Source organism: Euprymna scolopes, chromosome 16 (genome assembly GCF_053919585.1).
Source record: "Euprymna scolopes isolate OS-2025 chromosome 16, ASM5391958v1, whole genome shotgun sequence".
Taxonomy (NCBI): Eukaryota; Metazoa; Mollusca; class Cephalopoda; order Sepiida; family Sepiolidae; genus Euprymna; species Euprymna scolopes.
The window spans coordinates 27,541,872-27,785,664 of NC_136497.1; the positions used below are offsets into that span (position 1 = coordinate 27,541,872).

The window sequence follows — 243,793 nt, forward strand, 5'->3', positions numbered from 1 at the left end:
CCTCTGCCTCTTGCAGACCAAAGGTCCTTGCCCCTGAGGAACTATGTTATGTAGACCCTCTATCTGTGGCCACAGACATTTCCCATCGGCAGAGGAAAAACTTAAAACCTCTGCTCGATTACAAACAGATAGAGGGGAAAGATGTAAATATCCCCTCAAATTTCCCGGACGCCCCACTCCTAATAACCTTTGTCAGAACTCCAGAGGCCTGCAAGACCAACTTGTGGACAAGGCTGCAGGCCGCTGAAGGGGCGTTTCCGGGAATTGAACTGGTTAAAAAAAATGACCCTTCTCTTGATGAACTGTCAAAACAATGCAAGGGAAGGGTCCCAGTGTTGGTCCATCCGTCACTCTATAGGGCCCTTAAATTGACCTACCCTTTGGATGTCGGCGGCATTGTGAGAGAAGGTCAGGACATGAAAAACCTGACCACCTTGAGCATTGCACACAACGTCGGTGTCCTTTCCACGGCTGACTTCGGAGCTGAGTGTAACACACCTTAAGGTAGGTACCATGGCTTTGAATTTGGCTAGTCTGAATGCGAGGGGCTTGAGATCATCGGGCCGGGCGGCTCGCCTCCGGCACGACCTCTTGTCCCTGGGAGTGGATGTCGCTGCGATTCAGGAGACGCATTTCGTTTCCTCTGTGGACTGTCAGGTGCTGGCCCGAGACTTTGAGGTTTTCTCAGCATATGGCAGCCCGCGGGGGAAGGGAGTTTCCGTGCTGGTTAAACGTACCCTGTCGGCGACGGTCGACGTTGTCCATAGAGATGCAGTGGGTAGGCTGGTTGTGGCCGATGTTGCCGTAAAAGATTCTGTGTTTCGGGTGATTGCGGTTCATGCGCCCAGCACCGCTCGTGAGAGGGTCTCATTCTTCAGTCAGCTTGACGCGTTTGTAGATTGTCGGAAGCGGGTAGTGCTAATGGGGGATTGGAATTCCATCTTAGACCCCGACATAGATAAGGTAGGAGGCGGAGCTAGAGGATCGGAGAGGTGCGAGTCCAGCCTGGCTGATCTGATGGCTAGATGCGGTCTGGTCGACAGGTTTCGGGTCGAGCATCCAGGGCGGGAGATGTGGACGTGGACCAATAGTGTTTCCTCCTATCCAAATACTTATTTGGACAGGATGTTAGTTAGGAGAGGCGAAGTAGACTTCTTATCTTGTCCCACGTTCACTTGGCTAGGCCAGACGGACCATAAATTAGTTATGGCCCGGCTGAAGCTAGGAAATAGGCCTAAGTTAGCGGGGTACTGGAAGTTAAACACCTCCCTTCTGGAGAGACAAGACTTCCAAGATCAGTTAAGAGAATTGATTAAAAAGGCACTAGTGGGGGCGGTTACCGGGAGTAAGTGGTGGTTAGGTCTCAAAGCCAAGATCAGAAGCTTCTCCGTCAAGTATGCCCAGCGCCTCGCACTAGATAAGGCCAAGACGAAGAAGAAGCTAGAGCAGAAACTAGCCCAGGCTACCGGGGAGGGTGATAGGGTTAGTCAGGAACTAGCTAAGCAGGACCTTCTACGCGAGACTAGCGAGCGTTACGAAGGCCAAGTAGTTAGAGCTAGGCTTAGAAAGATAGGCAACGAAGCAGTCAATTCTGATGCAGACGTGCGCCGTGAGGTTTCTAGGCGTGGCTCGGACAAATATATTGCAAAAATCAAACATCCGAATGGACGCACCCTGGAATCGACTCGGGAGATCTGCGAGGGGTTTCGAGAACATTTCGAGGAGCGTTTTACGCAGCAGCCCGATCTTCCGGTCCTTGAGTTTAGCGACTATTTGGCCGACTCTCCCCGCCTCGAGGCGGCTAGAGCGGCTGGTTGCGAGGGCCGGGTGACGGAGCAGGAGGTCTTTACTGCGCTGAAGCAGGTCAGCTGTGACAGATCGCCAGGACTTGATGGTCTGCCATACGAACTGTACTTGAGGCTGTCGCCCATGTTTCTGCCTCTTCTGACGGATATGTTCAACCATTGGTTTGCTCAGGGATCCATCCCAGGGCAGGTGACCAAGGGAGTGATCACATTGCTGAAGAAAGGTGACGGGCATGGAGGGGAAGAGTTAGATGACTACAGGCCCATAACTCTGCTAAACACAGAGTTGAAGATTTTGGCCAAGGTCCTGTCGAATCGGCTGCAGGTTGTTATCGACGAGTTGGTTGAACCAGAACAGAACTACGCTGTGAAGGGGAGATCGATTCAGAACAACTTGCACCTGATCCGCATGATCCTAGAGGGGGGAATAGATGACGACACAGAAGCCGCGCTGATAAACTTAGATCAGTCCAAAGCTTTCGATAGGGTCGACCATCGTTTCCTGGCATCTGTCTTAGAGGCCGCCGGTTTTAAACCGGACTTTTGCAAGTGGATCTCCATAATGTATCGGCAGCCCATGGCTGTCGTGCAAGTGAACGGAAAGCGCTCGAAACCCTTTGTTATCTCTCGGTCGGTTCGTCAGGGTTGTCCGCTGTCGCCCCTGCTTTATGTCCTGGCTTTGGAGCCTCTTCTCCGCAAGCTGAGACATGGGGAGGCAAATTCGGCCCTGCGCGGAATGGCTCTGCCTGGCGGCTCAGCTGCCAAGGTATCCGCGTTCGCCGATGATGTCACGATCTTCGTGTCGGGCTCCAGAGACATTGAGGTCGTGTCGGAGGCACTCACACAGTACGAAAGAATTACAGGGGCCAAGATAAACCGCAACAAGTCGGTAGGACTGCGATTGGGCGCATGGAGTGGCAACGCAAACCTCCCTGCGCCCTTCAGCTGGACAGATGGCCCGGTCCGGATCCTCGGCGTGTGGTTCGGACCGGGTCTCCAGCTTGACAAGAATTGGTTGGAGGTACGGTCAAAGGTGGAGGCTGCAGTCAGTTCGTGGCTTCCTAGGAAACTTTCCTTAAAGGGTAGAGCTGAGGCGTGCGCCACTTACGTCTTTCCTCTCATCCTTTACCGACTGGCCGTACTTCCCCTGCCTGCACAACACCTAAAAGCTCTCGTCGAACTCTTGTCCTCGCTCCTTTGGGACAGAGGAAGACACTGGGTGAGCAGACAGGTCTGTATTCAACGTCCGTGTGAGGGAGGCTTGGGAATGCCGGACTTGAAGTGTCATCGAGATGCTGAGAGACTTGCCTTCCTGAGCAACTATATGCAGGAGGACCAACCGTGGCACCCCGTGGTTACTGCCGCCTTCCCCGACCTCGTTCTCGACCCTTCCATCGAGAGCCGTCGCAGGCCGCGGGGAGAATCTGCCTACATGAAAGAGTGCCGAGCCGCGCTAAAACGACTACCAAGGTCCAGTGACCTTGTGACTGCTACCCGTAGGGAACTCCACAGGGATCTAGTGAGGGAGGCCGCTGACGACCCGCTATGCGCGCGTTTGGGGTGGCAGCAGAGTGAGATCCGCTCCGCGTGGAGCTGGGCGCCAGGTTCGAGTCATCTGAACAATTCGGAGTTCTCTCTGACCTGGCGATTGGCCCGAAATGCACTTCCACTCAACAACATACAATGCAGTTCTGGGTTTCTGGAGTCGCCCGATTGTCCCCGTTGTGGGACAACGGCTGTGGAAACTACGGATCACGCTTTCTTTGATTGCCGCGAACTCCGCCAGTACTGGTCGTATGTCAGTGGGGTGACGGCTCGCATCGATCCTGAGCATCCTCGCCCAATTACTGTATCCAATGTTGTGGACAACGTGAGGCCGCCGTGGGACCGGGAAAGACAAATGGTCTACGTTACGATTCTGGCCGTGGCGAGAATGGTGATTTGGACGTCGCGTCTGCAAGGTTGCCGGGGGGTGTTGTCTTTTTCTGATCAAGATCTGATCGCGTTCTTTAAACACCAACTACGGGTGAAGATCAGATGTGATAGAAGAAGGCTGCATCGCGCGGCATTTGACAGAAGATGGATACATGTGGCAAGTCTGTGTGTACGAAGAGGAGCCAAATTCGAATACGTGTTCCCCGCCTAGGTGTGGAACGCGCAGTTCTGTAAAGTTAAATTAAACAAGTAGTCTCTCAGCTAGCTGAGTGTGTGTTCCATCCCTCCCCGATTAGGAAGCCTCCAAGATCCCCATCCCCTCTTACCTGCAATTTTTGTTTTTCACCCCTTCCTCTAAATTTTACCCATCTTGGAGAAAAAGAAATACAAACTAACCTCCATCCCTTACCCACAAAATTTTCTTTTCTCCATTCACCCCCATCTAGAGGGCATCCCCACCTAGAGACTGACCCGCAGAAGCGAGGTTCCTTTTACAAACCTAGTGGAACGGGCAGTCTATCAACTAGACGGGGTTGGGAGGGTCCTACTAATCACCTTTTGTTTTTTCTTCCCCCTCCCTCGACACAAATGAATTATTGTTACCATTTTATTGTTATCTTTTTTGTTTTTACACGTCAATAAAAAATGTTTTAAAAATTGGGAGTTACTAGGACGTCCCCCAAGATGAAAGGGTGAATGCGGTATTATGGTGAAAGAAGATACTAGCTGGGAGAAACTTTTGACTTTGTTTAGTTCTGGAGCGACAAGGATGACCAACGACCCCCAAAATCCCCCCTTTTGAGTTGGCCATGTGCCTAAGTTTTTTGTTCACCGTTAATTTTACTGTATTTTTTTAACATGAATAAAAGATTTAATATCTCAAAGTGTAGTATCTGTTCTTCAGATGCTGCACTTCTATTTCTTGTTCTCTTTCGGTGGAGGAGAAATCCTTCACGACTGAGACAATTTTTATTTTTGTACCTTTTCTCCACGTTAAAAAACGACCCTGGTGTCTAACTCTACCCCGTGGGGAGGCATAGTAAATAGGTACATTAACTGTACCCATTTCCGCCGTCTTAATTTTGTGGACGCAATTATTAGAGGTTGCCCTTTCACATTAATCGCTTAAAATTGTTTTTAAAAAATCATTTTAAATTAAAAATGATTTTCATTATTAAAAATATATGCTTGATCAATTTACGTAGTTTTTGGAGTATGACACTTTCGTTTCGTGACGGGCGCGCATATCAAAGATTTTTCGTTTTTTGTTTTTTTGTTTTTTTAATTAGGTTGAATTTTAAATAAGAACCCTCTTTTCTGTTTTAATTTAAGCATTAAAAAAATCAGAAACGAGAACCGGAAGTAGAACAAGTATTACCCATAATGCAACCGAAATCATTATTTTTATCAACAAACGTTAAAAATGGCGACTACCTGTTCAACTTCGTCGTCTAAAAGTAGCACGCATATAGGTACATCTAGCCAGGATAGATTAACATCTTCATTTTTATCCTTTGATATTCCTGCATCTGGGGCAGTTAGTGTAGCCATAGAAAGGTGTCCGTTATGTTACGGTTCGCGGAGACCTTTCTACTGCTCGTCCTGTCTGAATAAGGGTTTGTACACACATTCCAATGGTCGACGTACCCAAGGGTGAGAATTGTCAATATATTTTTATTCATCGAAATAGAAATTATAATTTATTTTAATATTTCTTTCTTGTATAATGCAATTTCATTTAAGTTCTTATTTAGAATTCAACCTCATTTAAAAAAAAAAAATACTACAGAAAAATCGACACTTTTGCATAACTGCGAAGAAACCACTTGTCAAAATATTTTTAATTTTCGTAGCAAAATCAAATTCTGAAATTTTAACATTAACGTTTTTACAGGGCATAGTGTTCTCTTACCCGTCACGAAACGAAAATGCCATATTTCAAAAATTACTTAAGTTTATCAGGTAGTTTTTCTAAAGATAATTTTTAAACGCTTTAAAGCGATCAATGTTAAATCGGGAGCATTACAAGGATGATATCGCAAGTTTGAGTTATTGTGGACTTATCTGCCCTTGCTTTTTTTCCAGATGGCGACGGGAGATGGTTCCTTTTTGCTTATTCATAAAAATTGATTTTCTTTGTTTAAAAATAAACTATTATTAAATATGACATCTTCGTTACGTGACGGTTACATACATCATACAGATTTTTCTGTATTTTTGTTTTTTAATAAGGTTGAATTCTAAAAGAGGCTTCATTTGTTGTCAGTTGTAGTTTTCTTATAGGAAGTCACTAAATCGCGAGCAAAACTTCTGCGTAGTATTAAAAAAAATTTTTTTAATTATAATATGAGAAATCTTTTCAAGTTAAAATCTGTTGAGAAATACACACTTAAAATATGTAAACATTAAGTGGTGCTAGTGCAGAGAGTGATCCGCGCTATTTTTGAAATCGTATTTCCAAGTTTAATTAAATTTTTATGTTTTTTTCTTCAACTGTATAGAATAGGTACAAAACACCCTCCCCTCCCCATGTTAAGAATGGCTTTTTTTAAATAATAACGTTATTATTTACGTCAGGATCACTCTCAGTACCCATTAAGTAAAGTTATCCAATATGGCACAAAATGAGACGGCCATTTTGGATACCTTGTTATTCTTTATATCTGTTTACATATATTTAGGTATTTTTGCATTTATCAACCCGCGATTTCCACGAAGTTACTTAGGTGTGCCCGCCCGGCAGATTCCAGGAAGAACCGGAAACGATCGACAAGTAATTGTCTAGATATTGAGGCCCCCCCCCCCTTCCTTCCCAGTGTATTATTTTATAAATTTCAGTGGTCGTCTTAACATAGGGAGGGGGTTTAACAATTTGTTGTTGTTTTTTTTTGTTTTTTTTTTTGTTTTTTGTAATAAGGCTCGCTCGACACACCCGAGTAACTTCGTGAAAATCGCGGGTCAGTAAATGCAGCCACAGCACCGATATTTTAAAGTGTGTGATTCCGGCATATTTCTTAAGGTATTTCATTGTTGCAATGTTGCAATAAATTACATTTCTAGACGGTGATAGCTAATTTGGCGTCCCCGATAAAACATCTTCCAAACCTAAACGTGGATTTTTTTTTTTTTTTTTTTACATGGAGTTCACCATTTATCAAGGCCCAATGGCCACTCAGGGATAAGGGTTATTGTGTGTACAGTAATCAAAGAGATAGTGTGTAGCAATAGTATTGGAGAATTGGTAAGGTGTCATTACTTGGGGGGGGGCGGTTCATCAGGAATTTGTTTCCAGGTTGAAGTCGGGAGGGAAACAGGCAAGCGGAACAGAGTTCCACAGGCGTGCAGTTCTAAGAAAGAAGCTTTGTTCATGGTATCTACGTTTTGATTTAGGCACAGATAGGGAGTGGGGAAAATTATTGATGGTGGTTTCAGCTAGTCGGGTGTTTTTTGAGAAAGATTGGCAAGGGGGGACCAGAGAATGGAGCTCAGACGAGCACCTGCCATGGAAATAACGATAGAACAATGACAGGCTCGCTACGTCTCTTCTGTGGGAAAGAGGTTGCAAGGTAGAGAAAAGGGCATCCCCCACCAAGCCACGGAGTCTATTTTGTACTCTGTCAAGGCAGGATAGGCTGTTTTTGCAGCCCCCGCCCAGATGTGGCAGCAGTAATCCATCTTTGGATGTACTTGACTCTTATATAGATGGAGAATTGCATCATTAGTGAGATATCTTCTAGAGCGGTAGAAGGATCCCACCATTTTCCCAGCAACCTTGGCCACAGACTTGATGTATGTGTTCCATTTAAGATCAGGTGTAAAGGTCAAACCCAGGAGCTTATCAAATCCTGGGGCCTCTCTTAGACGAGAGCCATCCATTTCAATTGATGCCAGATGGGCATCAGAGCATTTATGATGTAGAGATAGGAGCTTGGTCTTAGATACATTAAAGGTAACCAGCCACCTCTTTCCCCACTGTACCACATGCTCAAGATCAGAGGAGAGAGAATCAGAGAGAACATCATCATTTACGGCCTTTGATGTGTTGCCATAGATGGTCGTGTCATCAGCATAGATGTCAACGAAAGATTTTAGTATGTGTTTTGGGAGATCATTGATGTAGATCAGGAAGAGAGTTGGGCGCAGTATGGAACCCTGAGGGGCTCCAGCATTAATACTGTGGGCCTCTGATTTCTGCCCATCAACAACTACTCTTATGAGCTATGAGCCTATCTGAGAGAAATGACTTAATGATAGAGAAAACATTTCCAGTTATACCGTAGCTGGAAATCTTGTGTAGTAGGCCTTTATGCCAAACCTTATCGAAGGCCTTTGATATGTCGAGAGCAATTGCCCTAGAAATGAAGCCTTTGTCGAGAGATTCACTAATCCTATGAGATATAATCGTTAGCACACCTGCTGTAGATCTAGCAGAGCGGAAACCATATTGCATGTCGCTAAGGTTATTTCTGCTGAGGTGGTTGACTACTTCTCTATTTATTGTGGATTCCAGCAACTTACTCATGACACACAGGAGACTTATTGTCTGTACTGAGAGGGGGATGACTTATCACCTGAATTCTTAAATACAGGGCATACTGATGAGGTTTTCCAGGGTGTTGGAAAGCACTTCTCCTTAAAGCAATGCTTAAACAGTTTAGAAAGTATGGGGGCAAGTTCTGGTTGTAATTTTTTTAACACTATAATTGGAATACCGTCGGGACCATTTGTTTTACTGGAGTCAAGGTTCTTGATTAGCTTGGCGACCTCACGCACAGATATTTGTATGTTGCATAGCGTGTTGTCTGTTATAGGAAGGAATATGGGGAGTTGATGGCCTTTGTCACCCAGGGTAGAATTTGCCGCAAAGTTTTTGGCAAATAGTTTGGCCTTGTCAGATGCTAACCCAATAACATTAACTAACCACGCGGGGTCGCAGAAATACCTGGATTAGAACCCAGGCGCGGAGCAAACCCTCTCAGTGGTGACGGACCAAGTAGATCTTTCCAGATCATCCGTCTAGGAGAAGGAAAACTCTGAAACTAAACCAAAGAGGAGGGAGGCCTCTTCAGTCTTGGATGACAACCTTCCTAGAGCTGGTGACTCAAACAAATTACCGGTTTGCAAACCTAAATTGCTTAAGGAGTAGATAGGTCCTGCCTATCGCCCGGCTTCCATACTCCTTCTTTGCCTATTAGTCAGGCGCAGAGATACTATCACAGTGATTCGACAGAAACACCCATTGGTAGATCTTGTTTCTTGTCTAGGGCAATGAACGCCGTTTCCCCACTCCCGACACACTCCACCCCTAAAGCTGGGCACTTGAGAATGCTTGAGTACCACATATGCCTGAGCAATTAGATTGGGTTGACCTTCCTCTGATGGGTTGAGGGTACCGGATTGACAGTTACTGGCTGCTGTTTCCGACTTGTAGTACAGGAGCCCTAACTCTTTGGTAGCGCTTAGAGAGGCTGCTCCATAAACAGTTGAATAATATCGGGATGTTTGCAGTGCCATGGCGCGCATGGAAAGGGACCCTGCACTCATCCCCGGTGGGCTTTCCTGAGGCCACAGTCCTAGTTGATGGAGGGTCAGCTGATGGTCTACTTGTGATGCATGTGTGATATTCTGCATAACCTCCTGTTCGGCTTCCCCTAACCCAACTGAAACTCGTTAAAAAACATGACAGTACAATCTAAAAATAAGCTTACGTGAACACCCTCGACAGACCCGACAAGCTGCAAAATCCCACCCCCACACTGTAGAGATCCCTAGATGTAAAAGATCTTTCTACTCCAGTAGTTTCTTCCCCAGAACTGCTAGACTTTGAAATTCCATTCCAGGTCACTGCTTCCCCAACTGTACTGACATGCATAAGTTCAAGTGCAACGTGAACCAACATCTCGCTGCCCTAATCCCTACATAGTACCCCAGTAGATGTTTCCCCTGATAGTAGCCCCCTACACCAAAGTGGCAATGTGCCTTGTTTGGGGTGAAAATGTAATAAAAAAAAAAAAAAAAAAAAAGAATGCTGTCGAGATGACCTCTGGTCCATTGATAATGGTTGGGGTAGAGCGCACGTTTTTGTTCAAGATCCTTGCACATCGCTGAATTAGAATCTATGATTGCGTAAAATTTAACCTCTTTGCCCTCCACACTGAAAAATAAAAATAAGATTTTTTTTTTCATCCGATTACACATCAACACCCTTGAAAATCTTTTCATTTTAAATATTAGAAAGAGGGTTCATGTTACTACGTAAATATAACATAAAATGATCACCTGACTAACGTGAAACAGAACGAGTAACGACTTTTTTTTTTAATTAATTTTTATTCATTGCGGACTATTATCCTCATCTTTTCTTAGTTGTTTCACAACGTTTCGGCCAACTACTCCTCTGGCCTTCGTCAGGTGGTAACCATGATGATAGGATCTCTGAATCTCCTTACTGCATTCACTTCGATTACTGCTTTCTGTAGTTGTTATCGTCTCATCACGTTTTGGCCAAGTAAGCCTCTGGTCGGCTTTGGGTAGGATTGAAACCGCTGTCTTCAGACAATTCTCAGCTGGAACCGTAGAGATTCAACGTCTCTATCAACTGAGCCATGGACCCCGAAAGGCGACCAATAATGAATATTTTGGTCTTATAAATTCATGTTTATTTATTATCTGATCTTCCATGGTCGGGTCCGTACCGAATGCTATATATATTATTTTAATTGGAATTCATTATTGAGATGAGTATTACTTATTAATTTTATTTATTGCGGACTATTATCCTCATCTTTTTTAGTTGTTTCACAGCATTTCAGCCAACTATTCCTCTGGCCTTCGTCAAGTGGTAACCATGACAGATAGGAACTCTGAATCTCCTTACTGCATTCACTGCAATTACTGCCTTCCGTAGTTGTTGTCGTCTCACCATGCAGTAAGGAGATTCAGAGTTCCTATCTGTCATGGTTACCACCTGATGAAGGCCAGAGGAATAGTTGGCCAAAACATTGTGAAACAACTAAGAAAAAATGAGGATAATAGTCCGCAATAAATAAAAATTAATAAATAATACTCATCTCAATGAATTCCAATTAAATAATATACACTTTTTTTGTTTGTTTTTCCATGTAATTTTTTAATTATTTTTATTAATGAACTTAAAATGATACACTTGCTTTCATTAACCCCAACACTAACCCTAAGTCCAATATGACAATTCACAAAATTAAAAAAAAATCAAGAGTGAGGTGGAAAATCTAAAATTTAATAGTAGTTCTAAAAAAAAATTTTTTTTTTTTTTTAATAGCAGCCATTTTAGAAATACCAAAATAATGATTATTCATTCTGCCATACACTATATCTGTACTGGGTGATCGTTTTATGTTAAATTTATATGCAAACCTGATTACTTGAAGGTATAAACATTCTAATTTCTTCAGATGTTTTTTTAAACAGCCTTTGTTAAAAAAAATAGTATATTGTTCTATGAAACTTTTATTGTTTAAATAATTTAACTTTGTTCGTTTTATAAAAAAAAAATTAAAGTTGAAAAGATATTTTTTACTCAGTAGTGAGATTTGGAAGACTGTCAGTGAAAGCAATACAATTGCCAAAAGATAAGCGTTTCATTATATCTAGTCGCCACTTGGAAAAAATCACCCGCAAATACGACTGTTTCACTCGCAATGTAGAGCCATGTATGTACAAAGAAAATGGAGGGGAGTATGGGAATGATTAAAATATATCTCTGAGCAAGTCCAATGATTTAATAAATTCCTTCTGACGACAGAGAGGGCCTGTATGACGAATCATAAATGACTAAATCTAATATTAGACCATGTATGGAGTATTGTTGTCATAGTTGGGCTGGTGAATTTCTGTTTTATTTGAAGGTTTTTGATAAGCTGCAGTATCATATCTGTAATTTAATTGGCCCCCACCCTTTCTTTTTCTCTGCAACCTCCCTCTGACATGTGATGTTTGTGATTTTGTTTGTTTTTTTCTTTTTTATTAATTCTATTATGGTATGTGTTCTTCAGAATTATCTGATCTATTCACTGCTTCCTTTGTTCCAGCTCATTTGACATTTTGATCTAGTGATCTCCATTAATTCGCTGTTTTGATATCTCATTGTAAACAGTTTCTTATTTAATAGCTTCTTTCCAAGAACTGCAGGATTGCGGAACTCTCTTCCTGCTAACTGTTTTCTTCCTACTCGTAATCATGGTCTTTTAAATACTAAGATGAATAAACATCTTCTGTCTGTGATGATCATCTTTCGTTCTCATTAGCTCCTTACTTCAAGTGGCTTCATGCCTTGTGATCTAAAAAAAAAAAGAAAAGTCCACTTGCAAATTGTCTAGGTCTACAATCAACCAATTAAAAAGAACATCATTTCCCAATAGTGCATTTCATCAATAGCGGATTTTACTCAGTCATTTCTCATCTGTAGCTACCTTTCTGCTTTGTGCACAACAGATACCATGTAAATGAACTGATGTTTTTTGAACTCTGGCAATTCTCTCCACTGTATTCCTTGTGACAGGCATGTCCATTTTCAGATAAATTATAAATTCCTATTGCTTGATGATGCCATTACCAGAGGGAACATATTCACAGCGGAATCAAAGTTGGACTCTCCACTCCTCTAGGAAGGTTTTAAACAAGCTGTTCCTAAAGGCAGTGTCATTATCTGTCAGAATCTCTATCGGCAGGCCCCAATCAGAGGAGTGTCTTCGGCTGGTTGATTACACCTGCTGCATCTTACCGAGGAAGGCGTTGCTAGATAGCAAATTAAGTGGTGCCACAGTCAATCAATGTCAAATAATCAGCCCAATAACAATGGGTAATAGTGTTCATCTTGCACTAGGATGACCACTTTTTCGGTGAATAATTTTGATCTGGTCAAACCCAACTGAGTTCATGGATGCAGTTCAGGCAGGTTGCACAAGCTCAATTCCTCTTAATTACATCAAGCCACCTCTGAGACACTCTTATCAATCAATCTGCCTTGTTTTAGCTAGATCTTACCAAGAATTGCCAACTTTATTCCTTTAATAATAGCATCAAGTTTCGGGAATCCTTTTCTGGATGTAATCAGCAAGCATCCTACAGCCCCATCATATACCAATGACACACCAGTAGTGAGAGAGCTTGTATTAATCCATACGCTAAGATCTTGGTCATCACTGCACCATTTACCTTGCATCAAGAATTTTGTGCACTCTGGTCAGAACCTCCTAAATAATGATGTTGAGAGAGGCATCATCAACTTTGTCATCCCACGCAATTGTGGCATCAGATGCTCTCCACTTGATAAATGCTACAGCAACACAAAACCAACTACCTATGAAAAGGTGCCCAATCAATTTGCCACATAAAGAAAACATATTGTTACATGAGGACATAAGGCATATCTGGGATTTTGTTCCCACTTTTCAATACGGAGCGTTATCTTCTCTCTCAATCTGCAAACCAAGCACTCCTGCACCATCTTATAGCCTCTCCCTCTCTTTGCTGAGGAGGCCGAAGCTGTTGAGATACTCCTTCACATACGTCGCAGGCACAGCATTCTTGTCTACATACACATCATCAATATATGCAGATGTTGCAAGCTATATGCGCTTAGCTTCATCAAAATAGCATCAACAATTGCTTGCATGATGGATGATGCGACGTTGAGTTCAAGCACCATGCAGGTCAGGCAACCTTTGTCCCTAAATTAATACAATTTCATAGAGCCACACTGATTGGTGTACGTGTCCTTGAAGGTATGACTTGCGAAGGTCTAGCACAAATACATTTGATCTTGCTCACCACCATTCTCTCAACTTTTCGGTGCATATGAATCCACATGCTTATTTAACTCCAATAATCGAGCACCAGCCTTACCTTTTGTTTGTTTTGCTGCATTCCTCTTCTAGGTAAGAAACCAACCACCCATTATCAATCTAGGCTTGTAGCTTTTTATAACATTCTGCACAAGCTCTTGCCGGGATGTTATACTCCAGTACTTTGTTGCAGAATTTTTCTGGCGGCTGATCACTGGACCACTTCCACAATACTGTCCAGGATTTGATGTGATGGTCGAACTATGCGCGAAAGTCAGGCTGTTCCAGCTCTATATACACACAGCTGAATTTCTTGATGATATCCATTTCCAGCATTCCCAGTGGCTTGCTGTTTATCACCAGTACATTAGTCTTAACAGGATTCCTGTTAATCACTGTTAAAGTTACACTGCCAACACCGTGGCTTAAAAGATATTTCTCATCTGCCATCAAAATTGCAATACTTTGTGTACTTTGGGATGACAGAAAAAATAGCAATACCAGACACCATAACGTTCAGCACTGGACAAGGCACAGACTGCTACTTAATGTGACACTCATAGTCTTTAAGTCAGCAGTAAGTACATTCCTCCTACCTCCATCAAAATAAAACTTATGCAACTGGAGTCACAATAAAATTTACTTAAAAATGGTATTTTTATATTTTTCTTGTGATTTTGTATATTCAAAATCGCCATTTAAATCCAATTATTAATGACAAAACATGTCAGTATAGCATGCCCACTGGTGGGAGATCATTTTTTACAAATAAGCAGAAAGAAAACATATTGTCACATGAGGACATAAGGCATATCTGGGATTTTGTTCCCACTTTTCAATACGGAGCGTTATCTTCTCTCTCAACCTGCAAACCAAGCAAGTAAGACATAAATACTCGAAGCGGAAGTTGTACCCGTTGATGACGTTTCTAGATTTTTTAGCTAATCAGGGAAAAAGAATTGTCTTTGCTACGGAATTTGAACACATGTACGTCTTTCCAGTGAAAAGTTAGAATATTTCAAAGTTCACGCTTTGTAATGCAAAGTTAAGTAAAGAAACTGTGTTCAAACGCTATTTAATAGCGAATATATTGATTTCTTTTGTCCTAAAATTTGAAAAGAATTGGGTAAAAACTTTTTATGCACAAATAGATAGAACCGCATATAAACCGCTAGGCACTTCCAAAAGTGACCACAGAATTTCCCTCCCTCCATATGTAAAACGATGTAACTTTATTATAAATTAATATTATCAATATAACTTTTTGTAGCATTTAAAAGAAGGGCAAAATAAACTAGTAATAATTTTTTAAAAAATTTTCACCATACGAAAATAATGAAATTGCAAGACGAAAATCGTGTTTACATAATTGGCGCTTTAAAATAACGTTCCCATGTAGTAAGCATTTCAAACATGAAAACCTACCTGTGTTTCATAGATCTAGCAAAAATCAACTAATGGTCAGATTTTCGTGAAATTTGCGATACTTATCCATTTTAGAATGAAATTACATATAAAATACAGTTTCCGTAAAATATACGAGGGGAAATTTTTTTTAGTGCGTGCCCCCCCCCATATTTATCTTTTTGAAATTTGAACAAAATATATTTAAATCTATCAATTTCTATTTTTTATGAAACATAATAGTTCAAATAAGTAAAACATATTTATTTTTAAAAAATTTAAAGACACATATTGAACAAAAACTTACCTTGAAGTTGCAATTTAAAAAAAATGACATAAATTTAATATTGTTTTTTTTTTAAATAGCGTTTTTTCGAATTAATATATACTATAATCAGTTGAATTGCCAAGAAAAAAACTTCCTAAAAATTAATTTTCAAAAGATTAAACATTTAAAATTCCATTATTTCAAAATGCTCCGTTACAACATAGATTTTTAATTGTGTTTAAATTTTTTTTTTAATATTAAGTTTTAATATAAACATGGCTCTTGTCGGCTATTTTATCGTCGGCTTAAAACCAATCTGAAAATATTATTGCACAAATATTTAGCATTTTGTAGGACCCCCCTCATATTTTGTTTGTCTCTTTTTACCGAACAAAATATGGAAGCCAGTAGTTAACCAAATAAACACTCAGTAAAACCGTGTTTCATATTTAATATACAAATGTTTATAATATTATTAATCATTAAACTCACTACTGATGCAATTCTCTATCTGTATAAAAGCCAAGTATGTCCAAGGATGGAGTACTGCTGCCACATCTGGGTAAGAGCTGCTAAAAACAGCCTATCCTGCCTTGACAGAGTACAAAATAGACTTTGTGGTTTGGTGGGGGATGCCCTTTTCTCTCCCCTACAGCCTCTCTCCCACAGAAAAGACGTTGCGAGCCTGTCTTTGTTTTATCATTATTTCCATGGCAAGTGCTCGTCTGAGCTCCAATCTCTCGTCCCCTCTCGCCAATCTTTCACGAGAAACACCCGTCTGGCTGAAACTACTGTCAATAATTTTCACCACTCTTTATCTGTGCCTAAGTCCAAATGTAGACTCCATGAGCAGAGCTTCTTTCTCAGAAGTGCACGATTGTGGAACTCTCTTCCATTCGCCTGTTTCCCACCTGACTACAACTTGGATATCTTCAAATCCAGCATAAACAAATTCCTGACAAACCGCCCCCTTAAGTAAGACACTCTATCAAATCTCCAATACTAATGATTACTACAATACTATCTCATTGATTACTGTACACGCAATAACCCTTATCCCTGAGGTGCCTCCGGGCCTTGATAAGTGGTGACGCCCATGTAAAAAAAAAAAAAAAAAAAAAAACTGTAAATCTTAAAACCTAATAAAATTATAACAAAGATTAATTATTAATTGCAGTTTGAAGAAGATAAACAAAGCTTTTAAAAAATTAAGTCGCTTCTGCTTTTCCATAGTTCATATAGTGAACACAATTCTGACGTCATGGAATCATGTTTTGTCTTTTTTTTTTTTTTTTTTTTTTTTTTTTTTCCCCCACATTCAGTTGGCAGTCCCTATAAACCACATTATAAACATGAGAATTTTTGTGTGTTGAGATGCAGACAAAAAATCTGTAAACAAAACGTTCATCAACTAATTTAGGAACATAAAGTATTCATTTTATTTTTTTTGTTATTAGTTAGAAAACGTGAATTTTTAATCATGAAGATTTTTTTGTTGTTGTTGGTTTTCGAGTCACAAATAAAACATCTCAAATTTAACGCTTTGTAATACAAATATAAGTAAAGATAGAAACTGTGTTCAAATGCTATTATATTAATTTATTTTATCCTAAAATTTGAAAAGAATTGGATAAAAACTTTCTATGCACAAATCGATAGAAGTCGTGACAACCGCATGTAAACATAAGATTTTTTGTGTGGCGATACGCGCACAAAAAATTCTGTAAACAAAACGTTCATCAACTAACTTACGAACATAAAGTGTACATTAGTTGATTGGCCAAATAAAGAATTTCATGGATAAGGTCTGTTTATAGAGACAATAAGTGCACAGTTTGATGTCAGTGTGGGAACTGTACACACAATTATTGACGAGGAACTGAAGATGGAGAAGATTTGCACAAAGTTTGTCCTAAAGGTGCTCTATCCTTCAGATTATTTGACCATGATGGACATCAAGACAGTTTCTCACCCTCTCTATGGCCCAGACCTTGCTCCCTGTGACTTTTGGTTATTTCCTAAGCTCAAGGAAAACCTTAGAGGTTGTCGTTATGACAATTGAGGAGATAGGAGATGAAAGAGACTGTGACGAGGGTCATAGACACGCTCACACAAGAGCACTTCCATGGGACCTTCCAGAAGTCGTTGGAACGATACAGCAAGTGCATTGCAGCCGGAGGAGATTACTTTGAAGGGGATTAGAGTTTCATGTGTGTACTATCAATAAAAATGCCCATACAGGAAAAGTCTGGAAACTTATTTAAGGCACCTCTTATTTCCTTTCTCTGATCATGTCTTCTGTTTTTGGTCCAAAACTAATAATTTAATGTTTTTAAACAAAGTATTAATTAAAACACTTTCCGTATGTGTATTAGGTAAGTGTTAATCTGGCATTAATCTTAATTTTCTTTCTGTTACAGATATGCTGAAAAGTTAGAAATATGGAAAGAATGGAAAAAGGATTTACATGAAACAATTGCAAAGTACTGATTGATTATCTTGCTTGTTTTTTGCTTGGCTTTATTTTGTTTCGTTTTTTTATACCTTCTGAAAATGAATAACAAAATTAATTCAGTTTAGTTAATTTCATCGTTTTATAAAAGTTTTGAACAACTTTTTTTATTCTATTAAAAATTGAATATTTTATGACCATAAGAGTAATATAAGATGGCTGAAATATTTATAAAAAATGTAAACATAATTTCATGCTGACTGCTATTCATAAAACTGTTTAAAGCCTTCTCATTTAAATTCATTAAAATATAATTTAGGTAGTGATGAAATGATTACCTAGGATACTTTTATAGGAGTTTGCTTCAAACTTATGACTCTTCTAGAAATGTTTAGGCACATCTAAAATACCATTTCAAGCCCGACAGACAAAGCCTCTTCTAGAAATCTATGGGCGTATAAAAAAAGATGCTATTTTACATAGTGTGACAAAGAACTTTAGGTTTTAATACTATCTATAACAAATTCTGATACAGTGGGTCACTATTAGTATTGTCAGCTTTAAAAATCAACAAGTCATATATTATTTTTTTTTTTTTTTACTTTTGTTGGTATTTGCTAATTTATCTGTTTATTGCCTTTTAAAGAAATTGTTTGTGTGATTTTGATGTGATTTTTTTTTTTTCCAGAATGCAAACCATTCTCAATGAAAAATGTGTGATAGAAAAAAAGGTAAAAGTTTACAATTGAATTTAAGTTCCTAAACCAAATTTCAATACGTTTGTTAAACTAAAAATGTTTTTTGCAAGAACATTTGCTATGTTGATTTTTTTTTTTATTTCCCATTTACCAAATTTTTGTTTCTAGGTATAAAAATGTTTCCAGTAGACAAATATGGCAGCAGAAGTACTGTTTAAAAATATAAAGGCATCAGTATGCACGTGAAGGAATTTGCTGCGTTAAGGACAAATTGGGGAGAACAGTGCATCGAGTGTTTAGCAGCTGAGAAAACACAAGTTAAAAAATGGTGCAAATTACAGTGTCAGTGAAAAAGAATGCCATCAATTTTTATTTAGATTACAAACTATTTTGTCAAAAGTAAAGTTACTAATTACGACTCGAGAGTTTGACATTTTGAAAATTATCATGTTATGGAGAAGTATTAATTACAATTCAAGAGTGGGACTTTTTAATTTTTTTGTGGTTGAAGGTCAACAAGTATAGGAAGGGCCAGTTGTCTCAGACTGCGTAGTAAGGAAGGGCTGGTTGTGTCTGGCTGTGTAGTAAGGAAGGGTCAGTTGTGTGGCTGCATAGTAAGGGCCAGTTGTGTCTGATTGCGTAGGAAGGACAGGTTGTGTCTGGCTGCGTAGTAATTACTGAAAGTATTCAGAAATAAGGTAGGCAGTAAAACTGTAGAACAGATTGGGAAAGGTGAATTTCAAGTGGGTGGATAAGAAATGAACACCTTGCTCAAGGGTGTCGAGGCAGTTTAGCGTTGTGTCCAGGATAGATTCTATTTAAGCCATAGATGGAACCATGACCGATATTAACACTCTTTGCAAAAATGGCTCTGGGATTGAGGATAATGTCAAACTCTCTAAAGTTCCCAAATTGGAGACTCACCACTATATGCACTTAAAGTTCATATCTAGGAGAAAAAGTTGATAAATAAATTTGAATTTTCACACTTTCATGTGAAATAATGTTTGGCGTCAGTTCTTCTTTAATTCCATCTGTATTACTTAAGCCAAGTACGTCCAAGGATGAAGTACTGCTGCCACATCTGGGCAGGAGCTGCTAAAAACAGCCTATCCTGCCTTGACAGTACAAAATAGACTTTGTGGCTTAGTGGGGGATGCTCTTTTCTCTTCCTTGCAACCACTCTCCCACAGAAGAGACATTGTGAGCCTGTCTTTGTTTTATTGTTATTTCCATGGCAAGTGCTCATCTGAGCTCTGAGCTCTGGTTCCCACTCGCCAATCTTTCACGATAAACACCCGTCTAGCTGAAACCACTGTTAATAATTTTCACCACTCTTTATCTGTGCCTAACTCAAAACGTAGATTCCATGAAGAAAGCTTCTTTCTTAGAACTGCACGCCTGTAGAACTCTGTTCCATTTGTCTGTTTCCCATCTGACTACAACTTGGATGTCTTCAAGTCCAACATAAACAAATTCCTGATAAACTGCCCCCTTAAGACACTTTATCAAATCTCCATTACTAACGATTACTATGATATTATCCCATTGATTACTGTACACGCATAACCCTTATCCCCGAGTGGCTTCCAGGCCTTGATGACTACCATGTAAAAAAAAAAAAAAATTACTTAGGAATTCCTCTGGCGCTTTAGGCAGTCAAAGTAATCGACCGTTTTCAGCCTGAAGGCAGATTCATCTCCCCATCACATGTCTGTATGCAGATTGTAAAACAAAATTTAGATTGTTTGAGGTAGATATGGAAAGCTATAACAGCAAGACTACTAATAAATGATTTTTGGTTTATTGAAACCTTTGGGTAGTTTGTCACAGAAATGTTTCACTGAACACGTGAAAGACTGAAAATTTGACAAATGTAGGTGTATTTTTAAATATTATTCTAAAGATATTTAAATCGTATTTTATGAATTAAAAATTAATTACTAAAATTTTCCTAATTATTTTTCATATTAAAACTTATATTCTAATGAATCTTTGTAGAAATTAAATAGTTTTTTTTTTTTACTATATACGAACTTATAAGTATTATTTTTTATTTATTTTTGTAAATTAACACCTTCAGCTAAATCGCCTCTCCAAACTAAAACGAGATTCAACCCTTTTAGGCGATTACATGATAACATCCTGAAAAACTTGGAAGAAAAACCAAAAAAGTCAATTATTTAAGAATTTAGGAGAGGATCTGCTTCACATATTAATTTAACGTAAAATGAGTTTAATTTCTGAAACGTTGCAGCATTTTAGAGCAGTAAGCCAAAATGTATTAGTTTTCTCTAAGAGATAAATTCTGTGCGTTTTTAGGGGAAGTTACGACCTTCACTTATGGTTAGTGCTAAAAATTTAGTGAACATCCCTACAAAGTTAGAATATTCTAGAAATCATTAACTTTATATACGAAAGTTAACTCCTTGTCTAAATTCTAAAATTATTGTTGTTTTTTTTCTTCTCGCCAAGTTTTTTAAAGTGTTAACATGTAATCATCTAGAAACAAAAAAATCTCATTTTTATCTGAGGGTGTGGGTTTGTATTATTATACAGAGGCACGAAAAGGTTGTCAAAGAACGAATATATAACAAATAAATGTTATCAAAGGCAAGATAAATTACTTTTCTACCCAACTGGGTAAGTTTTTAGTGTTTTTATTTAATGTAAAATGTTTATTCCATTTGAAAAACGAGTAAATGTTGAACGCTGCCGGAGAACAAGAAAAGATGGCTGTGATGTCTTTGAAGACTCAATAATCACTTCAAAAAAAAAAATAAAACAAAATGGTGGTAGAAACCCACCCAATAAATGTCATGATAACATTTATTGGGTGGGTTTTGACATTATTGGTAACAGTGATATTTCTATTATCTGTATCTGTTTCTTTTTGTATTAAAACAAATCAATCTACTACATATTTGTTGTATTACCAGTAGCAATAACCGACCAAATGTTTATAATTTGGGATAAAAACATGAACATTCTTTGGTAGAGAGAACAAATAGAATACTTAATATATCTCCGCTCTGTTCTTCTCAGGTTAAAAATGTTTTCCTCACTAGTAACAATGTTATTTAGAAACTCATTCTTAACATATTAACTCTTCCTACACCATCTTATTTGGCATACCAGTCGTCAAATGGTTTATGAAAACATTCAAATAGCATTTTGTCAGCTAACAACCAGCACATGTCGCCTTTGTTTTAAAAAAGAAATAAGTTTTTAGTTGTTTCACTATTTTCAATCAATTACAACAAAAAGATTTGAGAAAAATTGGGTTTGTATTAGTGTACACATAGATTCGAAAAAGTTGTAAAAAAAACAAATATATAACAAATAAATGTTATCAAAAGCAAGATAAGTTACTTTTCTACCAAACTGGATATATTTTTTGTGTTTATATTCAATGTAACATGTTTATTCAGCTCAAAAAACAGTGTTTACCGATGTATTGGAAAATTCAAATTGGCGCCTGACTATCTTTAACACGGTAAGTTGTGGAAAAGGTGTTATAAATAAAAAAACTAGACAAAATACTATTAAAAACCCACCAAATATATGTCAACCTATGTCACGGTAACATATAATGAGAGAGTTTCTAACAGTATTTTGTCTAGTTTTTTTTTTATAACACCTTTTCCCAAACTTACCATGTTAAAGAGAGTCGGGCGCCATTTTTAATTTTCCAGTACGTCGGTAAACACTGTTTTTCGAGCTGAATAAACATGTTACATTGAATATAAACAAAAAAATATATCCAGTTTGGTAGAAAAGTAATTTATCTTGCCTTTGATAATATTTATTTGTTATATATTTGTTTTTTGACAACTTTTTCGAATCTATGTGTACACTAATACAAACCCGAGAAAAAATATGTAAAAAGATCTATTCATGTAACATACGCCCCCACTCCACTAAGTGTATTTTTTTGGTTTGCGAAAATATATGCAGACATAACATGGAGGTTTTACAGTAATTCAAAAAATAAAAAACAAATATCCAATTAAATATTTAGAAATTTAAAAAGAATCGGAATTAGTAATTCAATTACTAATTGTATTTAAACCAGAATCGGTAATTGAATTAGGAAAAATTTTAGAATCATCACATCACTAGTTTTTAGTGTTTTTATTTAATGTAAAATGTTTATTTAGTTTGAAAAATAAACAAGAAAAAATGGCCGCAATGTCACTTTACATCTTTGAAGTTTTGATGATCTCTTCAAAAAAAGAAATAAAGCAAAATGATGGTAGAAACCCACCCAATAAATGTTACCATGGTAACATTTATTGGGTGGGTTTCTACCATCATTTTGTTTTATTTCTTGTTTTGAAATCTTTGTTGAGTCTTTGAAGACTTTGCAACCATTTTTTCTTGTTCTTTGGTAGCACTTAATATTATTTATTTTTCAAACCAAATAAACATTTTACATTAAATAAAAACACTAAAAACTTACCCCGTTAGGTAGACAAGTAATTATTTTGCCTTTAATATTTGTTTTTTTGACAACTTTTTCATACCTCTGTGGATTGTAATAAAGACCCTAAATATTAATTACCTAATTCAAACAACTTTACCAAATTTTTCCTCTATTGATTTTCATGTGTCTTTTATCTTCAGATTTGGGAAGTTGAACATCTGAAAGAAAAAATTAGATTATTGAAACTTGCATTAGCTGCTGAAAAAGCAGCATTAAACAAAGGTATGTTTATTATTTATCCTTGCTATCTTCAATTGTAGCTGTCCATTTATAAAAAAAAAAAAAATCAGAGAATCAATTTTGTTCGGTCAGTCATATTAGGTCATTTCAAACACCATGAGCCTATAATCGTCCATAGTTGCACAAAGAAAGAAATAATATACAAACACTTATAATTGTACAGAAAGCAATTTATATCTAGAAAGGACGTGATTTCTTTTGCTAATAATTTTCCCCACTCTTTATCTGTGCTCAAACCGAAATGTAGATTCCATGAACAAAGCTTTTTTCTTAGACCTGCACACCTGTGGAACTCTCTTCCGTTTGTGTGTGTGTTCCAGCTTACTATAATTTGGTTGTCTTCAAGTCCAACGTAAACAAATTCTTGATGAACCGTCCCCTTAAGTAATTGAATTTACCAAATTTCCACTACTAACGATTACTGCAAAATTATCCCATTGACTACTGTACACTCAATAACCATTAGCCTCGAGTGGCCTCCGGGCCTTGATAAGTGGTGACCCTATGTAAAAAAAAAAAAAAAAAAAAAAGAATCTACAATCCAGTTTTCAGCTAACTCATGACAATTAAATTAGTACTGGGTTTTTTTTTTCTTAAAAAATCGGATCTGTCAACCCTATGTTTATAAGAACCATTTATTCAATATATGATCATAAAATGATTGTGTACAGTGCACAGGCACCATACTGCTCATTAAAATTGCATATGTAATCCATAGGATAATGTACAAATAGTCAGCCAAATGAACAGCCATGATAGATATGTGTATGTATATAGCTTGGTTTTGACGAATTTAGGGAAGCATGAGAATTTTAATAGATGCAGTGTTGTTAAGCCCATTTGTATCTCCTTTTCAACAGTCATCAAGCCCAGGCTGTTTGCCATGATTTTCTGTTCCTTCATCTTCTCTTCTTATTGTGGCCATGTAGTTGTCTTTCACATTGGCAATTGCTGAAGGTGCGAGCCCTGGCTTACAAGTATAAAAATAGAACAACACAAACTCCAACACATTCTGTAGATATCAGTTGTACTCCATCTGTGCGTGTGTAATACCATCGTGGAAAATTACCCTCTAAATGCTAACGTCCATAATTAGTTGTCTGTCAGGGACATCTCCTTCAGTTAGTTGCTCAGTTCATCTGCTAAAGCTCTCACGATCTGGTCCAAATCACAAACTGTTGCAAACCAAAATCTTGCTAAACTAACTTTAACTTCTAAATTTATTGAATCAGGATTGGAAATTGTCAGAATGACTGATAAATGGAAATGAATCACCCTCTCAGCCACTTTCAGCAGACTAACTTTGTGTACATTCATGAATCACTTCCCCTATCGTACTAGTTAATAGCTTTTTAACTTTCACACTTGCCTGGTAGCGTCGAGTGGATGATTATTCAAAAACTGACCACTGATTGTGAGGCATCTTCCTATCTCGAGAGTTTAGAAAGATCTGAGTGAGATCCCAATAGTCTTTTTTACTAATCTCACTTTCTCGCTTCCATTGGTGAGGGTCTTAACTCTGGGCAGATTGGGATGTCCATAGCATTGCAGTGTTTCTGTTTGGTGTTTTTTTTTTTCATGAGCATGAAATAATGTATTTGAAAGTAATGGAAGCTGTTTTGTTTTTGTTAATTTTCTTTTTTTTTTCTCAATTTCTAAGTATTGCTATATGTATTAGATATTTAGAGGTCGAAAGAATTGTTCCATATTGTTGGTGAGATGGTTAAATTTTGTAGGTGTTTATTAAATCAGTTTCTAAACCTGGAAAGTTCAATTAATTCAAGCCCAGATAAACAAGATATTCAGTATGTCAGGTGTCTGATGGAAAGTATTCGTTTACTTGCACATCTCTGAACAGTTTCCAAATGTAGATGTGTTGCAAACGATGCAAATTTTAAGCGTGATTACACCATAGCTACATACAATTTTAAATCGATGACTGAAGAGCATCTAACAACAGACCTTACATAGTGATGCCAAAAAGACTTTTTGATATTACTCTTGTAAAAGGTGTATGTAGACCTTGTCTTCTTCCTCCCAATATGTATAGCAGACCACAGCTAGCTTTAGTTGCCAGCTTGTGTGTAGCACTGATTACAGAAAAGAGTCCTATCCAAGTTTCAGTTCTTGTTCAGAATTTTCCATTAAATAAAAATAAATAAAAAAATTATGTATGAAATCGTGACAAAATTTAAAATATATTTAAAAAATCAAATTGATCAAGTTATTTTATTTTTAAATAAGAAAATAAAATTTTATGAGTAACCGAGGAGTGACCATCTTGCCTGCTGTTTTGAAAACAGGTGTTGGCCTTTGGGTCAAGATCAAAGTGTAGTATCTGTTCTTCAGATGCTACACTTCAATTTCTTGTTCTGTTAGTGGAGGAGAAATCCTTCACAACTGAGACAATTTTTTTGTTCCTTTTCTCCACATTAGAAAACGACCCTGGTGTCTAACTCTGTCCCGTGGGGAGGCATTGTAAATAGGAACAATACTTCATACTAGATTTATATTGTAATGTCTACGAATTCCGATTAATCACTTCAAAATTATTTTCTTTATAAAAATAAAATTACTTGATCAATTTAGTGATTTTTGGAATATATTTTCCTTTCATTACAAGTATGTACATCATAAAAAAAATTTCTTTTATTTTTAATATAGGGGGAATTCTGGACAAGAACACAATCTTTTGACAGATTAATGCAAGGTTTATCTATTTGTTTCCTGTCTTATGTTAATTTAGTCTCTGACCTAAACATGACTATCATAATCTCATGACACTTTTCTTTCTTATAATCTTTGTATGATAAAAAAAAAACTATATATGATAGTTGTCTTGTAAATGCATTTTGTATTTTTATTTTTTCAGATGGAGAGAAACTTAAAGAGCACCGTAAACGAAATAAAACTTGTCAAGAACGAGCTAAAGTTCATCTTGAAAAGAAGAACCGAATTTTAAAACGCTGTGATAATATAAGAAACAAGACACAAGAGCAAAATGTGATCCTTAATAAAAATATGGATAAATTAGTTCAAGAACGAAGATCTCAGACAGATACATTGGTCAAATATATTTTTCCGATCTGTGAAATACAACATAATAGGTAAGCATCATCTTTATTTCATTTTGTCTTATTTTCATGCTTATTTATTTATATATTTATAAGTGTGTGTGTGTGTGTGTGTGTGTGAGGACACTTTTCAACCTATATACTCAACGAATTTGAAATTTTATATATGGAGTATTCAGACATGTGAAAAACTTTTTAATTGGTTTTCATTTGGAGAAAAGAGCTGCTAAGGGATCAAGGTTGAAAAATTGGTACGTGGAAGTCCTTGAATTTTTATCTGTTTGTCAACTGTCTCGCAAATGCGCATATTAAGAATAAGGTTTGAAAATACTTTGTAAAGAACGTGTCAAGCTGGTTTAATGGTTATCGTACTTGACTGTCTTTAGGTTTGGTTTCAATCTCGACTTTATTTTTTACTTACAAGAAGTGAACTATTTAGAAAAAAACAATATACTTGCATGCACATGTCTCAGGCTCTGTATTAATTAAAATATATGCATATTTTATGACTGGGTAATTCCGAACAGCTTGCTAGTGTTTAAATATATGTGAAATTCAGATGCATGCAATATATGGCAGTGCATCATAAAATAACCGGAAAACATTTGGATATGCATGCTTGAAAACTTACTGAAAATAAGTGAGTAGAATTTTAATAAAAAATATAATTTACTATTCTCCGTCAAACTCTGAACAACAAAACTGCATGACATATTTATATTAGAAGGGAGATAATCTACTACAACACTTAGTTTGACACCAAATTTTATTTGGTGTTCATGGGTTATGGATAGTAAATAATTTTATTTTTATTAAAAAATTGATACTTGGTAATTTTCCGTAATTTTTCCTCTACACTAATATTTTTCACTGATAAATAAGGATATCCATAAGTTTTCCTGTTATTTTATTTTGAACTGCCATGTATCTCTATATAAATAAGTATCCTTGCTTTTCTTGAAAAGAATTATTCCATCTAAATAGATGCAGCCCAAAGGTTTATACAGAGTGATTTATTTTGACATTTCATTTTCACCTTAAATAAAAAAATAAAGTATTATTTAAATACATTAAGCAATGATAACATCTTTTTCTTTTTTTCTTTTTAAATTAAATACCATTTATAATTAGTTCAGTGCACCTTCTCATAAAAAAAAGTCCATACAAAATTTTAGCCAGATCAACTTAGTAGTTTCCGAGAAAAAATAACAGACGAACTATGAAAAATATAATATACGTAATGTGCAGTACTTTAAGCTTGCAGGCTGAATTTCCACTGTTTCTATGAAACTGAAAATATTGACAGACGATCAAACTAATGTATTTAGTGTGTGTGAACTTTAGTACTGCACAAAATGGCAATGAGAGGAGAGCACCGACCAGACTTCCACTGGAAGGGCATTGAGAGTACTGGAAATTCGAGACAAACCTATTGTTACATAAATTCTCACAAGTCAATGCCTTCTATAAACGAAAATTTAACCGTAAAATAGCTGTTGTGAGAATACAAAGTGATTGTAAATTATAATAGAAAAAATGGCATGTGCTAGATATGTCAACGGACTTGTCACTGAGACCGAAGGTGATCTAACCAGTTTTTGACAGTGAATGATTTCTGGTAATGACATGTGTGGAAACTCCTAACGAGTAAATAAATAATAATACAATAATTTGTATACACTATAAATAAATGCAATAATTTGTATACACTATAAATAAATGCAATAATTTGTATACACTATAAATTAAATACAATAATTTGTATACACTAGAAATGAATACAATAATTTGTATACACTATAAATAAATGCAATAATTTGTATACACTATAAATGAAATACAATTTGTATACACTATAAATGAATACAATAATTTGTATACACTATAAATGAATACAATAATTTGTATATACTATAAATGAATACAATAATTTGTATACACTATAAATGAAATACAATTTGTATACACTATAAATGAATACAATAATTTGTATACACTATAAATGAATACAATAATTTGTATATACTATAAATAAATGCAATAATTTGTATACACTATAAATGAATACAATAATTTGTATACACTATAAATGAATACAATAATTTGTATACACTATAAATAAATGCAATAATTTGTATACACTATAAATAAATGCAATAATTTGTATACACTATAAATGAAATACAATTTGTATACACTATAAATGAATACAATAATTTGTATACACTATAAATGAATACAATAATTTGTATATACTATAAATGAATACAATAATTTGTATACACTATAAATGAAATACAATTTGTATACACTATAAATAAATACAATAATTTGTATACACTAGAAATGAAATACAATAATTTGTATACACTAGAAATGAATACAATAATTTGTATACACTATAAATGAAATACAATAATTTGTATACACTATAAATGAATACAATAATTTGTATACACTATAAATGAATACAATAATTTGTATACACTAGAAATGAATGCAATAATTTGTATACACTAGAAATGAATGCAATAATTTGTATACACTATAAATGAATACAATAATTTGTATACACTATAAATGAATACAATAATTTGTATACACTATAAATGAATACAATAATTTGTATACACTATAAATAAATACAGTAATTTGTATACACTAGAAATGAAATACAATAATTTGTATACACTAGAAATGAATACAATAATTTGTATACACTATAAATGAAATACAATAATTTGTATACACTATAAATGAATACAATAATTTGTATACACTATAAATGAATACAATAATTTGTATACACTAGAAATGAATGCAATAATTTGTATACACTAGAAATGAATGCAATAATTTGTATACACTAGAAATGAATACAATAATTTGTATACACTATAAATGAATACAATAATTTGTATACACTATAAATGAATACAATAATTTGTATACACTATAAATAAATACAGTAATTTGTATACACTAGAAATGAAATACAATAATTTGTATACACTATAAATGAAATACAATAATTTGTATACACTATAAATGAATAAAATAATTTGTATACACTATAAATGAAATACAATAATTTGTATACACTATAAATGAATACAATAATTTGTATACACTATAAATGAATACAATTATTTGTATATACTATAAATGAATACAATAATTTGTATACACTATAAATGAATACAATAATTTGTATACACTATAAATGAAATACAATAATTTGTATACACTATAAATGAATACAATAATTTGTATACACTATAAATGAATACAATAATTTGTATACACTATAAATGAATACAATAATTTGTATACACTATAAATGAATACAATAATTTGTATACACTATAAATGAATACAATAATTTGTATACACTATAAATGAATACAATAATTTGTATACACTAGAAATGAATACAATAATTTGTATACACTATAAATGAATACAATAATTTGTATACACTATAAATGAAATACAATAATTTGTATACACTATAAATGAATGCAATAATTTGTATACACTATAAATGAATACAATAATTTGGATACACTATAAATAAATGCAATAATTTGTATACACTATAAATGAATGCAATAATTTGTATACACTATAAATGAATACAATAATTTGTATACACTAAATGAATGCAATAATTTGTATACACTAGAAATGAATACAATAATTTGTATACACTATAAATAAATACAATAATTTGTATACACTATAAATGAAATACAATAATTTGTATACACTATAAATAAATGCAATAATTTGTATACACTAGAAATGAATACAATAATTTGTATACACTAGAAATGAATGCAATAATTTGTATACACTATAAATAAATACAATAATTTGTATACACTATAAATGAATACAATAATTTGTATACACTATAAATGAAATACAATAATTTGTATACACTATAAATGAAATACAATAATTTATATACACTATAAATGAAATACAATAATTTGTATACACTATAAATGAATACAATAATTTGTATACACTATAAATGAATACAATAATTTGTATACACTATAAATGAATACAATAATTTGTATACACTATAAATGAATACAATAATTTGTATACACTATAAATGAATACAATAATTTGTATACACTATAAATGAAATACAATAATTTGTATACACTATAAATGAATACAATACTTTGTATACACTATAAATGAATACAATAATTTGTATACACTAGAAATGAATGCAATAATTTGTATACACTATAAATAAATACAATAATTTGTATACACTATAAATGAATACAATAATTTGTATACACTATAAATGAATACAATAATTTGTATACACTATAAATGAAATACAATAATTTGTATACACTATAAATGAATGCAATAATTTGTATACACTAGAAATGAATGCAATAATTTGTATACACTATAAATGAATACAATAATTTGTATACACTAGAAATGAATGCAATAATTTGTATACACTAGAAATGAATGCAATAATTTGTATACACTATAAATGAATGCAATAATTTGTATACACTATAAATAAATACAATAATTTGTATACACTATAAATGAATACAATAATTTGTATACACTATAACTGAAATACAATAATTTGTATACACTATAAATGAATACAATAATTTGTATACACTATAAATGAATACAATAATATGTATACACTATAAATGAATACAATAATTTGTATACACTATAAATGAATACAATAATTTGTATACACTATAAATGAATACAATAGTTTGTATACACTATAAATGAATACAATAATTTGTATACACTATAAATGAATACCATAATTTGTATACACTATAACTGAAATACAATAATTTGTATACACTATAAATGAATACAATAATTTGTATACACTATAAATGAATACAATAATTTGTATACACTATAAATGAATACAATAATTTGTATACACTATAAATGAATACAATAATTTGTATACACTATAAATGAATACAATAATATGTATACACTATAAATGAATACAATAATTTGTATACACTATAAATGAATACAATAATTTGTATACACTATAAATGAATACAATAATTTGTATACACTATAAATGAATACAATAATTTGTATACACTATAAATGAATACAATAATTTGTATACACTATAAATGAATACAATAATTTGTATACACTATAAATGAATACAATAATTTGTATACACTATAACTGAAATACAATAATTTGTATACACTATAAATGAATACAATAATTTGTATACACTATAAATGAATACAATAATTTGTATACACTATAAATGAATACAATTATTTGTATACACTATAAATGAATACAATAATATGTATACACTATAAATGAATACAATAATTTGTATACACTATAAATGAATACAATAATTTGTATACACTATAAATGAATACAATAGTTTGTATACACTATAAATGAATACAATAATTTGTATACACTATAAATGAATACAATAATTTGTATACACTATAAATGAATACAATAATTTGTATACACTATAAATGAAATACAATAATTTGTATACACTATAAATGAATACAATCATTTGTATACACTATAAATGAATACAATAATTTGTATACACTATAAATGAATACAATAATTTGTATACACTATAAATGAATACAATAATTTGTATACACTATAAATGAATACAATAATTTGTATACACTATAAATGAATACAATAATTTGTATACACTAGAAATGAATACAATAATTTGTATACACTATAAATGAATACAATAATTTGTATACACTAGAAATGAATAAAATAATTTGTATACACTATAAATGAATACAATAATTTGTATACACTATAAATGAATGCAATAATTTGTATACACTATAAATGAATGCAATAATTTGTATACACTAGAAATGAATGCAATAATTTGTATACACTAGAAATGAATGCAATAATTTGTATACACTAGAAATGAATGCAATAATTTTTATACACTATAAATGAAATACAATAATTTGTATACACTATAAATGAATACAATAATTTGTATACACTATAAATGAAATACAATAATTTGTATACACTATAAATGAATACAATAATTTGTATACACTATAAATGAATACAATAATTTGTATACACTATAAATGAATACAATAATTTGTATACACTCTAAATGAATACAATAATTTGTATACACTATAAAGGAATACAATAATTTGTATACACTATAAATGAAATACAATAATTTGTATAAACTATAAATGAATACAATAATTTGTATACACTATAAATGAATACAATAATTTGTATACACTATAAATGAATACAATAATTTGTATACACTATAAATGAAATACAATAATTTGTATACACTATAAATGAATACAATAATTTGTATACACTATAAATGAATACAATAATTTGTATACACTATAAATGAAATACAATAATTTGTATACACTATAAATGAATACAATAATTTGTATACACTATAAATGAATACAATAATTTGTATACACTATAAATGAATACAATAATTTGTATACACTATAAATGAATGCAATAATTTGTATACACTATAAATGAATGCAATAATTTGTATACACTATAAATGAATGCAATAATTTGTATACACTATAAATGAATGCAATAATTTGTATACACTATAAATGAAGTCAATAATCTGTATACACTATAAATGAATACAATAATTTGTATACACTATAAATGAATGCAATAATTTGTATAAACTATAAATGAATGCAATAATTTGTATACACTATAAATGAATGCAATAATTTGTATACACTATAAATGAATGCAATAATTTGTATACATTATAAATGAATGCAATAATTTGTATACACTATAAATGAATGCAATAATTTGTATACACTATAAATGAATGCAATAATTTGTATACACTATAAATGAATGCAATAATTTGTATACACTATAAATGAATGCAATAATTTGTATACACTATAAATGAATGCAATAATTTGTATACACTATAAATGAATGCAATAATTTGTATACACTATAAATGAATGCAATAATTTGTATACACTATAAATGAATGCAATAATTTGTATACACTATAAATGAATACAATAATTTGTATACACTATAAATGAATACAATAATTTGTATACACTATAAATGAATGCAATAATTTGTATACACTATAAATGAATGCAATAATTTGTATACACTATAAATGAATGCAATAATTTGTATACACTATAAATCAATGCAATAATTTGTATACACTATAAATGAATGCAATAATTTGTATACACTATAAATGAATACAATAATTTGTATACACTATAAATGAATGCAATAATTTGTATACACTATAAATGAATGCAATAATTTGTATACACTATAAATGAATGCAATAATTTGTATACATTATAAATGAATGCAATAATTTGTATACACTATAAATGAATGCAATAATCTGTATACACTATAAATGAATGCAATAATTTGTATACACTATAAATGAATGCAATAATTTGTATACACTATAAATGAATGCAATAATTTGTATACACTATAAATGAATGCAATAATCTGTATACACTATAAATGAATGCAATAATTTGTATACACTATAAATGAATGCAATAATTTGTATACACTATAAATGAATGCAATAATTTGTATACACTATAAATGAATGCAATAATTTGTATACACTATAAATGAATGCAATAATTTGTATACACTATAAATGAATGCAATAATTTGTATACACTATAAATGAATACAATAATTTGTATACACTAGAAATAAATACACTAGAAGCTCTGTTGTAGATTCTCATCAAAGATTATTCACTGACAAGGCCGTTTGTGTTCCCTAAAGTCTGGGTTGTGAGAAATCTCCTCAGATATGCAATACTCTCCACTTCTTTCAATAACTTTTGCAAATGAATTTACATCATCGCAACAGTCACTTGCCATTAACTTCTCACTTGCAATGGTTGTCACTGAAATTTGGGTGGCAGCAAGCTTTCCCAAGATTCCAGTCAGTATGTGTGTGTATGTATGTATGTTTATAGTAAAAAAAAAACTAGGTAAACCATTGTAGAATTTTCATGCGTCCCATTCTTATTTAAAAATCATGATTATTGCATAAATTTAAAATTTCCTTTTTTACTTGAGGTTACAAATGTGATGTTTTAATAATATAATTTTTTTTTTTTTTTTTTTGTTTCTTTTACATTTTCTCCCCAAACAAGACACAGTGCCACTTTGATGTAGGGGGATACTGTCAGGGACATAAGCTACAGGGGTACTATGTAGGGAGTTGTGTAGCAGGATGTCTGTTTACATTACATTTGAACTTCTGCATGTCAGTATAGTTAGGGAAGCAGGGACTTGGAAGGGATGTTCCAAAGTCTAGCAGTTCTGGGGAAGAAACTATTCGAGTAGAAAGCTGTCTTACATCTAGGTATCTCTACTGTGTAGGGGTAGGATTTAGCTGCTAGTCGAGTTTGTTGGGGGCATCTACGTCGAAGAGGTACAAGTGCTTGCTGTTCGTCAGAGCAATCCCATAAAAATACTTGTAGAACAGGCAGAGGGGTGCAACATTTCATCAATGGGATATTATATATATTATAGATTCCTATTATTTACTAGCTGTACCTACCCGGCATTGCATGCAAGTCTTAACTTTCATTGGACAAATTGTAGTATCTGTTCTGATATTACAGTTCACCTTTTCTAACTTCGATCAGTGGAGAAGAAATCCTTCTAGACTGAGGCAATTTTCATTTTTGTTCCTATCCAGAGTGCCCTTTTTGGGGAGCTGGATTTTCCCCACATTAAAAACTGACCTTGTATCTAACTCTGCCCTCGTGGGGAGGCAAGTAAAAAGGAACACATACATTTTAAATTACCACTGTTAATTAGGTGCAAGTCTATAAATGGGCCATTAGTAATCTTTTTTACTGTAAAAATCTGGAAAAAATCTTTATAATGTATGTACTTGTCACTGCATGAAAATGTCATATTCCAAAAAATCACGTAAATCGATCAAGAATAAGTTTTTCTTCGATAAAATTTCTCATAATATTTGATTTTCTTAAATAAAAAAAAAAACTACTTGATCGATTTACGTGATTTTTGGAATATGACATTTTCCTGCAGTGACAAGTACATACATTATAAAGATTTTTTTTCAGATTTTTATAGTAAAAAAGATTACTAGTGGCCCATTTATAGACTTGCACCGTTAATTATTTGTGTTTCCGTTTCAGACAAGTTCCACACAGGAAACAGGGAGACAATCTACAATTTTTATGATTTGCAGCAAAATTTTTTAGGTAAATTAAAACAAGTACATTAAATTGACAAATTAATACAATGGCAAACTTTAATCACTGGAACATTTCTAGAATTAAATTATTTTAAACTTATTGTTCAAAAAAGAAAAGTCATACTTTTCAAAATATACTAAATTAACTGATATATTTCATGTGTAAATAATTTTATTTATTCAAAGAAAATTAACATTTTCAAAAAAAGAAATAATACATTTTAAAATGCTATAAGATGTTATAAATTGATTTATTTCAAATTTTAAAAAAATCCATCCCAAATTATTTTAATTTGTTTAGAAATAAATTGTTCGTGGTTTTAAAAAAAAAGTAAGATTTAATATAATTTAATAACTGTTCCAATAATTAATGGTTTCTGTTGTTTTTTTTTTTTTTGTTTTGTTTTTTTGTTAATTTAATGTAAAAAGTTTTTCTGAAAATCATTAAAAGTTTGAATTATCTCCCTTTTTCTGGTGTACAATTGAACATTTCTGAAACTAGAAACAAATAATTATCAGTGCCAAACTAAAGTGCACAAGTTGCTGTTTTGAATGTCACTTATTGCTTTCTCTATTTGTCTTTTTGATTAATTTCTTGTGAAGAAAATATTTACAGTTTGGGAAAGATAATTCAATGAAAGAATTTTTACTTATTTTTTAAATCTGTTTTGCAATAAAATCTATCAAACACCAAATTTATAAAAAAAAAAAGTGTTTAAGAAGTATGGTGTATGCCAGATTTTTTTTTTTTTTTAATATGATTTCGAAACTTAAATTTATTCATTAGTTTTCTTTGTATTTAACTATTTTAACTAAATTATTTTTATTTCTAAAATTTTATATCTCACACACACACAATATCTGATCAGATAATTGTATTAAAAGCAATGTTAATGTCATCGTTTAATTTTGTTTGAATTGAATTCCTATCAATTTATTACAAATTTTAATTTTGCATAAAAATCTCTTTAATTTTTTTTCTTTTTTACGTTTTTCAGTAATTCTGGTATGGAACTGAGTACAGTAAGCGCCTTAAAAGATGCTTGTCAGACAGCTTATAATAAAGGTTTCTGGGAATATGAAGATAAAGTTGGAGAATTCCAAATTGTCTATCCTACTCTTCCTTCGAATGGCGATTTTTCTATATACCACATGTCTGGTGAGTACTCAACAAAATGAGATTCAATACTTTTGACACCTATACCATATTTGGTCAAAGCTATATTGCATGAGAGTCTGTTAACTTGCAATTTTTTTTTTTTTTTTTTTTAAAGCAAATTATTTTTTTGATAAATAAAACTTAAAAAGTTAAATTTAATTTGGATGATATTATTTGAATATTAAATTATTAATTGAATCAAAATATTATGAAACTATAATTTTGTTCTGGTATAAATATTGTTTTAATCTCAATTTATAAAATTATTGGATTTAAAAAGCTCCCAAAAGTCCAATTTTTGTAATAGATTATTATGAATTTTAAAGCCAAAAATGACTTTCTATTCAACAATTTAAAGGCTTCCAAATTTCTTTTAAAGTTTGAAGTTACAAAGTAATTCAGTTCTTTTTTTTTTTTTTTTTTTTTTTTAACTATTAGTAAACAATTAAAAAAAAAGGATTTATAAAGAAATAAAAATGCATTGTTTTTTTTTTTTGTAATTAAAATACTTTTCTAAATTGTATTGTGTGAATATTTTATTAACACTATTTCATTTTTATTTCAGTAAATAATTAATTAATAGTAAAAAAAAAGTTATTCCATGTCTAATTATTAACGTTACATTGACACGAGAAATACATGCACACCTGTTAAGCTGTGTTATAATTAGGGCTATGACAAGAGAATATTCTTTCCATTGTTTTGACTCTCAAGTATATATCCGACAGTTAATCAATCGAGAACCACATCACTCTATATAAAAGCATATAAGATATCAACAGATACACACTCGAGAGTCAAAACAATGAAAAGAATATGCTGTTGTCCTAGCCCTAGTTATAATTTTATTATGTTTCTGAATTTTTGAGGTGGGTATTGATTATTTGTATCATTCGGATTACTGTTCTCATCCTGTTTGTATCACAACATTTTGGTCGCTGTAAACTCCGACTTTCTTGACAATCTTTCTGTCAAACTTGAGGAATTTTGAATAGAATGCTTTATTTAATTCAGAGGTAGCATGCTCTCATTTCATCAGCCATAGCCAGGTAGAAGTCCTAAGTAATTCGTAATTATATTCCAAGTATCACTCGCACAGATGATTGAACCTTCAACCTCCAGAAAATTGTCACTTACAACTCAATTTTAATGCGGACTTTATCGACTATGCAAAGTGAAAATAACACTCAAGATGAGAACAGTTGTCCAAATAATCTGAATAATTTTATTAATATTATATATTATTATTTATACACAAAATTAAGACATTAATAGCCATCTCCATTTGACACCAGGAGAGATCAGACATTACCAGCAATTGTTATAGCTCGACAATGAAGAAAAAAAAACAATATCTATAACTGAGGGGGGGGGGCTAAGTTGTCCGAAATATTTATGATTTATATTGTTTTCATTCATTGCAAAAATAAATTTGATGGTTGTCCAGAATTCCCCCTATATTAAAAGCCAAGAATATACAAAAAAAAAATTATGGTGTATTCCAAAAATCACATAAATTGATCAAGTATTTTTATAAAGAAAATCATTTTAAAACGATTTTAAGTGATTAATGAAAGATCGTAGACATAAGTCTGTTCTCACAAGCTTGAATTATTGTTGAGTTATCTCCTTTTGTTTCTTCAAGATGGCAATGCAGGACAGTTCATTCTTGCTTATTCATAGAACTAGCAAAGATATCCACGCTTTGTGCAGGACTTTGTTGTACGCTTGGATACCTGCTTTGTTGGCACCCTTGCAGTAAATGGATGTTGTAAGAGCAACTACTTAAGATGCTTAAAATTTAACTACCTCTTGAAGTACAACCATGAATTTTAAAGCAAATAGGTTATATAAAAATTGACACTTATATTTTTACACATAAAAATTGAAATGATTACAAAGATTTACAATGGGTAACATTTGTTTGGTATCACAAACACATTTTTATAAAAGATACAGTAAAGATACCTAGTCTTTGCGTGTTATTTTGCTGTGCACTCAGGTACCCGTTTCGTGGGCACCTTTGTGGATATTTCACTTCTATTTCATTTAGGTGGCATCTTTTAGTGCGTATCTGAATAGGAGAAAGTATTTAAATTTTTCAAAAGAATTATATACATTTTGAGTAAAAAGGATCCTTAATAGTTTGTTACATAGTTTTTGACAGCGTTAATTTGGAAGGTTAAAGTAAAGAGATACAGTGCAATAAATTTTGGCCTATGTTAGGAACCACTATCATGCCAAATTTCATCAGAATTGGTTGAGGGATGTGGTTGGAGGAGGGAGATCTGATTCAAATTCACAAAGAAGTTTGCCGGCACCATGGTGGTGAGCCCCAACTTGGTGTGCACCATCCCTAGCTGGGGGATTTTATGGAGAACCACACCAAATATAACCTTAACCTTGAAAAATGGTATGCACCATTCCTAGTTCAGAGACTATCATCCTGTCAGGTTTGGTCATGATTGGTCCAGTGGTGTGGAATGTAGAAGAGTTGTACACACAGCCACACGCTTTTCTTAGTTAAAAATAAAACTACTTGATCAATTTACATGATTTTTTTTTTAAATATAACACTTCAATTCTGATACAGGTATTACATCATACAGACTTTTTTTTTTTTTTAAATGTAGGTGATATTCTGGACAAGAACTAAAAATATCTTTTAGCACCAAATTTGGTTTTAAAAAAAGGATTACTTATAAATGTTTTCTTTCTTTTTTTTTTCACAGTGAACGTTTATAGAAATTCAAAGACATTAACTTTTTTCTCAATTTACATTTGATCATTTTTCTGTGATTCTAAAATTGTTTTATTCTTTAAACTTATTAAATTTATTATGTTTGCAATAAATGAAAATGTATCTTGTATGAAATATTTCTAACTGTTTACTTACTCTCTTTGGTCAGGTCTCTTTAATAGTAGTTACTCTATTTTAGTAGAGGCAAAGTCTGAAGTGACTCCTGATACCGAAGCTAGTCACCATAATCCTGCCCATACAATCAGCGCCGCACTTTGTTACACGACTCAGCTAGTAATTTTGCTGAGTCACATCCTCAATGTGACACTTCCTCGGAAACAGTCATATGTGTAAGTACTAACATACAATTTAATGCTTTTTGGTGCTTGTTTGTTATGATAGTGAAAATCTAAATATTGAAATACTGAATTTCAAGTAAAACCACACTTCATAACGGCGTTTCTTTTGGTTGTCATTCAATTTGTGAGACGCATATTTATCAAGTTTTTTGTCTTTCCAGTCTCTCTCAAGTGCTTGGAAATCATTGTATATGTTACGTCTAATTCAGAAGCAAGTTCTCGAACAGTTGTGTATGGATTGGCTTCAAATAAGGCTCCTAATTGATCGTTGTCAACATCCGATGGCCGACCGCTACGCTCTTCTTCAGACTCATCGCCGCCACAAAATTTCCTCAACCACCATTGTGCTGTATGTTCAATAGTGATTCATGGGCCAAATGCTTTTTTGATATCGTGAGCTGTTTCAGCAGCTTTTCAGTTAAGCGTGAATTGAAATAAGAAAATTGTGCGAATTTGCTTTTTTTTTTTTTCATCTTTTATTCAATGTTCTAAAAAGAAAAGCAATTGTTTTAGAACGATTGTAATTTAAATGATTAAATAGAGTGCACACCACTTTTTAAAATGAGTAAAAGTGTAGGTATTATAATGAAAACATATTTGAAATCAAAATTTTAAATTCTGCAAGAACGTTCTTCTCAATCTAATAATATAGGGAGAATTCTGGCCAAGAACCAACTCACAAAGTAGTTTAACTGAAGAAAAAATAACATTTTAAACCAACTCTAAGAATAAATTTTGAAACCAATGAAATGTAAAAAGTAATTTTTAAATGTAAAGAAATGTTCTAAATAAAAAAGTTTTTTGTTTTAAGTGAACACACATTCATCCAGCTTAAATTATAAAATCATTTTTTAAAAAAAGTCTGAAATTTTTGTCCGTTAGATGACAAAATATGATATCTCTTATGCGGGCCACAAATGTGCATGCAACAAGCTGCATGTTTGACTTTTCTGTTCTAATGGAAACTATATATTATTCTGATTTTTTTTTTTTTACAATCCTTTTCTGATTTTCAGTTTTTGTATTGGTTAAAGAAAACTATAGTTTTATATTAAATCTTTTCTTTTTTATTTTTATTTATTTTTTAGTGATTTTTGCCGCGGAGATATGTCCAAGAAGCAGTTTAATAGTGCAGTTGGTCGTCTAAATCAAAATATTATTCATCTGTGTCTATCACAAGGCGTACCATCTGAAGAACTGATACCAATGTCACATCTGCAGAATATACAGTTGTTGCTGAATTCTACACTACTTGGATGGTAAGAATAATTCTATCTGGTATTAACTCTTTAGTGCTTATTCAAAATTCCTTTATATTGAAAAACTAAAACTAAAATCAGTATGATGTACATACCAATAATGGAAAGAAAATATTGCATTCCAAAAATTATGTAAATCGATCAAGTGGTTCATAAGTATAAAAAATAAAACAAAGTACATGTTTTTTTTTTTTTTTTTTTTTTTTTTTTTTTACAAAGGCATCACCACATTATCAAGGCCCAGAGGCCACTCAAGGATAAGGGTTAAAGAGTGTACAGTAGAAGTTGGTCAATATAGTAATCATTAGTAATGAAAATTTGGTAAATTTAATAACTTATATGGAACGGCTCATCAAGAACTTATTTACTTTAGACTTGAACAAAACCATATTGTAGTCAGCCGGAAAGCAGGAAAACGGAAGACAATTCCACAGGCGTGCAGTTCTAAGAAAGAAGCTTTGTTCATGGAATCTACGTTTAGGTTTAGGCACAGATAAAGAGTGGGGGAAATTATTGATAGTGTTTACAGCTAGACGAGTGTTTCTTGTGAAAGTTTGGCGAGGGGGGACCATAGATTGAAGCTCAGTTGAACACTTTCCATGAAAATAACGATACATCAGAGACAAACTCGCAACATCTCTTCTGTGAGATAGAGGTTGCAAGGAGGAGAAAAGGACATCTCCTACGAGGCTACGAAGTCTATTTTGAACTCTATCAAGGCAGGACAAGTTCTTTCTAGCAGCTCCTGCCCAGATGTGGCAACAGTATTCCATCCTTGGACGTACCTGGCTCTTATATAGATAGAGAATAGCATCAGCAGTGAGATATCTACTGGATCGATAGAAAGATCCCACCATTTTTCCAGCGGCCTTGGCAACAGATTTGATATACGTGTTCCATTTAAGATCAGGAGTAATGGTCAAGCCCAGAAGCTTGTCAAAACTTGAGGCCTCCTGAAGACGAGAGCCATTCATTTCAATTGATGACAAATGTGGATTAGAATGTTGATGATGTAAAGAGAGAAGCTTGGTTTTAGATGCATTAAAAGTAACCAGCCACTCCTTTCCCCATTGTACTACGTGCTCAAGATCAGAGGAGAGAGAATTGGAGAGAACTTGCTCGTTTACTGTCTTAGATGTGGTACCATAAATGGTAGTGTCGTCAGCATAAATGTCTACAAATGATGTAAGGATATGATTTGGAAGATCATTAATGTAGATCAGGAAAAGAGTTGGGCCCAGGATGGATCCCTGAGGGACACCGGCATTAATATTGTGAGCTTCTGATTTTTGCCCCTCAACTACTACTCTTATGAATCTATCAGAAAGAAATGATTTAATAATTGAGAAGACTTTTCCAGCTATACCATAGCTAGCGATCTTATGAAGTAAACCTTTATGCCATACCCTATCAAAGGCTTTAGATATGTCAAGAGCAATTGCCCTAGAAAGATTGCCACCGTCGAGAGATTTGCTAATCCTATGCGATATAACTGTAAGGACATCTGCTGTAGATCTAGCAGAACGGAAACCATATTGAGTGTCACTAAGAAGGTTATTTTTGTTGAGATGTTTGATTACTTCTGTATTTAATACAGATTCTAGCAACTTACTCATGACGCACAGGAGACTTATTGGCCTGTACTGAGAGGGGGATGAGCGATCACCTGAATTCTTAAATACAGGGCATACTGATGAGATTTTCCAGGGAGATGGGAAACTATTCTCCTTAAGACAACGTTTAAACAGTTTTGTAAGTATGGGCGCTAGTTCAGGTTGAAGTTTTTTGAGTACTATGATTGGAATACCATCAGGGCCAGTTGCTTTACTGGAATCAAGGTTTTTGATTAGTTTGGCAACATCACGTACAGATATACGTATATCACATAGCGTGTTTTCTGATACAAGAGGAAATATTGGGGGTTGGCGGTCTTGGTCGCAAAGGGTAGAATTAGCTGCAAAGTTCTTGACAAAGAGTTTGGCTTTGTCTGATGCTGACGAGATTACCTCAGATCCATTGATAATAGTTGGGATGGAGCACACGCTTCTGTTCAGGATTCTGTTTGCTATTTGCCAAAACTGGTGGGAACCAAGCCGCTGCTCAGCTACTTTGGACTTAACAGATTGAGCATACAACTTTCTTGCGTTCCTTATTACTTTCTTACAATGGTTGCTGGCAGTCCTGAAAACGGCTTTAGTTTCCATACATCTATTACGTTTGAAGCAGTGGAAAAAGTGATTTCTGTGCGCAATGGCAGCAGCACATTCTGGAGAGAACCATGGCTGGCTGTTAGGTTTTTGCTGAAACTTTTTAGAGGGTATGAAATGGTCAATACCTACAATTAACCATTCAGTTAGGTCTAATACTATAGAGGACACATCCTTTTTAAACATGGAATGCAGAGGTAGATCAGATATAAATGTACGGAAGCTATCCCAGTCAGCCTTAGTGTATCGATATACTGTACGATGAAGAGGTACGTCTGGGGACTTATTACATTTCATTTTTATCTTAATTGATACAACAGAGTGGTCGGAAGATCCAAGAGGCGACAGAACAGAAACTGAACATAGTTCAGGGCAAGTTGTGAGAAAAAGGTCTAGTAGGCTCGCATACTGGCCGTCATTATCGGGCACACGGGTAGGTTCCTGAACAATCTGAGTGAGGTCATAGGCAATGGAGAAATCATGACAGAACCTCCCCTCATCATCGGTCTTGTTTGAGTGGGTCAACCATTCGACGTTGTGAACATTGAAGTCTCCACATACGTGAATGTTAGCTGAAGGATAAGTAGAAAGGACTTGGTCAATTTTCTCAGATATGCTTTGAAAGATAGTAACTCCGCTGTTGTGGGGGCGATAGAGAGTAAATATAAATGCAGTAGTGTGAGCTAAAGCAACCCGGAAGCACATATAAGGTAAGTTAGGATCTTCCCTGGAGATGTCCCTCCCACATGGAAAGCTATCTTTAATATAGGCACATATTCCATGCCCATGGCGATCTTGGGGGTCAGATTTAGAAGTTAAGTTAGAGTATCCTGTAATTGCAAACTCATCAAGGGAAATAGCCTGTCCAATGCCAGTTTCACTTAAAAATAAAAGGTCTGGTTTAGTCTCCTGTAATTGGGTTTCAACCTCTGGAAGGTTAGAACGTAGACCCCTGATGTTGGAGAAGGAGACATGGTAGTAGGGGTCTACGTTGGAAGTTGGAGAACCGGGTTTAATCGTGTATTTTTTCTTGAAACTTGTCATGATGAAATTTTGGAATTTGTGGACTAGGTCGACAGATTTACTTAGAGCAGGACAGAGAGGGGAAACTAAGAGAGAAAAAGAAACGAAGAATTTTTTTTTTTTTTTTTTTTTTTTGTACCACATGATAAGGTAAAGCCGTAACAATTACCCACTAGTATGGCATCGAGAGGCCCCACCAGAAGCTACTGCATGGTCCAGATTCCATTCACCAAATGGCAATACAGCAGCCCCAGTACTTTGCACCTGCTGATAGGACAGCCTCCTTAGTGGTTAATCCAAGGTTCGGGTCCCTGACTATCAGGCGGATAACGTCAGCCCAGACAAAACGTTTACCTCCAGCACCCTTACTAGTGACATGGCTACAAGGATAGACATAGAAACAGAAAATTTCCACCAACTCTGCCAACTGTTCGCGCAAAAATACTGCCAACCTAGAAAACAGCTTTTTCTTCTCCCTTTGTCAGAAAAATCACTCATTTAAAAATGAGGACTGAGGGACAAATAAGAAGAAGCGAGAGTAACAGGAGCTGCCGATAACGCATCCACAATGCGTTTTCTACTCTCCATTAAAAAAAAAAAAAAAAAATAAATAAATAAATAAATAAAAAATAACTATTAAGTATTGTACTTAATAAAAGTCCAACGGTCCTGTTTAAGGGAAAGTATGGTGATAGATTCCCCTCCCACGAACTAAAAATGAGTACAATTAGGTAATCTATTTTTGCAATCAACTCGGTAGATAAATAAACATTTATGGACGAGAAAAAAAAAAAAAAAAAAAAATTAAAGCTAGCATTTAATACAACAGAAATACATAAATTAAATACTGAAATAAAATGTAGTTATTAATATTTGAATCTTAAAATAAAAAGTGCGAATTAATAGAGAAAATCACTTATCACAACAACGCATTCCGTCTCCAAACTAGTGAAGAATTTAACTTTTAATAGCGTTCAGAAGATTTTTTTTTTAAATTAACCGTTAAGAGAAAGCGTGATTTTATTCTGAACTTTAACTAATCACGTTTTAAGCAACTTATGATATAAAACAAAATCGGATGGGGGGAGGGTTTCTTCCGAAGTTAGTTGGTGACGATTATAAGTAATTGCGAGATAAGATGGGAGCCAGAAATTAGGGGTGGGGGACTGAAAATGATAATATAATGGATTGATTATACAATATTTAAGATCAACTTGGTAGATAAACATTTTTGGACGAGAAAAAAAAAAAAAAAAAAAAAAAAAAAAAAAAATTAAAGCTAGCATTTAATACAACAGAAATACATAAATTAAATACTGAAATAAAATGTAGTTATTAATATTTGAATCTTAAAATAAAAAGTGCGAATTAATAGAGAAAATCACTTATCACAACAACGCATTCCGTCTCCAAACTAGTGAAGAATTTAACTTTTAATAGCGTTCAGAAGATTTTTTTTTTAAATTAACCGTTAAGAGAAAGCGTGATTTTATTCTGAACTTTAACTAATCACGTTTTAAGCAACTTATGATATAAAACAAAATCGGATGGGGGGGGGGGTTTCTTCCGAAGTTAGTTGGTGACGATTATAAGTAATTGCGAGATAAGATGGGAGCCAGAAATTAGGGGTGGGGGACTGAAAATGATAATATAATGGATTGATTATACAATATTTAAGATCAACTTGGTAGATAAACATTTATGGACGAGAAAAAAAAAAAAAAAAAAAATTAAAGCTAGCATTTAATACAACAGAAATACATAAATTAAATACTGAAATAAAATGTAGTTATTAATATTTGAATCTTAAAATAAAAAGTGCGAATTAATAGAGAAAATCACTTATCACAACAACGCATTCCGTCTCCAAACTAGTGAAGAATTTAACTTTTAATAGCGTTCAGAAGATTTTTTTTTTTAAATTAACCGTTAAGAGAAAGCGTGATTTTATTCTGAACTTTAACTAATCACGTTTTAAGCAACTTATGATATAAAACAAAATCGGATGGGGGGGGGGGTTCTTCCGAAGTTAGTTGGTGACGATTATAAGTAATTGCGAGATAAGATGGGAGCCAGAAATTAGGGGTGGGGGACTGAAAATGATAATATAATGGATTGATTATACAATATTTAAGATCAACTTGGTAGATAAACATTTTTGGACGAGAAAAAAAAAAAAAAAAAAAAAAAAAAAAAAAAAAATTAAAGCTAGCATTTAATACAACAGAAATACATAAATTAAATACTGAAATAAAATGTAGTTATTAATATTTGAATCTTAAAATAAAAAGTGCGAATTAATAGAGAAAATCACTTATCACAACAACGCATTCCGTCTCCAAACTAGTGAAGAATTTAACTTTTAATAGCGTTCAGAAGATTTTTTTTTTAAATTAACCGTTAAGAGAAAGCGTGATTTTATTCTGAACTTTAACTAATCACGTTTTAAGCAACTTATGATATAAAACAAAATCGGATGGGGGGGGGGTTTCTTCCGAAGTTAGTTGGTGACGATTATAAGTAATTGCGAGATAAGATGGGAGCCAGAAATTAGGGGTGGGGGACTGAAAATGATAATATAATGGATTGATTATACAATATTTAAGATCAACTTGGTAGATAAACATTTATGGACGAGAAAAAAAAAAAAAAAAAAAAAATTAAAGCTAGCATTTAATACAACAGAAATACATAAATTAAATACTGAAATAAAATGTAGTTATTAATATTTGAATCTTAAAATAAAAAGTGCGAATTAATAGAGAAAATCACTTATCACAACAACGCATTCCGTCTCCAAACTAGTGAAGAATTTAACTTTTAATAGCGTTCAGAAGATTTTTTTTTAAATTAACCGTTAAGAGAAAGCGTGATTTTATTCTGAACTTTAACTAATCACGTTTTAAGCAACTTATGATATAAAACAAAATCGGATGGGGGGGGGGGGTTTCTTCCGAAGTTAGTTGGTGACGATTATAAGTAATTGCGAGATAAGATGGGAGCCAGAAATTAGGGGTGGGGGACTGAAAATGATAATATAATGGATTGATTATACAATATTTAAGATCAACTTGGTAGATAAACATTTTTGGACGAGAAAAAAAAAAAAAAAAAAAAAAAAAAAAAAAAAATTAAAGCTAGCATTTAATACAACAGAAATACATAAATTAAATACTGAAATAAAATGTAGTTATTAATATTTGAATCTTAAAATAAAAAGTGCGAATTAATAGAGAAAATCACTTATCACAACAACGCATTCCGTCTCCAAACTAGTGAAGAATTTAACTTTTAATAGCGTTCAGAAGATTTTTTTTTTAAATTAACCGTTAAGAGAAAGCGTGATTTTATTCTGAACTTTAACTAATCACGTTTTAAGCAACTTATGATATAAAACAAAATCGGATGGGGGGGGGGGTTTCTTCCGAAGTTAGTTGGTGACGATTATAAGTAATTGCGAGATAAGATGGGAGCCAGAAATTAGGGGTGGGGGACTGAAAATGATAATATAATGGATTGATTATACAATATTTAAGATCAACTTGGTAGATAAACATTTATGGACGAGAAAAAAAAAAAAAAAAAAAAAATTAAAGCTAGCATTTAATACAACAGAAATACATAAATTAAATACTGAAATAAAATGTAGTTATTAATATTTGAATCTTAAAATAAAAAGTGCGAATTAATAGAGAAAATCACTTATCACAACAACGCATTCCGTCTCCAAACTAGTGAAGAATTTAACTTTTAATAGCGTTCAGAAGATTTTTTTTTTAAATTAACCGTTAAGAGAAAGCGTGATTTTATTCTGAACTTTAACTAATCACGTTTTAAGCAACTTATGATATAAAACAAAATCGGATGGGGGGGGGGGGTTTCTTCCGAAGTTAGTTGGTGACGATTATAAGTAATTGCGAGATAAGATGGGAGCCAGAAATTAGGGGTGGGGGACTGAAAATGATAATATAATGGATTGATTATACAATATTTAAGATCAACTTGGTAGATAAACATTTTTGGACGAGAAAAAAAAAAAAAAAAAAAAAAAAAAAAAAAAATTAAAGCTAGCATTTAATACAACAGAAATACATAAATTAAATACTGAAATAAAATGTAGTTATTAATATTTGAATCTTAAAATAAAAAGTGCGAATTAATAGAGAAAATCACTTATCACAACAACGCATTCCGTCTCCAAACTAGTGAAGAATTTAACTTTTAATAGCGTTCAGAAGATTTTTTTTTTAAATTAACCGTTAAGAGAAAGCGTGATTTTATTCTGAACTTTAACTAATCACGTTTTAAGCAACTTATGATATAAAACAAAATCGGATGGGGGGGGGGGTTTCTTCCGAAGTTAGTTGGTGACGATTATAAGTAATTGCGAGATAAGATGGGAGCCAGAAATTAGGGGTGGGGGACTGAAAATGATAATATAATGGATTGATTATACAATATTTAAGATCAACTTGGTAGATAAACATTTATGGACGAGAAAAAAAAAAAAAAAAAAAAAAATTAAAGCTAGCATTTAATACAACAGAAATACATAAATTAAATACTGAAATAAAATGTAGTTATTAATATTTGAATCTTAAAATAAAAAGTGCGAATTAATAGAGAAAATCACTTATCACAACAACGCATTCCGTCTCCAAACTAGTGAAGAATTTAACTTTTAATAGCGTTCAGAAGATTTTTTTTTTTAAATTAACCGTTAAGAGAAAGCGTGATTTTATTCTGAACTTTAACTAATCACGTTTTAAGCAACTTATGATATAAAACAAAATCGGATGGGGGGGGGGGTTCTTCCGAAGTTAGTTGGTGACGATTATAAGTAATTGCGAGATAAGATGGGAGCCAGAAATTAGGGGTGGGGGACTGAAAATGATAATATAATGGATTGATTATACAATATTTAAGATCAACTTGGTAGATAAACATTTTTGGACGAGAAAAAAAAAAAAAAAAAAAAAAAAAAAAAAAAAAATTAAAGCTAGCATTTAATACAACAGAAATACATAAATTAAATACTGAAATAAAATGTAGTTATTAATATTTGAATCTTAAAATAAAAAGTGCGAATTAATAGAGAAAATCACTTATCACAACAACGCATTCCGTCTCCAAACTAGTGAAGAATTTAACTTTTAATAGCGTTCAGAAGATTTTTTTTTTAAATTAACCGTTAAGAGAAAGCGTGATTTTATTCTGAACTTTAACTAATCACGTTTTAAGCAACTTATGATATAAAACAAAATCGGATGGGGGGGGGGTTTCTTCCGAAGTTAGTTGGTGACGATTATAAGTAATTGCGAGATAAGATGGGAGCCAGAAATTAGGGGTGGGGGACTGAAAATGATAATATAATGGATTGATTATACAATATTTAAGATCAACTTGGTAGATAAACATTTATGGACGAGAAAAAAAAAAAAAAAAAAAATTAAAGCTAGCATTTAATACAACAGAAATACATAAATTAAATACTGAAATAAAATGTAGTTATTAATATTTGAATCTTAAAATAAAAAGTGCGAATTAATAGAGAAAATCACTTATCACAACAACGCATTCCGTCTCCAAACTAGTGAAGAATTTAACTTTTAATAGCGTTCAGAAGATTTTTTTTTTAAATTAACCGTTAAGAGAAAGCGTGATTTTATTCTGAACTTTAACTAATCACGTTTTAAGCAACTTATGATATAAAACAAAATCGGATGGGGGGGGGGGTTTCTTCCGAAGTTAGTTGGTGACGATTATAAGTAATTGCGAGATAAGATGGGAGCCAGAAATTAGGGGTGGGGGACTGAAAATGATAATATAATGGATTGATTATACAATATTTAAGATCAACTTGGTAGATAAACATTTTTGGACGAGAAAAAAAAAAAAAAAAAAAAAAAAAAAAAAAAAAAAAAAAATTAAAGCTAGCATTTAATACAACAGAAATACATAAATTAAATACTGAAATAAAATGTAGTTATTAATATTTGAATCTTAAAATAAAAAGTGCGAATTAATAGAGAAAATCACTTATCACAACAACGCATTCCGTCTCCAAACTAGTGAAGAATTTAACTTTTAATAGCGTTCAGAAGATTTTTTTTTTAAATTAACCGTTAAGAGAAAGCGTGATTTTATTCTGAACTTTAACTAATCACGTTTTAAGCAACTTATGATATAAAACAAAATCGGATGGGGGGGGGGTTTCTTCCGAAGTTAGTTGGTGACGATTATAAGTAATTGCGAGATAAGATGGGAGCCAGAAATTAGGGGTGGGGGACTGAAAATGATAATATAATGGATTGATTATACAATATTTAAGATCAACTTGGTAGATAAACATTTATGGACGAGAAAAAAAAAAAAAAAAAAATTAAAGCTAGCATTTAATACAACAGAAATACATAAATTAAATACTGAAATAAAATGTAGTTATTAATATTTGAATCTTAAAATAAAAAGTGCGAATTAATAGAGAAAATCACTTATCACAACAACGCATTCCGTCTCCAAACTAGTGAAGAATTTAACTTTTAATAGCGTTCAGAAGATTTTTTTTTTTAAATTAACCGTTAAGAGAAAGCGTGATTTTATTCTGAACTTTAACTAATCACGTTTTAAGCAACTTATGATATAAAACAAAATCGGATGGGGGGGGGGTTTCTTCCGAACATGTTGCAATATTTTTTATTTATAATAAGATATGATTGAAAAAAGTTGGAAGGTTCTACTTATAGACACTGGCAATTGAAACTGACCAATAAAATTGAGCCATGTTTTGCTAGCAACCAATCAGAAACCAGAATTGCTCGATAAAAATATTGAATCTTTTAGCATTCTCGTACATAGTTTAATGAAAAAGACTTTTTGCTCTTTGCCTACAAAATTCTAAAGTTCAAGAGTTACACAAAACAGCTACCCACCAAAAACTCATTTCCAGGACTTGTACAGAATAGCTACCCATCGGAAACTCTTCTTAAATTAAACCTGGCTTTCAATCCGATACATTCTGTAAATATTAGTTGCACTCTGTGTGGTGACACCATTGACCCTTTACATGCTAAGGTCTACATCTACGTTCTGTCAGCGTGATGTTCATCAATTGATGTCAGCTCATTGTGATCTAAAGCTGTCTTAATTTGGTCCAAACCAGAACCTATCTTCTACTGTGTCCAACTCGTAACTATCTTTAACTGGCATCAACTATCACAAACCCAAGACTGTCGCAAACTGTCACAAAACTCACCATCACGTCTAAAACTGCCCATAAACTAACTCTAAATATGTTCCGTCTTTTATCTGCCACAGCTTGATTAACAATCCTATTTAGCTTCTGGTGCTACCAGATCAGGTTGACTATTGGCTTCCTGAAACGAAAAGCACCTACGTCGATTTTCTGTTTTTGTTTTCTATTTCACCTTTTGTAAAACTTAATTATGTTCTGCAAAAATAAAAACAAAAATAACAGCCCCCATTCCCCCCCTTCCACTCTTTTCTTTTTCTATCCTTACTACCCAACCCCGTCGGTGGGGCATAAGAATACACCGACTGCCCTCCTGCAGAGAGTAAAAACCTCTCAATGGAGCCACCTGTTGGCCGTGGGTGGCGACCCGTAATGCCTAGGAAAGGGATCCTGGTGGCTGAGTAATTGATACCTAGGGAAAACAAAGGTATCAGTGGCAACACTCCACTTTGGCCTCGTACTGGGCCAGACGGGCGGTTGGACGGGCCCGATCCAATCAATCGGCTGGTCACGTCAAGATCTAAATCTGACTAACATAACAAGAAAATCCACTCGCACTCCCCACCTTTTTACAATAAACAGATTTAGAAAGCGGTGGCTCATAGGTCAATCGACTCGCTGGACAAATGGACTTTTCACGGCTGAAAAACAAATATTCTTACTAAAAAGAGGCTTTTGAAAAAAAATTTTAGTAAAAATGGATGAACTACAGGTGCTTAGGTCTACCAACGAGACAAGTATACCTCCCGTGTATCCCTGTTGCTGTTGGGGCGAATGTGTTTCCCCCCCCCCCCCAACACCTCCCATATAGGGCTCCGAGGTTGGTGGGGAGCACGAGAGAAGAAAAATTACGAACTACAAAAATGGCCCACTATAAGCCTCTAAAAATAAGTCATTCAGAAGTTTCTGATCTGACTAACTCAGACTCAGAAACTGAAATAAACAAACAAACCTTCCCGAGATTTTTTGTAATAGAAACAATTGAAGGAGAACAAATAACAAAAATGTCTCCTTTCAAAATAGAAAGAATACTATCAAAAGGAATCGAACCAAAAACTATAAAAAAAAAACAAAAAAATGGCACACTGTTAATCGAAATAACAAACCAGAAACAAGCAATCGAAATTAACAAATGGAAACTTTTTGATGCTCGAAAAATAAAAACCTACCTCCACAGAACATTGGACACTAGCAAAGTTGTGATCAGGTGCCCCGAACTAGCCCTGTGCCCCTTAGAAGAAACAAAAAATAATCTTAAAAATGAAAACGTCATTGATATCAAAAGAATTCAGATAAAAACAAGATCCGGCAAAATCATCGGTATCAGCTGCAACACTTCATATTACATATTAACATTTGATACTCCTTAAATACCTAACAACATAAAAATAGGATACGAAAATTACATACCAAGCCCATTCAGGTGTCACAATTGTCATCGATACAAGCACCATAAAGATCGATGTACACGACCAACTTGCATGAGATGCGGAGACAAAGAAACACATATTGATTGTCAAAATGCACCAAAATGCGTCAATTGCCATCAAAATCATAGCACAAACTCAAAAGAATGTGAAAAATGGAAAAAAGAAAAAGAAACTCTCAGAATAAAATACACCAAAAACATAAGTTTCCAAGAAGCCTGTAAACTAGCAGAAAACACAAAATACTCTAAGATAACAAAAAGAAATACACAGCCTAACCTTGAACCAAATAATACAACAAAAAGAAATCCCTCAAGCATCCAAATTGAAATATTCATGAAATTACTCAATGAAATGAGAGAACTAATAGAAGACTTCAAAAAAACTATGAAACAAACCATCACAGAAAGTAAAGATTTTTTAAAGAATATAACCAAAATAAAACAAAGTTCCCAAACTAAAACTCTACCACAAAAACCTATTAAACTCCAAACAACAGCATCCTTAGAAACAACCCCTATGACAGAAAAAATTTAAAAAAATAAACAGACCCCAAAAGAACCCCACAAGATAGATACCAATAAAAGCAAAATAAACAGATCCCGCTCATCCTCTAGATCAGGACTTCACCACCCACCGCGACCCCATTTGCGATCTGAAACCCGAAACACCCAAACAAACATCGAAACTATGGACGTAGACCTAAACACCAACAGTCCAAAACCAGAAAAGACAAAAGCAGAAGATAAACACACAATATCTGGAAAGACGGAAACAGAACGGGAAAATACAAATCCTCTTTCCACAAACCAAACCAAACAAAAAACAGAAATAATATTAAACGAAAATAAATTTGAGCTGATTGAAATGGAGAGTCACAGGAAAAAATCTAGCTCCAAAAACAGAACTGATCAGGAGGAGAAAATGGAGACTGAGGAACCAAGCAGTTTAAGTAAACACAAAACAAAAACCACTCAAAACCCAACACATCAATAAAATACTAGATATAAAAACCTAAACAAAAACCAAAAAGAAAAAAACAAAAAGGTAAAAGACAAGACACCTCCAGACAAATAAAATGGCAGCAAGCAATAAAACTCAAACTATCATCCAATGGAATTGCCGAGGTATTAAACCAAACTTTAACGAACTCCTTATACTAACTTCCCTATACAACCCAGCAGTCATCTGTCTACAAGAGACATTCCTACAACACAATAACTACCTAAAAATAAAAAACTACGAACAGTATCATTATATCCATGATACAGGCTTACGAGCCAATGGAGGCACATCAATTCTAGTAAGAAACGACATTCTAAAGAGCAAATTTACTGTCCAAGCCAATCTTCAGGCAGTCGCAGCTCAGGTCACACTCCAAAAACTCTCACAATCTGTTCTCTATACTTACCCCCTAATGAACCAATAAATAATACTGAATTAGAAAACCTAATCAAACAATTACCCTCACCTTTCATCCTTCTAGGAGATTTTAACAGCCATAGCACACTATAGGGATGCAAAACAACTAACTCCAAAGGAAACAAAATCGAACAATTTATAAACAACAACAACATATGCCTTCTCAACAAAAAAGAACCCACCTACATAAATCCAACAAATGGTACAACCAGTGCCATTGATCTAACCATGTGTGACCCATCAAGTTTTCTGGATTATACATGGAAAACTTATGACGATCCCTGTGGAAGCGATCATTTTCCCATCATAATAGACAACAATAGTACTATCCAAAACAACATACCAAGATGGAATACGAACAAAGCAGACTGGATGAAATTCAAACAATTATGCTCGCAACAATTAATAGAACATAAAGTCCAATCAATGGAAGACTTTTCTCGAACTCTAATTCTAATAGCTAAAGAATGTATCCCCAAAAACTGCCCTCCAAATAAAAAGAACAAACCCTGGTTCAACCAAGAATGTAAAACCGTCATAAGAAAAAGAAAAGCAGCTTTAAGAAAATTCAAAAAGCAACCCATAACCAGTAACCTCATAGAATATAAGCGACTAAGAGCAAAAGCACGTAAAACGATAAAGAAATCAAAACAAAATTGCTGGCAACAATTCGTCAATCAAATCAATACCTCTACCAAACCTAGTACTATCTGGAAAATGATTAGAAAAATCTCCGGGAAAGATAACCCCACCCCAAACAAACACCTCCTCACTAAAAACAACAAAATAACTGAAAACAAAGATATAGCTGATACACTAGCCCAAATTTTCGCTGACACTTCATCATCGAAACAATACAAAAAACAATTTCAAACACTAAAGGAAAATCAGGAAAAATATAAAATAAACTTTAACTCTAATAACCAAGAACCCTACAACGAAACCTTCTCACTAGATGAACTTATAGATGCCATAGAAAAATCTCACAACTCAGCAGTGGGACCGGATGAGATTCACTACAGTTTCCTAAAAAATATACCTCCTGAATCACTTGAACTTCTCCTACAAATGTTCAACAAAATATGGATAAAGAAAGAATTCCCCAAAACATGGAAACAAGCCACAATAATTCCCATAGCAAAACCGGGAAAAGATGCATCAAATACAGAAAATTACCGACCTATTGCTCTAACAAGTTGCTTATGCAAAACCATGGAAAGAATGATCAACTTCCGTTTAATATGGTACCTAGAAACTAACAATATCATTTCAAAAAATCAATGTGGCTACCAAAAAAATCGTGGATGCATTGATCATATCATCAACCTAGAAACATATATCAGGGAAGCTTTCATTAAAAAACAGCATGTAACCACCATATTTTTTGACCTAGAGAAGGCTTATGACACCACATGGAACTATGACATAATTAAAGATCTCCACCACATAGGATTGAAAGGCCGATTACCCAATTTCATCGAAAACTTTTTAACAAACAGAACCTTTAAAGTTTGCATAGGATCAACTCTGTCAAACTTGCACAATCAAGAAGGTGTACCTCAAGGAAGCATTTTATCAGCCACCCTCTTCAACATAAAAATCAATAATATAATAAAAGAACTCTCCTCTGACATATACAGCTCCTTATATGTGGATGATTGCTCTATCAGCTATGCATCCAAATACATCCACACTTTAGAAAAAAAGCTCCAAGACAATATAAATAAAATAAATAAATGGGCAACTGAAAATGGCTTTAAATTCTCAAAAACCAAATCCACTTCTGTAATAAACAAAAACTCCATAATGACCATCTCTACAAATCGAAGGGGAAAAAATCCCTTTTGTAAAAGAATATAAATATCTAGGAACCATCTTTGACCAGAAACTCATTTTTAAACCACACATAAACTATATAAAAAATAAATGCAGCAAAGCACTAGAAATCCTGCGAGTCCTAGCTCACACCAACTGGGGAGCCGACAAAGAAACTCTTCTCAAAATACACAGAACACTAATCAGATCCAAACTAGACTACAGCTGCTACATATATCAATCTGCCAGAAAGTCATATTTAAAAGTACCCAATATATCACGCTGGACTAAGGTTAGCACTAGGGGCTTTTCAAACCTCTCCTGTAGAAAGCCTTTATGCAGAGGCACACGAAACTCCTCCAGATCTTAGATGCTTCACTTTAGCCCTAAGATACTATACTAAACTAATTGCAAACCCTACCAATCTTGCACATAACAGCACCCTAAAACCAAATTGTGAAAACCTCTTCAACCAAAACAAAAATGCAATAAAAACTTTCGTACTACGAATGAAACCAATCTGCAAGGAAGCTAGTATACCAATAAATCAAATCTATAAAACTGTTCTCCTTAAAACACCTCCATGGAAAATCATAAACCCAATAATAGATTTAAGCCTCTGTAACTACAAAAAAAAAAACAACTCATCATTCAAAGAAAAATTTAGAGAGATCACAGAAAAATACCCTGGACATACCTGTATTTATACAGATGGATCCAAAGAAAACAACACATCAACCAGTGCAGCCATAATCAACAAAAATATCAAAATAACAAAATGTCTCCCAAAAAGCTGTTCAATTTTCACTGCAGAAATTACTGCTATAAATTTAGCTCTAGATCTTATCAAAAGAAATAAAACCGCAAACTTCATCATTGTCTCCGATTCTCAATCTGTCATCATAGCAATTAAAAATAAAAAAGCAAATAACCCCCTAATTGCAAACATACTCACAAATCTCCAGCAACTAAAAAACGAAATCATACTCTGTTGACCCCACCTTCAAAATCCCATACACAGATATCAAAAGAAACATCAATATATATATCCAAGATAAATGGCAATCTTATTGGAATGAATTCCCAAACAACAAACTCTTCCAAATTATGCCAAAATTAACGAAACATGAACATCAAGAAACAAACAGAAAACAAAATGTCATTTTAACAAGACTTAGAATAGGTCACACACACTTAACACATTCTTACCTCCTAAAAGGAGAAACTCAACCCCAATATATTCCCTGTCAAGCACCCCTTACCGTAAAACATATACTAACTGAATGTATAGATCTTTCACAAATCAGGAAAAAACACTACAAAGAAATAGATCTTCAAAAAATCTTCAAAAAGAACAATACTAGAAAAATTTTATCTTTCATCAAAGAAATAGGACTCTTCCAAAAAATATAACCTCTCAAAACCTTGTATTCTGCAAAAACAAAAACAATCCGGCTTTTCCCACCTTTCCATCCTCTTATATTCACCTTCTCTTTCTAATTCCTCCACTTACTGGTTCTCCAACTTAAAATGTACCGATCAATGACAATGTAACCTTTTCCCCCTCCCATTGCAAAACTCAATCATTTTCTGCAAGGCAGAGAACAAAAATGGCAAAATCCACTATAAAACAACCAAACCAAAAGATACAAACTAACGATTGAAAATACAAAAAGCTTGAAGAATAAAACCTATAAAATAACTGGATACAACATCGAATACTATTCCCAAAACAACCGGATTCGGCATTAAATAACCCACAAAGAGTTGATATGCCGTAAAACAAAACAACCAACCAACCTATTTAGCTTCCTTTGTGTACATTGTTCTGCTGATAAACTTATTCCTTTTTTTTTTTTTTTTAACTTCCAAATGGGTGGGTGGAGGGGTCAATGGTTGAGTGGAGGTCAATAGTATCACAAATGTATACGATGAGAAAAGGTAAATCTCGAAAAAAAAAATTGTTTTGCAATTAGTAAAAGAAATCTTTTTCTGTTTGTTAAATGAAAACAATCCAATGAAAATCTCAATACTAATAAGCCTTGCTAAGTAAGAATACAAAATCATGACACCGGTTCTTCATAAATAATAAAACGCCTCTTGTGGCCGTGTCGGTGGGGCATTAGAATATGCCGACTGCCCCTCCCCCCCCCTGCAGAGGGTAAAAGTCCCTCAATGGGGGTCCTGGATATGACCTTAAACTATATCCAGTGGTGAGGCCCCAACTTGTGGGCTTTGGGGAGTGTGGAGCCACCCTTTAATTACCATTGCTCCCAGACCCGGAGTGGTAGTACCTGTTAGGGTCCCAACTATGGGTTAAATAGAAACCGACGTGAAAACAAATATATTCTATTAAAAAAATTTTTCTTCAAAATCTTTGGATTCGGCATTAAATAACCCGAAAAGGGTTGATATGCTGTAAAACAAAAACAAACAACCAACCAACCAATGCCTCTTGTATTAAGACCATAATGAAAATTAATAATCTACACTTACTAGTAGGAAATAAAAACGACCATGGAAGTTTGAAGAAAATATTTTTACTAGTACCATGTTATATAATTAATTTTAAGAAGTAAATTGTTTCATATTTATTATGTGTAATTGGTTATCTAATAACCAAAATAAATAGAAAAATGTTGAAACTTTAAAATTTTGGGTGCAACCTTTACTAATCGTGTATTTTTGAACAAAGGCATTTCATGGAAAAACATTATTACGTACTTGTGTGTCGAAGACATGCTAGAGATAATTTTCAAAAAAGTGTGTAGTATTATCAAGAATAAGCAAGATGGCTGACTTGAAAGCAGTTATCTCCCCTTGATATCCAGCATCTAAAAAAGTAATTGGTGCCCGACAAAAGGAGGGTGGACCTGTAAATTCACATTTGTCTGTTCGTCTGTGCGCATTTTTCTTAATAACTACGCCTTGGAATTTTTTGAAATTTTGCACAAGCATTAAACATGATATGCATAAAAAGGTAATAGAACGGATTTTCTGGGAAAACTCTGGTTGCCCCCCTATGGCTACTTTTTGGGTTAAAATGGCTAAAAGTTTGTGCTTATTAAAAAAAAATTGATGGCTTGGATTTTTATAAAACTTTCTGAAAAATTGTAACCAACTGATTTCTATATAATTTTATTTGTCTATACTTTGTGATAACTCTTGGGTGTGCCCCAGGGCTCTTTTAGGGCTAATAAAAACACTCCATTTTTGGGACTATTTTACTATATTTGTTCAAAATTTTCTGTGTATGTTTATTTAGCAGTTTTGCATGGTGCTGAACTATCAATTTCTTCAAGTCGTTTAATGTTAAATCTTATTTACTTATCTCTCAGTTGCTACAGCGGTAGGAGATATGGATGAGGCACTAAATGTTTTGGTTTCAATTCAAGCTGATGGCACCCAAGTCATTTTTTTTGTTTTTTAAACATATGGAATCAGTACTACATATTAGGTACAATATAATATTCAACAGAGAATTGGCTCTATAATAATAAATACAAAATCTGCATGAATTAAAATATATTTAAATAAATTTTATGACTGGGCAAGACCGACCAACCCACCCACCCATAGTTAAAAATAAAATTATATCTATACTTAAAAGTAAAATCAGAATTTTCTTCTCTCCCACTTTTAAAAAAAAAAAAAAAATTTTTACTTTTTTAGGTGATTTTAGAATCAAAATCTGTAATTGTATCAGAATCAAAAGAATAATATTGGAATCATGCCAGCGCTAGTTTAAATACAAGACTCTCATCATTATGACAAGTTTCTTATTTTCTGTCTCTTTCTTGAATGTTTATTTTAAAATATTTTGCTTTATCTTCTTGTTCTTTTAGTGAGGGCTCTTTTGAAGCCCAGGCCGATATCATTCAGTCAATCGAGAAGATCAGCTTATCTGATGATAGTGAAGATGACACGGATCTGTCGACAGATGAACATGATGGGCATTTTGATTGGAAACGCGTATATTATGAGATTCCTGAAGTCGACCACACTGGACAAGTGGCTTCTTATATTCCAAATATTGCGACCTCAGCTGGTCTTGATAACCCGGCAGCAGCAGGAAGTATTGTGTCTACAGCTGCAGCATCAGTAGCATCCTGGTTTAGAGCAGCTGCCAACTATTTTGAGAATAGGTGATACACACAGAACACATAAACGCTATAAATTGACAAAAAAAACAAGTTTGTGTTCAACAGATTTTCACAGCAATTTCTTGGGGATTGTTTCATTTTTTTTTTTTTTTTTTTTTTTATTAATGTGTGTGCTTATAAAATTTTATCTGCAGATAAAATTTGTCCAACCATTTTGTTTTTATTTTTTTGTTTGTCCTTGAGTTATGAAATATGTAAAACTGTAGAACCATGCTGTTTGTCTCAACAACTGCCAATTTCAACATTGTTTCCCGTAGTTTTCTTTTCGTCTCATTGTGTTGTTGTCTCTCACATTGGTGATTGCCGAGAGATCGAGTACTGGTTTACAAGTATTAAAAAAAAAAATAAAACGCAAACTCACAAGAAAAAGCAACTCCGTAGTATCACCAAACAGATTGGCTTATTCTAATTACTATTCTCAATTTCATTGTTATTGTCACAGTCTTTCAGACAATGTAACCAATGTTTTTCAGGTGCATCTTTCAAACTAAATAAGAGTACATTGTTCTTGTTTCATCCTGCTATTATTATTATTATTATTATAATAACTGAGAATAACATAAATAACACTTCTACATGGTCATGACTGATGCAATGAGAACAATCTATCCTCATAGTGTTACATTCAAAATTCCATACAGATTCTAGAGTTGAACAAGACACACTTAAAGAAGGTTGGGGATTACATCATCCAAAACCTTGTAAGAATAACATTCGAGATGAGAACAGTAGTTTGAATGATCCAAGTCAAAAATTATTTCGTACAATGCAGCTATAATTATGTTGACACATCATCAAAGTTAAGCAATGCTGAACTTGGTCAGTACTTAGATGAGTAAACATTTGAGAATACTCGGTGTTGTAGATAAAACCCAGTCCTAGTGGTCTTGCAAGTTACAGGCCAGCTACCAATTTGCCACTATAATAAACTGTTTGGGGCTATGTTGTGATCTGCACTGACCAGGCACTGAAGATGCTGAAAGATTTCAGATTTACTATTAAAATTATTTACAGTTACAATAAAATGCAGAAAGTTATTTTTGTGGACAATTTTTTAAAAAAAGCTTTAAATAAATTCCAGCTCAAGACAGCAGATACTAAAGAAAAGAAGCAAACACACAAGTTTGAAATAGTACAAACTTGCTGGAAAGTAAAGATATTATTTACATCAAAATATAGGAGAGGAACATGCCAAGAACAAAACAAAGATAAGTTGTAATATGAGAAAAGGAATTTAAATAATATCTTTGTCCGACATGCAAAGATCGCATTTAAACATATGAGAACAGTTTATGATAAAAAAATATAATATGCTGTTGGCTCAAGAAGTAATAATTTTTTTTTTATATCTGACACAATTTGCTGCAGACTTTGTGTTGCCTATTCTTCTGCATCATCAAAATGTTTGAAAAATTTAACAATGCATAACTTCATTCTAAGACAAAGAGTTGTGTTTGCTTCAAGTTAAGACCAGGATTGGGTTTTAATTTTTGTGACAGATGAAAATGCTTTTTTGACAAATAAATTGTTGGAAATTGAATAAAAAAAATTTCTTTGATTACAATTTTTTTTTATATATATATAAAGAACCAAAAATAAAGTATTTATAAGAATTTAGCTTTGAGACTGTCATCGTGAGATATATTGATAAGGCATTCTTTTTCATTCATACTTGAATTGTTAACTTCAATGTTTGTTGCAAATGGATCTATTATCCACATATATCCATGTATAGTATTAATAATAAAACCAACATATTCTGCCAATGACTCTAAGTGCTTTGGAATAATATAAGGCATGTTCAATAAGTGATGCCCCTGATCCACTTCCTGTTGTCTGATCTAGTTGTAAATTGTGTACTGCAGTCATTATGACCAACAGGGATAAATAGTTCCAAAAAGCTTTTCATCAAATTCAACCATCTAGACACCAAGCATATATGAAAAACTGCATATCATCCCTGTCCAACGATCTAGTAGAGTGATTTAACGTATGATTAAAAGCATCTCTCACAATCAGACTCAACATACCCAAGTTGATAATTTGTCTGTGGTCCTGTTATTGATTAGAAATGTAGTCAAATAGGATATAGGTTGCAAACCAGCTGAAGTAATTTTTGGTAAATCATTATCTTTGCAAAGACACTATTTTGGCAACAAAAATAGTGTATACCCTACAATTACATTTGTACAGGACTTAAAATTAAGAATTATAATTATGTTTCAAACCAACACAGCAAACATCAAGACATATTATATGTCAACTGTATCATTACCCAACAAAAATTTCAAAAATAAAAGAATGAATGAAAACACTAAAAATGTAACTCCCCCCCCCCTCGAACAAAAGAAGTATGTGACAAACTCTCCATCAGATATTTCATCAGAAGGGATGTGAAGAGAAGCTATTCTCCAGATATTGAGCACATTTGTATTACTACATTCCAGTTTAAGCGAATTTCTTTTATGCTACCTCAATCTAGAAAGATTTGTCCACGGTCTGTTGCAACAAAAACAAACTGTAAATAATTCAGTTTCAAAAATACCAAAGTAGAATTTGTGTTAACCGAATGTTTATGTTATAAAAATTATGAATTATGTCTTATTGCGTTATTAAAAGAAAAAAAATTAGTTATGATGTCAAAAAAATGTGAAGAAAAACTAGTAAAAAAACGTAAATGAAAGTTTTTTTTGTTTTTGTTTTTTTTAAATAAAAAATCGTAATATAATTGTTTGTTTATTTTAAAATAAAAATTCACTCGACCACAATGTTAACTGCAAAATCACAGAAATTATATTAATCAAACTAATTCCAAAAAATAATGCTTGAAAGTTTTTAGTTTTAATATCCACCGAAAAAGAAAAAAACAAAAAGAACAACTTTCGTGCTCAAGGGAAATAACTTAAAACGATTCATAAAAAAATTGATGTCAGTAAAAATAAATTAAATATGTTATCAATATAAATCAAATTTAAATGATAAACTTTAAAAAAAACACTTAAAATAATTCTCTCACTGTAAACAATAACTACTACACCGCTATTTGATAAAGTCGATTTTCCTTAATGTAATGTGCAAATGACGTCACCTCTTTAATCTTATATTTTGAAATAATCATAGTATATATAGGAATGAATAATATGATAAAGTAATGGATTTATGTATAGTCTAATCAACTTGTGAACAGACAAACAAACAAACAGATAGGAATACGAATTTATATATATAGATATATTCACTTGCCAGGAGGTATTTCAGATCCGAATGGTTTCCTCTTTAGTGATTGTAAGTGGCATTAAAATCCATGATATAAAAAAAAAAAAACAATACACAGGAAATTTACTTTCTTTTTTTGTCTCGCCACTAATGAACATACTAACCTGCACACTTTCCATGGTATGTAAGATATTTCCCTCAACTTTACTATACATTTTGAAAAAACACAATCTCTGAGCAAACTCTGTCAGGTTTCTGCATTATTTTAATTCTTTGGACTAGTGTTCTTTTCATGTTTTGGCCAATGTAACTCCAACCTTCTTCCAGGGTATCTTGTCAAACTTTGGAATCTGCACAGAATTTTGAATGGAGACTTTTAGTTAATCCACAGGGGTAGCATGCTCTTGTTCCATCAGCCATGACTGGATAGAAGTCCTAATAAATTTGCAATTGTATTTTTGAGTGTTGCTCACACTGAGGATTAAACCTTCAACTTCCAGAAGAGTGTAATTTTTACAACTGAATTTCACCAAGTACTTTATCCACTATGCTATGGGTCCTTGCGAATTACTTAAGACTTCTACCCAATCATGGCTGATGGAACAAGAGTATGCTAATCCCGTTGGTTAAATAAAGAGTTCCATTTGAAATTCTGTGCAGATTTCAACAAGATACACCCGAAAAAGATCAGATGTTACATCGAGCGTAACGTGAAAGAAACACTCAATATGAGAACAGTAGTACAAAGAATCCAATGATCCAAATAATCCTCGTCTTGGGTTTTTCTTGTTTTGTTTGTTTTCTGCTTTTTCATCCCAAAGAAAGCACAGTGCCACTTTAGATGTAAAGGACTATTATTTGGGACAAAATTTGCAAGGATATGTAGGGAGTTGAGCAGTAAGATGTCTGTTCACACTACCCTTCTGCATTTCAGTATAGTCAAAGAAGCAGGGACCCAGGAGGGAATTCCAAAATCTAGCAGTTCAAGGGAAAAAACTATTTGAGTAGAAGGCCTTCTGGCATCAAGGGAGCTCTGCTGTGTAGGGGTGGGATTTTGCTGCTTGTTGGGTTAGTCAGGAGTATTTATGTCGAGAGGATACAAGGAGTTCATCTGAGCACCTTCCATTAAAATACTTGTAAAATAGGCACAGGGATGCAACAGTTTAACGAATGAGATGGAGTTTGGTTGACAGTGTAGGATTTATTAGGTTGGCAACTCTTTTTTTGTTTTGAACCCTGTCTACGAGTGAAAGACAAGTAGCAGATGCACCAGTGCAAGTGTGGCAACAATACGCTATGCACGAGTGTAGAAATACACAATACTCTCAGGTGTAACTTTCTATCACAGTAGAGAGAGCCCACCCTTTTTGCAGCAGCCTTGGCAATGCCATCAATGTATTTGTTCCAATTCATGTTCCCTGTAAACGTTAAGCCAGTTTGAACGAAGAGCTTTCAGCTTCTATCATTAGTAGGGCTATCACAACAACATATTCTTTTCATTGTTTTGACTCTCGAGTATATATCTGACAGTTAATCAATCGAGAACCACATCACTCTATATGAAAGTATTTAAGATATCAACGGATACACACTCGAGAGTCAAGACAGTGAAAAGAGTATGCTGTTGTCATAGCCCTAATCTATGACTATCAGTCGTTGAGAAGGTTTCTTGTAATTATTAAAGGAAAGTAGTTTATTCTTGGCAGCATTGAATGTTACTAACCATTTATGTCCCCATTCCACTATAGACTAGAGGTTTTCCTCTAAGGCTTCAGCCATTACCTTAGAAATGTGTTCATTCGTTTTCCCCTCATGTCTGTTATAGAGCTTGGTGTCATCAGCAAGTATACCCATCTCAGAGACAATTTTATCAGGAAGGTCATTTATGAATATGAGACATAATAAAGGTCCAAGGATCGACCCCCTAAGGCACCCATAATGATATGTTGTTTTGATGTACGATCATTGAGGACAATCTGGATTATTCTCTTATTTAAGAGAGATTTGATTATGTTAAGTATTCATCCAGTAATACTGTATGATTTAATTTTCATGAGAAAACCATTATGCCATACTCTGTCAAAGGCCTTAGATATATCTAGAGCTACTGCTCTGCGTTATCCATTGTGTTGTATATACATTCAAAGATTACAATTAGGCTATCTGCAGCAGAATGGGTTTACCTAACTCCAGATGGTCAGAAAGAAGTTTAGTATCTATAAGGTAGTGGTCTCGTGCTTGATTAATTAACAATTCAAAGATTTTGGCAAAAAGAGGGAGGAAGCTAATGGAGCAATAATTTAGTGGGTCAATTCTTTTGTTAGAATTCTTGTAAACTGGTACCACAGATAAATTTTCCAGCACTCAAGAAAGCAAGATTTGGTAAGGCAGTTTTTAAAGAGATTGGAGAGAACTAGGGCACTCTCAGCGGAGGATTTTTTTAAAATTTAATTAGGATGAGACCAGGTCTACATGCCTTTGAGACGAGAATACAGTTTGAAAACAAAAAAGTTTTATTTTGCAGATGAACCTTTGTAAACATTGGGAGATTAATCTTAAATTTGGCACTTCTTCGTCATAAGAGCGAAAGTCAAAAACTATGAATTTTCATTAAAAAAACAATGTTATCGATATAAAATAAAATACGCAACAACTATGCTTGAAAGCCAAATCACAACGTAATATTAGGAAAATAAACAAATATTTTACTTGTTTGAAATTTATCACAAATATATTTCAGAGGTATACTCCATCTTCAGTGTGTTGTTTTATTTCTTTTTTTTCCTTTTCTTCTTCCTTGCCATGTTGTAAAGTTTGAGAAAGAAGTCTATTTGTAAAGAGCCGTGCGTTATTTCTAGCGGTTGTATTTTGAAATGTTCGAACTGTGCGTAGGCAATGCGAGAAAAAGGAAAAAAAAAGAAACAAAAAAACATACTGAAGATGGAGGATACCCTTCTTTTCTTTTTTTTTTTTTTTTACAAGGTGATCACCACTTATCAAGGCCCGGAAGCCACTCAGGGATAAGGGTTATTGCATGTACAGTACGTTAGTGTGGGGATTTAATAAAAGTGTCTACTTAAGGGGGCGTTTCATCAGGAATTTGTTTACGTTGGACTTAAAGACATCCAGGTTGTAGTCAGGTGGGAAGCAGGCAGACCGAACAGAGTTCCACGGGCGTGCAGTTCTAAGAAAGAAGCTTTGTTCATGGAATCTATGTTTTGATTTATGCACAGATAAAGAGTGGGGAAAAATTTTGACAGTGGTTACAGCTAGACGGGTGTTTTTCGTAAAAGATTGGCGAGGGGGGACTAGAGATTGGAGCTCAGACGAGCACCTGCCATGAAAATAATGATAAAGCAAAGATAGGCTCACAACGTCTCTTCTGTGGGAGAGAGGTTGCAGGGTAGAGAAAAGGGCATCCCCCACTAAACCACAAAATCTATTTTGTACTCTGTCAATGCAGGATAGGCTGCTTTTAGCAGCTCCTGTCCAGATATGGCAGCAGTATTCCATTCTTGGACGTACTTGGCTTTTATATAGATAGAGAACTGCATCAGTAGTGATCTTCTGGAGCGGTAGAAGGATCCCACCAGCGACCTTGGCAACAGACTTGATGTACGTGTTCCATTTCAGATCAGGAGTAAAGGTCAAACCCAGAAGCTGTCAAAACATGGGGCTTCTCCTAGATGAGAGCCATCCATTTCAATTGATGCCAGATGGGGATCAGAGCGTTGATGATGTAAAGATAGGAGCTTGGTTTTAGATGCATTAAAGGTAACCAGCCACATCTTCCCCCACTGAACCACGCGCTCGAGATCAGAGGAGAGAGAATCCGAGAGAACTTTGTCACTTACAGCCTTTGATGTGTTGCTGTAGATGGTCGTGTCATCAGCATAGATGTCAACGAATGCTTTGAGTATGTATTTAGGGAGATTATTGATGTAGATCTGGAAAAGAGTTGAGCCCAGGATTGACCCCTGAAGGACTCCAGCATTAATACTGCAGGCTTCTGATTTTTGTCCATCGACCACTACTCTTATGAGCCTATCAGAGAGAAATGATTTAATGATAGAGAAAACATTTCCAGTTATACCATAGCTGGAAATCTTGTGAAGTAGGCCTTTATGCCATACCTTGTCGAAGGCCTTTAATATGTCAAGAGCAATTGCCCTAGAAAGGAAGCCTTTCTCAAGAGATTCACTAATCCTATGAGATATAACCGTTAGCACATCTGCGGTAGATCTTGCAGAACAGAAACCTCTAAGTGTCACTAAGAAGGTTATTTCTGCTGAGGTGGTTGATTACTTCTCTATTTAATATGGATTCCAGCAACTTACTCATGACACACAGGAGACTTATTGGTCTGTACTGAGAGGGAGATGACTTATCACCTGAATTCTTAAATACAAGGCATACTGATGAGGTTTTCCAGGGTGTTGGAAAGCACTTCTTAAGGCAATGCTTAAACAGTTTGAAATATATTTGTGATAAATTTCAAACAAGTAAAATATTTGTTTATTTTCCTAATATTACGTTGTGATTTGGCTTTCAAGCGCACTTGATGCGTATTTTATCTTATTCAAATTAAAACAACGTTTCTATTGAACTCTCATTCTTGAAATGTTATCTACACTTTTTATGCCAATTCCAACTAAAAGCAATGTTATCTTCACAATTGTCATGTCGTAATTAAATATTACAGCATTATTACATAAAACATACTTTGATGAATTTATGATTGTGATATCCTTAATTGTAACAAGACAGACATTAGTTACTCTGCTGATTTCAAGTTGGATATTTGGAGCTTTTCTGTCCTTAGAGCAAAATTCAAAAACTGAAATATAGAATTTCAAGTAAAACCAATGGTATTTACTTAATCATCAGTAATGAACATATCCAAAAACTTCTGAAAAACGATCAGATAGAAAATTAATTGTTAATGAAAACAGTTTTCCAAGAAAATTACTGAAAATTGAGTATTGCTAAGTTGGTCTAATATTTTCAGTTTTCAGAAAATAATTACCTCCCTTTTCTTACGATTCACACTTTTCTGTTTATTTATCGTCACCTTATATTTTTTTTTTAAATATTAGGTATGTTCATTATTTTGACATGACAATTAAATAGATATTATAGGATGAAGGAGTATCGACCGGCCTCCGAATTCATGAGTGTGATGGGAGCATAGGTCGAAACTCCTTTCCCTAACAAGAAAAAAAAAACAGTAAATAGCAACAACTCAGGAACAAATTCTAAAACTTGAAATAATAAATTTTATTTAACCATAAATAATTTATTTCTTATATGAGAAATGTGCAAGTTTTCTATTTTATTTTTTTTACAAAGAAGTCACCACTTATCAAGGTCCAGAGGCCATTCGAGGATGAGGATTAAAGAGTGTACAGTAATCAATGGGACAATATCATAGTAATCGTTAGTCATGTAAATTTGATGAATTGGATTACTTAAGGGGAATGGTTCATCAAGAACTTGTTTACTTGAAGACGGCCATATTGTAGTTAGCTGGGAAGCAGGAAAACGGAAGAGAGTTCCACAGGCGTGCAGTTCTAAGAAAGAAGCTTTGTTCGTGGAATCTACGTTTAGGTTTAGGCACAGATAAAGATTGGGAGAAATTATTGATAGTGTTTTCAGCTAGACGAGTATTTCTTGTGAAAGTTTGGTGAGGGGGGACCATAGATGGGAGCTCAGTTGTAGTCCTTGAATGTTCAAGATCTCCCCATGAGCATGAAATTAAAAAGATTAAAGTCCATTAATTACGCGGAGAAATGTGTATTTTTATAAGATGAAAATTCAGAATTATAATCCAAGTGAAAAAATAATATTTGTGTAATTGTAAGGGTATTTGCTGGAAATCTTTCATCACTGAGGAAATCCTCTGCGACTGAGAAAACTGTTATTGTCAACATATTTTAGGTTTGGTTGTTTTTGTTTTATGGCATATCAATCCTTTTCGGGTTATTTAATGCCGAATCCAGTTATTTTGAAGAAAATTTTTTAATAGAATATTTTTTTTTTCAAGTCGGTTTCTATTTAAACCATAGTTGGAACCCTAACAGGTACTACCACTCTGGGTCAGAGTGGACCTGGGAGCAATAGCAATTAAAGGGTAACTCCACACTCCCCAAAGCCCGCAAGCTCTGGGGCCTCACCATCGGATATAGTTTAAGGTCATATCCAAGACTATCAATATATTTTATGCACAAAACCCTGCGAATGAGGTATACCAGGAAGGTAAGAGTTTTGCAAGGAAAAAATATTCATCTTTATTGTTTGAGCTTCATTGGTAAATGATTGAGTAAGTTATCCGTTGCGGTTCAAACTTGGTATTTTTAGCGGTGCAGTTTTAACGTCTTTTGGACAGAGTCAGATGCAAGTGATAATTACAGGTAGTTACGATGGTGACTTTAGGAAACACTGTCTAGACTGTTTTGTTTCTTGCGCGTTGGCTGTTTTTTATTGTCTTTCTAGAATGTTTTAACCCATTTACTGTCTACTGCGAATAGACAAAAATATAGCCCCGTTGTGTGTAAAAGGAACACGTCACAGCCATGATTCTACACACTGCTGACAAAATCAAATTGTTTCTGAAATTAATAAATTCGAGTCGAATAGATTCTTCTGATCACATGACGAGCAGCTTGATTTTGCTGGTTACTACAATATCATTGGTTTTACTTGAAATTAATATTTCGATTTTTAAACTTTTTTTTTACAAGGATATCGCCACTTATCAAGGCCCGGAGGCCACACGAGGATAAGAGTTAAAGAGTGTACAGTGGTCAAAAGGACAATATCATAGTAATCGTTAGAAGTGTAAATTTGGTAAATTGGATTACTTAAGGCGAATGGCTCATCAAGAACTTGTTCACATTGGACTTGAAGACCACCATATTGTAGTCAGCTGGAAAGCAGGCAAACGGAAGAGAGTTCCACAGGTGTGCCGTTCTAAGAAAGAAGCTTTGTTCATGGAATCTACATTTAGGTTTAGGCACAGATAAAGAGTGGGGAAAATTATTGATAGTGGTTTCAATCAAACGAGTGTCTCATGAATATTTGGCGAGGGGGGGCATAGATTGGAGCTCAGACGAGCACTTTCCATGAAAATAATGATAAAAAAGAGACAGGCTCGCAACGTCTCTTCTGTGAGAAAGAGATTGTAGGGAAGAGAAAAGGGCCCCCCCCCCCACGAGGCTACGAAGTTTTTCCCTTTAATAGCGAAGAAGCGCCATTTAGGTGCTTCTACAGAATTTGAATCAAACTAAATCTAAAACTTTTTGTTTTAAAACACATATTCTAATTACTAAAAAAAAAATGTTTGGTTAATTTGTAGTTTAGCGGCGTAAATTATTTGACTAATATAAAACCATAAAAAAAAACTATTTTTATATAAAGCACATTATTAAACCCAAAGGCTGACTGAAAAAAAAAGCCAGAAAAAGTTTCATTTTTATTATTTTTTTCATCATTTTTTATTTTAAATGTATGACATTCGAAGCCACAGTGTAGCCGCCAAAATTGTTTTTAAAAATTTGTCCTTTTTAAGGTTTGATAGATAGTCTTTTTTTAAGGCCAAACTTGGCCTTTTTCGGAGCAGTTTCATCGAAGCATGGTTTTGGCGGCCATATTTTTTTTTGTTTGTATTTTAGTAAATGTTCGCAGCCCCAGTCAGCACTTCAGGTGCATAACTTATAAGGACATTGGTGGCCAAAAATCATGGTCCTATGAAATTGCTTTGAAAAAATACTACTACTAGTAAAAAATAATAATTTTGGTAAAAAGAATGGTAATCTGAAGAAAAAAAAAATGGGCACCAATGTCTTAACAATAATTTACGCACCTGAAGTGAAGTGCATATTTACTAAAAAAATAAATAAATAAACATGGCCACCAAAATCATGGTTCCATACTGCTTTAAAAAAAAAAAGGCTAAATTTGGCCTTAAAAAGGCCAATCTGTCAAAACTTAAAAAAGGCCGAATCTTTAAAACAATATGGCGGCTAATGTAACTTGTTTTTCCTAGGCCGGTCGCGACGATGGTCTGTCTTAGTTTATTATATTTTTGGTTGTTAGGTGAGATCCCTCACTGCCCCGCTCGCCGGCACCAGTCAAGGCTGGCTGTGGTCGACTGGCATTAGGCAGCAGGCCAGTACAGCCCCTTACTGGCACTTCCAAAATCGGAAAAGACTCAGACCTACATGTGTTACCCCTGACTAGAGGCTGTTTGCACACAGAGGTCGTTGTGTGTGCACGAAATGATTCCGGACAGGCCTACGAATGAGCGGCAGCAAATAAGCTGCCCTATTGGGGACAAAGACTCAGCGGCACAGACGGAGGAACGACTCCCTCAAGGTAGACTCATTATAGCGATGGTAGGTTCCATCTTACGTTCCACGCATGTAAGTGTTGTAACACTTCAGCGACCCCACCATCACCAGAAACGCGACATCCGCAATGTCCCTCGGAGAAAGTCCGAGGGAAGAGAGGTCGATACTGCTCGACGGGTGGAGCAGGCCTCGATAGGTTAGTACCACCGGGGCATGCTTCACCAGGTAGGAGGTTGCGCGGCCCAATATCCGGGAATGAAGGGCATCGTTAAACATGGGGAAGTTGTACTTTTCTATCTTCCCACGATGCCCTGCAGCAAGACCATCATCACTGACAATGGTCACATCAAGTACTACAGCCATAAGGGGGGTTTCAACTACGAGATCTAGCTTCAAAAAGCTCCTCTGCATCGGGACCCTGGGCTCTTCATGAACCTTCAGGTCCTTTTTACAGAAGAACTTGGCCAGAAGATCGGACACTCGGTTGTGTCGCGCGCATCGTGCATCGTGGGTGATGGCGCAACGCGTCTCTATGTGCCCCAGACTTTCCACTTGACCACATGGTCCGCTACAGTTAAGGTCCCCGTCACTTCTTTCGCCCCTCGACCATCTTCATTTTGTGCTCAACAATCTTCCTCACAAGCTGGTACAGCGAATATAAAGTTTGGGAAATACCCTTTCAGGATGGCGGAGCCAGTGGTGGGAGGCCTTCGAGGTGCTGGCGTGAATGAGCCAGGCCCCATCAAGCGATTGATGGAGGACCGATGCCCACTCCGTTTCAGCCTCTCTCTTGTCTCTCACTAACTTCCTGCGTACCTTCACAGGGCGATTCACCATCCTGAGCACTGTTTGAAAAGACGGACTACGGACTGATTCACTAACGACCACCGACGTCGCCGCGGCAAACAGCTTCTCATATCTACGCTGTCTCATCAGGGGGACCGACACTGCCAATGCTGGCAGGCCAAGCCCCCCGTCCGAGATTGAAGCGTGGAAGAAGCCGACCGGGCAGTCCTTTGGAAGCCTGAGCCACCGACGTATTCCTCCCCAGATAATTATATCTATGGCTTTTAGGACGTTGCCGTACGTGTTCCCTAACACTAGGCCATGCAAGAGCTTCGGGATTACGTGACCGCACAGTAATTCGATACGCTGATACGCCTAAGGGGAGCAGCCGAGAGCTCCTCGATCCACCCGTGAACAAGCCCTTTAAAGGGGGAGGGCATGATACCCCTCCACCCAAATCTGATCCCAAGATACTTTTGATCGGGACGCCACTCGCTTCTAGCTGAGGTTGCGCGAGGAAGACGGACTTTTCCTTCTCTCGGGCCTCAATGGTTATTGCCAGCAACTTTGCTGGATTGAGTTTCATCCCACAATGCGCCAAGACTTTCTCTACCTCCCCGATCCTGATCTGCATACCCCTAAAAGACTGGGAGAAGAGGGCCAGGTCGTCAGCGTATGCCAACGTCCGGACCACTCCCGACCCCATAGGGTATCCCACCTCCGGCCTGGCCGGACGAATGACTTCGTCCATGACCATATTAAACAGGATCGGTGATAAAGGGTCGCTCTGGCAGACGCCCTGGGAAGAGCAAAACTCTATATCACCTATTAGGCCTGATGCGTTCTCATAGCTAGCGCGTATGTAATCTAGCAGTGGGGGCGGAGGCCCAAACTTCTGAGCTGCCCTATAAATCGAGTCGTGCTTGACCGTGTCAAACGCCTTAGAAACATCAAGCATCACCGTGCATAAGTCTTTGACCTCGGTGTGGGCACTTCGTATGATCGAGTGCAGGGTGGACGTCGCCTCCAGGCAGCCATCACAAGCCTGGAAGGCGAATTGACTTTCAAATTCACATCGTCCGCCCCACCTGCATGCCAGTATTTTGTGTAGGCAACGCAACACAACAGAGGTAACCGAAATGGGGCGCAACTGGGAGGGCTCGGCGACCACATCGGACTTCGGGACCAACGTGACCCTGCTTCGACACAGGGCCGGGGGAGGCTTTCTCGCCAATAGCACCAAGTTCAGGAACCCAGTGATGATCTTGGTCATTTGCAGCGCGCCAGCGGAGGTGAGGCCATCCGGGCCGGGGGCCATAGCACCCATAGCCTTGAGGGCCGCCTCCACCTCAGCAATCTGGAGGGGTGCGAGCACCCCCCATTCTTCCTTCTTACAGGGACCTGTCGGCCTCTTGTCCCTCTCCCCCCTCGCAGACAGTCTGTCGAACCAAAATTCGACACTGCCCTCAGGGAGGTTTTGTTCAGCGAATTTCGCGTTCCGCCATCCCCCTGAGAGCACTGAGGCCGCACATCCCTTTCCGTTGATCGCGTAAAGTCTTTGGGTCGCCGCATATGCTTCCCTTCTACGCGCCTTTTTCTCGGTTCTGGGTCTAGGTGTTCATCTTGACGTACCGGTTTTGCCAGCTCTTCTACCGGTACCCCGTCCCACCGTTTTGCCTTCATTCCCTTTGCGCGGCGACAGGTATGTCAGGAAAGAGCCGTTCAAAACATCACCAACTACCCTAGCATTCCACTCACTGCGGATCAGGTTTAGTATCCGCCGCAATTCGGCCAGAGGCGTCTCCCATGCAGGATCAGCCTCCTCCACGATCAAACCGATCTCTCTGAACATATCTTGGCGCCAAACTCGGGCCTCACGGTCCGGATCCGTTGCCTCGTCGGGCTCGTCCTCAAGTGACGAGTCCTCGTCGCTATCCCACCGCACCGGTCTCGGTTTCCCTCCATTCTGCAGCCGCTTGACCCCCTTAGGCTTCGTCTCTGGGTCGCGCTTTTGGCCAACCCTACGTTTTACTGCTTCCACTGAGCGCCCCAGCTTGGAAGCAATGATCTTACAGACTTTAGCCTTGGATTCGTACTTATACTGGAGCTCATCATACATCAGGTCGAGCGCCAAATCCTCCTCTCTTCCCCACCTCTTCTTTCTCTTACCGGGCTTGGATGCCTGAATCTGACTCACCTTGGCCAAATGTTGACCTTCGTGCTTGAATCGATGGTGCAGTGGTGCACACCACGGCCAATCTTAGTACCAAAGGTGTCATCACAATAGTCACACTTAAAGGAGCCGCTACCACTCCTACCGCCCGCTTCGCCGGGCCCATTGTCTCCGATATTGATTCCCGCAGCCACGGGGGGAGGGGGCGCTGTTCGTCGAGGCTTTGTTGAAGACTTAGGAACCAATTGTTACGCCCCAGCTGGGGGGTTGGCCCAACCGGGGGCGGCTACGCACTCAGCCGCGCGCTGGTGCAAAAGAGACGCCAGCGCATGTTATCGACTCTCGCCACGAATCTTTAAAACAATATGGCGGCTACATTCTGTAGTGCGTTGCGTCGCCACTGGCGCGTTTAACGTACATTTAATTTAATAAAAAAATATTTGAAAAATAATAAAAATGATATTTTTTTCTGATTTTATTTCAGCCTTTGGGTCTAATAATGTGTTTTATATAAAAATAAATAGGGTTTTTTTCATGGATTTATGCCTATCAAATAATTTACGCCGCTAAACTACAAATTAATAGTTTGATTTATTTGTAATATTTTTTTTTTTTTTTGATTATTGAAAACAAATTATTAAAAACATTCAGCATAAAATGTAATGAGGAACTGTTTTTTGATGAACACCGGTTGTCAATTTCCCGATCTCAAAAATCGGATCTATCTGTAATTTGAAACTTTCTATCGTATCTTGTCGAATCCTCCATCACATCTACTTTTAGCCTTAAATATTGCAATTTAATTTAAAGAAATGAACTTTTTGTGAAAATCAATCGAATTAAAACACGTACAATTCGAAAAACAAAACCGGAATTGACATTTATTTACGCGTTCACTGCGAACTCAGCATTAAAACCAGTTTCCGGTTGTTTAGCAGAAGATATTTTCATCCCCTCCTCCATGGCTTTCGATCTCGTTTTTAAAGGTAGGATAAGACATTGTCTGATTCTATTAATTCTCCTCCGATTACCGTGTGACTATGTAACAATTAACTGTGTACATGGGCTATCTTCAAGTTTAGTCACCCTGTGTCTACAATGCTTTGTACGGAGCTGTCGATTGCAAAATGAAACGATCTTTTTATTATTGTATTTTTTAAAATAAGCAAACGAAGAAAAAAAATTGGTTGTCAATTTATTACTTTTGCACTTATGTTACCGTGCTGAAATAATATTATTTTAAAAGTCATTCTTAACATGGGAAGGAAAGGGTGTTTTGTAAAAATGCACTGGGGACCATCCGAGGACTTACCTTTAAGAAGTTGATTACGCGAAGGTTGAAAATAAGAAAATACCTTTCAGAATAAACGACCCCAACCTCCCTATGTTAAGAACGGCTTTCGAAATAAAAACCCTTTGAAGGTTGGACAAATACCTCTAATTATACCCAATGAGGTCAATGTGCCACATGACCTAATTGGGTATAATTAGAGGTATTTTTACAACCTGCCCCAAAACACCCCCAGCCTCCCCATGTTAAGAACGGTTTTGAAAGCCGTTTTTAACATAGGGAGGTTGGGGTGATGTACATACCCGTGACGAAACGGAAATATCATATTCCAAAACTTGCATAAATAAGTAGTTCTATTTTTATAAAGATAATTAATTTAAAATGAGTCGCTTTCAAAGCCGTTCTTAACATGGGGAGGTTGGGGGTGTTTATACTATGCTGGGGCAGGTCGTAAAAAAAATACCTAATTAGATTATTTACGATTATGGTTCAATAAGAACTTGGTTACGTGTGACTTGAAGACAATGATATGATCAGACCAGCAGAACAGAGTTCCACAGGCGAGAATTTCTGGGAAAGAAGCTTTGTTCATAGAATCTATGTTTAGGTTTAGGCACCAATAGAGAGGGGATAAATTTATTGACAGTGATTTTAGCTAGGCTAGTGTTTTTGTGAAAGTGTAGCAGTCGACAATCGCTACAAACAGGCAGAAACTAATTCTCACGATTCAAGATTTGAAATCCATTTCCTAATGGCTTGTCCAATCTCACAAGCCAGCTCTCTATCACGTGACAGAGTATATAAAAAGTGAAATCTGAAACTCTCAACTTTTTTTTCTTGCTGCTTGCCCAGCAGTACACATTGCCTGGGGTTTCAGCCCCAGGCAGAACATGAGTACTACAAGCTAAGAATGGCTCTTTTCTATTATTTATTTCCACATGCTGTACCCACATAAAATTTATCATTCTACAGGACTACTCTCATCGACACAACTCACAGTCACCCACAACAACAAGCAAACAACCTGAAGACTTTGCCCTTTCTTTCTCCTGTAATGGGCTTCCTTTGCCTCGGCTACTACTAGCTATAAACACGTGTAAATGGAACTGAACTGTTCTCTTCTTCAACCAGCCGGCATGATAGTAGTTCTATCTTTACACGCGAACACTTCAACCTACTAACCAGTTTCTCTCTTGTATAACGAAAAGGACAAAATAAAGTTTGTTTATTAATATAGAATGAAACTCCATTGCGTCATCTCTTTTCTATAAAAGATTGGCAAGGGGGGTGCAGTCGAACATTTGTCATGAAAACAGCGATAGAGCAGTGATGGGCCTGCAGTGTCTCTTTTCTGGGAAAGAAGTTGCAGAGGAGAGAAAAGGGCATCGCCAACTTGATTACAAAGTCTGTTTTGAACTCTGTCAAGACAGGATAGGGGCTTTGAGCAATTCCTGCCTAGATGTGGTAACAGTACTCAGTCCCAGGACGTACTTGGCTTTTATGCAGGTAGAGAATTGCATTAGCAGTGAGATATCTACTGGAACGGTAGAATAATCCAACCATTTTTTGTCCAGAATTCCACCTATATTTGAAAAAATAATAATTAAAAATCTGTATGATTAGAGGGCGGCAGTACTAGGGGTCTATCTTCAAAAACCATTTGCACCTAGCTTAATCTCTTCATTAGGATGATAATAGATAGAGAAAAAAAGAATTTTTGAAAAAAAGTCATTTTTGGCATGTGGGGGGGCTTTTTTTGACGATATCCCCCCCCCCCCGGGGGCCCAAAATCACCATTTGCAGCAAAAAATTTACATTATGCAAAATTGCATGCACCTAAACGTCCTAAATGGATACAAATTGGTATAGATAGTTGAGACTGATGATTTCTAGCCATTTTTGAGGCATTTTTGGGTTTATAGGATGAAAAGAAGGGCCAAAATGAGCCGAAATTTGCTCAAAATTACCCGAAATCTTAAAAAATCAGCTATTTGGCTACTATGTTACTCCTAAAACGTCCGAAATGACTATGAATGGACTTAGTTGGCTAAAACTTACATTACCCCATAATGTCTAGCCATTTTTTAGGCATTTTTAGGTTCCTAGGATAAAAAGAAGGGCCAAAATGAGCCGAAATTTGCCCAAAATTACCCGAAACTTAAAAAATCGGCTATTTGGCTACTATGTTACTCCTAAAACATTCCAAATGACTATGAGTGGACTTAGTTGGCTAGAACACACTGCAATGGCAATGGCTTCTTGATAACAACACTGCAATGGCTTCATAATAACACTGCAATAGATTCTTATTCTATTCAACAGAAATTCATGAGAAGAAATTGTCCAAGAAACAGAAGAATGTTGATTACGTTCTCAACCTGGCTAAAACCTGCAAGCAATGGGGTGGTCCGTGTTGTTCTGTTGACGAGCTGAAAGAGGTATTGAGAAAGAATGGCGACATTGGCAAGAAAATTGTCAAAACTGAGCTTTCCTTCTACATTCACACTCACAAAGCAGATCGACTGCATCGACCTGAGTTATTTAGGCTGATCAACATAGACATGTCCACTCAGCTCGAAAATCTGTCCGTTCTCTTGTCCAACGAAGACAACAGTGCAAGCCAAAGCAGCATCGCAGAAATGATATTGCCAACCAACGACGATGCCTTGAAAGTGCTGTCAGACGATCCAAAAGAACGAGAGCACCAAATCTACCAGCCTAACAAGATGTGTGTGAGTGTATGGTATGAGGGTGAACAGACAACCTGGTACATTGGTTTCTTCACTTCGATTAAGGATGATCAAACATTTGTTGTGGAGCAGCTGGTCCGGGTTCAGAAAGGTGCAGATCTGATGTGGGTTCATCCATCGTCACCCATTCTGGAGGAGGTAACCAGTGACCAGGTTCTGCGCTATAAGAATGGGAAGTTGCTCGAGGTGAAGGGAAGTTGGAACTATGAAAGAAAAAACAAATTCACACTGAAGAACAAAGATGAGATCAATAAAGAATTTGAATCATTCATAACGTATTTCAATTAATTGTTGAGATGATTTATTGTTCTATTCCAATTGTTAACTATTACTCTTTTATTACCACCTCACAATTTTTCTAAAACTCGATGCCTATCAATGGTGACACATGTCCATCTGCAGGGATGCCAATTGACTTATGGGTAGAAATTATGGGGTAATGTAAGTTTTAGCCAACTAAGTCCACTCATAGTCATTTGGAATGTTTTAGGAGTAACATAGTAGCCAAATAGCCGTTTTTTTAAGTTTCGGGTAATTTTGGGCAAATTTTGGCCCTTCTTTTTATCCTTGGAACCCAAAAATGCCTCAAAAATGGCTAGAAATTATGGGGTAATGTAAGTTTTAGCCAACTAATCCACTCATAGTCATTTGGAATGTTTTAGGAGTAACATAGTAGCCAAATAGCCGATTTTTTAAGTTTCGGGTAATTTTGGGCAAATTTCGGCTCATTTTGGCCCTTCTTTTCATCCTATAAACCCAAAAATGCCTCAAAAATGGCTAGAAATCATCAGTCTCAACTATCTATACCAATTTGTATCCATTTAGGACGTTTAGGTGCATGCAATTTTGCATAATGTAAATTTTTTGCTGCAAATGGTGATTTTGGGCCCCCGGGGGGGGGGCACTATCGTAAAAAAAGCCCCCCACATGCCAAAAATGACTTTTTTTCAAAAATTCTTTTTTTCTCTATCTATTATCATCCTAATGAAGAGATTAAGCTAGGTGCAAATGGTTTTTTAAGATAGACCCCTAGTACTGCCGCCCTCTAGTATGATGTATGTACCGTGACGAAACGGAAATATCATATTCCAAAACTTGCATAAATTGATCAAGTAGTTCTATTTTTATAAAGATAATTAATTTAAAATGAATCATGGGAATTCGTAGGCATTACAACATAAATCTAGTATGCCTTATTGTTGAGTTATCCCCTTTTGTTCCTTATGTCTAGAATCCTTTTTCCAAACTTCAATTCTTGAAAATGTTTGAAATTTAAGACTTTAGCAGAAATTAGTACAAGAAATAGAAATTCAAGGAAATTTGCTAAAGGTTAATGAATATGGATCGAATTTAATGCAAATCTGAAATATTTTAATATTAAAATGAAGGGATTTTGCCTCCTAAAAACAACCTTTACCTCAAAGAAATTGAAATTTAGAGGCTATTAATTACTTTGTAATAACAATTGTTAAAATTTCACAAAAATCGAAGTTATCTGAATTTTCATGAAGGGCTCCTTACTACCCCTTTTTACCTCTTTTGTATAAAACTAAATTAAACTAAATATGGTCAACAATGTCTATCATTATGCCTAACAGCTATGTTTCAAAATTTACAACGATTGGTTAATTAGTTTAGGAGTGAATTCTATGCATAAAAATCCATAACTTAATAGGTTCCCCATTAACTATTAAGCTTCAGTCCTTCTCCGATCGCATCCTTGTGTTTGTTTTACCTGGGTTTGACCTTTACTCCTGATCTGAAATGGAACACGTACATCAGGTCTGTTGCCAAGGACGCTGGGAAAATGGTGAAATCCTTCTATCGCTCCAGAAGATATCTCACTACTGATGCAGTTCTCTATCTGTATAAAAGCCAAGTACGTCCAAGGATGGAGTACTGCTGCCACATCTGGACAGGAGCTGCTAAAAATAACCTATCCTGCATTGACAGAGTACAAAATAGACTTTGTGGCTTAGTGGGGATGCCCTTTTCTCTACCTTGCAACCTCTCTCCCACAGAAGAGACGTTGTGAGCCTATCTTTGCTTTATCGCTATTTCCATGGCAGATGCTCGTCTGAGCTCCAATCTCTAGTCCCCTCTCGCCAATCTTTTATGAAAAACACCCGTCTAGCTGAAACCACTGTCAAAAATTTTCCCCACTCTTTATCTGTGCATAAATCAAAACATAGATTCCATGAGCAGAGCTTCTTTCTTAGAAGTGCACGACTGTGGAACTCTGTTCCGTTTGCCGGTTTCCCACCTGAGTACAACTTGGATGTCTTCAAGTCCAACGTAAACAAATTCCTGACAAACCGTCCCCTTAAGTAAGACACTCTATCAAATCTCCAATACTAATGATTACTACGATACTATCCCATTGATTACTGTATACGCAATAACCCTTATCCCCCAGTGGCTTCTGGGCCTTGATAAGTGGTGACCTCCATGTAAAAAAATTTTAAAAAAAAAAGAAAAGTACTTTCACAGAATGTACTTCAATGAACTTACTGAACTTGTACACTCTCAACATAAATACTTTTGGCAAACCCAAGGCTGCTGCAAGGAAAGTGGGTTCCCTCTATCATGCTAGAAAACTACTCACACCTGAGAGTATCCTATACCTCTACAAGGCCACCATTCATCCATGTATGGAGTATTGTTGCCACATCTGGGCTGGTGCGTCTACCACTAGTCTCTCCCTTTTGGATAAGGTCCAAAAAAGTCTTCAATCTAGTTTGTCAACATCTTGTTAATCTTTCCTAGGCATGGTCCCAAATAGTAGCCCTTTATGTTCAGATGGTGATAAGCCTTGTTAGGAGTGAATGTGAGTAAAAGACAAATCCTGACTAGCAGCAAAATCTCACCCTTTCCTAATAGAAGGCCCCAGATGCCAGAAAGCTGCCAACTGTAATAGCTTTCTTCCTCGAACTGCTTGCCTTTGGCATTCCTTCCCTGCTTTATGTTTCCTCGACTCTGTGAACATACAAAAATTTAAACGTAATGTGAACAAACATCTTGTTGAACAAATGCTCTCCACTTAGGATGCTCTTTTATAAATGTGACTCCTAATCACAGTATCTCCTTAAATTTCATAGCAACATGCCTTGTTTTGAGTAGAAAAATGTAAAAGAATAAAAAAACGCATAAGCCTGTACTCATAGCTAACTTGCTATAAATAGCGATACATTATTGCATTGTATTTTTGTTTTTCATAATTATAGTTTTCAGTCATGTGGACATTTTGTTTTTGTAAATTGGTGCATTTTATGTTCTACAATGTATTCAAACATATAAACTGTCCAATTTATTTATTCAAATATACAAAGAAACATTCCAATAGTAATTCCTCCTATTTTTCTTTTTATTCCACCCAAAGTGAACAGAAGAGATTACAAATTATATTGTTGCTAGCAGGACCCGGTGGAACTATGACACTAAACCAGAACAGATTTGTTAAAGGACCACCTCTCGAAACAAATTAAAGTACGGTTGTTAGTAGGGGCCTCAATCAGCCCTGGAAAAACTGGGAACTTTTGTTTGTTCAAATTTGTTTTTTTTTTCCTTTTATGATTATCTTTAAATAATAAATTTTTAAAGATTTGTATGCGCTTATAACAAATTCTAACCATTGAAAAAAAATATTATATTGTATTTTTCAGAAATAAATTTAAATTTTGCAGTTACTCAATCACATTTTAGTGATTTCACCTGACACCACTGCCGTTGCATTTTATATTCTTATTGCTGGGCCAGATACTGCTTCAGCAACTTCTAGATTTTCACGGCTCCATAAAAACTCTGTACTCAACAATTTCTCACAGTTGCATTTCTCTAAGCATCCCTTTTACCTCATTCATTTGTTGCTAACACTTGATAACACGTGTTAGGATGGTAAATCGTGAATCAGAAAAATCGGAACATTTAGAGGTATCGGAATCAGAAAAAAATGTGACTATTTTCCAATGCCAAAACGATTCTTTTATTTGTATTTTTTTTTATTTGATTTTGTTTAAGGTAAAATCTTCTGCTGCTGTAATTAATGATAAAATAATAAATATCTATTGATTTTAAACTATCAAACTATTTTTAAGGCTAAAATCGATAGCGTACAAGTGTATTTTTATGTTTTGGAAAATATATGCATATTTAACATGTGTTTTTACAGGTGGAATAACAACACTATAGTTAAATATTAAGAGATTTATAAAGAATCGGAATCGGGAATTGTATCAGGATTGGGAAAAATATTGGAATCATCCTAACAATACTACATTATCATTTTATAATAAATGCACTTCTCTCCAACGATATCTTTGCCATCTGTTTAGCTGTCCTGAATACTTCAATCTTCTGCTCATCTCTTCATATCTGTACATCTGGTTTGCTCAGGTGTATCGTTTAAAAAGTTTCCGGAGTTCAACAAAATAATTTCCATGTTCAACAAGATACACCTGATGAAGGTCAGTTTACATCGGCCAAAATGTGACTATAACAACCAAGATGTGAATATTATAGTTTGGATTATCCAAATATTAATATAAAAAAAAATTTTTTTATTACATTTTCACCCCAAGCAAGGCACAGTACCACTTTGATGTAAGGGGCTACTATCTGGGCCATAAGTTGCAGCGATAATATGTAGGGAGTTGAGCAGCAAGATGTCTGTTTACATTACACTTGAACTTCTGCATGTCAGTACAGTTGAGGAAGCAGGAACCCGGAAGGGAATTCCAAAGTCTAGCCATTCTGGGGAAGAAACTAGAGTAGAAGGCTTTCTGACATCTGGGGATCTCTACTGTGTAGGGGTGGGACTTTGCTGACTGTCAGGTTTGTCGGAAGTATTTATGTCGAGCAGATAACAATTATCAGTGTTCATTACAAAACTTCCGGAACATTTATTTTTTATTTAACATCATGAATTAATCACATGATATGGTAACTCTACGGCATTCCAAAAGTAATGCCTCATATTTTTTATTCTGCCCAAATGGATCAGACAGGATCGCAAATTGCATTGTTATGATGATTGAACGTATGCATTCATGATCTGGAAGTTTCATCTCTCTGTTGCAAATATTGATGGTGTGAGACTCTAAGAAAACAATCTCTGCCATGGATATATGTAACAGAGCTGTGTCATTGAATTCCTTTCAAAAGTGAATTGAGAATGGTGGTGACTATGTAGAAAAATAAATTCTGTTGCACAAAAGATTACACATTTTTATGATACCACTCCCATTTCAGTTTAAAAAAAGGGTGAAGGTTTTATTTTTAGAACCACCCTTGTATTTAGCATTCCAGGTGTGGATTATTTAAAAGTTTGGTAAAAGAAACCAGCTATAGAGATTAAAATGTAAAAGGAATTAGATTCATTTTTCAGTGAGTTCTTGAATTAGTTATTTTTGAAAAGGTGCATTAGTTCTTTTTGAAATTCTTACCAATTGTTTTGTACATTTTTGTCTTCCAGATTTGGGTGAACTAGAAAGCCGTCTTTTTGATCATCGCCCAATTTTGCAAGGAGATATTCATTATTTTCTCCGCGAATTTGAGGTAAATGTTTTATTTTTTCTCACATGGGGGTCACCACTTATCAAGGTCTGAAGGCCACTCAGGAATAAGGGTTATTGCGTGTACAGTAATCAATAAGGTAGTATTGTAGTAATCATTAGTATTAGGGGTTTTCTGTCTGTATTATATTCTGAGAACTGTGATATTTATTAGAAACTAGAAGGCCTACCCAGCATTGCCTGGGGCAAAAGTGTAATAGAACTTCTATCCCTTTCTCCCATCTCCACCCCTATTTTCCTGCTCCTTTCCATACTCCCTCTTTCTCCTTAACCCAGCCCACTCCTCTCTCTGGACATACACACACACACACATAATTAGTATCAGCATAACGGAAATAACTATATGAAAAAAAAATAGAGTTACTCACCTTTTTATATGATAACATTAAAAATCATGTTAACATCTTGATAACATTAAATGATAAAAATGGCAATTTGATCAGCAAAGAATGAATTTTTTTTTTTCTGAATTTTATGCATCATTTTTTCTGGAGTTATGTCAATTTAAAATAATAACAGCTTTTTTTTTTTTTTTTTTTTTTTTTTTTTTTGAGTTCTTTTCAACATGCATAAAACAGCAATTTTTCTTTTTTTTTTTTTACAAAATTTTGGTCATTTTCCTAAAAAAAAATTTTTAATCACTAGTTATTGTGAATGTAGGTTAATGAGAGGAACAGATTATCTTGAATGATAAATATTATAAGAGAAAAATAATGAATAAAATTTGATGACGTTGGACTTGAAGATTACTATGTTGTAGCCCTCAGGGAAGCAATCTTATGGCAATGTGTTCCACAGGCAGTCATTTCTTAGATAGAAACTATTTGTGGTAATTCTGTTTAACATTCGGCACATGAAAGAAGAAAAAGTGTTTTGCAGTTGTGGTAGGAAGACGATTTCTTGCTGTGAATGTTTTACAAAGAGGAACCAGAGATGAATACTCGATCAAGTACTTTCAATGAAAATAAATTATCACCTCTTCCATAAGAAAATAAGATCAGATCTCAGAGACTGTAGGGAATATGAGAGATCATCACCCACTATATTGCGAAGTTGATTTTGTATTCTGTCAAAGCAAGGCAAGAACTTCCCATTTGTGGAACACATTGCTAAGGAACACATTGCTTCAAGGCTACGACATAGTCTTCTTCAAGTCTAGTGTCAATAAATATTTGTCTAGTTATACTCTTAAGTAATCAAATTTTTGTTTTTTTCCATTCATTGTTTTCAATCTTCTCCTAGTATTATTCATCAACAACTGTCCTCGAGTGACTTTTGGCTTTGGTAAGTGATGATTCATTAATATAATTTTTTTTTTAAGTAAGGATGGGGTGCTAGTACATTCTATGCAACACATAAAGTATTTTATTTACCTGTCTGAAGATATTGGCTTCCTGACTGAAATGCACCAAACCCTGATGTTATTGTTTTTTTCTTTTCCGCTTGAAAAACTCAATCATGTTCTGCAAAGCCATGAATAAAAACAAGAATTTTTCTTTACAAAGCAACAAAACTAAACACCAAGAATAAATATTTGAAGAAATAAAGAACTTGAAGCATAATAACTTTTTCCCCAAATTATGAGATTCAGCATTAAATAACCCAAAAAGAGTTGATATGCCATAAAACAAAACAACCAATTTACTTCCTCTTCGGGAGGTTAGACACAAGGTCAGGTGTTGGTTTAATGAAAGTGTTTATGTGAAAAGAACTGGATTTTTACTTGACTCACTTAGATTTACAGTTAGTGTCATTAACCACTTAGCCGCCATCATCCCCTTTCAACACATATATGTTTGCAACATATAAATTATGAAACATAGTTAACAGATAAACACTATAAATTCAGTATAGGAACATCTGTTACAATTAGTTTCACTATTGTTACAAAAATGTGTTTGAAAATTTGAGTGTGTAATTTTTTTCACAAGTCAAAGACTTTTTCTGTGGAAATAAATAATAAAAATACAAATATGTCATAAACGACCACCCAACTTTTTATTTTATTATTCATAAACTAGTCGATACCCGTTCCTTAAACAGTGTTGGTACAGTACTTCACTATGTCAGTTTCCCGTCTTTACCTTGTTCCAATCCCTGGTTCCTCCTTGTAAGCCATTCACAGCAAGAACTCGTTTCTCCATCACAGTTACAGAGAAATTTCCTTTCTTCCTGCATGTGTTTAACAGGGAACTTTTGCAAACAGTCTCTATCCAAAAACTTCCCATATCTGTGAAACACATTACCATGGGATTACTTTCCTGCTGATTATAACACATTTGTCATCAGTGTAATAAAAATGCATTGTCCTCATAAGTATTAAAATTTTGTCCATTGCATTCCTCATTTTCAATATTCTCATAATAGTTTTCATCATTCAAATGAAAATCCATCCATCTCATTAATCCTTATCCTTGAGTGTCTTTTGGTCTTAATAAGTCATTATTCATTTTGTAAAAAATGTCAGTTTTTATAATATAAAGCGAAAAGAAATAGAACACTATAAATAGATGTTTCCTATTTTGATTAATAAAATTTGCATTTTCTTTCTTTTTTTGTGTAAAGGATAAGCGAGGTCATCGTGATATGATAACCCTTGAAAAATGCACTGAGGAAGTCTCCTTAATGCAGGATTTGTACCTGCCAGGCTGCCTGCAACAAGCAGAAATCTGTCTGACAGACATTGCTGCCAAAAGTAAGTAATATTATTTGGCTTGTATTATTTAGATTAATTGGACAACTGTTCTCATCTTAAGTGTTATCTGCACAATGTTTTAGTTGATGTAATCTCCGACTTTCGTCAGATGGAAAAGTCACCATGTTTTGACAGGGAAAAAAAATGGGGGCAGCTCTGTACTTTAAGGTTTTGAATTTTTTGGATCTGGTTGGAAATAAGTTTTCATGAATTCTAAAGATAATTTAATTGATTAAATTTTTAATTAAATCCATCAACTAATTTTAAATTTTTAGAAACCTAATATTTCTAAACTAAGATTGTTGGTTTCAGTATGGTTAATCGTGTGTTACTCATTTTTTTAACCAGATGTAGTTTTTTTTTTAAATTATTTTTTGATATGTTATTATGGCTGATAGGAGATAAAAAGGTAGAGGGAAGGAGGGGAAAAAGGGTAAGGGAGGGAGGGAGGGGGAAAATCGAAATTGTTTATATCATATATTTTTTCTAATAAAAAAGCAGGTGAAGAAGAAAACTTGAGTCGTCTCTAAAAGGGGATTAAAAAGAAATGCTAAATATGTGATGATGTTGCGTTCATGTCTTTAAAGCTTAACTAATAAAGGGAAGGAGAAAATTGAAGTTCTTTATATGTGAGAAGAAAAACAGACATGGTAAACTGAAGAACAACTCTAAAAAAAAATGGGTTAACTATTTGGCATTATCTCCCTTGAGAATAATGGGTATTCTTCTTCCTCTATCCTCTATAATATAAATCTCACCTGTCTGTTTAAATGTATGTATGTTTGTATGTCTGCCTAAAACTTTCGATAGAGGCGACCGATTTTTATGAAATCGGTATCGTTTTGAAGCTCGACTTGGGACGACAAATATCGAAAAATGGCTAAAAACATTAATTCCTTCACCCTCAACTTTTCTACAGGGAAAGGTCGCTTCTTTCGCGGATATTTTGGAAAGTCATCTCCTCTTTTCGATTGACTAGCCTTAATTTAAACATTCATCACTTCCGGTTTGGCGATGGGCACAACAGCAAAGACGTCACTTTTTTATTCACATTCTTTTCCTCCTTCATGGGTTCGAGCTTGCCTGCCTACTCCCACTTTTTTTTTGCTCAACACACACTTCCAAACACCCGGGCAATGCCGGGCACCCAGGCTAGTTTCTAATAAAAATGCAGCTGAGAAAGGGGGAAATCGAAATTGTTTATATGTGAAAAGAAAAATAAACATGGTAAAGGGGGGGAACAATTCTAAAACATGGGTTGACTATTTGGGATTATCTCCTCTGAAAGTAATGGCTAGTTTCTAATAAAAATGCAGCTGAAGGAAACTCAAGTGGTTTCTAAAGGGGGATTAAAAAAAATCTAAATATGCGATGAAGTTGTGTTCATGTCCTTAAAGTTGAACTGGGTTGTTAAAGTATATGATTAATCGTAAATGGATGATAAAGTTCCTATATGTCGCAGGTTTTAAACTTATGAGATCATATTTTTTTATTGTACTTAAACATGGTAAATGTGAATTTGTAATTAACGGTTCTCATATAGTATTAAGTTCAACATTGGGGAGACTTAAAAGATTGTTTTTACTCAACATCTTTGAGTCGTCTTACTTTCCATAAATCTTTTCTGTCTATGATTTTTACTTCGTCTCACAATGGGAAGTGAATGCATTTTTCTCTCCATATGTGGTCTGCCATACTTGATTTTTCAATTTTTCCACGTATTATGGCTTTTTTGGTGTTCGTCTAGCCTCACTTTTATGTCTCACCTTTGTAGAGTTTTCCACATTTACACGAAATCTCATACACACAGTTTTTTGTCATGAGTCTTTTGATCGAGGGTCTGACTCGCACCAGGTGTTTCCAGAGTGTTGAGTTGCTCGTGAATGCTGTCCTGATATCATATGGACTGCATATTTTTCTTAATTTTCTCGGATAGGTCTTTCGTGTATGGTGTGCAAAAACATGGTGACTTTTACACCTGATGAAGATCGGAGGTTACATCGACCGAAACGTTGTGTAGATAACACTCAAGATGAGAACAATTGTTCGATTAATCTTAATAATACAAATATTCATACCTCCTCTCAAAAGTTCAGAACTGAAATAATCATTTGGCTTCCCAATAAGTTTCACATTTGTCTTTTCATTAAAGAATGTAAGATAATGAGTGAAAGACAAAATGAGCCAAAAATTCTGATGGACCTTATTTTTTAATTTTGTGAAGAAATTGGTACTTAAGTAGAATAAGGCACATGTTTTCGTCGGAATTATCCAGGCAATTTTTGTAACAAAAGTTTCATGATTTGTTTTTGTGCAAACGCTGGCCAATTTTTTCAATGAAAAAATATTCTGTTATTATGAACATAAATCAATGAAAAATTAATTTAAAAAATGAAAACAATAATGTTTTTTGTTGTTACAAGGAAAATACAATAAATAATTATTGGATAAGTTTTACTAAACACTGTAAGGTAAATTTCATGAATAAATATTTTTTGAATAACAAACAAATGATAGCAAACAGAAAACAAAATTTTTGATTTGTCTTATGATTTTTTTCTTTTTTGATGATTTTTGTCAGGCTAAGGTTTGGGCTGTGATGTTCTCTGCTGTCCCATAGTTTTTGGATTCATTTTTTTCTTTTTTTCTAAAGCATAAGTTTGAGGTGCCCATCATTTAGATCTCTGCATTTCTTGAGGCATGACACAAATTTGTCCATGAAATTTTAACAAACCGACAGAGATATGATCCCCATGATGGTCCTGGGTCACTATGTATATCTCTGTCTTTAAAGTAGCCCCTGAGAAAGATATTTGTGAGGCCAAGGTTTGGGCTGTGAAGTGCTCACTCAAAATCAATCTTGAAAACTGATCATACAGATCCCAAAGTTCTATCTTTCTGAACTTTTTAGATGAGGATTGATAATTCATATTATTTAGATTATTCAAACTATTATTCTCAGCTCGAGTTTTATTTTCATAACATTTTGGCCGATGTAATCTCTAACATTCTTCAAGTGTATCTTGTCAAACTTGGGGAATCTTTCTGCCAAACTCGGGAATCTGTATAGAATTTTAAGGATTAAATAAAGGGTTTCATTCTGGAAATAATAGGAATACAAAGTTCTATTTCGGCTAATTCCTGAGACATGTTTCATGTGTGAGAACTTGTCCTATCCTGCTGAAACCAGAACTTTACAAACAGTGGCAGGTGCATGCTCTGCAGCTACTTTTTGTACTCCTTGTTTGAGACTCTGCTATGCTATCTATCAACTCAGCTTTACACTTGGAGCATTTTCAGTGGCTTGAACGATTGTCACTAGCTGCAGAGAGATGTTCCGTTGTCCTATAGTTCTTGAAATGGTCCAATAATTGAATGTTCCTCTTGAAGGAAACTTTTTCATATTTGAACACATGCATGAAAATGTTCTGTACTTTCTTAAACAAGCTCATCCTGTAGTAAAGTTTGATGCAGTATATTCTTTGATGGAGCTCCTATTGAGGGCTAGTTGTGTTCACGAGTGTTTCTGCAAAATGGGTGTGCTTGATAAATTGACAAAGGATAGATGATGAAAAGTTTGCATGGCGCCCGTATTTCCTTTAGCTCATCATTACACCACATTTTCATGTCATTTTCAAACGGTATTTATCAACATTTTACAGCAAACATGGCAACTCAGATGTGTGAAAGAATTTGCACCAAAGAACATAAAACTCAGGTAAGTCTTATCCATTATTATACAAAATATGAGTTAATCAACGTTTGTTTCCATAAAGATTTTTTTATTTACACTAGTGACACAAATACATGCTAAAATATACTTTAGTTTTGAATTTGAGTTTTGTTTGAAAAAAAACTGTTTTAATTGTTCGGATTGGATGTAATTTCTAATTAACTGAACAAGTCACCCATCTATCTATCTCCCTTAGCTATCTACACTGCGTGTCAAATTATTAATGAGATAACATTTTTTTACCAGCTTCTGAAACTTACCGGTAGTTTCATATCAAAAGCTTCGGAAATGTTGGCAATTCTGAGCTGCACGTACTATGAAATTTTTGTACTGTTCCGCATAATCATAATTGTTGAATCCACAGTATTTGAGGTCAAATTATTAACAAGGTAGTTTGTTTCGTCAATAAAATGGGTTGTAAAGGTGGTTTGAGTAGTTCTGAAGAGTACTATTACAGAACAGCTAGCAAAATGTAAAACTACCCTCAAAATATCGAAAATGATGGGAAGGTATCATCAAACTGTGAAGAACTTTGTCAAGGACCCTACAAAGGTACGTAAGAGGGCTGATAAATGTAAATCTAAATTAAACGTGCAGTTGTTAGGAACCCTGGACAGACAATTTGAGAAGTCTTTGACGAAGCCGGATTGAAGAATGTCTCAAAAAGTACTCGATGTCACCTTCTGAAAGAAGTGACAAAGTCTGTTAAGCCTGTGACAAAGCCTCCATTAAAGCAACGTCACATACAAAACCGATTGAAATGGGCTGAGGACAACATGAAAACGGATTTTTCCAAAGTTTTGTTCACGGATGATGATGACTTGGGTTGTGATTATCGGAGGTACTTTTGTTGGTCCATGGAGAGTCCCAGAAGGCGTAAAAATGACGTCAAATGCTTACATAGCTTTTCTGAAGAAGCACTTTCAACCATGGCTGAAGAAGTAAAGGTTGACGTTCAGAAGAACCATTATTTTTATGCAGGATAATGCTCCCTCACGTGCAGTAAACAAAAGCAAAAAGTATTTATAACAACTGGGGTTCTCTAGGCTACATAAGATGGAGTGGCCTGTGAATTCACCAGATTTGAACCCAATTGAGAACCTTTGGAAGCCACAATCCTAGTAGATGGAGAGTCAGCTGATGGTCTACTTGTATTGCATCTCTAGTATTCTGCATAACCACTTGTTCCGCACTCCTACCTAAACTGAAACTCTAAAAAAAAAAAACAATGATGACAGTACAATCTAAAATTATGCTTAAACCAGGACAAAACTCAAACTAAACCAAATTGCCTCCACCCTTGAGGCTTGCATTTATGAACATCCGTGGACTTAGAACTAATTTAAATGACGTTCAAGCATTTCTCCTAACAAACACCCCGGATATCTTAGCACTAAGTGAAACTAACCTACACTCCTCCATCCCCTCCAACTACTTTAACATGCCCGGATATCTCCCACTCTGCCATAAGAACTCTGACAGACATATGCACGGGCTTGGAGACTATATTCGAAATACCTTCCCCTTGATTAGAGAAACAAAACTAGAATCTGACGATCAAGCCTTTATGTGCTTTAGACATAACATGCAACATAACATTAGTTACTTTTATTTTCTCTACCGCTCTCCCTTGACCCAGGACTGTACCCTAATAAACAAAGTCTCTGACAGCATAGATACAGCATTTTCCCTTGACACTAGCGCACAAGTGCATGTATTTGGTGACTTCAATGTCCACCACAACAACTGGCTTGGATTTTCTACTTACACAGAGGCAGCTGGTAGCACAACACATAGCTTCTCTATATCTCATTCCCTATCACAGACGGTTACGTTTCCAACACGTTTCCCTGACCAGCAAGAACAACACGTATCACTTTTAGATCTGTTTCTGACCACAGTCCCCGATGATTGCGTTACAAATGCCCACAGCCGACTTGGAAATGCTGATCATGTAGTGATAATAGTTGAAATCACACTAAACTCTAGAGCCAAAACAGAAGAGCCATTACTCAAAACGAGATATTATAAAAAGGCTGACTGGGAAGCCATCAGGTCTTTCATCAGAGACGCCCCATGGTGAAATATCTTCTCACTTCCTGCTGAACAGTGCGCACATGAGACCACCGAGTGGTTCAAAACAGCAATTGAAGCACATGTTCCCACGCGGAAGTTTTATAGCAAGCCCCACTCTCCCCAATGGTTTACTTCTAATTGTGCAGCTGCCATCGCACAAAGGCAGCATGCATACTGCAGATTTAACCGACATAAGTCCAGTTCAAACAGACAGAAGTATATAGAAGCCAATAATAACTGTAAGAAAGAAATAGCGACAGCTAAGAGAGAATTTACTGAAATCACCAAAAAACGCATTGAAGCACAGAAATTGGAACCAGTGATTTCTGGAAAATCTACAACAGTGTAGTAAATAATGGGCAATCAAAAATTCCCCCACTAACCAACAATCATGAGGTTGTTTGCTCAGCAACCGAGAAGGCTAACATGCTTGCCAGTCGGTTCGCCTCAAACTCCACACTGGACCCTGCAAACCACCCCCTCCCTGACTTTCCTTTGCGGACAGACACCACACTAGACGATCTGGAAATCACCCCATCTCAGGTGCATGCCATCATAAAAAATCTTGACATTCAAAAGCATGTGGACCTGATCTCATCCCGGCTGTGCTATTAAAAAAGTGCTCCGCTTAAGTAGCGCTGGTTCTCTCCAAACTTTACAACAAATGTCTTAATGAATCTTGCTTTCCTGCCTGCTGGAAAACTGCTTCTAACCGACCAACAATACAGATTTAGGCAAGCCCGTTCCACATCAGACATCCTAACTGTAATCTCTGAGCGTATATACCATTCACTTGATAAAGCGAGATGGCAGAGCGGTAGCTCTAGATATATCTAAGGCTTTTGACAGGGTATGGCATGAGGGTCTTCTCAAGAACATCAGATCATACGGTATCACTGGAAGAATACATAACATAATTAAATCCTTCTTAGATAAGAGAAAAATCCAGGTTGTCATCGATGGTCGTACATCCAAACAATATGATATGAATGCGGGAGACTCAGGGGTCTATCCTTGGACCTCTACTATTTCTAATGTTCATAAATGACCTCCCTGACAAAATTGTCTGTGAGATGGGTATATATGCTGATGACACCACTCTCTATAATTGACACGACAGGAAAATAAATGAACACATATCTAAAGAAATGGCAAAAACACTAGAGGATGACTTCCGATCTGTAGTAGAATGGGGACAAAAATGGATGGTTACATTCAATGCTGCTAAGACTAAACTTGTTTCCTTCAATAACAAGAAACCTTTTCTACCACCAATAGCAATGGCCAAAGACTCTTTATCTGAAAGTACATCCTTTAAACTCCTCGGCCTAACGTTCACAGGAAACATGAGTTGGAAAAATTACATTGAGAGCATTGCCAAATACGCTGCGAAAAAGGTAGGTTCTCTCTACCGTGCTAGAAAGCTACTAATGCCCGAAAGTATCATGTACCTCTATAAGGCCACCATTCGCCCATGTATGGAGTAGTGTTCTCATATTTGGGCTGGTGCATCTGCTACTAGTCTCTCACTCCTAGACAGGGTTCAAAAGAGAGTTGCCAACCTAATAGGTCTTGAACTGTCATGAAAGCTTCAGCCTCTGTCCCATCGACGTAATATAGCATCGATCTGGCTGTTCTACAAGTATTTCAATGGTGAATGCTCTGACAAACTGCAAGCACTTGTGCCCCCTCGACATAAGTACCCCCGACAAACCCGACAAGCAGCAAAATCCCACCCCTTCACAGTAGAGATCCCTAGATGTAAGAGAACCTTCTACTCCAGTAGTTTCTTCCCCAGAACCGCTGGACTTTAGAATTCCCTTCCGAGTTCCTGCTTCCCCAACTGTACTGACATGCAGAGGTTCAAGTGTAACATGAACCGACATCTTGCTGCCCAACTCCCCATATAGTACCCCTGTAGCTTATGTCCCTGATAGTAAAAATGGCAATGTGCCTTGCTTGGGGTGAAATTGCAATATAAAAAAATTAAAAAAAAAAAAAAAAAGTAATGGGAATATTGTTTTTTTCTCAACCTCATTAAAAACTTGACACACTGAAATTAACAGATATTCCTATCTTCTGCCATAGTTTCACTAATACTGCTTTAAATACTTTTATTTTCGGACTGGAGTAGCTGAATAGTATTGTAAGCACTTTCTCAAAGTTTCATGGATTTTTATTCACTCGTTCCTTAAATATTTTTAAAAAATGTAAACTCGTTAATAATTTGATACGCAGTGTATGTATTTCTCTCATCCTCTCTCCCTCTCTTGATTTAACTACTCTAACATTTCTTAATGTATCTGTAAGCATTTAGAGAAAGAGTGACGTTTTTTTGTCAGCACTGTCATTTAATTTACATTAGATATTTGTAAATTAGATAACAAAATAATATTAATAATAATAATAAAGAATAGTAATATTTCGGTATATTAATAATAATTAATAATATAGAAGTAAAGAATTTTATTATTTTTACTTATCCTTTAAGACATTCTTTTTGCATATGTCGCAGTTTATGAATTTCCAAATTAAATTAAAGTAGAATAAATAGTAATGGCGGTTGTAATCCGACGGGTCATGGGTTTTGCTAATTATGTAAGACAAAGCATGACATCTGCTCCTGCTGATTCTCTATTTATGTTTTTTTTTTGTTTTTTTGTTTTTTTTTACACAGTGATCACCACTTATCAAGGCCCGGAAGCCACTCAGGGATAAGGGTTATTGCAAGTACATTACGTTAGTGTGGAGATTTGATGAAGTGTTTACTTAAGGGGGCGGTTCATTAGAAATTTGTTAACATTGGACTTGAAGACATCAAAGTTGTAGTCCAGTGAGAAGCAGGCAGACGGAACAGAGTTCCACAGGCATGCAGTTCTAAGAAAGAAGCTTTGTTCATGGAATCCGCGTTTTGATTTAGGCACAGATATAGAGTGGGGGAAATTTTTCACAGTGGATTCAGCTAGACGGGTGTTTTTCGTGAAAGATTGGCGAGGGGGGACCAGAGATTGGAGTTCAGACGAGCACCTGCCATGGAAATAACGATAAAACAAGGATAGGTTCGCAACGTCTCTTTGGGAGAGAGGTTGCAGGGTAGAGAAAAGGGTATCCCCCACTAAGCCACAAAGTCTATTTTGTACTCTGTCAAGGCAGGATAGGCTGTTTTTAGCAGCTCCTGCCCAGATATGGCAACAGTATTCCATCCTTGGACGTACTTGGCTTTTATATAGATAGAGAATTGCATCAGTAGTGAGATATCTTCTGGAGCGGTAGAAGGATCCCACCATCTTTCCAGCGACCTTGGCAACAGACATGATGTACATGTTCCATTTCAGATCAGGAGTAAAGGTCAAACCCAGAAGCTTGTCAAAACACGGGGCCTCACCCAGATGAGAGCCATCCATCACAATTGATGCCAGATGGGGATCAGAGCGTTGATGATGTAAGGATGGGAGTTTGGTTTTGGATGCATTAAAGGTAACCAGCCTCATCTTCCCCCACTGAACCACGCGCTCGAGATCAGAGGAGAGAGAATCAGAGAGAACTTTGTCATTTACAGCCTTTGATGTGTTGCTGTAGATGGTCGTGTCATCAGCATAGATGTCAACGAATGATTTAAGTATGTGTTTAGGGAGGTCATTGATGTAGATCAGGAAGAGAGTTGGGCCTAGGATTGACCCCTGAGGGACTCCAGCATTTATATTGCAGGCCTCCGATTTTTGTCCATCTACCACTACTTTTATGAGCCTATCGGAGAGAAATGATTTAATGATTGAGAAAACATTTCCAGTTATACCGTAGCTGGAAATCTTGTGAAGTAGACCCTTATGCCATACCTTGTCGAAGGCCTTTGATATGTCAAGAGCAATTGCCCTAGAACGGAAGCCTTTGTCAAGAGATTCAGTAATCCTGTGGGATATAACCGTTAGCACATCTGCGGTAGATCTTGCAGAGCGGAAACCATATTGTGTGTCACTAAGAAGGTTATTCCTGCTGAGGTGGTTGACTATTTCTCTATTTAATATGGATTCCAGCAACTCACTCATAACACACTGGAGAATTATTGGTCTGTACTGAGAGGGAGATGATTTATCACCTGAATTCTTAAATACAGGGCAAACTGATGAGGTCTTCCCGGGTGTTGGAAAGCACTTCTCCTTAAGGCAGCGCTTAAACAGTTTCGTATATACGGGAGCAAGTTCTGGTTGAAGCTTTTTTATCACTATAATTGGGATGCCATCAGGGCCAGTTGCTTTACTGGAATCTAGGTTCTTGATTAGCTTGGCGACCTCATGCACGGATATTTGTATATTACCTAGCTTGTTCTGTGTTATAGGAGGAAATATGGGGAGTTGATGGCCTTCGTCGCATAGGGTAGAATTAGCTGCAAAGTTCTTTGCAAATAGTTTGGCCTTGTCTGACACTGACGAGATGACCTCTGGTCCATTGATAATGGTTGGGATAGAACGCACACTTCTGTTCAGGATCCTATTTGTTATTTGCCAAAATTGGTGGGAACCAAGCCGCTGATCAGCTACCTTGGATTTAACAGACTGGGCATATAGCTCTCTTGCATTTTTTATTACTCTTTTACAGTGGTTGCTGGCAGTCCTGAAAGCAGCTTTAGTCTCAGTGCATCTATTACATTGGTAGCTATGGAAAAGTGATTTCTGTGCGCGATAGCAGCAGCACATTCTGGGGAGAACCATGGCTGGCTGTTAGGTTTTTGTTGGAATTTTTTAGATGGTATGAATTGGTCTATGCCTACAATTAACCATTCGGTCAGATCTGATACTATAGAGGACATTTCCTTTTTAAACATGGAGTGCAGAGGTAAATCAGATATGAATGTACGGAAGCTATCCCAGTCAGCCATAGAGTATCGGTATACAGTACGGTGGAGAGGTATGTCTGGGGGCTTCTTACATTTCATTTTTATCTTAACTGATACGACGGAGTGGTCGGAGGATCCTAGAGGAGAATGAACGGAACATGAACATAGCTCAGGGGAAGTTGAGAGAAAAAGGTCTAGGAGGCTTGCATATTGACCGGGTGTATCAGGCACACGGGTGGGTTCACGAGCAATCTGAGTGAGGTCATAAGCAATGGCAAAATCATGACAAAACCTCCCCTCATCATCTGTCTTATTTGAATGGGTCAGCCATTCCACGTTATGGACGTTGAAGTCACCACAGATGTGGATGTTAGCCGAGGGATGTGAAGACAGTATGTGGTCTATTTTCTCAGATATGCTCTTAAAGATAGTAACTCCGCTGTTGTGAGGCCTATAGAGGGCAAATATAAATGCAGTGGCGTTAGCAAGTGCAACCCTGAAGCATATATAGGGTAAATTAGGATCTTCTTTAGAGATATCCCTGCCACACGGGAAGCCATCCTTAATGTAGGCACATATTCCATGCCCATGGCGATCTTGGGTGTCAGATTTAGCTGTTAAATTAGAGTATCCGTTAATTATGAACTCATCTAGGGAAGTGGTTGGCCCTATTCCAGTTTCACTTAGAAATAATATGTCCGGTTTCATCTCCTGTAATTGGGTTTCAACCTCTGGAAGGTTGGAACGTAGACCCCTGATGTTGGAGAAGGAGACCTGGTAGTAGGGGTCTACGTTGGAAGATGGTGATAGTCATTTAAGATTTTTAGTGAAAAAGAGGAGGAGGAGACTGATGGGGTGATATTCACCAGAATTCTTAAATAATAGCACCACAGAAGCAATTTTTAATTATTTTACAACCGTTTAAAATGTGAAAGGAATTTTGAAACATTCAAATTATCAGATAGTGTCATTTCTGGTATTAAAATTCTTAACAAATCCTCATGTATTAAAAGATTTTTAGTTTTAAAAGCTATTTGCATCCAATAATGTATAGAGATTAAAATGACATTACCAAAATCAAATTATTTATAGCTTCATAATAATTTAGTGATGAATCGGTGAAAAAGAAAATGATAGGAAAAAAACTTTCACACAACAGTGTTAAATTATTTTTTACACCTATTTTTAAAATGACTCTGTAAACTTAACTTTTCATTGTATGTTCAAACAATGTACATGACATTTATAGTATACTAGCAGGCTGCCCGGCCCGGCGGTGCCTGGTCATAAAATATGCATAAATATTATATTTTAATTAATGCAGAATTCTTATTTATTATAAACAGAAATACCGTAGGTAATAAACGTAATGTTAAATTAAAAAAAAAAAAAAAAATGGAAAGAAACTTAGATGTGCATGAGAGTATTATGTTTTTTCTAAACATTTTACTTCTTGTAAGTAAAAAAAAAAAAAAATACTCAAGCTGAGATTGAAACCAAAACCTAAAGACAGTGAGTCAACTATGATAACCATTAGGCCAGCTTGGCACAATCTTTAAAATGTATTTTCAAACCTACTTATTCTTTATATAAGTAATCTGTCATGTAAACGATTCACGCATGCACATTCTTGAAACAGTTGAAAGATAAAAATATGATGATCCCCCCCTCTCATAACAATTTTTCAATTTTGACTCCTTAGCAGACCTTTTTTCTGGATGAATGCTTATTAAGAAGTTTTCTGCATGTCTGTATACCCTATATACCAAATTTAAAGTGTGTTGATCAAAAATTTATTGAGTATATAGGTTGAGAAGTATCTTCATACACACACGCATTCTCACTTTTATAGATATGTAGATAAGGACTATCAAAATAAATTGTAACATTTGACTAATTTGCATATTGTGATGGCGGCCATCTTGAATTTATAATGAGGATGACCATTCACTCATAGAAAATTATCTTCTCACGCACATATTAGTCAATTGCTGAATTAATTGTGTATAATTGTGCTGGTGTGTTTTATATTGCAAATAAAACCAGTTTTGCGTGTATCGTCTTGTATTAGAGATGGTATATTTCTCCTAGTGTTTTTACTAAATTTTTTTTTCTTGATTATTCTTGTGAAAGTAGTAGGAGAGAACGTGAATGCCTACTAGATATTATTGTCCAGTGTCTGTGCTCTCTTTCTGCAAGGTTTTTCCTCAGGATTACCTGGGATGAGGATATTTTTTCTCTACAAGTAAACCCTAACTAAATATTCAAAATCACATGGTATTCGCAGCTGAAATAAGATTGCCTCAATATGGCTAACCAACATTAGCTTAGACAAGAAATGGTGCAATTTCTCAAACTGATGTTGGATACTTCACCAGACTAGATGAATTTTTGTTATGGAATCTGGTAAGATCAAGAGATTGCAAGAAAGATATACAATAATACAGTTACCTGGTCGATAAGTGAAAGGAAAATTAATGTTCTTAACTTCTTTACTAACCACAACATTTGAAAAGTAAACGAGAACTTAATAGAACACTAAAATATCTTTATATCTTATATAGAGATCAAGTTTTAGCATAAAAAAGAGATTCTTTGATTTCTGAAGACTTCGATTGAAGTAAAATGAAACAAAACATGGTAGGATTGTCACAGTTTTGCAACAGTCATGCTAAGTGGCTTAATAATCTTAATTTTAATAATTTGTCTTTTTTTTTTCTTTTGTACAGGATTCATATTTTTGCATAATCTTTTTTAACCACGACTCTAGCTCTTGTTTCTGTTTTTTTTTTTTTTTCAGACTGACTATTTACAAGACAGACGAGCGAAGCGCGGACAAGAATGGGTTGATTTTATGACTGAACAATACAAGAAAAGTGCTGAAGTGGACAAAAAACATGAAGCAGAAATCAATGCATTGAAATCTATACTTGATAAATCATTATCGTAATTGTTACTGTTGACAATATGGAAACATGCAATCATATCTATACCCATAACTTGCTGTACTGACTCGGCGTTGGCCCGGATTCATTACATTCCAATTACTTTTGTAAATATTTCTATTCAATAAACAAGCGTTTTTTTTTGTTTTTTTAATGCTTTTTTTTTTTGTTAAGTATCTAAATTGAAAATGACCCTGGTGTTAATTTAATAAGAAAAACTAAATTTAAATAAGGAAATTATTGAAAAAAAAAAAGCAAAGGAACGATAGTTCTTACTAAAAAAGTTATTTCTCTTAACTGATCTTTCTTTTAAGGTAACTATTTAAGAATTTTTATGTTAGAAAACTATGTATTGTATCGCACTATTTTTTAATAGTATTTTCAATTTAAATTCAATTTTTACAATCCATGTTTTTTATTAAATTGTTAGATAAAAGTAGAGAATAGTTACAAAACCTCTTCTTTTCCCCATCTTAAGAATGGCTTTCTAAATAATAATGTTATTTCAGCACGGTAACACAAGTGCAAAAGTACCAAAAATTGTAGCGAAGTACATTAAATTTTTGTCATAAGTATTTTTATATTCTATAAGCCGAATTTTTTTTTTATTCAATATCAAAGCTAAAAGTGAACCTGGTTTTGATTAAATAAGAACAAAGCCAGACTCAAGTTAAAATAAAAAAAATGAAAACAAGCAAGCAAGAAACAATAACTTGTACTAAAAGAAATGATTTTCCTTAGCTAATTTTTCTTTTAAAGTAACTATTTAAGACTTTTTATATTTTAGAAAATATATTGTTCTGATTAAGTATTTCTTTTAAATAAATTGTTATGAAATATCTTAATCCATTACAAATAATATGGTACAACAATAATGATAAATGAAAGTTGGCTAATCAGAACCAAAATTGATTTGTTAGCTTATATGCTATTTAGGTCCAACTTTTGAAATCCATCCACCATTATTTTATAGAGTAGATTGAAAATTTATATCATGGAATAAAATTATTTGATCATTTAATTTTGTTACATGTTTCTTTTTTAATATTTAATCATCAAAATTAAGAAAATAAAAAAGTTCATAAATTATAAACAGTTTATTAAAAAAAAAAACACACGTATATATATTTAAAAACGACTGCATGTCTACTCCTTCCTTCCCCTCTTTGTTATATCACCCAGGTTGACCATTCCTGGGTTCTGGTTGGTCACTTGTTACCTGCTTGCAAAAAAGGTTGCCGCTCTGATGAAGACTGTAGATGTTGAAGGGTTGAGGTCTGTCGAATTACCACTCTCCTCACGTTATCAAAGATCAAGATGGTAATTGTCCAACGTAAGTCATCAGAGTTGTACTACTGAGGAGCAAAAGCCACTTTCAAGGTAAAAAAATAAATAACAATTTGATGGTTGTTCTTTTTTGTATAAAAATAATTTGTAATAATAGTAAGTTGAGTTTGTGTAGAAAAAGAAACCAATACTTCTAAATGCTCTTTCTAATTAAATGTTTTTGGACTGGCTCAAGTCTCCAGTTCTGGGTGATTTTAGTTTGTCAATTTCAGCCCTAACTCCAAGGTCTGTCCCTTAGCAACATAGATTTGGTATTTGTATTATTTGAATTTATCGGATTACTGTTCTCATCTTGAGTGTTATTTTCACAACATTTCGGTCGATGTAACCTCTGACCTTCTTCAGAGGTAACTTAACTCTGGAATGTTTCTGTCAAACTCGGAAGTTGGACGGAATTTCGAACAGACCCTTTTATTTCATGGGGGTAGCATGCTCTTGTTCTGTCAACCATGACTGGATAGAGGTTCTAATTCACAATTGTATTTTTCTATCACCTGCACTGAGAATTAAACCTTCAACCTTCAAGAGAAAATCAATTTTACAATTGATTTTTCCCAAGTACTCTAACCACTAACATCATGGATTTGATGGGTGAGCAAAATGAAGTCTTTAAAGTTTGTTACACTTTATCTTGTATTGAGAATCAGATGAGCATGACTCAGAATTAGCAATTATCAAATTATTTTATCATCTTACGGTTTTAGTAATATTTTTATTTTTCAATCTGCGGGGATTCACCTTCCTGATTTTTTACCTATTGTCGTCTGGACTGGTAGTGGAGAAATGCTTTTCTCTCATTTTCTGTTTTCTTATTTTCTAACTATTATGTTGACTGCAGAGAGGATTTCTCCTCTTCTACTCACCGGCCCATCATCACGTGAACAACATACATCTCCAAAATAGAATTTATTTCACTTTTCCAAAAGTCTGAGATATGTCTGTCATCATTGCCCATTCACCTGCACTGGGTACGAAGCCAACTGACCTGTTTGTCATCAGAATTTCTTATTCACACGATGAGAAAGTTTTTTTGTTTTGTTTTTTTTCACACCAGATTTTCTAATTAAATTCCAAGTTTTTTTTTTTTTTTTTCTTCCTCAGAAAAAACAAATTTCACATCAACCCTTTTTAATTCGACAATACAATGTATAATGTGAGTCTTAAAGACAGGCTTCGATCTGATTACCCCAGTGGAAAATTAAATTTGGGCAGCATAAGGTTTTTTTTTTTTTTTACAAAGAATTACCACATCAAAGCCTGGATGCCACTCGAGGATAAGGGTTAATGAGTATACAGTAGTAAATGGGACACTATCATAGTAATCGTTAGTAGTGGAAATTTAGTAAATTAGATTACTTAAGGGGACGGCTCATCACATTGGATTTGAAAACAACCATATTGTAGTCAGTTGGAAAGCAGAGAAATGTAAGAGAGTGCCACAGGCGTGCAGTTCTAAGAAAGAAGCTTTGTTCATGGAATCTATGTTTAGGTACAGATAAAGAGTAGGGGAAATTATTGTTAGTGGTTTCAGCTAGAGTGTTTTTGTGAAGTCAGGCCAAGGTGGGACCATTGATTGGAGCTCAGACGAGTACTTACCATGAAAATAACGATAAAGCAGAGACAGACTTGCAATGTCTCTTCTGTGAGAAAGAGATTGCAGGAAAGAGAAAAGGGCACCCCCAATAGGCTGCAAAATCTAATTTGAACTCTGTGAAAGCAGCTCCTGCCCAGATGTTTCAACAGTACTCCAGTTTAGGACATACTTGGCTCTTATACATGTAGAGAATTGTGTCAGCAGTGAGATATTTACTGGAGCAGTAGAATCATCCCACCATTTGTTCCAGCAACCTTGGCAACGGATTTGATATACATGTTACATTTCAGATCAGGATTGGTTGGTTGGTTGGTTGTTTTTGTTTTACGGCATATCAACCCTTTTCGGGTTATTTAATGCAACTAAAGGTCCTTTTTCAAGATTCTTTGGATTGAGGAATGAGAAAGCCACATTTCTTGAGAACATCTTTAAAGTGACATTTTTGGACTCCTAGTGACAGAATCTCACACTGTGTCAACATTCTCTGATGATCTTTTGCCAGTGCTGGGTGGTTGCTCCTTCTTAGTGGACTTGATCAGTGTTTCTGTGTTGTTAAACTTCTTTACTCAGCAAATAATTTGAAACTTATGGGAAAAGCTATTGAAATTAAACTTTCTACAATATCTCACTTGCACAATTTTCAATGATTTTGTTTTCAGATGGTGTTACACAAAATCGCTTTTCCTCTGTTGATCTAACCAACTCTTGGATGGTTTATTCTATTTTCTATCAACCCTGAAACATAGAATAATAGAATTAGTGAATCAATTTGGGTTTAAGGACCCCACCAAATTGATGAAATAAAAGGAACAGTTTTCGATCAACACCAGTTGACCCTGGCCTTTGCACACATACATGGCATCTGTAAACATAAAAAAAACATGTAAGAAAAAGGCGACAAGGAAGACTGGAAGACATCCATCACAAGATTTCAAAGTCGCTTTTGCACTCTTGTCATATAAGAAAGGATCTCTGAGTAGCACCTCCCCAGACGTGGCAACAGTACTTCATCTTAGGGTAATGTCACTAAATCTAATATTGTGTTGATTACAAGAAAAAATTAAAAATGTTTTCATGTTAAATATTATTACATGAGGAATCATTTTGAGTTAATATTTATCTATTAATATCGTATTGCCTTCAACATATGTACGTGTGTCACGGTTTCCAGATTATAGATTATTTGATCATGAGATCCTATTTATTAAAAAGGAGGATAGAAGGTGATAACATACTATGAACATTAAATTAGTATTTAGAGGTGCTAAGTTTATGTTTGCAGTATGTTATTACCTTCTATCTCCCCTTTTATTAAATAGGATCTCCCAATCACCAAAGATGCAATGTAAAAATAAAAAAATCTAAAATAAAAAAATTATGTCACTTTTGGGTCATACGTGAAACTAAAATATACTTTCTTGGTCTTCTGGCTAGGATCCACAGGTAATATCTGTTCTTGAACTGAAGTGCTTGTCCAGAATTCTCCCCATGAAAAAAAAAAAAGAAAGAACAATTCTGTATTATACACTTACCTATAACAGAAAGAAAATAAATAGTACCCTATCTGGGAATTCTTCCTTCAAACTCCTCGGCTTAAAATTCACAGGCAACATGAACTGGAACAAATACATTGAGGATATTGCAAAGAAGGTGCACGTGTTAGAAAACTACTCACATCTGAGAGTATCCTGTACAAAACCACGATTCGCTCATGCATAGAGTATTGTTGCCACATGTGGGCTGGTGCGTCTACCACTAGTCTCTCCCTTTTGCATAGGGTCCAAAAAAGTCTTCAATCTAGTTGGTCTTACTTTGTCGATTAAGCTCCAACTCCTGTCCTATCGATGCAATGTTGCATCTCTGTACTTGTTTTACAAGTATTTTAATGGAATGGGTTCTGATGAATTCTTGAGTACTTGTGCCCCCTTGACAGACACATCTCTGACAAACCCTCTTAGCAACAAAACCACACTCCTTCATTGTTGAAGTACCTGATTGTCGGAAAGCTTTCTACCTTAATAGTTTCTTCTCTCAAACAGCTAGACTTTGGAATTCCCTTCCTGCTACCTGCATTCCTGACTGTACTGATATGCATAAGCCAACATTTTATTAATCTTTCCTAGGCATGGTCCCAAATAGCCCCTTACATCCAAATGGTGATATGTTTTGTTAGGAGTGAATGTGAGTAAAAAAAAAAAAATCATGTAAATTAATCAAATAGTTTTATTTTTAAACTAGCAGGACCCATGTAACGGCATTGCCCGGTGGAAAGATGGAACAAAACCAGAACAGATTTGTTGAAAGAATCCTACCCCAACTAAAGCAAATTAAACTATAATTATCTAGTGCAATGTCATAGATTGAGCAAATTTTGTTTTGTTTTATGAAGTCGTCGGTAAGTTAATAATTGAGATTCTCCACTAAGCACTGTTAAAAAGCATGTTAATGCATAAACAATGTGTTTCCACCTGTATAATGAAAAGTAAAGAAAAAAATGTTTATGAAGAAATATTGTAAGCAATTGTGAACAAACTATAAACAAAAATGTTAAAAAGCACATTAGTTAACTCTTTTAAGGTATTTTTGTTTTGTTTTTATAAGGTGGTCTACAAGTTAAGAAATTAAGGGCCGCTAATAAAAAGAAAATGTTAGAAAGCACGTTAATCAACCCTAAAATAGCTTCATTAACTAAGAAAAGAAGTAAAATTCTAAATAGAGTAATAATAAATGAAACAACCACAATGATGACATGAATAACAGTAAAACAAATAATAATTAGAATATTTATAACAGTAATATTGAGAATAGTAAAAAATAATAAGAATCGTAAAAAAATAAGAATAGTATTTTCCCCTAGTAATTCAATAAATAAAAGATACTATAAAAATTGAGCTTTTTTTTTTTAAATTACATTTTCACCCCAAACAAGGCACATTGCCACTTTCGTGTAGGGGCTACTATCAGCGACATAAGCTACTGGGATACTATGTAGGGAGTTGGACAGCAAGATGTTGGTTCACGTTACACTTGAACTTCTGCATGTCAGTACAGTTGAGGAAGCAGGGACCCGGAAGGGAATTTCAAAGTCTAGCGGTTTTGGGGAAGAAACTACTGGAGTAGAAAGCTCTCTTACATCTAGGGATCTCTACTGTGTAGGAGTGGGATTTAGCTGTTTGTCGAGGGTATTTATGTCATGTGGGCATAACTTGAAAATGCTATCTGAAAAATAGCATGATCCATATTCTCCATGTGTATCAAAACTGAAGATTCCATTTACCATTATTTGGTAAATTTGTAGATTAACACCCTCAGCAAAATTTCTCCCCCCCCCCACTGCAACAAAAAAAAAAAAATACAAACAAAAATCAGAATTAAATGAAGACTGACTATTCATATTATTTCGGAATACTGTTTTTGTTGTTGTTTTTTTTTTTTGGTTGTTTTTTTTTTTATTCCATTTTCACCCCAAACAAGGCACAGTGCCACTTCACTGTAGGGGGCTACTGTTGGGGACATAAGTTGCAGGGATACTATGCAGGTAGTTGAGTAGCAAGATGTTTGTTCACATTAGACTTGAACTTCTGCATGTCAGTACAGTTGGAAAAACAGGAATCCAAAACGAAGTTCCAGAGTCTAGTAGTTCTGGGGAAGAAACTAGTAGAGTAGAAGGCGTTCTTATCTTGAGTGTTATTTTTACAATGTTCAGGTCAATGTAACCTCCGACCTTCTTCAGGTGTATTTGCAAGGACCCATAATGGTTAAAGTACTTGGTAAAATTCAGTTGTAAGTTACACTCTTCTGGAGGTTGAAGGTTTAATTCTTAGTGGAGACCACACTTAAAATATAATTGCAAATTAACTTAAGACTTCTACCTGGTCATGGCTGGGAATAAAAGCATGGTACTCCTGTGGATTAAATAAAGCATTCCATTTGGAATTCCATGCAGATTCCCGAGTTTGACAGAAAAATTCCTGAAACCATCAAGATACACATAAAGAAGGTCGAAGGTTACATCCACCGAAATGTGAAAATAACACTCAATATAAGAACAGTAGTCTGAATAATCCAAATAATGAAAAAAAAAAAAAAAAAAAATGAGATACTACGTTTTTAAGACGATCACATGTAAATAATGAACACCTTGAAACACTTGATGAAAAGAGAAAATTATTTAGAATTGAGGAGAGGGATCAATTTCCTATATAAATTTTACATAAAATTATTCCCCATTACCAAGCATTAACTAATATTTTTTTACTCCAATCCTAAGTTCGACTGTCAATCATACATAATCTACAAAAGTAGCCCCCCCCCCCCAATAACCACAAAAAACATGCGTAATTTAATCCCATGGCCAAAACAACAAAAAAAAGTGGTTAACTGCCATAAAACGCTAGAATGATCTCAAAATGGAGGGATTATTTTACATTAAACTGATTCCCCACTCTTAAATCTAAAAGCTTTTTATAGTGGTCACATGTAATCACCTAAAAAAAGTAGTATCTCATTCTTTTTTTTTTAGTGAAGAGAGATTTGCTTGTTATACTCATTATTTTATTTACGAATTCAAAAAGTTATTATTGTCGTACCATGTACTAAAAACGCCCGCTGTACTTATTGATATTGTTTTCAATTCTTCTAAACTTTCAAAATTCCCTTGAGATAATTGAGTTAACTACTATTTTAGTCACGTAAATTATTTAGCGTGAAATATATTTTGGCAATAATAAAATGACTTGTGTTTAAGTAATTAAAGATGAAGTAAGAATGTAGACATTTTTAAAACATGACACACAACATTGTGAGATAAGTAATTAGAATTGCTGATAAGGAATAAAACAGATGCTGTAAGTCAGCCAGTATCACATTAACCTAAAATAGCAAGTGAGAAATCTCTACGTATATATAGAAAGCGTTTTGTTTGTGTTTGTGTGTGTGTGTGTGTGTGTGTTTGCTTGTGTGTTTGCTTGTGTGTGTTTGTGTTAGTCTTATACTTATGGTCTCCAAAACGGCTGAGCTAATGTTTTAAAAATTTCACATGAATTGTAATAGAGCTGCTAGCATACTTAGCATATTTAGCTGCATGACACATACGCAAATAACCAAGCCTGTGTGCAATGTGACATCACAATTGAAGAGAAAAAAATGCACCATGTATCGAGGACCGGAAAAGGTGAATGCCGACATAAGATGAACGTGCAGAGACTTTTAAGCCTGTGTCAAGATGGCAGGGTTTGGTTAACTACATGGCAGATGAGATGAACAAAGTAGACTTTTGAAACAAGATGCAATGCGTGGTTGAAAAATGCTGATAATAAATGCCTTTAATTTCAACTAAAAGAAATGGAATCATATTTCTTTTCTTTCTTTTATTCCTTTGCAACTGTCCCTGCATGCAATGTGTGGGTCCGAGTGTTAAAATGTGTCCATTGAAAAAGAATAATGACTATGTAACAGAATGTATTTTATGTGTCTGGGAGTATTCGTAGATAAAGGTTTTGTGTTAAAATCCCCCTGATAAGTATCTATGATTGAAAAAAATCCAATTAAAAAAGGAACAGTTCGATTTTCACGTAGATGATGAACTTGCAACATGCACAGCAGCAGGAGTTAATTCTCGCAGCTTGAGATTTGAAATCCATTTTCTCCTAAGCCAGCTCTCAATCACGTGACCAAGTATATAAAAGGCGAAATCGGCAAACCACAAAAGTATCACAAGCCAACATGGCTATCATCAAAACTTGCGTCCATGTGCGTTTCACGCACATACTCTTTCCTACCACCAGACACTAACCCTTTGCCCTGTCTCTACTATCGGACGGATGCTCCTACAATTCTTTTCACGACTACTATAAATACAAGCGCGCACGAACACTGAACTCTCCAACTAATTTGTTTCTCCCTTGTACACGCTACTAACAAAGATGACAAATAAAGTTGTTTATTAAATATTAAAATGAGACTTCCTTTTGTTGTCTTCATATTTAACACTCTTATACAGCCTAACACCACACATGAATTTGAGAAGTTTTATCACCACACAAGTAGGAGAGCACAGCATATAAATTCAACAATAGGTTCCTTGATAAGACAAGGGTACATTCGAAATGAATATTTCTGTTTAGAGCACAATTAAATCATTGATCGTTGATCCTCATTAAATCCCGGGCAACGTTCGGTTTCCCTGCTACTAAAAAGATTAATTCAACTATGTACAATAGAAAACTATTAAAAGAAAAAAATGATTAGGCAAATATGTACCAGTGGTCGGTGATTGGTGTCATGTGAATTTTTGTTTTGTTTTCAGAAAAATTCTTTCGGCAAATATCGGCATTTTCCGTGAGTTTCAAAACGAAATTCTGTCGAGTTCTTATTTAGAATTCTACCTTAAAAAAATAAATAAAAAAAATTAATAGAAAAATGTTTATGGCATACGTACCCGTCACGGAATGAAAATATATTCCAACAAGCACGTACATTGATCAAATAGTTTATTTTATATATGTTGAAAAGTAGGCGCTTTCTGCACTATTGGGACGATAAATGGAGTTTTCAGATAAAAAACAATGGTTTCTACTGATTTTTTTTTTTTTTTTGTCAATTCTAATAAATTACAATCGTAGTTTCCAAATTATGCAGTCGAAATTACCTGAATATTACTGAATTATTAAAAAAAAAAAAAACTTTAATCGTGTTAGCAGGTGAAAAATTGCCGCCATCTTGTTTAAATCAAAACGGAAAATTACCTCTCTTTTGAACTCCCCTATATCTTCTTACGATCGTTTTCATCAAATTCTATTTTTTATTTTCTTTAATAAATAATTTTCTACCTTATCGATTTTCGTAATTTTTTAATATAATCATCTTTAAAATTCGAGGAATACGTAGATATCATCGTTTTCATGTGAAATTCAGTTTTACGATTTCCGAAATTTCGTCCTAATAGTGTAGAAGCGCTGAAAATTATTTTTAGAATTTAAGGCGATTAATGTGAACTCTGTAGCATTACAAGGCTGATCTCGCAAGTTTGAATTAGTGTGGGCTTATCTGTTAGTTTTTGTTTTGTTTTTGTTTTGTTTTTGTTTTTTTTTAAGATAACGACGCGATAATTCTTTTTTGCTTCCTTATAAAATTTGAGTTTATTAGTTAAAAATAAAACTACTTTTTTTAATATGGCACCTACGTTCCGTGACGGGTACGTACATCATAAACAAATTTCTGCAACTAATTTTTTTTTTTTTAAATTAGGTTGAATGATAAGAATCAAAAAATCTATTCGGGGGGGGGGGGGGCTGAAAACAAAATGTGTTCAGCAACTGGAGATAATTTCCGATAAAATTCGTTCGGCAAATGTCGGTTATTTCCGGCAACATCCGCTCGGCAGTTTCCGGTTTTGTTCGTCGCGTGTTAGTTACGAAAACAAGTAATTTTGGGTGTTGGCGTAAAAAGTCTCATCTTATATTGCCATCTCAGACATGTTTCAATGTTTCGGATTTCGTTACCAATCTTCCATGATCATACATTAGATCGAAGTACTAGTAAAAAACTAGGAAGAAAGAGAGAGAAGGGATAAGCAACCATTGTAAGTTGTTTAATTGAAAACTTTTTCTTTCATTTCCTTTTTAGGGCGCCAGTTATAAAAGATTTTCGGCCTTTTAGCAATCTTATCTTGTTTATAAATTGACAAATAAACGTTTTATCCTTTTTGTAAAATCTGCAATCATGGCCTTCTATTAGGAAAGCTAATGAAAACTATTATTAAACTATAAACATACATATTATATCAGAAAAATAAACAATTATCACATGGGATCTTTATATTATTAATAAAATTGTGTAACAGCTCCTTGCGTGACTGCCCTCCTCCTGTGCATATTCGTGTGTATCTCGTCTATACGTGACTTACTTACACATTATTGTATTTAATCAATTATTTATTAAAGTAAAAAATGCAACAAAAAAAAGCAAACTTTAAAAAAAATTTTTTTTGGCGGTTTCTACACTATAATACATTATGATCGAGGGTTTGTATTACTATACACATAGATTCGAAAAAGTTGTCAAAAAACAAATATATAACAAATAAATGTTATCACAGGCAAAATAAATTACTTTTCTACCAAACTGGATATAATTTTCGTGTTTTTATTCAATTTAACGTGTTTATTCAGCTCGAAAAGCATACAGTGTTTACCGATGTATTGGAAAATTCAAAATGGCGACCGACTCTCTCTTTAACACGGTAAGTTCGGGAAAAGGTGTTATAAATAATAAACTAGACAAAATACTATTAAAAAACCACCGAATATATGTCAAGTTATGTCACGGTAACTTATACTGAGCGAATTTCTAACAGTATTTTGTCTAGTTTATTTTTTATTACACCTTTTTCCGAACTTACCGTGTTTAAGAGAGAGTCGGCCGCCATTTTGAATTTTCCAATACATCGGTAAACACTGTATGCTTTTCGAGCTGAATAAACATGTTACATTGAATAAAAACACGAAAATTATATCCAGTTTGGTAGAAAAGTAACTTATCTTGCCTTTCATAACATTTATTTGTTATATATTTGTTTTTTGACAACTTTTTCGAATCTATGTGTACAGTAATACAAACCCGCGTTTGTTTTTTTTTTAATTAATACAGTCCTGGTCAAAATCATGTTTAAAAAGGATGTGTCCTCTCCTCTATAGTATTAGACCTGACGGAGTGGTTAATTGTAGGTATTGACCGTTTCATACCCTCGAAAAAGTTTCAGCAAAAACCTAACAGCCAGCCATAGTTCTCTCCAGAATGTGCGGCTGCCATTGCGCACAGAAATCACTTTTTCCACTGCTTCCAACGTAATAGATGTATGGAAACTAAAGCCGCTTTCAGGACTGCCAGCAACCATTGTAAGAAAGTAATAAAGAATGCAAGAGAGTTGTATGCTCAATCTGTTAAGTCCAAAGTAGCTGATCAGCGGCTTGGTTCCCACCAGTTTTGGCAAATAGCAAACAGAATCCTGAACAGAAGCGTGTGCTCCATCCCAACTATTATCAATGGTCCTGAGGTAATCTCGTCAGCATCAGACAAAGCCAAACTCTTTGTCAAGAACTTTGCAGCTAATTCTACCCTTTGCGACCAAGGCCGCCAACCCCCAATATTTCCTCCTGTATCAGAAAACACGCTATGTGATATACGTATATCTGTACGTGATGTTGCCAAGCTAATCAAAAACCTTGATTCCAGTAAAGCAACTGGCCCTGACGGTATTCCAATTATAGTACTCAAAAAACTTCAACCAGAACTAGCGCCCATACTTACAAAACTGTTTAAACGTTGTCTTAAGGAGAATAGTTTCCCATCTCCCTGGAAAATTTCATCAGTATGCCCTGTATTTAAGAATTCAGGTGATTGCTCATCCCCCTCTCAGTACAGGCCAATAAGTCTCCTGTGCGTCATGAGTAAGTTGCTGGAATCTGTGTTAAATACAGAAGTAATCAACCATCTCAACAAAAATAACCTTTTTAGTGTCACTCAATATGGTTTCCGTTCTGCTAGATCTACAGCAGATGTGCTTACAGTTATATCTCATAAGATTAGCAAATCTCTCGACAGAGGCCACCTTTCTATGGCAATTGCTCTTGACATATCTAAGGCCTTTGATAGGGTATGGCATAAAGGTTTACTTCCTAAGATCTCTAGCTATGGTATAGCTGGAAATGTCTTCTCAATTATTAAATCATTTCTTTCTGATAGGTTCTTAAGAGTAGTAGTTGAGGGGCAAAAATCAGAAGCTCACAGTATTAATGCCGGTGTCCCTCAGGGGTCCATCCTGGGCCCAACTCTTTTCCTGATGTACATTAATGATCTTCCAAATCACATCCTTACATCATTTGTAGACATTTATGCTGACGACACTACCATTTATGGTAGCACATCTAAGACAGTAAACGACCAAGTTCTCTCCAATTCTCTCTCCTCTGATCTTGAGCACGTAGTACAATGGAGAAAGGAGTGGCTGGTTACTTTTAATGCATCTAAAACCAAGCTTCTCTCTTTACATCATCAACATTCTGATCCACATTTGGCATCAATTGAAATGAATGGCTCTCGTCTTCAGGAGGCCTCAAGTTTTGACAAGCTTCTGGGCTTGACCTTTACTCCTGATCTTAAATGGAACACGTACATCAAATCTGTTGCCAAGGCCGCTGGAAAAATGGTGGGATCTTTCTATCGATCCGGTAAATATCTCACTGCTGATGCTATTCTCTATCTATATAAGAGCCAGGTACGTCCAAGGATGGAATATTGTTGCCACATCTGGGCAGGAACTGCTAGAAAAGACTTGTCCTGCCTTGATAGAGTTCAAAATAGACTTCGTAGCCTCGTAGAAGATGTCCTTTTCTCTTCCTTGCAACCTCTATCTCACAGAAGAGATGCTGCAAGTTTGTCTCTAATGTATCGTTATTTTCATGGAAGGTGTTCAACTGAGCTTCAATCTATGGTCCCCCCTCACCAAACTTTCACAAGAAACACTCGTCTAGCTGTACACACTATCAATAATTCCCCCTACTCTTTCTCTGTGCCTAAACCTAAACGTAGATTCCATGAACAAAGCTTCTTTCTTAGAACTGCACGCCTGTGGAATTGTCTTCCGTTTTCCTGCTTTCCGGCTGACTACAATATGGTTGTGTTCAAGTTTAACGTAAATAAGTTCTTGATGAGCCGTTCTATATAAGTTATCAAATTTACCAAATTTTCATTACTAATGATTACTATATTGTCCAATGTCTACTGTACACTCTTTAACCCTTATCCTTGAGTGGCCTCTTGGCCTTGATAAGTGGTGATGCCTATGTAAAAAAAAAAAAAAAAATCATAAGACCACTTAAGAAAGTAAGCGTTTACGCATATTATCGAATTTTTAATCAAACAAATGGTTGAAACCATTGCCAAAAGGGAAAATAGGATGGAAAAAAAATGTAATCTGCTTCATTCGGAACCTTAACCCTGATCTAATAATTATTTTTTAAAAAACAAACATTTTCACCTGGCCAAAATGATAAGACCACTTTAATAAAATCGGCTAGTTTGGAAAAAAAATGAATACGAAAACCTTTCTATGTTACTAAAAGCAACTTGTTAGTGGATAAAAAACATCTTACTAAATTATAAATGGCAAAAGGGAAACCATTATCAGAGTTTGAGAGAGGAAGGATCTTTGAGCTTAATAGGGGTGGACTCTCTCATTGATCCATTGCAAACGAAGTGAATCGTAGCAAAACGGTCATCACAAATTTTTTAAGAAATCCAGATCAATATGGGCATAAAAAGAGTCCAGGTCGACCAAAAAAAATAACCCCATCACTAGATCGCCGTATCAGAAGAAGTGTAAAAAAAAAAAACTCCAGTATGAGCTCAAGTCAATTGAAAAGCCAAACAGCAGCAGAATTTAGTCCTAAAACCATCAGAAGGCATTTGAAAATGAAGAGTTTCAATCATTTAAAGCAACTGCAGAAACCACGTCTTCTTGAACAGCACAAAACTAACAGACTTAAATATGCAGCCAAATACCAGACTTGGGATGAAGAGAAGTGGGAAAATGTAATTTTCTCTGATGAGAAAAAGTTTAATCTAAATGGTCCAGATGGATTTCAACACTATTGGCATGATAAAAATTTGCCCAAAGAGACTTTTGCAACTCAGCATTGTGGAGGAGGGTCTTTAATGATCTGGTGTGCTTTCTCGTCAGCAGGGACCCTAAAGTTGCAAGTAGTGAAAGTCCGGCAAACATCATTGAAGTACATTTCAATGCTAGAAAATGCTTCTATTTTCTTGAAATAATATAGAATTGCTAGATCATCCAGCATGTTCTCCGGACCTCAATCCCATTGAAAATCTTTGGGGATGGATGGCAAAAGAAGTGTTCACGGATGGAACCCAGTATGATTCGATAAAGGAACTTTCTGATTCAGTGATTGAGATTGTCGGTCTGACTTCCTCATCTTGGTTGTTATCGTCACAACGTTTCGGCCGTTTTGCCCTCCGGCCTTCATCAGGTGTTTTGTATCGAACTGGGGAACCATTTATTAGGAGTCTCAAACCCAACCCTTTATTATTATTACAGGGATACCGTGTTCAGACTCCAGCTAGGCTCTGGGACATAGTTGCTGGTTCTCTGTTTTGAATGTTACTTTTTACTGCCTTCGTTCAGGATTGAACTCAGCACCTTTGGGTAACTGTAAACTTTGATACAATGTCTAGGACCACTCGGCCATATGTCACTAGGACAATTCTTAGTTGGTTTTTGTTAATGTTAAACCTATGTTGTTATTCAAGGTTTTCTCTCTCTATCAGAGGTGTCCAAATTGCATTCAGCTCTATGCTTGGTTTGCTCAGTTGGTTGTTATGTCCGAGCATGTGAGCTGTTTCTTTAAGTTTTCTCACTTTCCAGTGGGTCTCTCTGTTTATTATTTTTACTTCATCCCATAGGGGGCGATGGTCCCCCCTCTCCATCCAGACATGGTTGATTATACCCGATTTTTCCGTCTCCCCTTTAGTTACCGCTTTTCGGTGTTCTTCCACCCTTACTTTAAGGGGGCAGCATGTTTCACCCTTGTAAACCTTTCTGCAACTGCATGGGATGGAGTATATGCAGTTTTTGGTCATGTTCTCCTCCATGCGGGGCTTCACTCGTACCAGGTGTCATCTGAGTGTTGACTCGCTCTTGAATACTGTCCTGATGTTGTAGGGGGCACATATTCTCTGAATCTTTTTGGAGATGCTTCGTATGTATTGTAGACAGACCGTTGGAGGTTTTTGGGTTTCATTCTCCTCTCTTATACTATTAACACGTCTGGTGGATAGTATGCTATCAGGGTAGTTGTTACGACAGAGGGTATTCTTCAACCTGACCATTTCTTGGTGGTATGTAATGGTATCGCTACTTATTGTCTCTGCTCGATGTTGTAAGCAGCGTGCGATTCCATGTTTGGTGATGGGAGTGGAAGTTAAGGTATTGTCCGGTGAAGGTAGGCTTGCGATATACGGAAGTCTTAAACCCATGCTCTGTGCGTGATATGAGTATATCAAGGAAGGCCGGTTGGTTATCTTTTTCTTTCTCCATTGTGAACTGTATCGATGGTCTTATTGAGTTCACATGGTCTAGGAGAGCCTGGATGTCTTCCTGATGGGGCCAGAGTATGAAGGTGTCATCAACGTATCTTAGCCACATGGTTGGCTTTAAAGGAGCTGAACCTAAGGCCATGTCTTCGAAGTATTCCATGTATATGTTCGCCATCACTGGTGATAATGGTGAGCCCATAGCTAGCCCCTCCTCTTGTCGATATAGGTCAGTACCCATTCTGAAGTAGGTTGTTTCTATGGAGAATGTCAGCATTTCCATTAAGTTTGGCAATGGTACACATGTGCGCTCTTCTATGAAGAGGTCTGCAGCTAGTTTGTCTTGAATTACTGCTAGTGCCTCACTAGTTGGGACGACTTTAGTGAACAGGCTAACCACATCTAGGTTTACCATTTGGTTTGTACTGATGGATGCTCCCTTGATCAGTTCCATGAAGTGGGCAGAATTCTTTACATGTGTTGCTGACTTGCCTGCTAATGGGTTTATTATATCCACAAGGTACCTGCTCAGTGGCATGTTGAGCCTCGGCAGCTCACTACCTGAGGCACTAGCAGTAATTCAAGACAAACTAGCTGAAAATGGAATCCACGCTATTTTTAAATATTATTTTCAAGTTTAAAGTTTTACGATACTTGCGTTATTATTAGTATTTTTTTTTTTTTTTCAAGTTCGCTTGAACTTTATTTTATTTTATTTTGGCCGGAACAAACAAAAAAAAAAAAATGAAAGCAAAACAAAAATTTGGTGCTTATTCAGATTCACTGTTACCGTTATTTTCTTAATGGTTTAAGTACCTCCTCCCCCAATTTGAGTTGTATTTTAAAGGAAAATTGGTGAAAATCAAAATTAACACTTGTGGCGATAAACAAAAATAAACAAAAAGTTGTAATGTGTACCTACCTATCATCGAATGTCGTAGATCGAAACACAGTGAAATGTTATTTGGTGCTAGTGCACTTATTGATCTGTGCTATTTTAAAATAGTGCTTTCAAGTTTAATTAAAGTTTTACGATACCTGTTTTTATTAAATTGTTAGATGAAAGTACAGAATAGGACCACAACACCCTCTCGTCCCCATGTTAAGAATGGCTTTCTAAATAATGTCATTATTTCAGCACGGCTTTCATTTTGTTTGTTTGTTAAGTCCAGCCAAAAAATAAATGAATAAATAAGTAAAGTTCAAACGAACTTGAAAGTTTTATTTTTTATTAAAAAAAAAAAAAAGTAACGCATGTATCGTAAAACTTTAATTAAACTTGAAAATAATATTTAAAAAATAGCCTGGATTCCATTTTGAGTTTCACCAGTTTTCCTGTTAATAATTACATAAACTCCGGCAAAAAAAAATATCCATCCAAAAAACAAACAAACAAAAAAAAAAAGATAAAATCATAACAAAAAATCATGCACTAATTTCAAGCCAAAATAAATAAATAAAACAAACTAGGTCACACCACACACGCAAAAATTCTTTCCTTGTAAAAATAATGATTTCTCCCTCAATCGAACAACGTTCAACATTGGACCCGATGCGTATTTCGCTAGTGGGGTAGCACTCGCGTACGTTGGCCAAAAAAAAATTTTTTTTTAAATATTAAAATGATAATTTAAAAAATTAAATCGAACACTATTTTTTTTTTTCATAGCAAATCAACCATTTTAATGTTTTATTAATAAAAATTAACTATATTTTTTTCCTTTTCTACTTAAACGTTAATTCAAACACTTCAAAGCTACTGATCAAATTTCAAAGTGTCACGATATCGCAAACAGGCCAACCATTTTAATCTTTTGTTAATAATAGAAAAATAAAAACATTTTTTATCAATCATAACAGTAAAACTGATTAATTCTGATTTCAGTGTAATGAAAAATCATTTTAAAACTCATCTTAAACTGTGTTTTAAGTAGTGCTGAGCGCTTCCACCAAGACTCCAAACGATAGTGGAAGCTGATAAATTGAATTGCTTTATGTTTTTTATTTGTCAGTCTTTTTTTTTCTTCTTTTTTTTTTTTCTCATGAACAGATATTATGAAAGAGGCTAGATTTATGAGTCGGACAGTTGGGTAGCAAGAGGTTTGTTCACATTATATTTAAATTTCTGCATCGTGGTATGGTCTTCCAAATGCAAGCTGTCTGAGGAAGACGCCATTAGAGTAAAAAAAAAAAAAAAGATTGGCATGTAAGGTCCACTACAGTGAAGGAGTGGGTTTTTTCTGTTAGTCGGATGGGTCAAAGGTATTATAAGTGCAGTCAGTTCATCGAAGCACATTTCATGGAAGTACTTGTAAAAAAAACAAAAAAACTCTGTGATGCAACATGTGATAAGAGATATTAGATTAGAAACTCTCTTTTCTTTCTTTTTTTTTTTTTGCACTTTGTTCATGATTAACATGCTAGTTGTTGGTGCACCAACCCAGATGTGGCAACAATATTCTATACATGGGAGAATAGTGACTTTATAGAAATACTAGCAGGCTGCTCGGTCGTAAAATATGCATTCAAATTTTATTTTAATTAATGCAGAATTCTTATTTATTATGAACAAGAATGCCATAGGTACTGAACATAACGTTAAATTCCTTTCAAATAAAGTTTAAAAAAAAAAAAAAAAAAAAAAAAAAAACGGAAAGAAACTGAGACATGTGCAATATTATATTTTTTCTAAACAGTTCACTTCTTGTGAATAAAAAAAAAATATTCGAGCTGGGATTGAAACCAAAATCTAAAGACAGTGAGTCAATTACGATAACCAGCTGGCCGGGATCTTTAAAAAGTGTTTTCAAATTTACTTATTCTTAATATAAGGAAGTTTCATGACCGTGCGTGTGCAGTCGTGAAACAGTTGACAAATAGATAAAAATCAAATGACCCCCCCCCCTCCACACACATACATACACACACATTCTCACTTTTATAGATATAAAAGCAGGCCATCTGATGTTGCCCGGTCATAAAATATGCATAAATATTATATTTCACAAGGTTCGTACAGACTTAAAAGTCCTTGAATTTTGACTTTTGCTTTGAAAAAGCCTTATTTCTATTACTTCATTGCAAAATCTTTGAAAATATGGAAAATGTCTTAAAAATTTCTTGAAAAGTCCTTGAAAATTGTATTCTGTATGTCCAGTAAAAGTTTGTGTTGCAATATTAAAAATAAAATCGAAATAAATACTCTTAAATTATTTTTAAGTATTAATAGAAATATCAATAAATTGTTTTTTTAAATATTGAAAATAAAATCGAAATACATTGTTCTGAAATTGCATAGTATTGTGGACACAAAAGTTATATTCCTTTATCACAGAATACCTCAGGTAGTTTCGTGATAAAGATTTAAATCTCCATCTAGTTTTGTTCCCATTTATAATTTAATTTTTTTTTGCAGGGTGGGGGCACAAGAAGGCCTTGAAAATTTTTTTTAAAGCATTGAAAATCTGTATGAACCCTATTTAATTAATACAGAATTCTTATTTATTATAAACAGAAATACTGTTAGTATTAAACATAACATTAAATTCCTTTAAAAGAATGAAGTTTAAAAAAAAAAAGGAAAGAAATTGGAACATGTGCATTCGAGTATTGTGTTTTTTCTAAAAATTTCAAAACTTGTAAGTTCAAAAAAAAAAAATCCAGCTGAGTCCAAAATCAAAACCTGAAAACATTGAGTCAAATATGATAACCATTAGGCCAGCTTCAAATAATCTTTAAAATGTGTTTTCAAACCTGCTTATTCTCAACATAATGAATCTACAATTCATGCATGCACATTCATAAAACAGTAAGCAAACAAATAAAAATCTGATGACTGCCCCTCAAGTACTAATTTTTCACTTTTGACCTCTTAGTAGCCTTTTTTTTTCCAGATGAATCCTCCATATACCAAAGTTGAAGTCTGTAGATCAAAAATTCATTGAGTATATAGGTTGAGAAGTGTCTTCACACACACATTCTCATTTTTATAGATATAAAGAAAGATAGATAGAATACTGGCAGTTATGAGAGGTTTTCTCCTGGTAGAAGGTGCCTACCTCTTTTTTTTTTTTTTTATAGCAAACTTAGCAGTATCTTCTATGTACTTATTCCAATTTATGTTTCCTGGGAATGTTAGGCTAAGGAATTTTAACGTTGGCCTTTCTGTTCCATTGGCCTGCTTCCCAGCTGACTACAATATTGTAGCCTTCAAATCCAATGTAAACAAGTTCTTGTTGAACCGTCCCCTTAAATAATCAAATTCAACCTGACTTACACGATTAACGATTACTACAGTGCCAATTTACATTCATTAACCTTTATTCTCGAGTGGCCTTTGGGCCTTGATAAGTGGTGGGTCTGTTGTAAAAAAAATGCCTTGGATGTGAGTGTGTTCAATTTGCCACCTAAGCTCCATTGTTTTGCTGATAAACCGTTTCCTATACCTTTGTTTACCTGATAAATTTATTTCGTCTTGTCTTTTTCATCAGCAAATACAATCATGCCAGATGTGATTGCATGAGAGAGGTCATTTATGAGTATCAGAAATAATAAAGGTCCAAGTATCTACATGTATGAGTATCAGAAATAATAAAGGTCCAAGTATCTACATGTAAAACATTAATTTGATGTTTTGGATGTATGGCCGTTTAGAACAAGCTGAACTTTTTTTTTTTTTACTAGGAACTGTACGAGTTGATTATCTTAAACCTTCATGCCACCTTGTTAAAAGCCTTGGATAGATAAAGTGCTGCTATCATAGTTTCACCTTATCCAGTGCGTAGTATGTACGCATTCAGAAATGCTTTTTAGGATATCCACAGTGAAACGAGATTGCTTAAATCTACACTGTTAGTCAGAGAGAAATTTAGGATTTCAAAACTGTGAGCTACAAGGTGCTTTCAATAAGTTTCCAGAATTTTTTTTATGTGGGCACTTTTATTAATAGTACGAACATAAAACTTTAGTCATCTTCAAAGTAATCTCCTTCGGCTACAATGCACTTGTATCATTGCAACAATTTCTGGAAAGCCCCATGGAGGTCCTCTTGTGAGAGCGTGTCAATGACGCTTGTCACAGCTGCTTTAATCTCCTCAATTGCCTCATAACGGCAGCCTCCAAGATTTTCCTTGAGCTTAAAGAATAACACAGGGGGTAAGGTCTGAACTATAGGGAGGGTGAGGAACTGTCTTGATGACATCTTGATCAAATAGTTTGATCTTCTCTGAGCACCCTTGGGACAAACTTTGTGTAAATCTTCCACATCTTTAGTTCCTTGCAAATAATTGTGTATACAGTTCCCACACTGACATCAAACTGTGCATTTATTTTCTCTATAGACTCATGAAAGTCCTTATCTATGAAATTCTTTATTTGGTCAATCAACTCTAGTGTTCTGACTTCCTTACTCCTCTCACACCTCTCATCATCCCTCACAGACTCCCTGCCTTCCTTGAATCTTTTATGCCACTCAACAACTGATGCTCGATTCATGCAATATGGTCCAAAAGCAATCTGAAACATTTCATATATTTTTTAGGCATTTTTCCCAAGTTTAAGACAGAATTTTATTTTGTTCTTCTAAAGTTTTCTCATGTCCAGATTGCATTTTTGAAATTTACCAGTTGTGACACTCAGGCTTTAGTAGAATGTATTCCAAGTCCTCCTGTAGCTGTTCATTTGAACCTGAAATCATAAAAATTGGCCAGTCATCTCATAAGATGTATAGCAATAACATACTGCATTTTCAAGACTCTACGACAATTTAAATGCCTGTACAAAACAGTCTGAAAACTTACTGAAGGCACTTCGTATTGCTTGATTGGTTAATAATTAAGTTTTAAATGGGAGGAGACTTCTGTTATTTTGCAGGTCAGTTGCTTTTGCCAGAGATCTTGAAAACTGGTACTACAACAGCAATTTTCCAGCTATCAGGGAATCAAGAATTAGTGGTAGAGTTTCAATGCTATTGTAAGACAACATGTCCTCCGCTTGACAATGTTGTGTGCCGTGAATTTCTTTTCTGTTATCTCTTCTTAGGGTTGTGTTGTCTCTCACATTAGTATAGCATTACAAGTTGATTTTTTTCTTTTTAGATAATTGTTATTTTATCAACTTGCATGAAAAGAGCTATGTAAAAGATGCTTAAAACTGTTTGAATTATGCAAACACCATCATTAGTCTAAAAGTTATGAGAATTTTAAGTGCCAAAATTTAGGCTTTTCTGTGGACATTTTTCTTTAGAAAAAGTGGCCTCAATTATGGACCTCAACATTTCAAGAAATTCGGTAAATTTGCCACCATTTATTTATTTTTCAAGCTATTCTCATGAAACTTGACACTCTTATGTAAAATTGTGTGCTCTTTCTGATTATGCAGTCAAATCTGATGTATCTCTTTACCATAAACTATGAATTATAAATTAAGATGTACAAATTTCAATTTTATGTAAACTGGCGCATGGTATCATACAGTGGGTGTCTATTCATGAACAAAACTAAGTATTATAGTGGTATTTAAATATAGCTTTATTTAGAGTAGCAATTTCCTGCCACCTCACCAAAGGAGAGCTTAATCTGGGGTGTAGCCATTGAATGCCTAAAGAGCATTCAGGGTCGGTATTTACTACTCCCCTCAAAGAAAAAAAATTTGAGTAGATATGAATTAATCTCAGAAATAAATCGAAGAAAATTTTTCATATAGATTTTGGATTTCTGTAAAAGATGGAAATTCCCATAGTCGACCAGAACTTATGCATTTTGGGACCAGTCCAATTTTCAATTTTGTAAATCCTCTCTATTTGGCCCAAAATATACCCCTATTTTCTGAGATGCAACCATAAATCATACTCTACATGAATCTTCGATGTAACTTTCACAGTACAAGGATACCAGGAATCCTGATAAGCAACAACTATATATTCATCAGTTGATGGTAATTTTTGTCATTTCTATTCTGTTGTTTTACTGAAAATTCAATTATGTAAACAAAGAAATAAAACCGCAATTTTTTTACCTTGTTTCCACTTAACGTGATTACTTTTATAGGTTTTAAGGTATACTAAAAGTGAATACCGCATTTAAATTTTCTGCAAATAAGTAGTAGTTTTCTGGATATTAAGCAATGTCATTTCTTATGTTATCGCTGGTGGCCATATTGATAAGTGCGAGCGCGCAAATGTAACCCCGAGAAACTATGCGCAAACGTACGTACCAGGATTGTTATCAGCAATAACATTAGAAATGACATTGCTTAATACCCGGAAAGTTACTTATTTGCCGAAAATTTAAATGCAATATTCGTTTTCAGCATACCCGAAAACCTTAAATGGTAGTCATTTTAAAGAAAGATGTTAAGGTGGAAACAAGTTAAAAATTTACAAAATACATCACAATGAAATTCTTTATCGAACCGCCTAATTATTATTATTATTTAGATATCCTCAGTTAAAAAAAAACAGATTCGAAAAAAAGCTCTTGACAATGAGTTAAAAATAAATTCAAGTTTCACAATATATTTTATTTAATTGTTTGGTGAAAGTACAGAATAGTTTACAAAACACCCGTCCTTCTCCATGTTAAGAATGGGTTTCTAAATAATAACGTGATTATTTCAGCATGGTAGCATAATTGCACAAGTACCTTTTATTTGTTATATATTTGTTTTTGTTTGTTTTGTTTTGTTACCACTAAAAAATGCAATTCTACCTTAAGTACAAGTAAGAAGTTATAAATAGCAGAAACGCATGTACTCAATACATTTTGTTTTTTAACTCTTTTAGTACATGTGTACTAAAAGAGTTAAAAACAACAAAATAGTATTGTTTGGAAATCAAATTTGAAAAACTTGAAAATATTTTTTTTAAATTGACAAACTCAGAATAAAAAATGAAATTGATTTTTCTGCTTTCGTTTTGAAAGCAGAAAAAAAGTGTTTTCATTTTTGCAAGAATACAAACGAAACTCCTTAATGCGCTGACTTTAGTCAGCTGAGCGCATAGCAAGCATTTCCCCCCCCCCCCCGTTAAGCAGATTTAAATTTCTATAAAAGATAACATTTTAAAGAAATTTCCACACAATTGATAATTATCAAATATTTACATATTATACATGAAAATAATTCTGAAACTGTTATGTATACAAAAATGGATGATATATACCGATTTATCTTATCAATTTTTAAATATTCTTTGTCAACTTTGCTTGGTCGTAACTTTGCTTCTTATGGTTGTAAAAATATAAATCAAAGTCCAGTAGAGATAGACTTCTATGCTTATATAGCCTGTAAAATTTCAGCCATATCCAATCAAATTTGATCCCGCGCATATGTATCCAAACATAACATATAAAATGTAAACATTGAAAAAAGTTTCATTTTTTGCTGCCGTCATTTTTTACCGTTTTGTTTTTTTTAAACTTGAAGAATAAAAACATTGAACGCATAAAAGAAAAATAAATTAACATCATTGGAATGCTTATTCTATTCTCTTTCCATCAATGTAATTCTTTTAAAAATTGACCCATAAACAAATAAAAAAGATATGACTTGCTGAAGCACATTAGGTATGTAATATTGCCAATGTTCACACAGCAAACGCTTGTAATTCCATTACTAGTTATCGAGGAGGTGTGCACGGGTTTACTACCCTCTAACCTGTGCACGGGAAACTACCCTCTGAGCTTTAATGTCTATATCTTTTTTTGTTGAGGATGAGTCCATCTGCTGATGTCAGCTTATCACTATCTCCCAAGCCATGATTAGCCTTTGACGCAGTGAAAGTTGCAACTCCTCAACTCTCACTCTTTTTAACCGTTGTAAACTCAAGACTGTTTGTAAACCGTTCCTACTGTAATAAACTCCTAGCCACTCCCCTAAGTGTCTGCAAACAAACTCTAAAAATATCTACATCCATCGTTAGGTTACTGTCATTGCCACACCTTGATTATAACCCCACCTCAGCTGCATTGTTCTACTGATAAACCGTTTTCTATACCTTTGTTTACCTGATAAACTTATTTCATCTTCTCTTTTGTCATACTTCTTTTTCTTTTCCTCCCCCACATCGCAACATTTGGGGGAGCGGGGGGGGGGCAATCTTTTGATGCTGGATATTATGACTTAAAACATTTTGACCCGGAAGATAATGACCCAAAATGTTTTGACCCAGAAGATAATGACCCAAAATGTTTTGACCCGGAAGATAATAACCTAAAATGTTTTGACCCGGAAGATAATGACCCAAAATGTTTTGACCCAGAAGATTATGACCCCAAATGTTTTAACCCGGACTTTGAGGATTATGACCCAAAACGTTTTAACACAGAAGATTATGACCTGGATGTTTTGATATGGTAGATTATGACCAAAGACATTTTGACCTAGGAGATTATGACTCAAAATGTTTTGACCTGGAAGATTGTAACCCAAAACGTTTTGACCTGGGAGATTATGACCTAAATGTTTTGACCCGGGAGATTATGACCCAAATGTTTTGACCCAGGAGATTATAACTAGTGTTGTGATGATTTCTAAATGTTTTCTGATTCCAGTTCCAGGAAAATGTTGATTAACGATTCCGATACCAAGTATGATTTCGATTCCCGTGGAATTGTTGTTTTGAAATGTACCATTATATAATCGAAAATTTTTGTGTATCGAAAAAATTTGGTACAGCGAAAAAGTGGAAATACAATTAAGGGAATTTCGAAAACGATTTGATTTTTTTTTTGTAAAATTTCTTTCATTGAAGATAAAAGTCAAAACAAATATTTCAACCATGAATTAAACATGTACCATGAAATTAATAACATTCAATTTCAGGAGTTATTTTATATATTAAAAAATATAAAGAAAAAGTAAGTCATGATTGATTCAACGAAAATACAATAACATCAAATTTCAAGGGGAATAACATTTTGTTTATCTTTTGATATTCATTTTTTTGTTTTATTTTCTCTTTATATTCGATAACTCTTTAAAATTTAACTTTTTTTTGCAGCTTCAATCGCTAACTGATTTTTATTCCACTTTCTAGAATATTCTTATTTTTAAATGAAATTTAAAAATAACTAAATCTTTGATAAAATTTTTAGCCTTTTATATTCAATCGTACCAAATTATTCCTATTTATTTATTTGACTTTTTAAAAAATATTTTTAACAATAATAATGTTATTTTTTAAATCTAAATAAATTGGTTTATTTCTACATTTATTTTTATTATATAATTATATACTTATCGTCCTTTAATGTTTATTCTTATTTAATGTCTTAATTTACCTCTTTATTTCTTTATAAAAAAGTAAATTTTTGGTAATTGTTTGTTTCTATTGTTAAATAAAAGTCATTTATTGAACTTTTGAAATCGCCTCTGCTTAATGCTGTTTCTGGCAACCTTTTTATTTTTTGTTAGGAGTTGGGAAAATTTACCTATGCTCACATCACCACTGTAACACCAGGTATCGGTGAATGTCGACCAAGCCCCTACAGTCCTTTAGTTGAACGGCTCTGAATGATTAGTTAGCTTGCAAAGTTAGGGTTCAAAGGATTTTTTTTTTTTTAAAGTTAAACTTTTTTGTTTTTTAATAAATTTTTCACATTTTTTTTTGTTTTTGTTGTGCAAAGGAGTTCCAAAAGAAATGTTTAATTGCTTCATTCGCAGAATATTTTAATGAAATGTAAATTTCTAAAAGAAAAAAAATTAAATTCACTTAACGCATTTATTTAACAAATAGCAAAATGATTGTTTTCTTTTGTAGTTTTCAAAAGATCTTAAGCGGAACCGTCAATCAGCATAATATGTAGTTCTAACGTTTTTGTTTTTGGATATTTCAAAAAAGCCAACCGACTGTCAAAGTTTTGCGAACTGATACCACATGATCAGTTTCACTTTAGTTCTAGAAATATTTCCTGAAACAGCCTTCGTTCAGAAAATAGAAAGTACATATATTGTTTTATTAAACCTTTTATTGTCTAAATAATTTGACTTTGCTTGTTTTATTTTTTTAAAAAATATAAACGTTGACAAGACATTTTTATTTACTAATGGAAGAATGTCGGTAAAAAAAACTTGCCAAAACATAAGCGCCTCCTTTTTAGTGCTTAAACACTTTATCACCGAAACTGGAGACGCCATTTTATTTTGCGTACCTAGCATTCAAATCCAAGGGAAAAATCAGTATTTTAAACTATGACCGAAGTTAGAAATAAATAACCAAAAAATTAAACTATATATTAATTACTTCCGGAAAGAACTATGAAAAAAAGTAAATAAAGAAAGTGAAAGAGAACATATATCCATAATTCTTTAATTGGAAATGTTTCGATTTAATTAATGAAAACGGCAAAGTTTTTCATGAAATGGATATATATATATATATATATATATATATATATATATATATATTATTAAAAACAGAAAATGAAAATGACATTAATAATTGTTTAAACTGGGCCAGCGCCATTTGAAAACCAAAAAAATAAACATTTATCAAAAAAATAAACATTTATTGTCTAGTCGCACTGATGAGTTATGAAACAGCGAACAGTACTGTATGTGGATGACTATATATAATATATATATATATATACACACACACACACACAAAACATATATATTTAAAATTTACTTTTTATTATTTTTAAAACAGTAATCTATGGATATGCATGTTTCGAGGTTCCTACACGCATGTCCATGGATTACTTTTTTTAGAAATAAAAAATAAATAAAAATATTTATCTACGTCCAAATAAAAAATATGGGCGATTTTCTAAGTAAAACGATCTTTGAGGTGAAGGCACTACTTAACCATATTGTCGTTTAAAAAAATCAACAAGAAGTCTACATAAGTTTATAAACAATAAAAATAAACAGTAAAATTATCTAGGACTTCATAGCATAACGGTTAACACGCCAGACTGTAATATATACATGGTCCGGAATTCAATTCCTTGAGATACAGTCAAGCTACACTGAAGAGAGGAAAGAACTTTGAAACATAGATTACTGTTTGAAAAATAATAAAAAATAAATAAAAATATTATTTATCTACGTCCAAATAAAATATGGGTGATTTTCTAAGTAAAACAATCTTTGATGCGAAGACACTATTTAACTGTACTTATCATTTCCAAAAAGTCAACAACAAAAAAAAATATATATATTGTAGAATATTGCTAGAGTGAGCCAGCTAATCCAATGAAGATGTTGTGCTGAATGGATGCGATAATTGACAGAGTGTAGTTCCTGGCAGAAGTCTAGAACAGTAAAACCCCTGAATGCCAGAGCAGCTGGCATTTGTAGAGTGGCACCTGCCCCTCCTGGCATGTTTAGCCAATCAGGCGCCTCAAAATAGAACAATCCACCATCCCTGACTAATTGTAGGCTGGTCCAATGGCAATTAGCATACCACTAATTGCTACTGAATAAATATGTTGAAATTAGTTAAATGGTCCATAATGGTGGAGAGGGAAGGTAAGCGCATTCTTGATTCTTGATTCTACATCTCCCCTCCCCCATCATGTGGAGGTAACGGCCTCCGAAGAGGAATGAGTTCCTCACGGCCAGGTTGATTATGTGGGAATAGCCTCGCAAGTGTCCGCGCCGACTTGGCTGGCATTGGTCTAGGAGGTTCAGGTACTTCTTCTGGAGTGATGTTCCCGCCGGGTTGCTGTGTCCGAAGGTCAAATTGAGGGTCTGGTACGACAGGGCTGTTTGTCTCTGTCACTTGGGGTATGTGAGGTGGGGCCCCTGGTAACGCACTTGCGATGGGCTTTGGAGATGTAGGAGTCTCAAGTTTTCTGAGGAACCACCGATTCCGCAAGGTGATTCTACCAGAGCCATCAACTCTGATATGGTACTGCCGATTGGGGAGGGCTTCAATCACCCGACCAGTGATGTCCCAGAGATGGTTGTTTCTTTGTAGTACGACCAAGTCCCCACTTTGTAGTGGGCGGAGAGAATGGGCCGTACGGTTATACGTCTCTATGAGCCACATGTTGCGCCGAGACAGGGTTATCTCACGCTTTCGAGCTGCGGCGATCCATTCCAGATGTGGCTTGTAAAGGGTCGGGTGAGAGGGGAGGTAGTCTCGAAGTCGCTTGTGGAGCAGAAGCTGTGCTGGGGATAGGCCGATACCCTGTATAGGGGTATTTCTGTATTGTAGGATGACCCTGGCAACCTTGTCGTTATCTAAGGACCTTTGTGGTCCTGTGTTGCCATCTTCAACCCTCTTGGCTGCTTTGACAGCTAGCTCCGCTCGACCATTGGATTGTGGATAGGCCACAGATGATAACCTGTGCTTTACAGACCATTTCTCTAGAAAGTGCTTGAATGGGAGGGATGTGAACGGCGGGCCACCATCACTGCTGAGTTCTTCTGGGGAACCATATGCTTGAAATATCTCCCGACAGATTGAGATGAGGCGGTTGCCTGCCCTTGGCTTAGGTGGTACAAGATGAGCCAGCCAGTTAATCTGTCAGCGCAAGCAAGGTATCTGTGGTCACCAATGTGGAACAGATCCATGACAATCTGCTGGAACGGCCACTCTGGGGACTGTGTCAATGTAATTGGTTCCCGGGGCTGGCTCGGTGCGATCCTTGTACAAGTCATGTAGTTCTCCCTGGTATTGCGGATGGAGGCATTTATTCCAGGCCAATATATGGATTCGTTTGCTCGGGCTTTCATTCCAGTTATGCCCTGATGTGCTGAATGCAGGCAGCACAGTATATTTCCTCGTTGACCTTTTGGAACGACTATTCTTCTGTCTAAGAGCACCAGGTTATCATGGGTGCTGAGGCGGTGCCGTACTTCCCAGTACTCACGGACTTCGAGTGAAGTGAGAGTTTGTGTTTCAGGAAAACCTTGCTGTACCATACTTATCAACTTTTTGTACTGTGGGTCATGACGTCCTGCTGCCTTGATGGTGTCTGGTGATGTGATCGCTATGTTGTCATTGTACCCAAATGTTGATATGAGAGCAGTAGATTTAACTATGCTATTGAGGTTCTCGGATTCTGAAGTGTCTGATTTAGAAGGCTGGAAGGGAAATACGTCAAGGAGGGCGTTCATCACGGCCGTTGGGTTACGGGAGAAAGTGTCAGGCCCCCTATGCCATTTCCCAGGACAATGTTGTATGTTGAAGTGGTATCTCAGTGTTTTTTCCTTCAATCTAAACAATCGGGGGTACTGGATCTTGCTTAGATCTCTATCACCAAACATGCCCTTCTATCGGCGCGTACCTGCGCTCTGCATCAGTGCAAAATCTGCTACCAGCGAATATCAGGTGCCAACCTTCTGGGCAGCACACGGGGGCCTTTTCCATGGAACACGAACAGTGTTTCTGAAGGAGCAGGAAGCCCATTCCTTCTTTGCTCCAATCAGGGGCTAGGCAAGTGGTTCGATTCTTGTCAAATGTTGCGACACCCTTATGAACAAGGTCGACAATGGCTTGTTTCGACTGCTTGAATGCATTCTCAAGGTCCTGGTTCCACGTGAAATGTGAGTCCTTTTTCACAAGATCGCGGAATGGTAGCATTACTGGTCCTAGCGAGTATGCCCAGGCTACCTGATTGACAAGCCCAAACCAGGATCTTGTGTCAGTGATGTTTTTTGGTACTGGGAAGTTGGATATTGCGTCTAATATTGGTTTTGAGGGGGTTATTCCGGAGTGTGTAATTTGGAGGCCGCCAAATCGCACAACGTCTTGGCAAAATTGAAACTTGTCTTGTGTTCGCAGCGCCATGTAGAATATTGCTAGGGTGAGCCAGCTAATCCAATGAAGATGTTGTGCTGAATGGATGTGATAATTGACAGAGTGTAGTTCCTGGCAGAAGTCTAGAACAGTAAAACCCTTGAATGCCAGAGCAGCTGGCATTTGTAGAGTGCCACCTGCCCCTCCTGGCATGTTTAGCCAATCAGGCGCCTCAAAATAGAACAATCCACCATCCCTGACTAATTGTAGGCTGGTCCAATGGCAATTAGCATACCACTAATTGCTACTGAATAAATATGTTGAAATTAGTTAAATGGTCCATAATGGTGGAGAGGGAAGGTAAGCGCATTCTTGATTCTTGATATATATATATGCATATACTCACACATATTGTTATGGACCAAGATAGACTAGAATCAGGTGTAGTCTCCTGTACAGAATAATTGACTCTGCATGTGGACAGTAGATAGGTATCTTCCTTTATTCATAACACATCAAAGGATGATCTATGCATCCTGAAACACAAACAGAACAAATACAGTGTTAGAAGTGCAGCACTACTAGACATATCTAGTGCGTATCTATCTATCTTCCTCCCCCCCCCCACAAGTTTTTTGGGTAACCACAAAACTTAATTGAATAAATACGACAAAAGTCTCCAACTGAACACCAACCAATTCTGTGGTTAGCACACAGCATCGGACTAGAGTGGTCATTGGAGTAGACTGCCCTCACACTCACAGCATTATTCTGGCTGGTCCGAGTCTAACCATATCACGATCACTTGTCACAACGCGGCTTTCACCGTGTGGAATGTTCCATTTCACTGCGTCCCGCCGCGTTATGTGGTAGTAGACGTGCCAGGGCACGAAGCAGTTTCTTCTCAGGCATGGGAGGCTTCCGTGGGGAGTAAGAACCGGGGCTGGTTCCACGCCAGCACAGGGTAGAGGGATACTGTCATGCTCAGACGGGTTGTGGGATGCTGGCTGCGTCTGTCATGGCTGTTGCATGGGTTCCATGGGTGTTGGGAGTGGAGGCTCCGAAGATGGGCCTGTGGTGTCAGGGTGCTGATCGGAAGGTGATGGAGATGTGGTGACAATTGGCCGAGGTTCCAAAGACTTGGTGGGCAGGCCCTGACCTTGGGCAGGGGCATTATGGGGCTGTACCCGTAGAGGTATCTGCCTCTGCAGAAATGGTATGAATTTTTTTAGATGCTGTCTATTGCGACCAGATCCATCCACCCGGACTACATACTGGTGGAACTGCCATACTTCCACAACAACTCCTGTTCGCTCCCAGCGCTTTGGGTGGTTGCCTACAAGATTCTGTAGGTACACATGGTCCCCAACACGTAGAGGTGGTAGGAGTCTGGTGTGAGCATCCCACTTTTCATGTTCTCTGGAGTGCCTGCGAGCTAGGGCCCTTTCACGGAATGTCATGGTTTCTTGCCATGTGTTGTGTGGACAATACCTCCCAAGTGGGATTGGGATAGCGTCTCTGATTGGTCGGCCAAAGAGTATCAGTGCAGGTAAGGCTTTGGTCTCAGGGTCGATGGAATTCCTGTATGTAATCATGGCTCTCTGGAATCTGTCAGTGTCCAGAGAACCACCAGGCCCAGTGTTGTTCATTAACATGTGCTTGACGGTTTTCACTGCAATTTTCGCCCTATTGTTTGCATGAGGGTTGGCAACACTGGAAACCCTGTGATTCACCCCCCCTGCAGCTAAGAAAGCCCGTGTCTCGCCAGCCGTAAATTGGGGGCCCCCATCAGATGTGATTTCTTCTGGGATACCAAAAGTGACGAATATTTCCCGCAGACGTTTGATGAGCCCCGCTGCTCTGTATTGTGACTTATAAGCAATCGGCCAGTTGGAATATCTGTCCACCACAACCACATAGTCCATGTTGAGATAGTGGAAGTAGTCGCAGGCGATGCGCTGGAAGGGATAATCTGGGGGAATTATATCAGCAGGTGGCTGCAGAGGGTTGGATTTAGCTACCAAATTACAATGACCACATCTGTCGCAGACCAGTCCAATGTCTGTGGATATACTGGGCCAAAATACAGAGTCAGCAGCACGGGTCGTCATGGCGCCTATTCCTTGATGGGCAGCATGAAGGGCATTCAGGATGTTCTGACGCAGTGATGCAGGTATAACAATCCGCTCTCCCATCAATATGACACCATCAACACGGTATAGGCTGTCATTGTATCTAAAATATGGGCGCAGTTCCAGGGTCAAATCCCGGGAATTGTCTGGGAAGCCTTCCTGAATTGCGTTCATGAGCTGTTGTAACGTAGAATCAGAGGATGTGGCTTCACGAACCATATCCCATGTAACTACATCAGTGACTGAGTTCAGAGCAGCACAAGCGCTGGATGACATGCTCGCCTCATCAGCCAGTTCCTCAATGTCAGCCTCTGGGGTGACCGCTGGTGGCTCACTTGATAGTTGCAGCTGTTTTGCTGCTGAAGTCGGGTAACGGGATGCTGCATCGGCTCCCTTGTTCTTATAACCTGGGATGTGAATGAGTGTGAACCGGTATGGCAGGGTCTTCTCCTTTAGGTTTAGCAAGCGGCGGTTTGCAATGTCGGTGAGAGGTTGGTCGTTTAAGACTCTTATCAATGGTTTGTGGTCTGTCGTCACAATAAGGTCCTCACACCCAAGGATGTAGTAACGAGTCTGATGCAATGCGTACACAACTGCGAGTGCTTCCCCTTCGATTGGAGCATACCTACTCTCTGCCGGAGATGTGGAGCGACTACCGACGAGACACAGCTTCCATCCATGCGGGCAGCAAGTAGGCACTCACAGTACTTCTGCTTCAACAAGAAGCCAATACCATTCACAGACCAGTCCGCAGAGAGGCAGGTTGGACGGGCAAGATCGAAAAGGCGTACTCCATCCTTCATTTCATTGATAATGGCTTCCTTAGACTGTTTGAATGCCGAGTCGAGCTCGTCAGTCCAGATAAATCTGTTGGAGGGCTTGAGTAGGTGACGAAAGGGTTTCATCTGGCTGGCCATGGAAAAGGCATATGCTCCCTGATTCACCAAGCCAAACCATGCCCTGGCGCTTGAGATGTCCGTTGGCGTAGGGAAACTCCGGACAGAATCTATGAACTTGGAGGATGGGCAGATGTTGGTGGGTGTAATCATGAGCCCACCCCAGTCTACTGTCTCTTGAGCGAACTGAAGCTTCTTGTGGTTCAAGGTGACCCCGTTGCGGTACAGAAGGTCACACCATCTACACAGTTGGAAGAAGGACTCTCTTATGGAGATCACCCATTTTAGCGTGTCATCCACAATCTTCACCTTGTCTGGGAAGTCAGCAATGATGGCATCGAATCGCTGATTGTATCCATCACCGCTAGCCAAGAATCCTTGAGGGGCGACTCTGTATCTGTAACGTCCCCAAGGTGTTATGAAAGTGGTCAGATGACGATCATCTGGGTGGGTTGACACAGAGTGGTATCCATTCCATGCGTCTGTCACAGTTTTTAGGGTATGTTGTGAGACCTGCTCGGCAAGATGGAACGGGCTCTGAACATGGTGTGTTTGCCTAATGGAATGTCGATTTAAGTGCTGCAGGTCCACTGTGCGTCGAGGGGACCCATCCGCCTTGGCTGCCACCACCATTCGTGAGCACCATGTCACAGGAGTGTTTGGGCCAACATTCTCAAGCACACCCAGGCGCATGTCTCTTTCCAAATCATGAAGCACCTGTTCTTGCCAATGAAGAGGTACAATCGCAGGCTTGTGCACAGCATGGGGGCGGGCCTCTGGATCAACATAGTCGCAATGGCTCCTCCGGCATCATACGCATAGGACGATGTTCACATGTGTTGAATGTGAATGAACCGTAGTAGTCCAGCATTGTTTGAGGGCTGGCACACTCTCAGGTCTGTCATCCAGCCCTGGAGGAAGGTCGGTAGGCAACGGTGGGGGCTCTTCCGGCCGCATTGGCCATGAACATGTGGGTTCGTCATCTACTCCAGCCACGGTGGCGTGTGGCTGCCAGGTTGGGATTGAAGGAAAATTAGCCGGAAGAGCACCCAAGGCCGCAAGAGCTTCCCTGCACATAAAAGCCCTGTCAATTTTGCTTGAGAGGTATGTGAGCTGCTTGGTGCATCTGTCCGATCCTGATATGTCAGTGGTAGAGATTTTGACCACTATACCACCCAGGACACCTAAATGTTCTCTTATAGCCCCTCTCATGGTGAGCCGCACGGGTATGATATCGGAGTCTGAAACGCCCATATCATATGCATGTTGAATGGGCATAATGCAGCTTTGACAACCTGAGTCTGCGATCATGGAGATGGATGTAAGGAGGAGTCTCTCACCGTTAGTGATGGGGTGGCCTAGAATGGCGTGGTTGTCAGGGCATGGGGTTAATGTGACAGTCATCATAGGGTGGGGCTCTGAAGTACGTGCCACCCACTCACCATCAAATATGTGATGTACAAGGGGAGAATTGCATACATTAAAAGTTGTGGATGTGCGACAGTCCTCGGTCCCGCACAACTGATCGAAAACAGACTTGGTATATATGTCCTCTGGGTCATCTGACAGATGATGTACCCCAGATGTCCTGCCTGGAGGAGGCTTGGATGAGCGTTTTTTTTTTTTTTTTTTTTTTTTTACACAGTGATCACCACTTATCAAGGAAGCCACTCAGGGATAAGGGTTATTGCAAGTACATCACGTTAGTGAGGAGATTTTATGAAGTGTTTAATTAGGGGGGCGGTTCATTAGGAATTTGTTAACATTAGACTTGAAGACATCCAAGTTGTAGTCCGGAGGGAAGCAGGCAGACGGAACAGAGTTCCACAGGCGTGCAGTTCTAAGAAAGAAGCTTTGCTCATGAAATCCGCGTTTTGATTTAGGCACAGATATAGAGTGGGGGAAATTTTTCACAGTGGATTCAGCTAGACGGGTGTTTTTCGTGAAAGATTGGCGAGGTGGGACCAGGGATTGGAGTTCAGACGAGCACCTGCCATGAAAATAACGATAAAACAAGGATAGGCTCGCAACGTCTCTTCTGTGGGAGAGGGGTTGCAGGGTAGAGAAAAGGGCATCCCCCACTAAACCACAAAGTCTATTTTGTACTCTGTCAAGGCATGATAGGCTGTTTTTGGCAGAGCGGTTGGTGGGCTGCTGGCCACGACAAAAACGTGAGGACTTATCACAATGTCCCCACGCACCACATGAGGTGCACTTGCTACAAGCGGAACTGTAGTGCCCCCTGACAGAACATTTGGTGCAGGTGAATGTCCAGGCTGGGCATAGCTGTGACCTAGTGTCTCTATCATTTTTTGCTCCATGCACTGGTCCACGACATGCCCAGCAGGGTGGTCTGCCAGGGGATTTCTTGAGTGTGGGCTTGGTGGAGTGCCCTATAGCCCCAGCCTGGGTGCCAACCGCTGACTGAGTGGCCTTTCCCTGCTCCTTCTGAGCAATAAAGTTGACAGTCTCATCAAGTGTTCGGTCTGTCTTGCTATCACCGAGAAGGTCCGCCATGATGTCTGGGTCTGCGATTCCACGAATCAGATTGTCCTTGATTATCTCATCGCTATAGTCGAATGTGTGATCACAACCAGCAACCTTGCACCTTGCTGTATACTGGCACAAGACTGCCTGACCACGGAGGCTGGCCAAGTGTGTCCTTATGCCAGTGCCTGAGGGCTGAGTCATATTGCTCAGCTTGATCCTGTGTACCAGGATGCTATCCTCTTTTACTGCCAGGCGTTTGATGGCTGCCAACAGTTGTGCTTTGGTCATTGAGGCTACATCGTCATGGATGTCATGCATTATAAATGTGCGTAGATCATCTTTACAACAGTTGAATAGGGCTATGGGGAGCGTGGTGTGTGTGATGGCCATGCCCACTTTATACATGTTCCACTGGCGTGTGAATGAGGACCATTGGTCGGGGTTGTAACCCAGACCAATCCTAGGTGGGTCCAGTTTCAGTTTCTGCTGTAATGCTGGCGCTGGTGCATGGTGCACCTGATGATTTCGATGAAGAATAGAAATTAATTTTTTTTTATTTTAAAAGAAAAAAATCATAAAAATTGAAAAAGTAAATAAAGGTATAATTTAGACACATTAAGTCATGATAATAAAATGCTACATTGTATCCTACGAGCAACACCATCACAATCGCAATATCTTTAGAGGAAAGAGTTATTATTTTTCTCTCTAAATATTGTCACTGGGATGAATTCTACATGTTCCACAGATTACACTGACCGTAACTGGCTCATACATATATAGACATAACATAATATTTCCAATTTCCAATTCATAAATAAAAATAGCTCCCTCACCCAAGTCCACCCATTCTGATTGGCTGAGCTCTGAAAATTCTTATATTCTGAAATCCAGTCCTTCACTTTATAACATTTGCTTACTAACATTAAAATATGATATCACTAAGTGACATATTATTTTGCCTAAATTAAAAAAATATGAAAGTTTATTTGTTAATTATTTTATCTTTTCTATGCAATTTGACGATATTTATAGGTTTTCCGGTACTATGATAATGAATATCATATGTAAAATTGTCACCAATAAATAGTTTTTATGTAATAACGTTATGCTTTCCGACAGCCAGTCAAACAATGCACATGCGAGTGTTGATTATCTTATGGCAAGACTACTTGTCAGTGACAATTTTACATGTGTTATTCGTTTATAGCTTACCCGAAAACTTTAAATATCATCAAATTAAGGTGAATGTGATGTGAATGGTAGTAAGACACAACCTTGAACATTATCTTTATTAATGCTATTTAGAGAATATGGTTATATTGAAGACTAGCAAGGGTGCCCGGGTGTTTAGATGGTGTAGTAAGGAGCACGGGCGGGGGGTTCTCTCGTCTCTGTCGAAAGTTTTTGCGGGACACACAAACACACACACACACACACACACACACATTTTTTGCCCTTTATATCTATAGATGTTAACTCTGGACTTAATTCAATAAACTTTTGTATTTCTTTCAGCATAATAATAATAAAAGAACGCAAATATTTGAGAACTAACCTATTCAATTAAATCCAGAGTTAACATCTATATATGTAAAGGGCAAAATGTGTGTGTGTGTGTTTGTATGTCTCGCAAAAACTTTTGACAGAGGCGACAGAACGTGACCAAATTTGGAATTATAACGTTCTACTACAGTGAACACCCACTTTTTGGCCACTCCCATTGTTAATGCTGCCACTAGCATTTAGATTTTTCCTTTTCAATTTTTCGCAAATTTCTATGGCGCTTATAATAGATTACACTCTTAGCTTTCACATTACCAAAATACCTTGAAAAAAATTGTATGCACCTTACCAACAAAAAAGGGAAACATTTAACGGCTAGGGCAGCATTAGCAACCGACGTGGCAAAAAACTGTTTTCCATTAGAATGTTATCATTACAAATTGATCCCTCACTGTCACAGTCATTAAAAATATTACCTTAAATTTCTTTTTTTAATCTGAAAATTAAGCTTGTACTCAATGAGAATCGCCGGAAAAAATTATGACAAAGTTAAAAGGTAAAATTTAAAAGCTATGGGAAACCTTGTTCAGGTCTGCCACAGTTTTTTTTGGTTGTTTCTTTTGCTTGTGATACAATGTTTCTTCCGGAATACATTCACTAGGTTATAATTAATATTTAGTTAATTCTTTTATTTTCATTACACATTACAGGCGGACGGTAACAACTTCTATTTAATAGACCACACTAGCCTACTTTTATTTGACACGTTAGGTAAAAACACAGAATAATCACAGCACATAATCAAATCCCCATGTTAAGAATGGGTTTATAGATACTAACGTTGTTACTTCGGTACGGTACATTCATTTTGGCCACAGGCGCCAGTGCCCGCTATTTTACTGGGTTGGCAGTGGTTCCCATTAACAACCATAGTTTTTTTTGTTTTTTTTTACAGGTGGAGTGGGAGGGGCATACTTCCACTGGCAATGCCGGTACACGATTCCTGCTAGTTTTTATATAATCTTGAAAAATATATTTTTTTTAATTTAAAAACAGGAACACAGAAAAATAATTTTAAAAAGGTGGTAAAAATTATATAAATGGTTACGGATGCACACCTGGGGAAAAAAAGGACACCAGCACTCACTTCCTTATAGGTTCTGGATATGACCTTAAACTATATCCAGTGGTGAAGCCTCAGCTTGCGGGTTTGGGGAGTGTGGAGCCACCCTTTAATTGCCATTACTCCCAGGTCCACTCTCACCTGTAGTGGTAGTACCTGTTAGGGCCCCAACTATGGGTTAAATAGAATCTGACTTGAAAACAACAAATATATTCTATTAAGAAATTTTTCTTCAAAATCTTTGGATTCGGCATTAAATAACCCGAAAAGGGTTGATATGCCGTAAAACAAAAACAACCAACGAACCACTTCCCTATAACTACCTGACATCATTTTCAGACAGCCTTGGCTTCAGTAGAATCCACATGTAGACAACTTCGTTTGCGTTTTAAGCGAAACTAGAATCTTTCTTTTGAGGGCTATTTATTTGTACAAAGAAGGTTTTTTTTTTAAATTCAATATTATACTAATTACTAATTATCTTTGAAATAGACTCAGAAAACTAATATTTATTTTTCAGAGGATTTTTGAAATGAATTTATTTAACTTCAAATTTAGCTGAATTTGTCAGCTTCCGAATGTTGCCATGAAAACATTTTTCATTATAACTTTTTTTCTTTGTGTACAAATATTTTTTTTTCTTTTAAAAATTAACTTTAGTCTTTAATCTTTCAAATACAATCAAAAAGTAGTTGGAAACAATCAAAAATATTTTGATAAATCAGCTTTCAAAACTATGTCCCCCTATCTTTATTAGTCCATTTTTTCCCATACCTAGCAAGTATAAAGATAATATAATTCCAGTTGGTCCTGAGTCTATATTTCCACTCCTTTTCATCGTGATGATGACAAGGGGAGAGAGAATGCCAATCTGTCCGTTGTAATCTTTAACTTTTATTTTCTTATGAAAAATAGCTGAATGGAACATACTCATGAGCATGCGCACTGCACTGTGATGTGCTAGTCATCTGTGTATCAATATGCTAGTTTATGTTGACCCAACTACAACGCAACATAATGCAAGTTATTTCACATACATATAAACAAAATAGATCTCTCGTGCAACTGGTACACTTTCTTGTAATATTAAAACAGATGACGTCATAAAAGATGAATGGTAGTTTTTGCCAACTTTTGAAATAAAGCCTATTTAATGATATCCATTTTCAAGTAAAATTATGTGTCTTGATAACATGATTAATTTTTCCAGTCTCTTTTTTCCCCCTTTCTCCTCCCATTTGTCTCTTAATTATTTCACATTATCCCATTTATCTCATCACTTAGCATTCACCCTTTATTTACATTCTTTGCCCTTCCACCCACCATCTACCGAGTATTCAATGAAAAGCAAGATCATTAGCATTTTAGATTTATACAGGATAGAACGATAAATTTGTTGCCTTAAAGAAAACAACACTGCAGCTTTATTTTTAAACTTTTATTAAAGAAATCAATTCATGTAACTTTATTATGTAGTAGAGCTGATGTCTATTTAATGTAGCCACCTTCAACCTCAGTCACCACCTCAATATGGGTCCAAAACTGGAAGCATGCCTTTTCCACAAGCGCTGGCGAGAGCTCAACGGATGATAGCAATCAGGCTGGTTTTGGTGTTGTGGGAGGCTGTGTTGGTGATGTTCTCAACGTATGGCCAAACGAAGTAGTCCAACGGTTTCAGGTCAGTGGAGGAGGTGGGGGGGCAGTGAGAGAAGGGTACAAAGTCGTAGCACTCCTTCTGAAGTCAAACCTGGGTCTTTTTGGACTTGTTGGCCGGTACCGAGTCCTACTGCCACAACCAGGGTCTGTCTGTCTGCAGCCACCTGATTGCACCAGGAGATCATCACACTCTTAAGCACATCCAGGTACACTTTGGTATTGACTTTCAAGCTGACTTCAAAGATGTGAGGTGGCATGATGTGGCCCTCACTTGAAACCACACCAAAGACCATAATCGTGGCCAGAAATTTTTTTTCATCGCCCTGGGCATGTCCCTATTATTTGTGATAATCCCGCGATGCATTTTGACGGTGCTGACAATGGTCCTGTTGTCATAAATTGGATCAGTAGAGAGCATGAGTGGTACAGTGGCGCACCTCTGATCTCGCTTGTTGTGTCACTTTCAGACAAGATAGAAGGCTCCTATCGCTCTTGGGATTTGTACACAACTGGCCAACTAATAGATGGTCCGCAACAGAAAAAGAAAATCGTTTTTCATCAAACGGAAATGGAATCATATTGTCTTTTCTTGGACGACAATTTTATCGTTCCACCCTATATTTGGGGGGAAAAAAAGAAACATCCTTTAGTTTAATAAAATCAGAAGCGACAACAGACACAGCTTATTTTGTTTTGTTTTTTACTTGTTTTAACAAACTTGACTATATTTTATTTATCTATCACATAGAACCTCAAATACTCTCAAGCAAATAGATTTACCATTTTTTTTTTCAATAATTTACAAAATAATTTGAGGTAAAAAAAAAGTCAAATTTTCTTCATCCTCATCATATTTGCTTTTTTATCTGGTTGACTTACAAACTAAAAGTCCTGGATATGACCTTAAACTATATCCGATGGTGAGGCCCCAGCTTGTGGGCTTTGGGGAGTGTGGAGCCACCCTTTAATTGCCATTGCTCCCAGGTCCACTCTGACCCGGACTGGTAGTACCTATTAGGGTCCCAACTATGGGTTAAATAGAAACGGGCTTAAAAAAAAACAAATATATTCTATTAAAATTTTTTTCCTCAAAATCACTGGATTCGACATTAAATAACCTGAAAAGGGTTGATATGCCATAAAACAAAAACAACCAACCAAACCTACAAACTAACCTATCTCTACCCTGGTCTTGATTTATCCCTCTTTCTCTCAAACCCATTTTTATCACTTCCTCCTATGTTTTTCTTAATATTTCTCTTTGAACTAAATCGTCTACCTCAACTGTTCTACATTTACTAATCCAAGAACTATCATTCTTTCAATGTGGTTGTGCTATTGAAGTCTCGTATTCTTCACGTATATCTATACATTGTTCCAATTAATCTCTCTAAAGTCATTAAATCTATGCCTGTCTTTAAAATTCACATTATGACATTTGTCATATCATTCTTATATTATTTATCGCCATGCAATGCATGTCCTCAACCCTCACTAACCATGTTTTACTTCCATACATCATCACACTATGTACATATGCCTATTTGACTCTTCCCTTAATCACGCTATAAATAATTCCAATCTGTGCTCCAGTGGTAACAAAACTTCTTGACAATCTCTATAGCTTCACCATCCAGATATACTTTGTCTACATCTGAGATCCTGGATATGATCTTAAACTATATCCAATGATGAGGCCTCAGCTTGCAGGCTTTGGGGAGTGTGGAGCCATCCTTTAATTGCCATTGCTCCCAGGTCCACTCTGACCTGGAGTGGTAGTACCTGTTAGGGTCCCAACTATGGGTTGAATAGAAACCGACTTGAAAAAAAACAAATATATTCTATTAAAAAAATTTTTCTTCAAAATCACTGGATTCGGCATTAAATAACCTGAAAAGGGTTGATATGCCGTAAAACAAAAACAACCATCTACATCTGAGTTCTCGTCTGTCTACATTATTTTATATTTCTTTATCTTATGTGTTACTCGTGAGTATAATCTGCAATAATTGTCTTCGCCTAACTTGATTACAGGCTTGATCTGGGTGAAGATTTGTTTTACAGAGGTTTTTTGACTGGTGTTACAGAGGTTTTTAGATTGGTTTTACAGAGGTTTTTAGATTGGTTTTACAGAGGTTTTTTGATTGGTGTTACAGAGGTTTTTAGATTGGTTTTACAGAGGTTTTTAGATTGGTTTTACAGAGGTTTTTAGATTGGTGTTACAGAGGTTTTTTGACTGGTGTTACAGAGGTTTTTTGATTGGTTTTACAGAGGTTTTTTGATTGGTTTTACAGAGGTTTTTTGATTGGTGTTACAGAGGTTTTTTGACTGGTGTTACAGAGGTTTTTTGATTGGTTTTACAGAGGTTTTTTGATTGGTGTTACAGAGGTTTTTTGATTGGTTTTACAGAGGTTTTTAGATTGGTGTTACAGAGGGTTTTAGATTGGTTTTACAGAGGTTTTTTGATTGGTGTTACAGAGGTTTTTAGATTGGTTTTACAGAGGTTTTTTGATTGGTGTTACAGAGGTTTTTTGACTGGTGTTACAGAGGGTTTTTGATTGGTGTTACAGAGGTTTTTTGATTGGTTTTACAAAGGTTTTTTGATTGGTTTTACAGAGGTTTTTAGATTGGTGTTACAGAGGTTTTTTGACTGGTGTTACAGAGGGTTTTAGATTGGTTTTACAGAGGTTTTTTGACTGGTGTTACGGAGGTTTTTTGATTGGTTTTACAAAGGTTTTTTGATTGGTTTTACAGAGGTTTTTTGATTGGTGTTACAGAGGTTTTTAGATTAGTTTTACAGAGGTTTTTAGATTGGTTTTACAGAGGTTTTTAGATTGGTTTTACAGAGGTTTTTTGATTGGTGTTACAGAGGTTTTTTGACTGGTGTTACAGAGGTTTTTTGACTGGTGTTACAGAGGTTTTTTGATTGGTTTTACATAGGTTTTTAGATTGGTGTTACAGAGGTTTTTTGACTGGTGTTACAGAGGGTTTTAGATTGGTTTTACAGAGGTTTTTTGACTGGTGTTACAGAGGTTTTTTGATTGGTTTTACAAAGGTTTTTTGATTGGTTTTACAGAGGTTTTTTGATTGGTGTTACAGAGGTTTTTAGATTAGTTTTACAGAGGTTTTTAGATTGGTTTTACCGAGGTTTTTAGATTGGTTTTACAGAGGTTTTTTGATTGGTGTTACAGAGGTTTTTTGACTGGTGTTACAGAGGGTTTTTGATTGGTGTTACAGAGGGTTTTTGATTGGTGTTACAGAGGTTTTTTGATTGGTTTTACAAAGGTTTTTTGATTGGTTTTACAGAGGTTTTTTGATTGGTTTTACAGAGGTTTTTTGACTGGTGTTACAGAGGTTTTTTGATTGGTTTTACAAAGGTTTTTTGATTGGTTTTACAGAGGTTTTTTGATTGGTGTTACAGAGGTTTTTAGATTAGTTTTACAGAGGTTTTTAGATTGGTTTTACAGAGGTTTTTTGATTGGTGTTACAGAGGTTTTTTGACTGGTGTTACAGAGGTTTTTTGATTGGTGTTACAGAGGTTTTTTGATTCGTTTTACAGAGGTTTTTTGATTCGTTTTACAGAGGTTTTTTGATTGGTGTTACAGAGGTTTTTAGATTAGTTTTACAGAGGTTTTTAGATTGGTTTTACAGAGGTTTTTAGATTGGTTTTACAGAGGTTTTTAGATTGGTTTTACAGAGGTTTTTTGATTGGTGTTACAGAGGTTTTTTGACTGGTGTTACAGAGGGTTTTTGATTGGTGTTACAGAGGTTTTTTGATTGGTTTTACAAAGTTTTTTTGATTGGTTTTACAGAGGTTTTTAGATTGGTGTTACAGAGGTTTTTTGACTGGTGTTACAGAGGGTTTTAGATTGGTTTTACAGAGGTTTTGTGACTGGTGTTACAGAGGTTTTTTGATTGGTTTTACAAAGGTTTTTTGATTGGTTTTACAGAGGTTTTTTGATTGGTGTTACAGAGGTTTTTAGATTAGTTTTACAGAGGTTTTTAGATTGGTTTTACAGAGGTTTTTAGATTGGTTTTACAGAGGTTTTTAGATTGGTGTTACAGAGGTTTTTTGACTGGTTTTACAGAGGTTTTTGATTGGTGTTACAGAGGTTTTTTGATTGGTGTTACAGAGGTTTTTAGATTGGTGTTACAGAGGTTTTTTGACTGGTGTTACAGAGGGTTTTAGATTGGTTTTACAGAGGTTTTTTGACTGGTGTTACAGAGGTTTTTTGATTGGTTTTACAAAGGTTTTTTGATTGGTTTTACAGAGGTTTTTTGATTGGTGTTACAGAGGTTTTTAGATTAGTTTTACAGAGGTTTTTAGATTGGTTTTACAGAGGTTTTTAGATTGGTTTTACAGAGGTTTTTTGACTGGTGTTACAGAGGTCTTTGTGTGCAAGTCGTTTGTTCATCTCATCAGCTTTCTTCTCAGTTGTTTTCTGGCAATTTCTAATACAAAGTCAGCTTTCACAACAGTGTCAGTGTTGGCTCTCAGCACATATCCAAACCATCTGAGCCATCATTCCTTCCATGTTCCCCCATCATCTCCTCAATCAATGTGATACCGTAGCATGTTTAGATATCATCATTACAGACATAGTTGAGTAATGTAATTCCAGACATTAAGCAAAACATTTTGTTTTTCAAATCTTCACTTTGCCTTCCTCGTTGTAGATAAACACATGGAGCTGTACAAAGCAAAGGGCTTCACAACAATTTGATAGCTCTTTGGTTGTACATTATTATGCCAGCGGTGATGTGCCGCATCTCATTGATGCATGCAAAAACTGGGGATATTGCCGTCATCGCTGAGTGTTGAATATTATCTTAGACTTCTCACAGATAAACTGATTACCCTCCCTCAACCCTTTCAAAAAATAGTTTTGTCAACCCCCATGAGGTAAAAAGATTTTGCAATTAAAATTTCCACCTATCATTTTTGCAAATTTAAAATACGTTTTTTTTATATTTACTTTTCTTATCAGTTTATTCAAGCTGAGTATGGGGCATCCTACGAGATGTAAGATACTCATCCGCTATCACATATATTACAACTGAGAGATCTTTTAAAGATTCTAATTGTCCGTTTAAGTGCAATTATTATTGTACTAGATTAAACTGCATGCCTGTGGAACTCTCTTCCGTTTGCCTGCTTTCCAGCTGACTACAATTTGGTTGTCGTTAAATTCAACATAGTTCTTGATGAGCCGTCCCCTTAAGTAATCCAATTTACCAAATTTCCACTACTAACGATTACTACGATATTGTCCCAATTGACTACTGTACACTCACTAACCTTTATCCTCGAATAAACTCCGGGCCTTGATAAGTGGTGACTCCTATGTAAAAAAAAAAAAAAAAATCATGTAAAATCTAAAACGATTCATTTGAAAGTTTTTTAAATATGAATAAAAGTATAGAAATCTTATCCATTCATTAAAAGTTTTAGATATAATAAAAGTAAAAACTTTATTTAGGTTGCTTGGAATTATCTATTTGCTAAAATAAGAAAAAGTACAATTTTAACAAATTTGACACAAGGTCCTCAAAATTGGAGACAGTGGAGGGTGGGGGGTCATCCTCTGTCTATTTTACTCTTAAATTTACACATTTTGACTCGTTCGTCCACACACTGTTCATTTCTCTCCACGTTTTGTTATAAACACTGAATCTAAGAGTAGACGGCATTTTTTTACATTAGCCAACAAAACAACTAGAGCTCTTCCTGCTTGTTTTCGGTCCCCCGGAAAATAGTGGGCGATCTACCACTTTAATCAAGTTCGGGAGGGGCCATACTAACATACCCCACTAGGCATTCATTATGTTTTGTTTTTTCCTACCTTCGCGGACATTTTATTTAGCCCCCACCCCTCCCCCACGAACTTTTTTGTACAGATTTATATACCAAATGTAAAGATTCTTTCTCAATGAATTGAACTTTCTTTCGCACACACCCACACACACAAAAGAAAAATACTCACACACACACACACACACACACACACACACACACACACACACACACACACACACACACACACACACACATAAATAAATAAATAAATAAATAAAAAATCACAAATGTAAATATTTTTGTTAAAACGCTGGGAAATGATCAAGTAGGTTTAACCCCATAGAGTGAATGTGGTATTGTGGTAAATGTTGCCAGTCAAGATTAATCTTCCAAAGTCCCAAATTATCATAGTTACAAAGGCCCTGCCCCTGCACTCTTCCCCTCTCCAAATTTCCTATAGGCTCTTGTGGCTAAGTTTGTTTTTGTTTGTAAAATTTTGCTTTTAATTGTAAAAAATTGATTGTAACTTTTTTAAACCGGAATTAGCTATATATATATATATATATATATATATATATATATATATATATATATATATATATATATAAAGGGGGAGGGGGTGAACAAATATACAACAAATAAATGTTACCAAAGGCAAGATAAGTTACGCTTTTATTTACTTTATTTATTTTTGAAAAATGAAATAACTTCAAGTCTGTTGAGTTAGAGCAGGTAAAAAATGGCAGTCTCCTTGAAGCTATGTCGAGCCTCGATAATTGCTCAAAAATTGAAAATTAAACAAAATACTGAGATAGCATTACATTTTTGCAAGATTTATGGCATTTATTGGTTGTGTTTCCATCAGTTTTTTGTTTTATTTTCGATTCTTTAGCAATTACCAAGGCTCGAGATTACTGCAAGAAGACCATCATTTTTTGTTGCTGTTGTTCTAAGTCAACATATTTGACACTATTTTTGTTTCGAAGTCAAAATTGCTTTAAAATAAAAAAAATTATCCAGCTAAGTAGTACAGTAACTTATCTTGCCTTCGATGTTATTTATTGTGTATTTATTTATTTTTTATCCCTTTTTGTTTTGTTGGCTAATGTAAAAAAGAAATGTTCAAAGTATTAACCAACTAGTTTAGCGTACAAAAATGGATAAATGTAGTTTATTTTTTAAAGCCATTTCCATAAAATTTGGATGTAAATAAAATTTATTGTTTTTATAAATTCTTTATCTTGCGTAATTAATAGTGTGTGTTTTCCAGGTTGCTTCAAGTTAGAACACTTTTTGCAGTGATGAGCAATTTCTTTTTTTACTGTTGATGTTTTCAATGAAATGTGCACAATATTATGGTTCTCTATGCATATGATAACAGTGTTATCTTAAAAATGTCCGTTTATCAATATGGTGGCTTAATATATGATTTTAAGTTGATTTTCATAACAAAAATCCAGGTTGATAACATAATTAAATGAAATTTTTACTGTTTTATCAAATTCTGTTTCTGTTTTTACATGATCTAAATTTGTGTGTTTTTTTTTTTCAAAGTGTAGCTTGCTTTTTAATGTGCTATGGATCATATTAAGAAGATTCAGTGTGTTCACTATTGAAATAGATTTTATATGAACAAAGTTGTACTTTTGTGTCATTTTTGTACTTTCTTTATCGAGAGATAATGAGATTTTTGGCCAATGTTTAGGCTGACTTGATTAAATAATTATTGTTTATATTATATTTAATTTTTATTTGGCATAAGCTGGTATTGCATTTGTAAGGATTTTTTTTTTTTATTTGTTCAAAGTCTGCATTTTTTTTAGTTATACACAGAAATTTTGCTCATGGACTAACACTACACAAGATGGTAATTTTTTTTAATTTGTAACAAACTTTGAACGGTCATAATTCAGTGACTAATTGTGCTACCAAAATAAATTTGGTTGCATTGTGTGTGTTTGTCCACAGTAAAAGTTTTTTTTTTTTTATTTTTTTTTTTTAGAAAATACAAATAAAGTTTAGGATATGTACTAAGAGTTTACTACGGTAGTCTTGTTTGGAACTTGTGTTTCCTTCTGTCTACATTGTTGATTTGACTCAACTTTTTTTCTTTCAATTTTCTTATCTTTTAGTTTTGGCTGGGGATGGGGCATCCTACTAGATGCCAGGCATTCATTTGTTATTTCAAAGACTCAAACTGAACAATCTTTTTAAGCTTCTAACCGTCCCTTTAAATGGTATTATTTGTCTCTCTCTCTCTTGCACTTGGTTCACCAGGTAGTTTGCTTTTTTATTCTTTTTCATGAGTCCAGTTGCTCTTATAATTACTGGAATGATAGAAATCTTTCTAAGATTCCAGTTTCTTTTCATGTCGTATATAAAACCTTGGTATTTAGTTATTTTAGTTTTCCCTCTCATCTCGGTTTAAGCCTGCATCATTAGGGACACTGACTTCAGGCATTACAATGTTGGGTAAAGCATTTTTTCTAGTTGAATGGTGTGTGACTGAAATCCGTACAGTAATAAAAAAAAAAAAAAAAGAAGTAATCTTATATAATTTTGGGTCATATTTATGTCTCGGTTATGTCAGCTGCTATCTAGGAGTGATGGAGGTTGAACATGAAATCAAATCAGTAAATGACTCGTCCTCTTCAATTCACAAGAAATTACATGAACATCATTTTTAGTGTAAACAGCTGATTGTTTGTGTCTTCAAACACAGTCTTGTCATGGTGTTCTTTTTTTGGGAAGGGGTGGGAAATTCTTAAGTATTTATATCCACTGGCCCATGTTACAAGCATTTGTGAGATGACCTTCTGCTATTAAATCATTACTTAGTTTTCAAATTCCATTTTCTTCTCTATGATGTGACTTCCCATCCAATATCTCTACTATTATATAAAAGTCACTTTGTGTGTGTGTGTGTGAGTTCTTTCCACATAGGTTCCAAAAACGACTGAGCTGATTTTTTGCAAATTTTACACAAAGCTAATTTATACGTCTGGCAGTGTTCTTAGATATGTTTTGTACAAAAATTAAAAAAAAAAAAAAAATCCGATCTTAAAAATAGTATTTCTCTCTTATAGATAAAAAAAGAATTTTTACAAGGGAATATTTTACACCAGCCAAGGGAAATAATAAGATCTCAGCAAATCATTTCTTTAAAAAAAAAACAGATTTATTATCTAGAGATATAGCTCAGTGGTAAAGCATTTAACTACAGATCGAATGATCCCCCTGTTCAAGACCGGGTGTACCTCACCATTTTATTTTAATTTTTTTTTTATTAATGAGTTCATCATCAAGCCTGAATATCAGCTGACGTGATATTGTAAACATAGATGAAATTTGGTGAACGACATTATCATTTTGTTTTTTTGCAAATTAGTCCACCAGGTAAATAATTCCTCATAGTATACAATAATCAATAGAGGATTGATTCTATAATAATACATACTCGATCTGCATACATTAAAATATCATGTTTAAGCGTATCGTACGACTGGGCAATGCCGGGTAGCCAGCTCTTTAATAATGGTAATAAGATATTCAGGCCAACCATTTCATCATTTTTTTCACCAATTATTTGCTCTTTATACAGTGTGCATACCACTTGCAATATATGAATGTGATTACTAAACTTATGCATTGGAAGTGAACTGAACACTTGTAAACATTAAAAACTAATGATTTTTTTTTTTTCCAGATTCTTTTTCAATGTTTTGAGAATTTGATCTTCTAGTCTATAAATGGGAGCTAGATTTTTCATCTGTGTGTGTGTGTGTGTGTGTGTGTGTGTGTGTGTGTGTGTGTGTGTGTCCGTCCGTCCGTCCGTCCTAATCTCAGAAACTATATGAGATACACTTACAAAATTATTTTACCAGTGGCATTCACTTTCAGTGGATTAAACCAGCTTCTTCAGAAGGAGGATCTTTTTAGGGAATATCAAATGAACAAGTGGTCCCCAGTCGCATGTATAACTTACAAAAGTTAACATATCCTAATTCAGCATGACCTAATCAGTTTCTGGTTATATATATATATATATATATATATATATATATATATATATATATATATATATATATATATATAATCGTAAAGTTTATGAGTAAAAGACCTCGAAAACTAACGTATAAAGAGGACATTTTTAGAGTGTTGCAAAAATTACAGTAGACCAAAGTGAAAATATTTACTTTTTTTTTCATTTTACTTCAATAGTTTTTTCATAAATATTTCATTTAATTTGTTCGAATTAATAAGAATATTAATTTTGTGTATTAGCTTCACTACACTTCTCCCTGATCTCATGATCACGTGAAAATTGGCAAGGTCACATACTCCTTTGTACTAAGGACCTGATTACTTGTCTGATGAAGTGTTTTCCGATGCCTTTGCATCAGGTCCAGAGCTGTCAGCATCCGTCACAGTGAGCATGGAGAAGAAACAGGAAAATTTTATGGTTTTCAAAGAATGTTTAAATTAAATATACTTAAATTACATTAAAATTTTGATCAAAGGGTCATTCCATGTCAATTCACCAGGCCATTACACTCACCAACACCGAATTACTTGAAATTTGGCACAAGTATTCCCCTTCATGGGTTAGGAAAATTTGCCAAATTATTTGGTCCAAAACCTTACCGTTCGGATTTTAGGAGGGGAGGGTGTAAAATTTGCATATTTTCTTCTAAATTCATGCCACGGAATGTCACAAAATTTCAGTGTTTTATAAAATTAAAAAAAAAATATTTTCACATATTCAATATTTCTGAAATTTGGTAGGAAGGGCATTTAGGGACTGTAGAATCCAAATATTTAATTATTTTAACCCCATACCTGGTAGAAAATAAAATTTTGCTCACCCAAAAGCATGCCCCCAAATCATCCATTTTTTTTTACCTATGTAGCTTTTGTCTAGAGAAAATATGTCCTCTTCAATTTTCATAATATTTTTTTATAGCATCTACTATGACTGCTTAAGTTCTTAAAAGAAAAATTGTGACGGTTTCTAGCCTATTTTAGAAGATATTGCCCTGCAAAGTTTATCTTTTTTTTTCTATGTACGCATGGTAATTACATGAAAGATTGATAAAGACAATCATCCTAATGCTCCCAAACTTCTCAAAGTTCATATTGTGCTAAGTAATTTTTAAAAATATTCAATAAGATAGTCTTTGTTAATTTAAAAAGAAAATAATTTAAATATTTGCAGATATTGCATTTTGTATGGTACGGATAGATTGTCTTTAACAAGTGTGTGCAGTCAGCACCAACCCTATTCAGAGTTTAACTGGCTTCCTCCAAAGGAGGAAGTTTCATGGTAGTATGAAATTCACAAGCAGTCCCAAGTCGCATGTATATCCCTGTTAGGGGAGATGACGATGTTAGGTTTTTGCAACTTTTTGCAGGGAGGTGTCAACGTCCTCCTACATACAGCAACTGGACTTCCCAAATTGGTCACCCATTTTAGTAATGACCAGGCTCAACATTGCTTAACTTCCGTGATCTGACGGGAACCGGTGTGTCAATGTGATTATGCCGTACATTAACAAGTGATAAACATTGACTCATGCATTAGGATCAATATTTTATAGAGTTTTTGTAGATGGCATTAAACATTAATTTAAAAGAAATTATTTCTGATTGAATTAAAAAAAATTAATTTCATTATTTTCACGAAACAAAAAAATTTGATTTTTTTTGTTTCAAATGCATGTGAATTTTTAAAACTTAGAATATTTGTAATTGGCACTAAACATTTATATATTTTTTATCCATAAGAATTGCTTTTAATTTCATCACTTTAAAAATTATTTATACTAGCGGGACCTGTGGGAATTCCACAGCGGAATTTTTCATATGTAATAAATTCTTGGATATGATACTAATAATGTCAATAATTTTTCATCATTTGTAACTCACCATTTCGCACACCTTACTAAAATAATAACGTTGATATATTGTATAGGCTGATTATTTCATTACAAACACATCAATTAACTCGCATTTCATCATTTTTCATTCTTGGATATGTTACTAATTTCGACAATATTTTTTTAAAATATTTTTAAGCAACATTATCGCTCAACCTTACTAAAATAATAATTTTGATATATTTGCTGGGCTGCCTATTTCATTTCAAACAAACAAATCAATTAACCTCCATTTCATAATTTTTCATAATTCTTGGATATGTTAGTAATTTCGACAATCATTTTTCATAATTTGTACCCACATTATCTCCCCCCTCCTTGATAAAATGATAACTTTGATATATTGTTTGGGCTTATTATTTCATTACAGACACACTAATGCATGAAATCACATCTCAGCATTTTTCTTAATTCTTGGATATATTACTTATTTCGACAATCATTTTTCATAATTTTAACCCATATTTTCTGCACCTCCCTCTTTACTAAATAATAACTTTGATTTATTGTCTAGGCTGATTATTTTATTTCAAACACACCAATAAATTAACTCACATTTCATAATTTTTTATAATTCTTGGATATGTTACTAATTTCGACAATCATTTTTCATAAGTTAAACACACCTTATAGCTCCCCCTTACTAAAATAATAACTTTGATATATTGTCTGGGTTGATTTTTTCATTACAGCACACTAATCAATTAACTCACATTTCATCATTTTTCATCATTCTTGGGTATGTTACTAATTTCGACAATCATTTTTTATCATTTAAACCGACGCCATCAACCCTCCCCCGTACTAAAATAATAACTTTAATATATTGTCTGGTCTAATTATTTCATTGCACACTCATAATTGCATAAAATCACATATCATTTTTCATAATTCTTGGAGATGTACAAATTTCAATCATTTTTCATAATTAAAACCATCCTTATCGCCCTCTTTTACTAACATAATAACTTTGATATATTGTCTGGTCTGATTATTTTATTATAAACACACCAATCAATAAACTCGCTTTTCATCATTCTTGGATATGTTACTATTTTGGACCATAATTTTTTTTTGTAATTAAAACCATCTCTATTGCCCTCTCTTACTAAAATAATAATTTTAATATATTGTCTGGGCTGATTATTTCATTACAAACACACCAATCAATCAACTAACATTTCATCATTTTTCGTAATTCTTGGATATGTTACTAATTTCGACAATAATTTTTCATAATTTTAGCCCTTCTTATTGCCTTTCCCCTTACTTAAATAATAATATTGATGTATTGTCTGGGCTGATTATTTTATTATAAACACACACATCAATTAACTCACATTTCATTGTGTTTCGTTATTCTTGGATATCTTACTAATTTCAACAATATTTTTTATAATGTAAACCATCCTCATCGCCCTCTCTTACTAAAACATAACTTTGATATATTGTCTGGGCCAATTATTTCATAAAAGCATAACTATTTATTAATTTACATTTCCTAATTTTTCATAATTCTCGGATATGTTACTAATTTCGACAATCACTTTTTTATATTTTTTGCTCAAATTAATAACCCCACACTATTAAATAATAACTTTGATATATTTTCTGGGCTGATTATTTCATTTCAAACACACTAATCAATTAACTCACATTTCGTCATTTTTCGTAATTCTTTAATATTTTACTTATTTCGACAATAATTTTTCATCATTGTTTAAATCATCGCCTCCTTACTAAAATAATAACTTCGATATATTGTCTGGTCTAATTATTTCATTGCAAGCAAACTAATTCATTAAATCACATTATCATTTTTCATAATTTTTGGATATTTTACTAATTTCAACAATAATTTCTCATAAATTTAACACACCTTATAGCCTTCTCCTTACTAAAATAATAACTTTGATATATTTGCTGGGCTGCTTATTTCATTACAAATACGTCAATCAAATAACTCACATTTCATCATTTTTCATAATTCTTGGATATGTTACGAATTTCGCCAATCATTTTTTATAATTAAAAACCCACATTATGCCCCCCTCCTACTAATATAAGAACTTTGATATATTGTCTGGGCTTATTATTTCATTACAAACACACCAATCAAATAATTCACATTTCATCAGTCTTCATAATTCTTGGATATGTTACTAATTTCGACAATAACTTTCATAACTTTAACCCACTATGTCTATTCCTCTTAGTTAAATAATAACTTTAATATATTGCCTGGGTTGATTATTTCATTACGAACAAATCAATCAATTCTGGGTATTCTCATAGTATATATGTTTCACCTATCTTATCCAATCCTGGGTGACGCCGCATATTCTGCTAATATATATCGTTCACCTATCTCATTCGATCCCGGGCGACGCTGGGTATTTTGCTACTATATGTTTTCCGCCTATCTCATTCAATCCAGGGACTGACTTCATATCCGCCACCCTACTGTTGTTGTTTTAATCGTAAACTGTTTCAGCCATTTCCGGGATTGACTTTATATCCCCAACCCACTGCTAAAAATATACATGAAATAATGTAATGTCTAAATAGTAAACTGTTTCAGCCATTTCCGGGACCGACTTTATATCTCAAACCCACTGTTAAAAATATACATGAAATAAGGTAATGTCTAAATAGTAAACTGTTTCAGCCATTTCTGGAACTGACTTATAATCCCCAACCCACTGTTGAAAATATACATGAAATAAAGTAATGTATAAATCGTAAACTTTTTCAGCCATTTCCGGGACCGACTTCTTATCTCCCATCCTACTGTTAAAAATATACATTAAGTAAAGTAATGTCCAAATGTTAATGGTTGCAGCCATCGTACAGTATATCGATACACTATGGCTGACTGGGATAGTTTCCGTACATTTATATCGGATCTTCCTCTGCATTCCATGTTTAAAAAGGATGTGTCGTCTATAGTATCAAACCTGACAGAATGGTTAATTGGAGGTATAGACAATTTCATACCCTCGAAAAAGTTCCAACAAAAACCTAACAGCCAGCAATGGTCTTTTCCAGAATGTGCTGCTGCTATTGCGCACAGAAATCACTTTTTCCACTGCTTCCAATGTAATAGATGTATGGAAACTAAAGCCGCTTTCAGGACTGCCAGCAACCATTGTAAGAAAGTAATAAAGAACGCAAGAGAGTTGTATGCTCGATCCGTCAAGTCCAAAGTAGCTGAGCAGCGACTTGGTTCCCACCAGTTTTGGCAAATTGCAAACAGAATCCTGAACAGAAGCGTGTGCTCTATCCCAACTATCATCAATGGACCTGAGTTAATCTCGTCAGCATCAGACAAAGCCAAACTCTTTGCCAAGAACTTTGCAGCCAATTCTACCCTTTGCGACCAAGGCCGCCAACCCCCAATATTTCCCCCTGTATCAGAAAACACACTGTGATATACAAATATCTGTATGTGATGTTGCCAAGCTAATCAAAAATCTTGATTCCAGTACTTTTTGAGTACTATAATTGGAATACCGTCAGGGCCAACCGGCCCTGACGGTATTCCAATTATAGTACTCAAAAAAACTTCAACCAGAACTAGCACCCATACTTACAAAACTGTTTAAACGTTGTCTTAAGGAAAATTGCTTCCCATCACCCTGGAAAATCTCATCAGTATGCCCTGTATTTAAGAATTCAGGTGATCGCTCATCCCCCTCTCAGTACAGGCCAATAAGTCTCCTGTGCGTCATGAGTAAGTTGCTAGAATCTGTGTTAAATAGAGAAGTAATCAACCATCTCAGCAAAAATAACCTTCTTAGTGACACACAATATGGTTTCCGTTTTACTAGATCTACAGCAGATGTGCTTACAGTTATATCTCATAGGATTAGCGAATCTCTCGACAGAGGCAACCTTTCTAGGGCAATTGCTCTTGACATATCAAAGGCCTTTGATAGGGTATGGCATAAAGGCCTACTTCACAAGATCTCCAGCTATGGTATAGCTGGAAATGTCTTAATTATTAAATCATTTCTCTCTGATAGGTTCATAAGAGTAGTAGTTGATGGGCAAAAATCAGAAGCTCACAGTATAAATGCTGGAGTCCCTCGGGTCCATCCTGGGCCGAACTCTTTTCCTGATCTAAATTAATGATCTTCCAAATCACATCCTTACATCATTCGTAGACATTTTTGCTGACGACACTACCATCTATGGTAGCACATCTAAGACAGTAAACGACCAAGTTCTCTCCGCTTCTCTCTCCTCTGATCTTTATCACGTTGTACAATGGGGAAAGGAGTGGCTGGTTACTTTTAATGCATCTAAAACCAAGCTTCTATCTTTACATCATCAACGTTCTGATCCCCATCTGGCATCAATTAAAATGAATGGCTCTCGTCTTGGGGAGGCCTCAAGTTTTGACAGGCTTCTGGGCTTGACCATTACTCCTGATCTTAAATGGAATACGTACATCAAATCTGTTGCCAAGGCCGCCGGGAAGATGGTCGGATCCTTCTATCGATCCAGTAGATATCTCACTGCTGATGCAATTCTCTATCTATATAAGAGCCGGATACGTCCAAGGATGGAGTACTGTTGCCACATATGGGCAGGAGCTGCTAGAAAAGACTTGTCCTGCCTTGATAGGGTTCAAAATAGACTTCGTGGCCTGGTGGGAGATGTCCTTTTCTCTTCGCTGCAACCTCTATCTCACAGAAGAGATGTTGCGAGTTTGTCTCTGCTTTATCGTTATTTTCATGGAAAGTGTTCGACTGAGTTTCAATCTATGGTCCCCCCTCGCCAAACTTTCACAAGAAACACTAGACTAGCTGAAAACATTATCAATAATTTTCCCCACTCTTTATCTGTGCCTAAACCTAAACATAGATTCCATGATCAAAGCTTCTTTCTTAGAACTGCACGCCTGTGGAATTGTCTTCCGTTTTCCTGCTTTCCAGCTGTCTATAATATGGTTGTCTTCAAGTCCAACGTGAACAAGTTTCTGATGAGCCGTTCCACTTAAGTTAACAAATTTACCGAACTTCCATTACTATCGATTACTATATTGTCCTTTTGACTACTCTACACTCTTTAACCCTTATTCTTGAGTGGCCAATCGGCCTTCATAAGTGGTGACGCCTATGTAAAAAAAAAAAAAATTAAATAAAAAAAAAATTAAAAATAAATAAAGCAATGTGTAATGCGTAAACGGTTTCACCCATTTTCGGGACTGATTGAACATCCCCCACCCCACTGTTAAAAATATACATGAAATAAAGTAATGTTTAAATCGTAAACGGTTTGAGTAATTTCTGGGACTGACTTCATATCCCGTAACCCACTGCTTAAAATATACTTGAAATAAAGTAATGTTTAAATCATAAACTGTTTCGAAAGTAATACATAAAAACATTAACACGGTTAGGGATTAGGCAACCATTGCTTCAACATGAATTTCTGAGTGTAGTATCAGTTTTAGTATTCCAGTGACTTAAATCCCCCCTTTTTTGGTCTTGGTTAATGGAGGAGAAATCCTTCATTACTGATACAATTTTTATTTTTGTTATTGACCAGAGTGCCCCTTTTGGGGAGCTGGTTTCCCCCTAAATTTATAACCGACTTCATGTCCAATTCCACCCACGTGGGGAGGCAAGTAAACAACAAAAAAAATAATCAGAACGGACATTTTCCAGTGCATTTTATAATTAATCAGAAGTGACATTTCGATGGCATTTTGTAATTAAATCAGAAATAACCTTTTCCAGTTACTTTTTTAATATTAAAACTTTTAAAACCATTCCAATCCAAACGTTACTGTCATACCTGCAACAAACATTCTGAAACAACAAATTTCATTGTTTTTTTTTGTTTTTTTCAACCTCAATAGAGAAGTCATATATCAATTGATAGTTTTCATCTTTACTACATTGTTTCATGGCTATTTTATCTCTGTCAAGTGGAATAAATTGATGAAAATTTCTTGTCCCTGGAACTGTGGATGCATTTTCAAATCTAATTGTGAGACTTCTCCTTGCTTCCTCAACTTCCTCCTTTTTAATCAAAATAAATTTGGTTCCTTCAATTGTAGATTTGCAGTATTCAAACATAGTTTCTGTGGAAAGGATTTGTTTGGAATTTGGTCTTCGTAGGCTTTCTTTTGCTACTATCCTTTTCACTGTCCCACCTATGCCATCACATGGTTGTTTATCATGACTAGTTGCAAAGAAGTTCCATTTTGCATCAAGTCCAAAATCTTTTTGATGGTTGCACAAATTGGCAAAGTTCTTATAATTCTTGTATTATGCTGCACAACCATCTGTAAAATATTCAATACTTTTCACATTTGGCAAATTAGCCTTGATTACCTCGATAATGTTTTTCTGTACTATATAAACAAATGCCGCATCATGGGAATTGTCACTCGATATAATACAAAAATATTGACTTTGCATTGTGTTTTCAAGCTTAAAATAGAGTACCACTGGGTGTAAAGTACATTGAGAGGTACTCCAATGAAAACTCTGGATCTTGAACAACAAATTTGTAATTTTCAACAATATACTCAAGAAATAAAACTTCGCTGTCACTGATATCTTCTTTTTGCTTTCTTTTTTTTTTTTTTTTTTTTTTGCTTTAAATATCTGGATTGTGATTTAGCCAAGTAAGAATGAGGTGCAAATTTATTTAATCATAAATCCACAAAAGCTTGACAAGATTCCTTGTGAGTTATTAAAGTTGATCTGTCACTTGTTGTCCATTGGGAGAACTCAATAGAGTTTTCATTACCAGTACATTCTTCAAGGGTGTCGTAAAGAAATTTTTCCAGCTTCTGTGATGATTTAGGACAATTTTGGCACCTATGAATCATACACTGTATATTACTTGTATTGCAGACAATATATTTCAAGAGATCTTGATACAGTACATTTAGTGGTTCTAGTAACAGTTTGATGTTTTGGTGGATAGTGTATACACATACAGCATGTGTACCTGCGCTACCAGCAAGGACACACCATTTTGGTCTAAAATTACAAAATTTTGAAAATCCTAAAGATATTGTCGGGTTCTGTTCCTTGAATGCTCTGAAGAGCTCATTTAGGTTGCACAATAGGAGTCTCTTCTGCTGATGTAAATTACGTTTAATACTAACATAGTCTTTCCTTCCTGGCATCAATCGAGTGTGCTCATCATCTTGATAAAATACTTGCACTAACTGTGCAATATCAACACGCCTTGCCTCTTTTTTGTTCATGCACAGCTAAAATACCGCTTTCCAAACACGATTTGCAAACCTTGCGTACAATATGTTCTGAAACACTGAATACATTTTTGTGTGATCAATCGGTAGGGGCAAGTATCAAGATCTGTATTTCGTTTTAGTGGATTCCACAATCTGTACTTTTGCTGCAAGAACCTCTATGATTATATCAGAGCACTTGGCATAAATTTAGAAGCAAAATATGCAAATTTTATACTCCTCCAAAATCCGAACGGTAAGTTTTAGGACCAAATAATTTCGCAAATTTTCCTAACTCATGAAGAGTAATATTTGTGCCAAATTTCAAGTAATTCGGTGTTGGTGGGTGCAGATTTCAACTTTTTGCTGGTGTTTTGACATGGAATGACCCCAAACAAAAAGAAATATGAAATCAATATCATATTCCTATCTTGATTTATGCGGTTTGGAAATTAAATGATTCAACACGATTTTTCATGACTTGAAATATGGTTTTTATCCAAATCATCCAACATATTTATCTGCAGAAAATTTGACAGAAATTGACTTTTAGATATAAAATATTGTGGTTTTAAAAGGAATATCATCAGCTCAATGACATAAATTTTAGAAAATCATGCAATAGTTGTTCCTAAGCAAGGGAGTTCCTTCATAACTATTGTGAAAATATACTGAAATTTTTCATTTTTCATGTATTACCCAACCGATAAAATTGAAGATAGAAAATTTTACATGCATGGATCACCTGTATAGCATAAATGATCCGTTCATCCATCACAAATGAAGTAACAATGAAAATGTTGCCTTTTGCTCCACTTTTGCAGTGCGGTACAACTTTCATGAGAATTTTAAACAACTTGCACGAAATGGTTTTATTTGACAGAAACGAATTAAGAGGTTCAAAATATTGTGATTTTAATTTAGGTAAAACCTTAAAAAGCAATGCTGGTAGCTCCATGGCATACATTTCAGAAAATATTTTGATATTAGCTGCAAAACACAGATTTTTATTTTGGCTTAAATTGGTCTTTCAGGGTAAAGTTATTGTAAAAACAATGTCAGATGTTCATTTTTTTGTTCAGATACTTTAGTCATGCTTGTGTTATGTTGATTAATTAGACTATTATTCTCATCTTGGGTTTTATTAGCACAACATTTCAGTCACTGCAAGCTGCGACCTTCTTCGGGTGTTGAAAACATGCTTGTTTTTCTCTACTAAGGAAAAAAGGGTTGGCTCTGCATTACAAGAATTCGAACCATGAGTTTGAGGGTGGGTCCATAGATCATAAAGAAACTTTAGTTATCTTTTACTTAATTGTTTTATATGAAAATGATATCCAATAGGGAAAAACATTGTATTAAACATCCATGGATTCAGAACATAGTTATGTACAAAGATGGTGGAGATACAAGTGGTTCTTAAACAGAATAGAAGAGTGCTTCAATGATGGCTGCCTCTGACCATCTCATCCAATATAATGTTGGCTCTTTGAACGTTTCTCAAGGGAGTTCTTATTATTTGAAAGAATCCTTCATTGTATTCCTCAACATCATGCTGACCTGTATTCCTCCTATGTGCTTCAGAAGATAGCGATGAAGTGATTGACTTTGTATTCCCTATCACTGATGAACAACATGAAGCCTTACAAAATTCAACTATCCAAGCTACATTGAAATCACTGTTATCAGGTGTGTCATTAATCACACAATGAAAGATTTAAAACTGTAAAAGAAATTATCTGGTGTTGGTATTGGATGTAATTCATGCAAAGATGACTGGAAGAATAAAGTGAAGATAAAATGAGATATCTAATTATCAGAACAACTGAGGAAACAAGTAAATTATTTGATGAGTTGATGGTGGAGAGTAATGGAGAAATCGAGAAAACTCCGAAAGATTATGGACGTAGATAAGGTATAACTTACGAACATAAAACAAGTGACGGTGGCTAAGTGGTTAATGACACGGACTGATAACTTAGGCATTCCAAGTTCAAATTCAGTTTGATGCACAAAAACATTTTCATTAAACCCATACCTGACATTGCATCTGAGAGGCAGTAAAGTAAAAAAAACTTGCCAACCTAAAACATCAGACCAGCATTCAATAACTGTACGTCATTTCTATGTAAATGTTTTTTTAAAGTTTTTTTTTGTTTTTTTTTTTTGTTTTTTTTTATCAAGGTCTGGTCTGGGTATGAATGCTGGATTGAAAAACAAACTGTATTAGGAGAATTTATACGTCAGTTCCCGGCATGCTACAACTAGCTGGATTAGTTGCGAACCAGGTGGTTGGCGCCAATACAATACCAGGAACATCTAAAATAAAAAAAAAACATAAAAAAGATAAAAATAATATAAAATAAAATTGATCAATGTGGGGAGAATTGCTATTCAATCAATGGGGAACTGGTTTCCCCCTCCCCAACATCTGTTGGGGAAAAAAACCAGTCAAATTTGGGTTAGCAAAAGTTAACTGTGTGACTTCTATTTGACCTCATTAATTAGGCCAAATAGAAGCAGCAGAGTTAACTTTTATTGCGCCCACCTGTCAATAATTAAATAAATAAATTCAAATGTGATCCCGTTGTATGCCGCCGTGGCCCAGTGGTTAACATCACACGTTTCTTTTTGCACACTTTAATTTCAAACTTTGCCACAAGGGTTCGGGTTCGATCCTCATATTCACCTACCAAAACTTTTTTTTATTTTATTTTACCCCCCCCCCTCCGGAGTTTTGATTTACCCAAAACCACACATACCTCAAAACACCCGAGCGTCGCCGGGTACCCCCACCCCTCGCTAGTCTATATATAAAACATAATTGCAGTTCGGCATAATATGACCCAACGATGGTGTCATGCTGTAAAACGCAACATTTTTCTTTATAATTAACTATTTAATAGTAATAAAGGATTAACCGATTAATTCAATTTTTTAATATTTATTTTACAAATTGCACTTGTTTGTATTTACAATCACACAAGGGCGATTGTTCAGTATAGTCAACAGATAAAAAAAGAGTATCAGAAGCAAAACAGTCAACAAATAACTCTTACCAAAGGCAATAAAGTTTACCTTTCTACCTTTGTGGATCGTTATTTTTATTTTATTTATTTAATTTTTTAGTGTGTGTTTTTAAGTATTTGAATTGTTTTTTTTTTTTGTTTTTTGTTTTTTTTTTCAATTAAAAAGTTTGGTTGAATATATTACATTAGACTCAAAATTAAAAATGGCAGACACTTCGGCAAACATCTCCAAAGTCCTATTATTTTTTTTTTTCGTCATTTTCTTCTTTCAATTAGGTAGAAAAGTAAACAGTTATATATTTTTTTCTTTTTTTCTTTTTTTTCTTTCTTTCTTTCTTTTTCTTTTTTTTTTTTCACACCCCAAAAAGATGAAAAACCTATGAGAATGTTACTCTAACGTGATCGGATTTGAATAGAATAAAAATGATTTAAAGTACATTAAAGCATACACAAAAAGATGGTCTACATAGAAAAGTAACTTTTGATAACAATTATTGGGTTTGTATTACTGTACACATAGATTCGAAAAAGTTGTCAAAAAACAAATATATAACAAATAAATATTATCAAAGGCAAGATAAGTTACTTTTCTACCAAACTGGATACATTTTTTTTTGTTTTTATTCAATGTAACATGTTTATTCAGCTCGAAAAACATTTAGCGTTTACCGATGTATTGGAAAATTCAAAATGGCGCCCAATACTCTCTTTAACATGGTAAGTTTGGGAAAAGGTGTTATAAATAATAAACTAGACAAAATACTATTAAAAAACACCGAATATATGTCAACTTATGTCACGGTAACATATAATGAGAGAATTTCTAACAGTATTTTGTCTAGTTTATTATTTATAACATCTTTTCCTGAACTTACCGTGTTAAAGAGAGTGTCGGGCGCCATTTTGAATTTTCCAATACATCGGTAAACACTGTATGCTTTTCGAGCTGAATAAACATGTTACATTGAATAAAACACGAAAAATATATCCAGTTAGGTAGAAAAGTAACTTATCTTGCCTTTGATAACATTTATTTGTTATATATTTGGTTTTTTTTACAACTTTTTCGAATCTATGTGTACAGTAATACAAACCCCAATTATTTGTTTCTTTGTATTTTACTGTTTACTACACAATTGTTTTGATGAGATAATCTTATAAATAGAGACGATAAAACGTGTTGACTATAATTGGTTGTTAATTGGAAACATTACCAAGTTAAAGTGAAAGTAGTTGAAAATAGAAATAATGAAATACCTACTAATTTTATTTTGGCTGCTTATGCAGATAATATTGGCTCGATAAAATCTGATGAGTTACTACGGCTGAAAAGGTGATCACAATGAATTCAAAGCTCTAGAAACAGAAAACGAAAAAAAAAAAATTTTTTTACTTACGTGTATATTTTTTTAAATTTTATAGTAAACTAGCCTAGATGCCCGCCGTTGCCTGGGTGTTTGGAGATGTGTGTTGAGCAAAAAAAATAAATAAATAAAAAGTGGTAGTAGACAGGTAGGCTCGAACCCATACCGCAAAGGAGGAAAAGAATGTGTAAAAAAAACATGACGTCTTGCTGTTGCGCCCATCGCCAAACGGGAAAAGACAAACGTTTAAATTAAGGCTAGTCAATCGAAAAGAGGGGATAACTTTTGAAAATATCGGGAAAAAAAAGCAACCCCTCTTTGTAGAAATGTGCCCAGTTGAGGGTGAAGGAATTAATGTTGTTAGCCAATTTTTCAATATGTGTCGTCCAAAGGGTTGAGTTTCAAAACGATACTGATCTTGTGAAAATCCGTCACCTCTGTTGAAAGTTTTAGGCAGACATACAAACATACATACATTTAAAAAGTCAGGTGGAGTTTATATTATAGAAGTTGCTTTTTATTTTCATATTTTTAATAATTATTATATCCACTTTCTACTTCTTACAAAGGCTTCTCTGTCCATAGTTGTTGAGATATTTTACGACTTTTTTTCCGTAGGCATCTTGTCTTATCTACCAATGTTAGTATTGAGTTTAAGCATTATTTACTTGACTCCCCCGCAAGGGCTTGATATGGCACGGTTGAGCTTAATGTGAGAAGTGATCATTATTGAAAAGCAACATGGTGCTCATGGTCTTGTGGGGAGGGAATTCCAAAGATTAGCAGTTTGATAGAAGAAACTTTTAGAATAGAAAGCTTTTTGACATCTAGGGACTTTTACAGTGGTGTGTCTGTGTGTGGGGGGGCTATTTGTTGGGTTAATTGGAGGTGTTCTTATTGAGGTGAGGGGGTACAATTGGTAAGAGTTCATTAGAGCACATTTCATTAGTTGTTCTTGGAGTTTTAAAAGATGTACTTTCTCCACTTATGAGTTCTCATTCATCTCCATCGCCTTACACTTTATCGGATTATCATTTATCAACGTATCAGTCATTCCGCTGCACTTCTTGTGTACCCAATGTTTACAAGTGACACAAAAATATTGAGTTGCTCCCAACTTCCTTTCCACAAATAGGAGGAAGCTTTAAAAAATTTTTTTTTACTATCACTTTGCTTTTGGTAACATTCATTTTCAGATCCTAGCATTCTTCTAAATCTTTAACAAGTGAACTTCTCATTGTTTCACAGACAAGCAATAAATCACCAGCCTAAAGCATCTCTTTTGGAGAACATTTCTAAGACACAAATGGAAAGGTCTGTTTTATAAAAACAAGTTTTTTTCTATTTAAAATTTAAAATGATTATATAAACAGTTTTTTTTTTCTCCTATTCAATACTTGTAATAAAATTAAAATGGAATCCATTTTTCTTTCTGTTTTAGAATTTATTAAAGATTATTTTTAACAATATAAATGATGGATCGTCAAATATCCTGCCCAGAGCCCATCATGAGAGGTATCACACCAAAACCTGAAATTCGTCCACAGATGTCTGTCGTCGAAGGAGGAACTAAGACAGACCGGATGCAAAAAATTGGAAAGTAAGTGACAAGCTTAATTTCGACATTTTTTTTTTTTTTACTAATATTATAAATTTCGATTAAATTTGTTTGTAAATAAGAGCATATTTAACAATCTGGTATTCAGGTTGATTCCTTAACAATGTTAAGAGACTTGGAAATGCTACCATAAGAAATCGTTGAATACTGAGTTTTAATGGAACTGTGAAAAACTTTGAGGAAGTGTTCAACTATCAGATCTGCTACAGGAAGTGTGGAAGCACAATGGAAGATGCTGAAGGATGAACTGATGGATGTAACAACTCAGACTTGTGGGTGGGTGGATGGAAGGGTGTCCAAGGCATAGATTTACATAATGATGGAATGAAGACGTTGGGAAGTGTATCAAAGAAAAGCAGTCATGAAGGGGTTAGTGAATACAGATATATATCTAGTGGCAAAGAGGGAAGCAAGATGAACAATATACAAAGCCAAGAAAGAGGCTGCGATAACCAGGTTTCCAGACATACTGTGAAGGAATGACTAATGGTAAAGACAAATATGAATATTGTTGCATTTGAATAGTAATACACACGGACAGAAAAAACGCTTTGGATAATCACATATTTCAAGGTAGTTCTACTAAAATAGCCATATTTTTTAAACCAAAGCACTTCAAGTCTTCAAATTACTACTGTTTTGTTCGGAAATGAATATACTTTCAAATGAATTAAAATATATAATGTACATTCATATTTATTCAGAGTTTTAAGCAAATAAATTGATAAAAATGTGAACGTCATAAAATGGCGTTTTCGGTAAGGTTTTGTAATGTCCCCCCCTCTGATTTCTAAAGGCCTGTACCGTGATTGTATGAAGAATTTCGTTATGAAATTTGGGAACCAATCAGAAGAGGTGTTAATCTAAATACTGTCAAGTGTCCGAAATATTTTTGACCATTTCTTTTTTTGTTGTGTTAAAAATAAGACTTTAATATGACGAGTATCGAACATTTTGAAATAAAAATTTCTTCGGACACCCACTTGTAAGTAAATCAATCTTTTTACTATCTTTATCAATTAAAAGTATTATTGTATGTTGAGTAGGACCGCGGTAATTGATAATAATTTAAAAGGACCTACCCGAAAAAAAAACAAAAAACGTTTCTATTTTTCGAGTTTGGACAAATGTAATATTAGTAGCAGCGGCTGAGGTTTTAGTGATAAATGTAAACAACACGCGTTCTTTAATTTTTATTCAAGAACGAATTAAGAAAAACATGAAAATATGAATATAAATGTTCTTATATGTTTAATTAGAGCTATTTTGTTATCAGAATAACATTAGTTTAGAACTATTCAGTTTTCAGAATGTATAATAACAATTATATATTTGTTTTTTGACAACTTTTTCAAATCTATGTGTATAGTAATATTCTTGAAATTTTAAAAGCAGTTAGAAAACACATCAAACTACAATTAGGAAGCTTTTTATTTCATTATTTTTTTTCTACTTATTAAGCGAAAGATATTTTTTACGACCTGCTCCAGCGTAGTATAAACGGTCTATGAAATAAACACCTTCAACCTCGAAAATAGAAATCAACAAATTTATGGAATTTGGTGCTTGTGCATTTATTGAACCGTGCTATTTTTAAATAGTATTTTCAAGTTAAATTAAAGTTTTACAATATTTTTATTTTATTAATTTGTTAACTGAAAGTACATCATAGTTACAAAACACCCTCCTCTCCCCATGTTAAGAATGGCTTTTGAAATAATAGCGTTATTATTTCAGCATGGTTCAATAAGTGCACAAGTACCTGGAATTTTTTTCGAAATTACGTAACGCAGCTTATTAAATTAAAACTAAATATAACATTTGCTGACGTATTTACCTGTCGAATACACACACATTATATATACATATATATATATATATATATATATATATATACATATATTCTGTAAGATATTTATTTGAAATGGAAAGGGCATTTTGCAGTTAAGACAACAAAACAAAAATGGGTGCTAGTGCACTTACTGATCCGTGCTATTTTTTAATCGTATTTCCAAGTTTAATTAAAGTTCTATGATATGTTTGTTTTTTATTCAATTGTAAGGTTAAAGTATAGAATAGGTACAAAACACCCTCCCCTCCCCTCCCCGTGTTAAGAATGGCTTTTTAAATAATAACGTTATTTCAGCACGGATCAATAAGTGCACTAGAACCCAAAAATGAAGTAACGGTTCATATTCCAACCCACAGAGGTACAAAAAAGTTGTCAAAAACAAATGTTATCAAAGGCAATATAAGTTATTTTTCTACCTAACTGGATACTTTTTTGTTTTTTTTTTTAATGCAAAATGTTTATTTGGTTTGAAAAACAAGTAGTGTTGAGCGAGCGCTACCAAAGAACAAGAAAAATGGGCGCAACGTCTCATTACATTTTTGAAGTCTCAACAAAGATTTAAAAATAAGAAATGAAACAAAATGGTGAATGAAACCCATCCAATAAATGTTACCGTGACATTTATTGGGTGGATTTCATTCACCATTTTGCTTCATTTCTTATTTTGAAGTGATTATCAAGACTTGATAAATGTAAATAGAAATTGCGGCCATATTTTCTTTTCGGGTAGTGCTGAATATTACCTACTTTTCGAACCGAAAAAATATTTTACATTAAATAAAAACAGTAAAAAACTTATTCAGTTAGGTAGAAAAGTAACTTATCTTGCTTTGCATAACATTTGTTATATATATATGCGTGTGTGTATGTATATGCATGTGTGTGTGTGTGTGTGTGTGTGTGTGTGTGTGTGTGTATATATATATACATTTTTTTTTTTTTACATAAGTTTACATATTTAATAGTAATGTGATATTCCAAATTTAATCCATAACATTTTCAAAAGCCAATAAATATGAGTGATGAACGCTCTCTTTGAAAAAAAGCTCTCTTAACCTCACCTCTAACCCCAGTTATGAGTGGCAGCTCTCCTCCTAAAACACTCTTTAACCCTAACAATAACACTAAGTTCAAGTGGCAAGCCCCCCCCCAACAAAATACCCCTGTAAGCCACATACAAACGTCTAAAACAAACAAGCAAAAAATAGATCTTTCCTTAAAGAAAAATGCACATGATTTATCTTCCATAAAAATTAACTGTCCTAAAATGCTTGAATGGCCTGGAAATGGTGAATTATGTTACATTAATTTTTTGTGAAACTAACTGCTTCTAATATTGTTTTTGTTATTTTTGTTTCTGTCAAGTCTTCAGTATGTTCACACATAATTTTCATTAGCCCAACAACTAATTCAAAGTCCGAATGGCAACCCTCCCCATATTCTCATTACATAGAAACCCTCTTAAAACCACACATAATTGTCTTTAAAAAAAAAAAAAAAAAAAAAAAAAGAAGCCTACAGGATTCTCCCATAAAAAAAAAAACAGTTAACTGCCCTAAAACGCTAGAATGACCTGTAATGGGGGATTATTTTACATTAAATTCTAAAATAATTTGTTTATCTTTCATTAAAGTTTTTCATGGCATTTCATACATAATTGCCTAAAAAGGTAGAATCACATTTTGGAGGGGGGTGGTCAGAAGGGGTTGGGTGGGGTTAAACAGAAGGTGTTAATCTACAATAATACTAAAGAAATATTGCAATATATTCATTTTTAAATGGTCCTATGTTTAGATTTAAGTTTTTTGTACATAAAGCACATTACAATTCAACTTTGAGTTCTCCAACTTCTTTTCTGTTTATGGATACATGGCATTTTTAAGGAATTGCATCATATTTATGCACATTTACTGCAGATTATTTGGAAACCATGAACTTTTGGAGATTTTCAGTCACATATTCTGATTCCTTGTAAAAAAATACATTTATATGGTAAATTTCATTGCTTAGTCTTGTGTTTTAACAAAGATATGACATTTTTACTGAAAAAGTAGTGTAAAAAATATGACGAAACGCATATGGTCTTAAAGAGGGGAAAATATTCAAACGTGTGAGGCACAAAAATAGTCATAACTTCCTTAATTTTAATCAGATTTTAAAAATTTTAAAAGATTCTTTCTTAGCTCATCAAGCTCTTTCTATGTATACCATTATTGAAATATTTTAAGCTATTTCAATTTTTTCATGTGTATTGCTAATTTGAAATAGCAATGAGGATGCTACTAACAAATGATTAAGAGAAGACGAAGAATGCTTGGAAAGAAAGAAATTGAACAAAGTCTCCTGTTCTGCACACATCTCTCTATACTATCCAGATGTAATCTTCTTCTGAAGTCATCAGATCTAAGCCTGTCTTTAAGACTCACATTACGCATCCATTATATTTCCTCAACACTGACTGGCCAGTTTTTACTTCCATACATTGTATACACATCCTAATATACTATTCTCTTAGTCGCCAGTGGTAATGCTCTGCTTGTTAGTAATGCCATCAGTCCCCTGAACTTACTCTATCCTCTCTTAGTTCTTGCAATAACACTAACACCAGCTCCTCCCTATGCTCCAATGATATCACCAAGGTAATAACACCTCTGGACAACCTCAATATAGTCTCACCATGAAAATATACTTTCTCCACATTTGAGTTAACACTTTTTATGCACAAACTGGTTGTCATCTCTCAACTTGTATTTCTTGTGTAACCAATGCTTACGACAAGAGTATGGGATCTATTTCAGAAAATATGGAATTCCGTTTTTCTTTTACTTTGAGAAAAGCTGAATTTTAGCTTAAATAAGAAATTTGATTTCATTCTCCAGTCGATTTTGGTTTCTTTTTATCAGTTTATATTTCTTTCTCTTTTCTTATTTTTCTCATCTCATCTCATCTCATCTCATCTCATCTCATCTCATCTCGTATGCAAACGAATAGAAAAAAGTACATATTAATAAAGCTCAAAATTAGGATTTCAAAAAATTCTGTTTTAGTTTACACTATTTCATTTTTTTTATTTCAATAAATATTCAATTAATGGTAAATAATAAAAAAAGAGTAATATGTAATTATCAAAGTTACAGTGAGGCAAGAAAAACATGCATATGTGTGAAATTGTTTCGTCATTTTATTATTTTCTCATGGAAATCGCTTCAGACAAGGCATGGAGCCACTTGATGTAAGAAGCTAAAAAGTTAACAAAATAATTCAAAGTCAAACACTATCCAATAATAAGTGTTATAATGGATAGATTCTGGCCCAGAAAACAGCAATTCTTTCCCCTTTGTCAGAAACATTGTCGATATAATGTGAGAACTAAAAGACAAATTAAGGGAAGTAAGAGTTATGAAGCTGCTGAAAGTAAACCCGACGGTTCACTATCTACTCTTATTATTAATATAAATATATTAATTTACAAATTTTTTTTGTAGCTTTGAATTATTATTTTAACAATAATGATGAAATTCATGTGTATAATGCTATAACTCATTAAAAGTGCATGGATAGTTGATAAGGGATAACGTACAATTGTCGGAGAATGAACAGTTTATGAGTCACGATATACATAGGTGTATGGAGGGTGGACACCAGGTGTTGTTTGTGCGAATTTCGCCAAACATAGTGCTTTATAACATTCAAGAGGTAAAAAACAAATGTATACATATCAAATGCAATGGCAAAAAACTTAGAAAACAACCTTCGGTCTGTAGTGGAATGGAGCCGTATACGAATGGTAACATTTAATGCTGCTAAGACTAAGCTTCTTTCCTTTAACAATTGCAAAAAAACATTCTCAACCACCAATTGTCATGGCAAATAGCACCCTGTCTAAGAGCTTATTATTCAAACTCCGCGGCTTAACATTCACTGGCAGCATGAGTTGGAGTAAATACTTTGTTTGAGGATATTGCCAAGGTTGCTGCAAAGAAGGTGGGCTCTCTCTATCATGTTAGAAAATTATTTGCACCTACGTGTATCCTATACCTCTATAAAGCAATCATTCGCCCATGCATAGAGCATTGTTGTCACATCTGGCCTGATGCATCTACCACTAATCTCTCCCTTTTAGATAGGGTCCAAAAAAAAAAAGAATCTCAAATTTACTAAATCCTACACTATCGGCTAAGCTCCAACCTCTGTCCCATCACCACAATGTTGCATCTTTGCGTTTATTTTACAAGTACTTTAATGGTAATATGCCCTGATGAACTCCCAGCACTTGCTCCTCCTCCTTGACATGCATACTCCTGACCAATCCGACAAGCATTTAAATCCCACCTCTTCACTGTTGAGGTCCCTAGATGCCGAAAAGCCTTCTACTCTGATAGTTTCTTCCCTGAGAATGCTAGACTTTGAAATTCCTTCCCTGTTTCCTGCTTCCCTGACTGTACTAACATGCAGAAGTTTAAATGTAATGTGAACAGACATTTTGATACTCAACTCCCCCAAATCTCCTGTTAGACACAATCCTAAATAGTAGCCCTTTATGATCAAGTGGCAATACACTTTGTTTGGGATGAAAAAGAGTTTTTAAAAGAAATAGTATTTTTTAAAGAATGCAATGTTTCTGTAGCAACCAATTGATATGGGCAATTTGTTCCCTGCTTTAGCAATTTTAAATATTAAAAAAAAAAAAAATGTTTTTGAAAGTTATAGCAACTATGCTGTTTCCTGATTTTGTAAACATGTCGATGCATGTTATAAACATGGAGATAAAAAATGTGCGAGATGGTAAATAATTTTTGCGGGTGTTTATCAAGTCGATTGCTAGAGGTCAGAGCCTCAATGAATCCAAACCGTTACGAAATTTGTATCTTTTGTTCTCTTTTATGACTAAATTGTAACAACCCATCGAGTCTATAATCGTGACTTTGTGGCGATAAGGAATTTTCATTATTCTATGTCCTAATATTTCGACAATTGTGCCCTTTTTAACATGGCAGACTACTTGTTTAGATTCTGTTTTGGATCGTTTTAAATGAAATAGTGTGTGTTTTCAGCATCTGATGCAAAGGTTGGATTAAGTGGACTTTTAAAGCAATTAATTAAGCGCTTAATGAGAAAGCATTGTTTAAAGAAATAAAACTTAATGCCTGTGCTTTCTATTTAATCAATAGCTTCCATATCTGTTGCATATTTGTGTGTGGCCGACTAAAGAGATTATTAGAGCATAGCAGGTCTGCTAGTTTTTTTTTGTTTTTTTTTTTGTTTCATTGTTTATTCTTTATCTACAGTTAAGACATATGATTCATCTCTTCTCCTCCATACAGTATTTTTTATGTAAAAGAAAGTCGGTGCTAATGCACTTACTGATTCCGCGCTATTTTTTAAATTGTATTTCTAAGTTTAATTAAAGTTTTATATGTTTTTTATTCAATTGTAAGGTTAAAGTACAGAATAGGTACAAAACACCCTCCCCTCCCCATATTAAGAATGGCTTTTTAAATAATAACGTTATTATTTCAGCACGGATCAATAAGTGCATGAGTACCAGACAGTCGTAACTGGTGAACGTGTGTATGATTAAAAGACAGAAACTACACAAGATACGCATAATAACCTTTGTCAGATTTAGTGTGAACCCCCAACCTGTTCTTTTTGTTTGCATGTTTTTTTCTTTTACTTCAGGGTCACCACTTATCAAGACCCAGAAGCCACTCTAGGATAAAGGGTAATGAGTGTTAGGTAGATAGTGAGACAACACCGTGATGATCAGTTATGGTGGAAATTGGGTAAGGCTAAATTATATAAGATAACAGCTGAGCAAGAACTTATTTACATTAGGCTTGTAAAACGATCATGTTATAGTCAGTTGAGAAGTAGGCCCACTGTATTGTGTTCTACAGACGAAAAGTTCTAGGAAAGAAACTTTATTGCTGTAGCCAGACGAGTATTTGTTGTGAAAGTTTTATGGAATGGGGGGGGGTCATAGATTGAAGCTCGGCCGAGCACTTACCATAAGATTAACAATAGAGCAGAGCTAGACTCACAACATCTCTTCTGTGAGAAAGGAAGTAGGGAAGTGAAAAGGTCTTCACTCACTAGATTTCAAAAACCTTTTTGTAACTTGAAAAAAAAAAAATTGTAACATTCATTCCCTTGGGACACCAGGAACCACAACATTTTCGGTAAAGGAGGAGGAACAAGTTCACTACGATAAAATGTATCGCAGCAAATAGAAATGGTCTCATCAATAGGCACGTTAGTAAATAAACTGGAAATATCAAACGAGCAAAAGAAAGAATTACTTTGATTGGGAATAGTATCTCTAATGATTTTGGAGAAAGTAAACAAATCATGGACGCAATTAGTAGAATAGAATGTACGGACAGGTAAATTGGGCAAGGGCATATTGAGTGGAACTAACCATGGATAAAATGGGTGTACAGGGCACACTATCTTCATGAATTTTAGGGAGACCATAAAGTTGAGGTCTAAAGGATCCAGTGGGTCGTATTTTCTGATGAATCTTTTTGGAGAGATAATTCTTTTTAAATAAGAAGTGCAAGCGTTTTTGCAATTTGTTTTCAATATTCAAAATATTATATGAGTTGACCGAGCCGAGTTTAAGAAATTTAGTAGTGTCGTCTAAAATATTTGACATTTTATTAATATAGTCAGTTCGGTTCAGGACGACTATGCCGGCACCTTTATCAGGTCTGGAAAGATAAATATCTTTATTTTTCTTTAAATTAAGTACAGTAGAAAAATGGGAATTTTTCCAGACAAAATTCCTTGAGTCAATCGACAAACTGCTATAAGAATGTACAATACTAGACGCATTAGCTTTCATAGCTGAAAAAGTGTCAAAGGAAAGAGGGGTGTGATGTTTTAACTGAGAAAACAAGATTTCAAATTCAGTGAGAACCTCAATATCACTGATGCAATGCATTTAGGAGGAACACGAAAATTTAAACCCTTAGAGAGAACTAGTTTCTCAGAATCAGACATTATATATAATGTATGTGTTGTGTTCGTAAGAATGATGTCATTTACTGCTCGTTATGAGAATTAGGAATAACACTTCTGTGAGCATGAAACTATTTATTAACAATAGAGAAAATTATAACTTTGCAAGAACGATATTGTAAATAATGTGTGTCTGCCATCTTCGTTCGTTCTGTCTGTCAAGGGAGACAAACCCTACTAATTTAGAGTTATTTCCCTTTATTTTCACTTATAACACCTCCCTTTTGAATTATGATACTCGTGGGATGTTTGATGTGGATCTACTTGTGGGGTTGAAGTTAGTTTTCACCTTCGCTGTGTTTTTCTGTGCATCATTGTAATGTCTTGTTTAAGATTCATTAAATGTTGGCATTCTGTGGTCAGAATTTGCACTGTGATTTCTTTGTCGTTGTCCAACATAGATACACATGTGCGTATCTCAACGTTATCTGAAGATTGTAATCCTGCGATGAAAATGAGGTATTTGAATTCCTCTGTCAGCAATTTCAACCAATCGAAAATTTTCGCATTGTATATTTACAAGTCCAACATAATTAGCAAAATCATCAAAACATTATAGCGGATGTTAAATATTGATGATAACTCATCAAAAATGTTTGTTAATTGCGTTACTATTTTGTTAAATGTGAAATCTCCTGGTTCTTTGGGTAAAATAAAATTTGTATAGTGTTGGAGTTTCATTGTACCAAGTTTTCCAAGTAACAGACATAATTTCCAACCATTAAACTTCCAACAGTTAAACCAAGAGGTGAATGTTTTAAATCATGCTTCAGCTGCAAGTCATGCATTGTATTTGCTATCAAAAGAATTCAAACTTACAGTTGATGCCGCCAACAGCTGTGTTTCGAATGTTGTGTTAAAATCTCAATTTATTTTGAATTAGAATTTGTTTTTGATTTCTAAGGATTTTATTCAGTAAATTAGGATATATGACAGAAATAATTCATTCATTTATTTGCAGACTATTATCCTCATCTTTTTCTTAGTTGGTTCACGACGCTTCGGCCAACTATTCCTCTGGCCTTCGTCAGATGCTAACTGCAACAGGATAGGAACTCCGAATCTCTTAACTGCATTCTCAGCAATTACTGCCATCCATAGTTGTTGTCGTTTCACCACGTTTTGGCTAAGTAAACCTCTGGCCAGTTTTGGGTAGGATTGAAATCGCTATCTTCAGACAATTCTCATTTGGAACCGTAGAGATTCTATGTCTCTATCAACTGCGCCATGGAGAGCGATCAAGATTAGATTTTTTGGTCTTATAAATTATAAATCCACGTTTATTCATTATCTAATCTTCCATGGTCGGGTCCATACTCTCCTCAACAAGTCGGCAATATATTAAATCTACTAACCCGTCTCTCTCTTCTACCAAAGCTACTAACGAAGATGATAAAGTTTATTTATTAAATGTTAAAATGAGATTTCCTTTCGTTGTCTTCATTAATAACTAAAATATCGTTTTTATTATTTCAAAAGAACGAAAGAATTCAAACTTACAGTTGATGCCTCCGAGAGCTGTGCTTAAAATGTTGTTAAAGTCTCAATTTACTTTTAATTAGAATTTGTTCCTGATTTCTAAGGATTTTATCCAGCAAATTAGGATACATGACAGAAATAATTCAGTTTTTTGAGGAAAGAAAAACATATCCATTAGATTTTTGTTTTCTTTAAGGCACCATGTGGTCACATTAGGTAGTATTGTTTTTATATCCCCAATTATCTTGACCTTGTTTCCACACTATCACCCAAGCTCTATTCTCTATCCCATTGCAAGAATGTTGTGACCCTGTGCTTGTTCTACTAGTACTTTAATGAAATGTGCTCTGACAAACTCCTATCACTTGTGCCCCCTTGATGTAAATATCCTCAACTAGTCCATCAAGCAGTAAAATCTCACCTCTATACTGTAGAGATCCCAGATGCTGAATAGTTTCTTTCCTTGAACTGCTAGACTTTGGGATTCCCCTCCCTGTATCCTGCTTCCTTTACTACTAACTTGTTTTAAATGTAATGTAAACAGACATCTTGCTGCTTAACTCCTTTTATAGTGCCCCTGTAGATATGATCCCAAATATTAGCTCTTTATGTTCAAATGGCAATATGCTTGTTTTGGTTGAAAAAGAATGTAAAACAACAGGTTCTTTTTGTTTTTTGGGGTTTTTTTTTTCAAGAAATTTGTATCTTTAAAACAATACCACAGAACCGCTTCCTTGTAGACTAAAACATGGTCTTCATCAAATCCAATGTCAAAAAATGTGTTATCAAATTTTGTTTGTGCCATTCATCATTTTCATTTTCTCATAATATTTTTATTAATTCATTTGACGATCTATCCCTTATCCTTAAGTGGCTTTCGGCCTCATAAATTGAAACTCGTTAGTAAAAAAAAAAAAAAATGATGAATTATAGGGTTGATGTTATAAAATAATTCTTATCATAGTCACAAAGAATTTATTATTTGAGATCATATTATTATGAAATAAAAAAATTTTAAAAAGATAAATCCTTTTCAATGTTCATTTATTTTTCCTTTTTTTTTTTTTTTTCAGATATGTCAAATCTAGCATTGCAGACTTTTTTGGCGTTGGCGAACAAAGTGAGAAAACACAGGAACTTTGGAACAACAGACGCCTTCGATACTGTAGTTCAATTGGTAAAATCAAAGATGACCACCTCCCTCGTACAGGTGACCTCGATGAACTTGATGTTGGTCGTCCACAACAAATTATTGACCCTTACAGAGTCACTGCAGGTCATCGGACACCACTATCTAGCACAAGTACATATTATAGGACTTTACGGGGGGCTCCTGCACGAAGAGTACGAAAAGATTCTGTTTTCAGGCTGACATTGAAAGGTTTGGGCATGTTGACTGTAAGTAATATATTTTTTATTATAAGTCATTCTGAACTAAAATTAAATGTTTAAATCCTTCATCAAAAAGAATATATTCTTTACTTATATGTCTGCTTAAAAGCTGTGTGGTCTTCATTGATTTAATATTTTAAAAAAATAGTTGTACTTACCTGGTTTAGCCTAGAAGTATTTTCACTTTCATTTTTGTTTCAATTCTTTTTCTATTTCCCTTTATGTTAAGTGTATTTTTTTAAATAATATGTTGAAAGTTTAAGCAATTTATTACAGTTTTCTTTTTAACTCTTTGGTGTTTAGCAGATCAGACTGTCTGAAGATACTGGCTTCCTAACCCAAAATACACCAAACATTGATCTCATTGTTTTTTCCCCCCTTTGTAAAACTCAATCATGTTCTGCAAAAAAACAAAAACAACAATTTTCCTCTATAAAACAGTTTATTAAATAACCCGAAATAGAATTGATATGCTGTAAAAGAAAACGACCAAAACCAAACCAATCTTTTTAACCAATTATACTACGCAAATAAATTATTAAGTAATTACTATATATACATGTATATAAGTCGAATTTCTGGGAGATGATTTTAAGGTTATTTTTTGGGGTCGACTTATACATAGGTAATGTTTTTGACTCGGTGTTCAATCATAACATAGAAAACGTCATTTTTTTTTTGTCTTCGGTATATACCGGTAATCCTAGTAATTAATCGCACTCCTTCCGACCCCCACTGCAGTGTGTTTGCCAGCATGTAAGCACATGCACATTTTTTTCAGTGGGAGGCTTAATGATAATTGGAATAGCTCTCGCAATGTTCACTCTCTAGACATGGCTATAGGCCTAAGTTCGATATGATGTATTTGGTGATGATATAACAGTTTTCTAGTAGGTTAGGAAATGTAGTGTTTATGATATGTCGTTCTCCCCTAAGTTCAACAAGTTTTAGCAAGTTAGTGACAACTATTTAATGAAACCATTTAATGACACTTAATGCATATTTTTATGGTATATTACAGCTCGTGCAATGTATGCGTTATGGTACGTGACATAAATTATGTCTAAAAACATTAACTGAATCTGGGATCTACATCATGTCATTAATCAGAATGTCTGATTAGCAACATTTGCGTTTATTGTATGTAAGTGTGCAGCAGGTTGGTTCTGTATATGAAAATTGATTAGACCACACTTGCGTAAATGCACATATTATCGCTCGCGGATGCTAAGAAATAATTCATAATATGTCTTACAAAAAGAAAATTTTAAAAAGGAAATTATCTGTGCAAGAACGAGCTATGAGACGGACCATTAAACTTGTTTAGAATCTACAGTCGACTTATACAAAGGTAATACCTAAAATGATACAATTTTTGGTCTTAAAATGCACGTCGACTTATACACAAGTATATACGGCAATAAGTTTTTTTTTTTTAATTTAACAAATCAGGCTTATTTGTTATTAAGAGACACATTCACACATTCGATCGAATACACTTATAGAGATGGTCCTGTGTTTGGTTGATTTGCTTTACAGCATATCAACCTTTTTCAGTTTATTTAATGCTGAATTCAGTCATTTTGGAAAAAAGATTTTATGCTTCAAATATTTGTGGGGTTTGGTTTTATTATTTTGTTGAAAGAAAATTGTTTTTGTTTTTGGCTTTGCAGAACATGATTGAGTTTGCAAAGTAAAAAGAAAATAATAACAATAGCATCAATGTTTGGTGCATTTTTGATCAGGTAGCCAGTCTCTTCAGACAGCCTAATCTGGTAGCACCAGATGATTCTGTGTACAACTTTAAAAAATATCAAGTGATGACATACCCATTTGGGAGCTGTAGGGCATGTTACTTATATACCAATACTCCTAAGTCTATTCTGACATGGTGGAGTGGCGGTACCTGTCAAGGTACCATCCATGAAATTAAATAGATTGTGTCTTGCGAAAACACTAAACTACATTTAGCCTTGTTGGCAGAACTACAGAATATGATGACTGCAATTATTTATTTAGATAAAATCAGAATGCACCACTAAAAGTGTTTAATAAAATAGAAAGCGAAACTTTCTTTTCTTTTTTTTTTCTTTTTTTTTTCAAAATATTTTACATAATTCATTCGCTTTTATTTATTTTTTTTTGTTTCTGGAGGAAGTATAGAATTTAGTTTTTAGCTTCCTTTACTTAACATAGTTACAGAACACTTTTTTTATGTCAAACTCCTGGCCTGTATACATGACTTTGATATAAGCCAAGTAGAACTATTCCTGCCAACGGAAGGGGTGAAGGCAAGTTACGAGGTTCTTTCAATAAGTTTCCAGACTTTTTTCATATGACCACATTTATTGATAGTACACACATGAAACTCTAGGTTCCTGCAAAGTAATCTCCTTCGGCTACAATGCACTTTTTGTACCATTCCAACAACTTCTGGAAGGCTGGAGTCCCTCAGGGGTCAATCCTGGGCCCAACTCTCTTTCTGATCTACATCAATGACCTCCCTAAACACATACTTAAATCATTCGTTGACATCTATGCTGATGACACGACCATCTACGGCAACACATCAAAGGCTGTAAATGACAAAGTTCTCTCTGATTCTCTCTCCTCTGATCTCGAGCGTGTGGTTCAGTGGGGGAAGATGTGGCTGGTTACCTTTAATGCATCCAAAACCAAACTTCTATCCTTACATCATCAACGCTCTGATCCCCATCTGGCATCAATTGTGATGGATGGCTCTCGTCTGGGTGAGGCCCCGTGTTTTGACAAGCTTCTGGGTTTGACCTTTACTCCTGATCTGAAATGGAACACGTACATCAAGTCTGTTGCCAAGGTCGCTGGAAAGATGGTGGGATCCTTCTACCGCTCCAGAAGATATCTCACTACTGATGCAATTCTCTATCTATATAAAAGCCAAGTACGTCCAAGGATGGAATACTGTTGCCATATCTGGGCAGGAGCTGCTAAAAACAGCCTATCCTGCCTTGACAGAGTACAAAATAGACTTTGTGGCTTAGTGGGGGATGCCCTTTTCTCTACCCTGCAACCTCTCTCCCACAGAAGAGACGTTGCGAGTCTATCCTTGTTTTATCATTATTTCCATGGCAGGTGCTCGTCTGAACTCCAATCTCTGGTCCCCCCTCGCCAATCTTTCACGAAAAACACCCGTCTAGCTGAATCCACTGTGAAAAATTTCCCCCACTCTATATCTGTGCCTAAATCAAAACGTGGATTCCATGAACAAAGCTTCTTTATTAGAACTGCACGCCTGTGGAACTCTGTTCCGTCTGCCTGCTTCCCACCGGACTACAACTTGGATGTCTTCAAGTCCAATGTTAACAAATTCCTAATGAACCGCTCCCTTAAGTAAACACTTCATCTCATCAAATCTCCACACTAACGTAATGTACTTGCAATAACCCTTATCCCTGAGTGGCTTCCGAGCCTTGATAAGTGGTGATCACTGTGTAAAAAAAAAAAAAAAAAAGGGCCCCATAGAAGTCTTTTTGTATAAGTGTGTCAATGACCAACATCACAGTCTCTTTTATCTCCCTAATTATCTCATAACGACAGCCTCTAAAATTTTACTGAGCTTAGAGAATAACCAAAAGTTACAGGGAGCAATGTCTGGATTATATAGGGGGTGGGGAACTGTCTTGATGCTCATCTTGGTCAAATAACCTGTGACAAGGATGGAGTTGGGGACTGTTCTCTTGGGACAAACTTTGTGCAGATCTTCTGCATCTTCAGTTCCTCGCGAATAATTTTGTGTACAGTTCCCACACTGACATCAAACTGTGCACTTATTATCTCTATAGACATATAACGACCATCTATTGATGGTCCTTATCCATGAAATTCTTTATTTGGTCAATCACCTCTCGTGTTCTGACTTCCTTACTCCTCCCACACCTCTCATCATCCTTCACAGACTCCCTGCCTTCATTGAATCCCTTATGATACTCATAACTGATGCTTAATTCATGCAAGATGGTCCAAAAGCAGTCTGAAACATTCTATACATTTCTGTGGCATTTTTTATAGGTTTACAACAGAATTTTATTGAATCGTTCTTCTAAAGTGTCCTCACGTCGAGATTGCATTTTTGAAATTCACCAGCTGTGACACTCAGGTTTTTGTCATGTGTATTCCAATTCCTGCTCTAACTATTCATTTGAACCTGAAATCATAAAAATTGGTCAGTCATCTCATAAGATGTATAGCAATAACATATTGAATTGAGTCTATGACAATTTTAATGCCCATACAAAAAAAGTCTGGAAACTTATTGACGGCACCTTATACCTGTATTTTAGATGGATGATTTTAATTAATCTTTGAAAACAACTTTGCATCTTTGCAGCCATATGTCCGAGTCCTCAAGGCAATTCCAAACTGTATACAGCAATGTTCTGGCAAGTCTTGTGAGCGTGCTGGAACCATGTGTATCAGTCCACTTGACCATTCCAGCAACATTTATAATAAAAACACTTTTCTTCTTCTTTTTTTTTTTTTTTTTTTTTCATTGACATAACCACTTATCAAGGCCCAGAGACCACTCAAGGATAAGGGTAAAATTATTTGATGCAATTGTTTCCCAAGTGAAAAGTTATGGCTAAGATTTGTTTAGAATATCTTGACCATTCTTCACAAATATTTTGTAGCGCATCACAGTCAAACCAAATTTATGTTTTAGCAAAAACATCGGACAACATTCTCTTATAAAATTCTATTTTTGAGGTTAAAATGTCTCTACGTGATATGTAATATGAGAATCCTCTTGGAGACCTTTTATAACGTTTTTTTGTGGTAACGTGTCTCTGAAACTATGGGTGGCATTAAAAATAATTTCTTGTTATAATAGAGATTTTGTATCTGCGTGTTTTTAACCAAAATGTGTAGTGTTAAATAACAAAATGTTCTTTTTACATATGTTTTGGTTACATACAGACACAAGGTATCCATTATACTAAGGAGATTATTTCTGTAGTTTAGTGTTTAAAAAATATATAAACCTCATCTATAATAATAAAATTACAAGACAACTTTGTGTGTATTGCTTACATTAACGTAATTACATGTATTATTTGAATTATTCAACTGTAATGTAAACAGACATCTTGCTGCTCAACTCCCTACATAATATCCCTGCAAATTATGCCACAGATAGTAGCTTCCTACATTTAAGTGGCACTGTGCCTTGTATGTAGTGAAAATGCAATTTAAAAAAAAAAGACTATTGTTCTTATCTTGGTTGTTATTTTCACAACATTTCGGCTGATGTAACCTGCGACCTTCTTCAAGTTTATCTTGTTGAATGTTGGAATCTTTCTTTCAAAGTCAAGAATCTTCCTACCTGGGAATTTGCATGGAATTTTGAATGGAACCCTTTATTTAATCCATGGGGTAGCATATTGTCCTTCCGTCGGCCGGGTAGAAATCCTAGGTTATAGTCAGCTAACGTACTTCCGGTATAGTGCTACTGGAGACAGTGAGAAAGAAAATCAGTTCCTTCACATTTATTGTTCTTCAATATTTCTATTGTGAAGCGATTTATTGTTGTTCACATTGGACTTGAAGACATCCAGGTTGTAGTCAGGTGGGAAACAGGCAACCGGAACAGAGTTCCACAGGCGTGCACTTCTAAGAAAGAAGCTTTGTTCATGGAATCTACGTTTTGATTTTGGCACAGATAAAGAGTGGGGAAAATTTTTGACAGTGGTTTCAGCTAGACGGGTGTTTTTCATGAAAGATTGGCGAGGGGGGACCAGAGATTGGAGTTCAAACGTTACTACCATGGCAGGTGCTCGCCTAAACTCCAATCTCTGGTCCCCCCTCGCCAATCTTTCACGAAAAACACCCGTCTAGCTGAAACCACTGTCAAAAATTTTCCTCACTCTTTATCTGTGCCAAAATCAAAACGTAGATTCCATGAACAAAGCTTCTTTCTTAAAAGTGCACACCTGTGGAACTCTGTTCCGGTTGCCTGTTTCCCACTTGACTACAACCTGGATGTCTTCAAGTCCAATGTGAACAAATTCCTGATGAACCGCCTCCTTAAGTAAGACACTTTATCAGATCTCCAAAACTAACATACTGTACACACAATAACCCTTATCCCCGAGTGGCTTCCGGGCCTTGATAAGTGGTGACTACCTTGTAAAAAAAAATAAAATATAAGAAAGGACATAAACAATAAAAATTAACAAAATTATACAGATAAAAATAACACAATTACTCCTTATTTGCACTTTTAATAACAAAATTTAAAAATAAAAGTTTTTATTTTATTTGATATTTTATAAGAAATATGTTTATGAAATTATAAACAAATTTTTTTTTAATTTTAATAAAAGTTTTTAGTTTAATAAACAAAATGCAATAGGTAAAATAAAATGAAAGTCTTATAAACTCCTATTAAAAATATATAAATAAATCCACCAGAATACCTTTCAATTTCTTTGTAAAAAAAAGTCAGCCATTTTAATCTTTTGTTAATGGTTGAAAAGAAAGAACAAATTACTATATGACCCTTTGTTGTGGTCCTGGTTAGGGGTCACAATATTAAGGTGAAAGAGTCCTGGTGTTCACTATGAGTGGTTAAACTGCGAGTGTACTCTTTCCTTGAGGGCAGAAATGTCTGGCTTACGTAGTCCCAGACCGGACCATATTATGAATATAGGCGTATCAACTACCCCAGAACACCCTTTTAAATTTGAAAGTAATTAGGGAGTATTTAAAGTGTTGAATAGAAAGCAGTTTCTAACTATTAAATTCTTAGCAAATCATTATGTACTGAATGTTTTGGAAAATATTTGCATTCAATAATTTTATAAATAAACATGCCTTAACAAAGTTAGTTTTAGTGTTATAACAATTTGATTCAATTAATAATGAAATGATCCAACAATACCATAATTAAATTTAGCTTTCAGAATTCTATTTAAAAAAAAGAATTTTGTTAAAAAAAAAACGGGGGGGGGGATTAACGTATGGTAGATACAGATAGTGTGTAATGCTAATTGTAAAATTAACAATAAATCTCTCAAATTTTATTTCTGTAACAGTTTAAATTATGCATTTATTTCTAAATCTCTGCTGATGTTGTTATTTGTATTGATAGAATTATGCTTACTTTTATTTTGTAGGCACCAAGAAGAAAAGCTCGCTTCCAGCCAGGAATTCAAAGTCGAAGTTATGCACCTGCAAGTTTTTATGGAGATGATGAAGTTAGTATTGGCACTTCACAGGTAAACGATTTTCAAGAGAATTAAGATATTTTTTAATCTCTAATGAAAAATATTTAAAAACATGAGTCAATTGTGAGACGGCACACATTTTTCTGACAATGGGAAAATGGTCAAAATCTTATCTCAGCTAACTCCAATTTGGAAAAATTGTATTTCTATAATGAACAGAACCAAAGTTATTGCCAAAAGTGTGAATTTCATTTTTTTTGTGATCTTGATCCTTGACCTAGATATCCCTAAATCAATTCTATGTTAGACCATGATCAGTACTTGACCAAGTTTGGTGATGATTGATCAAGCGATATGGATGCTAGGCTGTACACAAATCCCTGTTCCATCACTGCAATGTCGCATCCCTGTGCTTTAATGAAATGTGTTCTGATGAACTCATAGCATTTATGCTCCTTTGACATAAATACCTCATGCATGATTTAATATACGGTTTTGTTTTTAAATCTTCAAAACAGTGTTTTGTGGTAAACAACTGATGATCCCCAAAAACTTTGGACTATTGTGAATTTGAGAAAGCAATGTTGATTCAGCAATTGCAGGAAATTAAATGACTTACAAAATAATTTTCCAACAAAGGACTAAAAATTAAATTTAAAAACACGTTTTGGATATAGTTTTCAAGGTTAAAAAAGCTTCCAAGACTAAGATATATATATATCTTTATTGGAATGGCAAAATTTTAATATAATGAAAAAGAAATGGATCATAATCGGATGTTAAATCAACTAAAATATGAATAAAATAAAAAGAGTGGAAAAAAAAAGAAAAAAATCAAAAAAATTATATATTATAAATATACAATTGGGTAAAATAAATAAGTCGATTAAAAGAATCACAAAATATAATAAAACCCAAAACGCTTTCCATCAGATCACTTTTCAAGGATAAATGTCTGAAAGAAGGAAAAGAAATTATTTTTTATTTATATTTTTTTTGTAGAAACCAGACAAGCAGCTAAATCCCACCCCTTCACAGTAGAGATCCCTAGATGTAATAGAGCCTTCTACTCCAGTAGGTTCTTCCCCAGGATAGCTAAACTTTGGAATTCCCTGCCAGGTCCCTGCTTCCCCAACTGTAATGACATGCAGAAGTTCAAGTGCAACGTGAACCGACATCTTGCTGCCCAACTCCCTACACAGTACCCTTGATGCCCATGTCCCTGATAGTAGCCCCCTACAACAAATTGGCAATATGCCTTGTTTGGGGTGAAAATATAATTTAAAAAAAAAAAAAAAAAAAATACTAATACTAGTATGTGAAAGAGATAGGAATGAAAACAACAACAACAACAAAAAAAAGACTTAAATAGAATATGTCCCCCTAAATAGTTTCAACTGTAACTGAAGGTTTCTCTGTTTGTAGAAAATAGGGGGTGGGGCTAAAACTGATAGCAAACACCTCGAGGACAGACAGGTGGAACTTAGTGCGTCCTCTGTACAAAACAGAAAAACACTCCAGAGAGAATGTAGAATTACAGTCCTTTTTATCTACTAAATGTTGTCCAACAGCTGATTCTACTAATTGGGAAACCCTAGAAGTAGGCTGATGGTCCCGGATGGAATGGGGTACATGCTGGGTGATTCTAACCTGAAGACGCTGTGTCGTCTTACGTATATAGATGGCACCACACCGACATTGAAATTTTAAACAATATTGCTTGACTTCAAGATAGGCAAGACGTCCTTGCAAAAAGATGGAAAGACACATTTCATAGAAAAAGCAATATGGAGGGATAAAGCACCAGTTAGAAGCCACAAGAGAGGAAATACATTGGCGTTCAGGTCCAATCCAAGGTAACTTGAGGTATACCGGAAATCTAGATGGACCATATTTAAGTAGCTCAGAAAAGAATTCTATTTTCTTATTGATAACTTTTTTGACCAATGGAGGCAGATATCCATTTGTAATGAAAATCCTTTTAATATTATCGATTTCAGAATCGATATAAGAAGGAGAGCAAATGGCAAGTGCCCGATGAATTAAGTTTCTAATAATATTGAGTTTCCTGTTTCTTGGTGCAAAAGAATCCCAACTAAGGCAAAGTCCAGTAAAAGTAGGTTTTCTATAAATGGACGTCACATACTAGTAATAGTATTTCTACAAAAAAAAATAAAAATAGTTTCTTTTCCTTCTTTCAGACATTTATCCTTGAAAAGTAGTCTGACGAAAAGTGTTTTGGGTTTTATTATATTTTGTGATTCTTTTAATCGGATTATTTATTTTACCCAATTGTATATTTATAATATATAACTCCTCCCCTTTTTTTTGTTCAATTTCCCCCTTTTATTTTATTTGTATTTTACTTGATTTAACATCCGATTATGTTCCATTTCTTCTTCATTATATATACATATATATATATGTGTGTGTGTGTGTGTGTGTGTGTGTGTGTGTGTGTATAAGATTGACAAGAAAGTTCTGGTGGTTTTTAACTTTTAAATTCAGATGAACATATCTCGGGTCAAACAAACATTTTTTTACTGAAATAAGCACCATCAGAATCAACGCACTTTTGCCAATGCAAATGAAGTGTATTTATGCCAGTAATGTAAAAAGTCCTGCGTTCTGGTGGCAATGAAGTTGCTGAAAGCATTTTTGATATATTAAGATATTTGAAGCATTTCTTACACAGAAAGTTGTTGAGATGCTTGAAAAAGTGATAGTCGGTAGGTGAGAGATTTGGAGAGTATGGCAGATAAGGCAGAGTTTTGTAGCCCAATTCGTTCAACTTCTGCAGGGTCAGTTTAGCAATGTGCGGTCATGCATTGTCGTGGAGAATTGTTTTTTTTTTTTTTTTTGTTGACTAATGCTGGGTGTTTCTGTTGAAGTTTCTGATGTATTTCATCCATTTTTTAGCTTTTTTTTCACATTCATATCTAGTTTTGTTTATGCGTATATTTTTTTTATGATCAAGTAATGTACTGTTTTATTCCAGGCCCTACCAACTGATGATACAGTTAGTCTTGTGGATGATGTCTTTTTTGATGAACCTCCTGTAGGAGATACTCTCATGACATTAGATAAAATCCCCGAAGAAGACGCAACTGAGGGAGTGATTTCAGCTGCTGGACTGTAAGTTAATCTGTTTTTAGTCATGTTCACTCCAAACAAGGCATATTGCCACTTGGGCATAATGGGGCTGCTATTTGGAACCCTGTTTAAGGGAGACGAGTGAGATGTTGGTTTACATTACATGTAAACTTCTGCATATCAGTACTGTAGTCAGGCAACAGAGAAAGAATTCCAAAATCTAGCTATTCGAGGGAAGAAGCTATTAGAGTAGAACGCTTTCTGGCATCTAGGAACCTCTACAGTGAAGGGGTGTGATTTTGTTGCTAAACGGGTTTGTTTGGGATATGTATGTTAAAGGGGTTACAAATATGAGTTCATCAAAGCAAATTCCATTAAAATATTTGTAAAACAGGCACAAAGATGAAACATTGCAGCAATGGGGCAGGGGTCAAAGATTAGATTGGAGACTCTTTTTTGGGATTTGGACCCTGTCAAATAGGGTGAGACTAGTGATAGATATACCAACCCAGATGTACCAAGAATACTCTGTGCATGAGCAAATGGTGGCTTTGTAGAGGTAGAGAATACTCTCAGATGTGAGTAATTTTCTAATAGATAAACTCCAACTTTGCAGCAGCCTTTGCAATGTCCTCAATGTATTTGTTCCAGTTCATGTAGCCTGTGAATGTTAAGTCAAGAAGTTTAAAGGAAAAGTTTCTTGCAGGCAGAGTGTTTTTAGTCATGGTTATCGCTGGTTGAGAAGGTTTCTTGCAATTGTTAAAAGAAAGAAGCTTAGTCTTAGTAGCATTAAATGTTACTATCCATTTACTGATCCATTCCACTATGGACTGGAGGGCATTTTCTAACGATTCTCCCATTGCCTTAAATATGTTTGCATTAGTTTTTTCCTCATACTTATTATAGAGCGTTGTATCTTTGGTAAATATATTTATCTCTGACACAATGTTATCAGGAAGATTGTTTATGAATATCACGAATAATAAAGATCCAAGGATGAACCTCTGAGGCACTCTCACATTAATATCATGTTGTTTGGATGTACATCTATCAAGGACAACTCGGATCTTCCTCTTGTTCAAGAAGGATCTAATTATATTACCATATATCCACTAATATAGTAATTTTCATTAGAAGCCCTTTATGCTAGACTTTCTCAAAGGTTTTGGAAATATGAAGGGCTACAGTCCTGGCTTCTACTGCCTTATCTAGTGCATGGGATATGTGGTCAGAGATGACCGTTAAAATATCTACAGTAGAACGGTATTACCTAAATCTATACTGTCGGTCAGACAGAAGATTATTTTTTGTGAGGTGGTGGATTAGTGCTTGATTGATTAATGACTCAAAAATTTTAGCTGTTACGTTATGTTGTAGTGTTGCCTATTTAATTCATCAATCGTGTGCCAAAATGTTCAATGAATGTATATAACAAACACTGTCAATTTTGGTTATATAAAAAAGTGACAATTTTATTCTCTCAACAATACTTTACCAGTATGTTATAGAGGGAGGAAGAGAGAGAGAGATGTTAAGTGCCAAGTGACTTGTTGACAACTAGTGGCGAAGGTTGACTTCCTCCGCTGTCTTTTTTCTTCTCTCTGTCTTTTTCCGAATTCCATTTTTTTACCAACACATCTCCAAATTGTCAATCAAAGCCACATTCCAAGTGATTATTTACATCTTCGAAAATTTGGTCAGGTGAAGAATGTTGAGTTCCAAGTCTTTTGTACATTTTTCCATTTCTGATGCCATTTCTTGGTTTGAAGAATTGTCAACAATATTTGCGTATGTGCACCCAGCTTCATATGCATGTTGTAACTCCGGCATTGCCCAGAATACTATTCAACATAGCAAAAAAGGGTAGGAAACTGATAGGGTGATAATCAAGTGGGTAAGTTCTTTCACCAGAATTCTTGTACACTGTACCACAAAGACAATTTTCCAGTTATTAGAGAGCAAGATTCAGCAAAGCATTTGTTGTTGGATAGTACAGGGGTTAGTTCAGCTTAATTATCATTAGAACCCCTTCATGCTATTCTTAGTATAGCAAGGATGAAATCAGGACTACATGCCTTAGAAGTATTATGGACATGCCTTTAGTCCACATAGGGAAATGAAAGGGAGGTAATCAACTTTGGTTTTTAGCAGAAATATTGCCATTATATTTGGACTTTCTTTTTTTTTTTTTTTTTACATAGGCATCACCACTTATCAAGTTCTTGAGGCCATTCGAGGATAAGGGTTAAAGAGTGTACAATAGAAATTTGTTATAATTAATTTGTTATAATTATTTGCACACAATGCTCTTAAATTTTGAATATGCGGGCTGTAAAATAGTTTTTGAAATATTTTTAATAAAAGAGAGTAAATTTCATCGCAACATTATAAATTAATTCCAATAGTATAGGCATGATAATTGGATCATATGAATAACATAGTACAACATATATTTAATTACATTGTTTAACTATTTTTGTAATGAGAAATTATATTTATTTAATCTTTCACTCTTTTAATAGTAGTTTTATCTTTGAAAACAATCTCGTGGCATTAAAGTAAAGACGTTAGAATGTTTGTTTGATAATTTATATGATGTTAAGTTTGTTTTTTTATGGTGATAAAAATAAAATCAGAGTAAATATTCATTCAAAATAATTAGTTTCATACTTTTATAACTTGAAAATGACACCCTACATTATGACTTATTTATATACCTTATTTAATAATTATTATTTAGAAATTGACTAAGATATTTTATATAATTTTTTTTTGTAGAATGTAATCAAAATTAAATCTTATAGCATTCTATTTTTATTATTTTTTATTAGCTTTTCTTCAAGATTTGAACCCACAATAAAGATTACAAAAACTCACAACTGGAGATGAATTCGATGAGGTTTTTTTTTTTATTTGTTACATTGCTATTCATTTTTTTTTTTTTTCAAGAATTTTCTAGTTTTTCTGATGAGTCTATGGAAGAAATATCTTGTATTGACATATAAATATCGGTTGTTCCTCAATATCAGTAAATGTGCCAAAGTTTTTGTTTAGAAAAAAAAAACTGATTGGTAAGGTGAATAAACATTTGGACTTTGGAATCTAGGAAAATTGTTATTTATATATATATATATATATATATATATATATATATATATATATAATAGATAAAAGGAAAAATGTGTGTGAGTGTGTGTGTGTGTTTGTATGTCCGCTAAAAACTTTCGACAGACAGAATAAAAATTCACAAATTTGGTATCATTTTAAAGCCCCATATATATAATAAATTCCAAAACCAAACAATGTCGCAGCCCACAAGAGCCATGGCAGTCAACGAACCAAAAGTCCAAGACTAAAGTTTTGCTCTCATTTGAGCTCATCGCCAAATGTCTAACTAATGAGCCCAAATGAGGGCGAAACTCGAGTCTTGGACTTCCGGTTCGTTGACTGTCATGGCTCTTGTGGGCCGTGACGTTGTTTGACTGTGGAAATTATTATATATAATCTCTCACATTCTGAAAATCCTATCTTAAGTTACTCGCTTGGTTAGCATTGCTGGATGGCATCATCCTTTCTAGTTAAAACTCCTACTTGTGAAACATCGGTTTGGGGTTATTAGCTGGTTGGATGACCGCGTCCCTTGTCGAGATGAAGTAGGTTCATTTCACAGTCGGATTTCTGTGGAAACTACCATTCATGACCATTTGCATATGCATAAGGTGTCTGCCAGATGGATTCCCAGGTTGCTCACACCATTCCAGAAGCGAGAATGTGTCAAGTGCTCGAGGATGAATTTGGAGATGTGCCAAGAAGATGAGTCAAAGTTTTTCGAAAGACTAATTACACAGGATGAAACCTGAGTCCATCACTATGATCCAGAGACCAAAGCCCAGTCAATGCAGTGGAAGCACTTGGACTCACCACTTCCAAAGAAGGCAAGGGTGTAGCCCTCTGCTTGCAAGGTTATGCTCACAGTCTTCTGGGACCAGGACGGAGTAGTGATGACAGATTTCCTGGCAAAGGGCACACAATTACAGGAGCCTATTATGCTTCACTTTTGAGGAAATTAAGGGAAGCTATCAAAATCAAGAGGCGGGGCAAGATCAGCAGGACAACGCTCTGGTCCAGAACTCGCATGTCACCAGATCAGAAGCACGGGCGTGTGGTTATGAAATCCTTCTCCATCCTCCCTACTCTCCTGACCTTGCACCCTCTGACTTTCACCTCTTCCCAGCCATGAAGTTGTTTTTGAAAGGAAAGTGCAAGTGTTTCCCAGATGATGCAGCCTTGATTTCTGAAGTCACGTCGTGGTTGATGTTCTACCTGGGATGTTCTACAAAAACGGTCTCCAGAGTTGCATCAAATGATGGGAGAAATGCATCATAACTATGGGTAGTTTCTATGTAGAGAAAGACTAATAACTGTGCCAAGTTTCGTTGCTCTACTGCTATGGGAAGTGGGTCAGGGGCATTACTTATTGCACACCCCTCGTATGTCCAACTATTCTTAGCTCAATTTGCCTCAGTTCTTATTAAAGTTTTATTTATATTTACATTTAATTTCAATATATTTGTTCATTTATTATTTCTTAAGAAACAAATGAAGTATGCATGGTTCCCCGTGAGTGCACAGTGAACGAGGCATAAAAAAATGACTAGGTTCAGAATTGCCCCCCCCCTCCCATTTAGCTCCAAAAGTCAAGATCCTGGTGCAAACGAACAAATGCTGCGGTTTTAGGCCTTAACATATATAAATTTGAGTTCAGCACCATGCAAAACTGCTAAATAGATATACACAGAAAGTTTTGGACCAATATAGTAAAATAGTCCCAAAAATGGAGTGTTTTTATTAGCCCTAAAAGAACCCTGAGTTATCGCAAAGTATAGACAAATAAAATTATATAGAAATCAGTTACAACTTTTCCAAAAGTTTTATAAAAATCCAAGGCATCAAATTTTTTTAATAAGCACAAAAGTGTCAATTTTAGCCATTTTAACCCGAAAGGCACCCCTAGGGAGACAACCAGAGTTTCCCAGAAAATCCGTTCTGTTACTTTTTTACTCATCATGTTTAATGTTTGTGCAAAATTTCAAAAAATTCCGAGACGTACTTATTGAGAAAAGTGTGGACAGACGAACAAATGGATAAGGGTGAATTTACAGGTCCACTCTCCTTTTGTCTGGAGATCCAAAACTATAATTAAAAGGTTTATTTAAATAATATTAACTAAAATTTATCTTCATCCTATATTGCTTATGTAAATAATTTAAATGTTAAATCTATCTTAATATGAACATTTTATTTTTTAATATTTACTATTTCATATCATTCAGTATATCTTTACAATGTAAGGGACATAACTCGATTTTATCCATATTTATTGATTTATACTTTTAACAAAATTCCTATGTATTCTTACTTTAATATTTTGACTTTTGTATTTATTTCCTTTGCTTAATTTTAAACTTGTAGTTCTAATATTATTCTCTTTATATCAGTCCAGGTTCACTTTCTCACTTAGTTTGCTTCAAACTTATATTCTGATTAAATTTATTTTAATTCATCATAATCTCATAATCTGTTGCAATATTGTTTGTTTACTTAATGTTTGATCCTTTTTTTTTTGTGTGTGTGCTATTGAAATTTCTCAGGTATTAGTTTATTCCCAATAACAATTATTAAATTTAAATTTAATTCTAGTTCTCTTATTTAGGTTATAATTAGTTTATTTTTTATATGTTAATGACTTATTAATTTATTTATTGCACCATTTTAAAATCTTTGTATTAAATTTAACATTCTCTTACATTTCACTCTCAACTTATTCCTTTTTTTTTTATTTAATCATATTATTTTAATCAGGTGTTAGGTGTGACAATAGGAATTTATTTCTATGTAGACAGCTCAAGTAAACATAGATTACATCTTTTGGATTTACTATTTATATTTTCTAGCTTTATATACTATTGACCATTTTAATTCAAATTCTATGTTATTCTTACATAGTTCCCTAATCCAATCACCTAATGCAGTTGTGTTTCTCTTCATATTTTTAATATTTTTTTTCTTATCATTATTTCTATCCTTATCCTCATTCCAATTTGGTTCCTTTTCTGGTCCAATGTTAAATGATGCAATATGGTTTCAGTATCTTCCCTTAAAATTATATCCAGTTCCCCCTAGGTATATCTTTTTACTATTATTCACCATAACTTCACATTTGTTTACCATTTCAGAAATTAAGCAGTGCCCTCCAATGGACATTTGTTAGGTATTCTACGGATACAGTTTTTCTCAATATTTAATTTATCTGATTCAATCCTATTATTATTCACTATTTTGTTAATTTTACCATTATTTGACCTTATTATAGTTTTACTTAGATTGGCAGCAGTTGAGAATTAATATTTTACAGTGTTCTTATTAATTATTTTACTCAATCTATTATCTGGGGGGACAGTTTTTTTATCAATTATTTTGTAAAATTCTTTAGAGATATTATTTTGTATACGTTCACAGAAAGGAGGATTAAACCAGACTTGCTTTTTGTGCCAATTTCTCTTATTCTTGGTTACATTTTTACTATTATATGCTTCTTTATCATTTATAATTTTATTCTTATCTTTATTTTTATACCTATTTTTATTTTTATACTTCTTCTTTCCTTCATCATCATATTATATGATACTGTGTAGTTTATCTTGCTATCATCATTATCCAACCCTTATATATATATATATATATATATATATATATATATATATATATATATATATATTCAATCAGTTCTTTCAGCATATCAAAACTTTGGTACATTTTACAGACCTTTTTTGTTACAAAAAAACAATCATTATTTTTATGTCAATATTGAATTTTTCTTTATGCATACTCATCAGAATAAATCCCAGAAATTTTACTTTGAAAGAAATTGGCATGATCATATAATGTCAAAGAGAAAACAATTAATATCGCATGTTTATTTAGGTAGCCATCTTAATTTTTCTCAGTTTATATATATATATATATATATATATATATATAGCTTTATTTTATAGATCATTTATAGATTATTTTGTAGATCATACATAGGTTTATTTTAAATATATAGTGTCTCCCCAATTTGTTTTTGCCCTGTTAGCACATTTTATTTTAAACATATTTTCTTTTTTCCATTTTGCTTTTATAAATAAAATAAATTTGTGAATGTCAGCTGACTCTCCTTTTTTTTAATAACGAATATCAAAACATGTCTTTCCCTCATAATTGCAATATATATATATATATATATATATATATATATATCTTCTATAATATAAAGCTGAACGTCTGTGTGTGTGTCTAGTCACGAATAGGCTCGTATATGGTTGACTATTATAGAAAACTGATCACATATAATGATAGAAGCTGTATCGAGACACAGGAATGGGTATGTTTGATCTGGCATAATGATGATTCATTAAAATTATGGGGTCTGCGTACGTGCCTGGTCCACAAAGTATAGAAATAAAAAATTTAAAAAAAACGTTTACAAGTGTTTTTGCTATAGATGTACATAATAATACTTTGATAAGTATGTTTTAACTAAAAGATGGAAGGTATAATAAAATTGTGGGGTCTGCATTCACGCCTGGCCTCCATAGAATGGAAATAAGCACAGACTTTATTAAAGACTTTTCATATCTATCTGCGTAAGTATACTTTGATAATTATGTTTCAGTTTGAAGAAATATGGTATAATAAAATTATGGGGTGTTTTTTTTTTGTGTGTGTGTGTGTGTGTGTATATATATATATATATATATATATATATTAGTCTAAAGAAGCTTTGAATAAAAAAATGCAAAAATAAAATTAAAGAATGCAGTTTAAATTCCCGGAAGGAAAAAAATATTAACTTTAACCTATCGCAGATTTAGCACCTACATAATTCGACTGACAAAGGACAGCTGTTAAATACATGGCTTTCCAGTGGATAATACCACTTCCTCAATAAAAAAAATGTAAAATAATATGGTTACTATTTTTACTAATATATGAAAAGAAAAATAGATAAATTAAATAAAATAAAAAATATAAACTATTAATAAGTAAGTTTAGGATTACAAGATCCATTCTGCGACATGTTAACTAACATATAAATGCTGTGAGAATAAAAATGCATAAAAGCTTAAGCACGTTAGGTACCAGAAAGGCAAATAGATAAGAGGAAGGAAACCTAGCCATACATGTCTAAAAAGCCAAACCATATATATATATATATATATATATATATATATATATATATATATTAGGAGCAAACAGTTAATAAAACATATTAAAAAACACTTTGAAAAAGAGTTAAAAACATATTTAATCTGAAAAGGAAACACTATATATATACACACACACACACAAAAAAAAAACTTTTTCTTTGCTGAGTTAAATAAACTACTGCTTCATAAGAATTTGAAATCCTTATTGATTGGCTAATTTTTTTTTACTTTATCATCTGTTTTTTATATTGAACCAAAGTTTAAATGAATAAATTGAATACATAAAGATTTTAGTAATAAATTGATGAATTTGTTTTGTTTTTATTCTAATATATAAAATTATTTTTTGAGATTTAAAAAAAGTTGGACCCAAATCGCATTTAAGCTGACAGATCAAGATTTACTTCTGACTAGCCAGTCTTTGCTTTTTTTTTTTTGGGGGGGGGGGGGGTCACCAAATTGATTTGACTTTTGCATTTCATCCATAGTATTTTTTTCTTTTTCCTTACTCTTTATAAACAAATTAAATATGAACAACCGATTTTTTTAAGGCCTCCTAAAGGCTGGCGAAGACAGCCACCCACTCCATTACCCTCTGAAGATTATGATACGGTTGATTCTGGAATTGGTCTGAGTAAAATCCATGCCAATGTTATGAGTAAAGTTCTGGAGAAACATGGAAAAAGGCAGCCCGGAATGGGAATCATTGGTGGCTTCATGAATAGAAGTATCCGGAGTGACAGACTGACATCAGATGTGAAAAAACAGATAAATGAACTGGATGACCACAGGTAAGGAGATATGTATATTAAAACAAATTAATTTCTTGTCTCCTAGCTTAATTCATTTATTTATTATTCTATTTATATTTATTCATGGAAATCTCTTGAAACAAGACATGAAGTCACTTGATGTATGGAGCTTTATAAAAAAAAATATTTCACAATAAAAAACTACCAAATGCAAAGTGTAATACGGCTAGATTTTGCTCCAGAAAACAGCAATTCTTCTTCCTTTGTCAGAAACATCACTCATAGAATGTAAGGACTAAAGAACATGAAATTTATTGGAATAAGTAGACGACTTGATTTATTAACATGAAAATAAATTTAATTTAAAAATTGTCAAAATATTTCTTTTCTGAGTAGAACTTGTTAACTAATTAAAAATAATCTATGCAAGAATAATTATTTTGAGAGTTATCAATCTGCCCAGATCAAATTAATTGCTAATTTTATTTCGGTTGCTTTTCTAGTAATCTGTGTTATTTACATAATCATAACTTCGATCATTATAAAATAATCGATCGAAATATCCTCACAGGGAAATAATATTTTCAGTATCTATCTTTAATTCATAACCCTTTTTTTAACCTACTTAGTCATATTTATTTTACTGACTTTATATCCTTGATTATTTTTTATTTGTTAAATAACTTTTTCACCACTTACTGCAGAATGCAATTTATTATTTACTAACTTTCTACAAGATTTCCTCCTCTCATTATTTTGTCTAACTGATTGAGCTGGATATCCAGGCACATACATTATCATGTAGTCTTATTTGTGATTTACCTCTTTTTCTGTACTCTTCCACCATTCCTTCTAGACATACTTTGTTCACTGTCCTAACACTTTCCATTTGACTCAGATCATACAGGCATTGTATGGTTGATATTGATGATGCGGTATGTCTTGGTGGCACTTGTCTCTATACATTTTCATTGTACCTAATTTCACTTTTAAGGTTTGGTTTTTGGAGACGTCTTACAGGTACTGCAAAGCGGGATTAAAAGGCATGAATTCTAACTGTATGGTCACACTATCGCAATTAAACAGAACAAATTCTAGTTAGTTTTCAGATTGTCAAGTACAGCTTCAATTGAATTTGCTATTATTTTCGAATTATATTTTCAATTGAAGTTGCTTTGGTTCTTTTCATTTAAAAAATATCAACATGTGTTCTTTTCTGAATGGAACTTGTTAACTGATTGAAAATAATCAAACCAAGAATAATTATTTTCAGTGTTGTTCTAGTTGTTTTTGTTCTTTCTGAATTTTACCTATTACATCATTATGCATTTTTCTCTTTGAGAAGTTTGTATTTTTTTTTTTTTTGCTTATGAGTCCATGGAAGAATTGACGTACAAATATTAGTTGTTCCCTGTGAACAAAGCAGATCAGTAAAATCTATCAATATTTTTTAATTTGGAAAAAAATGATTGGTAAGATAACTAAAACATTGGACTTTGGAATATAGTTTAATTGTTACTTATATCTTCTATAATATAAAGCTGAATGTCTGTGTGTGTGTGTGTGTCTGGTCACGAATAGGCTCGTATATGGTTGACTATTATAGAAAACTGATCACATATAATGATAGAAGATGTATCGAGACACAAGAATGGGTATGTTTGATCTGGCATAATGATGATTCATTAAAATTGTGGGGTCTGCGTTCGCGCCTGGTTCACAAAGTATGGAAATAAAAAATTAAAAAATTAAAAATAAAAAACGTTTACAAGTGTTTTGGATATAGATGTACATAAGAATACTTTTATAAGTATGTTTTAACTTAAATAGGGATGGTATAATAAAATTGTGGGGTCTGCGTTCGCGCCTGGCCTCCATAGAATGGAAATAAGCACAAACTTTAATAAAGACTTTTCATATCTATCTGCGTAAGTATACTTTGATAATTATGTTTCAGTTTGAAGAAATATGGTATAATAAAATTATGAGGTGTTTGTTTGCACCTTGACCTCCATAGAATGTAAATATGTCACAAAGTTTAACAAGTTTTTTTTAATATAAATCCACAGAATATTGTGATAAGTATTTCAGTGTGAACAGGTATGGTATAATAAATTATGGGGTTTATCTATTTTGTTTTTACTTTCATCATATTTTGCTTTGGTTTTTATACCCCCAAATTTGAAGCTATCTCTTTACACCCCTTCCTTTTCATAACCTATCATACTTTCATAAATCAGAGTCCATTTTCTGTAGTCTGTTTTTGAACCCAGTCAACGACGGGTATATATGGCATTGACACATCGGTTTTGCCAGATCACCAAAGTTAAGCAACAATGAACCTGGCCAGTATCAGATGGGTAACCATTCAAAAAGGCTAGGTGCTGTATGTACCACACTGGACACTGACCAAAACCAGTGCAGCACATAAGGTCAGACGATTTGCTGAGAACATTACACTTTCCCAGTATAGAGTTTACCCTAAAGATTAATTGATTGTGCTGATATGATCATGTGGAAACTTTGTCTTTGTGAATGGGTTATTACAGAAAAATGAATGTCTTATATTGAAAATCACCCCTTCTCAGGTACATGCTATTATAAAAAACCTAGACACCTCAAAAGCGTGTGGACCAGATCTCATCCCGGCTGTGCTATTAAAAAAATGCTCTGCCGAGGTTGCTCCAGTTCTGTCCAAACTTTACAATAAATGCCTTAACGAATCTTGTTTTCCTGACTGCTGGAAAACCGCCTCTGTGGTACCAGTCTTCAAGAATTCTGGTGAAAGAACTGACCCACTAAATTATCGCCCCATTAGCCTCCTCCCGCTTTTCGCCAAAATATTTGAGTCCTTAGTTAATCAAGCCCTAGTCCAGCACCTAACAGCTGCTAAACTCCTGACTGACAAACAATATGGATTCAGGCAAGCCCGTTCAACAGCAGATATCTTAACTGTAGTCTCTGAACGTATATACCGTTCATTGGATAAAACAGGGGAGGGTAGAGCGGTGGCCCTTGATATATCTAAGGCTTTTGACAGGGTATGGCACGATGGTCTTCTAAGGAAAATTAGATCATATGGAATCACTGGAAGAATTCATAATGTAATTAAATCCTTCTTAAGTAATAGAAAAATCAAAGTTGTCCTCGACGGTCGTACATCCAAACAATACGACATAAATGCGGGAGTACCTCAGGGGTCTATCCTTGGACCTCTATTATTCCTGATATTCATAAACGACCTCCCTGATAAAATTGTTTCGGAGATGGGTATATTTGCCGATGACACCACTCTCTATAACAGATATGAGGGAAAAACAAAGGAACACATATCCAAGGAAATGGCAGAAACACTAGAGGATGACCTCCAATCCGTAGTGGAATGGGGACAAAAATGGTTGTTCACATTCAATGCTGCCAAGACTAAACTGGTTTCCTTCAATAACTACAAGAAACCTTCTCTGCCACCAATAGCAATGGCCAGTGAATCCCTGTCTGTGAGTACATCTTTCAAACTGCTTGGCCTAACGTTCACAGGAAACATGAGCTGGAACAATTATATTGAAAACATTGCCAGGGCCGCTGCAAAAAAGGTAGGCTCTCTCTACCGTGCTAGAAAACTACTGACACCTGAAAGTATCCTGTACCTCTATAAGGCCACCATTCGCCCATGTATGGAGTATTGTTGTCACATCTGGGCTGGTGCGTCTACTACTAGTCTCTCGCTCCTATAACAAGGTTAAAAAAAAGAGTCGCCAATCTGATAGGCCCTGAACTGGCATCTAAGCTTCAGCCTCCGTTCCATCGACGAAACGTTGCATCCCTCTGCTTGTTTTACAAGTATTTTAATGGTGAATGCTCTGACGAACTGCAGACACTTGTACCCCCACGACGCAGACACTCTCGACAGGCAGCTAAATCCCACCCCCACACAGTAGAGATCCCTAGATGTAAAAGATCTTTCTACTCCAGTAGTTTCTTCCCCAGAACCGCTAGACTCTGGAATTCCATTCCAGGATCTTGCTTCCCTAACTGTACTGACATGCAGAAGTTCAAGTGCAACGTGAACCGACATCTTGCTGCCCAAATCCCTACATAGTGCCCCAGTAGTTGCTGACCGTGATAGTAGCCCCTTACACCAAAGTGGCAATATGCCTTGTTTGGGGTGAAAATGTAATAAAAAATAAAAAATAAAAAAAAGACAAGAGTGAAATTTGGACATGGCTGATTTCAGTCATGAGAATTGAAGAGTGAGCCTGCATAATTTAAACAAATGATCTCTGAACAAGAGAAAATATCCAATTATCATGGTTTCATGCATGTGAAACCATAGTAATAGTATATTAAAAACACATAATCCTTCATAATCTTCTCTTCTCTATATAAATAAAATGAACTCATTTTTTCCCCTCCAACTTTGACCTTAATAGGATTAAAAATCATGACATGACATGCAAATGTAATGCGTACAGAATGTAGCACATTATCTGAGGTTTGCTATAGGCCTATTACCTTTACACTTCCTCGACAATTATACATTCCTATATTTTTTCCGGTGAGAGTCCATTGCCAAAATCACTTACATTAGATTCAATGGAAGTTGCAACAAATTTTCTCTCTATTAGATTCCTCCTTTCCCCTCTCTCCATTTACACCGCAACGGATGCGTTCACAAGGAACACTACAAGGAAACACGCCGGTTTGGAATCGTACAAGGTTACTTATGCCGTTTTTTTTTTTTTTTTTTTTTTTAATCTTTTTTCCCTGATTTATGCTTTCTGTTTTTTCCATAATAAAATAGAAATAAAAAAAAATTTAACAAAAAATCGCGAAAACGCAATTACTATTATTGTTTTCTTTTTGCTTTTTTTTTTGTTAGTGCAATCTGCGAGACTAACTGGATTTTACTTCCGGTTTTAACGACGCTAACCGTGAAATCTAACTATGACCTTTATTAATTAGTACTTTCAACTCAACATTTATTTTTACACAAAGATTACAACGAAACGATATCATGAATTCACTTTCATTACACTTACATTAAAATTAAAATAAATAAATTCATTTAGAATTCGAGAAAACAAAAATAAATTCATTTAGAATTCGAGTGTGATGCGACTACTGAAACTAAACTTCACTGCAGAATTGATATTTGACCTAATTCACTTTTTAGTTAATTCATCACTTTTTTTTGGCGCTTCCGCCTCAATGATTCAAGTTCGAGCCCCCCCCCCCCCCCTTCAAACTTTTTTTGGATTTTTCTAACACACGGGCACTGCGGGACCGTTCGTATTGCATTACGTTCATTTTTTTTAAATATTTTTTTTTTTACACGATTTTTTTTTATAGTTTTACCATTGTTTGTTTTTATAATATTCAAACAGGATAATGACTTCGCTTTGTTTTCATTTTACTCCCCCCACCATCACACACGCCTATAAAAACCAGTTTATATTATATCCCTTATAATTCATCTCCTCACATTTATTATCTCACTATTATTCCTAATAATTTATATTTCTTTTAAGTACTGTTATAATTTCAGATACCCTTCTAAAAAATTTTTTTATTATATTTTCACCCCAAACAAGGCACATTGCCACTTTGTTGTAGGGGGCTACTATCAAGGACATAAGCATCAGGGGTACTGTGTAGGGAGTTGGGCAGCAAGACACTTGAACTTCTGAATGTCAGTACAGTTGAGGGACAGGAACCCGGAAGGGAATTCCAAAGTCTAGCTGTTCTGGGGAAGAAACTACTGGAGTAGAAGGCTCTCTTACATCTAGGGATCTCTACTGTGAAGAGGTGGGATTTAGCTGCTTGTCGGGTTTGTCGGGGGTATTTACGTCGAGGGTGCACAAGTGCTTGCAGTTCGTCAGTGCATTCGCTGTTAAAATACTTGTAGAGCAGACAGAGGGATGCAACATTTCGTCGATGGGACAGAGGCTGAAGCTTAGATTACAGTTCAGGACCTATCAGATTGGTGATTCTCTTTTGAACTTTTTCTAGGAGGGAGAGACTAGTAGAAGATGCACCAGCCCAAATATGACAACAATACTCCATACATGGGCGAATGGTGGCCTTATAGAGGTACAGGATACTTTCGGGCGGTAATAGCTTTCTAGCACGGTAGAGAGAACCTACCATTTTCGCAGCAGTCCTGGCAATACACTCAATGTAATTTTTTCATATCATGCTTCCCGTGAGCGTTAGGCATAGGAGTTTAAAAGATGTACTTTCAGATAAAGGGTCAGTGGTCATTGCTATTGGTGGCAGAGAAGGTTTCTTGTATTTATTTAAGGAAACAAGTTTAGTCTTGGAAGCATGTAATGTGACCATCTATTTTTGTCCCCATTCCACTACAGACTGGAGGTTATCCTCTAGTGTTTCTGCCATTTCTTTAGATATGTGTTCATTTGTTTTTTTTTTGTTTTTTTTTTTTTACAAAGACATCACCACATTATCAAGGCCCAGAGGCCACTCAAGGATAAGGGTTAAAGAGTGTACAGTAGAAGTTGGTCAATATAGTAATCATTAGTAATGAAAATTTGGTAAATTTAATAACTTATATGGAACGGCTCATCAAGAACTTATTTACTTTAGACTTGAACAAAACCATATTGTAGTCAGCCAGAAAGCAGGAAAACGGAAGACAATTCCACAGGCGTGCAGTTCTAAGAAAGAAGCTTTGTTCATGGAATCTACGTTTAGGTTTAGGCACAGATAAAGAGTGGGGGAAATTATTGATAGTGTTTACAGCTAGACGAGTGTTTCTTGTGAAAGTTTGGCGAGGGGGGACCATAGATTGAAGCTCAGTTGAACACTTTCCATGAAAATAACGATACATTAGAGACAAACTCGCAACATCTCTTCTGTGAGATAGAGGTTGCAAGGAGGAGAAAAGGACATCTCCTACGAGGCTACGAAGTCTATTTTGAACTCTATCAAGGCAGGACAAGTCCTTTCTAGCAGCTCCTGCCCAGATGTGGCAACAGTATTCCATCCTTGGACGTACCTGGCTCTTATATAGATAGAGAATAGCATCAGCAGTGAGATATCTACTGGATCGATAGAAAGATCCCACCATTTTTCCAGCGGCCTTGGCAACAGATTTGATATACGTGTTCCATTTAAGATCAGGAGTAATGGTCAAGCCCAGAAGCTTGTCAAAACTTGAGGCCTCCTGAAGACGAGAGCCATTCATTTCAATTGATGACAAATGTGGATTAGAATGTTGATGATGTAAAGAGAGAAGCTTGGTTTTAGATGCATTAAAAGTAACCAGCCACTCCTTTCCCCATTGTACTACGTGCTCAAGATCAGAGGAGAGAGAATTGGAGAGAACATGCTCGTTTACTGTCTTAGATGTGGTACCATAAATGGTAGTGTCGTCAGCATAAATGTCTACAAATGATGTAAGGATATGATTTGGAAGATCATTAATGTAGATCAGGAAAAGAGTTGGGCCCAGGATGGATCCCTGAGGGACACCGGCATTAATTCTGTGAGCTTCTGATTTTTGCCCCTCAACTACTACTCTTATAAACCTATCAGAAAGAAATGATTTAATAATTGAGAAGACTTTTCCAGCTATACCATAGCTAGCTATCTTATGAAGTAAACCTTTATGCCATACCCTATCAAAGGCTTTAGATATGTCAAGAGCAATTGCCCTAGAAAGATTGCCACCGTCGAGAGATTTGCTAATCCTATGCGATATAACTGTAAGGACATCTGCTGTAGATCTAGCAGAACGGAAACCATATTGAGTGTCACTAAGAAGGTTATTTTTGTTGAGATGATTGATTACTTCTGTATTTAATACAGATTCTAGCAACTTACTCATGACGCACAGGAGACTTATTGGCCTGTACTGAGAGGGGGATGAGCGATCACCTGAGTTCTTAAATACAGGGCATACTGATGAGATTTTCCAGGGAGATGGGAAACTATTCTCCTTAAGACAACGTTTAAACAGTTTTGTAAGTATGGGTGCTAGTTCAGGTTGAAGTTTTTTGAGTACTATAATTGGAATACCATCAGGGCCAGTTGCTTTACTGGAATCAAGGTTTTTGATTAGCTTGGCAACATCACGTACAGATATACGTATATCACATAGCGTGTTTTCTGATACAAGAGGAAATATTGGGGGTTGGCGGTCTTGGTCGCAAAGGGTAGAATTAGCTGCAAAGTTCTTGACAAAGAGTTTGGCTTTGTCTGATGCTGACGAGATTACCTCAGGTCCATTGATAATAGTTGGGATGGAGCACACGTTTCTGTTCAGGATTCTGTTTGCTATTTGCCAAAACTGGTGGGAACCAAGCCGCTGCTCAGCTACTTTGGACTTAACAGATTGAGCATACAACTCTCTTGCGTTCCTTATTACTTTCTTACAATGGTTGCTGGCAGTCCTGAAAACGGCTTTAGTTTCCATACATCTATTACGTTTGAAGCAGTGGAAAAAGTGATTTCTGTGCGCAATGGCAGCAGCACATTCTGGAGAGAACCATGGCTGGCTGTTAGGTTTTTGCTGAAACTTTTTCGAGGGTATGAAATGGTCAATACCTACAATTAACCATTCAGTTAGGTCTAATACTATAGAGGACACATCCTTTTTAAATATGGAATGCAGAGGTAGATCAGATATAAATGTACGGAAGCTATCCCAGTCAGCCTTAGTGTATCGATATACTGTACGATGAAGAGGTACGTCTGGGGACTTATTACATTTCATTTTTATCTTAATTGATACAACAGAGTGGTCGGAAGATCCAAGAGGCGACAGAACAGAAACTGAACATAGTTCAGGGCAAGTTGTGAGAAAAAGGTCTAGTAGGCTCGCATACTGGCCGTCATTATCGGGCACACGGGTAGGTTCCTGAACAATCTGAGTGAGGTCATAGGCAATGGAGAAATCATGACAGAACCTCCCCTCATCATCGGTCTTGTTTGAGTGGGTCAACCATTCGACGTTGTGAACATTGAAGTCTCCACATACGTGAATGTTAGCTGAAGGATAAGTAGAAAGGACTTGGTCAATTTTCTCAGATATGCTTTGAAAGATAGTAACTCCGCTGTTGTGGGGGCGATAGAGAGTAAATATAAATGCAGTAGTGTGAGCTAAAGCAACCCGGAAGCACATATAGGGTAAGTTAGGATCTTCCCTGGAGATGTCCCTCCCACATGGAAAGCTATCTTTAATATAGGCACATATTCCATGCCCATGGCGATCTTGGGGGTCAGATTTAGAAGTTAAGTTAGAGTATCCTGTAATTGCAAACTCATCTAGGGAAATAGCCTGTCCAATGCCAGTTTCACTTAAAAATAAAAGGTCTGGTTTAGTCTCCTGTAATTGGGTTTCAACCTCTGGAAGGTTAGAACGTAGACCCCTGATGTTGGAGAAGGAGACATGGTAGTAGGGGTCTACGTTGGAAGTTGGAGAACCGGGTTTAATCGTGTATTTTTTCTTGAAACTTGTCATGATGAAATTTTGGAATTTGTGGACTAGGTCGACAGATTTACTTAGAGCAGGACAGAGAGGGGAAACTAAGAGAGAAAAAGAAACGAAGAATTTTTTTTTTTGTACCACATGATAAGGTAAAGCCGTAACAATTACCCACTAGTATGGCATCGAGAGGCCCCACCAGAAGCTACTGCATGGTCCAGATTCCATTCACCACTTAGTGGTTAATCCAAGGTTCGGGTCCCTGACTATCAGGCGGATAACGTCAGCCCAGAAAAAACGTTTACCTCCAGCACCCTTACTAGTGACATGGCTACAAGGATAGACATAGAAACAGAAAATTTCCACCAACTCTGCCAACTGTTCGCGCAAAAATACTGCCAACCTAGAAAACAGCTTTTTCTTCTCCCTTTGTCAGAAAAATCACTCATTTAAAAAATGAGGACTGAGGGACAAATAAGAAGAAGCGAGAGTAACAGGAGCTGCCGATAACGCATCCACAATGCGTTTTCTACTCTCCATTAAAAAAAAAAAAAAAAAACTATTAAGTATTGTACTTAATAAAAGTCCAACGGACGTGTTTAAGGGAAAGTATGGTGATAGATTCCCCTCTCACGAACTAAAAATGAGTACAATTAGGTAATCTATTTTTGCAATAAACTCGGTAGATAAATAAACATTTATGGACGAGGAAAAAAAAAAAAAAAGCTAGCATTTAATACAACAGAAATACATAAGTTAAATACTGAAATAAAATGTAGTTATTAATATTTGAATCTTAAAATAAAAAGTGCGAATTAGTAGAGAAAATCACTTATCACAACAACGCATTCCGTCTCCAATCTAGTGAAGAATTTAACTTTAAAAAGCGTTCAGAAGATTTTTTTTTTTTTAAATTAACCGTTAAGAGAAAGCGTGATTTTATTCTGAACTTTAACTAATCACGTTTTAAGCAACTTATGATATAAAACAAAATCGGATGGGGGGGGGGTTCTTCCGAAGTTAGTTGGTGACGTTATAAGTAATTGCGAGATAAGATGCGAGCCAGAAATTAGGGGTGGGGGACTGAAAATGATAATATAATGGATTGATTATACAATATTTAAGATCAACTTGGTAGATAAACATTTATGGACGAGAAATAAATAAATAAATAGCGTGGTATCATCAGCATACATACCCATCTCACAGACAATTTTGTCAAGGAGGTCATTTATGAATATTAGGAATAACAGAGGCCCAAGGATAGACCCCTGAGGCATTCCCGCATTTATATCATATTGTTTAGATGTACGACCGTCAAGAACAACCTGGATTTTTCTCTTATCTAAGAAGGATCTAATTATGTTGTGTATTCTTCCAATGATACCGTATGATCTGAAATATACCGACATAGCATAACCTCCTATTTCATGTAAACCCTTTCCATACATATGGTTAAATAAGCATCTTCTCTCAAATAACTTACCCTATAATCCTCCCCGAGTGATAAGGGCAAATAATTGTAATTCATGTGGAAACTGACAAATAATTACTGATTACCTCCCCTTATTATTTTCTCTAGTAAAACATGGCCTTGTTTGTCACCTATCGGTAAAAAACGGAAAATTTGTTTTTCATAAATAAAAACAAAATTACCTGATCAATTTTTGTGATTTTTTGTTTTTTTTTTAATATGAAAATCTTCATTTGGTGACAAGTAGGTACAACATAAAATATTTTCTTCATTTTTGTTTATCACTATAATTGTTAATCTAAATAAGCACTAAAATGTATTCATAATGTTAATGTGGTCTTAATTGCATTTCAATTATCAATTAAAGCCTCAATTAAACTGAATAAATGCATTTAATTTGTGCTTTTTCAGGCCTTATTTCACTTACTGGGTTACTTTTGTGCAAATTGTTGTGTTTATCGTCTCAATTTCTGTCTACGGGCCAGCTCCATTTGGATTTTCTGAAAGTGAAAAGGCTGAAGCTGTAAGTAATATTACAAATATTTGATGACTTGATGGGACGATGTAAAAATTTTTTCACACTCCAATACAATTACTGATTCCAATTCTTTTTAAATTTCTTAATGTTTAGTTAGAGATTTGTTGCTTTTTTTAATTTTTAAATTACTGTAAACCCATGTAATATTTGTATATATTTTTGCAAACATGTATATAGAAAAATACACTTGGGGAGTGGGTATATTACATTAGTAAATCTTTCTAAGTAATTTTTTATCAACTGCTTTCCTCATAATTGATTGAAAATTGTTAGACAACTCCTTTTAAACAAAGGTGATTGGCATTAGTTCATCATTAATTGACAAAATGCTGTTTGAATTTTCTCATGAACAATTGAAAATAATCAAAGAAATGCTGTTTGAATTTTTTCATAAACAATTGAAAATAATCAAAGAAACTCTGAATCGAACACGTGACACAATTTCTGTCTAACAATTTAAAACCTGCCTTTCATGTTGTTTTATCTAGAGAACTAAATCTTGACCCATATTGACTCACTTGCTGGGTGTATCTCCGCTCGGTTGTCCTAACATGCACTTAATGAAACACTCTCAAAATTCATACTAGTTAACATAATCTCTACCTACCAGCATTGGACCACTTAGAGAAATAGTTATGAAAATTTAGAGTTATATAAAAAAATATATTCAGTGAAATTTCAAAATTGTAGAAGTTTACATTAGACATTCTTTGACCCAACAGCAGTAACCTTGCAACAAAATTGAATTAACCTATCCATTCACAAAACTTTGCATAGCAGGTAAATAAAACCAATATAAACCTGTTTGTTCATATTATTTAGATTCTTTGGACTATTGTTCTCAATATTATTTGCACATTTTGATCAATGTAAACTTTAACCATTTTAGGGAATGTTTCTGAACTCAGAAATCTGCATGAAATTTGGAACAAAAACTTTTATTCAATCAACGAGGGTAGTATGCTTTCATTTCATCAGCCATGCCTGGGTAGAAGTCCTAAGTAATTCACCTGCACTAAGGATTGAACCTTCAACCTTCAGAAGAGTGTAACTTTTACAACTAAAAGTAGTCTGAAGAATTCAAATATGAATAATCAATCCTCATCTCAAAAACTGAGAAATGTAAACCTGTTTTTGTAGAACAGTATCAACTAAGAGTTTGAGGCAGGACATTTTGCACCTATCACTTTTGGTTGACTATTAAATATATGGATGAACATAACAGTGGCAAAAATGAAACATCTCTTTAGGTTTTATGGCACTTCTACAGAATTGGGACAAGATTTTCGGAAATCGCAAAACCGAATTTCACATGAAAACAATGATATCTACGTATTCCTCGTATTTTTAAGATGATTATATCAAAAAATTAGGAAAATCGATAAGGTAGAAAATTTATTATTAAAGAAAATAAAAAATACAATTTGATCGTAAGACACAGGAGAGTTCAATAGTGAGGTAATTTTTCGTTCGAATTCAACAATGATAGCGGCCAGTTTTCTCCTGCTAACACAAAGTTGTTTTTTAATAATTCAATAATATTCAGGTAATTTCGATTGCATAATTTGGAAGCTAACATTGTAACTCATTAGAATTTACAAAATAAATCAGTTGAAACCATTGTTTTTTATCTGGAAACTCCATTTATCCACTACAAAATTTTATCCCAATAATGCAGAAGCATTGGTTTTATTGAAAAGATAAATCTTGCAAAAAGAAGGAAAAATAATTTTTTAGACATTTTGAAATGCTTTTCTAATATTATTGTTAGCGTATATGCCAAAATATTTGAGTTCTCAAATGAAAGTAAGGACATTATAAAACATTAGCTTTTTAAATACTTTGTATGACTGTCATCTCCACCAAAAATATTTATATATAGTTTTATATTTTGTATCGTGCCTCCCTCCATCCGCTTGACAATTATTCACTTATAGTTTTCTTGCTACACTTTTATCATTGCCATCTCCTCCTTCTCTAAATTGAAGAAAACAATTAGCAAAAGTACAATTCTAATTTAATTTTTTCATTAATTATTTCTTTACATTTTCTTTTCTTTTTTTTCTTTTAAAGATTCTGATGCCTAATTTAGCTATTGAGTTCAAACGATATCGAGAAATTGATAACCTTTGGTTTGGACCAAGACAGGTAATGTTTTTATTTCATTTATTTTATTTTTTTTACAGGTGAGGGGTAAAATGTTTATTGCGGGAGTAATTTATTTATTTATTTATTTTTTTTTCATATTTGACAAATATTAATGTGAACAGAATTTTTATTCAGTGTGAAATTTTCTGTATCAAAATGGAAGTGGGAGACATGCAATAAACTTTTGGTACTTGTACAGTTTAATCAAGACTATTAAAAAATGAAAATATCGAGAAAAAAAAAAGAAAAAAAAGGTTATATTGTACGTATCTGTTATGTAACAAAGTTCTCTGAAAAAAAATTTCACTTAATTTCATCAGGTAGTTTTTTTGTTTTTTTTACAGCAAAAAAAACAATTTGTTATGATACCAAGCAAAAGGTTCGATTTTTTTTTTTTTTTTCTGAGATCTTCAGTCCAAAATAGATACATACAATATAATCTTTTTTCAATATTTTCATTTTTTAATGTCTTGATTAAACTGTACAAGTATGAAAATTTTTTTGTTTTAGCTTTCTGGCACTATCCCTAATTGTATACTGACAAAGCATGTATTATTGTTTGTATAGTTCTTTCTCCCTAAATAACAAAGGGTAAACTTTTGTCTTTTCTTTGTGTATAAATATATGTTTAAAAAAAAAGGTACTTCTGCATTTACCGTCCTGCAGTTTCCATAAAGTTTCTTGAGTATGCTTGGCTGCTGACAAGAATAACCGGAAGTAGCCAATCACAAAACATTACACCGCTACAACAAAATTATAATGATAAACAGGAAAAACGTGGAAATACAATAAATAAAATTACAAACCTGTATCTAACCTTAACCTGCAAGATTAAAATTCATTTTTTATTTCTTCCAATTTATAAAAAAAGTAGCCTTCACATTAGCTAAGAACAAACAGTGTGTTTATATATATATTATTCCTTAATTGGAATTCATTTTTTGAGATGAATGCAGTTAGGAGATTCGAAGTTCCTATCCGTCGCGGTTACCACCTGACGAAGGCCAGAGGAAGTTGGCCGAAACGTTGTAAACCAATAAAAAGATCCAAAAACAACAACTAATAAAGATGAGACTAATAGTCCAAAATAAAAATAAAATTAACATATAATGCTCATCTCAAAAAATGAATTCCAATTAAGGAATAATATATATATATACCAATCGGTACGGACCCGACTATGGAAGATCAGATAATAAATAAACGTGGATTTATAAGATCAAAGAATCCAACCTTGATCGCCCTTCGGGGCCCGTGGCGCAGTTGATAGAGACGTTGAATCTCTACGGTTCCAGATGAACATTGTCTGAAGATAGCGGTTTCAAGCCCACCCAAAAGCGTGCCAGAGGTAATTGGTCAAAAATGTGGTGAGACGACAACAACTACGGATGGCAGTGATGGCTGAGAATGCAGTGAGGAGATTCAAAGTTCCTATCCGTCGCGGTTACCACCTGACGAAGGCCAGAGGAAGTTGGCCGAAACGTTGTGAACCAATAAAAAGATCCAAAAACAACAACTAATAAAGATGAGACTAATAGTCCGAAATAAAAATAAAATTAACAAACAGTGTGTTTGTTAAAAATTGAGGAACGTTCAACGGACCTTTTCCATCAGCTGTCGAACAAGCCCGAGCCAGTTTTGTGGAAATCACAGGTCAGTAAATGGAGAAGCACCTAAAAAACATAATTTTAATATTAAAGTAGCACAAAAAATAACAGTTAAAATGATTAAAAAATGTCATTTTAATATTAAAGTAGCACAAAAAATAATAGTTAAAATGATTAAAAAATGTCATTTTAATATTAAAGTAGCACAAAAAATAACAGTTAAAATGATTAAAAAACATAATTTTAATATTAAAGTAGCACAAAAAATAACAGTTAAAATGATTAAAAAACATAATTTTAATATTAAAGTAGCACAAAAAATAACAGTTAAAATGATTAAAAAACATAATTTTAATATTAAAGTAGCACAAAAAATAACAGTTAAAATGATTAAAAAACATAATTTTAATATTAAAGTAGCACAAAAAATAACAGTTAAAATGATTAAAACACATAATTTTAATATTAAAGTAGCACAAAAAATAACAGTTAAAATGATTAAAAAACATAATTTTAATATTAAAGTAGCACAAAAAATAACAGTTAAAATGATTAAAAAACATAATTTTAATATTAAAGTAGCACAAAAAATAACAGTTAAAATGATTAAAAAACATAATTTTAATATTAAAGTAGCACAAAAAATAACAGTTAAAATGATTAAAAAACATAATTTTAATATTAAAGTAGCACAAAAAATAACAGTTAAAATGATTAAAAAACATAATTTTAATATTAAAGTAGCACAAAAAATAACAGTTAAAATGATTAAAAAACATAATTTTAATATTAAAGTAGCACAAAAAATAACAGTTAAAATGATTAAAAAACATAATTTTAATATTAAAGTAGCACAAAAAATAACAGTTAAAATGATTAAAAAACATAATTTTAATATTAAAGTAGCACAAAAAATAACAGTTAAAATGATTAAAACATAATTTTAATATTAAAGTAGCACAAAAAATAACAGTTAAAATGATTAAAAAACATAATTTTAATATCAAAGTAGCACAAAAAATAACAGTTAAAATGATTAAAAAACATAATTTTAATATTAAAGTAGCACAAAAAATAACAGTTAAAATGATTAAAACACATAATTTTAATATTAAAGTAGCACAAAAAATAACAGTTAAAATGATTAAAAAACATAATTTTAATATTAAAGTAGCACAAAAAATAACAGTTAAAATGATTAAAAAACATAATTTTAATATTAAAGTAGCACAAAAAATAACAGTTAAAATGATTAAAAAACAATTTTAATATTAAAGTAGCACAAAAAATAACAGTTAAAATGATTAAAAAACATAATTTTAATATTAAAGTAGCACAAAAAATAACAGTTAAAATGATTAAAAAACATAATTTTAATATCAAAGTAGCACAAAAAATAACAGTTAAAATGATTAAAAAACATAATTTTAATATTAAAGTAGCACAAAAAATAACAGTTAAAATGATTAAAAAACATAATTTTAATATCAAAGTAGCACAAAAAATAACAGTTAAAATGATTAAAAAACATAATTTTAATATTAAAGTAGCACAAAAAATAACAGTTAAAATGATTAAAACACATAATTTTAATATTAAAGTAGCACAAAAAATAACAGTTAAAATGATTAAAAAACATAATTTTAATATTTAAGTAGCACAAAAAATAACAGTTAAAATGATTAAAAAACATAATTTTAATATTAAAGTAGCACAAAAAATAACAGTTAAAATGATTAAAAAACAATTTTAATATTAAAGTAGCACAAAAAATAACAGTTAAAATGATTAAAAAACATAATTTTAATATTAAAGTAGCACAAAAAATAACAGTTAAAATGATTAAAAAACATAATTTTAATATTAAAGTAGCACAAAAAATAACAGTTAAAATGATTAAAAAACATAGTTTTAATATTAAAGAAGCACAAAACATAACAGTTAAAATGATTAAAAAACATAATTTTAATATTAAAGTAGCACAAAAAATAACAGTTAAAATGATTAAAAAAACATAATTTTAATATTAAAGTAGCACAAAAAATAACAGTTAAAATGATTAAAAAATGTCATTTTAATATTAAAGTAGCACAAAAAATAACAGTTAAAATGATTAAAAAATGTCATTTTAATATTAAAGTAGCACAAAAAATAACAGTTAAAATGATTAAAAAACATAATTTTAATATTAAAGTAGCACAAAAAATAACAGTTAAAATGATTAAAAAACATAATTTTAATATTAAAGTGGCACAAAAAATAACAGTTAAAATGATTAAAAAACATAATTTTAATATTAAAGTAGCACAAAAAATAACAGTTAAAATGATTAAAAAACATAATTTTAATATTAAAGTAGCACAAAAAATAACAGTTAAAATGATTAAAAAACATAATTTTAATATTAAAGTAGCACAAAAAATAACAGTTAAAATGATTAAAAAACATAATTTTAATATTAAAGTAGCACAAAAAATAACAGTTAAAATGATTAAAAAACATAATTTTAATATTAAAGTAGCACAAAAAATAACAGTTAAAATGATTAAAAACAATTTTAATATTAAAGTAGCACAAAAAATAACAGTTAAAATGATTAAAAAACATAATTTTAATATTAAAGTAGCACAAAAAATAACAGTTAAAATGATTAAAAAACATAATTTTAATATTAAAGTAGCACAAAAAATAACAGTTAAAATGATTAAAAAATGTCATTTTATGTTAAAGAGGCTGCCCAAGAATACATTACTCATTCATATTATTCTGTCCAAGAATACGTTACTCCGTTTTTTTTTTTCATTCATTGTCCGTTGAATGATGAACAATATTATCTCATTAACCGTTATACTCATGAGTATAAGAAAATAAATACTTTTTGAAGAAATTGTCCATAATTTTTATTTTTTTAATGTATCTATTTCTTATTTACTTGTTCTTAGGCTGATCTCATTCATCTTGGTGCAAAATATTCCCCATGTATGCGTCGAGACGGAAATCTCATGAAAGCCATGAAAAAAGATCGTGTTTTAGAACAACAATCGGCTTGTTGTGTACGCAATGATGGATCAGGATGTGCACAAATGACTGAGAACCGATGCAGCGTAAGTGTTTTTGTGAAGTTTCTTGCTTATGTTTAGTAGAAAGTTGATCTTGCTTTTACTTTTGGCCACGTAATTCTTTCTTCTCTTATTTTCTCAGTGTTCCTGACAAAAGGAGAAGAATTACTGTTTTCTGGGTCAGAATCTATCCATCTAATACTCCTCATCAATTAGTTTTTAACCTTGAAGTAAACTTTTTCTTTTTGTCTTATATTAAGTGACTTTATGTCTTGCCTGGAGCGAATTCGTTTAGCTGAAAACACTATCAATAATTACCCCCACTCTTTATCTGTGCCTAAACCTAAATGTAGATTCCATGAACAAAGTTTCTTTCTTAGAACTGCATGCCTGTGGAATTGTCTTCTGTTATCCTGCTTTCCAGCTGACTACAATATGGTTGTCTTAAAGTCTAACATAAACAAGTTCTTGATTAGCCGTTACACTTGTTAACAAATTTACCGAATTTCCATTTACTAACGATTACTATATTGTCCAATTTCTACTGTACACTCTTTAACCCTTATTCTCGAGTGGCCTCTTGACCTTGATAAGTGGTGATGTCTATGTAAAAAAAAAAAAAATTCCACTAAAAAGAATGTTTTAAAAGCTTTTTTCTATAAGATAAACCCATGATTGCTTCTTCAAACAGTTTACTAGCATGACCTGTGGAAATTCAACAATAGCTTTCTTTTGTATATTTTATGGTTAATAATATTTGGTACTAATTGATATTGAGACTCCAGTGAAATATGGCGGTTTAAAATAACAAAAGGACATCAATATACTTATCAGTGAAAAATATTAATGTCCACCAAAAATTATGGACAATTATTGAGTAGAATTTAAATAAAAAATAAAATTAATTTACTATTTAAAGTCCACAAATTTCAAAAACCATTCATGTCAAGCTAAGCTTGTAGAAAATTATCTTTCTTCTAATATGAAGATGGCTTGTTGCTTGTACTCAGACTAGTAACTTGCTTTTATTTTTTATTAAAATTCTACTTGATAATTTTCCATAATTTTTCGTGTACAGTAATATTTTTCACTGATAAATAAGTAGGTATTTATTTGCTTCCCTACAAAAGCAAAATGTGGCACAAAGTTGTTTTTAATGTGGGAGAAAACCAACTCCCCAAAAAAGGGGCACTATGGAAGTAGGCAAAAATAAAATTACTTTAGTATACATTAGTTTCCCCCTCTATTGAATAAGGACAAATTAACTTGAATGTAGCATCAGATCAGATATTACACTCTGATGCTGGTCTGTGCCAGGTTAAGTAAGTATGTCCATAAGTTTTTGTGTTATTTCATTTTGAATTACAATATTTTACTTTGATCTCACTAAAAATAAGCATTAAATATTTCTCTTGAAATAATAAATGCATGAATGGTTTACTAATATTGTGTCTTGCTTCTTCCATGAAATTAACATTATCAGATAAATATTCTTTCAATAATATTAATAAAGATATTTATTTATTGAAAGATTACAATCAAAATCTTTTAAAAATAATATTTTATTTACTGTGAAGATAATTGTCACCACAATATTTTTTAAATAAATGAAACGTTTTCTTAATCTTTTTATGTATTTATTGTAATAACTGAAAATTTTAAAGAATTAATAGTTTTTTTTTCTTATCATGAAAATAATTGTCAGCTAAATATTCTTTAAAAAAATAAAATTAAAGGCGCAGTTTCAATTTGTTTAAAATTGTAACAATTAAATGTGTAATTAGCATTTCCTTAAAAAAATAAATAAATAGAAAGAATAGGTTTTTAGGATTGTTTAAGTCGACAGGATGACAATTTGATTTTGAGACAATTCATTTTAAAATGGGTAAAGTTGGAATTTTTTACCAAACGATTTCATCTTTGCTGATTAAATGATCACATTTTTTTAAAATGAATGTGGAAGACTATAATAACATATATACAAATGTGAATGAATTATGATTATGATACAGATAAGTATGTAATTATCATTATTATATGGCATAATCACGTTGACACACTGGTTTTCGTTAGATCACTGAAGTTAAGCAACGTTAAGCATGACTAGTACCATATTGGTGACCATTTGGGAATACCAGCTGTTGTATGAATGAAGGATGTTGACACCTCTCTGCAAGAACTCCAGAAACCTAATGTCATCATTTCCCTGACCTGGATATATATATGTGTTTGGGGACCGCTTGTGTACTTGATATTCCCATGAAATTTCCTCCTTCGAAGGAAGCTGGTTAAACCCGCCTAGGGTGAATCCCATGGACATCAGTATTATTATTATACAGTGTGTGTGTGTATATATATATATATATATATATATATATATATATATATATATATATATATGTATATAATGTGTGTGTTATGTGTGTATATATATATATATATATATATATATATATATATATATAATGTATCATTATTATACAATATTATATGTATAAGCATTATATAAATATTATTATACAGTTTTATAAAAGTATTATTATTATACAGATTGAAAAGGATAAAAAATGTTTTTCATTGTCTTGTTAATAGCTTTTCTTTAGAGTTTTCATTAATAAATGGAGAATGTATTAACAAAGTATTGTATTTCTTTTAACTACAAAATATAGCATTCTGTCATTTCAGAAATGATAAAACTTTTTCCCCAATCTAATCTTTTTCTACTATGTAATAATTGAAGCCATTTTTCTTATTTTTGCTACTGATGCATTCCAATATAAAAAAATCATTATTTCATTCTGAATAGGCAGTTCTTCTTGTTGATTGTGCCACCATGTTCTTCAAAACAATAACATGCAATTCAGTTTAATTCGTTTCTGAAACTACTTCATCCAGCTATGAATATTTTTTCAAGTAAATGTCATCCTTGGAAGTTATAATGGGAAAAAAAATCTCATACTTATTTGTTGTTTTTGTTTGTTTATTGTATAGAAAACTCTATCCACATTTTATAAATGGTCAAAACGAAGACCTGGACCAAATGGAGAAACAGCTGGTACTGTGTGTGGCCTTGATCCCAAGTTAGTAAAACTTAATTCTACTTTTCACAATATAAACAAGCTGTATTTACCCGGCATTGCCTGAGTGGGGACATGTTGCTGGTGGAGGGCCTTGAGGAAATTAAATGAAAATATAGCCAAGTTTACAACTTATTTTATTGTTGAGTTCAATAAATATTCAATTAAAAGTCAATAAAAAAATAATCAATGTATAAGAAACACACACAAACAGATGAGATCTTGTAGTTTTATGAACAGAGCAATTATCAGAGCTTTCAAAAATCTCAATATTACTACAAACAATAATCATAGACTTCAAAACTACTAGATAGAATTTCTCCAAATTTGGCATGAAGCACTTTTGACATGCCAAGTGTGCCATATAGATGTGTGTATGTGGTGGTGTTGGGTAGGGGGGGGTATAACTTCTACTACCACCACCACAATTGATAATAATACTTTTGGGTTGAAATTATTGAACTAAAATACCACCAAATTTCGAATGAAATAAACTTGATATGAAAAGTTTATGAGAGAGCCAAAATTCTTATACTACATTTGCTGCTATTACTACTACTACTAATAATAATAATCACTTATGAGTTTGAAACAACCCATTTGACATGAAACATCTTTTGCATAAAATGTTTCATAGTAGGGTAAAAATTATACGACTACTACTTCTACTACTACTACTACTACTAATAATAATAAAAACTGATGATAATAATAATAATTGATAGGCTCCAATATTATTTGTCAGAATTCTACAAAATCTGACTAAAAGAACATTTAGGATACCAAGTGTATCATAATGTATTATAATTTATACTGATGTTATAATACTACTATTGTTATAATCTATTAATAATAATAATTAACTTTTAACATCACCAAAAATATTTGATGAAATTTTACAAAATGTAACCTGAAGAGTTTTCAGGATGCCAGTTATTTCGTGGAGGTTAGACTTAGAATTATACCAAATTTCTCATGAAGACTGAGGGAGATGCTGAATTTCTTAAAATGAATGTTGTTTATACTTAAATTAAACTGCAACATTATTTTTTCATAACTGTGCTAAAAGTACATCACTAATATTTTTTTGGATGAATTATAATAAAAAAAAAATATTCAAATAGTTTTATGTTTTAAAATGTTTCGTTGTAACAAATTCTGTTAGATTTTGGAAAATGTTATTAATTGCTTTACACACACACATATTTATGTATTAGACGTACACGTGATCTGCTGGGTCACAACCACAACTAATATTTGTTTCATTTTGATTTCATTTGAAACTCCATAAACTGTAACAAATATTTTAGACATTCTTTTTGTAAAACTAAAAATAAGTCTCTATACTTGTATATTATTATTATAGAAGTATTGTTATTACTATATTGAAGTATTATAATGCTGGTTCTTGTTCAAAATTCGTCCATATTAAAAAAAAAAAAAAAAAAAAAAAAAAAGGAAAACTCTGCATAATGTACATAGCCATGATAAAATGAAAATATCATATTGCAAAACTCACATAAATTGGTCAAGTAGTTCTATTTTTAAATAAGAATTAGTATCCAAAGAGCGATTGTCTTCTCTGCCATTTTGAAAACATCTAAGGGGGTGGGAGGAACTCGATAATTCAAACTTGTGAGATTTATGTTGTAATGCCTACAAATTCCTATTAATTGTTTAAAAAATATTTTCTTATTAAAATAAAACTACTTGATCAATTTACGTGATTTTTGGAATATGATATTTTGGTTTCGTTACAGCTATGTACATGTTAAGTGTTGAGACATTATGTTGAACAAAGATGGCGGCAAAGATTTAGTTCAGTTCTGATCTTGAGTGTTAAGTAATTCCTAGTAACAAAGATGGTGGCGAAGAATCAAATGCAGGTTCGTGACAGAGACGACGGCGAACTGATTGAATCCAAAATTCGACAATTTTTATAGTAACTTTGGAAGCTTTTGATTGGTTGGTTATTATAACTTGTGGTTATAAAAACGATCGTTGAAATCATTGGTGGCATACCCCCATTAGCAGTCAGAAACATTTTAACACACCTCCTTTTTTGATATAATGGAAAAGTCTTTTTGGATTTAATTTGGTTTGACTTGAGAAAAGAAAAAAAAATAATAATAAAATAAATAAATAAAAATAAACAAATAAATGAACAAATAAAATAACACTTTAGGGAGGAATTTGTCTTTATTCTCATTGGTCAAAAAAGAAATATCAATATATTCGTATAATGTGTGCAAAAAGAAGCCATTTTTTTAAATCACATTAAGATTTTTGTTTAATACATACAAAAATAAACACTTTTTGAATACATATACATACAAATACAATCCTATTCAAATGTATGTATATATATATATATATATATATATATATATACACACAAATATACATTTTTTTTGTTTGTTTAACAAAAACTGGAACCTTTCTGTTAGGTATTAGTTGGTTAATTTGGTTAGTAAAATAAAAATGGTTGCAGTTTAACACTGTGCTCAGGACAATTGTCATGGTTCCTCGGTATAAAATTTACTTGTGAAAATAAAACTATAACAATGAACCAATCATGGTACATTGAAAAAATTCTGCTCAAGTTCGGAATGCAAGATTGCAAACCGCGTACAACTCTTGTTGAGATGGATATAAATAAAAATATAAAGACCGAAACAAAATTAATAAACGATCGTCTAAATCATTGGTGTCATACCCCCATTAGGAGTCAAAAACATTTTAACAGTACATAGACTTTTCGGTGCTTCTATATTATATAAAAATAGATATTGAATTTCAAGTGAAACAAATGGTACCTAAGTAATTGTCATGTCACAAATGGTGACATATCCAAAAATTATGGAAAACGATAAGGTCGAAAAATAATTAATGAAAAACTGTTTTCAATAAAGATTATATGAGGAATAAATTTTGTCCAACATTTTGAATTATGTTTAGCATGTGATGTAAGCAACAGAACTTAATTATCTCCCCTGTCAACTTATTTCTTTTTTTTTTTTTGTTTTAGTAAGTATAATATAGTGATTTCACTTCCTTTCACACAAATTTCTTTTTTCATTAATAATTACTTTTCTACCTTTTCTTTTTCTGTAATTTTTTGGATATGTTACTATTATTGGCATGACAATTATGTAGGTACCATTTGTTTCATTTGAAACTCAATATTTTTATCGTTTGTTTAATATAGAAACGCCAATTTTTATTTTTGTTTCTTAATATAAGGGAAATTCTGGGCAACAACCATAATTTTTAGAACTAAAAAGGCTTATTGTTTTGCTATCTAATTTACAGATGTATTTGTGGTGTGTGAAGACACATGTTAATTACATGACCACGCTCAGAAAAGAGTTACTCTTTCTCTAAATGGTCACAGAAATTAAGAAATATTAAGAGAGTGATTGAATCACCATAGAGTAAGAGGAGGGGTGAGATAGGGAAGAGATTAGTGACTTGTTCAGATAATTATGAATTAAAGCTAATTAGAGTAATTAAAAACAGTTTTTTCAAGCATAACTCAATCCCAGAGCTAAAGTATATTTTAACATGTACTTTGTGTTATTATAAAATACTAGCAGTTCAACCCTGCTTTGCTCAGGCCCTATGTACTGTTCATAACTTTATGTGCATATGTATATATATATTAAAAAGTTTGACATGTCCAGGTAACCTACATCTAAAATTTCAAGTGTTTCGAGCCAAAATAGGCAGAGGAGTTTAGTAGAGTCTGCAAAGGTCAACTCTTTCAACTTTAACCTCATGGCAGTCAAATTTTCACCCAAAAACTGATTAAAAAGCTTGCTTTATGTCTAAATACCCCTTATTTAAAAGTTCAAATGTTTAGACCCAAAATTGGCTGAACAGTTTGCTAGAAACCACAAAGGTCAAATCTTTTGAACTTTGACCCCTTGGCAGCCAAATTTTCAACAAAAAAAAAAAAAAAAAATGATTAAAAAGCTTGCCCTATGTCTGTATACACTTTATGTAAAATTTTAAATGTTTAGACCAAAAATTGGCTGAGTAATTTGATAGAAACTGCAGAAGTCAATTTTTTTTTTAACTTTGACCCCAATTTTGACCCTTTAACGTTTGTTTTGGGCTCAAATCAAATTAAAAAGTTTGATCCATGTCTAAGTAACCTACATCTAAAATTTCAAGTGTTTAGACCCAAAATTGGTGAAGGAGTTTAGCAGAGTTTTCAAAGGTCAAATCGTTGAACTTTGACCCCTTGACAGCCAAATTCCTGGCTAAAAACTGAATAAAAAGATTTTCTCAAATCTCAATACCTCTGTCAAATCTCGAGTCAGTAGATTGAAAATTGACAGAGTAGTTTGGTAGGGAAATGTGCACACACAGACAGACAATTTCACTTTTATAGACATATAAATATATGAAAAAGATCCTTATGGAAACAAATGTTGATAAACTAACACTCATTATAATCTATATATTTATAAAAATGAGAATGTGTGTATGTGAGGACACTTCTCAACTCAATGAATTTTTGATCTACAGACATGAAATTTGGTGTATAGAGTATTCAGACATTTTTTTAATTTAACATTATGTTTAATACCAGACAACGCTGAGAACATTTTTTAGTATTCTATAAAAATCCCTTTTAAAATATATAAATGTACAAAATAGTATTGTCATTTTGATAATGTGTGGCTCCCACGTCAGATAGCCAACTCCCAACGTCGTGTAACGTGGATTTTTCGTTCATGGCTAGATCGTCATTTTCTCGCTGGCGATGTCGGTGGGGACTTTATAGTATCACACACCTCCCATGCCCAACTTGTCATTTATTACATAAATTACAAAAACACAAAATCATATCAACATAAATTGATAAAATTCATACATATTACATGAATAATGAAACACCAGAGATATGTCCTTTATTTAAAAAACAGAAACAAAAAAAAACAGAAAGTCGGCGTATCATTTCTAAACCAGGACCACAGGTGTGCACCCAACACTCTTGGTATTCTAGGGGTATTTGAATACCCTTAAAAAAACTCTTCAAAGCAATTCCTTTTTTGACTGGCTCCAGACAACTGGTACAGCTTTTCATACCAGAGATGGAAAATCAACCTCGCCCCTCCATCGAGGTAGAAAAAAAAACAGGAGGAATTTTAACCACCTCCAAAATAACAGGTATTTCGCCATTTTGCCCCAACCTCTCAAAAATAAACAGGAGGAATTTTAACCACCTCCAAAATAACTGGCATTCCGCCATTTCGCCCCACCCTCCCAAAAATAAACAGGAGGAATTTTAACCACCTCCAAAACATTTTGCCCCACCCCCTAAAAAATAAAAACAAAATCATGAGGAATTTTAATCACCTCAATTGTAACAGGCATAGTGCCACTCTACTCTCTCCCTTTCTTCCCCCCCCCTTCCCCAAAAAATCAGGAGGATTTTTTTTTTCTCACCTCCTACCAGGAAAACCTTGTGCACACACCCCTGAACCTGTCTGGTCTCTCGCCATTTTTTTTTTTCAATAAGTAGGACAATCTTATACATTTTACTTAAATAACACTTGCGACATCTATATATCTATAAAAGTGAACGTGTCTGTGTGTCTGTCTGTGTACATTTTCATTCGCAATAACTCTGTTAATTTTCAGTCTACAGGCTCGAAATTTGATATACAGGGTACTGAGATTTGGAAAAATCTACGTGATCGGTTTTCGGCCAGAAATTTTGCTATTAAGGGCTCAAAGTTCAACGATTTGACCTTTGAGAACTCTACCAAACTCCTCTGACAATTTGGGGTCTAAACACTTTAAATTCTAGATATAGGTTCCTTGGACATGGATCTAACTTAATAATGTAATTTGAGACCAGAACAATAAATTTTAAGGGGTCATAATAGGGGTCAAAACCGTATTTGTTTTTTTGTTTTTTTTGCGCAGCATACACCTCCAAACACCCGGGTAATGCTGGGCACCCATGCTAGTATATATATAAAAGTGAATGTGTGGGTGTGTGTGTGTGTCTGTGTACATTTCCCTACGCAATAACTCTGTCAATTTTTAGTCTACAGACTCGAAATTTGATATACAGGGTACTGAGATTTGGAAAAATCGATGTGATCGGTTTTTGGCCAGAAATTTAGCAATTAAGGGGTCAAAGTTCAACAATTTGACCTTTGAGAACTCTACCAAACTCCTCCGACAATTGTGGGTCTACGCACTTGAAATTTTAGATATAGGTTCCTTGGACATGGATCTAACTTAATAACTTGATTTGAGCCCAAAACAATAAATTTTAAAGGGTCATAATAGGGGTCAAAGTTTTTAAAAAATTGACCTCTGCGGTCTCTTCCAAATTACTCAGACAATTTCTGGTCTAAATATTTGAAATTTTACATAAAGGGTATTCAGAGATAGGGCAAGCTTTTTCATCAGTTTGGGTCAAAAAAATTTTAGTTACCAATATATAAATGTATGTCTGTATGTTTGTTTGCATGCTAGTTATTAAAAAAACAAGTAACATTTTAACAAAATAAAATTGCTTCTCTACTGTTTCTGTTTTCGACAACACTAAAACAATATAATTCAACACAATAAAACCTACAACCTGAAAAAAATAGCATTTAACAATTATAAGTCTCTTTTTATTCAAATTTTTCTCATTTCTTGTACTAATCGATTAAGAAGTCCCTGTGCAATTTTACAAGCAAGAAACATATGTAATCTTCATCGTTAGAAATACATAAAAATTCACGTAAGCAGTTCTTTTTGTTTTCTTTTTTTTCGCATAAAATGTTTTTCCTTAAAATCAAGATAAGTCTCTTTTTTTCTGCTATCCTTTTTAACAACAATTAAAATATAAAGTTTGTATGCATGTGTACAGAAAAATTTGTTTAAACAGTCTATATTTTTTTTATAAACGATAATTTTAATAAAAAGAAATTTTCATTGTGACAGTCTATTTTTTATTTTATTTTCCTTATTTATTTTTTTTTTAAAGTGAAGGGCCTTCTCTCTTCCCCTCTGCACAGATCATTGGTCTGCATCTCCTAATTTTACCCCCTCCCTGTGAATCGTGAACAGTGATAAAAAATAACATTAAAATTCTAAAATTCTTGACTGACCTCACCCTAATCACTCATCACGTCAACCTCGATCGTTACCAGTAATTTATTCTCCAAACATTAAGCTTTCATTTATCCACGTTCTCGATGTATGTTAAATACATCCACTCTCTAAATACAATTTCTCAATGATTCTTCATCTGCCACTGGATGATAGTACACCACGTGCCAATGTGCCATATCCCTAACTATCCGAATTTCTGGATGCTTCTTTTCCTGCCTCACAAAACTCATGTTCTGTTTTCCGCCAACAACCTGGCCAAGTCGAATCACCATGATTAAATTTTTTTTTTTTTTAACTATTGCCCCTACTCCCATCACCTAGCACTCGATGTAAGACAAATCCCCGTTCCCACAACAGATGATGTTCCTAGGAGATGTCTTAAATCGGCGAACATCTCACTCATAAAACGTGTTATGCTGCTAGAAGTCCTTGTAAACCGTGAGTGAAAAGACGGGAGAACGCCGCATTGCCACGAATATAGAAGACCTCTATATGGACAAAAATTGAAATGTTTAGCAATTCCTATCCTAGGCTTACATTTTCACAAAGTAACAAAAGGACGCATCGCCATTCTTTCCGATGCCACTTTAACACTGAGTGAACACAATCTGTGCGTCAGGAGTTGATGCATGTGGTAAACTCCTTCAACACAAATCACTATCTAATATCAAATTTTCCCAAAATAATTATCATCTCTGAGGCTCCCCTCCCTCATGGGAGATCTCCACCACTAGCATGTTGCACCCCGTCCCTACTCTTATCTCCACCTGGAGCGACCTTCCAACAAAGAGAAAAAAAAATCAATCCTAACAAGAAAAGGAAAAAAATGATCAGCAAAATAGAAAAAAAAAGTATACAAGAAAGAACGACATTGTTTCTGCCTTCTTTAAAAAAAAACAGTACAGTTTCCCCTATCTCCTTGAGTATAAATGTAAAAAAAAATATAGAAAAACTGCGACGAATCCCACTATATTAAAAAAAAAAATCAAATTTCTGTTCACCCAGATGTGCGCGACCCCCACGCTCACCCTACATCTTTTTTTTTGTTTTGACTACCCTCTTTCCCATCGACTAAGCTTCTCCATCCAACACTTTTCATTGTAGTCGCCAATCTCCTGACACCCCTCTCTCTTTTCTTTTATCTCGGCTGACTTCCTCCACCCCGTCACTCCCTTTTTTTTCATCGTCTGGTCGCTCCCAGCTGATTTCCACAGTCTTTTTCAAACGCACCACCACTACGAACCCCTCTCTCACTCTCTCTCTCCCAATGTATCACACATGGAAAAACCTGTATTCGCACATTTTTATATGAGCCAAGAAAATGTCTACATATGCTAACAAAACTAAACAAAAAAAAGGTAGAAAAATATTTCATTAAAATGAAAAATAAATTGGCCTTAAATTGCCGATTTCTTTTTGTGCAGAGCAAAAAAACAAGAGAAAGCCACTCACCGCGTATCTATTTTGTCATCTCGAATTTTCCCTGTTGCTCGATTTTCCTTCTTTTTTTTTTTTAATTGTTTCTTCTTCCTCTTCGGTTGCTTTGCGTGTTTTTGGTTTTCTTCACTTTTTGTGTCGCAGGGTTGTTTTTTTTTTTTCACGGCCGTTTCAATTTTTTCTGCGTCTCTCTCTCTCTCTCTCTCTCTCTCTCTCTCTCCGAAGTTTGTAATGAGAGCGCTCTCATGTTTTTTCACTTTTTTTTGTGTGTTCGTGATTTTTTTGTTGTTTGTTTAGTTGATTTTTTTTCAAAATGGATTCAGCCATTTCAATTTTTTTTCTGTGTGTCCCTTTTCGTAATGAAATCACCTGAAGGTCGATCTAAGGTCTAACAGTGTGTCTCCCTCGTCAGATCGCCGACTCCTAACGTCGTGTACCGTGGATTTTTCGTACATGGCCGGATCGTCATTTTCCCGTTGGCGACTGTCGATGAGAACACACGCGGTTCACAAAATAGAAATATAACTATTCAACTGTAATCATTATCAACTCCCATCCGTCGTCTAGCGCATCTAGATCTCAACTCTATATCTGTTCAACTTCTATCCGCCACAACGGCCATCTCGTTGTCAACTAACTGTCTCCTTTGTCTTGGTCTCTCTGGTCGCCCACCCCACCCTGGCTACCGGAAGCTGCCCTTCCCTGTTTTATCAGTAGGTTTCTATTGTTATCGTTTGCTATTTCCTATCTATTGTTGATTGTTGGATATTTCCGATTTCTTTCTTTATTCTAAGCTATTTCCTCTTCCTTTGTCTATTCCCCACCCCTCTCAGCACTTAGTGGCTTAAATCCACCACAGGGCCACTTTATAGTATCACAAATGTTTGGTTAAAAAAAGATGTTTACAATCATGGTTTCCCTTATGTTGCTATGTATATATAGCTAAAGTCTGTCTTGAAAAAAAAAAAAAAATTGTTTGGTCTTTTGTCCAAAATTCCCCCCCCCCAATATGAAACAGAAATAAGGAAAAATCTGTGTGATATACCTGTGATGAAATGAAAACATCATATTCCAAAAGTCACATAAATTTATCAATACAAATTTTTCTTTATTTTTATTCTTTTAATATAGATTGAATTCTGGACAAGAATCGATTGTTTTCATATTGAAGTGTTCAAATGTTGACAATTCTTCTTGTTTATTTTCTTTGCAAGATATTGTAAGAAACCAGCTTCACAAGCACCTTTTGAATGGAGTAACGATATTACTGAATGGCTTGTAAGTATTTTGATTTTAGACAAATAGCATATCTGGATGCATTCTAATATTCCTTAAAATACAAAAGTGTCACCTAATTATGACAATCTTGGAGTATCTGATAAAAAAAAAAAGTTTTTTTTTCTTGCTTAATATACAACAAAACAAATCTGCATGACTTGAAGATAAATACCATATCTGGATGTATTCTAACATTAAAATACAAAAGTGTCAAAATTAAGTTGAGCTAATCTCAAGTTTGACTCATTTAATCCTGGGGTAAATGAGAACTATTAGTCCTTTCTTAATATGCAACAAAACTGCATAATGATATCTTTTGTTTGTTTTTAATGCTTCTAAAGCATGAAGAAATTATGAACAAATGGGTTCTGGTGTATTTTTGACCTCAGAAAATTTAGATTATGTGATTTTTTTTGCCGGTGTGATGTACACCTGTTTGAAATTACTAGGCAATATTTCATCAGGTTCTTTATAAACTAAGCATTGTTAACTATTCTGTACTTTAACCTAACAATTTAATGAACACAATATACCATAAAAATTGAATTTAACTTGCAAATCCTATAAAAAAAAATAGCATAGTTCATATCCTGTATAAGTACCAAACAAAAAAGAATTAGTAAATTGAATTAATAAATAAGAAATTGGTGAAAATACAGAAAATATGGTATTTTCCAAAGCCAGAAATTTAGTACTGCTTCAGTACACCAAAATGAAGAAAAAAATGTTTCATATTCTAATATATTTTTTTATCTTGTTTTCTCTGAGAAAAATTTAAATTTCAACTAATTTGTTTATTTATTTACGGACTGTTATCCTCATCTTTATAGTTGTTGTTTCACAATGTTTTGACCAACTATTCCTCCATCAGGTGGTTAACCGTGATGGGATAGGGATACTGAGTCTCTTAACTGTATCCTCAGTAATTACTGCCTTCCATAGTTGTTGTCTCACCACTTTTTTGGCCAACTAATTCTCTGGCCGGCTTTGGGTAGAATTGAAACCGCTATTTTAAGACAATGCTCACCTGGAACTGTAGAGATTCAACGCCTCTATCCACAGCTCCATGGGCCCCCAACAACTATGAAGATGAGAATAACAGTTCGCAAATAAATATATAAATTACTTATCTCAAAGTATTCCAATAATAAAATAATATACCATTAATTTGTTATAATAAATGTTTTCGTCTTATTTGGATTGTTAAGAATACTGTTTTCATCTTGGTTGTTTTCACAGTGTTTCAACCAACTTCCAGGTGCATCTTGTTGAACTTGGAAATCAGAATTTCAAATTGAACCATTTCTTTAATCCTCAGAAGAATGGAGGCTACACTGACAAGAAACACCTCAAAAGTTATATCAACCGAAACATTGTAAGAATAACCTTCAAGATGAGAACAGTAAATTATCAATCCTCGTCTCATAAATTCTGAAAAAATAAACTGTTTTGCTTGAAACATTTCAGATTTGTGAAGAACCAAATAAACTCAAGCAGTCAAAGGCCAGCATGATAGATCGACACATGACTTGTGACATTGTAGCGCGTCCTTGTTGCCATGGTATCCAGGGTGAATGTTTTGTGACAACTCGGCAACATTGTGACTTTATTCGTGGATATTATCATGAAGAAGCTAACCTTTGTTCGCAAGTAATACTTCAATTCTTTCAGTATTATTTTTACTGATGTCGTATATAGTTTGTCTTTTCTCTCAGGTCATTCAGATGCATAACATGATGTCATATTCAAGTGTGACACGAATTGTGGACCCGGACAACGTCGGGTTGTTTTGTTTGTTGGGTCAGGAAGCGGTTGGTCTCTGGGTGGTTCTTTTGGCATGCGTTAAGGAGATTTCACATGGCACTTCAGTTTTATTTCTTGGGGGTTGGGGTGGGTGTCAAGTAAATAAATGTTTCAAGTGGCCATTAATTATTGAATTGTCCGTGAAATCCATTTGGAAAGAGGGCCTTTGGGAAAACCCTTTCACGGGTGATGGAAAAAGGTGAAGACACTGTAACCCTCCCACTTGAGTGATAGTAAAAGGTACAGATTGAGAGAGAGAGGGAAGGGGGGCATAAATTAGAAGTTATGAAGATAAAAAAAAGTGGCTTTTTGGACAGTTTTGGAGAGTTCGTTAAAGATTTGAAGATGTGAGACTCTGGCTGCCAGATGTGTTTTTGCATTCGGCAGCCTGGATGAAAAACTTAATTTCAACCATTATAATCCTGCAGCCATAAGTCAGTCTGATTCCGCAAGTTTAGAAAGGCCCCGAGATCATATTCTTATGAGACTATACCTGTAACAAGTTTGAATAAGACTGCTTTTGTGATTTTTTTTTTGTTGTTTGCCTGTGGTTGTGAAATAAATTCTTCCCCAGATCAATGTTCAAGCTGCAGCTGAGGAGAGTGACGTACCTGCCTGTGAAAGTGGACCTCATCCCCAATGTCCAACAATAAGTGGCCAGTCAAAGGACTCTTGTGGTAGGGTTACCAACCAGTCATCAAGAGAGCAGAACTGCCATATGGACTTAGCATTATGCACGTATTGTTGTGTATTCGAGTAGAAAAACGAGTTCCACCACCAGCGAGCATCTGGTATCGATATTAGGGTCCCAACTATTCGAGGAAGAAAAGATGAAGACAAAGATAAAAACTAGACAAAGTGCAGATGAAGTCGAGTTATCACTAGACAAAGTCGAGAAAAAGCAAAGACGAAAAGAAAACGCAGATAAAGACAATAGATAGCCAATAGACGAACAAAAGAAGTTTTAATAAGTTATGAAAGAACTTTAAAAGATTATAAAGTCAAAACGAACACTAGACCAAAGATAACTACTAAACGATCAAATTGCGAGACGGCATTATGAAGTTTTCGCCAGTTTAAAGACTTTTTATTCTTAAAGAGTTTGACAGTTTAAAGGCTCTCAGAAGCTTTTGAAAGAAGATTAAAGACCTTTGAAGGCTTGAAAGGTCCGGATGCAAAGTTATTGAAGTTATTTGAAAAGTTTTTTATTTTAATTTTTAAAATTGTAACCCCGAGTCGTCGGAGGTAAGGTTATCTTTAAGGTGCAGCCCAACTCTGCTCCCAGTGACGAGCGATGCAACCCTAGGGTGATATTATGGTCCCGAAAACCAGGATTGCAACAAATACAACCCAGACGCCAGAGTAGTTATCTATTTCATTCCCATCACAGAAAAACATGGCACAAGAACAGAAGTTCAGGAAAGAAAAGTTTAGCACACCTTAGTAATCGTGTCTTAGTAATCCCATCAGCATTCCCCAATAGCAAACGGGCAATAAATAAGCACTTTAAATGGAGAAGGTAAAACTTGGGAGGGTACAGTTCTTAGATTTGAACTAGACTATATCTCACCTGGACAAAACAGCAAGCTAATGCCAGAGGTGCAGCCCACTCATCAAACTTATGAGGCGCTGTGGTGCATTCAGCATTGATACCTGTCCAGACCCCCCCCCCTCCTCTCTATAAAAAAAACAAAAATATGTATATACCCGTGGTGGGAAGAAAATATTGTACACTAAAAGTCACATAAATTGATCAAGTAGTTTTATTTAAAAAAAAAAAAAATCAAATTTTATGGCTAAACTACAAGCGACAATCTCACAAAGTCCATCTTGAAAACAGGCTGAAGAAACAAGGGAAATAACTCTAAAGTGAGATTTTATAAAGTCACTTTTAACATAGTGGCATTGGAAAACTCAAATTCATTTAAAAATGTTTTTCTTTATAAAAATAAAACTACTTGATCAATTTACATGATTTTTTGGTGTACGATATTTTCTTTCGTTCACAGGTGTGTACATCATACAGATATTTTTTTCATGGGGGAACGGGGTGGGATTCTGGACAAGCACCCACGTATTTACTTTTTTTTTTTTTTTTTGACATTTCACCTCAAACAAGGCACAGGGCCACTTAGTCGTGAGGAGCTACTATTTGGTATTTGGGACCAGATTTGTAGGGATACTATTTATGGAGTTAGGCAGCGAGATGTCTGTTTACATTGCACTTAAATTTCTGCATGTTAGTACAGTCAGGGGAAGCAGGGACCCGGGAGGGAATTCCAAAGTGCAGCAGTCTGAAAGAAAAAGCTATTTGAGTAGAAGGCGTTACGGCATCTAAGGATCTCTACAGTGTAGGGGTGGGTTTGAGAAATACTTGGGTTCTTGGTGGAGTGAATCCGATGATTTAAAAGCTGAAAACTCCAATGGAGCAGTTCATCACTCATGCTTGAACTCTGAGCATCTACAAGATTGATTTTTAGATTGAACACAAACTTATCAACCATAAAAATTTATACTTAAATGAGAAAATAAAGTAATTTTATGGTTGTATTTCTCTTTTCTTTCAACAATAAATGGTTGAAATAATTTACCTTTTTTAAAATTAAGATGAATATAATTTTTAGTTTTTACATAGTATTCGAGATAAATTTAACATTTTTTCAAAAGGAAAGAAAAACGTTCTAACTAATAATTGATGTATTCTCATATTTATTGGGCTTCTCAGAGTAACTTTTGATGAATACAGTTCACTTGAAGAAGCCTCTATTAAAGCTTCCAGACTAGACCTGCACTTAGAGTGCACAACCTTTATGCTGTCCTTCGAGAGATACCTGGACACCAAATTTTTTTTTTTTTTTTTTTTTTTTTTTTTTTTACATGGAAGTCACCACTTATCAAGGCCCGGAAGCCACTCGGGGATAAGGGTTATTGTGTGTACAGTAATCAATGGGATAGTATCGTAGTAATCGTTAGTATTGGAGATTTGATAAGGAGGTGGTTTGTCAGGAATTTGTTTATGTTGGACTTGAAGACATCCAGGTTGTAGTCAGGTGGGAAACAGGTAAACAGAACAGAGTTCCACAGGCATGCACTTCTAAGAAAAAAGCTTTGTTCATGGAATCTACGTTTTGGTTTTGGCACAGTTAAAGAGTGGGGAAAATTTTTGACAGTGGTTTCAGCTAGATGGGTGTTTATCATGAAAGATTGGCAAGAGGGTCCAGGGATTGGAGCTCAAACGAGCACTTGCTATGGAAGTGACGATAAAACAAAGACAGGCTCGCAACATCTCTTCTGTGGGAGAGAAGCGGCAGGGAAGAGAAAAGGGCATCCCCCACTAAACCACAAAGTCTATTTTGTACTTTTTCAAGGCAGGATAGGCTGTTTTTAGCAGCTCCTGCCCAGATGTGGCAGCAAAATATAAATGTGGTGGTGTAAGCAAGTGCAACCCAGAAGCACATATAAGGTCATTTAGGGTCTTCTCCCTGCCACACGGAAAGCCATCCTTAATGTATGCACATTGTTGAGACTGGTGAAGCCATGGATGTTTTTTGACAAGCACTTCTGGCTTGTTCCCAGAAGTGTGAGATGGAACTGAGTTTTGTTGCCACATGTATGGCCTTTCTGTAGCCAGCCTTTTCACCCAACACTTGATAACAATGGACACAACATAGCCATCTGAATGAAGTCTCTTCTGGGAGATGTTAAGTGGATGGTGTTAACTTTGTTGGAAGCACCCAAAGACAATCAGTTTTAAGGAACTTGGTATTCATAATGCATATATAATGCATGGGACTTTGGGCTGGAGTCTCACACTTGTTATCTGCCTGTTGTGCAACAGCTTCTGGCAGTGTTTGACCTTATGAAAGATGTCCTCGGCTTTTGTTAAGCAATTCTCTTGGGCTTTGGTAGTGAGTATTTGGTCTTTGCAACTTTTTTCAGGATTAGCAAAGATCCTCATTTAGCACTTTTTCATCATTATTTACTTACTGTGAGATTCACCCAAGATGAGTTGAACTGGCTTCTATAAAACATACAGTATCCAGATGAAGAAAAACCATGGCCAACAGTTAGCAGCCAAGATAGTGATGACCAGCCAATCCCAGAACCATTGTAGATTTGTGAACCGATGCTGGGTTGGATATCAGCTTCAGCTGATCTGGGCATCTTCGCCAACCTTGGAGTAGTTCTAGAGTTATTGCTTCATGAATGAACTGTCCTGGGTAGTGATGCACAGAATGGCTGAACCAGCAAAGTTTCTTCTTTAAAAGAAATTAGTTGAGGGGGATGGCCCTACATCACATCCCACCTTGGATATTGGAGACAAAATGGTTCCAACGGTCCTACAGAATTTGGTGGGGGCAATATTGGTTGAACACTTCTAGCTTGATAGATCTTACCAAAGATGCCGATAAAATTACACAACAGATATGGCACAAGACCAAATTGGGTGTGGTGAGATGTGAATAATCCGTTGGGTCTATTCTCTTAAACTAGTTTCAGTCACCATAATACTACATCTGCACTATGGACAATTCTACTTAACGTTATCCCTGAGTTATGACGTTTTTTATTTCCAAAAACCATGTATATAATTTCAATTTCATCAGTTCAAGGAGGCAATTTCTATTAAAAAAACAACCAATATTTACAGAAAAACTGAATAAAATGCTAGGTGGTTAGTAAGACTCTCACAAATCGATATTTTATTATAATACATGGTTTTACTAAATATGTACGACTAAAAATTATGTATGATCAATGTACGAGTAATTAATGCTGCTGCTGATTAAAGCAACTTCAACATGGGCGATTGACTGACACGTCAGCGTAAAATATTGTAAAATAATAAAACAATGTCCGATTCGGCTCCTGCTGATTCAAGCAACTTTACATGTTGTTTCTATATGACAAACAGCAGGAGCAGTCAGGCATACAATGATCAGGAATAATTTTGGTCATACATTTTTAGTAAAACCCTTATAATAGATATTTGTCGAATATAATGAGGATGGAGGGAGAGGGGAGGGAATTGTGTAATGGATACTAACAGACTATGGAATTGGTAAGCCATATTCAAATCATACTGGCTTTATAATATTTACTTATGTATTAGTACCGTTTGAGAAATGTACAAACTTCCTGATAATAAGACAACACAGTGGTATATTTACACTTGTACAGAATAGTATGTTACAGAAAGACGGCTTGTCCTTCGTCGGTGGCTCTTCTATACACAATGAAACATTTCCAATAAGTATTGTGTATTTGTCATTAAATAATCCAAAAATAGAAGGTCTATGATCAAACAAATCAAATCTTTTACATAAAATTTAATACATTTTTCTTTTATTTCAGGTTGATTGCTTGAGTCAGATTTGTGGTATGATTCCATTTTATTACAAAGAAACACCTGATCAATTTTACAGGCTCTTCACAGCAATCTTTCTTCATGGCGGGTAAATTATTTCTTTTTAAACTTGTTGAACCATTCATCTACAGAGTTCACACAATATGTGTTTGTAAGGTTATGGGCTTAGGGTAAAATAAGTAGTTTAATTTTTGTTTTACATTTATCAAATTTTGATCAGTTTGTTTTCATGACTTATTCTGTTGATTTCACTGGATGAACACAACTGATTTTGATGACAGCCTCAAAGTGACTTTACAACTGGTCACAAGCCTTCATTACTGTTTTCTGATTTAGGCTTTCAAAGGCTCTGGTGATTCTGGCTTTTGAATTATCCTTCTTGTTGTTGCTGGGTCTCTTGATGTTTTGTTCTATCGTGGTCCTCACAAAAAAGTCGAAAGGGTTATAGTCAGGTGAGCTGAAAGTCCAGATATCAGGTGAAGTGCAATCAACAAAGTTCTCTGACAGCAAGGCTTTGGTCTTCCAGCTGATATAGTAGAACGATGAATCTTGTTGCCATACGTGCGATCTACCTGCAGCTATCTAGTCAATCTAAAAGTTCACATACAGCCATTGGTATTCAGCCTGAGAATTGAGTTTGGAGCACTACTCTAAAAGACTAAAAGCTGGAGTCAAAAAAAAAACACATCACTTCTGTCTGAACACAAAATATCACCACTCTTGTTTGGAGGGAGGGTATACAATTTAGTTAAACTAATGAGGCAGGCAATTTATCTCTTTTCTCTGTCTCTCTCACACACACATGCATATAAAGTTTTCTATTCTCTTTGAAATAAAAACCTTTAAACTAAGCAACAAGAGTCAACATGTTTTTTTTTTTTATCAATAATCAGGCGATCACAGTAACAACCATAATGGCACCAGTGGAAGGATCAGTTGGCAAAGGTTTGTCAACAACCTGATTACAATGAAAATATAGATCTATAACAGTTTTATATACCCAACAGTAATGTGTATCGTACATGAGGCGTCCAAGGAAGAAATGGCGGTGATATGATATCACTTTCATTGCTGACGATGACAACACCATTCTGATGTCACATTGTCGGTTATGCATTTTTCTCTCTGATTGAATCCTGAGTCTTTCAATTCCTTTCTAACCTTTTTTATTATCCTTCTATGCCAAGAAATCTCCTGGCATGGATTCCAAAGAGAATCCAGTGTTTGTTCCACAAATATGGTTGTTCAAAATTGCCCATAATTAATTGTATACAAAACAAAATTAAAAAGGAAAATATAATCAGTATTTTTGCAAAGACAAGACTGACATCAAAAGCAAAAAGAAAATGTATAAAATTTGTGAAAATTTCTAACAAATATCATCTGTAACCTGTGCATATTATTACTATTATTATTACTTACCTCTAAATGGATACAAATGAAAATACGGCACTTATCCAACTTTACCTCAATATTAAATAATTATAATTGCACAAAAAACTTTATGTACTTACCTGTTGGGTTAAAAAATTTTAAAACTTTATACAAATTCATCCAGTATTTTTGTTTTTATAAAAAATCAAATCAAATTTGATTGGTAAACGATTTCCACACGGTGTTATACTGATGACTGTGTTGAATTATGCCCCTTGAGTGTTGTTCCTAATTTAAGCAGAAAATGGCAGACGAGACATCTCATCATTAAAATGTGTTTTTTCTTGTTAAAAAAAAATACTCGATAAATTTGTGTAATTTTTGGTATACTATCTTTTTAAAACCTAACCCATAGGTACATGATAAATTTTTGTGAGATTTTGTTTCTTTTCTTTTTATGAGCAGTTTTTCATCTTGGATTAAAACTGAATAAATGCTAACAAAGCTTCACTAATAAATGATTGAATTTAACTATTCTTTTCAATATTTCATTCTGTGATCTAAATAATCAAAGGAGAAATTAATTTAATTACGAAACTGTCTCAACCAAACTTGAAATGGGTTAATACCACTAACAAAACAAAGAAGAGAAAAAAAATCTAAGTTTTCTTTTATGAATTAGTTGTTTTTACAATGAAAGTCTCAGAAAAAAATATGATTTTAAACATTTTAAAAAAAAATTATGTAACATTATTTAATTTTCTAAATTTTCAAATTAAACTTGTGAAATAATCTTTTCAAAGATGTGGCCAAGTTTCTCTATTCGATATTCTCTATATTAATAAAATTATGAGATATTTTTACGTGTGTGTGTATTGCTTGCATGTAACTTTGATGATCATGTATTATTATTTTTTCATTTACTATTAATCAAATATTTATTGAAACAAAAAATGCAATAGCATAAAATAAAATAAAAATATTTGAATCCTATTACAAATTAATCATTTTATTACAAAATTAAGTCCATCAAAATCAGTCCCTTCAGCCATTTTAATTTTTTATAAATAGTTTTTAAAAATTGAATGAATTACTTCGTGTCCTCAAAATTTGGAAACACTTAAACTGTTGAATAGAAAATTAATTTCTGATTTTAAAATGTTTACCAAACAAAGCCTCATGTATTAAAAGACTGAAGGCTTCAGAAGCTATTTACATCCACTTATTTTTTAAATAGATAAAAACAACATTTATACCTTAACAAAATATGATTCATTGGTACTATTACAAACGTCCTTAAAACCATGTATAATAATCATAAAATCACATTCAATCACAAAAAATTTTAGATTTAAAATATCATTATTGAACCATTACTGGAAGCTCAAAAAAGCTGGATGCTTGCCAATAATCAGTGCATAAAAAATATTATGATTTGCTAGGACATGCGAGTATTTACGCGGTCCATGTAGATTATGTTTGAATGAGAAACTAGAAATTTTAATTTATGAAGATCATTATTGAACCATTACTGGAAGCTCAAAAAGGTGGAGTGAACATGGGCTAATGTGATTACAAGAAATGCAAGTGAATGGAGTAAGTCCAGGGAATTGCCATTACTAACCAGCAGAACATTACCACTGTTGGCTAACCCAAAGAATCTATCAGGCATGTGTATGTAGTGTGATCTATGAAAATGAAACATGGTCAGTGAAGGTTGAGTGCCAAAGTAACAAAATTTCTCGATAACCTCAATAGCTTCCCCATTCAGATAGACTTTGTGTTCATGTTTTTAAAAACATTTTTATTTCAACCATTTCATTTTTGTATATTTCAGATTGATTCATTTGATTGTTACTGTGATATTCCAATGTTTCGTAATGAAAGACGTGGAAAAACTTGCTGGCTGTATACGGATTGCTGTCATTTATTTTGGTAGCGGCATTGCAGGAAATTTAGCAAGTGCTATTTTCTTACCATATCAAGTTGAGGTAAGATTTTCCATTTTCCTTTCACTCCTGAATATGACCTTAAAGTTTATCCAGTTGTAAGACCTTAATTTGGGAGTGTGTAGTTATCCCTTTACTCTTAGTTAAGTTTCTTAATCTTTAATCGAAAATATACAAACGGTTTACTTAAAATATTATTTTAAATTTGATCAGGTGACCTTTCAGTTTTTTAATTGAATGAAACAAATTAGTTTGTGTTTATTTTTCTTCATATCTCAAGACTCAGCAACAACAGAAATGATGAAAGGGAAATCATTTGCCAAGTACTAAGGAACACTGCATATTTCAATATCTGGGTAATCCCCCTGGCATCAGATAAATTTTATAATTGAAGAAGACAATTATAATTACCTGACAGTAATTACTTTGCAATGGCAATCAACAATCTAATGTTAAGTGTTGTGTTTGATCTTTGAAACATTAATAAACTTGTTCTTTTTGTCTTAATAAAATTGGAACATTTTGTTTTAGGAGAATTTAATTTGTTTACACTTTAATCATCACAATTCTTTGAATAAGTAGTAAAAATAAATTCATGTACTTTTCTCTTTACGGTTCTTTTTGTTAAGGTGCAGGTTGAGGGGCAATATCCACATTGGTGGGTCCCCATCTAGGTAGTTGAATAGCTTCATACATAGAAATATCAATGAAGATTTATTTGAAGCAAATATTTTACAGAAGATATTCTTCCTTGCCTTACGTTTTTTTTTTTTTGTTTTTTTTTTGTGATTGACATAAACTACACAACCAAACAAGATCAATAGCCTGGACTCAGCCATGTCGGGCAATCAACTTTCATAGTGGCCAACACCTACTAAGTTTAAACTTTACATCTAGGATCTGTTTGTATTTCAGAGATGTACCTGACTAGAGCGTATCTCGCATACACTTTAGTAGATTATTGGTTCAGGACTTTTTATTAAGAATTATCCATATTTGATGATTGTTCATTTATCTGCCAATAAGAATGCGGTGGATGAGAGATAGTCACACCGCATCATAAACTCATGGTATTTCATGGATTTTTTGTTTTTTTATACAGCATATGTAAGACCACTTGGGTTCCTGCTCACTCAATAATTGACGACCCTAACATTGTTTCCATAGTCTTCTCCTTTGTCTTTTATTCTGGTCATGTTGTTGTCTCTCACATTGGCAGATGTCAAGGGGGCGCACACGAATTCACAAGTATAAAAATAAGATAAAACTAATTACAAACAAAAAACATAAACTCTAACACATTTTACAAATATCAGTTGCACTCTGGGTGTGTGTGTGACACCATCGACTCTCTACGCTAACGCCCATATCTTAGTTTTTATGTTAAGGCCCTATTTATCAGTTTGTTGATCAATTCATTTCATTGTCACCTCATAAACCTAAAATTGACCATAAATATATCTACCTTTTATGTCCGGTCTTTTGTCTGCCACTGCTTGACCAACAGTCCCATGTCAGCTCCCTTCTGTGTGCATTTCTGAACAACTTCCTATCCATTGTTCTGCCGATAAACCTATTTCCCTTTTCTTTTGTCATACTTCTTTTTCTCACTCACTCCCCAACCCTTGGAGAAGGGGGAGGGTGATAGTATTTCACGAACACGAATCTATAAATTGTTTCAGGATTCGCAATTTGTTTAATTGGTATTCAGTTGCAATTCATTTCATCAAAATTGAATAGAAACAAATTTTTATGTGCGTATTGCTTTGCCAGTGTTCTACCTATTTTACTTTGCACAACTTTAGAACCACACAAACCCTGTCTACCTCGCTGTAACTCTAAACTGCACCTTTTCATTCAAGGAACACATCAAAAACATTAAATTAAAAGTCGACTCTCAGAACAACACCCTATGAAAACTGATCAAACTGGGAAGCCACAGTACATACACACACACACACACACACACACACACACTAGTGTATTGCCTTGGTTCTATGCTTTTCCTTTGTGGAGTATGTGTGTCTTGTTTAGGAGAGATCGTCCCATGCCAATACATTAGAAATCCTACCAACCCAAACAACCTGTACTTCTTTGCTGGCATTTTTCCTGCATATGTTAAATGGGAATTTGCCAGCCAAGTAGACCCCATTTCCTTCATGGATGTGAAAAAAGGCAATATTTTTCATCCATGTCCAAACTCTGACAACATTTCAGAAAGAAACCATAGTGCAACTATGGACCAAGATGCTAGAGAATGATCCCCCCACCTCTTACTGATATGGGCATACATCTTCCTGAAGTTCCTCTGTCGAAGCACAGAAACACTGTGAATCTAGTGGAGGATGGTCAACCACTTGAGTGCAGGAATTGCCATCAAAAACTGATATGGTTTGATAGAGCTGCAAAACAAACCCAACTAACCATGTGGATGTGAAGATGAGGACGATATGATGTAGCACTTTCTATCACACAACTACTGTAGCTTGAAAGATTTTACAGAGTACAACGATAAAAATGAAATCGGGAAAGACATGCAAAGAAGAATCTGGGTGAATGTTTAAATACTTTGACCGATATATGCATAGGTTCTTCTAGGAATCTGATTGAATACTAAATATACTTTTTTTTTTTTTTTTTTTCAAGCATCTTTTAAATGACTGATTGTAAAGAAACATTTTAAGAGAAATCTTAGTACTTGTCCAGAATTTTCCCTTTATTAAAAAACAAAATAAAAAAAATCTGTATGATTTAGTACCTGTGACAGAAAGAAAATATCATATTCCAAAAAGAAAATTATGTAAATTAAGCAAGTAGTTTTATTTTTGAATAAGAAAAATGTTGTGGTCAAACGAACAGTAGATCATGATGCAATCTTGAAAACAAGGGGAAATAACTTTCAATAATTCAAACTTGCAAGATTTTAGAAAGCCAATTTTAACATAGGGCTATTGGAAAAATTTAAATTTGCTTAGAAATGATTTTCTTTCATAAAAATAAAACTACTTTATTAATTTATATGATTTTTGGAATACATAATTTTTCCTTCTTTCTGTCACAAATACATCATACAGATTTTATTTTTGTTTTTTTTAATAGAGGAGGAATTCTGGACAAGCAGTGTAATCTTTCATGGAACTCAGAAAACAGTTCAATCAATTTTTACATAACGTATATTTGAGGTTGTTCTTTTTTTGTTTTTCAGGCTGGCCCTTCTGGTTCCCAGTTTGGTATTTTGGCTTGTCTTCTTGTAGAAGTTATACAGAGTTGGCAGATGTTGAAGAATCCCTCCTGCTCTATCCTCAAATATGTTGGTGTGATTGTTGTACTCTTCATCATGGGTTTGCTACCGTGGATAGACAACTGGGCACATGTGATTGGTTTTATCGTCGGAGTAATGCTGGCGTTCGCCTTATTACCTTATATTACATTTGGAAAATTTGATACTCGCCGGAAACTGATTACAATTGGTATTGGATTTGGCCTTAGTATCATCTTGCTTATCATACTTGTCATATTTTTTTATGTTTTCCCAGTCTACCAGTGCACTGGTTGCCAATATTTCAATTGCATTCCATTCGGAAGTCCACAGTTTTGTGAAAATATGGAAGTTACGATTCGACGGGAATCTAAGTACGATAATTTCTGATTTGCAAAAAAAGGCAGAATTTTATCTGCATTTTTTGGTTGGTTCTAATCTCTCTCTCTTTTGATCCGTTTAACAGACTGTGACCATTGTTTTCGGGGGATGGGGGGACTAAATGAATCCTTCGTTGTGATATGATTATACAAACGAGTAATTCAATAAATATTAATTTTTTGTTTCATCTTGATCATTTAATGAAAACGAGAGAGATTCATTTTAAAAGAAATCCGTTCCATTTTCATTTCTGGAAATGGTTATACTTTTTGCTGGATGACAATAAGATTTTATTTGGCGTTGTTTTTATTTATTTTCTTGTTTTATGCCAAACTATTTTATGAATGTTATTACAAAACTGATATACACTGACAGCTACAGGAAGAAAACTGGATGTTCGACAGAAATATGGGCACATGTGATAAACTTTAAATGGGTTTCATTTTACTTTGTTTTACTTATTTTTTAATTTAACTTTGTTTTTTTCTTTACTTTTGAGTTATTAGAGTTATTTTGATTTATTATTGAGAAAGAAAATGTTTTGAATGATATTTTTAACGACAAATATTCTCCTCACTTATGCTTTATCCCTAATCTAGCATATAAAGTTATCTTGCCGGATTTTCAAATTTATACCTAAGTAGCATCTAAGCTGACAAATCAAACTTTGTTTTAATTAGCCAATTTTAATTTGTTATTCTTGTACCATGTTATTGGCAATATGATAATGTACTTTGTTACAACTTAGTTAAAAATGATTTTGTCTGACCCACACATTTGCTAATATGAAACATTTTTTAATAATCATTTCAAAAACCAGCAAGGAAGTAACTCATATTTTTAATTAAAGAATTTAATAGAAGTTGTTTACAACTAAAATTCTATATATTATTTAATTAGAATTCATTCAGATGATTATTATTTATTAATTTTATTTATTGCGGACTATTATCCTCCTCTTCTCTTAGTTGTTTCACAACGTTTCGGCCAACTATTCCTCTGGCCTTCGTCAAATGGTAACCGCGATGGGATAGGAACTCTGAATCTCCTGACTACATCCACTGCAATTACTGACGAAGGCCAGAGGAATAGTTGATCGAAACGTTGTTGTGAAACAACTAAGATAAGATGAGGATA

At 34.5% G+C, this 243,793-nt stretch overlaps 4 protein-coding genes and 1 pseudogene across 6 annotated transcripts; 3 read left to right on the top strand and 2 right to left on the bottom strand.

The window, feature by feature from the left end:
* Positions 1–5,109: 5,109 nt before the first annotated feature.
* LOC145295901 (beclin 1-associated autophagy-related key regulator-like) lies at positions 5,110–60,515 on the top strand. Of its 3 annotated transcripts, none has more exons than XM_080141664.1 (9): positions 5,110–5,393; positions 17,657–17,719; positions 18,377–18,419; positions 23,013–23,094; positions 25,985–26,219; positions 36,536–36,696; positions 39,636–39,786; positions 40,884–41,054; positions 60,046–60,515. In XM_080141664.1, the coding sequence occupies exons 1-9, from the start codon at positions 5,164–5,166 to the stop codon at positions 60,347–60,349; spliced, it is 1,440 nt and encodes a 479-aa protein (XP_079997790.1). In that variant the 5' UTR covers positions 5,110–5,163; the 3' UTR covers positions 60,350–60,515. The 3 variants fall into 3 exon arrangements, with proteins under 3 accessions (XP_079997790.1, XP_079997789.1, XP_079997791.1); XM_080141663.1 differs by having other exon boundaries at positions 5,134–5,393; positions 39,606–39,786; XM_080141665.1 differs by having other exon boundaries at positions 5,134–5,393; positions 39,639–39,786.
* Positions 60,516–75,579: 15,064 nt separating this feature from the next.
* On the top strand, positions 75,580–100,924 carry LOC145295900 (biogenesis of lysosome-related organelles complex 1 subunit 5-like). The gene is made up of 5 exons (XM_080141662.1): positions 75,580–75,872; positions 84,398–84,480; positions 87,063–87,192; positions 90,855–90,910; positions 100,636–100,924. The coding sequence occupies exons 1-5, from the start codon at positions 75,848–75,850 to the stop codon at positions 100,783–100,785; spliced, it is 444 nt and encodes a 147-aa protein (XP_079997788.1). The 5' UTR covers positions 75,580–75,847; the 3' UTR covers positions 100,786–100,924.
* Positions 100,925–111,110: 10,186 nt separating this feature from the next.
* Positions 111,111–243,103, top strand: LOC145295902 (inactive rhomboid protein 1-like). The gene is made up of 15 exons (XM_080141666.1): positions 111,111–111,303; positions 166,110–166,268; positions 177,714–178,038; positions 185,184–185,285; positions 188,233–188,369; positions 197,131–197,370; positions 208,662–208,773; positions 210,862–210,936; positions 215,486–215,647; positions 218,594–218,682; positions 228,459–228,522; positions 229,990–230,172; positions 235,681–235,781; positions 238,905–239,058; positions 242,222–243,103. The coding sequence occupies exons 2-15, from the start codon at positions 166,141–166,143 to the stop codon at positions 242,663–242,665; spliced, it is 2,316 nt and encodes a 771-aa protein (XP_079997792.1). The 5' UTR covers positions 111,111–111,303; positions 166,110–166,140; the 3' UTR covers positions 242,666–243,103.
* LOC145296318 (uncharacterized) lies at positions 130,146–130,898 on the bottom strand. The gene has a single exon (XM_080142519.1). It carries the CDS (start codon positions 130,896–130,898, stop codon positions 130,146–130,148), a length of 753 nt encoding a protein of 250 aa, XP_079998645.1.
* LOC145296368 (5S ribosomal RNA) lies at positions 152,551–152,669 on the bottom strand (annotated as a pseudogene).
* Positions 243,104–243,793: the final 690 nt, after the last annotated feature.

What these genes read in the sequence shown, in the direction of transcription:
- LOC145295902 (XM_080141666.1), top strand. Translation starts at nt 166,141, where the DNA reads ATGATGGATCGTCAAATATCCTGCCCAGAGCCCATCATGAGAGGTATC. An exon ending in CGGATGCAAAAAATTGGAAA is followed by an intron (nt 166,269 to 177,713) that starts GTAAGTGACAAG and finishes TTTTTTTTTCAG; the next exon opens with ATATGTCAAATCTAGCATTG. An exon ending in TCTTACCATATCAAGTTGAG is followed by an intron (nt 239,059 to 242,221) that starts GTAAGATTTTCC and finishes TTTGTTTTTCAG; the next exon opens with GCTGGCCCTTCTGGTTCCCA.
- LOC145296318 (XM_080142519.1), bottom strand. Translation starts at nt 130,898, where the DNA reads ATGAACGCCCTCCTTGACGTATTTCCCTTCCAGCCTTCTAAATCAGAC.
- LOC145295901 (XM_080141663.1), top strand. Translation starts at nt 5,164, where the DNA reads ATGGCGACTACCTGTTCAACTTCGTCGTCTAAAAGTAGCACGCATATA. An exon ending in TGTGAAATACAACATAATAG is followed by an intron (nt 26,220 to 36,535) that starts GTAAGCATCATC and finishes TACGTTTTTCAG; the next exon opens with TAATTCTGGTATGGAACTGA. An exon ending in CCTCGGAAACAGTCATATGT is followed by an intron (nt 39,787 to 40,883) that starts GTAAGTACTAAC and finishes TTTATTTTTTAG; the next exon opens with TGATTTTTGCCGCGGAGATA.
- LOC145295900 (XM_080141662.1), top strand. Translation starts at nt 75,848, where the DNA reads ATGGCTTTCGATCTCGTTTTTAAAG. An exon ending in TTTCGATCTCGTTTTTAAAG is followed by an intron (nt 75,873 to 84,397) that starts GTAGGATAAGAC and finishes TTTGTCTTCCAG; the next exon opens with ATTTGGGTGAACTAGAAAGC. An exon ending in ATTTTCTCCGCGAATTTGAG is followed by an intron (nt 84,481 to 87,062) that starts GTAAATGTTTTA and finishes TTTTGTGTAAAG; the next exon opens with GATAAGCGAGGTCATCGTGA.